Genomic DNA, 240,277 nt, shown 5'->3' on the forward strand with positions numbered 1-240,277 from the left:
AGTGAACTGCGGCCTCTTGAGCGCTCCCTGAAGAGCACCCGGAGCTTGTGCCTTCACGTTATTCACCTGGTACACAAAACCACGTACCCGAACATAAACCTGTGCCCGTGGCCACGTTGGACACTGTCCTCGGTGGAAGGTCCCTGTGCTGGCCCTTGCTGTCAGCCTGCAGAGCAAACCCATAACTGGGCAGTGGGAACAGCATCACACCACGCTCCGCTCACTACTGTAATACCCAAACATCCCTATTAACGTGCTTTAAGCAGTTTTGCCAGTAGTTGTAACGTACTTTCCTCTTTTCCCAAATTACACAATACTGGTCTCCAGTTATCTGCTATACCAACATCCATCTTCAAGCACAGCTCTGATGAAAGAAAATCCCGGTTAAAAGCTTACGTCCAGCACCCTCTGTAGCAGCAAAGCACAGTTATGTTCAAGCATGACAGATCTGTAATCTCCACACTGTCATCACAAGCCATGAGGAGCTATATTCAGCTTCTTAAGACAGCTTTGTGCCTGTCAGAAGTTGGAGGGAAGGATCTCTGATCCATAAGCACAAAACTTCCCAGTTCTTTGCAGCAGAAGAGCATTCATCTCAATTGCAGGTTATTGATGTGTACATTTTACCACAATCTCTCACATCATGTATGACAAACTGAACTATTTGAGTTACATTATCAAGGTAGAGAGGGGGAATATGGGAGGTGTATTGGATTTAATCCCTGAAACATCTTCAAATTTTCTTGAAAAATTCTATTTTGTTTGAGCTTTAGGAAGAAAAAAAATCTTTCAGTGGCCATTAGCAGGGATAAATCCTCACTCTATTCACTAACTTTATAATTTAGTTCCTACATTAGAAATTAATAGAACCCCAACTCCTGAGTATCTGAGGGATTGGTGCTGCCCCCACAGCCGTCTTTCTGTTCAAATGAACCTTTCACGTGCAGTCCCTGTGTACCTCTCAGTCACGTTCATTTCAATCAGATTCATTTTCTATTACATTTTCAAGAATAGGGAACAAAATCATAGGAATTCTATAGAACTGCAATTTTTCTAAAATGTCTTCTTCATTTACAAGACTATGGGGAAAACCAACTCAATTTGACACATTTGCATAAATAATACGTAGATTTTCCAGGGCTAATCATAACTTTAATCCCCCATTCTGATTCGTGTTGATGCAGCTGTAATCAAACTTCAAGGTTTTCTACATCTTAAGAAGTACAGCACATCAAGCACATGTTTCTTGGTACAGGTTTGGGTTTGCCACTTATTTAAAGCCTGTGTTTAATAGGAAACTTTCATTCTAACTACACTACCATTTCAAACAAAGAGTTAATATTTATTTCCTCATCCTGCAGCATTTCTGCTATGAGAACAGAACTTCACCAAAATTTCTTATATTTTATCTCAACATTGGAGAGAAAATCTGGGTGGCAAGAACATGGGCATTTTTAATATGTATTATAAAATACTGTTAAAGTTCAATATTTGACTGCTCCAATAATCTTATCTTTGAAAGTTTCCAACACAGGAAATAAAAGGATTCCAGAAAGCCACAGGAAAAAATAATGAAGCAGTGTGATTTTCCCCACTAACCCCAGATGACAATGCTGCCAGCAAGAAATATAAGTACATTTCCTATTTATAATTACGTATCCAAAGTTATTGTCTATGCACAATGCAATAACATTCAAAATCTGCAAAGGAATGATATATCTGTTCTTTAATTACAGGAGGATCATGAAGCCCATGACTTCTATAAATTCTGTTTTTATTTGCATGGGGGAAATATCCTCCATCAGTGTCACAGACTTCCAGGCTGGCTTTATGCTACAAGCACAAGCACATCTGTCTCACTGCAGTCTGCTGCTGCTCTCTACTGCTTCCCACTGTGGCTAGAGAGGACAGAGGAGATGTGTTTTCTGTCTGGCCACAGAAAGAAAAATGTGTGTTTTCAAGGAAAAGCAGAATGCTGATGCAGAAGACTAAAATTATTAGATTTGCCATGCTGCAGAATCCCGTGGGAGTATCGGTGAGTGGGATGGAAAAAGTGCTGTTCCCACTGACTGCCTGGAATGGGATTATCATGATAATTTGTCAGGCTCTCAAAAAGTAGGGAAATAAGTTATTACTTGTTTCCCTATCTAATTCTCACTGTGAAACCAGTCCTCTAACACAAGTCATTTTCTATCTTTTCACTGCCACAGATACCAGGTAATGAAGTTTTAAGTCCCTCTACCAGAACTTGGTAAAAAAGAGAGAGAAGAAAGAAAGAGCTGACTCCCCAGCCCTGTTCTTGAATATATCCATTCCAGGACCTGTATCTAGGAGGTTTTCCTTGCCATTGGTGGAGGGGTGCACATGCTCAACCTCAGGATCAGGCTGATGCAGGTAAAAAATGCAATTTTGTTTTCATTACTGCTAGAATTTGCCCAGCTATGACATAGGATTAGCAGACATTTACTATGTCACAGACTAAATAGCATTTGTTAACTACCTGTGCCAAATGTTATTCAACATTTTAACTATTAAAATGCTTTGGAATAGTGTATTACCAGCACTGTACTCTATTACATGTAATTCAGATACAGTGCTTAAACTAGACTTAGAGGAATCAGAACCTAAATGCCAATCCTTGGTTCACCAAGTTCAGTTTATCATCTCTGCTTCCTCTCTGTACCAGTTTCTAGATAACTATTATGAACAACAAAGGAAAAGCTCTTAATTTCCTAGAGAAAATGGCACCTGATCATTGCTTTAGCAGCATTTAAAGAAGGACTAATATATAACTTTCTATGTTGATAAAATAACATATCAGGGTGAAATTCACCTTTATTACCTTCCCATATCTTCTGATTACCTGTGAGTGCAGCAAACTGAATTCCCTTAGGCGTATGAAAGAAGTAGGTCAACAGTGCCCAGGCTTTCTAAACAAATTCTCCTCCAAAATGCATCTCCTTAGAAAGAATCACTCATTGTACCAGCTTCAGTAATACCTGTATAGATCAATATCTCTCCAAACCTGCATTGAAGCTCGCAGAACTAGCTGTCTTCTCTCTGTGCCTCCCTGCTACCCTGTGCGATCACTGTGCATGGGCTTAGACCAAATTCCAAGACATAAACTGATCTTACTTTCAGTTTGGTGGGAGCAGAATCTGGCCTCAAGTAGATCTTTTAAAACTCTTTCTCATAGTTAACTCATCTTGAACTGAAAAAGAACCCAACAACAGTACACTTGATTAAGGCTGAATTATTAAATGCTTAGTTCTTGCTTTAAATCATGAACAGATTTTGAAATAAGCAGATTAGAAGCATGGTTTATGTATATTTGAAAAGCTAGACGTGATACACAGTTACTGGAAAATTACAAACTATACCAGTTGGATTGAGCAAAAATGCGTGGGTCTCATTAATGCTGTTACTGTACCCCATCAGACCAGCTTCAGGGGCTACATAATTGTTTTTCTGTCAACCTATAAATTCTTGAGTAACAACAAAATTATTGTGATTTTTCTTACTAAATAATTCATACATCATAAAGCATGTACATAACCAGGCCCATGAATCACTATGCACGTAGCAATCGTATCTCATGGCATTTCTTCTTGCAAGAATAAGAATAGTTTTGACTTCGTAATACATCATCTCGTTCAGAAATTTCAAGTGTTCTTTAAAAGTGGTCTGCCTTGAAATTTACATTTTGGGCTTTAAAGTTTTTTTGATCTGACTTTTTTTGTCTGAAGGATTGCTTTTAATCATGTTTTACAGTTTTAATTCTATTAGGATTATTAATAGCACTGAAAGTAATAAATTGGTTTTATAATGAACTGGAACAGGGCTCATAAACTGTGCTTAAAGTGATGCAATTGCTATTAAAAATCACACTAAGCCATGTGTATTCTACCTTCCCAAGCAAACAGCAACCATAATGCATCCAAGCTGGCTAAACTACAATACTGCATTCCATCATTTCAAACCTTAGTGGATTCCTCTCTATTTTTTATAAAGGCTGAATTGATCCATATTTGAGTTTTCTGTTAAGACAACACAAGAAATGTTACCAATCTGGATCATTTATAACTTGACAAGATCATCTCTTAAAGGCTGCTGCAAGAGAGCTCTCATGCTACATGGATATCATTACTTTCTACAAATATATTGCAGTGCATTTACTAGCACATTATGATGGATTAGCATAAATAATTAAGGTTAAACTGCACTCATGTATGAGTAATAAATATTTGGTGATACATTAGCCCTCTTTATTTCAGCTGTATTTATTCACTTACTAATTCAGAGGTCAGTAACTGACATCGAGTATCCAATCATTAATGCAAATTTTGATGTTCTACTGCACACATGCTTTATTTAAAAGACTTAAATGCAAACAGTTATAACATCCTCTTTTCCAGAAATTAAAAGAAATCTTTTAAATAAACTTGGAATATTTTAGTGACTGTTTTTAGTTTACATTCCCATTCATTCTTATTCTATATTCCCCTTGCTGCAGTTCCCAAAAGCTGCCACTTTTTCTTAGGTGTATTTAAACCATACAGCCCATGAAAGTACAGCATGACATCTACTTCCATAAATACCTATATTTTGGGATTAAATCAAGACAACTCTCAGAATTAATAACTTACTTTTCTGCACTGAACATGATTAAGGAGTTACAGCAAAAGCTAATTTAAATTAAATGGCCAGAGTAAATAATACATGAAGCAAAATCTCCTTTGTTTCAGGCAAAGTTGGTCTAAACCAAAGGCCTAAGGGCATACAACTATTAAGAAATACTTAAATTTCATTCAATAATAATGTGCATCAGGGAGGTCGATAATGACAGTTTGCAGAGAGATTTAGACATCAAGGATCTTTTTACTGCTATTAGAGTATTCAAGGGGACAATTTAGTCAACTCACAGTTTTCTACTCAGTTTTTCTTGCCTATAGAATGATTCCAATCAATTCTGTTTCATTTGAAAATGTAAATCTGTTCATAACAAAGGGCAGGAACAATTTTCAGGGCTGGAAGAGTGAACTCTGGGTTCCTCTTCCACTCTTCCAGAAAGCACTACTACTGGAAGGAGTATCCATGGGTTTCAGAGTACTTACAGCCGAAAAGTACCAGGCTGCAGCAAGCAGCTTCTTAAAACCTGACCTTTTTTTGCTCATTCTCTGCCCCACTCTAGGTATCCTTTCTACCAAATCCATCCAGGAAACAAAAATTGAACAGCATTTCTCTCTGTTGATGAGTAATTAACCCCCCTTCCTACTCTACCAAGTTGGAACTGCTTTGCATTAAGTAAAGTAGGCGATACCAGCCCCGTAAGAGCTCAAAAAGCTCTCTCAGATGATTGACTCAGATTAAGGCTGAGGTTACGAATATCATTATTGTTTTACAGATTTTCAGATTCATATGTTCACTGAGCACACAGGAGCCTGGCAAGCTTAAGCACACACACCAGGAAGCTCCAGCTTGCATACCAGCACAGGTACTTCACACTGTCAGGTAGTTCTGTTGATGCTGTGCTTCACAGGAGTCTGAGAAACTGAGATCTGTTCATGCCTGCCAACTTCTGCAAGCAGAGTAAGCACTAATATGCAAAAACAAAGATCAAAGAAAAAAAACAAAGATTCTACCTAATGCCAAATTACACTAAGTCAACACACAAAGGAAGCTGAGGATGGATCTGACTTAAGGAAAGGTCAGTTGGTTCCCGGTTTCTTGGAAAACTGGAGAAAAGCACTGGATATCACTCCAGGGAAGATCAAGAAGGAGAGGTCACAGCAACTTATTTCTGAGGTAATGTGAGAGCACTAATCTTAAACAATTGGGAAGATCAATCCTTACTAATCTCTAAATATAACTTTCATTTAAACTGGAAAAAAGTTAAGAACTTCATGTTGAAACTGTGCCCACCTGAATGTTAGCAAGCAGTATATTTTCTAGTGCTAAAAGCAGTGCTATTATATGTTAAAAATTGATATTTAAATACAGTGAGCTGCTGGAACATGTTTGCATTACTTCAGTAAAACAAACATAGAAACACCCACATTATCACAATTTGGAGGAAGAGAGTACCAGAAAACAGTATTTCTTGGGTACTGTTGTCAGTGCTACACAGTCTCTAGCGAAACATTTGCCACACATACAAAAAGGTATAAAAGTGAAATATAGTAATTAAGACCTGGGCTTTATCGATTGTGTGGCTTAAGTAATTTTTCACCACAAACGTAAGATTTAATAAGTAGTTAAAGATCCTGACTTGGCTGCAGTCATTAGCATGTAATTGAACTGGTAAAAAAGATCAGTTAAACCTACGTTGATTACCACCTTATCTTTGAAAGGCAATTAAGGACCTCAATCATTGCAACAAGATTTGATTGTGCAGCCTCTATTGGACATTGATCTTTCAGCAAAGCGCAGTTACATTTTCCATTAATTTACAGTAGCACAGTTTAACTGGGATACCTGAGACCACTGACCTGGGTAAGATGTAATGCTAAGCACTCGTTTAGGTTAAGATGCCCCCAGTAGTCATTACTGTTTAAAAAGACTGCTACAAGAAGTGGCTACCTGATCCTCTGGGCTTAGGCTAAGGTTTCATTAATCTGAAGTAGTTGTTAAGTGAGGTGAAACAAAGCTCCCTGCCTTTTTATGTCATCTCTCGTTTAAACATCATTCTTGAATACAGTGAAGAGATAATTAAGACAAGACTTACAAGATAAACTGCACTTCATTTCACATGGAAGGGGTGCAGAGCAAATCTGCAAAAAGTTAGAAGGGTCATTTTATGCTTCATCTATAGAAAAATAGGTGTCAACATTTGTGTGTTTCATATACAACACATGCATAGGATAATAGGTACAAAAAGGAGGCTGCTAGTTAGAACAACAGAGGAATTAACAAAGCCTGGTTCCCTACAAGTCTGCCTTTTGAAGCAGTGGGGTTACAACACAACCCAAAAGGTCCTTGCAGGCAAGAGTCAGGTGCTGTATGTGTGCAAATAAGGCACCTTTGAACAACCACAGTGCCAACAGCTCAGCTTTAAAGCCCACTTCAGGGCCAATCTTCAGTTCAGTTGGACTGCTCCACAACAGAAGACCCAGCTCTCATACCCAGTGTCCCTTCAGGGGCTAGCTGCCACAAGACAGGAGGAGTTCATGGGGATTAGAGAGGTAAAGATGAAAGGTTCAGCTCAGAACAACACACAGGGTGCTCATCCTGGCTTGCAGTTCCCATATTCCCCTGAGCCTTACAGAAATATTTGAGACAAGACAGCACTGATCTCCTTGAATCTTCTTGGCCCTCAACATTTCCATCTTGTGTTCAGGCCAAAACTTAAGATAGATGATTAAAAAAAATACACTTACTAAGTATGTATAGCAAAAAGAGACTTAAGGCCAGTTGCAGTATTTTACCTTTGGTTGAAGACAAGCGAGTAGGTTTACATTCATACGCAAAAATGATTTTTGTCATGATTTAGTAACTCAAGCATTATCCCTTATAAAGAGCATATTTTCCTTCTTAAGGTCTGTAACAGGTCACATACAAGCCTTAATGAAATGAAGGAATGATGCTATATTTGCACTCTGCCCTCAGACATCTTCTAGTTCATCCTTTAGCGTGATCAACTTCATAAGAGCAAGAGGTCTATTGATTTTCATGTAATACAAGAAAATATTACATTTGCTTAATTGTTACACAGTGAGATCATTGAACAAGAAATCAAGTCTCTATTTAATGCTGCGAGCAGCACAGAATTGCAGAGATCAATAGGGTAGTTTGTCAGAGATGTTCTCTAAGGAGACTTGCCCATCACTGTATGGACAAGGAGTCATGTTGCCTGCATTTATCGAAAAACAGGTAAGCAAAGTCAGCAGTACACATTATCAGAAATCAAACAAGCTGCAGTGAGTGGAGGTGCAACTCCAATGAAGAGCGGTATTTATAGTCTAGTAATTAAAAACCATTTTATCAACCCTGCGTAGAGACTAAACCTTTACAGCAAAGTATTGACCAGATCCATGGCAATGAATGATAATATCTGACTTTAACTTATGAGCTGCAGTTATTTAACTTCGTCTAATACAGTGAAAATCAGTTCTAGAAAGATACTAACAGTAATTTTTATTATTAACGAGGCTTCTCATGATACCATCTCTTCAGCTTTAAGATCCATTTACCTCATGTCAAGAATATGCTCCAAAATTAAATAGAAGAGTGCCAGCACTTCTATGATTAAAATGTTATTTAGTGTTGCTTTAGAAAAACCACATGTATTGCTTCATTAAGTGGCAAACAATTCTATTATCTGAAATTAAGTAAAAAAGTGTTTAAATGAAATTATACTGTAGCTGTAGCTTGATAATCATTTATTTAGGAATGTGGATTCCCCTCCATCCCCAGTACCCACCCATTTTACATTTATCTTCCTACTTATGACAACTGAATAATCAACTTATGTCACCAGACGTGGGATTTGGAACAGACAGCAGTTTTCACTGGCACTAAAACTAGACATAATCCTGCAATACACCCTGTACAGGTGTTTCCATTGTTTGAACTTACTATCCAATAATTCCATATTTTCACCATCCAAACAGTTCCCTAAAAGCTTTTTCTTTGGTTCCAACTGAATGTAAGTCATCCCATTATCATATGTGCATGTTACAGCTGTGCTCAGTTACAGCTGGAGAAATCAGCTATTCTGCACTGAAAAAACAGGGGTAGAATTCTTCTGATTCTCCTCTATTAATGAAAAATAGCAATTTGTAAATTGGCACAGAGGCCAATCTTCTAGATTACTTAGGGTCTGTTACTTACCTATAAAGAAATAACAATAAATATATATAAAGCATATACATATATATAAAGAAAGTATATAAAACAACAACAGAAAAAGCAGGTATCTGGTGTTCAAGAACTGCAAAAGATACAAACATAAAACATATTTTAGATATTTTATTTAAATATTACTTGAAGAAATATGATACAGCCATTTGTAACTTCTTTGGGTGGTATTTTTCGTCTTCCAAGCAACTGTGACTGCAATGGATTCATCCAGACACTTGCATCTACAACAATTAATTCATTATGAAACATCCAGTCAAGAGTCTAAACCTGAGCAGCTTCATCTTTTCAGAGTAATTCTGAAAAGGTCTAATGTATTCACAGTTTCCTTGCCCACATGCTACATTTCAGTTCTCTAACTTGGTAGATGTATTGCTTGAAATTAGCACAATTTGTTCAGCAGCACTAGTGACTGACTTCCAAAAATTCTAACACCCTTGGAAATATTAATTCTTCTACCAAGGCTTCTACTTTTTCAACTTTACTAACCTCTGCAAAAATAAACCTTTTACAACCAAGTCCATGCAGCTTCCTGAAGGCAGGATGCTAAGTCAAGAAATGCACTGTAAAAAAACCAAACAGTTGCCTTCAGTTGTCTTTAGTCAAAGGGAACACATATTTGTAGCAGCTGTAACACAGAAACCCACCACAGGACAGGTACTTGAGGGTGTGATCTCAGTACATTGCGCCTTCATCTTCTTTATTTAGAAAATAAATAGTAACTGGGCCATGACTTGTATGAACAGTCTCTGTGACACTGACAAAGAACCAGGAGCCGATTCCGTACAGTAAAGTTGGGATGCCTAAGAAAAGACAAAAACACATTACATACAGAGCAGCCAGGAAAATTAAACCCACTAATTAATAGCATTGATTCCAAAATTAAATTAGAAAGAAAGCATTCCTCCAAAAGCTACCTTATCCATATTTTACCTTTACTGAAATGCTTACAAGCAGCTATCAGTATATAATACTCTTCAAGCATAAAAGAATCAGGAAGTAGCTTAAGAAAAGCAGCAATTCACAGAAATCAATAGAAAAAGAAAATGGGAGGATAGCAGCGTGATGGAAGCGGAACACGATCATGTATATGGCCTGATTTATACTGATTACAAAATATATATATGCAAATACTAAAAACCAAACTCTCTGGACAACCACTTAGTTAACCAGTTCAGACTTTGTCATGTGTGAGAGCAGAGATAGGAAGGAAAATAGGCAGCAACTTCACATGATCAACATGAAGCTGCTCTTGGGAAAATCAATTCAGTAGTTAACACTACCAACTCCAACAAAACTGGAATGAGTAGGAAGGTGCATATATAAAAAGTACCATTTTTTAGCACTGTTAAGTCACCCATCTGTTACAGACAACAATATTGTACTTAATATAGGGGAAAAAACAGATTTAGGCCCCGAATTCAGAAAGCACAGAAACACTGAATTTAAGGTGCTTAAAGTTACTCAAGTGCTCAAGCTAGATTCTCAGGTGAAAGAGGTGACTTTTCACATGTTCACCAATCCTTTAACTACAAAAAACTCAAGGGTAATTGTAGGAAAGATGGGGCAGATAAAAGGTCTGTGTGGAATGGAAAATAAAATCAGATTTAAAGCTGTTATTAATAAATCTTTATGATTTTCTCACCAAGTCTGTAAAGATCAGAAAATTATGACTAGTGGGCATATTTTATAAAAAAGCCACTAAAAACTTTTAAAGGGAATTAAATTTATTTTTTAATAAAATATTAAAACAATATATAGAATTAATTATACCACTGTCACTGCCAGCATTTAAATAAGCAGTGTATGCATAGGTAAATTGTTGAATATTAGTATGTTTCAAACTATTAATATGAAAATAGCTATAGATAAAAGTACTAAGAGAACATTTTTATTTACAAGCCTTTATATTACGGCAGCACTTCAGGGGTCCAAGCCCACATGAAAAGCTAGATATCAGCTGCAAAGACTCGCTCAGGCACTCTCAGAAACACAATTTCCCTTCAGCTGGCGCTCGTGTATTTGCTTAGAGGCGAGGATCTCACCCACGGTAAGAGAACATCGATTTGTATGTGGAGAATTACCCGTATCCGATGATGTTAGCTCCCTCAGTAATACGCGAGCTCGGTAAAACCCCCGAGGAGTGTTGATTTACACCGTGTTTCCTCACGGCCCTCAGCCCGAGGCGGTCGCGGGGGGATCCCTCACCTCAGGGGAACGGAGCCGCTCCAGGACGCGGCCCTCAGCAGCGAGCGCCGCTTTACCTCAGCCCTTCCCAGCGGGGAACGCTGAGGGGAGGCCCCGCCGCCACTCACCGGCATTAAGGACCTTGAGGGCGGTGAAGGCCGCATTGTGCATGGTCAGGTCCTGCGGGGCGGCTCGGGAGCAGTGGTACTTGATGAAGGGGAAGCAGCCGGTGCGCAGGATGTGGTAGTTGGCTCCGTTCACCCGCCAGTTGAAGTTGGAGAGGCCGAACTGGTCGTTGCGGACGGCGCTGTACTTGACGCAGTACGAGGTCCAGTGGGGCAGGCCGCGCTGCCGCAGGTGCTGGCTCAGCACCTCGGAGGCTGCGGGACGTGGCTCTGCGGCCCCCGGCCACAGCAGCAGCCCCACGACCGCTTCATGCAGCCGCCTCAGCGCCAGCATCCCGCGGGGATGGAACCCCCCCCCCTCCGCCACAGCTGCACCCACGGCCCCGGCCCGTGCGCCTGCGCCGCCTCAGCGCCTGCGCCTGGCCCGGCGTGAGGGGAGCGGGAGCGGTGTGGTGAGGCACGAACGGAGCCTCTTGCCCCGCACAGCCCGAGGGCAGCATCAGCTACGGGAAGGGTATGTTAGGGCTCAATACAGTGAGTTAAAATATACCTGAGTCTGGCAGTTACAGATTTAGGAATGGTAAAGTCTGCGGATCGTTTGCTGCTGGCACCTCTGCACGGCCACAGTGTCCACCAGGTTAACGTACCCTGCATAAAAGCCACACTAAACTGCATTCATTTTACTTGGTGGAATAGGTTAAAATAGTTCTTTGCAAGTGTTAGACCCTTTCGATGCAAAATATTTTAAGGTTATACCCAGTATTTATTCCTGTGAGGGTGCTGAGGCGCTGGCACAGGGTGCCCAGAGAAGCTGTGGCTGCCCCATCCCTGGCAGTGCTCAAGGCCAGGTTGGACACAGGGGTTTGGAGCAACCTGATCTAATGGAAGGTGAGTTGGAACTGGATGAACTTTAAGGTCCTTTCCAACACAAACCATTCTATATTTTCTCTAATAAAAAGCACATTTCTGAGCCATTAAACATTATATTTGAGAGGAAATGTACAAAAACCTGTACAGAAAAACTGAGAAATGGGAACAGAGTTTTCATTTCAATAACTGTGAACAGTATCTCCAACTCAGCAATCTTAAACCACTGAGCTATGTAGTATGAATGTGCTAATTAATCAATTACTACTCCACAATGTACTGTGTTTATGTACTGCAATGTACTACATGTGTATGGAACCAGTAATTATTAATCATTGCCAGTAACAAATTTGACTCAAGTTCCCCTTCCTATAATTAATAGAGCATATAACTAACTTTAATATCTTTCTTTATTAGTGGCAACAATAACTGATGATAGAAAACTTGGAATCGGATACTGCAACCGTCTGTGGTGAAGGGCTGAGGTAACATACTTCAAAAGTGATATTCTGCTGTTTATTTCATGGTCAAAATTACCTCTTACAAAGTTACTGCTATAAAGTGGATGTATGATAATTATTTTTATTCTTAAATTATTAATTTCAAGATGCTTTGCCATTAACTTTGTGTTGCCTCTGGCAGCATAACCTCACACCTCTACTTCAAGCAAATGCAATGAAGTAGCATCTGTATTTACAACTGCAGAGCAAAACATTGCATACTTTTTAAGTATGCAAGAATCATGACCAAACATCCTAAAGATGAGGTTGGAAGCATTAAAGCGTTCTTCCAAATGTCTTCTGTTAATAATGTTTGCATAGTTCAGGCCTCTGTGTTCATTGCATTCTGGCAGTTTGATCATTTTTACCTCAAAATAGTCTCCTGAAATGCATATTCTTGTGATGTAACTAAAAACCAGTCTAACTGTTCTTCAGTTGAGATGATATATTAAATTACACTCATGAAGGTTGTCAATAATTGTAGTTCCTTATCTTTAGTATCTGGTTGCTGTAACAAAATCTGTAGTCTAACCTGAAATGGAGAGGATCGGTGTACAGTAAGGGGGAGTACCTCTTAGGTGATTTGTTAAATGAGGATTGATGTTTCATTGTGACATATCGCAGTGATGTTAGATAATTGCTGTGAAATGATGAGGACCAGATTAGTCTTAAAATTCAAGAGATTTGTTACCTTAGCCTACATGGAAGGTGGAAAAAATTTGCCTGGTCCATCCCTCTGAATGAGGTACTGGCGATCTTTCAGGAAATAGGAAGGGTGAGTATTTCAGAAGACCTCCAGAAGTGGTTGGTGCTGATGAACTATTTTGCTCTGTGCTCATTCTAAATGTGGAAACTTGGGCTGAATGCCCACTCCCTTTTTTATTCTTGGGCAGTTTCTGATGAGCAGCCATACCTGGGCCACCTTTTATCTCTCCATTTCACACTTGCTCTGTTTTCTTCCCAGTCTAGATCATGCCATGATATTCAAACTCCAGCTCAAGAACCTTATTACACCTTTAGTGAGTGGGAATAAATAATCCAGTTGTGTGAGCAAGAGAATAATGACTATATCTAACATTTTATTATTTTAAAGATTGTAATTTCATTTTATATCTGCTGCATTGCTTAAAAAAAACAAACACAATTTTGGCACCACCAGCATGGGACTTGAATGTGAGAGACTGTAAAGCGGTTTCAATCCTTCCATCATCTCAACACTCAGAAGTGTTAATAGTAATTAAAAACTTTTTTCCCCCCTCAAAATACATTTCACACTTTGCACATACTGAGAAATCTCTCTCACCACAGGAACTTTCAGGTCACTTGTTTCCTGCAAAAACAGGTACAGTTTTCTTTTGTCAGAATAGAACAAAACATAAGGAAGTGCAGGTTTTGTGTACTCCTAGGACACCACAGTCTATTAAGTGCCAGTGAACTAATGAGCCTCTCAGACCTTATGCTGTTCTGGCTTGAATCAAGGCTTAATTTTCCTTAACCCTCACAAAACTAGCTGGCTCCTAGGCTGGTACTGCTGAGCTCTTCCATGCCTCCTTTTCCCTTAGGATGTTGCTTCTGCTGAGCAAACTGGGGAGTTCCATAGCTTGGGCATGAGGCTGGGTGAGGAATCTATCTACAAAGAGCTGCTTAGGAGTAAAACAAGAGAGACTGCTTTATAAATGCTTCAACATACTTTTCTGCAGACCCTCAAAGTAGAACAGAGAATAAATATATCTTAGCTTTTATAAGATCTAATAAGCACAGATACTATCCTTTTTAGTACATTATTTCTTGTCAAACAAGAGATCATTATACCTATTGACTGTATTGAGATTACGTGTAAGAAAGGAACAAAATCAAGAATTAAATACTTTCAGAGTTTTACCTGAAACAGGGATCAGCATTTATGCAGACTTTCTCATCTGCAATAATTACTTCTGTGATCAAAGCAAAAGAGAAAAACATGAACACAAAACATTATTTATGAAGGTAACTGATCAGAGACCTGGGCACTGACAAACCTCGGCGCTGATTTGCTACTGCTTGATCACATTCACTGTTTGTCTTAAAAGCTGGTTTTGCCTGAGCTTTTTGGGAAGTAATCTCAAAGATAGCTGACATACTTGGACAGCAGCATCCATACAGTGGATAAGATGCACTCTTCATAGTACAAGTAACAGTGTTGTCTGTTGGGATACGAGAGATGTGGTGGATAATTTTACAAATGTGCCTGTAGTCCTTTAACATAACAGTGCATAGAAATGATGACAAAAATAGTCACCGGTGTGTGGAATACAGGATCTACCTGATGGACAGATGGATCTGTAAAGTCGTGGTACATTCAGAATCATAGTACAAGTATAATTCTGATGGTCCCTTCACACTCCATTGTTGAACTAGTGCTGTTACTAGTATTTCTGATAATTTGAAAATGAACATGAAAAAATGCTTCAAAAATCTATAGATAACAAAAGAAATAGTGGAAAGAGAATGTGGACAATCAATTCTAAAGAGGAATCTGGGTTGTGGGCTTACTGCTAAGATGGCATTTAAATATTTATAGGCAGAACAACACTGGACCTACTTTCATGTTAGAAGTCTGTGTTTTAGAATAAAGTAGGCTTGAAAGAAAATGGAGGGTTTACAGGACTCTTCAGTGGAGCATGATCTCTTTATCTGATTTGGTGACAAAGACAGCATGGCCTCTATTAATAAGATTTTCACATTAAGATACCGTACTTCAGTAATGACAGTATGCACAGAAGTGCTTATCATGATCCTCTGCTTTTCAGCAGTTTATTTTTGTGAAAGCAGGGATATTCTTCTAAACACCATGCTCAGAAATCAGAACTGTTCTCTCAGTTAATATTCTTTCACATGCTGGTGCAGAAGGAAAACCAAACCTGTTCTTACAGATGAGAAAGCATTTCCAGGAGCATAAAGAATAAGGCACTTAAACATTTCCCGTTAACTATTCTTTCAGAGCATCTGCTGCTGAAGGTTGCTCCTCTCCAAATTTCAGTTTGTTTTCTGCTGTAATTCCTAGAATTGCTTCAATATCTTGAATTGCCATCTGCAACAGATTCAAGGAATACAAGTTATTTAATGGGCATTATATAATGAAATCCAGCAGCCAAAATGCACATCTGGTAGCAGTTGCCTTGCAAAGGTAACCAGTGTTACACAAGACACGATGCACCAATTAAATTTACTGTTACTTTGGGGGCAGTTGTGGGAATTATTAGTAAATACATACAAATCTCAGGTAAATAAATACAATTAATTGTAATTGTTACTTCTGATTAGCTAACAGTTGCTCTATTTCACATACGGAAATCGTTAAGTCACTATGAAGAAGAGTTCCCTTTTGTACTTCAGTGGTTGCTTTTCACTCCCTCATATTGGAAAAAGGTTTTATTTGCTTATTCTGTAATATGCTGAAATTTAATTATATCTTCTCTAAACCTGTCACTTCATGCTCTGCTTGGCAGAGGAAAGTACAGTCAGAGTTAACATTGGAAAGAACCTGATAGAAAATATGCAAGTTAAGGTACAAGTCTGTAACATGGTGCTCCCCTTTCTACAAAATGTTTTCAGGCAGGATCTTGGTAAGCTTTTAAGAAGTTAAAGGTGATAGAGTTTAGCAGGAGAACTCCCTCTGGAGAGTTCAGCTATTCTCTGGAATTAAAAAGCAGTATTGTGATGAGTGTGTGTTTCAGGGCAGGGGGTTGGATTCATTTCTGCTCTACAGTTGTTTTTTGCCAGCAAGGTTGTCACTGAGGAGCTTTGGAGTAAAGGTGAGTGCTCCAGGGGGAATGCTCCCAAAGTGGGAGCCCCACGCTTTGTCCTGGTGCCTCCCACACCACCACAGGGCATCTGCTGGCACACAGGGACAGGCACTATGGGAGCCTCAGAGCACAGGGAAATTGGGAACAAGATTGACTTGTGAAAATGGTAGCGAGGTGAAGGATGTGAACTAATGGGTGGAGTATACAGTGGCTGCCTGCTTAAAAGAAATCCGTGTTAATAATATAAGGAGCTATTATAAACTGAGAAGTTTGTTTCTAATTTAATATTCCTACTTTGATGGTGCCCCTCTAGAATAAACCAGGCAATTGTGACAGACCTGTCTGAGGTGGTGCCAAGAGCTCCCTGCCTCTTACAAAGGACAGTCGGGAGCATTACATTACAAATCATTTCACACTAAAGTATGTCTGTTTTCAAAGAAAAAGTTTCAAACTTAAATTTAACTAACAGGTTCCTTGGGAGACTTGCTATCTTGACCTAGACAGTGTAAAATACGTACTGCTAACGATAAAAAATGAATGGTTTAGCACTTGTTTATGATCCAGCATGAGGTATTTTCAGCCCTTGTACAGAAATTAACCAGGATCGTTAGTTAATTAACACCTCACCTTAAAATTGGTCTCGCCTTGCATATTAGGTGCTGATATTTCTTGATGGATGATGAAGAGATTTCGAGCAAAGGTCATGAGGACCCCCTGGAGATCTTCTCCAATTGTTCTGTTAATGATATCCAAACAAATGAGTTTACCAATGATTCCCCTCACATGCTTAAAAACAATCGCCCTCTCATTTGTGCCTGTCTGGTGATGGAATTTAATGAGTATTTTCAATCTCACAAGGTGGCAATCTTCAGGGAGATATGAAAGATGAGACTCCATTTTAACTTGTCAACCGAAAGGATTTGTGCAATAAATAATTTTTATTAATCAACTCAGCAGAAGTAAGCAGTGAGGTTTTAACTACTCCATGTAAAAGGCTACTGTTGAGTTAGGACAGGGATAGAAGAATACTGTAAACACAGATATTAGCTCATAAGGACTGTTGCTCTTGCCTACAATTTGGGAAAGGCATCTGAGAAAAACTGCAGCAGTTATCAGCATCTCTTTAGTTGTAGCTTTGGAGGCTTTGGTTTCTCAGTAGTACGTACAGATGTAATAGATAGGATCTTATGGAACAAGACAGTATGCTGAGGAAGAGTGCACCTCAGTTACTGACTGGAACTGACAGCAGATCTCCAATGTAGTAAATGGGATGAGAATTCACATGGGTGTTTCAGGTATTTCAGTGATCTCTTGTTCTTGAAATAGTATTGAAAGTATTTTCAACTGAAGATTTGCATTGGAAATCTGAGGGAACACAAGTCTGGGATCAGAACACATGGCAAACATATTTGAGAGTATTATGGTAATATATTAACTGCCAGGGCAGTCTGGTGATCCAGGAGGTACTGTTTGGTTGATGCGTTGTTCCAGAGTAGTTAGCACAAATGCAGGTATGATGCAGTGTCTCTGATCTAAGCCTTAAACCAAGCCGACTTGCTTGTGTACTACCAGCAGCCTCACCCACAAGGAGCTCAGTACAGGCAGTAAGAGTCATAGCCCCAGAAACCATCTTCAGGATTCATTTAGTCCATTACCTGTTCCAGGGTAGGATCAGTGCTATCCGTAGCACCCTCACAGAGGTTTGTCTAATATGTTACTAAACACTGTCAATGGTGACCACACTGAACAGTGTAATTTGTTCTTCCCTCCTGTTACTATCAGAAATGCTAAACATGAATCTTCCTGGCTGCAAGTGAGGTGAATTTCTTGTCCTGTACTCAAGACATGGAGATGAGATTCTTCCTTCCCGCAGAGGCTTCTTACATAAGGACTGTTAACAGATCTCACTTCTTCTGCCTCCTCCTCCTCCCAGTCCCCTTTAATTTGTCCTTGTAAGTCATGTTTTCTAGAACACTCAACATCTCCACTGTGAGCGGAATGGAAGCATTACTGCCCATGCCTTCCAGGTTATTCTGTTTACCTTTTTCCATAAGATAATGACAGGGTGGCTTGCAGGCAGTTAGTGAACCACTGTAACTCACAGATCCTCTTCTGCAGAGCTGATTGCTCCTTGTATTCATTGTTATCTCGGTGAAATTCTTGCAGCTGGTTCCAACTTAATGTATTTCTGTTTTTCATATTATCTCTTCAATTTGCTGAGATCATTCTGAATTCTGTACCTGCCTTCCAAAATACTTGCAGTCACATCCAGCACTCGAGAAAGCTGTTTTCTCATCCAGGTCATTAATGAAATAGCTCCAGCACCAGACATACAGAACAGACTTGAGAACAGAGCTTGCAGCCTCGCATTCATTACATCTTGTTTTGGCACTAAACTTTACATAAATTCCCTCCGAGAGGTTTTCCATCAGTGTGTAGTAGATTCATGCACATTATGCTTTCTTAAGACTTCTTGGGAGAGGTTCAGATGTCTAAAGAATTACTAATCTATGGGATCTGCTGTTGCCTGGGTGCTGTTTATCACCTTGTGAAGAACAATATAGAAAAGGCATTCAACTCCAGCCTTCTCTGTGTCACGTGTAGTTAGGTTTTTAATAATGTTGCCTGTAAAAGCAAGCCCATGCTAATCCCTCTGCTCTCACAGCTAGATTGCAGCTGACAGTGCATCTAGCTAATTGCAGTGTCGTTTGGTCTGCAGTAGTTAGGCTTTGATCTAAGCACATTCCTGTACTTTTCTCTTTATTACTAAAATGAAAGCCTCCCTAAAACTTTTCAGAAGGCCGATCTTAGAAGAAGTGACTCTGCTTTTCTGAACAGAAGGTGACAGTCAGGGAAGTTGAGTGTGTGCTGTCCCAACTGTTTACTTCCCAACCTTCATCAGAGGCCAGGCTGCCGTGGGGCTCCCTTCACATCAATATGTCCCCATGGAACTGGCTGTGTATACTTACATCATTCCCAGTCTGTATTGCTGCTGGTCTTCATACAGTATAAAAACTGTTCCCTGTTTTTCCTGTTAAATAAAAAGGCAAAAAGTTGTTTTAATTAGTCCTAAAATAGTGATATTGATAATAAATGTATTCTACTGGGACAGTAAGTACATACCCATAGCTAAGAAAGGCTAGGCTTGAATTCTGCATAATGGATTACTGCTCAGTGTAAGCAGATTATTGCTCTAACTTATTGTAGAGAATACATTACCTTTATGTTGCTCTTACTATAAAGAATACATTAGGTTTATATAAATACAATACATACAGCAGAGTCTATTCAGTACCAAATACTTTTGTTCCAAAGCAGTAGGAGATGGTCATAAGTATCTTAAAAATTATTTCCTTACGGTTATTTTTATTAAGAGACAACCCCTAAAAGCTTTATAGGCACTTACATTGAAATGCAGAATATGTTTAGGTTTCCCTGTTCTTAGAACCTCTATTTCATCTCAGATATACATGGGACGTGGACTCGCATTAACCTTCTGGTCTGATTCTTCACAGGCCTGATACAGGCCAGAGCAGCAAAACCTGCATTTAGTGCTAAGTTACCATGTATCAGTGTGAGGTGTCCTCCCTGGGGAGGATTTATTTAGAAAACATACTTCAAACTCTGCCTTTCCCAGTGAACCCTGTGGTCTAGGATCCGAAATCTGTCCTCTGTTCTGTCTGGTGTAGCATCTTCTAAATGCTTTTACATTTCATTCTCTTACTGTTGTGTTCAGAGGCTTAAGCACTTCCTTCCCTAGCACAGGCTGCATCTTCATTTCTCATTCTGTTCCCCATTACTACCCGACCTCATGACCTCTGAAGGTTTATCTTCTCTCCTGGGTACAGAGGTGTCTGAAAGGGCCATATGATGGCTAAGTGCTCTTGGGAAAACCCAAGCAGTGCTCTGGGTGACTGCATATCTGCACAGTGTTCTCTTGGTGGTCTCCAAGAGAGAACCCGTCTCACCCCCTATTGTATAACATAAACATGTTGTCATCCTCTTCATCCTTCACAGCTCCACTCTTATGCTACATCAGGTGGATTCTTAGTTCTTCCAAGACTCACATTCCAGCTGAAGTAAGGTGACAGGCAAGTTGCACTTATCAGCACAGGAACTGCCAAAGACCTTTATGCAGTTCAAGAGTTCATTAATTAGCATCACAAAAACAAATGAAAATAACACTATTCTGATTTATACCAAGCCCTCCTCACAAAACTGCAGAGCATCACCTCACTGTATTTTTAACAGAACATTAAAACATTAGATTACGCTAAACACAACACTTCATCTTTACATTGTACTCATGGGTTTTACCATATAGGGTTTTACACACACAGTTTCTGCAGGGAATCACATTTTCTAATCTTTTCTGCTCATACCTGGAGGTCAAATCCAACCCCACAAGCTTGACACGTCTGGAGGAAGACACCGTAGTAGGTTTCTGCAAGGCTGGAGTGCCTCAGTTGGGTGCTTGCTGCAGCGCACCAGCTGCTTCTTGGAGCAGGCTAGAGAAAAATCAGACAGGATTCTTTATTTTCATACCAGTTTAGACCAGAAAGCATCAATTCACTATTTAAATGGCTTTTTTCTCAGTGAACTCATGTAAGTGTGGAGTAAGACTCCCTTGGGAGGAATTCTTGTCCATCACAGTGTCTATTGAACACAGACATTTCCATGCAGCAAAATTCTATCTTCACCTGATGCTGTATGTCAGACCTGACATTCTAGAGCAGATTTACACCATCACTCCTTATGAACCACACTTTGATACAGCTTCATCAGTAGCTGAGCCCTGTGAAGTCATTCTAAGTGAATTTTAAGTCATTCTAAGTGAATCCACCCTGCCCTATGGTAACATACATTGTTCTGGAGCCAGCTCTTCCCAGTAGGAGAAATTCCAAAGCAGACAACGAGTTGTATTTGAAATTGGGATTTTCCAAGACTGAGCATTCCCCCTTAGCATTAGAGTGTGTATTATTTCCAGCAAGTCATTGAGGAGACTTCAAGGTGCTACAGAGCTGACGCCAGGGGACTTAATACTATGGATGAAAACCAACACTGCATTGGAGTTTAAACTCTCCTCAGTGCTCAGGACTAAAGAACAGAGATGCTCCCCTAAAGCAAGGCTTTCCTGTGATGTTGTTTTTAATACTGGACTGTTCAGAGGGGGGATACTACACGTTGAAGCGTGTAATTTACAGTATTTTCTTACTAAAATGATACTTGTTTTGACATTGACTCATTTAAGTTGACATAGTTGAAATCCTTATCTAATACATCTCTGCCTGAAAATTAATCATGTTTATAATATTCTGAGAATTAATAACACCCATTGCTCAAGTCATTAACTTAAAAAAGGAGCTTCCAAAATCTGTTCTCTGCAGTAGGGGACCACAAATAAATGAATGCTTGATAAAATAATCCAAGCAGCAGTTTAACAAGCGTAAACTCGGCTGTGGCTGCAATAACACAGAACTATTGTTTAAGGGTTGGCATCAGGTTGATGAGGTGCTTATTTCAGCTACAAAGCATGCATACACATGCATAATGAACTGCAGGATGAATTATTAATGTGTTGCTTATTTAGCCTCATCTGTCTAGAAGATAATGTATCCTAACTATAATGAGTGATTGGGTTTGTACATAATTACAGTAGCAGCAGTATTTAGGAAATTTGTTCTTTCAAAGAAGCATTTCTAAAAATAAAACCATCACAGCAACTCGAGTGCTGCTCCGTTTCATCAAAATCAAACCTACCAGCACTGAGAAGATCTAATAAATTAAAAGGGACAGAATCATTATTAACATCATAATTTTACACAAAGTGTTTTACTTAATCATTCATTACAGATCATGTGCTGTAAAAGCATTTGTCTCTTGGTTTGTTTGTTTCTTCTCAAGATATTTTCCTGAGTGTTTTTGTAGTTAACTCTTCAGGAGGTAAAACCCTCAGAAAGACAGAAAGAAAAATCAAGGCTATGGTGACAATTCATGTTAATTCTGACAGAATTTTAATTAAAAAAAGTTGCCACTTGATTACTTTTCCTTTCTAAAACTTGTACTACTGGGACTAATCAGATCTCATTTACTTCTCTCCTACTAAAAGTGGTTGCTTGACAAGAACAATAGATCAAGAGCTCATTAACCTCTCAATTACAGCACCATGACATTTTGGGAATGGGGCTAGCATTCCTCCTCCTCCTTCATGAAAAGAATAAGGAGCTGTGAATCTTCTGTCAACGTGTGTAAATTGGCATCTGATTTTCATCTATGTGTGTATATAGACATGAACATATAGGTACACTTCTTATTATCTGACCTCTCACAACATCCTGGAATGGTATGGATTGGAAGGGACCTTAAAGCCTAACCAGTTCCAATCAGGATTTGTGTGTTTAACTCACATGAGAGCTGAGAGGGATTTTGGGGACCAAATGCTTCTGCAAATGTTGTCCTGACTGTTTTACCCTGTTTTGTGCATATCTCACATAGCTGGGGCACAACTCCAGGTTCCAGTTTCTGATCTCAAATCAGAACTCATGTGCTGAAGGCTCAGCTTCCATCTCAGCTGCTTTTAACCTGCTCCTATGGTCAGGGCAGTGCTTTCACCTCCTCCCTTTTTCTTGCACAACTTAAAAGCTATCCGAAATAGGTAGAACTTAGTTACTACCACAAATCAATACTACTGAATACAAAGGGGAGGAATAATCAGGTGCCCATAAGCATCCAGAACCTCTCCTTTAACTTCTCACATGTTGGTATCCTGTATTAACCTTGTAAAAATCTAAAATTAGCAGCTTAGAGTCTGAAAGGAGCAGATTCAGCTCCTCTAGAGTAGTGATCTAGGACAGATTTTACCTTTTTAGTAGTTTACATTCATAATCTTATTTGTAACCAAATTGCTGCTCACAGTTTCTGTCTCCTCGTGCTCAATACGTTGGCTTTCCATTTTTCTTGAACCAAGAGATACTTCAAAGCGGCTGGAGGTACAATCCAGGTTTCCATCTGTCACGTACAACATGAGCTGAGTCAAGGCCAGCTGGTCACTATAGCAAAGGTCAAGGTCTGTTGCCCACACCTAATCCAAGCACAGACAGGTGCATTAAAATAAAAAGAATGAGTAATTGTGTGAAAGAACAGCAATTGTGTGAAAGAACATCTTGTGCCCCCGGCTCCATTGCTGAGGACATGAGGAGATGAAAAGTCCATGGTTAGGGTAAGCACTACTCAGTGTTAGTCTCATCCTAAACCCAAACCCACAGCACTATATCAGCTACTAGGCAGAAAATGAACTATGCCAGCCAAAGCCAGGCTAGATACTCAGGTTTTAGCAATGATGAGTAAAAGCAGATAGATGAGTAAAAGCAGATACATGAGCATAGCAGCTGTGAACTCTGCATAATGTAAAATTGCAATTATCTAAATACTACACACCACATCTGCATTTTTCATCTGAAGTATAATACTGTTCAGTAAAGTCATTTTGGAGTTACAGATAGGTGTTTTGAGACAGAAAAAGGGAGTCTACAAGAAATCTGGAGAGGGACTTTTTACAAGGGCATGTAGTGACAGGACAAGGGAAAACGGCTTTAATCTGAAAGAGGATCCATGAGTCCAGTCCATACTGAGGGCACAGCAGAAGGAAATACCATGGATTACTTCTGTGAGGCTTCCAATAATCCGATCTTGGATGAACCCCATGAGTTTTCCCCACTTAAAAAATGCTTGTGCCTACTACTCCAATGAGAAATGTTAACACACATAACTGTCTGTTCTACAGTGGACCCCTTTAAAACAAATCTAGCAGTGAATGACTTGAATAAGCCTCTGAATGGTAAATGGCATCATTATAAGGATATTAAGAGGTCAAGCAGTCAAGGCCTCTTGGTAAACTGGAGTTAATTTCAGAATTATATGCACATAGTAATGCCCTTTTTATAATGGTGAATAAATCACATCAGTAACAGTTGTTAATATCTAACTGCCAAGTATCTGTTGCTGTATTAAATATCCTATTTGTCAACTTAAATATTTCCTGCTGCATGGTATAAAATGCAAATCAGATGCTAATGGTTGCCTTTACTTAGTAATAGGGGAATGTTCCCCAATTATAATGCTTAATTTTCTTCAATAATTTATTCTTTATCATCACTTCTGCAAGGCAGGAAGGAACTTTCCTGTCGATTTGTACTTCTCCAGTCTGTGCTGCCCTTTTCAGTGAGCTCAATAATTATAAACTGTACATACTCTAGAAGCTTTACATTAATTTCCATAAACATTATGGACAAATCAGTCACAGCCAGGGTGTCTTAAACCTTGTCTGAGTTGGAGTTTAGATTCTCATTTACAGTTATGCCCTGGAAGAGGTGGCAGAGCCACATGAAGGATCCAGGGACTGTTGAAAGTCTTGGATACCCAAGAACTGTTTACTAACTCCAAGGGAACTGGTGGCTCTTAATGCAGACCTTGACGTTACACCTGCCTTGCTCTAACCTCAAAGTCTACATCAGCATTATCTGGAGGCTTTGGTGATGCATGAATAGAGGAGGCCAAGTGTGACTGAAGTTGGAACATAAAATGGCTGAGGTGGAAAAAACCATGTTAGTTAAGCAAAGATGTCCCTGTGACTGGGTAGCTACATGAGCCATGTTCTGTCAGCACTGGGAATGGGTTGAGCATTTAACAGCAGATAAAGCATTCAGATATGCAGCCTGGCAAAGGAAACAGCCATCAACCTGAGACAAGTCACACTCTGGTAGAGACTCAGACAAGTCGTACCAAGCATGGGATAGCACGTGTGTTCTACAAGATTTACTCCACAAACCCCATGTTAGTAACTGAAGTACATGCAAGTGATACTGTTTTCATTTCAGATGTAGAAGAGACCCATTAATTACTTGTGTGACAAGTTTCACAGAATCTAAACAAAACCCCAACATGCCAACCTGGCTCTAACACCTTGCCAGCACCTTCCCAGACACTGCTCTTAGAATTCCTGGATCCCACAGCACCAGGGGATGGCTCCAGCCTCATCTCTGCCCAAGGAAGGGACTATAACACAGGGAAGAGGAGAAAAAGCTTTTAACAGAGCAACTTTCATGCCAGAGATCATGAGGCCAAACAGATGCCAGTATAAGGAGTTTCTGTTCACTTTCAGAGTGCTTCAACTTATTTCAGACATGGCTTCATCATCTCAGACCAACGACCTCCACACCATTGGCTTCAGAATCAAGGGTTCAGATGTACAAGGTGGACTGATGCCCTGCCATGTAATGAAGGCAGGTGTTCAGCCCCTCCCCGGCTGTAACTCTTTAATGTACAGAAGGAGAGCTCTAAACACCTACTGCAGCTTCAGTCACAGTTATGTTCTACATAAAGTCATCATATTATTTGCTTTTTCTAAAGAGAAGGTGCAGATCTCCATGAGCACAGGGGGAGGAAGGCAAACGTGGCTGGAAACCACCTGTCCACCTCCTTTCATTCTGGGCCTGAGGCTGAACCACCCCTACTGCAAGTGAAAGCAGCCAAATGGTCATTCCTGTATGCCAGCTGGGATCACCCCCAAGGATTCTTTTCCTGGCTCGGGATTGTTGGAGAACGCTGTAGTGCGGCCATGTCCCTTTCTGCCCTGGCTGTGTCCCAGAACATCCTGTTGTGGGGAAAAAGGAAGAAGGATCAGATGGCATAAGGTTCCAGCTTTATCCTAGCAGGGGATTCCCTTTTGACATGGAAATCCAGAAATGCCCTTTAAATCCCCTTTTCCCAGAAATGGGAAAGACACAGGGCCTAGGAAATTACTCTAACTTCATTTTCAGGTAGTATTTTTTTCCATTTTATGAGTTCAAATGCAGGCTGGATCATTAGTAACTACTTGACTGAATTCTTCAGTGGAACGATGTCTAAGTCCCATTCCAGTTCCTGAAGACAATGAGTACTCTTCCCAAAATTATAACAATAGGCAACATTTGTGGTAGTTCTGAGCAAGGATGAAAGTTCAGCACAGCTGAGTCTGGCTGGAGGAGCTGAGGAGACAACAGCTATGGACCTGCTTGTAGTGCTCTTACTCTGGAAGTAGGAAGCGGGCAGTAATGTATCAATATGTATTGTCAAATGGAGAGGGGGTTGCTTCTTACATCATCCATTAGATTGCAATGAGTTTTCCTTTGAAGTAATATAAATTGGGTATCGAAAGCTTCTAGAATGTCTTGAAAATCTGAGCTGGGGTTGCATGGGTTTGGGTTTCATTTGGTTTAATGTTACGAATCTGTTTCCATAGCCTATAAAGCAATGTCTGTGGAGGTCAGGCAGTTAATAACAGAGAATTAGCATCTCCTCCAGTACATCAGGAGCTGTTAGAAGGAGGCCTATGCAAAGGGCAAGTTTAAGTAAAGAATGATACAATCATAGAGATTAACAAATACCTATTCCTTGAGTCCATTCTCATTTTCTGAGGTTATACAGTAAGGGTATGTATGCAGTCATAGGTATTTGTGACCATAAATGTCATATCTTGATAGGATTGGCTGGAAAATGAGCATAACCTAAGAGCTTTCACATGACGTTTCGGCACTTTAAAGGACAGCTGTGTTCAGAAACTGGACAGAGCTCACTTGTGAAGTGTAGAACTGATGTCTGGTTTTCAAACAGCAAATGGAAGTTCAAAGATAACCAGATCTGGGGGTTTATGATGACATATGATTTTAGAAAAATAAAAATTAGAGGCAGTAGTTAATATTTTAGGTAGTTTTTAGCATGGTTTTAGGATGAGCTGAGCAAAGCACAGATGAGGCCTTTTCAGAATCTCACCACTGGAAAAAAGATAGTTAGAAATATACATCCCACAGGACTTCCTGCCTGTTTGCCCAAGGAAACACGATGAAGTCTGGAACTGCTCCTTTCTACATAGGCTGCCAGGAGGTGCTCTCCGTCAATGTGCACAGCTTAAGAGCCCTCATGGTACAGACATCTCTGTAGTGTCACAACTGTAGTGTAAATCTTTACCACTGCCATAAAAATGCTTCAGCTTTAAAACATAAACTTAAGAAGTAGTAAATTCTTAAAGTTGCTAAATTACAGCTTTTACTTCTCCAGTTTAACTGTTTTATATATACATAGTGTCTATGTCTCTGTTCTTGTGAGGAGCACACCTGCTTTAAAGAAGAGGTTGAATGACACTAAAAATGTCAATTAGTAGAATACTAATGCAACTTGGGCATTGGAAAGAGAGTTTCCTTTACGAGTTTAAATCAGAATTGATCATTTCGGCAGGGATCACAGACAGGATCTTATCTGGCTGCCATCTCGTGGCAGCTGCTGGGATGGGCTGGTGCTGGCCCCAAAACTGACCCTAACCTCTGAGAACACCCCACCTAAATCTTTGCAGCTCTGCAGTTCTGTATGTTCTGCCTCATCTTTTCCTCTGCATCCTGAACAACTGAATCCGGTGCCTCTCAGTACTGCAGAGACTGTGTTAAGCTCTCAGACTGATGAAAAAGGTGACTTATGACCTTGCTTCTCCAAATTATCTCTCCACAGATCTATGGATGTAAGTTTATGCGTTCAAGGAATGGACTCAATTAAATGGACTTATTTAGGTGCAGCTCCTTGACAAGTTGGGATCTAAGCAGCACACAGTCAATACTGCACAAGACTTCACTTCAGAGGGTCAAGGCCTTGCTCTTAAAGATCAGTCTTGGAAAACAGAGTGGGTATCAGAAGCAATTCAGTTCAAATTATGCACCCAGTTCTCCTCCTCCACTTCTTCTCCCTAGACATTGAAAACAGTATGTCTCCATCTCCCTTTCCCTCAGGAACAAATCACAGATGCTTAGAACAGAAACTGATTCCCGTGGCAAACAGAGCATGTGTCATGTCCCAGCTTTCCCTGCCCCTCAGCTCGCTGTCAGGGTGCAGGTCACAAATCACAACACTGATGCACACTCCAGTGGTACCTTTGCCATGCTCAGCCCCATGCTGCTCTCCATGGGGAGCACAGTGCAGAGTGATACTGTCAGCAGCAGCCTCTGCCTTACACCCTCCTCAGCTAACCCAGCACTGCGACATCTATCTTGGCCTCGGAGTTAGACATGGACTCAAGAATAAAATGCAAGAAAGGAGGTACAACGTGCTGCAGACCACAGGGCAGGCAGGTGGGGAGACTGTAAGACAGGAGTTAGATACTCCTACACCCACTGCCCTTGGTGCTGTTGGTTGCAAACTGCAACCTTCTGCAGTTCTCTCATAATTTAAGGAAGAGTTATATGTCGACAAAAGATGTACAATCTGTAGAGGTCTTTGAATTACTCATTGTACACAGAAGCAGTGGCAAGCTGGCCAGCTAAGACTCCACACAGGCAGACTGACAGGCTTCTTAGTGAGGATGAGGAAAAGGGATCGGGGAGACACTTGGGTACCAGGTAGAAGCACAAGAAAGCCCATTGGAAATATGACACAGTGTCTCTCACATCTGAAAGGTTATAGCATCATCCACAGCTCCTCCAGACCCGAGGACAGCATTGCTCTTACCCTTTTGGTCAGTGTAGAACTGCACTGTAAGGATATTGTGGTGTCTGTGACAGGCACAAAGCTCTGCAATGACCCAGGTGGAGATTACTTTCTCATTTCTGCATTCACCCACTTGTGTGTTTGACAGACACACATTGTTCCTCATCCACCACACAGTCTCTTTGCTGCTAGTGCTCCAAAGGAACACAGCAATATAACAGAAGTACTTCCAGGAATTGTATCTGAGCCTTTCAGCTACTGCATTAAAGTGGGCACTTCTGAAATCAGGGAGCAAATGTTCTGAGAGAGTCTAATAGGATTTCTTGTTTGCCAAAAAAATAGCGCTTTCAGGAGCACAATGTTTTGTGTAATCTCCCTCTCACAAGACAGATGGCATCATTAATTGCCTCTACATCTAGTTAAATTTAAAAACCTGTGCTTAAATAATGTTAAAGTTGTGGTACATGCTGACAAACATTGGAGATATTAAGGTAGAATCAATTTGAAACAAGGGAAGAAAACCAAGGCAGAAAAGATAAGATTAATAAGAGGCCACAAAAAACAATGACTGATTTAATGCCAGGAAATGTCACCACCTTCATAATGCAAGAGATAATTCTGTGTTTGGGTGAACTGGCTTGAGTGAAGCCATTGGCAAAGCTCCCATTGGCTTCCATGGGTGAAAATGTCATCCCTTCATCTTTGTAAAGCAACTTCACATCAAGTTGTCCAGTGTGGCTTATCCACAGTCCATTTAATCACAATGCCTGTGTAAATACATTTTGGGAGTCAAATGTAACATGATCTGCATTTCAAAGCTAACATTATTCGTATCCTCTGGTTCACCACAGTCACCCTTCAGTGGTATCAGTTACCAAATCCCAGATTTTAAGCCTCCTCTGAGCTTAAAATAGAATATAATTATCACAGCACTGCCAAAGAGCCAGCTTTTGCCAATAGGTACCATATGCTAACTCTTTGGTTTTAAACACAAGTCCTGTGTTTAAAGCCTTTTCTCACACCATGCAAGCTGTGATTTCCAGACAACGAAGGAAAATAGGACACCCAAATGGATTCAGGTATCTTCTGAAAGTGCACTTATCTTACATAGCCCACCCCAGAAAATACAGATACGTTCCCTTTACAGTTAAACACTTCTTAAACAGTGCAGGTCCTAACTGAAGAGTGTAGAAGAAAACAAAAGAAAAGAGCAAAACCAAGGAGATGCCTTGGAAATACCAGAAATAATTGAGACTTGATGTGGAGATCTTGAATTAGCATCAAGATCCACACACTGATTTTGGATTTGTGTAGTTGTACAGGAAGCACAACAGGACTGTCATCACTGACACTATGGTGTTTATGTTCTTTACAAATTATCTCATTTTCTGTAGTCTTCAAGCACAAAGCCACTACCAGAACACTGCAAGCTCAGGCTCTTCACCCAGATTTGACTTAATTTTGTGGCATTGTAGTCGGGCATTATCCCTTAGGTTTGTCCACCTGTCATAATATTCAATCCTATTGGCCAACATCAACCAAATTTGGAAGAAAGTATGATTATGAAATAGATCAAACTCCCATGAGATTCCTAAAGTAAGTGGACAGAGGAAAGAGACCTTGCTAGTTAGTGACTTACAACAGGAAAGGCTGCAGGGGGAGCTCAGCTGGAGCACACATGGGAACTGAATTCAAGGCACAGCTCTATGGGAAGCCTGGCTTCACTGGTTTTAAGCTCCTGGAAGTGTTATCTTTAAACTGGATACAGTATTCAGCAATGTCCTTCATTTGGTTATCACAGTGACTGGTAAGGGGACTGCTTTCCATTACCTCCCTCTACTTACATTAGCTGTCATGTTGTAAACCAAACTGTTCATCTCCACCATCCAATTTGCTATAAGGAACTGCCAGTATCTCCTTTTCCTTAGGTTCATCCTCAAACCTCTGATCCATGTTTTAATAGACATTGGTTTACTCCAAAGAGAACAATAATTCCTGTGATTATCGGAACACTGAAACTAAAATCCTCTAAACATTTTAGCCATAAGACCATCATCTGTAATTACCAGCTTAATGCAGGAGGCACTTATTTTAGGGGAAAAAAAAAAAGGTCATTAGAAGGAATTAAAACATTATTTTCTTACCACTCAGCTTTGAAAGGCTTTGCTGGTTTATTACTCTTCAGGCTGATGAAAAAGGCTCCTCAGATCCACCTGGCAGATCAGGTCTAAATTTTGTGCTATTGTTACAATAACCATGTGCTCTACCAATATCCACATGTCTCATGGCTTAGTAATAGTGTTCAAAAGGGCAAAGCTTTCTCCTGATCTCTGCTGGAACCACGTAGGAAAACAACTGTTTCTTGATCCCAGGGGGACAGCATGAAGTGACATAACCTGCCCCACTCACCTGCTGCTCCATCGTTTGTGGGTGGATGAAACTCACAAAATCCACTGAGAAGTAACCCAGCACTCCTTTAGATTTACAGGTCTCTCCAATTTTAAAGCAGAGTGAATTAAGAACCGCTGGATCCACAGAACGCTGGGGAATGGTGGTGCCAGATGAGCGCAGAGGACCCTCAGCATGGAGCTGGTCTCCAGATGACATTATTTTTATCTTGCCTGTAGGCTCTATCAGCATATCCACCGTGAGGTTGGTGACATGCTCCGAGAGTGGGAAGGCTTCTATCACACCACCTAGTAAGAAATGAATTAGCTGTTAAGCTTGTAATCAAATTCACATGTGATGCTCTTCAGAGTGCACAGAGTGAAACCAGCCAGCTCCTGTTGTGCTCAGGCATTGCAGGGAGGACTGCCATGGAGATACAGCAAGTAAATAATGTAATGTGAGCAGCAGAGCTAGAACCCATGAATCTCTTCCAAGAGAAAGAAGATCTCTCACCTACTATAGCACTGTACAGTTCAAACAGTGGCTTTTCAGCTGCAGATGCTTTCAAGAAGTTCCAAACTGAATATATCACTTAAGAAATATGATCTTGGGTTTTATGAATGAATCCTGGGCTGTCTCACAGCCCAGCTAAACCCCAGGCCTGGAATAGCAGTAAAATGCAATACTAGAACCTCGGGGGAGTGGTATCTCCTGCTGCGAACTAATCTCAGAGATTCCATCCATGCAATCACAGACTAGTTTGGGCTGGAAAGGACCTTAAAAATCATCCAGTTCCAACCCCCTGCCACCGGCAGCGACACCTTCCACTAGAGCAGGTTGCCCTAAATCCCTGTGTCCAACCTGGCCTTGAACACTGCCAGGGATGGGGCAGCCACAGCTTCTCTGGGCACCCTGTGCCAGGGTCTTACCACCCTCACAGAGAAGAGCTTCTGCCTAAGAGCTCATTTAAATTTACCCTCTTTCAACTGAGTCATAAACAATTAAAAAATAAACATACATATATATATACATATATATAAAATGGCACATAAAGACAGGAACTGGATGATCTTTAAGGTCCCTTCCAAACCAAGTCATTCTGTGATTCTACGTCTATGGAAAGCCCCCTCACAGATGCACTAATTTGGAGAGGTTAGACAAGGGTTTGATCTGTGCTGCCTCTTACCTACACATATGGCCTTGCCTTGAGCTTTAGACCAGTTATGTACTGGGCAGCTTTGAGCCAAAGGCACCACAAGTGGGATTAATGCAAGAAGCCTGCTCAGGACCTGATACCATGAGAACATTTGATGGCATGCAATGTATGTACATAGCATCCAGAGTTTGCACGCAGCTGCCTTTCTGGGCCTATGGGAGGAAAAAGCCATTCTCTCAGAGGTGTGCTCACCAGCACCTAGTCTAGATGAAACACTCTCCCATTTACATGCTGCAAACTCACTGGCATTCCCTAAAACCCTTTGTCAAACGTGACAGCCTTTGTACAGTAACCCATGGTTAAGGAGTTGGTGCTTACTGATTCAGAATCATGCAAGAAAGGTGATCCCAGATTAATATACGTTAAAAGCTTGGATAGGACACATGAATGATAGAATGGTTGCCTCCAATTCATTCGTAAATGAACATTTGAAGCATAATGGAGAAATAAAGGGAGATAAATATTTAAATGGGCCCAAGATTAACAAGAATATGGCATACAATATGGTATAATTACTCCTTATAACCCTTAACAGCGACTTTGCAGTCTTATTTACCTTGAGTAAGAAATGTTTGGAGGAATTTTTCCCATGTAGGGAATCGTTTCTCATTGACTGGCTGTACGTGCTGTGCTAAAAGGCCCGGCAGCTCCTGGGAGATCTTCACCAAAGCTAGCTCCTGCAGAAACAAATTAAATAGAACCACAAGCAATTTTACTACAGAAATGAAAACTGCTTGTGGGGTGATTAAAAACCAGGCCTCCAACAGGCAACCACAAAAAATGTGGTTACTGTTTACCCACAGTCAGGAAGCCTTTTTTAATTTCCCTACTTACTCCTCTTCCCTCCTATTGAAATCTGTCCTTCTCTGAAAGACATCCCCCCCTCCCCCTTCCGTGTAGCATCTATTTCATTATAATTTATATCAATAATTTGATCTGGCAACTGAAATGCTGAAGCACTTGGTAACTGCTGAGGGATCAATACCTGCAGTCAATAACTTCTACATTGTTTAGATTTGGAAACTGAGCAGATTGAAATAGTCACAAGTGCCCAAAATAGTTTCAGTGGTTCTATGTTTAAGCTGTTCTATCAACCCAAACACCCTTTAGTTAAAAAAGGAGGAATGATCAACCAAAAGCATTTCTAAAGCAGTAGATACCCTTTTACACTCTCCAGTCTGTTTCATAAATTCACAAATGTATTTGTGCTTCTGTCTTTGATACAATTTGATTAGTCTTAGGCATATTATAGGAGATAAACTCATTTTCTCCTAGTTTCACGCACACCCACAAAACAACCCCATTAAATACAGACACTAACAGCATTGCTTTTACTGTTCAGAAACGTCCCAGAAGTACATGAGCATATAAAGTGCAAGGACCCTGACTCTATTGCTTCAGGCTCCTTTCCTTGCTGCTTCATAAGCATTCGCCTGCTTCCCCTGGGTCTCTTTGCTTCTGTTTTACATCCTTTCTCTTCAGCATCCTGTGCTGCAGAAGATGACCAACCATCCTCTGATCCTGGCAATGTCCTAAGCCGCAATCAGATTATCTTGAGCTCTGGAGGGACACGATAAAACCTTATGGCTGACATCTAAGAATAGGAAAAACATAAAAATCTATTTTTTCCAGGCCAGTGAGTATGAAGAGATGGGCTTTGTCATGAAGCACGTGATGTAGCCAAAAACACAAATTCAAAATCAGCTTACTGTGATTTATGTACCACAATAAGGAGGAGGAGGATGGGCCAATGATTAGGGTATCAAGGAGACCTAGATATATCACATTCCTGAACTCAACCTGCCTAGGATTTCAGGGAGGTGACTTTCTGTTTGTGCCTCAGCTGACCAGCCATGAAAGGGGTACAGTTTCTGTCCTTACCTCACATGGAATTAAATACTTATGAAATACTTATTAAATACTTAATTAAATACTTATGCCTTAAAAATACTTAGGTGCTTGGATAATGATACCGATCTGGGTTATGTGGACTCCTGTCATGTCCTAAGGAGTAAAGTATGGGGTTGACTTTAAGCATGCTATATCTATAACATAAAATAGAACATCAGACAACATGTTAAGAAAATATCAATATACATCAAAATGTATATCAATACATGAAGCAGCACAGCTGTACCCTCATGTCATAAAGAAAGGATCACATAAAATGTGAGATCCAAGTTCTGAATTGACCAGATTCAAGTCTTACACTGCTTGTTTCCAGCAATCTGTGAGGAGGAATTCAGTGTTGCTTCATGGAATCACAGACTGGTTTGGGCTGGAAGAGACATTAAAACTCATCCAATTCCAGCCCCTCTGTAGAGCAACGCGGATGCACAGTGCCTGGCTCAGGAGCATCTCACGGTTCAGAGCACTCTTGGTACCTGCTATCTGTGAAGGATGCTGGCATCAAACCTGCTCACCTTACAGAAGGAAGAGAGAGGATTTAAAGGAAAAAACAATTCAAGGAAATCTGAAAAATGTTCTTGTGAGATCAAAGCCAACATAACAGTGCTTTTAACAAGTAATGCCTCAAGAAGCAAGGTGTTCACAGGCAACCGCTCCTTAAGGATCAGCACCTGGAATTCTAGTTCATGGGGGTTGTTTTTGCAACTGCAAGCTCTAAAAAAGGCAATAATCCTGATTATAGGGAGGTTTAGTAGGCAAATTTAAGCCTGGATCCAACATTCACTCAGGAAGTCAAACCTTTTAAAAGGATCAGTGCTTGGTAGGCTAATTTCATTTAAATTGGACAGTATCTCCAGCAGAGCTTACCAGTGGTTTATCTCTTGATGTGGCCCAAACCAATTCAGAATCAGAGGCTCAATGGAAACAGGGAGCATGTGTTCAAATCCTTCAGCTTGTATTTCTTAGTACCAGTAAATAAAGGAGCAGCCCAAATACTGTTTATGTCATGTAAAAACCTTTAAATCTATACAAATCTGGTTTGTATCTCTTTATAATAATGAATAAGCAAGAAAGAGAATTACCTTTTCCTTCCTGAATGTAATTTCTCACCCTTCTGCAAGCTGAATTTTGAAAGGCTTACTTAGAAATGGCAGTTGCAATAAAAAATGAGGAGAAAATGGGGCATATGTTGAAGGCTCTGGTAGGAAATATACTCCAGATAGATCAGTCAGCAAAGAAAAGCCTGTTGAGAAGATAAGTAAATAAACAGAAAGAAGAAAGAGACTTAGAAATAGGAAGAAAGACCTGGGGACAGAAAGAAGCTGCAGAGCAGAATGTATGAGAAGAACCTAAGGCTTTTTAGCTGAAAATCAGATTGAAAGGAAATTATTTAGACCTTGCAAGCAAATAGAGTGAAGAAAGTAACTCTGAATAAGTAAAGCTGACTGGGCCAGGGAAGAATAAAGCCAGCAGACAGATCCTCAGCAATACAAAGTGCCACATCCCTGTGGAAGTCAATGAAGCTACAGCAATTTATGCCACTTCAACGGCATGATGACAATTCATATCATTTATACAGTATATCCTTTCTACTGCGATCAGTGGAGCTGTGATAACTTATTCCAGCTGCCTTGAATTGGTCCAGTCCAGCTTATTTTCTGTTCTCAGCCACACCAGCAAACAGGGTGATGCTGGAAGAGGCAGTGACTACTGTCTGACTCTCCAAATAACCCTCACTATTTCCGAGTTTGCAAATTAAACTGATATGATATTGTTTCTAATTCAGACAGGTACATGCTGGCCAGACCCATCATCTACCACAGTAAGCAAAACCAATGCAAGTCGTTTATAATACTGGAAATGGGTTTTGGAAGTGATGCACTGGATCCCCATCCACTTAAAGTTTGCCACCTGATTTAAAGCCCGGGGATTTAATTGTTAACTGCAAATTTTAACATTAAAAAGTGCCAATTTTGCCTTCCACGAGCTGGAAAAGTACATCCTGATCGAAGGCAGCATCGTGTAAACCAGCCATCATTACCAAGTAACGCAAATGTTTTTTGTATGTAAAATTGCTTTGTAAAATATTTGCTCCATCTGCTGAAAGTAGCAAAGACAATTTTCCCTGATAGCTAATGGCCCATTGCAGCTGTGTGGCGAGCGATGCGCTGGGCCCGCGACTTGCATTAAGTACAATGGTGAAAACAGAGCACAGAATTCGCCACTTACGTCGTATTATCTACTCACTGCTTCCTGAGAGCCCTTCCCTCATTATCGCGGCCTTCGCTTTGGATCAGCACCCAGGCCGAGGCTTGCTTTGACTCGAGAGGCTTTTTGTCAAGCCCAGGCACATATGCTATGCTTCAATACAGAAGCACAAAACAGCCACTTTCCGTGACTACAAGAACAAGAAGGTTAGTTCTCTTTCAACTTTCCAGCACTTAAACTGCTGTTCCTTTTTTCACACCACATGGGGCCATGGGTTTCTCTTCTGGCTCATGCTGTCACTCTGCACGCAGAGGATTTCAATATATAAAGATCAAGCGCTTCTTTTAATTCGAAATTCAACTACATCCACACACACAAAAAGCAAAAAACCCACTGGCCTGCCCCCAAAACCCCTTCAAATTGCCTGTTTCATTGTACACGTTGCTATTTACCGTACCTCCATTGAAAAGCACATGTTTACATTGTGCCCTGAACTACTTCAACATCTGCTAACAGACCAATAAAAAATAAATAAACCAGGATCGTTTAGAAAGAGAGACCCTTTCTATTTCTTCCAAACACTCCTAATGTGGCAGCAGCAATATGCTGCCAGAGCCCTGTTCGTAGATGTCATCTTGGAAACACTATCTGCAGGGAAATCAAATAGAGAATCACAACAGCTACCAAAAATCAGGCAGAAAGAGGATCTGAGAGCTTCATGAACTTGTCAAATAATTCTGCATGCTTATGCACAACATGTTAATTTGGGATTAGGACAATTGCATTAAATAGTTTTCTTTATCAATAACAGAATATTCCATATGCATTGCTGTTTTATCCATAACAGCATGTCTTTTGTAAGGCTGCAGCCTTCATTCCCCATATCTACCTTCAGAGCAAAGAAAAAGTAATGTAATTGTCATAACCTCCAAAGATCTCTCCTTTAAAAAACCCTGTATCTTTATTTCAAATGCAGCATCTCTAAGTTGAGGGCATAGGGATGTTAATTCTCATAGAAAATGACGTAAGTAATACGTGAATGCATCTTTTCTGTATTTTAATGAAATCTCTGCAAATGCACAAGCAGCCCAGATGCCCTCAGATTAATAGTATTTTCCTAATTAGTTTCTTTTCCTCTTTCAATCTCTCTGTGTTTTGCTCACTCACCCTCTGTTCTGGTTTGCCTCTCTAAAGAAAGGATTCTAATGAAGACCAAAAATGTGGTTTCAAGAAGAAAAAGAGACATCACATAGATAATCCACAGCCACTTCCCAGGAATTGTTATCTAACTTGCTGAGCTGCAGTGCTAACGGCATTGTGAGACAAAACCTGCTTTGTGTTTCATGAGCAGCACACAGTTAAACTTCCTTTATTCCCCAAGCTGCCTGGGTGTTACTTCTGGGATTTTAGCAAAATAAACATTTTTAAAATAATCCAAGCAGGCATTTTATTGGCTGAGATAACATTAACGGATTTCAGATTTCTTTAGTGCTCTTGCTTTATCCTCTCCTTCCACACTGTTATTGCTACAAACTGGCACTTAAATTCAATTGATTCAAAATATTCTGGATCCATATGGCCTCAAACCCTGGAGCTGAAGTTCTGATATTGCCTCACTGCTGTTTTCTAGCATTTGCCTCTACTCCAGTCCCCAGATGGTGGAAGTAACATTTAAACCTCCTTTCCTCTGCCTTGTACAATAGACCTTGGCACCATTTCAACTGTTTACTCCGGTAATTAACAGCACTGATACCACAACAATTACAACTCCTACAATCTTAGCACAATAATGCTATGAATTAGTGAGAGCTAATGGCTGGAAGGTATAGTGGTTCCAGACTGCGAGATCTGTGCGGTTTTAGTCTCAACTAAAAGGTACAAACAGCACGCTCGCGGTACACAATGATTACCTTGTAATTAGTTTACACAAAGCTTCCTATTTAATGGCAAAACGCTGTAATTAACGCGTGACAGAAAATCAAAGGGTACTTTGTAAGCATATGAAAAATTAACACTGCAGGCCTATAGCTTTATGTACTGATTAGAAGCATATTAAATCAATAGGACATACAAACCAACAGCTTGCATATCTGATTATTGCAAGGCTCGGGAATGGATATCCTGGCTCCAGTTGAACCAAGGGATACAATTATCATGCTTTATTTTACTTAAGATTTGAGAATCACCTGAGATATTGCCGTGGCAGATACACAGATATATTAATGAGCTGAGTGAGAGCACTACACACTGTCTGCAGCCACAGTGAATATGACAGTTATTTAGGATATACTGCTGACAGAGCACCGTGCGTACCAGGAGACAACCTGCAGCTGCATTGTTGTATAGGTAATCAATGCCTGTCTGAAGTCTTTGGGTTCTCTCTGTTTTTCTATTAAACATCATCTCAGTTATGAGGAATTTTAAAAGCCTCTCAGAACGCTGGAAATGCACCTTGTGAAGAGGTGTCAGAGTCCCTGGCCCTCTTCAGGCTGAGGAAAGAACAAACCTGCCGGGGCATGAGTGGAGTAACGCAGCAGCAAAGGCAACTGCCCAAGAGCCCTTTCTGGGCTTCAGGTGCTACACTAAGACCAACTCAATTACTTGTTATTTATTGCAGTTGCAGTAATATCTGTAGTGCTGCCATAGGACAAAGCTGTTAGTGATACAAAAGGTGGTGGGAGTGGTGAAAATTAGATTGGGTCATGGCAAGGAAAAAACAGCGTTAGGAAGTTGAACTGTGCTCAAAGAGGGTCAGAAATGATAGTGGCATTGCCAGCACACGCTGTAAAATTGCTTCTTTGACAGTGTTATGGTTGGTTTTATTTTGACCTGCTTACACTCATATGCTCTTTACCCTGAATTCCTTCCTTCAGTAAAGAAGTAAGTCATGGTACAAAGGCTTCAGCTTGCTTAGAGTGCTTGCAGTTCATTCACCAGTAAAGAATCCTTTCACTACTATTCCTAACTTAAAATAATCACAAGGTTTATCTATTACTTATTACAGGACTTTCTAAAGTTGACCAAAAGATTTTACTAATTTAAGGGAACATCCAGCCTTTTGCATTATTTTAATCTCAGCCTTTAAAACTCTTTCATTTTCCAATAGCAATTGATGCAAAATCTTGCAACCAGTGTCTGAATATTGCTTTGTGCAACCCAGACCAAAAGCTGAATTTTCCAGTTTTGTCACCTTTTGAGAAGATTCTGATTTCCTTTTATGCATTTCAGTGAATTTACCAAGATAGAGTTTATAAGGAAAAGAAACCGTGACAAAATACCGTGACACAACTGGAGGCAGTAGGATCCAAACGCTCTAACATTTAAAACAGAAGGCTGCCCAAGCACATTAAATAGCTTCTTTTCTTCTACAGCAGATATTTGATGGAGGGTTTTGAAATGGTTGTGTAGCCAGGGCCAATTATAATGGCTTATTGAGAGAATATCTGTTGCTTGGTTTTCTGTGTCTTGTTCTATTCTTGTCTTTTCAGCTCTTCTTTATCCCCAGACTTCACCCTTTCTTTGTCTTTGGTCTGATCTTATCTTTAGGATTGCTGCTAGGTGAAAACACATCAGGTTGCTGGTCCTGGTGGTTAATTAAGAGTCACAGCATAATACAAGATCTATTCATTTGACTACTGATTTAGATACTATTTTGAGTTCTACAGTTACAGGGTGGCATCTCTGCATAGTCTAGTATTATTTTACCTAAAAAGGGAACCTAAAAGAAGAAAAAAGGCAACACTAAGGGGAAGGTGATGTTACCTTTCCTCTAAATGGGAGGAGGACATCAGAAGTTCTGAGAAGCTGAGGTGGCAGTTTGAGTCCCAAGATTCAGAGATCAGGAGGCATAACAGACTTTGATTTATCAATCAAAAGGCACCAAATCCACTTTGTGGATTTTTCTGCCAATCTTCAGCTTGAATTCTGAGTGGGCATCTGAGCACCTTTCTTCAATGGCTTTCACAGTAGAGAATGTCCCCACAAATGGCCTCACGGGTGCCCAATGTGCACATGTGGAGGCAGCAGCCCTCTTCATATAAGTATCATTAGAATGTGAGCCTCAGGATGACAGACTGCAGCAGTGCACAGTCAGATGAAGGCCTTACTGAGACGTTTGGCATGGTTTGTGAATTGAACCCTTTATGCAGTTGCAGAATAATTCTTCAGATAACTCAGATACTGCATTAACAGGGTAAACTAGCTCAGTAATCCTGTCCTGCACTTCTGCTTGCCCAACATTCTATCTGAAATGAGGAATCTAAAATCAGCCTCGTTTTCAGATGGAATACATTTTTTACACAGTTCAAACTTACAAACTATATTATTTTTAATCTGTTGCCTACTCCCTACCAACGAGGCAAATCTGGGTATCGTGTCTTAAACTGCTATGCAAATGATGCTATTTGTAAGTATTAACATAATTTAGTGCTTACAGTCATGTTCTCATTTCTAATAATTCTAGCAGAATGGCGAGGTTTCCAGTGTACTCTTAGCCTGCAGGATAGTCTTTCATCAAGAAGCTGAATTTTTTAATAACCTGCCAGCATCCGTTTTGTATGTGGCAGCCGATGCCGATGACACAATGTCTTCATTATCAAAAGAAACAGGTCTACACACTGTAATAGGACATTAAAGCATGCCTGTGCTCATAAACTAATGCTTTGATGTTTAAATGTGTATCATTACAATGGGATTCCTTAACAAAGGATGATTTTAATCCTCTGCTCTCAATGGTAGTACTCAGTGGAGGCTGCAATTCATTAGATGGAAAAGGTCTCCTATACAGATTTGAACACACATATTCCAACAAGAGGTTCAAAATGGCAGTGAGGTCCATGCTTTGCCAAAACCAGGTTTAATACTGGGCTGGATTTATGGAAGCATTACTGCTGACTCTAAGAAATTAAATCAAATACATTATTCCACATATATTTTCTAACTTCCAACCTATGTTTATGTTTAAGGGCTTTAGTAGGTTGATTCCTGGTTGCATCAAAGCTGAATATAAAAGTGTTATAAAAGGGGAACCAAAGCAAGCCAGTTAGCACTGCGTCCTTTCTGGAGTCACTCAGCCACAAAGAATCCAAATAGTGAATTTATACCAGCAAAGAACTAGACTTGGGGAATGATTCTTGTGCCCCACTGACTTAGGTGCTGGGTCTAGTACGTAGGTGTACAGTTAGTTTTATGTCCCTGAGAGGTCAGTGGCCAGATGCTGACCCTACATTGGCTTTCCAGCACTCTGCTCTATACTGCTTGACTTGCCCAGAGTGAGGGATCTTTAGGAGATCAAGGGAAATCAGCCCTTCAGCTTTACATCATCAGCTCTATTTTATAACATGGACTTATTTTGTAGTTCTCAAATGCAACAGAACCATAACCAGCACAATTTGAAATTTTAATATACAATATAATTCAATCAAACAAAAATTTCAAACTGGTATGGATTGAATTAAAAAAAAATCAAAAGAGCTATAATGAGTAGTTTATGTAAATTAAGCAATTCTTTCTGGATACATTCCTTCTGGCTTTAAAGCCATTACATTAGGAATGAATTTGGCACAATACAGAGAAATATCAAATGCTTATTGAAATTAACACATTTAAATACCAATGAATATTTAAACTACAAATAGTTCTCTGAATGGCAGAACTAATCAAGTCTGCTTTCTTATGGATTTTTCTGTGGTTGAAATGTATCATCTTACAGCCTCTCTCAATCACGTGGATTCTTGGGAATCTACTAGTGCTATGCTGTTCCCTCTAGGTATTTATAGGGTCTCTCTCCTTACCTAAACACCCACTGTAATGAAACATGCAGGACAATCTCCAAGACCTCGAGCATTCTTACACAGCTGAAAATAACTTTATTAGTTATTAGTGAGGGAAAATAGAGAAAAAATAATCCTTAGAAAACCAGATTATAATGACTTTGGATGTGATTTCAAATTGATTAGTGTTGTTCAGCTGTATTAATCCAACACTTTGTTCCAATAATTCCAAGTTTCTATGTAGATACAAGGCTCTGCCATCTATATACTTTCATTTACACACGTCCTCACTTTGGATAAAAAACACAGTGTAAAATTAGCACATTACTGCATATGAATGAGGTGTTACTTACTCCACATTGGATGCCAGGCTTTCATTTTTATCTTGGTATATTTAACTGTTTTATTTGAACCACTGTTACTTGCTTTGCACAAGCTAGTCTGGGCTCTGTAATATCAACTCTTAGCTAAGTCTTAAAATGAAAGCTCAGAGAAAGGGTATAGTGTGAGGAATAACCACAGAAGGCTATTAAGAAGCCACAACATCAAACAGGGCACCCCACTCCTGTGTTACTTACATGTGCCCACTTCTCACTCCATTTCTCAGGGCCATGTCGCCGACGTTCCTTTTGCACCCAGGGGTAGCATTTCAGATGTGAAATAATGTCACAATAGGCAGTACCATTTCCTCCACACTCATCATTCACTTTAAACAGCCAGCGCTGCACTTCCGTATTGTCTACGATGAGCTGGCTGAGAACACTGATCATCTGTGGAGCAAACACACAGAGATATTTTGGGCTATGGTTCTTCAATTTACACTTCCAGTTCTCAAATAACTGGACTTCAAATTTATTATCTAAACACAGTTGCTTTATCCCAGAGATGCTCATGTTGTTACAGTATCTTGGATACGCAGCACAATGAACCTTGAGCATCTTTTGATGAAGTCTCTATGGCCTTCATCCTGAACTTGAGTCCATCAAACAGCACTGAGCACGTTTGCTGGTCAGAGCAGCTGTGCTCCGAGAGAGAAATTTGCCTGTCCAAGCTATTTTGTGTGATGAGGATCTTAGGCTTTGGATAATCAGTACTGCTCAATAAATGCTTGCGACAGGGAACGACACGCGGTGGACTACACTATCTGCAGTATCTGGGAAACAATTGTGCCAGATTCCAACCCCAGCCAAACAGCTGGGAAATTTTCCTACTGGAGAGCACGTTCTCTGGTTATAAATGTAGGAAGGAGTTACCAAGCAGCCTTTATAAAAATGCTAATTATTTATTTGTGTATGTACACAGATTGAAATGGCTTTTCAAATGCCTTCTGCCCAGCTGGTGTAGGATGCAATTAGCTTCTTAGAAACTGCAAATGCCTTTGAACCTGGTAGAAGTGTTACCAGATCCTGTCACGTTGGCTACAGCCTTGTACATTTTTACATAGTAATTTGGGGGACTTTTGTTTCTTGCTTTTTAATGTTGACCTAAAATACATTTCCATGTGTGTCCTGATGCTATTATTTGTGGCTTTTGGGAATCACTTAAATGTATTTTTCTTGATGACTCCCCTACAGTAATGAAGAGGATCAATAACACTGTAAGGACTGTACCAATCATAAAGAATTATGTGCTATCCTTAAGTGAAAATGGAATTGTGCTTTAGCGTAGCATCACCTTGCTTTGATTATTTAACCCAAAATGTCAATATTTCATACAAGCAAGCAGAAGTAGAACTTCCATAACACTGTAGTAGGAATCACAAGTATTTGCTTCACATAAATTATTTAACAATAAATCGGTTGGGTTTTAGATCACTGATCATGTATTTATTTCACCTACTACAGAAGTTGCAGTGTTTGTGTAGCTGAGATTATTTTCAGCATTAAAGGTGATTAATAAATAGCAAAGCAATGTGAAAAGCCTCTTGAAGAAGTAGGAATGCCTGCAAATCATGGTTTTCCTTTTGCTGTCTGAGACATAGCACCAACGTAAAAATACATTTGAAAAGAATCAGTACAGATCATATTTAGACATATCATTGCAGATTGCAAAAGCAGCTTCTAGAATGAATGCACTGAATGCAAAATAAGCAGATGCAGACTGAACCCAATACAAAAAAACCTTGTGCCTTGTAGTTTAGGTAGCATTTTGGTTTTTTTCTTAGGGGTCATGCTAACAAGATAGGTGACTTCAGCAGTGATAAGCTAGGTGCAGATCAGACTTTGGTTGCAGATATGTTCAGTGAGCCTCAGTTTGAAAAGGCCGACTGTCTAAGTGCAAGAAATGTTCCCTTCATTAAATACCTGATTTTCCCAGAATTCCTTGTTCTATTTTCTGTCACTGGTAAAACTCCAACTAGTTGCATTGAGGCCACAGCATCATCCATGGAGCAGCAACACAAACTCTTTGAAATAACTGGACCAAACACCCTTACATATTCTCAAGAGAGACCATGAAAGATACGGAGCAATTGTGTTACTGTCAGACCAGCATTTAGTTGGTCAGGCAGAGCCAAGGAAGAACCCAACCTCACATATGGTTTAATGAAACCCAGTTAGGGTCTGGTGTAATCAGTAGAGTCATTGTAATCATACAATGTCTGCATTGCATCAAGTGAAAAGAGGCACCTGTGAGTTGCCCCATCCCACTTACCTGCTCCTTGTTGTAGATGTCTGACTCTCCAGGAGGGGTTGGTACATTGGCACTGGCAAAAATTCGCTTACTTCCAGACTTGCTACTATAGAGATGAGCCACTTCTGGCACTGAGCCTAATATAGGCACATCTAGCATGTCAGCCACAGCTAAATCATCATTGTGGGGAACCCCTCCAACAATGTAGGCAGGTCTGCTCTGGAGAAGAGTTCTTATTCTTTTGATAGTCTTGGGACTGTACTTCAGCAGCGTGGCCAGGCACATGTGGTGCTCCTGGAGAAAGATAACATTATTCTTGTTAAAAGGTGTTCTTTTCTATTCCCTGAAACTCATTTATAATGTTGCACACAATAAATACATTATTAATAGCAGGCTGGGTTATGACCTATCCTGTAGCTTAGCAGTTTAAATTGATAAAAGCTGTTGGGGTGAGGCTCCATAATCGTGCACATCTTTAGTGTGCTGGAAATGGGCTCATTGGGAATAGAACTAATTACTACACATCTGTATTTATTTGATCCATGCGGAATTATCCTTCTGTCAGTCGGCAGAGAGGCTGGTGGCCTTTGGATAATAGTGATTCATCTCAGCAACACTTCTGACATGGTTTAACTCTAAAGCTCCTAAAAATCAATAGCAAAAATGAAGAACACCCTCCCTATAGCAGGGAATGTATTTCACCATACAGTTCAGCAGTGTTTTAAGTGATTCTCTGAGAACAAACCGCTTTGATTTACCAAAGCTTGCTCTGATCACATTAAATTACTGGGGATATACATTTCCATTACATGGTATTTCTGATATCTACTGTAAATGGAACTGCAGAGTACTCAAGGGGTGGTATTTTTGCTGTTTAAAGTACAAGGGCTTCAACTTTTTGGAAGGAATTTTTCATTTCTTCTAAAAAGGAAGTTCTGTTGTTGAATGAGCTGATCCTGGCAGATGCTGTAACCTCTGAATTTAAACTATCAGGGGAAACCTCAGGAATATTTCCTACCATATATCCTATGCTCAGCCTGCAGATAACCTAATTCTCTTTGCAAAGTTACAGAGGTGCATTGACGTTGAGACAGAGACGGACATCATACAGACATAGTACAAGAGGCATCCACTGGAATAGATTGCCATAAATCATATTTGTTACAAGGAGAAAATAATCTTTAACATTTTGATTTCATCTAATTTAGGTCCTAGGCAGGAAAGTGTCTTTTCAGGCCAGCAATTACTGGATTCGCTAGGGATTTCCAGGACTGGGGAACCCAGACTATTTTCCTTCAAAGTCCTGGATGCTCCTTCACAGGGTCTCAAGTATAAATCCTGATGGATGGAGATGAAAGTGGAAAAGGAGATGGAGTATCCCCTGGAAGCAGACATAAGGAATCCCCTTTTAACAGTTCCTCAGTGCGCTGTCACACCAAACAGCTCCAAGAAGCACCCAAGTCTCTCTATAAAAGTCAGACATACTGCAAGGACAGTGAGGATGTTAAGTCAGAGACATGAGATACTCTTCAAAGTTCTAATGGGAAAAAGGGACTCACAGGAATAGAAGGACAAAAAGAACAAACAGATTTCCTGGAGCCTTTTTCCTCCTATCAGTTTTAAACTGCAGACTCTCCATGTTCCAATTCCTGTTTCTTTTCTCCTGAGCACCGGGATAAAAGCAGGGACATGGCCCATTCTGCTGGTGTCATGGCTGAGTTCTGCCACAGAGAGAACAGGATCAATTTCCAGCCCCGGTCACTTGCTCCCTGGGGCCACGAGTGGTGATGTAGGGACGAGATTTGCTTTGTGTCTCTCAATAATGGATTTTACAGTTAATTAAAGAGTGCAGGAAACAGGCTGTAAAATCTAGTTCATTCCTGCTTTGAGAGCAGTAGAGCTGCCATGATATATTATAGGAATGTGAGTGGCAGCAGGTAAAAGCAGAATGAAGGAATCCTCAGAATTCCTTTGGTGAGCTCCCTACATCAGAGCATGTAACTGTTCCCAGTAAATCACAGCTGCACCTAGAAAAGAAGCTTTCTTTGGAAGATCTCAACAGAAATTGGAAGAGTGAAAGCAATACACAAGAGATGCCTGAAAACAACCTAGTTTTACACTGAAACTACTTCAGCCAAATCATCACAGCCAAAATCATTCATGAGAGATATTTTCTATTCCTGGACAGCCCTTCCATGTTTAGCAGCACATCTTCTGTCCATAAACTGATGTGGTTTAGATGATATTTTTAACTTGTTTTATGTAGAAGGCTTCTTAAAGCTTCCAATATTTGGTAGTTAGTACTGGAAAAATCACCCAGTATCCAGAGAAAAAACAGCTTCAGTTGTCAAAGTGAAACTTGAAACAATTTCATCCCAATAATTCCACATTGCAAGGTAGGCCCAGCACAGGCAGCTCTGATTCTTATAGGTGTCCAGTATCAGATAAAAGAACAATCCTGAAGCCAGCTCCTAAGCCCACAGATATCACCTTGATGCTTTTCTCCAACTTAAGAGCAAACAGAAAACATTCAAGCCTACAGAATTGATTCTAACTGTGGCAAAGCTATCAGGCAGCTCTGACTCAGGGCTCTTGCACAGCAAGAGCACTCAGCACTTCTCACACTTCGGTGTTTTTGGACTATTTCAACAGAAAAGGATTCATACATAGAGCAAGTGTCTTGCTGAACAGTATGCTAGTGTCAGGCAACGCACTTATGAAACAGAAAAAGCTTCTTTCCCTTCTGAAGCCATTGGTTTCAATCTCTATATGGTATAACAAATACTTGTTCAACAACATGACTAGAAGAGGATTATTAATATATGTCAAAAACAGGAGCAAGGTTTCAAGTACAGACCCTTGAGATGGACACACAGAACAAAGCTTCATAAAACTCAAATCTCAGCTGAGACCCTATAATACTCATAAAATTATTCTTCACTGTAAGGAGTGTTCACTGCCTACAGTATTCTCAGAAACACTGTTCACAGTGTACATTAATTAAGGTCTTTTTTTAGACCATGTTTTATCACCTGGGTTTTAAGCTGTTTCCACAGGTTCAGAACTAGTATTTCTATATTAAGTTGTTTTTAAGTTGTGCTTTTTAGCAAGTTCTGCATTGGATTTCCTTGTAAGAAACACTCCAGACTTGAGTGATTGAATGCTGGGCTGCTCAGAGATAAAAGTTGGAGTAATAAGAATAGTTTATTGCTACGATTTGCTTAGAGATATAAATCTATCAAGTTCCCAGGCCCAAGCATATAGTGAGAAGGGACAGTGCTCTACAAATAGCCAATATAAGACTATCTCAACTAAGTCCATAAAGCTAAACCAGGATATTTATTTCCGATGCTCTAACTAGTCGTCTAATCAGTAAAGCCCTTAAACTTGCAATAATATTTCACTGATGTGTACCAGAGCGTTACAAGTTATAAAATTTCCAATTTAATTTTACTGCATCCCTCAAGCTGTAGTAATTAGAAGACAAACTCACAGGGAAGCTGTTTATAGCTTCAGGGGTGAGAATCCTGAACCTGTCCTGCAGGTCACCCATGGCCTCGGGGTTCCCAGATCTAACAGCTGCCTGCAGACCCAGGAGTTTATTGTAATACTGCAGTAACTCCTCACTCAGATGAAGGGGGCAGATGTAGATGACGTCCACGTTGGCATCTAAAACAAAGGGGCACAATGTTCATTACTGGAAGGAAGGTAGATTCCATTCAGAGGAGCAATCCACTAATTCCCGGTCGCTTGTGAACAAACAGCTTCCTGAAAAGAGTGCTAAAATAAAACAGAGATCTGCAATTCCCAGATCTTAGTGGTTTAACTGCTTTTTTTGTGCTTCAGCATTTCTCTGAAGACAGATCAGCAACCCAAAGAAATAGTTGGGTTTCAAAATTCAATCTGCAGAACATATTGGGGGCAGAATTTGGAAGTGTTGCAGGGGGATTTCTATGCATGACTCCCATTAACATCAATGGGAATTGCAGCACTGCTTTAAAAATATATCACAATAGCTTCAGTAAATTATAAAACTGAGCTATTCAGTTTAGAAAGCCGATGAAATTGCAGGTTTTGTGCTTCCTGGATTTTTCATGGCCTGTTCCCATTCTTGTCCTGTCCATATAAAAGCTCACGGCAGGATACCATTAATAACTACTGTGCAGCATGTGAGTGTGCAGATTAGCTACTTAAATACCACAGTGTGGAAATCTGCTTTTCTGTAAGCAAAACAACTTGGGCTGAAAGACACTCAGAGGTGAGAAAGTAGAAGTCCTTAATACATGTTTGGAAAACCTTAACTACTCTGCTCTTCTAAAATATTAATGTTAATAGATGAGCTAATGAATTAACAGGCCTTGCAACATCAATAGAACACAGTGCCAAGAAGCACTCCTAGATTGTGATCCAACTCCTGCTGAAATCAGTAGGAAGTCTTTCATTGTCTTTCCTGGGCACAGGAACAAGAGCCTGGGAAGTGCCAAGGACAACTGCTATTCCACGTGAGTGAATCAGAAGCAAAGCAAGTGTCAGACTAAGAAAACCCAGAGCCTAACGTTATAAAGAAATAAGATATTCCATCCGTTCACTTTGTTTTGCCACATTGCTGCAGGCAAACAACCCACAGTAAAATGTAAGGCTGGACTCTGAAGTGAAGCACTGAAGGAGTACAGCACTCGACAAGCAGCCCTGTATTTGAAGCCCCCACAAAGCCTTTATATAATACACTTCATTACTATATAACTTCTTAAACATAATTAAAAGGACAGTTCACTGGAACTGTCAGTCAGTACTCTGTTGCTTTTAGGCATTTACTCAGATTTGCAAAAATGAGCCTCAGAATTCCCCACGTTGGGTACAAAAAGACTCTTTGCTTGTGTCAGCTGTGAAGCTGGACCACACTGTCAGAAATGGACAAGCTTAAGTGAATCTGTTGAATAAAACACTGCAGCACATTTTACTGCTCAGCACTGCCCTGTAAAGGGATAATACAAGTCTCTTTTGGACACAGTGGGGATCCAGAGACAGATTAACTCATGGGAGGTCACAACAAGCAAGGAAATCCTCTGGGATTCTCAAAAAAGGAAAAACAGGATGATAAATCTCAATGCTCTTCTGCCAGACAGAAGTAAAGCAGCTGGTCTAGGTAATAATTTAGTTAATATTTGACTAGCTTGTATCTTACTCATGGTCTATTCTACATTTTACACCAGTTTTCATGCTGACAGAGTTGAGAAAATGCCTGGTTAATGTGTTCACTTTGTCCCTTTAAGTTTCTAACTCTCATTTTAGAGCACCCAAAAAAGTGTTAAAAAAATAAGACTGTACTGTGGAAAACCAATATTAGTGCCTAGATAATATATAAAGGCAATTACATTATTATTTTAGGCAACTGTAAATTCCTGGATCCAATATATTTTGGTTACAAACTTACTAAATGGCATTTATAAAATAATAATGATACTGAAATATACATGGATCATGTGAAGTATCATGAAGTATGTCATTCCAGGGAGCCAGTGAGGCTGGTCACTGACAAATCATATTCCTTTACTGCTTTGCTTAAGAGATGACTGCTATTCCAGCAAAAAAAACCCTCTTTTAAATGCATGTCTTCTGCCTCTTTTGCTAATTTAAAAAACATCAGTTTAAATAAGGCCTTGCTCTTTCCTAGCACATCCTTCTCTCCGTATGAGCCTGACTGAACACCAGCAGAATTAGCTACCTAATTTTGTAGAACACTAAACACTTTTGTGGTGCTCAGCATGCCACAGGATGAGGCTGCTTTACCTTAGCATGGAGCTGGGAAGAATCAGCATGTTTTTCTTATGAATAACATGGTCAGGAGCAAATGCCATAGCAGATAAATTGCTTCCAAGCTTATATGTTCTCTATATTTACCATTAATACACAAATCCTCAACAGTCACTCTCTTTTACTTATTATGGGCAAATAATGAGCAAAAAATGGGCAGCCAGCAGCTCAGAACATACCCAGTATGTCACACAGCCTTCCCATCTGCATGTTCTGCTGGAGAGCAAGGTCAGGAATATGCTCACGGATGCCTTGGGAATATCCTGGAAAAAAGCAAACCCCCCCCAACTGTATTCAGAAAACCCTCAGTATCAGAAAGAAATCAGACTTTGCATTAAAGAAAGCTGTAGTGAAGGTATTTCAAATGTCAAACATGGCATAGCATTAAATGCATCATCTTTATGAATTTACTTGTATTAGTGAACTGATGTAACATTACATTTTTATGTAATGAGATATTAAATACAAACCTAAATGTTAGATCTATAGAGCTTTATGTTTCAGACATGCAGACTGAGCATTTTGAGTCCTCTTTACTGCTGGGTTTTATTTTTAAACACTGAAAACCTGACACCATCATTAAGGAAGAATCCTGGTACATTTTGTCCTTCACACACATAAAAGGCAACAAACCCACTTGATTAAGGAGATGTCTGAGCTATACCTGATCACTTTGTTGCAGAGGATGAGTGAGTGGCAGCCTGTCTGAGCTTGGATTATCTATCCGGAGGTCAGACTCCAGCTGACTGCACACTCACATCCAAAGACAGCAGTAAATGACATTAACTATAACCTCTAATCCTGTAATTTTTAAATTCAGCTAATTCTAAATAAATCTCTGTATATGAACACACACAGTGTGAGTTCATAGCTGCAATGGCTGTGATTGAATTAATAAGGAAGTAAAGCTTAACATGTCACGTTTGGCATAAAATCTTGACTAATCCAGTAACAAGAGCCTTACATTTCTATATATCCGCACACAACCAATCACCTGAAATGTATAAAACTCTTCAGTTTGGCCATAATGTGCTCAGTATTTCAGTGCTTTCATTTTGGAAGACAATAATAGTAGATCCTACAGGCAAATTACAAGGACAATTCTTCCAAGTAATCAGCATTCTGAGGTGGTGTGGCAATGATACTTCACACACAGAACATAATACAGAGGAATGGAAATCACCAGTTTCAGTTTTAGTAATTTCTTGTAAAACTTACACACAGTAGTTAGCACAATGGCACCAGGCACCCGCAGAACTATATCAAAAGATATTGATTTTCTTTTCCCACTTTAATATTAAGCTACAGTAATATGAAAAAGCTTGCTTTCATTAGTTAAACTGCAGTCTCAAGGCTTCACTTTGCTCTCTTAGGTGGGGACCAGTTTTAAGCCACTAACAATGCTGCCTTCCAATTGCAAGCATAGAATGTAGCTGATTTCCCTGCAGTAAACTGTCCTCTTGAAAACACATTTGGTTTTAAGGAATAAGTCTGGGCAGAAAAATGGCATGCAAATAGTACTTGGAAAATCAGTCATTATTAGAAAGGAATAATGGTTAAAGTAGCAATGAAAAGTTAAAACTTGCATGTTGCTGTGGATCTGCAGATACACTATAGCGTAAACCACAACAGCATCACGCCAAATACCCCATGTACTCTTCTTTGATAGGTTAATAAAACATATTAATTCACAATATATTAGCTTCCATTGACATGACCCCATTAGATTTAATGAGAAGAATATTCACTCCTGGTGAATTCTTCATCTTCCAAGGGGCTTTATGAACCACATTAATCCTCACACCTGATGCATTCTAAGTGCTCTGTAGCTACATGGCTGCTCCTCTGACAATGCTTATTAAAGGCAGAGGCTTAAATATTCCTTTCCTTATATTGAGCAGTTCTTTTTCAAAACAATGATATACAAGCCATAGCAGATCAAAAGCATAACTGGAAAAGGCCTGTGAACAAACTGCCCCGTGCCACAGCCTGGAAGGGGGCCAGAAGTGAACCTCCAAATTTTACAGATGCTTTTAAAAATGCCAGATATGTAGGAGAAGAATAATTAAAACACTAAAATATAAGAAGAGAAATAATCTTAAAAGGTTTCTTGTTGACAGACTTTGTTTTCATCTTTTCAAATTTTAATTATAAGCTGTGCTTAACATTGTATAAACTCAGATTAGGCCACCTGCTCAGTCATTTTATGTGCCTGTTTCTCCAAACCAGTTCAATCTGAACGTTTCAAGAGAAAAAAAAGCCACATATCTGCATCACATTTTAAGCAGCTAAATGCTGATCACAATGTAAGTCATGTAAAAACCCTGTGGAACTCTTCCTGAGCTCCTGACACAGTCAGTGCATTTAATAACAACCACCATGGATGACTTCTACAAACATCCCTTTCAGATCCCTCTTTTGGAGGGCACAATGTATTTTTTTCCAGTGCCCTACTTAAACAGGTTTCCTAATCATCTAAGGAAACATCTGCACTCAAATGATCTTCACTACTTACTTGCTTCCTCATTAAGGGACAATTTCCACTCCAATACTGCAGCCTCCCGCACAGGCACATCCAGATTCCTGTATTTACAGCAGAAGGTTGTACAAAGCTCTTACAGAACTTGGGCTTGAGCTCAGGTGAAGTGCTCAATGAAGCAGAATGTCCCTGGAGCTTTACACTTTACTTAAGAGGCTGAAATAATTTAAGAACTTTTATAAATTCCACTGCATGCTACAGATCCATCAGAGGAACAGGGACATCCTGATGTGCTTTTTAGCCTGTTTTGATTATACTGAGATTGGTTTTCTTTACTACTCCTTTGAAAGCATCTGTTGTGCAACAACTGCTGACTTCTGAATTCACACCCCTAATTAATAATTGCTTTTCCCTGTATAAATACTCGCCTTCACATTTTACCCAGTTTACAACACTGGAATGTTGTATTTTTAAGAGATCCTGCTTTAAGACAGGATTCAGTCACATAATTTAACCCACCATTTTCACCTGAGACTTTAAGATGGAGGTGTTATTAAAACCAGTTGTTCATCAAATGTATATTTATGTTAAACATCAGCAGCAGAATCATGCACTAAAAGGCTATTGGGGCTCCAAAACAAGAGCTTAAAACTTATTTACAGTCTTCATTAATTCAGGTCTTAACCAATTCACTTCACAAACTCCTGAATCTCTCAGGTCAACCCATTTGCTGTGTAAGTACAAATTATAAAGCCAGTGACAAGCTTTTTGACAGGATTTCATGGTTTAAGAGATTCCCAAGAAATCCTAGTCTCTAATTTCCAAACACCTACACTTGGCCATCGTGGTGCAGAAAACAGCTTTTAAGCTCCCCAATTCATAAATGTAATTAAATAATTACATTAGTGCTAATTAACATGAAACTGCAGATTATTTAAGCGCAAAAAACACTATTCAACTTCTTAATTATTCTTGTTCACACAGCATTTCCTTTTGCTCAGGCGCCCTAGGTGCAAATAAAGCATCCCATCTGCTCGTAATTAGAACTAAATAATTTCAGAGAATGTAGCTTATCATTTTGACTGCACATTTGATTAAAAACAGTGTACAAGCAATATCCTGGCTTATTGCTGTAACAGCAACAACACACGCAGGCCCGTGTTTGCCTATCATTAAAGAAGACCGAAAACATTATCTGTTATTTCAGGGGGAAAAATACAACTTTTTAGTTCATTTCATACAGATGAAAGCAAATTACAGCAAATCACCTCTCCACTGAATAGCGGCCCCCACATAATGACTTTATTTGCTTAATCCCCAAATTAAACGCCGTTTCGAGCGAGGGCCCTGTGTTATTACTCTCATCATGTCGAGAACATTTTCCTGCCGAGACCAATTTGAATAAAACAAGGGGCCTTCCTTGAACTCAATCAAGGAGTCATAATGTGGTGGGTAATAGAGGTTGCTGATAGATTTGCAGGCAAAAGTGTTATACCTAATGATGGGATATGGATAATAGTCCTCCTGGAGGTCCTGATGCGATTCCAGTTGGCTGCCAGATGCTAAAAATCAAGAAGAGCATTGATCAGTGACAGGGAGCTGTAGTGGATTCATCTAGCCAAACTTCAGCTGGTTTTTCCACTGTACAGTTAAGCCAGGCATAAATTATATTAATTGATTTAATTACATACTTAAAACATCTTCCCCAATTAATTTAATTAGGTGGCTACATGAAGCTACTGGCAGGGGAAGATTAGAGGCTGCTCACTTAATTAACAGAATATGAAGGAAAAAAAGCAAGCAAACATAAATGAAATTGTGAGCACTAATTAAGAGCCTGGCTGCAAACTTAAATACTTTCTGACAAAGTGGTGACAGGAATGGAGACGAGAGAGGGCTTTTTTCCCCAGCAAATTAAGTGCCACAAGGTATATATATAAGGAGCCGAGGTAACGCAGTTAAAACATTGATTTTCTGACAGAGCTACTGAAGTCAAAAGCAAAGGGAGGTTTTCAGGAGAAACACTGCAACAGATTTTTGCAGCCACAGAGGCTGAATTGCTGATGAAGGATGAAATATGATACTTGGACGAGGGTATGGTTAAAGGGGGGAAAAATGGGAACAACTTATTGCAGTCACTGAAGCAAGAGATGTTTAGAGAAGCAGTGCTGCCGTAACAGCTGGTAGCACTGCACACCTTGGCCCTGATGTGAAAGCTCTCCAGGTGTCTCTGACGTGATTCCTTCAGGCTCTTTTTCACACGTGCCATGTGATTACATGAGCGCCAGGAAGAGCCGATCACACCTGATGCCCACTGCTGCTGCCGGAGATGGATGTAGGCCTTTCTGGCCTGGTAGCATCGCCACGTTGCTTGGATCTTGGTAGCGGCCGTTTCAGTACCCCCGTGGCCTTTGTGTCTTTGGCCAGGTCGATTTAAGATCTTTTCCACAGCTGATTGATTCTTTATCACTGACAGGATGTCATTTTTGCTGGGTTTCTCATCATGCTCAAACTCTGATGCAACTTCTGCCAACTTTGTACAGTTTATTGTAGCCAATGGTACAGCATAGTCCTGGAGAAGCTTTTCTGTGTGCTCCAAAAAAGAGGCAATGCTCCCCCAAGATAGACTATAATGTTGCTTGAATGCCAGAAAGCCTGGAGCTGTCTGGTCTATCGTGCCGTGGTAAACAGCCATGTCGCAATCAAAGCACGGATTCTGTAAGGGCTGACATGGAGATGTTTGTGGGAGCTGTGGGAAGAGACAGCCACAGATTAAGAGGAATTGCCATTGATTGTAAATGAGTGGTCAAAACACACGACTGGATTACTATTTATGACTTAACTGTGGGAATTTAAGGATCTGAAACACACTCATGTTAATTTATGCATCATAACCACAAAGTGTAGCCCAGCTTTATCATAAAACCCACTGCCACACACAGACCTCAGAGATCATATAAGAGGAAGAGCATTTTACAGAAATACAATGACTGCATGTAAGAGCTGTGCCTGATTTACCCAATATAAAAATCAAGCTCTACAGTGATTCACTGACTACAATCAGAAAGTAACTGCAATAGCATTAGTCCACTGAGACTGCCTCTGCCTGTCCCAGAAGAATGGGTAACATCATGCCAATATAAATGCCAACAGGGTCAGAATTGGAACAGAGATGTTTCTGCCTCTTAACACAACTTTGTGTTTACTGACATCAGCCAGCAATGCATTAGCTCTGATTTTCCATCTACGTGCACTGTTTTCAGGTAATCATTTACATTAATAACTCATGCATCTCCATTTCTCAAGTTGCTTTCTCTTTGATTTTCACTCTCCTCAATGGCACAGAAGTCAAAGTCTAGAAAGATCAAGCAAAACTCCAGACAGTTTGCTATGGCACACAATAATTAGCCATAAAAAGAAAGAAATGTCCCTTTTGCATGGGGATCAAGAACAATCAGCAGGCATTAAGCAGTCAAGGTCAAACTCCCCTATAGTCTTCTGTAAATATAAAGGGAAACACTACATTTGCTTAACTGCAGTGGGGGAGATTTAGATGAGACATTAAAAAACTCTTTTATAACAGTAAAGACAGTTAGTTAAGCACTGGAACAGATGGCCTAGGGAGACTGTGGAGTTGCTATCACTGAAAGTTTTCAGAACAGGTTAGAAAAACATCTGTCTGCTATATTACAGATACAGGTAATTCTGCCTGGAGGTCTGGATAACCTCCTAACATCCTTTTGAGACTTATTTTCTAAGAGACTGTGAAAAAACAGACAAATATCAGTAGAAGACTCGAGAAAGTAGAAACTGGCAATATAAGAAGTAGTTCCTATTTTACTTCAATACTCACTGAATTTAGTTCAAACACTCCTGTACCAATTCAGTGATTTTCAGTCACTTTCTAAACCATCCCTGGTGAAGTCAGTATTATAAACATGAACAAAAGCCTCATCATCCTCACTGTCCACATACCTGTGTCTGAGGGGGAATCTGCAGCTCGGGTTCCAACTGCTGAGCTGGATATGTCCACACTCGCTTTGATTTCCTTGCTGAAACCTTGGAGCTGCTGGATGGACGTCGTGTAATGTTACCATTACTAGAGGAGTCTGTGCCATAGATTGCTTGCTTTGAGTTTGGGAAGGTGATGGTGTCTGTATTCTCAGCATCCACCCTACTACTAATCTCACCTGTACCAAAGGAAAAGAAACATGATTGCAGGTTTCATTGTTAGAAGGGCAACAACAGCACCAAGTTGATACTCCTCCACCTACCATTGGGTACTGGCTCGCTCCAGTTTGCTCTCATGTCCCAGTGGGTTGCAGTTTTCAGTTTCTTTCTGTTATAATCTATAGTTTGAAATATGCCAGCCAACAGCATAGCCAGGACAGCAATGGCAGTGTCAGCACTCACTCTCCAGGTTATTCCATATGTAATTTTAGTTTTCATTAGGAGGACCTTTTGAAGTTATGTGATGGTTACTAAACCTGCAGCTTGTTTTGCTTACATTCCTTGCCACACATGCCACAAGCAGCTGTAGCAACACATTTAGAGTACACTTTGTGATAGGTCAGAATCATATTGCCCACAGTATATTCACTTACTAGGAGTCATTCATTTAACCACACTGCCAAAACAGACACTTGATCAGCTGTTGTAAGTCATGACTCACACTGGTTTTACACTAACACCACCAGTCAGATCTTCAGATTCAGGTGCTTAGAATTTGGATCATGCAGGTAGGAACCTACCAGGATTTCAGAAATGAACAAAGAAATCTGATTCCCATTCAGTTGCAAGACACGGAATGCTCATGTACTTAGTACTCCTAAGAATTTGACTCATTAGACAGCTGTTTCCTTGTGAGATAAAAGAGGGGCCTGAAAGTGAAGATGCAGGTGCAATTGATGGTTGTTAGCAATCCTTTGTACCCACCTACAGCTGATTTCTTGTGCTGCCTGTGAAATTCATGGAAAGGTGCTGCTTTGGATACAACAGGAGGTATCTGGGGAATTGTTTTTGCTGCTGGATGGATAAGCCTTTGTTCACTTAGGCTCGGAACACCTACAAGAAGATGACATTATTGCACAATTCATATATATTCCAGCTGTGAAAAAATTAGTAGCAATAAAGAAAGAATTCAACAAAGGAGACCAAAGTTATTGCAATTCCAAATCAGAACTCGAAAAGCAGCAGTTTTCTGTTATTGAAAAATTCATCTTTCAATATTCAGTATTTTACCTTCAAGGACGGTGAGCTTTGCCTATAAAATTCATGAAAGATACTGTAATGGTGCTGATCCTAAGAAGAAATTATATGCTTTGTACAATGGCAATTTAATAAGCAGAATGGGTGAGAATTGACTTCTGTAAGCCACAGTAAAGGTGGACTGGTTCCTAAATCAGTCCAAGTGCAGGACTGGTTGAGATTGAATGATTCATAACCAGACATTCATGATAATTGTTTATCCTGACCATGTTAGGCATACAAGAACCCTCGATCACATACAGTTCTTCTTTCCAGTAGCAACTGAACTCTATGAGTTACAAGATAACTGACTCAAGGAGGGTGACTGATGCTCAACATAACATATGCTGTGTCCTAAGTTAGCTACTACATGAAGTAAGTAGTGTGAAGTTGATCTCTACACTTTGCAGTATTTGAGATCACAATTCTTGCAAGTTTTGAGGTGACAGGAAATTTGATTAACAGATACCTGCTGCAAACAGCAAATGACATGGGTTACACAACATAACTCTGGCAATAATGGTACCCAGAAGGGCTTCTGTGACTCACCTTTCCTTAGATCTTCTTCTAATAGGGGTAAGGGAGAATCCATGTAATGAAAGGCAGGCAAACCCCATAGGCTGCTACCTGCATGACCCTTCACAATCTTCTGAGTGCACATCTAGGAAGAGACAAAATCTTTTAACAGAGAAACCCAGGGTTTGCAAATACAGGCTTTTCTACTCCTGCAATAATAAATTATATGTATGTATCTGTAACACCAAGGTACCAAAAGAAAAGGAAGCACTTTCAAATACATAAACAACTTTTCTCTGTAAGGAATACCAGTGGAATTACAATATGTGGTACTACTCACACATCAGGTAAGAGTATCACAGACTTCTGAAGTTCCAAGGTTCCTCAAGGACAGCAGGGGATGACACAGCCTGATAATGTGATGTGGAAACATGTGCCATGCTGGCTGTGCTAATGTGGGATTGAGGCTCCTTCACTTCTCCAATTAACCTGTGCTTGCCTGAAAAAGCAGAACCTGCTGGTTCTAAGTGCCAGAAATTCAAGTGGTGACACACATCACTTTGGGACAGCAATACCATATGTCTCACTGTTACACTTACACACATAGAGCATTGCACAGGGAAAAGAATATATTGCCTTTTTATCCTTCAGTACTAGATATATAAACACTCTCTGTTATGATCTCATTTTTGCCCCTCTTTCCAATATCTTAAGTACCACATCCCATGCTTTTATGGGTGCCAACCTGTTACCAGTTCCTCCATTACTCTAATGGTTAGAAATTCTCCCATTGGATAGAAATGTTTGAACCCTACTGGTGGGCTGTGGGGAAGAAAACACAATGCCTTGTGCTGGGAAATTTTAGTTGCTTTTTAAAATACTATTTCATTATGAATTACAAACTACCTTAAAATTGTATTAAATTTATAAAAGCAGAGAGCTGGGAAATATTGTTAGAGCTGCAAAATGGGAATAATGGTATTTACCTTTTTCACAGAGCACATTGGGACTTGATGGTTTAAAACACTAGGTTTTAATGACTGATTATTATGCTGTGTACAGCTTCTAGTACAACAGGATCCAGACCAGAACTTTGAGCACTGTGTTTTAATTAGTGAATAACATCAACCACCAGCTTCAGAGAAAGGGGCAGACAATTCTAAAGAACTGCTTATAATCCTAATAGGGAAATGAGATAGATCAAAATAAACTATTCTTATTTTTCCTTCCAATTTGTATAATAATACTGTCCACAAGAAACATTATGGAACTAGAAAATAGGTTTGCTTTATCATAATAGAGAATCTTTCAGAGAAATCATAGGCACTCATTTTAGTTATGGCCATTACAAAGCATTATGCTTTAAGGGATCCAGACGTATGAATCTTCATGTCCTTGTGTTCCAAGAAAACAGCAATAAGCATAGAACAAAGATTAACTTTACACCAGCTGGCATGTAAGTGGCTTGATGCTGAGGAAAGAGAATAATAAAGCAGACTTTTCCACTCACTTCCAGCCCCAGTCCCAGCAGTTTGCTGTGGACACAACAAAAATACATAAAATGAGTTAAATTTAATTAAACATTGACTCCTTTTCCAGGCTGTTACTATGAGTAAAGCAGCACTAATTTTACTACTGGTCAGTTTTATCCTAGTTTAAATCCCAGGAGTTTTGTTATGACAAACAGTGCTATGAAACATACATATTTGATTTGTACTCATTGAGATGTAATAAGCGACAAAGAAAAGCAATTCAGGTGGAGTATATGAGTTCAACAGCAGCCTAGAGGCTTCTGGCTTTAACTGGAGATGGGTATTTAATTCTTCTTTGCTGTATCCTTTAATTTCTATAAGGTCCATGGCAAGGACTGTGCCACTGTGATTCACTACATAGGACACACAACACTGTTCTAGGGCAGCTCTGTGGCTTCACTGTTACCTAAGAAAATCCCACCCAACCTGTATGCCTTCTTCTGTGGTCTTTCCAAATCCTATTTGCTGCATTAGGTGCTCTCTTGAAGCCTTCAGTGAGAGAGCAAAGCAAAACTTGACAAACTGCTTTCATTTTTTAGGTACTTTTCACTAAAATTAAGCCAATTCGATTACTACTAATAAAAATAATACTGAGAACTGCAAGAAAAAAGGTTTACTTTCAGCATCATTGTGCAGTTTTATTACTATTATTCAGTGATTTAACTTTAAAAGATTGCGTCTTTTTAAAAGGTTTTGAATAGACTTCCATCTGCTTATGTCAGTGCAATTCAGAACCTTTACTCACACCTACAGCTTTTATGCATAAACACAAAATGTAGTGAATTTAATACTAGATATTCCAGAAGTAGCAGAGCCTAGTTAGCATTTTAATGCTTGTAGTGAGACCCAAACCACCACAGAAGCAAGGATTGCACCCCATCCAACACTAACCTGTAGGCACCCCAACCTGCTTCCTCTCTGGCAGACCCCAAGCAACCATTGCTGCTGATGGGAATGGGAATCTTGGACATTTTCCTTCATGAATAATATCTTCTAGGGAAGTTTGTCATGAAGATTATGATTCAGCAAGAATTGCTTTCCTGAAGTCAGCACACAGGGTACTGCTTCATCACTGGCACTTTTATAGTACAGTCTTATAGGGCTGGGAGAGAGCCCTTCATTGCAGTACAGACTGAGGCTTCTTTGCCTTGAAACATGCTTGGGGTGTGTGGAAAAACTGTTTTTCCCATTTCAAGCACTTCTGAGTGCAATTAACCTGGGACAGGAGAAAAACAATTCTATTACCCTTCTAAAAGGGGTTTTCTCCTGTGGATAAACCTCTCCCACTTGATTTTTTTCTTCTTGCTTCACTTTAAACAGGGCACTTGTTGTAAGACTACAGGGATTTTCTGATCAGTTCTCTATTTGTTTTCCTTTCATCCAGCAATATTTAACTAGAACAACTTCCTTTTTTGGATGCGTTTATCATATGCTCTTTCCCCCAGTAAAAGAATAAGAAAGTAGTATTAAATACAGAGAAAAGATGAGTACTATCTTGTACCAAAAATACAGTTTATCAACCAGGAATATTAAATAGATGAGATTTGGTAAGTAAATAAAAGAGCTTCAAGCAATGGGAGAAAGTCAGTTCAGATTGTAAAAAACTCCAGAGGAGTAAAGGCAGAGGTGCCAAGCGATCACTCTTTGCTCTCAATCACAGAATCATAGACAGAAATGGTGGTTAAAAGGGATCTCTGCAGAACATCAAGTCGAATCTTGAGTCTACCAACCACAGTAGAACAGGTCAGCCTTGGTTTTGTCTGGATATGAACTGGTGTAGGATTTCTTTGCATTTTATAGTTTCACAGCCTTACAGTCTAAATGGATGTACTTTTTCTGTGTTGATTTACACCCTGAGCAGCCAAGGAAGGAAGCAATATAGTTTCACTCACTTCCATCAGCTATCAGCTTCTATTGGGAAAAAGGTGAGAAGAATCTTGTTCTGATAATCAAGGCAATAGCAATAAACAATAAATAAAGAAACTGTTTAACTCTGGTTTCAAATAACCAGATTTGGGTCCTCCAAGAACCAACACGTGGGATTAAGTGCAGAAAAACTAAAAATTCTTATTAGTGTCAGTGGAGCTACTCTAATGTCAGATGAGTAAAATTTCTAAGTCTCCATATGAGACTTAAAATAGGAACCGTTTTAATGACTGGCTGTCTTTTTATTCAAGATGATTAATGCTATTTCCCTTCGATGTAATACTAACATATTAATACACATTATTTCTCCTCTGATTTTGTTTATCTACAGAAAAAAGTTCAATTTAAGTGGAAAGCCCAACGTTAAACCTTCAATATGGAGCAATTAGGCATCTTTAATGGCAGATCTTCTATGTCAGTCTTACCTACTTTAAGCTCAAAGTAACCAGAGATTGCTCTGAACTTACCATTTTCTATGTACATGGAAAAATCAAGCTTTGTTCCTGTTATAGCCTACTTCTAGCTCTCCCAGACATTTACCTCTATCCAAGTTATGCCATAACAGGTGCAGGGAGAATAGATGGAGAACTTGGGTGAATCCCACATCTGCTTTTTGAAACAGGCGACAGAAGCAGCACAGAAGGAAGTAAGAAAGATAATTGCTGGCTTGAACCACAGTACATTTTACTTGTGGGCAAAGGGCCAGCTTACACGAGGCAGAATATGCAGGAGCAACTTATTGGAATTCAGGGGTGGGCCTCCATTCTTGTCCGGAGACAGCTGTAAACCAGCAGCCCATAGCATCCCAATCAGGCACCGAGTTTTGTCAAGGAATGCTGATATGTACAGAACCAGCTTCAGCTGCACCCCTACCTAGCACAGTGACAGTCAATCTCCAATTCCAGATGACAAGAACTGGATAAAAACTTAAAACAAATGGTGACCTTTCCAAAGATTAATTTGTTTACCAACAAAATGTTCTACGTTTGTCATCTGAGATGGGGGTGACCTTCACATTCCCATTTCTAGGTTGAAAGGATGCTGACTGGAGTCATCTGTTAACTTAAATCTCTCTCGCCAATTATTTCCTCTTTACTTTTTAGTGACAAGAAGATGTTATTAATTCTCTGTGCTTTCCTTTATGATTACATACCATAATACACATGCAACAAGCTTCTTTTGATTTACTGTAGTGTAACATCAATTTGTTTAAGTCTCATTCTGCTACCACTGCCAAATTATGCTGGGACTGTAATTATAGCCACATGCATAGGTTTAAAACACAATCAGGTTTGCAGGACCAAAAGAATTGGGTTTTTCTATAGCTTCTTCTAGCCACTTGAAATGAAAAGAATTGCCCTGCTTTGCCTTATTTTATCATTTTGGAAATGAACAGACAGTCGGTGATAAGCATTAGTTAATAGTCTATGCAAATACTGAATAAAGAATGAATAACAGAGGATATGATCAGAATGGTGGTGCTCAAATAAGTTAGCTTAAACCCTCCCCAATACAAGAATCACTGCCATCACCGTTACAGCCACACTATGTAAGATGCAACTCATAAAGGGTAGAAATCATCACCATATTAAATTTTACCTCATCAATAAACTAAAAGGTTCATAAGTTTACAGTATAATATACATCTGTAAGAAAACAAGGACCAAAGTGCCAGTGTAAGAGAACAGCAGTCCTAGGAAAATGAAAGGTGTAGTTGTGAATCTCTTCTACATTGCAGCAGTACATCAGGATTATTTTTGCTGCAGTTCAGATTACTACCTGTTTTTCCATTGTATACTCCATGGGAAGTACACGTATTTAATAATTATCTATTCATCATTTTTCATATGTTACCCAGATATGAGATACAAAATAAAGTGATGCCCAGTCTGCACACAGTGTTTCAAACAGAATTAGGATCCTCACTTTAAGATAACTACAGAACTTTCCAGAGGATAAAGCGTTAGTGCTTATCAGACCCAAAAAGGTACCAAAGGGCAACAGATAATTGTTCTTAGTTTCTATCATAAAATCCAACATCAGCGACTTTATAATACCAAAAGAGCAAGAAAAGGCATTTTTCATGAAACAATAAGGTCCTTACTAATAATTTTTCCAGCTACTCAAACAGCAGGATAATAAGTCCGTGTAGATTTGTGCTGACCTATCTGGTCACCTCACAACCAGTATGCTTTTAATCTCATCACATTCTAAATGCTCAGGTCTCCTCAAAAACCCAGCTGCTGACAACTCCTGGAAGCACCTGAATGCAGGTAACCAGGCAATTAGATTTTAATTTACTTCAATGAGGGTCCTTCTGCCACCGATTTCTTTTGGAGAGAATCTTTGAACTAATGTACATATGTAGGGCATGCAAACGGGTGCATGTGTGTGTGTGCACCCGCGTGTGTGCGTACAGATATTGCCCTCTAATGGCTGATGAGTAAAACCAGGGGAGGAAGCACCCAGTTAATTCTTGTAGGTACTTTAATTGATGGGTTTTTCAAACTAAAACCTATATTATTTTAGACCTGCAACTACACATCAATTTATTTCAGTTACTATTGGTGATCTATAATTCCTGTAAGCTCAAGTATAGATCACAGGTAACACAGGTGCCTTAATTCACTACCTCAGGAGTGGATTTTGCAAACCTTATTGCACAATTTTACTCCCAGGGAAGCCAGAACATTCAAAACACAGACTGTGTCATGGGATTTGGAAACTCCTAAGAAGCATTTACTTCAGTAAACCCTGTAGGATAAACTAGATAGGAAATATGTACTTGGGTTTTTCCCCATCATGAACAGTTCCTTAGCAGCTGTAAATATGTATCAGAGAGCTTGACTAATTCACACTGAAGGTTTGTAATTCAAGTCAGCATTAAGAAGTTCTCTCTGATCTGTGCGTGTTTCAGTGTGAGCAGTGAAACACATGGCTCTCTGCAGTAGTATAATATTCCTCCCTGTGAGTGTTTTAGAGTGGTTCTAAACAGCTATTAGCCATGATGCCTTTTTCTAATTAACTCTGTATCACAGGGTTAGACAAATCACCTCTTCGTCTGGGCAACAGCTTTCAAAAAGCATGTTTTACAAGTGGCAGCTTACAGCTGTGCCATTCACAGGTTCTGCTCATGTTCTTTAAAACCAAACACCCCAGAATGTCCCTTACAGCACTGGGATTGCTTCATAATGCCTCTATTACATAGATTAAGCTGTAGAAGAGGATCCTCATGGGAGACCATTGGGCATATTCTTTCATGTGGATCACAGTGCTATGCTAAATATCAGTGTCCAAAAGGAGGAAGCTCTGAGGTATTTTCACTTAAAATAAATTTATTTAGAACTGATATGTATTAACCTCAATAGTGAAAACTAATACATATAATAAGCCCTTAAGATAAAATGAGTTACTTACAGGAGCAGATTTTTTCATAGTTATAAGTGGCAGCTTGATCTCATTGTTCTGTTGTTTTAAACCAGCTTTATTATCAGTGTTCTCTGGGTGAAGCATAATCTTCATATCCATTTCCACCTGCTGCTGAAATACATGATAGGCAGTGTCTTAAAAGCACTGCACTAGGACAGAAGTGTCTATAAGCAAGAATTGGCCAACATGTTCATGAATTTGCAGAATTACGACAAAAATTCATGTTGTTTTACTATCCACACTGAACTGGGCAGACAAGGAAGACGTGCCTTTTGAATAGCAACACATACAACTACTATTCACATATATGTTTTGCCAAAATTGGTTCAAGTAATTCCATTAAAAGCTCTGAAATTTCCACATGTGCAACCCTTTGAGTTAAATTCTGAGTGGAAAGGACAATCAGGTCAGACTCACTTGATTAACATAGGTCATTTGTGAATTCCATCTCCCTGGGTTATAACAAATGTGTTATACACCCCTATCTATTGGGATAATGTTATATTGCATTCTTCCCACAGATTACAGTAAGAATCCAATCCACCTTGGCCATGCTTGCGAGAGACTTGCATTCAGGAGTCATTGACCTGATGGACCAGAACAGCTTCTTTGGATTGGTTATGGCCCATTGGCTCCATGTAGATAGAGCACTTGCTTGTAAGTAAATGAGGAAATAAAAAAATCCTTATAGTAATAAGAATGAACACATAGTAGTTTCCTACTGTACTGTGTTATCTGCATGGAATGGATTCAACTCTTTTGCTAATAAAAATTATTGATTTAAAGCCCAGTGGTCAAAAAAATACATTTAAAGTCTCCTGTTATGAGAAGTATCTAAAGCATACACTTGTTCTAGAAAAGCCAGAAGTGGTGCCATGTATTTGTACTAGAGTAGAAGTTTCTTAATTGGAAAACATTTTGGCTCATCTCAAGGCTTGTGCTTCAGTTTACACCTGGATTTCTATCTGGTCTATCAGCATCTCCCAATACTTTTACTGCAATAACACTGTTAACAAGACTCTGCACCCAACAGGGTTTATTTACCAACCAATGCTAAATAAGGAGGAATCCTTACTGTGAATATGCTTAATTCCCATTACATGAATACAGGAATACAAAAAGGTCCCTTACATAGCAAGATCCACCTCAACATATTTCTACACAAGAACTCTGGTACTTCTTTTGTGGGAATGTAAAAAAAAGATTATGAGAATTCTATTTTTTTGACAAACAAAATATGCCAAAAAAGTTCAAGAATCATGAGATGTGTATTCGAACTATTAAACCATTGTGAAGCACTAAAAGTGGTTTAATTCATTTATCTGCACAATACAGTCTCTTCTTTTGATAGTAATTACAAGCAGATGTATCAATGAGATGCTCATTTAGGTTTGGGTTTGTAAGAACAGAAGTTATTATCCAAGCCAATTACTCTCTTACCCACATGGCTGCACAGAGACAGAAAGTTCAATTTTCACCTCATCAGTGATTTTGTGGTATTTATTTTATTACTATAACACACCACTGTACAGAAAGGAAACTGCTTGTGCTATTATGAAAGAATTGGGGGGAAATTGAATATCTTCTCAATTAAAACAGGAGATGAGTCTCAACACAGACTCCTCAGCCGGACTGACAGTGCAGTGATCAATGCTGCGGTGGCAGATTCCACACAGGATAACAACAGTTGAACTGCTCATATAAAAAACAACCACCTGATAAAAGTTACTTTGTCAGCTGAAATGTGTGGCAAGTGACAACTCTGCATCTGCAGGATTTGGAGTGGATGGTATCATGGGTCTCTTCCATCCCTATTATCCAAACTCTTACATTTAAGATGTCTTCAAAAGCTGTTTCAGAGTGGAGGGCATTCTTACCATTAGTAAGCCAATAAATCTGATTCACTATGTAATTCTGTTTTGCAGATGAACACGGTGCCTGGCTTCTAATAGAGTCAAATTCCTTTATGGATGGACTACATTACATTAATCTTTGAAGTGATCTCTATTATGGGTAAGTAAACCACTTTTCCTGTCTAGCTATTTATTATTTGCATATTTTAGAGCCCTCTAGAAACATCTTTTCAGTCACATCTTTAATTCTGTCAGTGATGAGAGAATATAAACTTTTACTGTATATTCAGAATGTCACAGAAATACCAGCTATTAGGAAAACTCCCACTCAAACGCCAGAGGTGCACAAGCATCAGCTCAGCTGGCTTCAGTTCAGCATACTTAACAAACTAAAACAACAATTGAATTTCTACACCTACCAGTTAAGGGCAACAATGTCTGTTCAGAGGTTTTACAATTACTGCACAAGGAAGAAACATCTATATGGTGCTCAGGCTTTATTAGAAGAAATCCAATTACAAAACAGAGTAAAGGGGGAAGGGGAAAGTGCCTCACAATTCCCCCAGTGAGCTGGATTTGCAGAGTCTTATGTGGCTGCTGCTATGATTCACAAATACTTCGTGTGTGAGTAAATAATTTTAAGCCTATTCTGACACCTGTGGGCAAGCTATTTCCCATATGACAAGTCTTCTAGCAATGGATATGTGAAAACAGCATCTGTGCTTACTTGACTCCATCCTTTTTTTATCCTAACTACTACAGCACAACTTATGCTCCATTTCTACTCTTGCACAGCATACTGTGGACAATATTACAATATCACTATGTGAATTATTAATTTCTCTCAGAACTCCTATGAGTTGAAACATTGATATCTTCAAGCCTATTTACCAGGAAATACTGTCTGCAAATGGAAAACTATTTATGTTGTATAAAGGTGACTACCTTATAGATGAACAGGAGTCTTTCCCACAGTTTACCCTATCTTTTATGCAAAAACAAGACAGAGAACCACTTTTAGTCTCAGACACCACAAACATTGATACCTGTGCTCATGCTATTCCAACATATAGTTCCATTTTATTTAAACACATTACTTGCAGAAGCCCAGTTAAGCATATGAAATTTGCAGGACTGGGACCTGAAAGCAGAACAAACATTTGGTTTCATACTCTAACAATACACTTGGGAGGGGGAAAATAAAGAGCAGAGGGCTTGTGGATGCACCAAGGATGATACAGAAGTCCTTACTAACTTAGATTTTATCCCAGCTGCAAGGCTGGGAGAAGGCTCCCATCCCTCAGCCTGCTCATTCTACTTGAGAATCTTTTAACACCTTAGTCATAGATGATATATTATCAGACACTGAATCCATGAGGAATCAGAACATAACACTATGGTAACCTGCAAGACCAGCCTACTCACTGAATGTGGTCTCTGACCGAATAAGCACTGTGTTATTTCTGACCTGTGATCCTGGAGACATGCGTAGTGCTGATTTGCTGTACACCTGGACAGTCATGGGCCCAACCGGCACTCGTGGTACAATGAGCTGCTTCTGAGAAGCACCAGGATGAAGGCCCCTGAAAGAAAAACACGGTTTTAAAAACTCCTTTGATTTCGCTGTTAAAGCTATACTGCTGCCACCTGGTTAAGTCCAACAGACTGTATTTAAACTAGCATTTAACAAAGGAAAGATCACAGGACTTAACAGAAGGTTGTCATAGCTACTTAGTACATTTACTTCTGTATTGTTTTTAACTTAAACCCAAAACCAGCAAATGACCAGAATAACCTCATCTGGGCCAATACTCCTATTTGCTTTACAAGACTCTGAAACCCCAGTTTTTCTGTCCTGCTGCTTGCATTTGTCTCTGCAATAGACCAGCTGTTTCACTTACCATTTAGGGGGCCCTTTTGAATGTACTTCTTTATTACCAGCAGAAGAAACAGTTAACACTTGTCTGTTTATAGCATTTAAATCATTTTCAGCATGTTTCTGTTAGAGGGAAAAAATAACGTTTAGAGTATTACAAAGGTATGTAAGTTAAATTTACTTAACTCTGTTAATTTTGCAGTCCAGGCCTTCACTTGACTGAAAAGGTGACAGACTTTGTGCTTCTGTTGGACTGATTTTGGCTGATGGGCACAAGATCAGTTAATTCTGATGACCCAAACAAAAAGAAATCATCCTTCGTCTTCGGCATGTGCTCTATTTCACTTACTCTCAGCACAGGTTCAGTTCTTCCCCTCACTGTTTCGAGGTCACTGATGTCCACAGTTTCTACATTTCTTTTCAAGTCAGTATTTTTCATCTTAACTTTAAGCTTGCAAAGTTCTTCTTGCACCTAAAAAGCAAGTTATGACAAAAATCATACCCACAACCAAAACCAGCGTTCTGTAGCAGGACTTAATCAAAATTTGGTATTTCCTTAACTCAAGAGAAAACACCATATGGCTCCTGTACTTCTGTACTTGATAATAGAGAACTGATGACCCTTATCCCGAGTTCACCGTCGCCTCACGTAAGGGCTGAGCCCTCTCGTCCCCTCCGCAGAGGAACGGGGTCCCGGGGGGCTGTGCCGGGGCCGGTGCGGTGCTGCCCGGACCCACCTGCCCCATGCCGGCTGCCGGTGCGGCGCTGCCCGGACCCACCTGCCCCATGCCGGCTGCCGGTGCTGCCCGGACCCACCTGCCCCATGCCGGCTGCCGGTGCCGGTGCGGTGCTGCCCGGACCCACCTGCCCCATGCCGGCTGCCGCCTCCCTCCGCGGCTCCGCGATCCCGGCCATGGCGGCAGCCGGCCTCGGCCCTAGCAACGGGACGCGCTGGCCGGACCGCACCATCCGCCGCACCGCAGGGGGGGGGGGGAAGGCACGGGAGGCGGAGGGCTGAGCCTGCTCCTCCCTTCGCTCTCCCCCCCCCCCGCCGCTGTGTGGTAGCGGCGGTGCCGGAAGGGGCGCGGCGGCGGGCGCCATGGCGGCGGCAGGGCCCTTCGCGCTGGTGACCAGCTGTGCTGCCGGCTTCGCGGCTGAGGAGCTCGTCAAACGTGAGTGGCCGCAGCCGTGGGGCCCCTGCCCGGCAGCCCCTGACCGCCATGAGGGGAGCCCCGGGGGCTGCTCCCTTCCCTCCCCTCACCGCCATGAGGGGAGCCCCGGGGGCTGCTCCCGTCCCCTCCCCTCACCGCCATGAGGGGAGCCCCGGGGGCTGCTCTCCTCCCTCCCTTCCCCTCACGCACCGGGCCCTGGGCCTGCGGTGTTTGACCACCTGCCTTGAAGAGGGAGTCAGGGGCCTCCTTAGTGAGCTGAGGAAATAAGAGGTTTAAGAGGGTGGTACAGGGTGCAGGTTGTGTTTTGTACTCTCTGTACCGATCAGCAGGCAGTGACACCACAACTGAGGGGAAAAAAGGAAACCCCACATTCCACTGGCCCAGTTTTAGATGTGAATCAACAGTCTTGAGTTATACCTGGACTAGATAATTAGGAATTGCCTTGAGGGTGAATAGAAATAGTACTTTGTATAACAACAAAGGAAGAACAGGTTCATGAGACCATCAGGGTTGCTGCTGGCCATTCACCTGTAGAGCACAACAGTGAACTTGTCTCCCTGGGACAGGTCCGTGGCCCCAAGAACAAGGGGGACACCAGAGCGGCTCAGGAGTATAGGCAAGAGAAAAACAAGAGGTGGATAAATACCATCGCTTTGGTTTCCTCTTTCTATTTATGGAGTGAACAGACTGCATTAGACCTTAATCATCATCCAGTGCTGAAAGTAAACTCTAAAGGTCTCTTGCTTTCATGGGTTAGACTGTTACTATTCCTTGCCCCAGTGCAGAAGCATAAAGAAAGGGAAAGCTAAGCCCCTTCCTTTCTGCAGTTACTAGAATTGTAGATTACAGTTACTCCATATCAAATGCATAGAATTCATTCCAGAAGAAGTGGTTTTCTGGGCACCCAGTTTTCATTTTTCTGGCCTGAAAAAGAGTAAGCCCTGAAGCAGAGAAAATTCTGGTGGCATTTTTAGCACCTGTAAAATCAGGGGCATTCCAGGAAGGAGCTGTTTAAAAGTTGGTGGTTTTACCTTGCTTTTTAGGGAGCTGTCACAAGTGGTTTGATGGGCATCCTGATATGTGCAGCTTACCAACACCCTACCCCCTTCTCTGGATTTGTTCTCAGCTGTCTTGAGTAAGCTCTTACTTGGGACCTCCTAAAGCACAGGGCAGCCCCCAGGGACTGGCCTCTTCCATCTCATTAAACCACATTTTGAACCCAGAATAACAGCACCCGCTCTGTGGTCAAAGGCTGCTTTGTCACAGCAGCTGGGTTGATATTGAATTATTTAAGCATTCCATAAATGCTTAATATTACTATTGGTCATTGCTTATTTTTGAGGAAGGGATAAGTGAATTATAAGGTATTATGCAAGGTTCCTGTAGTTTTCTTTTGATTATTTTTCATCGTGGAATTAAATAAGTAAAAAAGGAAGGTGAATAAAAAGCTTCATAGAAGAAAGTCTTAAAACTTTAGGGTTTTTTAACTAGTACTCACTTTTAAATGTCTCTTCTTCCACTGTTCTTCAGTACCAAAACTGGAGCCTTACAGGTAGTCTGTGTGTCCTCTGGTTGGGTCATTTCACAGAAGACATTAAAACCTTCCTGAAAGAAACATGATGGTTTACTAAAATAAATAGCATGAGAATTTAATTTTCTGCTTTAGATAACAAGTGAAATCAGATCAGCTCCAGAACAATAAGCAGAACAAACACTGTGAAACATTCAAGGATATATTGATAAGGCCAAGGCAGCTCTAGCTGGCCTGGCTGAAGGGATTTGGTGGGTGGAAGCAAAATGCTGATGCAGTTCTCAGAACTTGTGCTTTTACTGCATGAAAGTGTCACACCAGATTAAAGACATTATTTAGTAATGGTTTAGAGCTCAGTGCTGAGATTGGGACTATTATATCAGCACCTCTGAGGCAGTACACTGAGATACAGTATATTTGGTTAAATCTGCTACTAAATACTGTGTTGATAGTAGGTCCATAGAGCAACTGAGTTTTGAGTCTGTACCAGAAACATGAACTGGTATCATCAATGCTTTTGCCACTGTGTTGCTGGATTTCTCTGCTGTGTTCTTTGTAGGAAAATGTGTCTTACAAGTAGAAAGCTGCTGCTTGGAGCATTCACTGTTAGGAGGTGTATGAGAACTGACTCTCCTACTGCCTGCCAGAACTTTCCAGGCTAATTACAAGGCTTTTCCCAGTGTTCTCATCCTGTTAAGTGGGAAATAGCTTGAGGATGAGAAGAATATTTGCTAGACATACCTTAATTCATTCACATTTCCATAGGATGCCCTGAATGCTTACTGCATGAGATACTGTGACAAAACGAAGCTATTTAAAATGCAGAAAACAGGACTGGCTTTTCTTTTAGATGTATTTATCCCAAAGTAAAACAGAAAATAATTTAGTTTTTCTTAATGCTGGCAAATGGATAAATACTGTCTGATGTGATTCCCCCTCCCCATTTTTTTTGACTCTTTAGGACTCCCCTTCTCCCCCACAGCATATTTCTTGTGTCTCTTTACTCTGCGTGTAATTTGCAGGAGTATTTTTTATGGTGTATTCCACCAGGTGGCTCTCAAGGCCCAGAATGTGAGAACTACTTGGAGTACCTACCAACTAAGGGGACTTAGAATCATTTAGGGCTTTATAAAAGACTGAATTATGTTCTTACAGTATGTATTCAATCTGGAAAACACAAGAAAGAGTGATCAATACCTTAATCCCTTTGGAAAACACCCCTTCAAACAGGAGTTGCAATGGTTCTGAAAAAGATAATACTATTAAACACACAATATAGTCAAAGCACTTAAATATCAGTTGGGTATTAGAGAACAGGGAACACTGCTGCAAGAGGCAAGAGATCAACATCTGGGTCTTTGATTATTGTTCAGTTCTCTTAAAGAAAGGTCCCTTCTGGTCTCCAGTTCTCATTTTTCAAAAGGATTTGCTGCCTTGCACTGGCAGAACACTGAGCCTCTGTATTACAAAAAGGGAATGGATGTTGGGGTTTACAGTTTCACCATGTCCTCTTCCTTGCCTTCTGAATCATCATTTAATTTATGTTGTCTATATGGAAGATCATAAAAGTCAGCAAGCTTAAGTCAGTGAAATGATCAGACATGTAAATAACCAAAAGGAGTTGCCAAAAGTATTGGTCAGAATTTTGTCCACATTATTGGAAATTACAGATACTGCTGAGTGAGGAAAGGACACAACCGAGGAGCTTTCTGAAGAGCCAAAGCTGGTGACTGACTGCCTGGGGGGAGCCATACAGCACCAGTCACTATCTGTTACTGGACTGAGCCATGCACTGATCTCATGTGCCAGTTGCTGTTTTGTTCTTAAGTGGTTTTCTGGTAGAAAATGGGCAAAGTGAGTCATGGACTGGGATAAACTGGGAGAATTGTCCATGTCCAAGAAATGTGGTGATCCTGGTATAGGTGGGAGTTAGTACAGAGGCTTTAGAGACTGCACGGGTGAATAGTGCTCATGCCCGTAGCAGGTTATAACCAAGGCTGATAACTGGAGCTGCCTTAGAAACAGTCTGTTTGGTCCCTGGCATCAAGTAATTCACTGTAAATGAAGAAGCTTCTATTGCTCCAAAGTGCTCTTGTACACAAGTATGGGACAAGTACAGAAATGTCTTCATTAGCATCAGTGCTTATTGGTAAGACTGTAAAGGTTATTTCAGTAAAATAAGTGTCCAGCATTAGTAAGTGCAGTATTTGTTGGAGGACCTTGAACTCTAAATCATATTTTTGAGTGACACTAAACAATGTTCTTTTGTGGCATGAACTTTTCCATGCATGTTTTTAGTATTCTTTAATGGTGCTGCATTTGGAGGCTGTTTGCATTCCTGTCATCCAGACAAGCCACTTCTGCCCTATGAAAAGGCAAGCTAATTGAGGCAGCCCAGCAGGCCTGCCTACTGTTGTGGTCACAGAGTGACTCAGTTGGTTTTCCAGGCTCTTTGCATGGCAAACCACTGACACTTTCAATGGCTGAGGAGTTTAAAATTAAAAGTGAGTAACTCCAACTGTTAGAGATAGGGTTGACAAGCCACCTCCTTCTTGCCAGATTAATTTTATACAAGTTTATTCTATATGCAGATAGAACTTGATGGGGTTTATTGTGATTTATAGCCTCTAAATCAGATATGAAAGTGTTCTTTCTGAATTTACTTCTTTTATATTAAAATACAGGCTGTCCTGGAAAGAAATTTCTGGAATCTGGAGGTGGCAAATGTAATCCTTTAAACTAGTTCCAACATGGACTATATCCTTGACAACTCGCTTGGAGTTGTAGTGTGTATTTCTTTTGTAGTCTCTGCTTGTTTACTCTAAAGGGCAAAACCTAATGGTTTAAGTGACTTTTTGTGGCAGAGAACTATTTACAAGATACCCAAACTACATTTAGTTTCCTGCCATGAGTAATCAGGCTGCTTTGCAGTCATTTGTTACAGCACTTCATGCAGGCTGAGGCACAGCAAGGCTGAAGCCTTTCAGAATGTTCCCTGCAGCCCTTCGAGGTTAGTGCGCAACTTCCATTTTGACTGGGAGAGAAATTCCACAGGGGATTGGCAAAATCTCTTTGGATGAATGATGGGTCATCAGAAGCACAATGGGATGAAAGACCACTGCTTAAAATACAGGAACCAGTGGCATGTAATAGGAAATGGGACATGTTGTCATTCTCCTAGTAGTACTTTGAGGCTGAAATTTGTCCATGAACTCTTTTGTGAGGGGGATAAATAATCACTTCCAAAGCAAATGTGAAAGTTCTTTCATACTGGCTTTTGAAAATTGCCCTGCAAGTTCTTTCCTTTTGTGTTCCTGCTAGGATGGCTCACTTCACTGCAGTGACTTTTGAACAGACTTCCTTTCCTCGCGCTCTTCTCCTCCCCCCTTCGGCTTTCCAAGTCTTATTACTGATTTTCTGGGTTTCAGTAATTTCTGTGGCCTCCTTTATTCTTAGTTCTTGTGGCTGTCTGGAGAAGAGCCTGTTCTAGCATCTCCAGGAACTGTCTCTCAGTACCTTCAAAATCTAACCTTTAGATCTCTGAAACCTCCATATACTTAATTTCTGTTCTTTAACTCTTCTGATGCCCAAAGCAATTCCAGCTGACTCAGTTCTATACAACTGACCTGTGCTTTAAAGGCTCTTTAAGTTTGTCCAGCCTGAACAAGATATTCTGCCCTTTCCAGCAAGGTATGGATGGGATCTTCTGCCACAAGCTATAATTCACCTCCACCAGGTGGCTGTCATGCTATGAGTGTGCCCTGTGAGGGTCGCTCCCAGCACACAAAGGGCAGTGTTTAACATCACATTATCAAAGCACTGCCTTGGATTTTAATTGTCAAGCTCCTACATGGAATTTAATGGGCATTACAACTCAATTGTAGTAACCTGCTTTATTTTCTCATTAGTTACCCTCAGGTTTTGGTCACAGTCAAACAGTTATTCACATCTGCATGAAGATGCAAGGTTTGTTTCTGCTGTAATAAAGTCTAGGTATTGTCTCCATACATCCTGTTTATAGGTAGCGGGTTTGAGGCTAACACATTAAAAGGCATTTCCAGGAAAAAAGGTTTGTTTCTGAAGAGCTTCTGTACCACAATTTATTTTGAGAGCCAGAAAGTAAACTCTTTTGAAAGGTAAATAATGAACTCTAGCACAGAGTAACAGACTGAGGTGGAATTTTAAAGATCTTAAATATATACTGGTTTATTAAAGTAAGAAAGGATGGCTTTGTACCTGCATTCTACCAACTTCTCTATACAAACTATTTTCTTGATGCTGGTTTTATCACCCATCTCATTCATTTCCTTTTATACAGGTATCACAGGAAAAGATGACATTACTGTGGGAGCAACTACAAGTGGAAGAGTGAAGTTCTACCCCTGGACAATAGATAATAAATATTACTCTGCAGATATTCACCTGTGTGTAGTACCAAACACGTTTCTTGTTACTGCAGATATTGCTGAATCAGTGCAAGCATTTGTTGTGTACTTCGACAGCACAATAGTAAGACTCCTCTGCTTCATTATATTGCCTTACCTGTATGATATAGTTGCCTTATCACAGTACTAACCACAAAGTACATTCTTTCATCTTGTACCATCCATTCCTTTTAGGCTGTTGTACTTAATTGTCAGTAGATCAATGTTAAATTATTCCTGCTAACAACTGAAGCTGTTTTCTTTCATTTACTATTATACTCCACCTGGAAGGGAGGGTTTTGGGGATGCAACTATGCCAGTGAGTTAGGCAAATTTTCCCACCATCTCCAACTACTCCTATCATATTTCCTTATTTTATTCTAATAATGATTTAAAACTAGTTTTAAAATCCAAAGTATTTGAGTCTGTATTCCAAATAACTTTGGTTTTTCTCCTTTAGAAATCTGGACTTGATAATGTCTCTGAATGGCTTACCTTGACAGAAGAGTGGTTACCAGAAGTCATGATCCTTGTTTGCAACAGAGTATCTGAAAATGGTATGAAACCCACAGAAGTTCCATATTAACCTTGCATACCGATTCATTTTCTAGTTAAATCAAAACAACTGCTTCTCAGAATATCACTGCAAGACTGAACTCTATATTTGATTGAGAAGAGTCAGGTTACTCTTAGGACCAGCAACACAGGTTTGCTTTGGTTCTACATCAGTATATGCAACACAACAGCAAGCTGTAAGGGGCATGTATGTCCCTCTAACCAAGTTCAGCTTCAAACCTGGAGTTAATGCTCTTCATTCACTGTGGCACTTCACTTACACACCCCTTTGAGTACCCACTGCAAAGCCATTTGATTTTATGGTAATTGCAAAAAAAATTCTTTTTAATTTTTGGAAGCTTTTTGGAATCGAATTCAAAATGAATGGAGGACCCACACCAGCTACCATATACTGTTTTCCCCATACAATCCAGAATAAGCAAACAACTTTGAAGGAATAAAACATAGCTGAACATTCAGCTACTGATATTAGTTTATCCTCACTATGCATTTTTGTTTCCCAACTTCAGGTGTTAACAGACAGAAAGCTCAAGAATGGTGCATCAAGCATGGCTTTGAACTGGTGGAACTTAGCCCTGAGGAACTGCCTGATGAGGATGGTAGGACTGCTACTTCTCTTTTAACTTTTACAATGAAAAAGCACACCAAAATATCTCCTGAACAATTGCAAGGGGCATAACTTTATTTATGTGCTACATGATTACAGCATGGAATGCTCCCAGTTGGTGAGGCTTAGCCTCAGCTAGAAAAGGTCAGGAGGAGGAGGAGGTTATTTCCTCCAAGAAATTCCATTTGTCTCCTCCCAAATACAGCTGCTGTTTATGTAGCACCTACATAAAAATAATATCTGCTCCTTTTTCTGGCACCAGTCCTAGGACTGTATTGATCATATTCCACTTTGGAAGTAAATCTAAAAACAGGATCCAGGGCAGGAAAATTCTTTGCCTTTTAAAAAAAAAACCCACCAACTTCAAACTGTTGTGCTTAAGAGAAGTAATTCTGATGGTGACATGATAGGCTGAAGACTGTTAAAAACACTTCAGAAGAGCATATGCTGTTACACAGGAAAAAAAACAGTTTCAGAATCACTGGCTGACCATACATTTACAACTTGAAAAAACCCATCCGAGTCACAAGTGTGATGTGTGATGTTCCACTCTTGAAAAGTGACTTTGCGTTTCCTGACAGCCTTATCAGCATCAGCCCAATCTCCTCATTGCAGCGATACAAAGACATTGTTTACCTCTTACCTCTACAGAACCAGAATGAGATAAGCGATTCCATTCCCAGGCCTGAGTGGAATTAGTCACCAACATTTGCTCTATTTCAGGTTCACCAAGTATGTAGCTATCACCAGAAATAGTTTAGTCTAAAGCCCTAAGCTAGAACACAAGTCCCACCCCTTCCCCCATGTAAGTGCCTAGATACAGACTGTATCCTGGATGGCTAAGAATGCTCCTTCTCTCCCCACCATGTCTTTAAAAGTGCATATCTTTTGAGGACTTTGTTAGTCAAGAAGGGGGGGATGGAACACTTCTGATCTACAGAAACCAGAAAAATCAAGAGGGGGATACCCCTCAGACTACAGTTTTCTTATGAAGTGCTTTAAAAGGAAATACTAGTAACATTAAGTCAAGTTCGTTTTCTATTGAATAATTGTTGTAAAGAACAAGCTATTTACCACTTAATGGAAGTAATAGGAAGAACAACAAGCCAGGATGGTAATCTTTGGAGTATTAACATGCACATTCTTTCCTGGATATTTAATACAGTAGTTGGTGCATAGGAAGAGTATTATTCCAGTGAGTAACATATTTACCTCATAAACACGCTGTATGAATTATAGAAGGTAGAGTGGATGCAGTAAACATACTGGGCCATTACCTGTTTAAAAAGTCTGACATTTCTGGCAGCTCATCACAAATAAACCACAGCTCTCGCTATGACTGTCAAACAGTTGTTTGTGCAGTAAGGATGAGACTTCTAAACTGAGACTCCTGGTAATGACTCTGATATGGAACCCAACAGCAGTGTCAGAGGGTAAAACACTTGATCCAAGGGGTCAGAGACAGGTTTAAATTCATTTTTAAGGGCAGTTTCAATGATTGCACCTGTCCCTGAGTCATCCTTAGAGGAAATTCATTTTTAAGCAATCACATTTTTGTATCCAAAGGGTTTGTTTGTTTTTTTCCCCTATTGCTTTGTGAGACCTGCACAAATATGGGAAGCTGACTAAACTGAGGAAATGGAAAACTGACTTTATACAAAGTGGTGTCAGAGCAATTCAGTAAATAAGTATAAGTCCTAATAGTGCTTTCCCAAGTCTTTCCAGTTACTGTAATGCACAGGATTACGGGAACACTTGGAATTAGATGTGGGTATGGCTTTACAATGATCATTTATAACAAGCATTGTGCCTTTTTTAGATGGTTAACCAAAGTTCTTCACTTTATAAATGAGGGAAAAAGTAATTCTAGCATCTGTTTTTATGCTATACAGCATTCTCAAAGAACTTGGGGTAAAAGATGCCTTGCTTTTAACAGCAACTTAAAACTCACTATTAAATTTACTTACAGGTTACTGAACCATGTGGGCCTCATACTAAATATTTAACAAAGCCCCACTGAGAATTTAGATTTCTCTACAAAAGGCTGAGCTCACAGTTCATAATACATGGAAGTCCAGACCAAGGAGTGATGCATTAATTTAGATTTGGTCTCTCATAAAGCAAAGGCAAGAAACTTGTATTTCTTAACAGAAGTAGTGATTTATATTGACTGTGATAAAATAGGGATTCAGACACACAGCATCTTACTTTCAGACATGTAATGGGGTTTGGTCTAAGGAGTGCAATGTCTCTGTCTCTTGGTTTAGATGACTTTCCAGAGTCCACTGGAGTGAAAAGAATTGTACAAGCCTTGAATGCCAACGTGTGGTCCAACGTAGTCATGAAGAGTGGTATGTAACAGGTTCCTCTTACATCAGTTCTGGAGAACACAAGACCTAAAGGCCTTACAATTTTGGGCAGGAGTTTAAACTGAGCAGTTACAGTACTGCTGCCACTGCATCAGTACAAAGAGAATTACAGCACTCTGAGCTTTCACATGGAATAACAGGGTTTCAGGTATTGCTTTCATTGTCCCTTGATGCACAGAGAAACATACAGGCAGTGGGTGGAATTTATTCCTATTTCAGCATCTGTTCATGTTCTCTTTGTACTTGAATTTGTTCTGTACCAATAACTTGAGTTAAATACTCACTAACTCAATGAAAAACTAAAGCTTGGTCCTTCATACTCTAGCAAGAAGTAGCAGGAAGTAGCTCATCATTATCAGCCTGGCCTAAAAGCCAATACATGGGTTAGTGGAGAATTGTTACATTCCAAATTAGTTATAGTTTAACAAAATATTGTTTTGAAATAAGACTTGAGATTGGCAAATAAGTGATTTCAGATATCTATCGAAGGACATATTAAATGCATTGCAAGGACTGTACTCCCTGCAGAAAATCCCATGCAAGTACATGGAAACCACAGAATGTTCTGGAAACACTGCAAAAACCAGTGCTTGTCCTTCCATCTCTTGTCACAAAGCCTCATCCCACCAGCAACCTTCCAGTGTCTGACTGTGCCCTGATATACAAGTTCCCACTGTTGGGGCTTCTTCCTTCCAACATCTTTTAACTGCATAATGGTTTTGATTGCTGAGTGGCTTCTGTTAGTGCCTTTAACTGCAGGATGGTTCCTGGGACTCACCAGAATTGGGATGAGAACTACTAAACCAATAATCTTCTTTCATGTTCTTTCCTTTACTAGCCTTTTGAGTGTTTCTCATACCCATCAGAATGAGGTTCAGGTGGGTTCTAACTTAACATACCCACTGTAAAGCAATAGGTGACCATCTGAGACAGTGGGAAGTTTTCTCACTAGTCCTAAAACAGTTCCCTTAATGGCACATTTCCTGCATTTGACAGATGCCACATTTCACAAGAACAGAACTTAGTCACCCGTTCAGGTCTTCAGGGGAGAAATCCCTGTGCATCATTAGTTTGTTCTGTAAAAGTCGGACTCCTTGGAAATCCACATTTTCTATCTCAACAGTGCAGGAACCACACAGCATTGATGCACATTGCTACAAACCCCTCAGGAAGGGAGCTATATTTGGAAGTTGTTGCAGCCCAAATGTGCCTTCAAAGGGAAACTGTTGAGCTCATTTTACTTAAAATAAAACCTTTTACAACCCGTAACATCTCTTTTGCTTTCAGCTTCCTCCTGATCCTGGAAACTGGCTGCCGTGTAAATCATACTGCAGCTTTTCCTGCTGAATTACCTCTACCGTGGCCATTAAGAAACCATGGAGTCATACTTCATGTGAAGATCTTTCATAGAGCATAACATATTTGTGTAGCAGTAAATGCTTATAGCCCTGTTAAGTGTAGCCATCCAAACAGCCAGTGTTACAGCACTGCCTTACTTCTGTTTGTATGAGAATTACATTCACAGACAGAGCAGGAATGACTTTTTTCAAGTACAAGTGTTAAACCCATAGTCATTTAAGGTGTTTTACCTTAAACACTGACTCTTAAGTTGGGAAGCAGATTTTTCACACAGCTATTAAGATAAAGACCTCTATAACCATTAAATACATTCATCTCTCACCAATTCATAAAAATAGGTATTAAATATAACAGAGTTGAATTACAAGCATTTTCACATCAATTAATACCAAATAAACAAAGCAGTATTGTCTCAGGTAAAAGAAAACTAAGCAGTTTACCTGAGAGTCTCCAGAGAGCAGTTCCTTTTTGGAGTTTGTATGAATCTGTTGGTTCTCCAGGCCTCAGAGCTCTTAGTCTGAGAAACAGGTGGTTTGCTTCCTCTTGTGCAGAAGAACATGAGCAGTTCTTCAGCTAGTATCTTGCCCATACAAAGGTAGTGCACTTCTGTTGTCCTTATCTGGCCCCCCAAGACCAAAGCTATCTGACCTTAGCAGCAAGAAGAGAAACAACTTACTGGCCTTTGAAAGAGGCTTCTTGCTACTTTCGTGCTTAAATAGGTGCTTTAGTGCTCCCAGCTGGAGCTGGTTACCACAGGTGGGGCCAGGAACAAGCCTGGCTCTCTTTACAGAAAAATAGCCTCGTTTAGGGGGACTACACTTTGTTATCTAAACAGTTATGAATTTTGATCTTTTCATTCCAATTTTATGTGGAAATTAGGATCACCACATGCTAACTAGAAACAGGTTGCAGAGAAAGAGTAGATAAAGCAGCAGAAAACATTCTGCCATGAAACAAGCATATATGAATCTCAGAGCCATGCTCACAGCACAGCATACTGGAACTCTGTGACTGCTAATGAACGATACCTGTGAAACTATAGACTCCATCGTTTTGGAGCCACCAGCTATTACAATAAGTGGAGTGAGATAATGTTTGGCTTTGATGCTCTCAGAACACTGTGTAAGGCATCACCCACTTCCTGAATTGCACCCAGAAGTTGAAATAACTTTTACATCCAATAAAAAAGAGTTTTTAGGAAGGCTTTTGAGGGTGTGCCTGCAACCAAGTGTTGTGTCTGCCGCCTCCCTAGCCACGGGTCCAGAAACAAATAGCTGCTTTTCAGAGGTCCCTGCTGGAGATTCCAGTGCTTTCTGACTGGGCCAGTGTTCTCTAATTACACTGGCTGAGGTCTTGTGTATGTGGTGGTGGTGGGGATGGGGCCACTGTCCTGTACAGGCTGGACTCTAATAGATACAAAAGAGGTACATGATTAGATCACTTCATCCACCCCGCTGCCAATGTGGGAACGTTCTCTCCCAAGTACACTCTGGGCTGCAATGTTCAATCTAGCTTGGATGACTCAGACATTGGCGAAATGTCCATCTTTAGTTTCCCCAAAAGACAGCTCTTTGCTCAGCCTGCTGAGACCTGGAGAAGCTGCTTTGATTTGGGTTGAAGTCCCAGTCTTACCGCTCGGTTGCCTGTTCAGCTGGCTGTTGGACTTCATGGGCTTTCACATGTCTTGCAAGTGAACATTTGTAAGGCAATTCCTTCAGCTAGACTGATTCACTTCTTCCCAGACCTCTGGTGAGTGATCTATGAAAGCAGTAAAGCCCTATAAAACAGAGCCAGTTGAAACAAATACCTGCTGGGGGCTGGAGGGAGCGGACCGGGACAGGACATGCATTAGCCTAAGTACACAGTGAAGATTATTAAACAGGAAATGAGGGCTTAGTAATTCTCTAATGGAGACATGTTTACATGTTTTCTAGAGAGCTGATGGCTTCAGTTACACATTCAACTCTTCAAAATGAGATTTTGTATAAATGGCAAGTCAATTTGGACAGTGCATGGGCATGACATCACCTCAGTGTTTGAGGCTGGAGCTTAGTCATTAGGGGAATAACTCAGAACACATATTTTTTCAGGGGAAAAAAGTAATATTAATCTCTGTGCTGGCACAAGTCACTTTCCTGGCTGTTTGCAGTACAGTAACTTCATGCTGGTTCTTTTTTAGTTGACTAAAATACTGAGATTTTCAGAAAAACCTCCTCAGTCCCTTGTGTAACTGCAGTTATTCCCTACTCAGTGCAAGGCCAGCTGAAAACATGGCTCAGCAGAAAGCCCTCATCATGACAGCTATTATGCATATATTTTATTTTCAAATAAAGTTTTAAAAATGCTTTTTATTAGACTTATAATTTAAAAATACTGCCTTGAATCCATTAACTTTGATGATTGTTTAGTTTTAATTTGAATTCACTGGGAGTTTTTAGGTTGGATTTAAAACACCATTGAAATACAGAGTGGGTGAGCAGATGCAGACACTCTGCAGTGTGAAAACACACTGGATTTGATGGTTGGGTCCTTCCACAAATTCTGAGGTAGATATTTAGATGTTAAGAACTGCCTTTGCATTTACACTAGTGCTGAACCTGTTTTGACAACATGTGTATAAGCAAAGGCACTTGTTGCATTTCCTGTATCTAACCACAAACCCAGCGCTGCTTCCCATGGACGGTGAAACCAGGTCCACTGAGCCTTAGCAAACAGCAAATGCTGCTCGTGTATCTTGAAAACTGCCACTGACAGACTAAATCCTAACAGAGCAGGGACTTCATGTAAGAAGAAAGAAGAGCTCACATCTCTTGTGCCTTACATACCTCATCCCTATAGGTAATACTGCACAGTAAATGTTGTTAGTATAGTTTAAAAACAGAAAACACAATTTCAGGAGCACTGACACAGTTCCACAGGGTGCTGCGTGTCTTCCCTGAAATAGTCTCTATCCCATCTGGTCAGTTACTGTTTGTATTAACACTGCATTTTCTGTCACACTAACTGCTGGTTTGTTTCCAGACAGGACCCAGGGCTTTGGTCTTCTCAGCACGTTAGCGGGTGCGAACCGTAGCATCAGGTCAGAGGAGAGCCAAGATCCAGAAGTAAACAGTAATTCCTATTTCTTGTTCTTTGCTCATACTGTTTCTTGTGTTGCTTTTTCCTGTTGTCACACTTGGTGTAGTAGTGCCTTGCTTTTCCTCCTTCCTCAAGGGTTGCTTCACAGCCTGTTGTGCATGTTTGTTTGTCATTAATATCCAAGAGCAGTGTTTTGTGCAAACCGAACCCCATCACTTGATAGTGTTATTTAAAAACCAACAAACCTACCATAGCAAACCTTCATGTAGCACCTATTCACAGTGTTGCAAAAGTGGGGTTTTGTCATACACATGGTACAGGTTCTGCAGTAAGCAGCAGTTTAAGATAAAGACTAAGTTTTTGAAGTCAAAACAGGAAGCAGCTGATTTGCTGCTGTTGTTTGTAGGTGCATTATTGGGTACTCTAATACCTCTTTGTTTCCTGACAGCCCAATCCAGCAGCAGCAGAAAGGGAAGAATCCTGTTCAGACAACAGGGAAGATGGAGCTAGCACAAACAACCTACAGATGGACAGCATTGTAGGTAAGCTCATCTGCTTGGCAGATATATTGGAGCAGGCACCCTGGCTGGGATGGTCCCAGAAAGCCACTGGCAGCTTCTCAGTGAAAAGTATGGGATAAACATGTTTGCCCCAGTCAGTAGAGAATAATTACTGAATTTGGGTGTTCTCCTTATAAAAATGGGCCCAAGTTTGGATGGGACAGAGCCCCTGCAGCACTGGAAACATTCAGATCTGATTTGATGACACTTCCTGATGCACATACCATATACATTGTGTATATCTAGAAACATCCATGTGAGAATAAAGCTTCAAGCTTTAGGGTTGCAGAGAAAAATCACTACAGTTTGACCCAGCAGGAAGTGAACAACTGAAGCATGCTCTGCTTGGGTCAGTCCTAAGAGGTTCAAGTGTTTTGAGCTACAGGTCCCTACACAATTGCAGGAGATGGGACTTTCTTACACATTTTATGTGGAGACATTCTAAAGGATGAGTGTTGTTAGTTGTGGTCTAAGCTCAGTCTCATTACTCTTTAATTTACTCCGTGGCTGCTCCTAGACAGATCATTTTATAATAAGCAAGAAACCTTAAATATTGGATGAACTCAAAAACACTCTTGCAACATAATGTATCAAAATTAATTACCACTGTAATGATGCTGTGAGTTGTCTGTATGAACAGTCAGTAAATTAAATGGCTCTTTCACTCCTATGGGGCTGGAATTTGCGAATGGGCTTTGCAGATGTTAAAATATTGAGTGCATCAGAAAGGCTTTGATACCTGCTGAGAAAATGCAATAACGTACCTTGGAGCAACCTGCATGCATGTATTTCAGACCCCATGTTAGACACGGACATTCAGGAGCTAGCCAGCCTGACCACCAGAGAGGGTGACCTGGAGAACTTCGAAAGGCTGTTTTCAAAGCTGAAAGAAATGAAAGGTAACATGCCAGGATCTGAGCTCTATCACCTATTCCAGTCACTCCCAGCCATGAGAGCCAGTGTGGAAGCTGGGGAGACTCCTCTGCAAATTCCTGTTCTCCTGTCTGAGGTTGTTTAAACCTTTTCATTTGCCCTTTGTTTGATAGTGAAAGAAGCAGCTATTGCTCAGCTGATTGCTGTCACACTGATTTTGTTCAGCATTAACTCATGCTACAGTTCCCTGTAAACAAACCTGTAACAAGACTCATTTTTAAGCTCTACAACTGTCTGGCAATCTCACAGTTCAAAGCAGCAGATGCTAGAGGTGAAATCCAGTGCACTCAGAAGCATCAGCTTTCTGGTGACTGGGAACTGCGATTGCTCTTACTAAATCAGATGAGTTTTTATGGTTTTTGGGTATTTCCCCAACCCCAGCTGCAAGAGGCATTTCTCTGCCTGCACTCCTGAGGGTGACCACCTAAATTCTGTTCTTTTCCACAGATAAAGCTGCAACGTTGCCTCATGAGCAGAGGAAACTACACGCAGAAAAGGTGAGGGTTTGAAATTAGTGATGAATCTGTTAAAACTGGGATTTTCCTTTTTAAGCCAGAATGACTGCTGTTGTAGAGTTCCTATATTCAGAGTAGTAAGAACAAAGCACACAGTCCCAGGAAGACTGTCTCCTGTCTTTCAAGAACTGAATAACAAATGGGGGATTTTGAAACACTGGAAGAGGCTTTCCCCTGTCAGAATGTGTGCAGTGAGGCCCTGCAGCCACCGAGAGTGTAAGCAGCTTCCACTTAAGTCAATGGAAAAGCCTTGAGCTCAAGGAACATTTAATATGCCTTAATTAGCACAGGGCTGGTATCAGATGTGCCTTCAAGAACTGCAAATTATTACCTCTCTGTTGCCTTCAGAGCGGATTAGCATTGTGCTTAGAGCCATGGCTGGTACATTCAGGTGCTGCTCAGTTTGTTTTCTGGATGGTAAATGCAAAATCTTCAGTCACTTCAGGGGTATTTTTCCCCCTTTCCCATCTTTTTTTGCTGTTTTTAGGTGGCCAAAGCATTCTGGATGGCAATTGGAGGAGACAGAGATGAAATTGAAGGTCTCTCCTCAGATGAAGAAAACTGAGTTCTGTAGCTGTAAGCACCAGAGCAGCCCCTCAAGGAGGGATCCTTTCCTGCCATGAGTGTTCATTGTGGAAGCCCCATTTACCTCGAGTTGCTTCCTTTGGTTAAAGGACTCCCCGCATCACTGTAGTAAGTTACACATTCCACAACACCTAATGGTTACAGTGGTTTTGTCTGACTGTTCATTTATTCTCTCAGAGAGAGTCCTGGAAGGCGACACAAGCACCATGAGGAAATAATAATCTGTTTACGTCTCCCAAATTAACATTTTTATTGTTTCCTCTTTTGAGTTTAAATAAACAGATTTACTGCCCATTCCCTCTCTACATATGGCTGCTGGTGGTGAAGTGAGTACTTAATTCTGAACTCGACATTTTAGATGTAGGCTTGTTTGATGTTTTTATGTGGCTTTATAGCTGACTTACTAGTTAAAACAAACCAGATTTATATGAGCCATGAAGAGAAAGTTGCTGAATTGTGCCCTGTTGTGGGCTGCCATGCCAAGGCTGCAAGGTTAATCCCGCTGAGTGCCAAAGCCATGAAAAATGGCCCACATGCTTTGAATTGTGTTTGTGGCTGTAAGTACATGGTCCTTCCTGGGAAATCAGGTGTTGTGCCACACTCCCGAGGTCCCCATTACAAACTTAATTTGGGATTAAATGCCAGATTGCTGCTGCGGTTCCAGGGGTGAAGTTCCCTGCCCAAACCTTCTGCACTGCTTGGCCTGCAAGGCCTAACAGAACACACAGTCCTGCTGGGGAATTGTCCTGAATACCTAAAGAGCAAAGCTGTGATTTCAAAATCCCAACCCTGCGACCTGGTGCATTAACAGATTTATGCTCTTGTATGTTCATTAGAAAGCACCAGAGTACAAGTCTCATCTGGCTGCATCCTGGTAGCAGGGCTTAGAAAAGATTCCTTTGTCTTCAGACTGGATATATCAGAATCCCAGACTGGTTTGGGTTGGAAGGGGCCTTAAAGCTCATTCAGCTCCAACCCCTGCCATGTGCAGGGACCCCTTCCACTGGAGCAGCTGCTCCAAGCCCCTGTGTCCAACCTGGCCTTGAGCACTGCCAGGGATGGGGCAGCCACAGCTTCTCTGGGCACCCTGTGCCAGCACCTCAGCACCCTCACAGGGAACAGCTTCTGCCTCAGAGCTCAGCTCAGTCTCCCCTCGGGCAGGTTAAAGCCATTCCCCTTATCCTGTTCCTACAGGCCCATGTTCAAAGCCCCTCTCCAGATTTCCCGTAAGCCCCTTTAGATGCTGTCATCTGTTGATGAGTTTTTGACAACAGTATTGTCATCTCCTGCACTGGCACACAGCCACAGACTGACTGGAGAGCATAAACATGCGAGGGATGTGGAAGACAAGAAGGAAGGCATTAGGCTGGTGGGGGAAGGAAAGAAGAAAGGTAAATCCCATCCTCTCTCCTTTCCTTCAGCCTGGTGCTTGCCTGGCCTGCCCTACAAAATTATGTGTATTTTCCTCAAGAGCATTTCCTTATCAAGTCTGAAAATGCCACATTAAGGAATCTTATTCAGGAATTCTGAAATTAAGTTTTCCAATGTCTTGTTTTTTTCATGTCAATAAATGGGGTGATCTCAAGGCAGTGGCTCTCAGAAGTTATTTGACAGCTTTACATTTTGAAAGCACTTCCACAGTGGTTCTTGACATTCATTGCATCTTCTTGTACGATTAAGCAGCGCTACAATAACAGGCTGCTTTGGAATGTTGTAAATCATTCCCTGGGAAAACAGTGCAGCGTTTTCAGCTCTAAGAAACAGATCTGAAGCCTTGTTTAGCTCTTTGGAAAGCATTTCTCATGCAAAGACTGAGCAGTGTCTCCACCACAGCAAAGTACTTATTGTTAAGAAGAAATATTCCTTTTACAGAGATACACAGAGACATTGAAGGGAACACACCTCCTAGGGCCACCTCTTCCAAACAGGATGATAGAGAATGGCTCCGGGCCTTGCCGTGAATCTTAACCCCAGCCCAGAGCTGTAACAAAGGACTGAAGGGGGTTTCTTCCAAGTAAAGAATGGTTTTCCATGTTTGCTTCTTGGTAGCTGAAGACTTGTTCTTCCCTTCCTGAACACTTGTTGTGCCATGGTAATAAATGGCAAAAGCACAGAGCAAATTAACTGTGAGGTCATTATAAATACAATAAAGAGTAAAATTCACCTGACCAACTCCACACATGCCACTGGTTGCTGTGAATTTTCAACTCAGAAGGCTACAGAAATGCTGTGTTCAAATGAATTACCAGGAGAAAATGGTGCCTGCATACAGTAACAGTGATGTGTTTCTCAGACAGCTGTGGATTGCTGTGATCAGGTTTCAGACCTGTGGGTCCTGAGCCCCCACAGTGAGCAGGTTTCCAGTTCCAGAGTAATCAAGGGCTGGGAGGGAATTCCAGTCCTGGTCTTTCAGCTTTAGGTACAGCCCTGGTGAAGGGGGAGGATGACACCTGCAACACTCCCCTGCCCATACAGACCAAGGCTTGTGACCCAGCTTCTGCCTGAACTGAAGCCTCCATGCAGCATGGATTCACTCTCGGGTTTTGGCTAAGGAAGGCTGTGCATTTTTCATTTACCTCAAGCCTGTATTTTGCTCCAGATTCCCATTTTAGGGCAGACAAGACTCTGATCCTGAAACCCACGATACATTCAGGTGACAACGAGCAGAGCTCGCAGCTCAGAACTGATTTACTACATCACACTTGAGCCCTGGCAACCCCAGTACAAAACCTGGACAAGACCCGTTTATGACCACATTGTTGGAACAGGGAATGGAAAAAGTGTTCTCGTAAATCCCGTCAGGAAAACAACACAAAACTCCCTGAGTCTGAGTGAAACCCGACCAGGAATGTGAGGAGCTCACCGAATTAGATCACCCTGCGCCTTGGCTCCAGCAGCGATGGGGTTTGGGGAGTGCTCCGAGGCCAGCCGAATGCTGTGGCACCTGACCTGCTTTCCACTGGAACGGCTGCTTCCCTGGACATTCCATGGCTTGGAATTGCCTTTGAATCCCAGTAGTTAAAAGAACTAGTTGTATTTTTAATTACTTTTTTAGATCTGGCTTTAATTTCTTAAACAAAACCATCTAAACTGTAAGAAGAACAAAGCTCTTACCTGTAACTGAGATCTCACATGGATTACTGGGAACCTCCATTACATGCACCTAAAGGTGCTGCTGCCTCTGAATTACCTGTGGCTTCAGAACTCCAACTGTGTCCTTAAATACATCGTCACAACACTGTTGTTTTCTCATGAGCCTCTGTTTTCCAATCAAAGTTTATTAAAATGTCAAAAATAGAACTTACAGTTTCACGTAGGAAAGAGGAGGGCATACATAGTACAGGCCTTTAGTAACAAAATAGGTGATAATGCGTAACAAGCTAAAGCACGTAGGAGGCATCACTGCCTGTTAACATACAATCTCAGGTTAAGTCTAAACTAATGCAAACATGCTCGTACATACCTACCAAAGGAGGAAAGTGGGATGCTGCCATGGGGAGAGTGAGCAGCAGGGACTGCTGCAGGCTCCTCCAGTAGCCACGTACAGGAGGAAATGAAAGATGAACCAAAAACATTTATGGAGTAATTCCTCATTGTCTTTTAAAGCCTCATACATCAGAGCAGACCTGCAGAGCACAACTCTGGAACCTGGCTGGGTGTTAAAAGCTACAACAGCAACTCGGCTGAAGGCTCCTGCTGGGGAAGTCCTTGCTCTGCTCTAGTCACCAGGGTTTGCTGCTCAGGTCTGAGGGAATCTCTTCCTCTCACATCAAACTGCCTAATTTCCAGCAATCACCAGAAAGGAACATCTGAAAGGTTCAATTCTGAGTCCCTGTTTGCCCCTTCTGTTCGAAATTAAATACTGGATTCATCTGAATATTCCAGAAAGACAACATAAATACAAAAGCACGTACATGATAAAAACATCTACTGAACTTAACCATACCGCTCAATCAGCTACGATAGTGACTAAGTATTTCTCATTCTAGCTTACCAGCTTATCTGTGAAATCCTGTTCTTCCTCCCTGTCCAGTACCTTAGAGCTCACGGGTGTGTTGGGATGCGGCTGCAGTCCTTCACTGAGCTGTGCTGCTCCTCCTGCCTGTGCTCTCCCAGCTAGTAAGCAGGACAAGGTACCTTGTGTCCACACTCACTGGGTGTTCTTCACCCTGCAAAGGACTCTGTGTGGTTCACACTATGCTGATCCTTAACGGGAGAAGAAACTAACTTCTCTGTGATCCCTTCTCCACGGTCACCCCCAGCCTTTGCATGGCATGGAGGGGTAGCCAGAGCATTGGGGAGATCAATTAGATTTCTCCACCTTTGTACACAGCCATGCTGGTTCCTGGAGATGAAATCAAATGCACAACACTGGATTACTTCTAAGCTGAACACAAAATGCAAACTGAAATTCAGTTCAATACATTAATAATAATAACCCCCCCCCAAAACAGAACAAGACCACGGTCGTTGAAAACCACAAGGCCATCAGTGTCATCTGCCAGCAGCCAGGCCCTTGTGTGTGGCTACATCAAGTGAAGAGTCCAAGTTCCTGCTAGTGACTCTCTCCTAGTAACAAAAATGTATGAAATACGGTAAAACTAGCCAAGACTACCACTAAAAATGAGATTTTCCAGTACAGGAATGGAATCTAAGCGAGGCCGTGGCTGATTGCATACATTTGTGCTACATACCAGAGCTACTTCCAGAGAGTTTTGGGAAAACAGGGAAACCCGTCACCTCTGGCCGAACGCTGCCTCTCCCCTCACATTAGTGTCCTGGCCAACAGCACGACTGAGCAGGTTTCACATCTGAAGGGGAATCTGCTTTCATCTGCCCCATCCTTTCCAGCTGTGCAACATCAAAGGAAGCTCGACCACACCATCCCCTGGATCCCAGCCCTTCCCCAGCTTCTCTCTTCGCATGGTCCAGGACTTTCCCTCTGACTTTATAAGGTAGCTTTAGAAGCCATAAAGCTTTTATGCATTAGTGAGAAGGCAAAGAAAGGGGAGGGAACTGATCTTTTAGTGGAGATAATCCTCTCCATTTTATCTAACTGCTGCTAGACTAGCTTCCATTTTCCATTTGAAGTCATTTTACTTAGGGGACGATGAGGTGAGATTAACCAAATCCCATTTTTCAAAAGGCAACTATTAGTAACAGCAATTAATTATCCTTTATCAAGCAGAAGATCTAAATCTGGTTCCTACCAGAAATCCAGGCCCAAATCTTACTTTGGCTTCGTGCTACAGTCAGGGTTTATTCCAGCTTGCAGCCTCTGGGCCAGGCCAGGTTCCTGCGCACACCATCAGCTCACACTGGAATTAAGATGTCATTTCTGTTGCTAATGCACAAGGCTCCACAGGGTCCAACCTCCTCCCTGATTATGTGGACAATGAAAACCGTTTGCTGGCTAAAATGAGCAAAGACAACTTAAAGACACTCAGGGAGGAAACCTGGGGCCATCTTACATAGCACATCCTGCCCCTGTCCCACTAAATCTCTTCTCAAAGTCAGCTACTTCCACAAAAGCAAGGATAAATCTGTGTTTGCAACTATGTTAGGAACCTGCATCTGAAAGACTATGCCAAATCCATCCTCAACAACGACCTACTGTGTAAGTGGCCAGAAAACACTTATTTTATACAGCTGCTCTTATTGCACAAGTCCATGCAATCAGAGATGTAACTAAAATCAGACACATTACAAAAGCTTGAAACAACAGAAGTCCTAGAGAACCTCCAGCGCTATCGTACAAGCTGTATGGCACAGTGAGAGCTCCCAGTCTGAATTCCACAAGAGGATATTCCTGGATGGTTCAGGAGCCCGTCCACCACTGCGTGTCTTCCTTGGAAATTCAATTCCATGTACAAAATGTTGCTTGTTTCCAGAAGAACTCTCTGCACAGCATCCCTTGGTGTGCCTGAGAGAACAAACACCAGCAGAGAGCATCGAGAATGGTCTGTCCCTGGGTCTGCTGAACACGGGGCACCTCGTACCCTGTTTTGCTGATGCTCAGGTCCAAGAGCGATGGGGTTTTGTGGACCAGGTTCATATCGGAGTGGTCCCGAAGGAAAAGCCTCTACAGGTACTTGGGAATTCCTGATGAGTGTTTGAAATGCTTCTGCAGTCTGCACCCGTGTGGGACCATGGTGCTCTGGAGCTGTGACCACAACCTGGCACTGCAGGACAAGTGCTGCTGAACTCGGTGGTGCTGCTTGGTTCCGTGTCTGGGAGCACAACAGAACTAAAGCATGAACACAAAGTCCATCCGGGTCTGTCCTTCCCAGAGCTGGACCCAGCTCCTGCGTTTGCCTTTCATGTATAAAACCAAAAAAGACAAAGAAGATTTCCATAGGAAACTGATTATCACTTTCTCCCCTCCCCCTTCCAATAGTTTGGCACAAATGCGTATGATACTCAATGCAGATATAAAGAAACAGATAATGAGATAGCACTGACAAAGTTATGAGACTTATTTGGCAAATGTGAACCATAAAAACAAGTGCTAAGGGTTGGTTTTTTCCAGTTGTGGGAGTTGTTTGCCGTGACAGTTGCTGCAGGGAAAAAAATACCAGTCTGGAGCATGTCTGTTTAAAATGAACGTTTTATAATACAAGTAAATACACTCTCTCCCAATTTCTCCAGGCAAAAGCACATCTCAGAGGGTTGTGTCTGAGGTGTCCTGGTTCATGTGCAGTCACATGTGACCGCACAGGACAACTGCATATGCTGAAAGCAGCAGCGAGGGCCTTTTCACTTCCATCACTGGAGCAGAAGCCCCGATGTCTCCAGAAGTGGCAGATTCCATCCAACAGACTGAGAAAACAGAATTACAGACTTTGGTGGTTAATGCACACAGACTGCAGGGTAATGAAGGCTTAACTTGGCCATGCAGAGCTCTCCATGTGACAAACGTCTGCCTACGAGCAGCTCAAGTCAAACATCGCTGCAGCAGTATCAGGAGCCTTCAGTGTCGCCCCTTTTGCTTCATGTCAATCCAGCCTGAGGCCATCAGGGTATGAGCTGCACCCCTCAGGCACAGAACAAGACTCTGCCTCCTTGTCAGCAGTTCCAGCGTGGGAAATACGTTCCTTTTGGGAGCATTACTGGGGGAATTAGTTCTTATGTGTGCCTTAAACACTTCCTTTTCCCCCTACTGCTGCAATCCCAGGGAGGACAGGCATGGATCAGGTGGATGCTGATGGGAATGGACAAGCAAGACTCATCCTGAAGTCCCACGGTGCCTGGCTTTTCAGAGGTGCTGCATGACACGAGCCTGGAGCTGTGTGAGGCAAATGGGAAGTTTCCCCTCCGGCTACCATGTGCTTGCAGCAGCACAGAGCGGGTGCTGGAGGCACAGCACAGCCTCCTCTCTGCTGAAACAAAGTCCAGTTCTTCATCATGATAAACTTCAGCCTCAAATTGTAACTGCAAAGGCCCAGAGCGCTGGAACCAAAGTGCTAATGGGTCAGTGGAAGTGGCTTAAATGGGTAACTATAAAACCAAAATAGAACAAAACCCACTTTCTTTTTAGCAGATTGTTTTTCTCCTCACTTCAATAACTGGGAATCCGTTCACTGTGTGTTTAACTAAGGGTTAAGCCAATTCCATTTTCCAGTCTTTGCTCCCCCCACCCATCCCCAGGAGATGTTTCCTTAGGAGACGCTGGAACAACGAATGCTCGGGGAGCCCATTTGTGTGAGGACCTTGTCCAGCCACTGCAGGGGACCGTTGAGGTGCAGTTCGATCCAGCAGGGAGTACTGGTCACAGTCTGCCGCCTGCCAGGAAGAAGGGGTTGGGGGAGAGAGGAGGAAAAAAGGAACAGAACTTTACCAATGTGAAGAGGTTTTACAGCTACTGGAGCATTCCTTCCTGCTTAGACAATAGTCGTGCATGTGAGGCCAAAGGAATGTCTCTCTCCTCTGTAACATGCTTCTGGCCTACCCTGTCAGCTGCTTTTAAAACCCCTACCTTTTCTCTTTACATTGCTTACGATCCCAAAGGAGCAGCTCACTACACAGCCTATTTACTACTCGGATTCCTGAAAGCAGGCAGCATTGGATTCTCTGAATGGAATGGAAGGTGTTTACCCAAGCACAGTTCTTCAGTTTTCTTTCACAGACCTCATTTTCCCTCTCCTGATTAGATAGCAAAGCCTGCAGGTTACCAAGTAAGTTCAATTTCTCTATGGATGAGCCACGGCTACTCTCATTTTACCATATCTGCAGGCTCTGGCAGGATGTGGAAGTGATGGAGACATCCCCAGGCAGCCTTTCAGACCCTCCCCTGCAGCCCCTATGCAGTTGGAGCTGCTGCTAAGCAGCCTCTTTGCACAGCTCCAGAGGATGTGCTGGATGGTTGAACCCTACCCTACATGTGCTGTGTAGGGGCTCTCCAACAGACCTGTGCTTACCCGGCTGCCCTGAAAGAAGCAGAAGTGCTCTGAGTGTAAAACGTTGCAAACCCTCTCAGAAAAGCAGGAATCTGGTATTAAAATGTGCTTTAAAATCCCTCCAGAGCTGGTGGCTGTGGCTGGAGAGTAGAGAGGGATGCACTGCTGGGTCACTGCACATCCCCTGCTACAAAGCATCTTCCCTCTCCCGTCTCTGTTACTCTCCCTGATTGCGGACCCCATGGAGTGTCTCCAGATGGTAAAGCAGGATGGGAAGGAAGGGAGGCCAAGGCACAGGGCTCTCTCTCCTCTGCCGAGGGATGGCCTAAGCCTTGTTCCATGTGGAGAGGCAGGGACAGCTGCTGTGGAGGAGGAAGATTACAAAGAGAGAGAACCAGCCTGGAAACAGCCTTGGTTTACACCCTCACTTCCCACAGAAGCTGTCCTTGGAATCTGCCTGTGGGAGGGAGAAGGCAAAGCCTGCGGGGCCCAGGGAGAAACTGTTGCTGCAAAGGGGACCCTCTGCCCCATGGGGCTGTTCTGGGCTCCCACCACCACCCCTGCTCCTTCCTGGGCTCTGGGCACAGCTCTGCAGCCTTTGGCCAAGGGCTGTGACCCATTCTGCTGCTGGATCTGCAGCTCTCCTCCTCTGAACTGAGGATGGAAGCACATCCCTGATGCACCCCACCCATTCCCGCTCAGGCCATGCCCAGGAGTGGGTGTACGACAGGGCCTGCCTTATGCAGCCACTTCATGCGGTGAAGTGTTGTACATTAAAGGGTGTCTCATGGGCTGTTTGGGCAGGAAGACTGCAAGACAGGGAGCAAAGCACACAAACCTCCCAAGTCCAAGGTAAAACCAGGCTCCCTTAGCACAGAGCATTCCGCTTTGCTGCCTGAAACCAGTGTGAACCATACAGCAATCCTGGCAACACCACACAGAGACCCACTGCCCATGGGGCTGCTGCCCTTCTGCCCTCTGCAAATCTACCATGGCAGCTTCATCCTGCCTTCCCACCAAGGTGACTCCTATTGACTCCAACCTTTCCAGAACGCAAACCCTCAAAGCTCCCCATCCATGCCTTCAGCTTGTGGGCTCTCACTGCACAGAGGAGAACGTCTGCATCACAGGCTGCTTGTGCAATTGGTTCCCCCCTTCCCTCCATCAAACCCCTGGCACACCCCAGCACTAAACACCCACCAGTATGACTGCTCCAAAGGCCGAAGAGCTGAACCAGAAATGGCTGGAACAGCGCTCTGGATGCCGCTCCTGCAGCACCGTTCTCACATATGAATCAGTTCAACAAACAAACGTGCTCTGACAAAGGCAATCAGATGTAGTATTTTGTGGCAAGGAAATGAAGGAGCAAGAGAGCAGGCTCGGCGCGGTCAGCGCGAGCATAGGGTTTCACTGACTCCAATACTCTAATAAGAGAGTTGACTTTCCGTAAGTCACGCTCATCTGGCTCTCATTAGGAGCGTGGCTGCGAGCCAGGGCTCAATGCTCTGGCCCCGGTGCAGGACAATTGCAAAACAAGATGGGCTCCAAACATCTGGAGAAGCAAGAAAGCAGGAGAGTAACGTGCAGGGCGCAGGCTCCAGCTGATGCTCCAGCGTCCGTGCAAGGGGAGCCTGGGCAGGGAGCCCTGTGGCTCTGGGAGGCAGGGGCTGCCCTTGGAGCTTTAAGGAAGGCCACGGATTTACAGGGTACGCACTCAAGTGTTTCAAGATCACATTTGGCTGGAAGCTCTGCCAGCTCTCGTAAAACAACATTCATTTTCCAACGAATTCCGTCTCTCCTGCTTGCAATATTAAACGCTGATTTCACTCCTTTTGCTACCTAGGGACATGGGCTTGCTAATGCAGAGGAGTGACAGCAACACCAGCTATGGAGTACCCATGCATTGCACTGCCCCCCGTGCTGTCAGAATAACCACCAGACCCTATTACATCTTCTTATCTTCAGTATTCACTGAGGAAAACTGTAACACTGTTTATCCCACTGCCTCTGCTCACAATGAGGCAACTGCCCTATGACAAGGACTAAGGAAAGGATGAGATTTAACTATAATTGTGCAGCAACTCTAACAGTTCTTACATATATATCTATTTTCAAGCCAATCTTTTACTTTAATTCCATTAGTTCCTGATAAAGGAAGCATCAAACCCAAGCCATATCTATTAGGAAGCACTCACACTGATCCTGCCTGATAACAGGGTAGTTGTAAGACACTCAAGTGAGCAAATATAAATCTGATTTTAAGAAAGCCCAATGTACTAGTTCCTATAGAGGCTACATGGATGTATTTGCTGTGCTTCAGGTAAAGCTCTTGGTTTGTAGAAAACTGTGACCAAATACATGTGGCCTTCTCTGGTGTATGGAATGATTCTTCACTATGCAGGTGGTGAGATACTGGTTGCCCAAAGAAGCTGTGGCTGCCCCATCCCTGGCACTGTTCAAGGCCAAGTTGGACACAGGGGCTTGGAGCAGCTGCTCCACTGGAAGGGGTCCCTGCCCATGGCAGGGGTTGGAGCTGGATGAGCTTTAAGGTCCCTTCCAACTCACACCATTCCATGTTTCCATGATCTGCATTACTGAAGAGACGCTGTGCTAATTCCTCCCCACCTAAAAGCTGAGTGAAGCAGCTTTGCAGGACACTGTCCCAGGCTGTGGAGCACAGGAGTGGCAGCAGCAAACACAAGAGTTTCAGTCGGAATGCCTCACCTGTACTCTGCTCCCCATCCCTTGACAAAGCTCATCCGGATGGTGCACATCCTGGTCAGCTGGTACACAGCTTCAAAGCCCTGGTTCACAGACTGAGCCAAGAGAGCGGCGAACTCCTGGTTGTTAAATATCTTCAGGTTACATCCTGCAAGAAAAGGACATGACAGGAACAAGGCATTAACTTAACTAGATTAAGAAAGCCATCTCTGAGAATGGAAAGAAACTCCGTGCTGCTCTCCCATATCCCCAGAACCTGTGATACTGTACACAGACTGTTTAAACACAGCATTTCAGAAACAGGAATCAAGGTTGCCACATTTCCACAGCTCATATGCTGAAAAGGAGGAAAACCATGTTAGACAGAGACTGATGAATGCTAGAGCCCACACAGCAGATTGTGATCTATGAGACCAGACTTGGGATCTGCATATGGAACCTCCTTCTATCTCCTTTACAATCATTTTCCTCACATTGTAATTTAAAAGCCTAACTATGACCATAAGACTTCACAACAGCAATTGCTATAGGGCCCGAAAAGAAAGAAATGAACAGGCTCAAACCAGGAACTCACTGGTGTTGGATTTACATGGGGACCATCAGCAGAAGTAATGGAGAAGTTCTGATGTGAAACTGCTCTGGCAAGCCAGAAACCTGCTACCAGGGTTAAAAAGGCTGACACCAAAGCTGCTTCTGCTGTAATCCTCTCCTAAATTTATCAAATGCCAAAGAAACTTCCTTAAAACTGGAGTTTTGCCCCAATGTTTAGACTCAGCTAAAAGACTGAGACCAAGTTATTCAACAGCATTCCAGTACCTGAAGGGGCTGACAACAAAGCTGGAGAGGGATTTTTTACAAGGCCAAGGGGAATGGCTTGAACCTGCCCGAGGGGAGATTGAGCTGAGCTCTGAGGCAGAAGCTGTTCCCTATGAGGGTGCTGAGGCGCTGGCACAGGGTGCCCAGAGAAGCTGTGGCTGCCCCATCCCTGGCAGTGCTCAAGGCCAGGTTGGACACAGGGGTTGGAGCAACTGCTCCAGTGGAAGGGGTCCCTGCACATGGCAGGGGTTGGAGCTGGAGGAGCTTTAAGGTCACTCCCAACACAAACCAGCCTGGGATTTTATGACCCAACAGTTTTGAGGTGATAACAACATCCCTCATAATTTGAATACATAAATAAATATACCACTCTTCAAAATAGCACTGCTGCTCTTGCTTTCTCCCAGATAACCATAAACAAGTTAAACTCTGAGACTTGGCACACAACTAATGCTCATTTGGGATCACATATGGGCCAAGTCTGAAAAACAACCATTTGGACTGTGATGAATTGTATTTTGCTAAAATCACTTCTGAGCCTACTCTCTTGGGCTGGACTCATACTGTCATCTGTTTTGGGTCGAACTGCATATACCAAAGTGTAACCACATGCAACAGCTCAACAGCTGCAGAAACAACCAGCCATTTCTGTGACCATAAAAAAGCACAGCCCAAGAACCATGTATCTTGCAGAGGGTTTGAAGGGATGCTGTGTCAGGCATACTGGAGACTAAGGTGGGGAAATAAGAAGGGTGAGGGCATTGGGGCTGGACTGAGCACAGAGCTATTGCAAGGAAAGCATAAAACTTGATCAGGATCTGTCTGACCAGCTGTTCAGCCTCCAGGACAGGCTGGGAACAGGTTCCTCCAGGACTGTGTCTCAGAGGAGCAGGTACAACTCCATCCTGTCAACAAGGGAATGAAGAAACTGCTTCAAACCCAGCAGAGATTTGAAGATGAGTCTGAGAAGGTGGCCAAAGGCTGTGGCAAAAGAAGGGAGAGCTGGAGTCCAAAACATGTGCCTTAGATGAATCTGCAGCGGAAATGTGGGTTGTTTATGTCTTCAAATGTTGACTCCAGCCCGGGTGGACTCTTGTGATGTGGCTGGAGAATTAAGTCATGTTTGCAACACTGGCAGCTGCTCCCTAAGCATCTGAGAGAGGAAACCCATTAAAATGGGCCAGGGCTTGCAGTGTGTGGATCTCAAAAGAAAGACCATCTTTATTCAAATATTTCTAAACAAAAATGTTTAGTTTTTAAATACACACATACTTTAAACTGTAAAGAAATCAGCTTCTGTAAGCCCAGCTAAATTCTGTTTCAAACGGCAACCTCTCATACTAACTCTTTTGCATGTATCTAACAAAACAAGTATTTTCTTTCTAGACAGATGCAATAAATTCTCTTGTAATCTTCCAGCTTACTTTAGGCAGACGTTGCTGTAACCAGAACAATGAGGTGCCTACAAAAGTGGTTTCCCTAGAATGAATCTAATTCAGAAAGGATGGGGTAAGTTTTACTACACAAAAGTATCAATTTAGATTTGTTATGGAAAAATTCTTACATTATATACTTTTACTTAAAGGTGCAAACCAAATTATAAGCTTGGCTCTCATAACACAGTAACAGGCTGGTAAAACACTGCATGGACAAATAGCAGATTCTGCTCTTAGTTCTGCTTAGATCCTGAAGTACTGTTTCTTCCTACCTGTATGTAGTGCAAACCATTACTGCAGCATACGTAGCACCTTCTTTTATCAGTACCTTCATTCTTTATGCTACAAAAAATGCCCTGCTCGAGTTGTCAAGTTGCTTATAATAGGGTAAAAAAGGTTTCTGATTATTGCCAAGAACAGAGGTCAGAAACCCATGCCAACCTTCACCAAGAGCTTGCTTTCCATAGCAAGCCCCCATCTGCAAAAGGTGAGAGGCCTGTGCAGGATCACAGACAAAGCATCCTTCCTTACCTGGTGGAATCTTGCAAACTGTTGCTGGGTGCCAGCCATAGCGTTGGTTGCAGTTGGGAGACTGGACAAAAATGGCACTGTCACTAAGACACTCAGCAAACACTTCACCACCGATGTAGTAGAGTCTTACTCCTCTTCCTAGGAAACACACAGCACAGGTTTGGTTTAGCTCAGAACAATCATCTGCAAGAAGAGCTGGTAGAGACATAGACACCTCTGCACGAGGCAGCTCTCAAAGCACAGCTGAACTCCCATTAGGGAGCAATAAATCTGCTTTGGGAGCAGGTTGAGCTGAGGAAGGCAAGAGGACCAATTTATAAAGTCAGAATTGCAGCCTCTGGCCCCGCTGTCAATCACATCCAGCCTGCATGCATTTACCACCTCACAGACTGCTTACTCTCAGAGATGTGTCTGATATTTTCCAGATGAACATTCTATCAGTTAACATATGGTTTTCAGCCTTCTCTGAAAGTCATCGCAGCTGGATACAACTGTTTGCTTATTTAGTTAGTGATTTGGAATTAAATTATACAATGCTTTCAAGCCATTGCCTCTTGCTTGAGATGACATTGTATACAAGGACAAACATACATTTCCCATAGGAGTTTGCACAAAGTATTAAAATCTCAGGTCATAAAGAAACAAATTTCACCAAGACATCTTTGCTGCTCAAATAAACACTTGCTGTGGTCTTACATTCCTATTTTAGTATCTTGCTTTTGTTCTTCCATAAAGCATAAGGAGCCTGCTGAATTTAAAGACTGAGTTCTGAATCTTGGTGATGTTTTTGGGAGGTTGGGAGATTTTTTGGTGCTAGAAGTCATATTAGAAAGATGTAAGGAAAGATCTTCCTGTATGAAGTTTACTGCTCAGGGTATGAAGGGCAGCAAGATTAGAATAAAAAGCAGGTTCATTTTTGATAGAAATCATCAGAAAATGCAGCAAAGCATAAGCAATTTTGCCTTGTATTTAAACAGTATAAATCTGGGATATTCTATTGAGTGCAAGTTCAACTGAAAACAAAACTGAATGTTACCTTGAAGTGCAAGGAGGAAAAGTGGGAATTGAGGTGAAAATCAAGGAACTAAGTTTCCATTTATAAAAGAAACAGCTAGAAAATAAAACAGTGCAGGGTGGAAAGGAATTCACAAGATCACCACTAACATCCATCCAAAGACAGAAGAGTGCATGTAGAAGTTTAATCTGTTTCTATTACATGCAGTGCTCTAAAACTGAGCAAGGTGTGTGCCACTTAGCTAATCAAAAAGCTTTACATGCAGATCTCCACCTTCCACCTTGAAAGACACCGACTGACCCAAGGAAACAGCAATTACCAATGTGTCGTCTTGTGAGCTCCACTGCTGCGTTTCTGTTCACGTTGGACAGTAAACCAAGGCAGAAACGTTCCGAGTTCGATGGATCAGTGAAACCATCCACGGTCATAGAGGGCTGAGAGGCATGGAAAGTCTCTCCCACTCGCTGGTTGAGTTCATAGTAGGATATGGAGCACCAGAAGGCCGGCTCGCAGTAGGTAACAGGCTGCAGATCTGCACAAAAGAAGCAGCAAAATGAATCACAGGCCCTCAGGAGGGGAAGGGGGAGCATGAAGAAAGCTGCTGGTTTAGAACATTGTTCTGGCTTATTCCTTGGGCTCACTTTAATCACCAAACTTTAATTACCTGACAGATTTTAATGGACCACAGCTAGAAAGTTACATCACTCTGGAGCTTTAGGCACATGGAACAAATACCATTGAAGGTATTAGTCACTTAGTAAGTGAGGTGTCACTTGACTATCTTCATACTTGAAGAGAATGTAAAACTAAAGTTAGCTTTCCTATGAGATGTGGGATTACTTTTAGATAGCCAGTACCCTAAATGGAGAAAAGGAGAGAAAAGGAAGAACAGGAAAACCTTAGAAAGAGCAGACCACAAACCTGCCTTCACTCACACAGGTCTCCTGAACTTAAACCTGAACTAAACTTAAACTTTGCACTTAAACCAAGCAGCAAGTCCAGCTTTCATTCTTACTGACTCTGTGATCTCTCTGGCACTGTGGAGTTGTCTGAAATATGCACTAAATTGTACGTAATACAGGCACTAAAGTGATGTAGAACTTAAGATGCTTTTTACCAGTGCACTTAATCTCAAATGAACAACAGAAAATCCATTTCCTCAACGGATGATGGCACATCTTTTACTGGGGTTAAGGTTTGAGTCGGCCTGTGGACTAAAGTCCATGAGCAGACCGGGGCTGAAGAAGTCTCAGGAAGATAATACTTCACATGCCAGAAAGGTGGGACATTCAAATAGCATCAAATGATTTAACTGCTCCCACTGAAGCCAATGTGGTTTCAGCAGAGGAAGGCTCAAGTCAAGTTTCTTGGAAATACTGCACTAGATGATGCCCAGTCCGGCTGCAAGCCAAGAATCTGCTGAGCAGAGGAAGCAGAGAGCAGACTGTGCTGATAAGTGCTCCATTCCTCTCATTCAGTGCAAGAAATAAAAGCAAGAGAATTCCCTCCAGTCCTCCCCCCAGCTTATCACTTCATCCCCATTCAAATGGTGCTTAAAAGCAGGAGAGAACAGCTTCCCATCTGGCCAGAGAGTTAACATCAAGCAGCAAACCCCAGGTTTTTCCATAGGCTTTCCCATCTGTTGTTCCTGCAAGGCTCAGGCGAATCTGGGGCTTAAAAGATCAGCTCCAGAAAAATCAAAGACAGGTTTTTACCATCCCAGTTTCCTCTCACCCTGAGGAGAGTGTCTCGACAGAGGTTTGAGAGTCATTTCTCATCTGGTACCTGCTGTTACTCCCTTAGAAGCAGGCTGAAGCAGCCAAAAGACATGGTGGTTTCCTCTCTGTAAGGTGGTGTATGAGTTCCCAAAGTAGCTAATAATCAGAAAAAACCCTTTGGTTTCTGCTTTGTTAGAAGCTTTGCTGGCAGCACATAAGGAACTGAATAAAAGTGCATTCTGGAGAACTCTGTAATCCTTAGCAGAGCTTCACAGACTGTGAATTTTGAAGCTTATTCCCCACATCTTTCACAATCTATCTCTTTCCTAATTATATCATTGAAAAGAAAATGCTCTATCACAAGCAAAGCCCCGTGTTCCTGCTCTCCTCCACACATTACGCCCACAAAAGAAACAACATATCTTCCTCTTATGGAAAAGGACATCACGCTCGAAGTGAAAGCTAACAGAAGGCAGCTCAATACAACAGGGGTCTCTACAGCAATTTAAGAGATCTGGTGAGCAGATTGTCCCATTTTAAACAACTTCATAGCTTAAAGCAAGTCACTCTCCTGATATGGTGAATGATATGATACTGGACATGGGGCTTTGAGCAACCTCTTGGAGTGGAAGGTGTCCCTGCTTGTGGCAGGAGGTTGGAACTGGGTGAGTTTTAAGGTCCCTTCCAACCCAAACCAGTCTGGGATTCTCTAAGTTTATGGTCTCTGCCTTTTTCTCTTGAATGACATATTCAGTTTTCCCACTGGAAATGGCCCCATCAGGCGTACTTCTCCAATACCAGCTTTAATTCATCCATTAGCAGTTGGGGGCCACAGCAGGAACCTACACACATCATACCTGGCTCTGGGCTTCGCATGACTCCAGTGCAATTTGATTAGAGGTCCAGCAAATACCAGCACTAACATTGGTCTCTTAAGGTGTGCCCATCCAGTTAATAGATTGTGCTCCACAGGACTGTGCTCTTACTCCACAGCAAGAGCCTCTCATTGAAAGGCTGCTCAGCTCTAGAAAATCACATTGACTCTTTTTAATCCTAACAACCCTTAAATTATGTCCTCAGATTGGTCCTATTTAAGTTATAAAACCACTGAGGCCTGTATTGCTCTTTATGGTTTCGTGGTCCTGCCCTTCAGAAACCACCTCCGCTTGCTTGCCCCTCAAGGGAACTGTGGATTCCCCACTGAAGGATGTACGGAAATGTTATTTCCGGCTTGTTTGCAACTTGAGGAAAGACACAAACCAGCAAATCCTATTCTGAAGAAAACCTGGCCTCTGACAAAACGCAACCAAGCTTTTAATGATGCTGCTTTCTGCTGTGATTTGTGGGCTTAGGCTTCAGCTTAAGCTGTCAGGGGATGGGCATGTTCCCTCTTGTGTAAGAGCTGTGCTGAATATTCATGTTCAACTTATGGATTTACTGTTTGGGGAAAAGTAAGAGAATGCAGCTCTGCTAAAGCCAAAGAATCCTGAGGGGGTATACAAGCAAATAAAACATGATGCATTAAACCCAAGCAAAGCCTGCCTGAGTGATCTCCATACAATTTCAACTTTGGCTCAACTACAGCTTTGCTTTCACAAGTGTCCACTGAGTATTGGGATGCTCCCCATATTGCATCTTCCCTACAAGACAAAAGTACTATCTATTCCTAGAAACACAGATAGTTTGGGTTGGAAAGGACCTTCAAAGGTCATCTCATTCAGCTGTGGAGGAAAATATCACTGGCTGCAGCGTGTGCTCTAAGCAGAAGAGTGGTTGTTCTCATTTCAGCCGGTGCTTTTGATACACATCCGAAGTTACTGATCTGTGTTATCCAACTGGATTAGTTGCAGGCACACTAATTCTAACTCCCTTGGGACAAAAGATGAATAGGTGAACATGCTCTCTTCCCCTCTGCACACTTTGAGAAGGGCTGTCTGCTCTCTGCTTTGGGAAACGGTGTTTCAACACAGAGAGGAACAGAGGCTTATGTTCCTGATGGATTTGACCGTAGGGGATGTGCTTATTTCACTTACAGCTTTTGCGTCAAGTCTTTTGCGGAGCAAACACTGACAATGGATTTCCTGTACACCAAGGGACTGCCTCGCTCCAAAATAACAATGTGCCTGCAACCACAGGCTTGGCCCTTGGCCAGTGTCAACTCCCTGACTTCATCCCAAATGTCCACATAATGCTGGCAGCTCTCCTTTCATTTTGGTTGTTTTCTGTATCTTCTCCAGTTTGTATGTCAGTGATACAGAAGAGATCACTGGATATCTCTAACTTCCATTTAAAGCTTATGTTTGACAACTGAGAATCTGACAGCATGAGCTGAAAGGAGGAAGAAAATAAATCCCAATATGTTACCTTGCAACACTTTTGTGCCTGTGAATGGAAAGATGAAACTCCCTGAGTTCCTTCAATCCCCTACTACAGTCTTACAGCTTTATGCTGAAATACATACATTGCTCCTCAAAGAAACCTTGCTTCCATTGTCCTACTTGGTTTGGCCCAAGTTCATTGCCTCTGTAATACTCTGGAATATGGCCATGGGATTTAAGTCCAAAGTTTAGCTTACACTAAGTAAACTGTCTTAAAAGGTTCAAGTAGTTCTGGTCAAATAAATGGACATCAATACTGTGATGCTATTTTCTTTAAGGCAATACTGCATTGCTGCTGGGAACTTGCTGCTTATTATCCTCATTGCACCCTGTTGTGTTGTTTCTATTCTATTAATTCTGTTCTATGAACTCCTATTTCATTTCCTCCACAAACACACAGAGAAAGCCTGATTAAACTTCTGCAGATCAAAGTACCATCCTAGACACTGGAGCATTCTGCTGATCCACAGAATCCTATAGTGCAGGAGCACTGCAGGCCATCAGCATCCAGTTCCAACCCCTGCCACAGGCAGGGACACATTCCACAGCTGCTCGAAGCCCCTGTATCCAACCTGGCCTTGAGCACTGCCAGGGATGGGGCAGCCACAGCTTCTCTGGGCACCCTGTGCCAGCGCCTCAGCCCCCTCACAGGGAACAGCTTCTGCCTCAGAGCTCAGCTCAGTCTCCCCTTGGGCAGGTTCCAGCCATTCCCCGTGGCCTGGCCCTACAGGCCCTTGTCCCAAGCCCCTCTCCAGCTTTCCTGTAGCCCCTTTAGGCACTGGAGCTGCTCTCAGGTCTCCCCTTCAGGAGCCTTCTCTTGTCCAGGCTGCCCCAGCCCAGCTCTCTCAGCCTGGCTCCAGAGCAGAGCTGCTCCAGCTCTCACAGCATCTCCATGGCCTCCTCTGGACTTCCTCCAACAGTTCCATGTCCCTCTTGTACTGTGGGCCCCAAGAGCTGAATGCACTGCTCCAAGGGGGATTTCACAAGAGCAGAGAGGGAAGTGATGACAATTTTGTCAGCTTACAGTGGTTCAGCTACAATCCACTTCATTTACTATTTTGTAGCATCCTCACCTGCAAAAACTGACAAAATCTTTAAGAGACAAGAAGTTCTTCATTTATGGAAGGTCTTGCCTAAAAGCAACAAATATTTGATTTGCAGGACTTAGAGGTATCTTAATGTTGGGAAGCTAAAATGCTTTTCTGATGTCTGCTCCTTAGACTACAAAGAGATTCTTTGTGGTTAACCAGCTTCACCTTCACCTACTTAGGTTTTGTCACCAGACAGCATATTAGACATCCAACAGGCCCATCCACTGAGCAGCATGCGTTAATAACTAGCGTCCTTCTCAGAAGACACATGTCTTTCCTAGAAACTCCTTTCTTCCTTATGTAAGGCAGATGCCACAATCAATTTGCCAGGTTGGTTTTGTGACCTATAATGGGCTTTTTACGTTGAGGTTGAAGAGAAATTGCTAGAAATTCTCCTCAACTCCCAGGGAGCACATTCAACCAACAAGAAGAAAGGAAATCAAAATAAGTCAGCCATGAATTCTCTTTTTAGGCTTTAATGGCTAAAGCAAATAAAAATGTAGTGGCACTGGGGCAATATATCCCATGCTTTAAAAGAAGAGAAAAAGAGGGCAAAAAAGAAAAGAAGAAAAGAAATCCCCTCTTCAACAGCCCCAAGATATCCACAAGTCAGCCAATGACTGACAAATTCTGGAGCGGTGTCAAAGTGCTCCGTGCCAGGATTAAAAGCATATGTAAACTTTATGGCTATGGTTATTCAAGAGTAATCTCAAGTGGCCTCTGTCTGCTGGCTTAATGAACATTTAGAGAACTGATCCTGCAGCTAGCCAGAACTGTGAGTGCTTTTTATGACAGACCGTTGAGAGCAATTGCAGATAGGGTAAGAGCTCAAACTGATGAAGATCAGACGTTTTAGGTCTGTAGGTATGAAAATAAAGGGCAGAGCCATTTGAGACAGCAGCAGAGGTTCAGAGATAACCACAAAACCTCTAATAGTAGCGCAAAGGTAAAGGCCTCGTTCCAGGCTCATTGGAGCATAAGACTCCACAAACACCTCTAATGCTCAAATAAGGCTGTCCATGACATCTACACTTTTCCATACATCAGCATTCCTACCTTCTCTCCATTTATGTGGACTCTCCAAACACACAGCAGCCACCTCCACTTTGCTCTGCTCAGCCCATGCTCGATTTCATACTGTAACAACTTGCTTAACTGGGCCAGTTCTTCCAGTGGTTTAGGGCACTGGGACATGAGCGCTCTGGGCTGCTTTATCCCTGTGTGGTGTGGGGATGATCCTAAGGTAGATGCACTCTGTTGTCTGACATGATCCCAGCACTCATAGTTTTGTTGGGAGAACACAAAATCACCAGCAAAACAGACAGACATATTCCTTGCAAACCCATGTAATCAAATGAGTGTGTTTTTGCTGTAATCCTTCACTCATTCTGGTATTTGTCTGCCAGCATTTCTTGGGGTTTTATTTAAGTCTGATGTAAGTTCAGACTTCTGTATTTTGTCTAGAGTTACAATGAATCACTGTTATCACGGTAAAGAGGATAAGTGGAAAGGAACATCAACAATGCTCACAACCCCAGCAAAAGTGCACAACATCATCATTAAAATGTCACTACCTTGACTGTAATTACACACCGTTCTCAAGATCACATGCTTACCCAGATTATTGTGTGCTGGAGACATAGGGTTTGGTGATAAGTTTGGAGAACCTGAAAATCAAGACATTGTAATTATTAGTAGAGCATCTGCACAAGGGAAAACACTTCCACCAAATGCTCAGCTCTGCCTGGGCTTGTTGGAGGGATAACCCACTTCTCACTTAAGACTCATTTTGTGACACCAGCAGCTCCTGTGATGTTGATTACTTGAGCTTCCAAATGCTATTACTTATATCAGCTTGCTGCATCTGTAATACTGTTAAGCATCTTCATAATGCCTTCTCTTAAGCTTAACCCATTAATTTTCAAAACTGAGCAGGCAGTTGTCTGTTTTACTTGCAGTGATCAAAGCTCCAGGTTCCATCATGACAGCTACAGTTAGCTGGGCATTTAAGAGCCTGATTTTACATTACTAGGCACAAAGCACACTCATAACCATCAAAAATTTATATCAACAATTATTTTTGGTATAGGGAGCATGGAGAATTGGATCAAGATACAGAGATGTGACCAAAAACTGGCAGAATCTTATCCTGAATCATTTCAGTTTGGTCCACAAATTCTGTGCATGTATTTCAGATATCTGCACTTGGATGTCCAGAGCAGTTTCCAGAGTCTCTGGATGCCACATGGAAGCACACAGGTGGTACACAGCCCATTTCTGCTTTTCCTCTCATTGAGTTTTGCTGGTTTCTTTAGAATTTGGTTTCCTACAAAGTCCATGACATCTGAAGGAAGGGATATAGCATTCAAACTTAAACTGGGTATTTATGACATCTCCCAGGCCAATCCTATTCCAGTCCACTTTCCAAAAAGCCATACATACATTCCACATGTCAACCACATTACCAATAACTGTATGCACTAAAATGGACTGTGCCAATAGGCTTATGTTTGATGTAGAAAAACAAACCCACACTGCCTTCCTCCATCTGTGTAAGTGTGGTGAAAGACTGCAAATCATTCATGCCTCTTTTAGAATCCCACGTATGCTCTACGGCTGAAGACATGCAAAGAAACCAAGATATTTGTGTGCAGTATTTGCATTAATTAGGTTCTGCATGTCTGTCTCTGTGTAAGTGTCATGTATTTGCATAACCCTCTTGTAAAGCATTAGCCTTTCTAACCAAGAGTATGGGTTTTGCTTTTCAAGCATAAGTTGTTCAGAATTCAGGGTCTGATTCAGTGGTTCTTATGAGCAGTGACACCACCCAAATCAAGAAGATGCTTTCAACAGTTATTCCCATGTTCTTTACATGAGATGTCAGGCTACACTTGCACTTCTACCGGGATAAAATACCTCAAACCACCACCAGATCTTCAGTACCCCAAAGGAAAAGTTTAAACGTGTCTCTGCTATGACCTAGAAAGCTGCAGCAAATGGCAAAAGATGACTTACCTGCATCCATGCTGGGGTTCATCTGGTGGTCACTTGTTTCTCCATCCTCACTCAAATAGCCTGGAGGGGGTGTCTCTAGAAGCACAAAATGATCATACTGTCATTGCAACTGGATGCAAAGTCTGGATTTTAGACACCAAAAACATTGACTTTGTTATTCACAAGGAGCTAAATGTCTTTTTTAGTATGTTTCTTCCTCAAGCTGCTGAAAGGAGGAGCTGGCACCACCAGGATGACAGTCATAGCATATATGTGAATAACTAGGAGGGGGAAACAAAAAAATCCGGATTTTCAGTCCCATCAAACTTTAAGCCCTGCAGACAGTTTTCTGTCCACATATTTTCCCTCTCCTGGTGTGCAGCTGCATAGCTTGTCCATGCAAATAAGGTGTAAATTGCTTGTAAAAGAGATACATAAATAGAAGAGCACAATTTCATCAGAAATTTAGTTTTACTCAAACTAAAATGGCTGAATTTCATTCAAACCTAACCATGCAGAGGGAACATTCAGCTTCAGATTCCACAATCAACAGAGCATGTGCTACCGAAGAGGTGAGTTTAAAGAAAACAAAACTATAAACAGCACTGCTGTGTGTCTTCATTTACAGCCTTCATCTATTTTTGTATAGGTTCCCACTCCTTAGCTTCATGGTAACGATGGAAAGAAAGACTTTCCAATCATCCAGCTTAGCATATATAGACACGATTCACTGTGCAATACAACCCTTTTTCCTCTGCTCGCTGTATGGAAGATATATGGTACCTGGAATGTAGTTGCTCTGTGGCTCGATACCTGCTGGGAAGTTAGTGTTCTCTGGAATAGAATGGCTATAATCGTCTAACGGTGGGAACTCAGCTGGGATCTCTGTGTGCCGAGGCACCAGCACTGGAGGTAACACTGCACAAATGGAAAGGGAAAAAAGCAGAACAGCTTTAAAATAAAATGACTGAAACCCTAGAAAATGAAGAGAAACCAGTTTGGAGTAACACCCTTAAATACATGCAGCACCTAAGTCGCTAATTAAAGGACACAATTTGATAGTTGCTTCTGAAATAGCAGCAGTTAAAGATGCTATTCTTAACATCCCTCAGCTGGGGATGGGATACGTGCTTATCTGAGCACACCTAGTCTGTCTACCCCTTCTAAGGCAAAGAAACTGGTCTTCTTGAAAACTCATTTAGGAGAAGTTATACCACATGATTCCAAAGGAATAAATTTCATATAAAATGGAACAGCAAGGTAGGATTAGCATAAACATCCAGACTGGTTCTGCAGATTTGCACCAACATGCAGCAGAAGTATCTGCAGTTCCAGATGAAAGTCTCTCTCTCAGGCAGGATGGGACTTCAGAACAGGAAGTTCAGTTGTGCTGGGAGCTATTCTTAGACCCACTCCAACTTAATATTAAGTTTATCCTTAATTTAATACTAACACTTTGGGATACATACAACACTGTCACAGCTCATACTTGTATCTACTATGTGTGTGAGCTGTTTGCGTGCACACAATGAATGCCACATTAGGAACCTGGCAACAGTGCACCCTGCTCTACTTGGATTTTATCGATTTAAAATGGTATTTTCCCCTTGAGTGCAGATTCATAAATTATTCTGCTGCATACAGTAAGAGATTAGCATCAATAATAAATACACTTTGGTTTTAAAACCCTACGCCTGCTGCTTTATTCAATTTTGAAATACACTTATAAATCCCTTATGCTGGTAATGAGAAGCTGCACCCAGGGCCAGAAGTACCTGGGGTTTCCACTCTTTGGTAATGGTAAGGATTCACACAGACTTCATCCTTCTTCATGTTAAAGGCATATTCGCACATCTCCATGGCCCGCAGCTCATGGTGGCTATGAAGGTCTGGCCATCTCCACAGCCGGCAGTAGATCACATGGGGAAGACCCTTCCGGTGAGACACCTGGAGCCGGCCATCTAAGGACCTGCGGTCAGAACACAGAGATGACAGTGATTTAGACTGGTACACAGGGGTAGTACTGAGCACATCCCATCAGAACACAGAGATGACAGTGATTTAGACTGGTACACACGGGTAGTACTGAGCACATCCCATCAGAACACAGAGATGACAGTGATTTAGACTGGTACACAAGGGTAGTACTGAGCACATCCCATCAGAACACAGAGATGACAGTGATTCAGACTGGTACACAAGGGTAGTACTGAGCACATCCCATCAAACACTACACAGGGGAACCTAACGTGAAGACTGGAGGCTTCAGCAGGAGGTTCAAAGCAAAGGCCCAGCCAACTTAGCATCCTGACACCAGCCCAAAAGGTGATGGTCACCAAAACCTGCTGAGACAGTGCTGCCAGGAGGTGTTCTGGTCCAGTCTTGAGGCCAAGGAGAAACCTCCAAAACTGTAAAATATCTGTTATATGAGAGAGATTCATTCATTTTCAGAAAGAGGATAATCTGGAGGCAGAGACGAGCCACAGCAAGTAAGAATACATCCATTTAATGGCACTTCTTAAACTAACAAGAGGTTTGCATCACTCTCAGCATTATGCTGTTCATGGAAAGGTACATCTTAACATGTGTGCTAAGAAAACTGGACTTTCAAGATACAGACATGAATTCCTCACTATAGCCTGTTCCTAGCAAACCTTCCTGGGAAGGTTCAAGTGCTCTCCAGCAAAGGAAAGAGCTGGAGCAGGGTCTCTTCCATTCCTGGATGAGGGCTCTACTCCCTGAGCTGCTAAACAGGAACATCCCCCAGGCACTTTGTTTGAAGTCTAAGCCTTCATTTCCCTTGCTTTTCTTAATGACTGACATTAAACATTTGAGGGGGTTGGTGAAATTAAATATTCCTAATTTTTAATTTGTCAAGGAAAGGAAAAAAAAAGAAGAAAAATCCAAATTTTACTTGGAATTCTTTCCCTTGGTTCTCTGTGTTGGCAGCCAATCCAGCAAAACAAACCAACCCCAAACCAAAGCACACAGACAATGACTCCAGCAGTGGTTGTGCTGGTCTTGGCTGCCCTAAAAGAGCTTTCCCAAAAGCTTCCCTGGCAGAGGGTGGTAACATGCACACCTCTTGTACACACTGCTACAGCAACGAGGAAGGCAGAACACAACCAACTCAAGCTATTACTGGCAAGCACCTGATTTAGGGAAGCAGGAAAAAGGTCATACCACGTTATGTGTGAAGTATAGAAGGAGTTTATCACTGAGGGACTTGCTGGTAGAGGTTAAAAACCATCTAAAACCTGCAAGCATATTACAGCAACGCCCAGTTATTTATTGCTTGTATTTATAGTATGTATTTCTTCATATCGTGCTGTTATTTATGGGTCAAGCTCTCCCTTCAGACTGCTCTGTGATGGACTGACCAACCAGATGAGCACCTGGCACATTCTCCACGTGTATTCTCAAGCCAAACTCCTTCTGAGAACAGGAAAGCAGAAAGTAGTTTTGCTGGGTGGAAGACTCACAAGGAGGATGCCAGCACCTAGAACCGAACTTCTATGGAAGGTGGGAACCGTGGTGGGCCCCAGACTTGATTTGTGTGACCTCAGAATTAGTCAATGTGGAAAAGCTTCAAAAATATAGCTACCAAAAGTGTGAAACTATTCACTATATTTAGCAAAAAGAGAGTAGGCTGAAACAAGGAACAAACCAGGACTGTTCCCCCCTCAAACATCTCTGCACTTAGAAGGGTATCTTGCACCTGGGTGAGGGTAAAGGAGAAAAAAGGAGACTCAGATTATTCCAAGTGGCTCACAGGAGACAACTGTGGCAAGTGTTCTTACTGTTCCCAGTCACTATCAGCAGATGGACATTTCAGCAGCACAGACAGATGTGGGCTGACGTTAGCAGCTGAGATGGAGGACTAACACAGTCTATGACTTCTAGATTACTTGCAAGGATGGGTCTCTCCCTGCATTTCCCAAGGTGGAAGAAACTCTTTATACCTACAGCAAACTTCCCAGTCAGCTGGAGGGTAAAATGCACTTCTTCCCACCACCCCAGGGATCTTGGTAAAGCTATGAAGTCTTCACAAAAGACAAGCAATGTCCATCCATATGCCTGATGTCCTCTCTGGATGCAGTACTTCAACACCCAGGTTAACAATGCCCCTGCACCAACAGATCTGTAGAGAGACACTAAATCACTGTTGTCTGAGCAGCTTCAGTGGTTACCTAAACCAAAACCAGCCTGAAAGCAGAACTGATTCTCAACCACTACTATTACAGCTACTCATTTTTGTTAGCAGAGACTACACACTGTGGAAAACATGTTGTGCTTGCTATCTGGCATGAATGCTGTTTGTACTGCACAAGAGTTGGGCTGCTCTACAGTCTTATCTAAACCAGACTTCTTAAAATGACAGAGCCATATGTTTTATTTTCAGATATATTAACCTCCCCTTCTCCCCTCTGCCCCCAATAAGAAGATATGGGAAAAGAAATTGTATTTCCCCAAAGCACTGGGGACTAATTGCATTTTTATGATTGTGAAATCTCTCCTTAGGCTCTCTGTTAAGGGACTTGGGACAAATCAACATTGTCTGCTTGTTCTTGGGAACAACGTGGCAGAGTAACAGGGCAGCTTTATTTCTTTCTGCTGTACTGCCTCAGCTCTCAAGGAGAGTTTTGACCAAAGAAAGAGATAACTGGTATGGCTGAGATGGGACACAGGACTTCATGAGCAAAGACTGTGCTCTGCTACAGGCAGCTCTTGGTGTAGATACAGCACTCCAAGTACCACAGTCAGTTGTCACATCTTTCTCAGCTGCCTGAATGCTTCTTTGCAGATGCAAACTCTTGATTGAGCATAAAACTGTCTTGAGCACCCACACATCTCACTTATACATTATCTAGGCTGCAGTCATAGAATCATAGAATAGTTAGGGTTAGAAAGGACCTGAAGATCATCCAGTTCCAACCCCCCTGCCATGGCCAGGGACACCTCACACTAGACCATATCACCCAAGGCTTCATCCTATCCCCTCAGCAACACACCACAAGCTGGTTCAGGTCCTGAACTTGGCAGAAGACCATCCACTTTTCCATGGGTTAACATGCTGCAACATTTCCTGAAGGAACCTGATGAAAGCCCAAAGCTGTGTGAGATGAGTTAGTATACGCTTTTCCTAGTGTGCACCACATTTGCTAGCTCAACACCTTTGGAGCCCACAGCCCTCATGGATGACCCAAGCAGGCGGGTGTCTCACATCCACTGAGTTATTGAATTGTTCCCCCCTATTTCCTTTGTTTTAACCAGCCCGTGTTGAGCAGATCTCCCTGTACAACTGACTTGCTACATTCAGTATTCCATGATACCTAACAGGATTTCTTTTGGCTGCTTTGGCCAAGAATTCAGCTTTGGATGGCTGTGTCCAAAAGCAGCACCATCTGTTTTGGTGGGACACACACCTTCAAAGTGCCTCTATACTGTATGGTGGGATTAAACAGCAGAAGTAGTAAAAAGCTCTTCCTTTCAGTGTCGATGCTTAGAGCAAGCGGGTGATGCAGACTCTGGCTGCCAGAGGGTGTTCTAGTGCATCTTTTATAAGTAGCACATATCCTGAACTTGCGAGATAAGAACAAGAAAATATTGTGATCCCCAAGCCTGATTTACGGAGGGAAATGTGATGAGCTGTAGTTATCACCTCCTGTGAGTGTGAGAGAGTGTGGGCTATGACAGCCTGGAAGATAAAGTAAAGCCAAAGCCAGAACACAGCAAGATTCCTGAGCTGATACCAGTTAGCAGTGGGTTAGAGCAAAGAAATTAATTCAACAATGGTTCAGAAATGCAAAGTCTTAATGTGACAAGATGAAGGAGAGAGGAGGAAGACAGCAGCTCAGTGATATCAAGGATCAACCCATTGAGAGGAATGGCAGAGACCAGCACTTCACCACCTGAATGACAACTCCCTGGCCAGCAGACTGGGTGGCTGTGCTGGGTAAGGAGAGCAGATTAATGCCTCCTCACAGCATGCTTGTCCCAGCCCATGCTGTGGCTGTTAGCAACAAAGATAATGACTATACACCCATAGCCTGCATGTGGGATACAGCTCAGAAGACTCGGTGCTTGGTGAAAGATGCCCAAGGAGAAGTCAGCCAAAGGCTTGAGGCTTACAATATGGTGCAAACACGACCAAGAGGTATCCAGTGGAGAGGTTACTGCACACCTAGGGCAGTTATAACCAGAGATTAAAAAGGACTGAATGAAGAAAGAGAGACCAAGACCCCAGGAATGCAGTCAGGTGATTTAATTGCTTGCACAACAACTTCAGGGATGGTCAGGACATCACTGCAGTGTCTACAAGAAACAAACAAAAACCCCCTCAGGCTGAACACCCTTAGGATTGATCCATCCTTTTATGTTGTTACAAGCAAAGTTTAACACATGAAACTGCTAATCCAAACTGCCCAGACTGCTGCTGCTCAAAGACCAAAGGGCAAACGCAAGTTGTAATAGCAAAAACAGAGAGGGGAGGAAAGAGAATGACAGAAGCATTTTTAAACACTCCTCTGTAACAGTCTGAAACAGAGTGAGGAGTAAACAGGAGAACATTACATTGCGTAACAGGGATTTGATTTCCAGGCATGATTGTGGGGTTTTTGGTTGGCGTTTTGTTGTTGTTGCTGCTTGGTCTGTTTTGTGTTGGGTATTTTTGAATCTGATTTGATTTGTAAGACCCTGAATTGGAAAAGAAAAAAGAAACCACCTACCCCCACCTGGAAAGATGCACTTGTTATTTTATGTCTCCCTCTCTGAGCACTTTGCAGCTACCTTTCCTCTAGACGCATAACGAAAGTCTCCCTTGCACCCATTCTCCTTCTTTAAAAGTAAAGTCAAAATCAGTGGGATGCAGAAGTGCAGATTAAGCAAAGTGATATAAGCAGTAAATTACTACAGGTAACCTCTGTCAAGGTTGGTAATCTTCAGATTTACTCCATCACAGATCCACTCCCTCCCCCTACCATTCAAACTCATACACTCCTGTGTGCAAAGCCCAATAGTTTTATGTCCCTGTCATTAATCTTCCAAGAGAGCAAAATGCCTTAACGCTCAAGTATCCAGTAACACCAGCATGTGCAAAAAGTAAGGAAAAGAGAAAACCCATCAGGAAATAAAAGTGTAAGTTATGCATTTCCAGGGATTTCCTACTGAAAACCACGAGCAGAAGCTGATTTTTAAACCCACAAAAACTAAGTTGCCTGTATGCTCTAAAATGCACTAAGAACTATGGCCACAGGCTGCGATTGTTCTCTTAAGCACAAAACATGGTTAGCAGCTCCTTACTGGCCCTGCATCTGGTCTACACCAGGAAAATAAGCACTTATTCTTGTAGCAGAATCTGGCTTTTGTGTGCAGAGCACTGCAGTATCCACAGGGCTTCACCCAAAAGTTGGATAAAACCTCAGCTTTCCCTGAACAGTGGCCAAATGAACAACACTGAGTAAAAAAACCTGATCCATGCAGCACATTTGTGATTCCAAAGCTGATCCTTTGCCATCTCTTTCCCCTCAGTTTGCTCGGCATCACTACATTTTCCAATTGCTGGTGCAGTTTTAACAGCACTGTCATTCAAGCTCTGGAAATAGAAGGAACTGCGTCAAAGTGAGGTTTGCAATGCACATTATCACACTGCCATAGAGGAAACTAATAATTAATACTTCTCTTTAGCACTTTACATTTATAGATTAAAAGAATTAACAAACACCTCATTTGCAACATGTCTCTATGGAGAGAATAAAGTTCTTGCTGCCCCCAGAGCAATGAAGTTGGAAGATTCTTCTAAAGCAAAAGTTTGTGTTAGAGGCAACACCAGGAATAGGGAGTTCATCACCCCCTCAGTGCTATCAGAGATGACCACTGTTTTGTGCTGGTAACTCATCTGGAGTGCTTACTCTTCTCACTGAAGTCCTCCTTTGGATACAGAAGAAAACCCTGTGCTCTCTCCATCGGCAGATGGTAGCTGACTTCAGATGCTTCCGACCTTCACAGCGTGCTGCTAACAGGCAAAGGTGTACACCACTCTGTGTGTACTTACAGGTAAGCCCAGGATCACAGCCAGTGGGTGGCACAGCTCCACGCATCTGCTGACCATGAAGTCTTGAACAGAGACTGCCAGAACCTACAGTCTGTGGTATCAGGTAGACTTTAAAGAGCAATTCCCATTTCTTCTGATGCTGCATAATTCTTTGAGTCTCATTTGTGCTGGGTTTGAAAAGTAGCTGACACTACAGAAATTACCAATATATCTTGTGTGGGCTCCTAACTGCCTATTTACATCTCTCAGTCTTTACTAAGACTTTGCAGACTTCCCCTTCCCCCACTTGAAAGCTGAAGAAATACAGCACGGAGAGTTGATGTCAGGATCAGATTATGACAGCATGAGTCATTTATTAAGATTCCAGTAATGCTAAGCTCTTTAGCAGGTGCCTTGAGACCGTATTTTTCAGAGTCTAATTTCAGATTCAGACATAAGTATGTTTTATTGGTTTACCATAAACTGTCTGTCCATTGTTGCTGCTCTAAAGCCGCCTTCTGCTTGTCCTGTACTCCACAGCAATCTTCCCTGAGCTATGTCCACTTCAACGCCCTGCTCACATGCAAATGACAGCTTAGTTGAATTTAGATTTAAGGCTACAGACAGATCTTGCTTTGTCACACAGTATCAGGATCTGGTTTTTCATCTATACTTTTTACTAATTTCTGTTATTGACACCACTTCTACTTGTGCCACAGCTATAGGATATTGCTGCTGGCTATCAAACCCAGCTCCCTTTCCTTTATTTATAGTCATTTTGTAATTATATGCCCCTACGTCCTTCACCTCCTCCTTTTACTAATAGCCAGTAGCACAGAAATGGGTACTTCAGAGGCCAAACCATGCATGTCCTTCACGCTCTTACCCTAGAAAAGACATCATGTGTCCTAATGCTTAAATAAGGTTTAATCATAAACCCAGTTCTAAAGTTCCTAATGTACATCCTAGTATTTCTGCCATCTACACTTGCACACTTGCACTTAGACCCTCAAGGTGCACAGCAGTGCTCAGAAAGGCAGAGATTCTTCCATGACTGACATCTCAAAGGAAAGCAGTGAATTCCCCAACAAGACACACACAAAGTGACACCGTTTCTAACAATGGCAACTGGAATGATGCAGTTCAAATGTCTCTGATGGTTCCTCTCTACCCTCAGGAAGCCCAGGGCTGTCAGCAATGCAAGGTGAAAAACCCCTGACTGTCCTTGTTGTTACTGCAAGAGGCAGACAGAGCAAGCTTTAGTTTGGTAAAAATGGGGTAATTCACTACTACTAACCTACCATGAATAGAAATGGGTAGAGCACAAGGGATGGAAGTGGAATGTGAGGCTCTGAGTGTTTCTGAAGGTGTCGCATCCATGCCCTTTCTCAGAACAAATGTAACTTTTTGCATGATTTCCCTCCTAACTCCTCTCGAGTTCCAGTTTTCCTGAGCAGCCTTTGTCCTTTTATTCAGTTCAGCAAAGTTTGTTTGCCCAAATCTGTGTCAGACTCATCTGAATTTATTTGTGCTTGAGCCTTAAGGGGACTGGGGGTGGAAGGAACAGACACAGCCTCCCGAAAGGAGCGTGCCTTTTTGAACAGTCATTTATCACATGAGCTCGTCTGTTCTTCCCAGAATCCCGTGTTTAACTCCAATCCTGAAATCCAAACCCCAACACACTTGCATCCAACCAAACCAGCGACTTCCTCTCTCCGAGGAGATTCCAGGCATACTGATGGGGCTGTGTATTTGTATGTTCCGAGGAGTTTCAGAAGGAGAAAATGGAAGGATGGAAATGCCAAAGAGATTCAGATAAGCTTCCGTAACACAGAGTGCATTCAAAACAAAAGTAGCTCAAGAGAGAAGGAATAACTGGAGCACATGGTCTTGCTAGTAAGATAACAGGTGCTGTAAAACTCACTTTGTGTTAGCTTCCATGGTATCTACACTGACTTACATTTAATATCTAGCTTCCACATGCATCATCTTGATACTGCAGGGAAAACAATCTTCCTATTTCCACTGAAGCCAAGAGAGCTTTGCAAATTAGCATCAACTGATGCTACTGCCCAAAGAAAACCAGAGCTAAGGACCCAAGGAAAGAATACGCTGCTTAACTGCTGAAGGAGAAAAGAAACTGATGTGCTGCTCAATGGTTAGGCAGAAGTCTCACACCAAGAGCTGCTGCCCCAAATATATATGTCTGCTAACAAAAGCAAAAGTGATTATCATAGTGAGGGCTGAAAAATGACAGTTTTAAGACCTTGGACTCTCCTTCACAATATATACAATTCCCAGTGCCTTCAACAGAAACTTCATATAAATTCCAGGAGTCGGAACTGACTTCTCAGACAAATGTTTGTGCATTCTATCAAGTTGGGACATAGCCAACATTTCTTATGGAAACATTTTTGGTGGTCCTGGGCAACGAACGTGTTTACTTTATAGCAGATATAACTAAAAATACACTGTGCTACAGCCTCCAATTATCTTGTTTGGAATAGTTTGAGGCTACTCGAGGTTCGTCGCTGTTATTTTCTTTATTATATAGTGAAAATGTTGCTGCTTTTCCTGTAATTTGAAAAGCAGCTATTTCAAGATTGGACATTTGTGTTTGTACCTCCCCCGCTTGGATAATGAGATCCAGGGTGAAGTTTTCCAGAGTGGCCATCATCTGCTTTCAGAAGCAAGCCAGGTACTTCAGACAAAGATCGATGCATTCCTTGCATGACACGGCCTTTTTATGTCTTCCATTAATCCCACTGGCTCTACAGGCTATTGCTTTTCAAGCTGGTTTAACAGCAACTCAGCCCTGTAATTCTTTGCCCAACCAGTACTAATCACCAGCACACCACAAATGAGGGGACTCGGTCCCACAAACGCTCATGCTTCCGCCCAACATCCTCCCCCACTCCCAGCCCCTCTGCAGGGATGTCCTTAGGGATCCATTCAACAGCAGAGCTACACATGGCCCTGGGATGAGGACCTGTTCTTCATTAAGACTGCAGCTTGAAACGAAAGGCTTACAAAAACTAGAGTCTGGGTTCCTCTGCCTTCGGTCTCCCCCATTCTCCCAACTGATTAACCAGCTCTCTTTTCCAACCAAGCTTTCCCAGCCTCCGACCCGCTCTGGCATCCTACGAGTTGTTAATGAATCAGTTCAAGCATGAATCACTTCCCATGTGCAGACTGTGTATTTCATCACAGAGCCGATTCTCACAGACTTTCCTCCTTGGTCCCGATGACAAAGAACTACCTCCACCACCAAAACAAGGCTTGAAGTTTCCACAAGGAGTTAACAGAAGGTGTGTGCTCTGGGAGAGAGGTGAAAAGGGTAGTGGAAGAAGGCTGTGTTAATTTTACAACTCTGACTTCCTTAATTATGAGTCACCAGCAATGCAGGAGAAATCCAGCTTAAAAAGTAAACCAAAGAGTGAGATGTCTTAGGGGAATGCTGCAGATTTCAGATGAAACGCCTCATTAAAAGCCCACAGAAGTTAATATTTTACAGTCTCTGCTGTCTGTAATTACTACTGAAATCAGAGACTTAGGACTCTGCAAGAGTCCATGTGTATTTGGAGGAACAACTTCATAAACTTCTCTGTCTCATAATCAGGTTTTACAGCACATCTGAGGAGGGTGAGGGAAGAAAGGAGGTGGTTGTTAGTTTTGTTTTGGGGGACTGTTTCTATACGATAACAGAAGAGGGTTATTTGTACCAGAGAGGTAGAAAATGCTTCAGCTGAAATGTTTTCTCCCCACCAGAAATTCTCAGCAGCAAAAAAGGAAGCTGTGTATGTGGCTACCTGAAAGCTTCCTTTCTTCTAGTAAATCTACACATCAGTTGAAAGGCTGTTTCACACTCACAGCAGACGTGCCATGCAGCAAGAGAAAGTCACTCCGGCAGCCATCCCCTCCAGCCAACATAATTACCTTATTCAGGGAAGCCCAATTCTGCTTTCCTAAATTACAGGTAATGGTAAAACAGAAACCAACCCAAACCCACCCTGAAAACCTTAGCAAAAAGGAGGGGGAAGAGTATTTTCCCCATGCTGCAAGGGACAAGGAATTCCCTTGCTCACCAAAAATCACACTTTTAGGTGTTGTTGCTCCCTCCCCCTTCGGGATCCCTATTGGGATGCACCACGTTCCCATTATCTCCACTATCTATTGTAAGTAAAGCAGCACTAACACAAGCACTCAAGTTTTCCCTCTCTCCTTCACTCTCCCCTGCCATAAACTGCATCAGCTCTGCATTGGTGATACAACTGGGAGCAAGGATGTAGAATTTCAATGCTTACCTCTGACTAATGCAGGATGTGTGGGAGAGCAGCACAGCAGCATGAATAACAGCTCTATGAAGCACGTATCAGTATCACGCTAAGTCATTCTTATCATCCAAACAGGATCTTAACCATGTGCGTGCATGGTACCTTTCCTGTAAAGGTTTTATCATGGCTATTGCTCACATGGAAATCCAGCTGCTATGACATAGAAAGGAGCAGGAAAAGGCAAGCAGCTGACATCAATGTGAACAAATACCCTATTTCCATGTAAATGTCAGCAGTAATGAAAACCTGAGGCAAGAAGTGATTAAAGAACAGTCCAGAAAAAACCCAACATGAAAACAGGTCACCCCTTCCTTCAACCACCACAGGAGACAGAACTGCTCCCAAATGGGATGTTTTTCACAAGTTTTCCATGAGGTGTCCATAACGAACAGCTGAAAATATCAACTGCATCAAAACTCACATTTACAGAACAAGAAGCCATTTCAAGTACCTTTCCTGTTGTCATCTCCTCTTTCCCTCTCTTCAAACTAAAAAGAATTAACATTCACATCCCGGGAGCCTCCCTGGATAAATGCTAAGACTTTAAGCTTGAACTGGAAGCGGATCTGCTCTTGCCAAGGGAAGGGGAACAAAGAGGGAGCAGACTCACAGGTAAATATTAGTTTGTACTTGAAAAAGCAAATTTTAAAGCTGCTTTTGATTTTCATGCCAGCTTCACATCATCCTCCCATCAAACCTTGGTAGAGCAGAGTGACGCAGGAGGAACGAGCACCCTCTGTCTTTGGTCCAGGTGACGGTGACGCTGCCAGCCATTATCAGCCAAATTATGGAAAATGACCAGCACAATTCCAGAAAGAAGGGATGTTTTTCTTCCTTGCTTTCTTTTTGGCCCCTCTTGGCTGGTGCCTTTAATGCCAGCCACACAGGAGTCTGGCTGGACTGCTGCGTGTGGTTTTGGCTCTCGCAAAAGCAGCAAGGAATGCTGTTTGGGAGCACGACTCTCCCCCTCTTTGCTCCCATCTTGCAACCACACAGGCTCTTCTTTCCCAAGTCTCGTATCACCTTGCCATCTGGCAACCTTTATGAGTACTGAACAGTAATAGTAGATAAAAGACTTGAAGCTCTTAAAGCCACAGGAGAGATCCCTCCTGGCCTTGCAGCAACAGTCCGCCATCCCTCTGCTGTGACCTGGAAGTGGAACCCACAGAAGACAAACCGATTTCCAGCTCTTCAAATCCTAAAGTGTTCTCAAAGCTCAAGTGTACAGATCTGTCCATCTCTGTGGTAAAGCCAAGATGAGAATAACACTAAAATGTTCCTTAACAGCTCACAGCAACACTACTGTGCTTTCATGGTCAACACGAAGACCACCACCACTCACTCCAAATCAAAGCTTGAGGGAAACTTGAGAAACAAACCATAATAACTATTCAAGATGAAAAGCAGACAGGAGACCCAGGAACACCACCCAGCTTCTCTAAACACGATGAGGCATAAAGAGGTAACAGTCAATTATGGCCTTCTTTTTATGTCTCCTCTTTAGCAGCATAATGCACTTGCTAGGGCCCTGGGTCAGCAGTGACTCAGAGAACAGAGGGCCTTCCAGTGAATCATCCACACATTTTTAAGCACCCTCCAGGTTGTGTTGATTGGGAGATGTCTCACTACCTACACCTTCCCTAAATACTTACTGGGCTGTCCAAGGCATGAGTGAGAGCGTGCACGCAACAGAGGGTGCAAAGAAGCAGCCAATCCTCTCTGAATACCTGAATGCTACAAAGAGGAGGAGACAGCACACAGAGACCTAACAGCACTACTCACTCCTGCAGCTTGTGAATACTGGCATGAGCTACATGAAGATAGGGAAACAATGGGATAAGTCACAAACACTTGATTTCACAAGTCAAGACAGTTTTCTTTCCCCTCCCCTCGTGACTAAGCCTTTGGTCCACACACCCACTCTACCCTCAAAAAACAACTCCATGAAACAAATTTGATTGCTCTAAAATACACACAGGCAATGACCAATCACACCTCCTCCTCACAGCACCAAGTCTATTTACTAAGAGTCTGCACCAACTGTCTGCTCTGTATGAAACAGGATCCTACTCCCTCTCTCAATGAGACATTAAGCACTAACAAGTCCAACTCCCCTCCATTTTCCCTATCCCATTCCCAAAGCTCCACATCCCCAGACAACATTGTTTGCCCAGATAAACTTTCTGAAATCACTCCTGCTGTGTAACTATGGTGTTAAACCTTACCCTAGGAACCTACCCCCGATCTGAACTGCTGCTCCACACCTCCAGTGCCCTTCCCCTTTTCTACATGTTCACTACTTGAGACATTTTCCTACACAAAATGTAAGAAAACACACCCAAAAACCCCAATCCCCCACACAGCAAATGAAGATTTACCCCTTCTTTTAGCAGCTAAAGCAACTTGCCTGTCCTCATGTCATCCCTGCTAACCTCTTCCTCTTCTCTGGCACACCAGATCACTATCTTGTTCCTCCAACCCATCAAAAAGCACAGCTGCTAAAATTATCATTCTGACCCATCCATCACACTCCTCTCTTAATCTGCCCCATATCTTCTACAAGGTATTAAATTCAAACAGTGCAGAGCCCTGCCCTCAAGGCACTCTGGCCCTCTTTATATTACATGTGAGAGCTCATCCCAAATGCAGTTCCTCCCCCTCCTCTCAAATTCCTTGCCCAGAGTGGACATCCACATGCTTCTCCTTGGCTTCAACTTCCCATCTCAGCCTCTCTCTCCCTGTCTTGTGCAGCTTTCAGCATTAACCCAGGGCACAGAAAAGCCTTCCAGCCCTGATGAGATGGAAGAATGATCCTTCACTGTCTCATTCCTTTTGAAAGGCCAGTTGAACTCAGCATGCCATACACCATCAACACAATACAAAAGGCAAAATGGTTTAGAGGGAGGAAATGGTGCAAAAGTATTAAAGTAATTAATACAGCCCATGGTTACAGTTTTCTCTGGATACTCCCATGAGTACTGTCTTGCATCTTTTACATTGCCAGCTATTCAGGGACAATCTGTATCCTTCCCCCCCCCCAAACCAACAAGCACATTCTTGGCAGCTGAATTATTAATAAGGAACAAATGGTAATTGATTCAGAAAGGATTTGTCTCCTTCAGTCATCTAAGTCATGGTGCTCACACAGCTTTGTCCTGCTTCCGGCCCCTCCAAAAGTGCATTCTCCCACCCAGAGCCGTAATGGAGCGTATCCAGCTCCAAATTATCTGTGTTTATGTGACCTCTTTAGCACTGTTGTATCTGACCACTCACCAGATACTGCAAAGGAGAAACACAGTGTTCATTGTTCCTTCTCTCCTCAGCCAACAAGGAAAAGCTTAACTGGATTAGTTCTTAAGGATGTATTTTTATCCATTGTGAGCTTGTGAAAAAAATTAAACATTAAAAATAAAATCCTCATGGAAAAGATGAGTTTTGCATCAGGCTCTGAATGTGCTGAGCTTGGGGAATTAGCGCTCTCGCTGCTGGTGGAAAGTTCCACAGTTCTGGCCCAGCTCTTCACACCAAGCATCTCTCCTCCTCCTCCGGGCACTGCTTTCTCACATTGCAGCTCCAATACTTGCAACAACGATTTTCACTCCTGTTTTGCTGAATGAACTGAGGATCACTGGGTAGGTCCTCCCCCTGCTATGAATATGGGTTTACTTGTAAGACAAGCTTGAGAAGCGGCCCCTGAGAGCAGCTTCTCTACAGGCTGTTTGGGTGTTGCAATTAACAGCACCACACACACATTCTATTGCTTTCCTAACACCACAATTTGTTTGGCATGAAGAACTGATCAGCAGTCAGCTTGCCACAAACTCAACCTTTTTAAGGCAGGACCTGTGGCTTTATTGAAAACACCACAAAGTTTGTTTCTAGAAACAGTATGGAGATGCCATAGAAAACGCAGCGTTGATGCTCAAAATGCTGGCTGAATCCCAAACAATGGGAATTCTGACATGAGGCAAAAACAGACCTTCAAAGGCTTGTAGGCAAATATACTGTCACTGAATATTTTGTCATGGAAGCTAGAGCCTAAAAATAACACAAGCAGATAATGCACCACGACAGGCCAGCACACATCCTGTCTTTACTCTGTAAACACCACGATGCGAATTGGCACTACTGTAGAAACCAGGCCACCCAGACAAAAAGTAGGACAGTAGTTTGTAATAAACTGCAGCCTTCATCCCAGAGCCTCTATGCTCCTCGTCCCACATATCCTGCTCTACATTAGATGAGCAAGGAACCTGGTGAGAGCACAGCCAGGCAGCTGGTCCCAGTAGCAAATGCATGCTGGGAGCACAGGGAGGAGGTGTGGAAGGGGGAAATGGTTTACCATCCATCTTCTGATAAGGCCAGCACCTGCAGGAGCAGCGTGTGCTGCCCACAGCAGGAAACCTAGCCTTGAGATGTGCTGACTCACTGCAGTGTGGTTGCTTGCAGTTGGCAGTGGTTAAGTCTTCCAAAAACACTCTTCTTTGGAAGCAAGGGGCCTTTGCTATCTCCTTTCTCTATGCAGAAATCAAAGAGGAAAACCAGAAGTGCCCTGGGGAACTAGAAGACATCATATTCTGCATTCCTTGTGCCCATTTGCAAAATTTGGGCTTGAAGGGGAAAATATTCTGTTTAACATAAATGAGAGCATGGTAAAAGCCACAACAGACTGAAATAAAAGAGAAGTGCTGGAGGCACCAGAGCAAACCAAGATTCATTTCTTGTTCTCACAGAAGTACTTTAGTTACATTAGGATGAATTACACCCAAAGCCTTAGGATTCTTTTTAGGTCTTTGATTCTTATCAAAATCATCCCCATTGGTCTCAATGCGTTTCCTTAAAACATATGTGATAAAGTCCCTCTTGTGGAAGTGTGTTAAGGACACTGGAAACACTCCATTCCACAAGGATGGATGTTAAACTTTAAAAGCATTCAGTGCAGTTATGCATAACAGTCCTTAGAACAAAAGGCCATAAACAATCCTTGGGACTAACAATACACACGATCACTCACACAGTCTAATCTTTTCTCAGAACCTCCAATGTGCCCAGAGCTATGTAAAGTTCTAAGGCGTAACAGGGTATTCAGCAAGGCAAACAAAGCCAGGTTCCCCAAACCTGAAAGGTTAGTTACCTTCCAGGAAGGCAATGAGCAGAGCCTTCCAGCTGAACCCTGTGTGCCCATTTGCACATGGAATGAATTCAGTGAATTCCATTCCAGCCCTCTAGATGACTGACTTTTCAAGATGCTAATTGCTTTATGGTAGTACCCACTAATCCCTACTAAACCCCAATCAAACAGCAAGGCTAATACACAACCAGCATAAAAGAGAAAGTCCCTGACCCAAAGAGAACGTGATTTCCATTTACAACAGGATGCAACAGGTAAATGAAAGGGACAAACAGGAAGGAGCAGTTATCACAAGGAGCAGTTGTTATATACTAGAAGTGTGAAGTGGCTTCATGGGGAAAAGGTATTAGAAACATCACCACCACATTCTTCTTCCAGCAATTAATCAGAGTTTACTTCCAAAACACGTATGGTAAAGTCTAGGTGGGCAAATCTGGGCAGCATTTTGTTTCTTTTTACATGCAGGGGAAGAAAAGAGGGGAAAAGACAAGCACAGAACTAAAAATAGACATTTTCTCTGAAAATCACAGAGTGGCATCAGGAGGAGGAGGCTGTGGGGAAATATGTGTATCCGTAAAGCAGAGCATGCCAAAGCCATTTTGCTTTCCTCTGCAGATCGCCCTTGATATATTATCATGGCTCTCTTAGGTATTTTTTCCTATCTGTTTTTTATTATTACTCCTGTTTTTAAGGAAGATAAGGTTCTGAAGCCTCAACAAGGGCTGCACACTCCCACACACAATTTCACTGCTGTAAAAGCTCTGGCTGCTCAGCCAGCTACTACTTAGTAGCTCTGGTGCAATAAAAAAGCAGCACGGACCTCTAGAAGATGGTAACATTGGTGGATGCACATTGCAGAGAAGACAAAACCAGAACCTGGAGCTGCTGTGCCCCCAAAAGCCTCCGAGGGCTTCGTGGTGTGCCTGCATCCCACACAGCGCACAGTCCCTTACACAAAGAGCTGTGTGTGGCTGTGTGGGCAGGACCAGCACCTGAGACTCAGCAGCACTGCAAATAAACACAGTTTACACGTGAATAAGTGCATAGTTCTAAAGGCATTTCTTTCCTCAACAAACAGCAATAATCTGGGAACACTGCAAAAAAAGGTGTATTTTCTTGAGCCAAATCCTTCAGATGTTTAAATAAATAAAGAAAGGGAATAATCAAAGGCAAGAAAAGGGCTGGAGAAGGGCCAAGGTGCAGACCAGCACCAGGGAATCCTTACATGACCCACGCTGTGGCTGGTGCATTCCTGACTCATAAACTAAGGTGCATCCGGTGCCTGTGTCAGGTGCTGGATTGGCAAAAGCATTCCCTCATAATAGCTTCTTAATTGTTTTTTGACAGCCATGAGGCATTCTCCAGAGAGCTGTGAAGCTAGAGATTTGGAAGACAGTGTGCCATTTGTTAGGAGCAGGCATAGAGCAAACCAGCCACCTGCTTCCCGTCTGCCTCTCTGCCATCCTCACCTGCTGCTGTGTTTAGAAAGTGTGGTCCCCAGAGGACAATTCCTCATTCCAGAAACACCTCGTCCATGTTATGTTCAGCCATTCGCTGGAATTTGTGCATCAGCTCCATCAATTTAACTGCTTAAATCTAAGCATATACTTAGACGGCCCTGCAGAAAGAGGTGGATTGAGGAAGCACTTAAAGGCTTTGCTCCGTTAGGATGAAAGAGACTTTGGAATCTTGAAACACTCCTGTTCTCTTAGATAATAAAGTGTTTAAGAAATAAAGACCTTCAATATTCTCTTTCACGAGCACCTATTATTCCAGCCTCAGAAGGTCTCACGTACCTCAAGGCAACAACTACAAATGCTGATTTAAAGAGAATATTCACCCCTACTCGGCTCCAAACTCCTATCTGAATAAGAGCCAACATATTTAGCATTTTGTTTCCTGCTGCAGATTCAACAATTGCAGGCCTTGCCTGTGAGATGAGGAAAAACAACATGGAATATCATGTGTCACTTCCTCTTCATGGCATGCAAACCTGGGATAAGCAGGGTAAAGGCACTTGTCTTTTACCTAAGCTTTCACACACAATAAATCAAGAAGGTTTGGCCTTTACTCAAAGCACTTCTTCTTGAAAGCTCTGTATTAATCAAATCCCTTCAGATCAAGCTCATTTGAATGTATTTAACATTACTATGAGACTGATAATAGCATAAGTGTATTGCATCATCTCCACTACAACAGTAATGCCTTTTAAGTTTCTTTTTAGGAGCTGCCTCAGACATGCCTTAGATAATTTTGTTGGCCAACTGAGGACTAATGCAAGACATATTCTGTGAATAAATGCATTTCCAGAGGCTCAGTCTCAGAAGGTGATTTTGCAAATAGCCAATGAGAAAGTGCCTGCTTTGAAGTGTTCCTGGAATCAGTTACGGTTGCTTAAACCACCCATCAAATTCTACCAAAAAAGGCTCAGAGAAACGTTACTTCAGACTAGGTTTATCTTTCCTATAAATGCAAACTGCTGCATTAAAAACAGACCTTTCCCCTATGAAATACGCACTTTCACAGCTCGGGAGTATTTAACTGAGGTGCTTAAAGTCAACATTTCATTTTCTTTCTTGGAACAGTTGAAAAAACTCGAAGCCAAACTGCACTGGATGGAAAAGGTAACTTCAAAAGTCCTTCCCCTAAAATAAATGACAAAGTTAACACAAGCCTGTGTGAAGCATCAGGCCTGTTACTCGTGCTGATACAGGGTTAACATCACTCCAGTTTACTGGGCTCCAGTAAGGATTTCTTAGCCAGTAGGTCTTGTTTTTCCCTTCCTAATGTTTCCTCCACAGCTGAGGATCTGGGCCAGTGAATACAAGAGCGGGTATGAAACGCTGCTGCTAGGTGAGTGCAGCTTTCTGCCTTGGTAGTGGAAATCATTACAAAAGGTCTATGGTAAGAGAAAATGAGGCTTGTGCTCGGTGGGAGTTGCTGGGTGCTCAACAACCCCCCATCAGGCCACTTACTCTCATGCTTCAATGGACTTAATTTGATTGTACACCTATGGAAACAATCCTGGCCTAAGCTTCCCGAAGCCATCTGGATTTGTACTTCAGCTTCACTAGTGAAATCCCAAAGCATACTCTGCCCAAAACTGAGCAGAGCAGACTGCAGGAAATGCACAAGGTTATTTCTATCCTATCATTCTAAAAACAGCCTCCTGGATATTTCGGGGAGGGAACAGGGGAATGGAGACTGCTACATAGAAAGATTCATTACATTTCTGCTTTAAGATTATTCTGTTCTACTTCGTATTTGTCGCAACTTTAAACCACTTGGACTTAGGTTGTGCACAGAATGTTTACAAGATGTGTGGGCAAATTTAGCAATATATATTTTTTCAACTTCATTGCTTCCCCACACACACACTGAGTCTGAGTTACTCTATACATAAGTTTCCTTTCACAGTAAAAATGCCAGGACTTTCCATATGCACTCCTGCTGGAGAATGGCATTCCTGGCAGGTTTTCATGCATCCAAGGGATGGTGTTAAGCTCCCTGCATTGCTCCAAGTGCTATCTGAGAAGAACACACACCTGAAAAAGCCACCAAGGGAAGCCACAAAAGAGAATACACCAAAGGAGCTCCCAAATCACAAGTGCCTTACTTGCAGTCAGAAGACATTTCAAAGAAAGCACACAATGGTGCTGCCAACTTGCTCTCGATGGAACATTCTGTTTTCAAAGGCTGTTTTACAACAAGGCTGTTTTCTTCTTGTCAGGCTCACAGGAATCCTCAAGACGCCCTTCCTGAAAAGTGTCAGCATTGCACAAGCAGGCCTCGAGAAGGAAGGGAGATACTCAAACATCTCCCCAGTGAAATGCTGCCTGGGCTCCTTCCAGGCGGTGGTGCAAGAGCGGTGCCGTTACTCCACCTCTGATGGCATTAGGCCTTGGGCACATGCCTTTGCTTCTCTCATTTCGCTGTGGTTTTCCTAACGTTGTGCTTTTATAGGAGAGTTTTGCAGCAAGTTTGAGGGAAATGACATCACCAGCCCCCAGTTCCACCAGCTTAATACAGAAAACTGCCTCCAAAGAAGCCTGAAAAACATATTTTGGTGCTTCTTTAGCATCTGAAAAAATGCTAGTGCACCCAAGCTGGTAAAGGCAAATGAAGAACTTCCAACTCAAACATCTGAACACTGATACATATTCATCCTCTGTGCTGCTAATTAACCACAAGCTGATTTCCTTCAGCACTGTGTTTGTTTTAGCAGCATGGTTGTCCAGAACCCACCTTCCAGAACACAGCAATAATCAGGCTTCATAAAAACAACTGTGCTCACTGTTACACTGAAAAACATCCCATTCAATGTTGGCTTCTCTCAAGAGGACAAAAGGTAACAGGCTCTGATCAGACATGGAAAGTGTCCACTTACAGAGAATGAACTGTTTCTCAGGAAGTGAAAATCACGGTTTTTGCCTCATAGGCCAGGATGACATGATATGGCAAAGTTAAAACTCAAAATACTCTCTTGTCCAACCACAGATTCCCATCTCCAGTATGTTCCTGTGTTTCAATACAGAGCAGTAACAGATGAGACAAACAGATCCACACAGGCACGCAGGAGAAAGCAAAGGTGCAGCAGCATGGGAGGGATACTGCAGCTTGAGAAAACATGGCCACAAATCACAATTTGTCCTCATAAGAAGAAACTAAACCCCAAGGCAGTAGTGTTCCCTGAAATGAGCCGAGTGAGCCCTCTAATATGAAATCTAGAAACGGAAAAAGGCACAAAGAAGCAGAGACAGGAAGGTGAGAGGCACAATGGGTTCTCTTTAAGGACAGTGATAAAGCACTTGTGCCAGCCCAAAAGGGGTGAGAAGGAATGAACCCACCTATCAGTTCTAGGAAAGCAGGTTCTAGTGAAGACATTAAGTTTTAGAGATGATCAGATCAGAGGTACATTGAGCACAAGCTGCCCAGCAAGGAATACAAACCACCACACCACAAACCCAAGAGCACTATGGGAATGCTATAGAGAATCTATGTTGGTAATATATATAGGCTCTTCCTCCTTTAATCTTTAGGCTTCTAAAGCTTAACAATTCTGTCACTAAGGCTAAATTCTGACTTTATAACAGCATATCCACAAATAAGCTCCATTAACTGGAGACTAACTGGAGAAGGTCCGGCTACTAGAGACAGAAACGTTATAAGGCACAGAGAAAACCACCTTGGCACTGACTGAGAAGATGGGTCTGCACATGGAAGAGGTAGCTGGGTCCCCATTTTCTGTCTCTAGGTTCTCTTTGTCTTTAGTTTAGCGGGTAATGTCTAATATTCTTTCATGGGAAGATCCTCCAGACACCATGCAGCAAGACAGCTCACTTCTAAATAACCATTGCTGGGCTTTGTTTGTTTCATTTACATTATGAAATGCTTTTTAATAGCATTTCATGATAGATTACCAGACAATGAAATCTTAATGACTGAGTATGGTGGGTGATAAATGGAGCTCAGGGTTGCCACTAGCTGAACTGGCACTAATAGGTGGCACAATACCAAAACCATCAAAGTGTATGTTCTTCATTGATGAAAAATGCACACTTCCCAGCAATGAAGCCCAAAGGTCAGCCCAAAGATCACAAAGGAGAAGCAACTTGTGCTGCCAAAAAACCCCAAACCCCCAAGTTCCCATAACAAGAAAAGAATAAGCCTTGCTAACAACCCATGGTTTGACTTCATCAAACTTGTGGGCTGCATGTATTCACCACACCTCGTGGGACTGCATTCCCAAAGAACAAGCCCTCCTTCATGTGGGGTGTTCCTGGTTGCAACAATTTAGGAAGGCATTTTGTACTCTCCTTATTCTTTCTACCACCAATTGTTCCCCATGTTTTGTTTCTGTTTATGCAATCAAGTCCTTTCACTCTTACCCATGACCTAACTACCGCTCTGACCAACATATGGGGTTCATGTTGTGTGCTGGTAGGCAAGCGAGCACAAGACTGTATTTCAAATTGGCAGTAATCCCACACGGAACTCTGTGACTCTCCTTTTCCCCCAGCAAGGTATTTCTGCTGACAAGGCACAAAGACACACCTCAGCCCTGTACAGTTCTGCTTCCTCCAGCCCAGTTTTACACAGCTCTAACTCTTGTATGAGAACTCAGACTGGGAAACCTCAACTCCTTTATCTTCTGTTTTCACTAAGCCAGGCCTAAAACCTTCACTGGCACAGCAATGTGAACTGAAGTATGATTCTTGCAATCTTTTTTTCACCTAAAAGCCCTACCACTGATGCAGCCATATCAGCAAGAGATGTCTTCTTTTACCACTATCAATTATTTAACATTTATAACTGATATAAGTTATACTGGCAGACTGCTTAGTTACCTGGAGAATATCACTAAGGACTGGTTTGTGGCCCAGGAGCAAGAGTAATACAGGATGCAAGTACCGGGTTTGTAGGGAACACCCTTGCTTCCACTAATCTCCTTTTTGGTAGGAACTGAGACCAAGAGCTAACAGCAATGCAATGAAGATGAGCTCCGGGTATGGGTGCATATGCTCTTAGTGGTACCCAGCAGGCAGAGGCATTTTGAGTCTCCATCACAGTCTCTGTCAACCTGGGGACAAACATACTCCAGGAGGGGCTGCAAAACACTCACTTTTAGCAGGATCCTCCTTTTTAAGCCCTACCATCTTCCACTGCCTTCTGCTGTCACAGTGTGACCCCATCCTTGTGTGCCAGACAAAAAGCCACCTGAAATGCCAGATCTTCACTAGCAGGAGATGGACAGTCAGAACATCTTTCCTGCACATGCCTCTGTTGAAACTGTCAGGAAATTTAGTGGCAAATCAGGACAGACACTGATACAAGACTCTGCACTATGAGGGCATCCTCCCATGAGATGGTTATATAAAATAATTGACCAAAATTATCTAAGTGAAGTCATTGAGAGACCAAATATTTCACCAATAAAATTTTAACAGTATTAATGATTCCAAAAGAGTTATCTCAGTGCCCTGAAGAATTATCTGTTCCATTCCAAAGAGGAGAAAACTGAGGCAAAGGGACACTAACAGATGTGAAATTATGACAAGAACAGAAGATCAAGTCTACCAGTTCCCTGGTGTGCCTCATGTAATGCTGTTTCCATAGCATGCATGTGTGTAAATGTTCTTTGCAGAAAGTAACTGTAATAAGAAATAAACTTTACATCTCACCGAGGCAAGACAGGAAATCCTTCATAATTTACAATAGTAAAGAAAACCATTTACTACCTATATGCTATTCTAACAGAGACATCTCTAATAGCTTCCCTAGCTGTTACAATCCTCCTGCCTAAAGACTTCTAAAAGCGTGCATGTGTATGGGAAAGTGATGGAGCCGTTCTCCCTGCATTCATGCACGCCTCCTTGCTATATTCTACTTTACAGAACAGACACTCCTGCTGTATCTGTATCAGGCAAAGATACTCAGTTCCAATGAGCAACTCCCCTGTTCCTCTTCAGAGACTCCAGACTTAGTCCAAAGCTCAGGAAGCATCTGTGAAATGCACAGGGACTTTGGATCAAGCCAGAAATGTCTGTGTATATATCTGCTTGCTATAACTTAGAATCATCTTCTCACAGTCCAGGGCTTACACATCATTCCTATGTTGCTTCAGCAGTGAATTCCGTGGATTGCCCTTTACCAGTCACCCTCCCCAGGTCTCCCACAGGTCACTGTGAAAATGAAATACTGACTCCCCCCTTGCAAAGCTGAATGTCTTTGTTCCTTCTATGCTATGTGGTTTGGCACAGGCAAATACATTCTCAATGAGTACGGAGTGAGTACATACAGCAGCAGTCTTTTATTCACTGGCTGCTATTGAAGAAAGAAGTTTTTTGGAGTGTCTCTTGTGGGAATTCCATTTGCTGAGTCTGTGCAGGAGGCCCATGGAGCTGCTCAGAGGAGAGGAGTTTCACTGGAGCTGCTCCAGAGAAGTAAATACAAAACCAAATTCAAGTACCCACGTTGCAAACTTCACACTTCACCAAAAACACTCCCCCTCACACTGACAAACAGCAAAATCCACACTGCAAGGAATCAATAAAATACACATGTGAAGTACACAGCAAAACCACAGCGGCTGGACACTGCGCTCCAAATGGCATTAGTGAGACGGAGGAGTTCACAGATCAACACAGCCAACAGTAGACAGACCAGGGGAAAAGTTTGACTCACCAACCTTCTCACCCCACCTGAGCAGAGGTCCTCACACAGTCATTGCATGTCCTCGCTGAAGCTCCAGCTGGCCTCTGACTATGGCTTCCCCAGTGAAAGGGGGATCTTCTGGGGACTTCCCTCCTCTCACACTCAGTTATTCTCGATTACCCAACTGCAAATCAGGGCTCCAGAAGAGCAGCTTCATGCTCCTTCTGCACATGGTGTTACTCATTTGCAAATTCCAACCCAGGTCACAAACACGTCTGTGTCTTTTCGACTATTCTGGGGTTTGGTTTCTTTGGTCAGCCAAGCACACAAGGCTCTATGTGCAACTTGCTGACCTTTCTCTAAAAAGTGCTTGGCTAGAAGATAGAATCACAGACTGGTTTAGGTTGGAAGGGACCTTTAAAGCTCATCCAGTTCCAATCCCCTGCCATGGGCAGGGACACCTTCCACTAGACCAGGTTGCTACTACCATGAGTTCAACCAGCCTCATCTCCTTAGACTGATGTAAAACTGAAGTTACAGCACAAAGTCAATCTCTCCTTTGCAGTAACAGTTTATACCAGCATGTTGTGAAGAAGGTAGCTTGCATCTATCTCTTCCGGAGGTTGCAGAGCCACAAACAAACACAAACCTCTGATTAAAACTCCTCCTGAAGCCAAAAGTGAGGCAGCTGTAACACCTGGAGAAAGGCAGCACTGCTTAACACAAGAATTTCCTACCTTGGTGTTATGTTTCTTGGCAGTATTCAAAGTATGTGGCAAAAAAAACCCCCAACATCTGTAACAAAACTCCAAACTAGGGAAAAAGCCACTAAGAAAGCTCCCCACACACATACACATACCAAACCCAAGATATCCGTAGCACAAGGGAAAAACAAACCACCAACCAGAGAGATACAGCAGAAAATCTTAAGGGTTTTTAATAAGCATATATCAAATGAAGTGATCTACAACTGTAAAGTTTAGGGCAACAACAGTATGAACCCCAAGAAGAAGACACTTTGCTCATATACTTTACTTCCTCAGGGACAAAACAAAGCAGAAAGCTGGGATGTTTAAGGAGATTTCTACTTTTCTGATAGGTATCCCATACATAGCCATAAACAGAATCATTTGCTAGCTTGGATGTCTTAACTTGCAAGTTTAAAGTCTTTCTTTTTACTGTTGTACAGACTACACCGGGAACAACTTCAAGTTTAAATAGGGTGCCACTGACCTTCCTCTTCCTGCTCTGGTAAGGACTCTGGAAACTGGATGACATTACAGAGAACCTGTGTTGCAATTGCTAGGCACAACAGGGTCAGACAGAGTTCAGTCTTCCCTTTGAACTTTCCTGCCTTTGTGGGCTATAGTCAAATCGTCAGTGTTATTTTAACATGGTTTTTAAAGTTTAATTTCCTTTTTGTGGCTTTGCATTATTAACATTATTGACTTTAAAAGTAATGTGCAGTCCCCTTTTCATCTTGCAGAAAGCATGAAAGTATCTTCAGATTCCTCCCCCCTCCACTTAATTAAAAACTTGCCTCAGTGACCTTCTTTAGCTGCTGCACAAGGGCCTTTGCTGCACAGAAGTCAATAGGAGAAATCCCTTTTCCTTCAGTGGAAGCAGGATTTCTCTAATCCACTCTTCCCAGGAAGGGCTTTGCAGTTTAGCAGAGCAAGAAGCCAGCATTCAGTTTCAAGAGTGTTTCAAATCGGTTCCTTCAGGGTCCGAGTGTCAGTGCTTGACACATGGGAATCTCAAATAAGCAAAGTGAAGGAGTTTTAACCAAGTCTCAGTGTGAATCCCAGGAGCAGAGCAGTGACAAACCAGCAACACTTCGTGACATTCTGCTTTAAATCAACATCATCTGGACCCACCTAAACCACTTCATTGCCTTTGGGGAGTGTCCCTAATGATGTAGCTTGTTTTGAGCATGGGTTTTTCCCCAAAGGCAAGGTCCATTAGTGGATTTTACATCCTAGGATCTGCTGTGCAGTGCTTCTTTTGGGGATCTGACACCCAGTTGAGACAGGCACTACAGCTGGAAATTCCAGGCACCTGGCTGAGAACACGGCTCCATAGAGGAATACAAACCCATGGGATCCAGGAGGAAGAATCACAGCACTGATGTTAACCTCAGCCAGTGTGGGGCACTGAGCTTTGCTTTTCAAAATAACCAATAACAGCAAAGAAGCCATGAGAGAACAAAGTGCTGAAAATCCAAAATCAGATGGAAAACTGAATTCCATTCTCAAACACAATCTATGCCTCACCTATCCTTTTTTCATGCAGAATTCCACCCTCATTCCATGTCAATGCACTAAAGTAAAATCAGGTCAGCAAAGTGTTACTGCAAGAGGGGCTGCTGAGCCTCCAGGACCTTGGGAAAATAAGTAAGTATCAAGGTTCTCAGTCAGAAATACTTCTTAAAATTAAGGAATACAGCTTCAGACATCTCATTTTACAGAATCTTTGATTCTAGAATGAAAAAACCCACCCCAAACCAACCAACCTACCGCATAAATCCAGTTAAGATTCTATAAGCTTTCCTGTAGCAGCCACTGCTTCCCATAGGGAAGCAGAAATGAATCATCCAACACTGAAGCACTGAGAAGAAAAAGAAGTCACTGAACAGAAATAAGTTAGCAAGGACAGTGTGATGACAGCTTTCCCCTATGACAGGCTTCTAAAAGATATGCCCATTACAATAAATATTTCCAAATTAGATATCTGGCATTACATTGAGAGAGCCAAAGGCTTAAAGATGTCACATAACATAAATGCAGCTCTGTTTCACTCTGCAGTTTCTGGAGCAGTGAAACCTCCAGCTTGCTCTCTTTTTTTTGCCTCCCCCCCCCCCTTTTCTTGATATGCCAAATTCATGACCAACACAAGAAACTTCTTTCGCTCCTCTGTGACTAACATTTATCATTGGGGTATAAAGTAGCCATTATTCAACCGAATGCGAATTCAGCAAGTGCTTTTCAAAAGGAGCCACCCCCCAGCAAGAACCGCAAACCAAACAGCCGCCCACAGCCGGCTGGAGCATGCCTCCGCATTCCTGAGCGCTGAATAACAGCGGCCGCTCCGAGCCCGAGCTGCGCCCGCTCCGCGGAGCCCCTCGGAGCCCTTCCCCTATGGCAGAGGCAGGGCTGGAATGGCAGCTTGCATCGCACCGCCTGCGATGGCCTCGACTGCTTTCTAAGGGCGGGTTTAAAAAGAGATGCCCCTGACTTTGTTAAATTGAAAGGAGGAAGGAAAAAAGCATCAGATGAAATAAATTCGAAATGAAGTATGAAATCCCCAATCCCTCAGCTGTGTTCTAGCGTTGTCTTGGAATCATGGAAAGCAAGAAGAGGTTTGAGATGCAACCCATAGCTGATTCTGTTCCAAAGTGATGCCATACACATCCTCACTGATTCAGGTATGGAAGTCAAAGGTGAAACCAGTCTGGTCAAAGACTGAGGCCTACTCAGAACTTACTTCTTCACTCAGGAGGAAAAAGGGTATAGGGTGCAGACTCCAGACATCCTATACTAGAAGGTATGCAAACACTAGACAGACCAGCTTTGGGCACCATACCAGGAGAAACCTCAGTCTGCTGCGCCAGGCTTGGATTCCCTGGGTGTACAGGAGAGCACAGGACCTGCCTTAAAGGTCTGTAGCAGTTTTCTTGCAGTTCTGATCCCATTTCGCAGTGCTTTGCCCATCATCTACCCCAGTGAGGCCTCCTCGCACTGCTGGATATAATATGGCTCTAGGGAATGGGGACAGCGCACACAGCTGCTCCAGGCTAAAACTGGAGAAATAGCCCAAGAAAGGAACAGCATCTCTGGCTGGAGAGCGTGGAAGGCTCACACAGCCCCCAGCAGCTGCAGCAGTAATTCTGGACAGGGGAGCCACAGAAAGCAATGCCCCATCGGGAAACAGTCCCCTTGGAGTAAAACTGGAAATATCCCCAAACAATGAAATCAGGCCACAAATAAATTCTCTACACTGTGCAGATAAATTGCTTATGTTTAAAACCACTTATTCACCTCACATGAAGTTCAGTCAGTTTCCAACTTCCATTTGCTCCATTCAGCTGCAAATCAGCCAAGTGACAGACGAACACATGATGTGGGACAGGGATGGTAACAAAAGCCTCACCTCAGTGTCATGTAAATCATACTACAGAATCCCAGACTGGTTTGTGTTGGAAGTGACCCTAACACTGATTCAGTTCCAACCCCTGCCACGGGCAGGGACAGCTTCCACTGGAGCAGCTGCTCCAAGCCCCTCTGTCCAACCTGGCCTTGAGCACTGCCAGGGATGGGGCAGCCACAGCTTCTCTGGGCACCCTGTGCCAGTGCCTCAGCACCCTCCCAGGGAACAGCTTCTGCCTAAGAGCTCATCTCAATCTCCCTTCTACCAGTTTAAAACCATTCCCCCATGTCCTATAACTACATACCCTTGTAGAAAGTCCTTCAGATTTCTTGTAGGCCCCCTTTAGGTATTGGAAGAATGTTATAAGGTCTTCCTGGAGCCTTCTCTTCTCCAACTGAACAAACCCAATGCTCTTGGCCTGTTTTCATAGGATATGTATGTGCTCCAGCCCTCTCCTTAAATGTTGCACAATGTTCACCCTCCGCACTTCCTGGGGTTGAAGAGAGATGTTTTGCAGCACACACCAGCAATTCCCAGACTGGTCACTTACCAGGCAGCAATAGGATTTGAAGATCTTCAACAGAAAGCCAGAGATCTCTCAAACTTAAGTAATTTCTTTTTGCCCAGTGTTAATGCAGCATTTCCATGCTGTGGAAGTCACAGAGTAAAGCACCATCATCCAAATGCTGTTGTACTACAAGCTGCACCTCTATTTAAGAGTCTGGGTTTGCTGCTCTACTCACTTCACTCATGTTACGCCTTATCTTGACTGGACTTTTATAATTCTTTGAGATAAAGTACAAACAAATCAAATACCAAAGAAGGATTTAAAATGGGGATGCCATTTTGAGTGATTGAATAAAACTGAGTAAAAAACTAGTAACTTTTTTGCTGTAGAAGGTAATCAACCTCCTGTGCCCTGTGCTGTACCAAGGCATGGGGAATTTCTTTCCTTTTGCTGCTAGCTTTGCCAAGATCTTTACGGGAAGGACTGGAAACTCCTATGATGCATCACACGCCAGCTCCGATGCAAGGCAGGTACCCAAGCTGGTGAGCCAATATGATAATCCTGTATTGCTAAATCCATTGTTTCCCTGAAAATCCTTGAATCACATTCAGTGCTCTTGGCCAAGGAAACCGGATGGTGCTTTCTGCAAAACCTGTCACCACCACTCCCAAGTCTGCAAGAAATTGCTGGAAAGAAACAAAGATTCCCGCAGGCTCTTCCGATGGGAATGTCTGTCCCACTCTCCTTCCTCCCTCATCTTTTCTTGTTGAATGTGAACAATTCAGGAAGTGAGGAGAAAATAACAAAAAATGAAAGTCTTTGCTTCTGTGAAGCTTAGGAATTTCTGTCCATAAAGAATGAGTCCAGGTTTCAAAGCAACAAACGGGGGGGGGGAGCAAGTTTCACTGTGTAACTGGGTCAAGTAAGAACTTTGATGGATTAACTTCATGAAATGATTCCAAGTAAGTTCTATTCTCTGCTTATTGATTGACTATCTACCACTATCCTCATATAATGGTATCAACACAATCAATAGCTCTCCAAGTCATGTCAGCTGCTTGCTAATTTACACTTCCATAGTTGCCATCTGCTATTCAACCCATTGTAACACAAGCCATCAGCCTGGGCTCTTTAACTAGTGTGGTCAAAACACAGCTACTGAAAGACAGACATTTTATCCATATTCCCCATGGAAAAGGAATACTTCTAATCCAATTATTGTTTCATCACTTAGTTTTCCAAGTGTTGATCACACAGCCAGGATACTGTGTGACAGTCTCTGTTTATTTAAATTCAGCCTAGCATTTCAGAGAGAAATGGAAGATACTCACTGGTATCTTGGGCAAATTAATGAAGGCCCGAGGATTCCAAGGGAAACAAAGTTATATGAGCCTCATCTGCATGATCTCCCAAATCCTTCCTATCATTTTCAATGCAGATTTTCTCTGCCCTCATGGAAGGAAAAGATGCCTAACTTACACTATGTATCACTAAGGATTTATTGATTCTTTTCTAAGAATATCCACAATATGATTTTCAGTTGCATGCTCCTGGTCTGCCATTAGAAATGTATTTTTAAATCTGCATATTATTTCCTTTTGAAATCACTGCCGGTAAAACACAGGGCCATGGGAAACTATGGCAGAAAGAAGCAGAACTCAGTTCAAGCACTGGTGCAGTGAGCAGTGATGGAACAGACTCCTTCAGAACTGCTTCACAAAACCCTGCAGTTACTGCAGCACAGGATACAACTTCCAGATCTGATCAGAAAAGAAGCAAAGAGATCAAAGATTCAACAAACTGGAAGACAAATGTCCAACTGTATGAGTCACAACAGACAGAATCAGCATGATAATGCTCAACTCTGTAGTCAGGATTATACCCATGGTGGAAACAATGGGACATATGGGCACAAGAATATTCCTTTTCCTTTAAAACTCTATTGTTTAAGAACAAAGTAAACCACATCCAAATACATCTGGCATCAACATCTAATGCTTTGCAAGCTGATCCTTCACTGAAAAAAAACAAAAAAACCTGAACATCTGACTATCCCATAAATTCTGCTGCAGCACATGATGGGTCTGGACAGTTTCTCAAGGAGGAAGTTCACATACACATTGTGCTGCCCACCCCTGGCTGCTCCACCAAGAGCCAGCTGGCCTGATCCTCCTCACCCTCTGTCCCTTTCATGTGGTAGAGAGCAAACTTTCCCTAAGATGGTGGCTGGAAATGGTCTACTGCTACCACAAAGGCAATTCATCCAGTTTGCATCCTATCCCCTGCTTAGATCTGAAGAGTGGCTGGGAAGGGGGCAGCTGGGAGCTGGCTGGAATGCCCTGGAATGCAATGGCAGGCTGCTTTTAAACCACATCTTTTCCCTGCAGGGAACAGGCTGCCAACAGGAAATGGGCTCATGCACTGTACAGGGAATTAATAGTAAGGAATATGCTTCCACAAAGCACTGGAGCTACCACAAGCTACTGCATGAATACACACAAGAAATACAGAGCTTCATAAAATGCTTGAGGTCTTCCTCACTGCCATGTAGTATACCCTGGATGTGCTCTCATTTCTGTCTGAGGGCTCCTGGACAGAAACAAGATAACTTCCCCACAGAAATGAAACATGACTATGTGCACATCATGCTAGAGGTTTACCTGGGAATGAGCCTTAACAGTCTCCCCATGCTGAAAGCACAGGGCCCAGTTAGCACCAGCTGGGCATCGATTTCCATGTGTATGTGCTATTTTGACCAGAAACAAGCCAAAAGGTATGCAAGCAATCTCCTTTCTTCTCAGCCTGCATCTGAATGCTTGGTTCCCAGGGCACAGCTCTTGTCCAAGTATTGACTCTAGCTGAAGAAATGAAGTGGAAATTAATCACCATTGCCATTTTAACCAGCTTTCCTCCAGTTATCTTTCCAGGTTCCCCAGGAACATCAGGTCTTTTCCATCTAAACAAAAGGTTTCTACACTGCTTCATGCTTTCCAGGCTTACTGAAGCCTGGTCAAAGTCCACATACAAAGTCCGACACTCTGAAGAGGCATCTCAGCTACAGCACATCATGTAGAGTCAAATCATCTGGGCAGCCCAATATGATGGGTCTAAGAGCTGAGGTCCAAAAGTGCAAACTTACTCTGTGTGTGTAATACACACGTGTGTGTCAGAGAAATCCTGACTAGAAATAGAACAGCTTTGCCTACAGAGTTTGCATCACCAACAGTTTAGAAGGCAGCTCTGCGTTAGAGACTGTCCACACAGTAAAAAGAGCCCACAGTATTAAACACCTTCTGACAATTTCCACCACAGCAATTGATAATCCTATCTCTTTTAATTCCCCCGAAGTGTCAGGGTTCATCCTGCACTGGGACACTTCAGCTTGTATAAAAGCTTTTATAAAGCTTCTTTTGGACCTTAAAACCACACAGGTAAATGCCAAATTACTCATCCTTTTGCTTGCAGCCAACAGCTCCCTGTCACCCCACTGAGCCTCTAAGCTTTGCAAGAGCATCAGCCTCTCAATCAGTCCAAATGTATCTTTCAGATTAGTCCCTGGAACTGCAGTTTTTTAGGAAGCTGAGGGCACCATTCTCAGCTCAGAACCATTCAGATGACTTAATGTTTAACTGGTCTTCAACAGCTTTGGATCCTAAGGCACCTGAAGGTCTGTTTGCCACCACAAATCCCAGTTTGGGCAAGTATTTCAACATATCTTACTGCAATGAGCACTACAGCCCTTGTGAGGCAGCTGAATGCCAGAAGACAGGCAGATGTCTTCTGCTGCTTTAAACCACATGGGGTGAATGGAAATCCCTTGCATCTCCTTAGAGCGTGTGCTCCTGACTGAGACTACGAACTAGTTTGCTTTGCTAAGTGCTTGTAAAGCATATTTCAAACAATTATAATCTTGAGGTCTTCTCTAACATCACCACAATGTATATTAAGACAAAAGCACGCGTGCTGCTACCAAACAGTTATTTAACATTCATTACAACTTGTCCAAGCAAGCCTTATATGCTGTCTCATCATATGCCTCTCCTCAGGGCAGAAATGCTAAGTGTAGCTTGAAACAACAAGATACTGTTTTGTCCTGAGTTTACCCATAAAATACATACTTGAAGTATTGTCAGTATATGCCTTTCCCACACCCCTCCTGAAGCTGTAAAATCCTATTAGCATCTCAAATAAAAACAAAAGTAAATTGAAAAGAATATGAGAGATCTTCAATTCCAGTTTTTCATCAAATCAGGGAAATCACACTGACTTGCTCACTGCTGCTCATGAGCACAGCACATGTGGGCTTGCTCACCACCCAGCATTGTTCTGCTCCAACAAAGGTGGTGGGTTTTTAATGAAGCCCTGTCAGATGTCAGATACCTTCCTAGGAACTTGCCCACCTTCCCCAAATAGGCCATACCAGCAAAACTATTTCTAAGCAAAATCAGGGGCACTAAAAGTGATCACAAGACTTCTCCACGTGGGAAAAATCAAGGTTCCCGAGTCAGATGTAAGTCCATGGGAAGCTGCCTTGCCTCCCATTGCCTCTAGAGAAGCACAGTCACAAGCGTCAGGCCATCACGGGGACACCCATGCTCCAGCAATGCTCTCTCCCATCCTGCTCAAATCATGAGGCAAACCACAGACTGTAATTCAAGCTAAGTTAGCAATACAGCATCCTACTTAAGCATCTTTGCCCTCTTGAAAGCAATACACACAGATGCAATCTAGTTTTAAGGTCGTCTCAAATTTAGTTTCATACCTTTATTAAGAGGATACATGTGGTTGATAAAAGGTAATATTCTAAACATAGTATGTTTAGACTTATGTAAGGCAATTGGCTGTGTATAGATTGGTAAAAATATACCCACAAAAAGTTTTATGGAGAAAGAAAATGTCTTAGAACAATGCATACAAGAATTTAAATCCATTGCTTTCATTAAGACCATGACAGAGGGACAACTGATTCACAGCAGTGTGAGACTGTGTTGACTGAAGGGGAAAAAGTGAATACTGAAGGACTCTTTAGTCAAGCCAAGAGAGGTATAACGAAGCAATGCTGTCAGCTGACACCAAGCCAAATGCAGCTGAAATATGGTACCTTTATTGTTTTCTCTTTTTTAATGTGAGGAGACTATTAGCTGTTGGAAAGAAGTGCCCAACATAATGGAATCTGTCTTGGTATCTTTAAATGAAGACAAGATGCATTTCTAGAGGACATTCTCATACAGGTTACTCCTTTCAATCCAGAGGTCAAAACTCTACCCACAAATCTGATTTCAAAGTGCATGGTTTACAAGGTATTAGACTGGGTGATCTTGTTGCTATAAAGGTAAAAAAATGCTCTGAAGACTACAGTAAAGTCTGTGCAAGCAAGCAGCAGCCTCACACAGACAGAAATGGGATTATGCCTTTTAATGGCAATCTACTATTAGACTAAATCAGAGGTGTAACCTGAAGCTGCATCCTTAGTCCCAGCATGCTTCCTTTAGTTCTGTATTTGCTTACCAGTGGAGATATGATTTCTAGAAACAAGGAGCTAAACTCATTATTTGATGTTCCATTTTTGTTAGAAACCTAAAGAACAAGATTGAATATGTATTAGTGAGCAGACTGCAGTCACTGCAAGCTGAAAAGATCACAAGCAATCCTCTCCAGAATGCCTTTAGAGACCACAGCAGCAGCAAACCCTCTGTTAAACAGACCTGGTATGAAGAGTAAAACTAAAACTGATGAAGTATTACTGCAGGCAAAGCAGCTTCCTCTAACACATGCATCCGGCAGCACCTTGGAGCAATACCCATGCACGAGGAGTTGCAGATTTTAGGAAGGGAATGGGATGACTGGACTTAGATGTGTGATTATTTCCACTGATTTATATGAGACTCAATCTGGAAAGACTCTTCGGAACACGTCGGACTTCCAGCACGTGTGAGTGTGGTGGGATTGCCATTACTCATCTCAAGTGGTCACAGGGCAAAAAGGGCTTCCTGCGGTTCTGCATGGACACAAGGCTGGCCATGGGAAGCTCACTACAGGACTGAGATCATGGAGAACTTAAAGAAAGCCGTTCTTAAAGGAGGCGAAGGTGATAAAAACCCCAACAAACAGCACGCACAAACCCCAACCACATTTCAGTGTTGACACTTGGAGATAAATCTTCCCCACTCACACCCCTCCCCCATAGCAAAAATAAAGATAAAAATAAACCAGGAAGGGAAAGGAAGGAAAAACCTCCCAAGTTTCATGTGTGTTTCAGCCCTACTGCAGCAACTGCTTTACTTGGCTTCTACCTGCTTTTTGTGGGGTTTCCTAGCCCTTGACTGCAAATGCAAGGTTTTCTACACACAGACAGCAAAGGGTTTTATGCAGAGTCCTTTGTTACTAATGGAAATAGAGACAGGTGTTGACTGCATGGTATTGCTGTGGACAGAGAAGCAGAAATACTGCAGACCCTGAGACCTTATTGCAGAGATCCCTGTAAGCTGCTTTCCCCAGGCACTTACTACAGCAGGCCGTGAGAAAATAAGCTCTGGTGATGACTATGGTTCACACACACACTGTAATAAACGCTTCCAGATTTCATGTCTCGCAGCATACTATTACTGTTATTCATTATTTGCTAAGAGATGACAGAAAGCAAAGTATAATAAACAAAAGAATAGAGAACTCCACAGCTCCCGCCCCAGCAACCTTAGACTGGTTTTGCATAGCGTCCCTCCAGGGTGCAAGACAAGGCTGTTTTTTCCCCCTCTGCCTTTCCAACAGAATAAATGAACAAGTTGAACAGCTTGTGATATTTGCATGACTGGGGAGAGATCATGTGAACAATTTCAACAGCCAAAGTCTAAATAGTTTGTGAGTGGTAAAAAGCAGTTACTGACAAAGTCCTCTGAAGCCCCTCACCTTGCTTATGATTGCACTGAACATTACTACAAGTATTATGAAATGAATCAAGCAAACCCTGTCATTTCCACAGTAGGCTCTTTCTACTTATTTCCAGCTTAGAGATAATCCCACTTTTATTAGGTGCTGATATATCACTTTAAGTATTGCTAGTGCACTGCAGAAGAAGAGACCAAGTGCCAGAGAATGAGAGGTTTTAGCTGAAATAATCTCATGAAGGGCTTCATCTAAGGCAAAAAAAGATGAGGAAAGTAATGTTACATTGATTAGAGATGGATATGAACACTACTACCTGATGTATACATATATCTACATAACTAACAATACATTAAAATTACACAAGGTTCTTTCAATGCAACTTAAAGGAAACAGATTTTAAGAAGCATATTTTCACTGACTTCACTCCAGGCACAATTCCTGTCACTGACATTTACACATCCATGTTCTGAAACACTCTTATCTCTGACAAAAAGCATTGTGGTGATTTAGCTAATTTTCAGTTAAGAAAAGAATGCCATAAAGTTCACATCTGCATTGTCCAGTATATCCTGGGTAGCAGATTATTACTGCACATGGAAAGATGAGGCAATTGCCAGGTTAATGTTGCCTCTTGTACAATTACCTTATCTGTGTGCTAACAAATGTTCACGTTGCAAAGCCAGACTTGGTTAAGAAGATGAGGCATATTTCAAAGGTTGCTCATTGACTTGTTGCACAAGGGTCACGCAGCTACTCACGTTCCACACGTGAACGTCAAATCCCTGCAGAGGCCAGCAAAGCCCATGCAGTTCTGCACCCACATTTTGTTCTCTTGTGACACCTTGCTCCAGCATGCAAAACACTTTCAACCCTCAGGAAAAGTGCTAGACTGAGGGTATCTCAAGAGCTCAAGTGCTTCAATAGAGGACAGAACCACTGAGAAGCTACTTACCTTACACAATGAGACAGTATTTAGTCTTTCTTTTCTTTGAAGGGACATCAAAAGGCATAATGGAGTCCACATCTTCAGTGCTACTCACCTACTTCAGAGGCACCTTGGAAGCAGTTACCAAATGGCCAACTGTAATGGTTTGCATGGGGTTAGATGCCTGTTCAAGGAATCACAACATACCGATTTGCTACTAAAGCCCCAGACTTGTGTCGAAGAGTCCCTGGAAGCAAGTGACAAGAAATTACCAGTCACTGGTGTAGGATGTGAGAAAACAAAACACTTCATCATAGTCACATTCTTCAAAGTCAAGTGGTTCAGCCAAGTGAGTAATATTCCTGCAGTGGTTTGTAGGTAACAAGAACTATGTTTGTAGAAGTGGAAACCATAAAGAAAATCATGTCACTGATGTATCATTATCATAATATGTAGAGATATGACTGCATAAAGTACATGACAATGAGATAATGTGGAGTTGTCATTTCTGTTAAAATTAACTTGGCTTCCAAACACCATGAATGAGACAGAAGCACAGCCCAAGATGTCTGCTCTGTCCAAACCCTCTCTGCCATTTACTGGCCTATTAAGAAAACATTTGAGGTTAAAGTACAAGGCAAAAAACTTACTGACAAATAAAAGTGGGGTTATTGCAGTCTCAACTTCCACCAACATAGCACCGCTTGCTCCAACAAGCTGCCTTGGAGGCGCCTGCCAGCAGACTGCACGCCTTCCTAGCGGCTTTCCCCTTCCTCAGCCCATGGAAAACTTCCTTCAGCTTTCCTGCACAAGCAGCTTCATCCATGAAGACTGCTGCACAACACACAGGGACACAGCTTCCTTTGTCACCTCCTCTCCAGTGCCCAAAAACTACTGCAGCAGATAGAAAAGTACGTGAAATTTAAACGCTTCCCTTGCTTGTTCCTCCTCCAGTCTTTTGTGCCAGGAGATAACACCAGAAAACAAAACTGGAGAAAGGTTATCCTATGAGCAAGCCTGTACCCTGCATTCCCAAAGGACTGTCAACTTCAGATTAAGCAGCAGACCTCAGGCCCCATGACAGCTACAAAACAAGCTGCGCCTATCAGGTTTTGTGAACCAAGAGGCACATCTCGCTGTTTAGTCTAAAGACAAGTTTCTTGTAAAGGAGGTAAATACCTTTGAGTAACAACCTTATTTACTACAAAACCATCAAAATTAAGAACAATGCTGCAAGCTTGCACTGGATCCAAGTCAACATGAGGTGCAATTTTTAACTGACAAGAACAAGTTACTGCATCACTGGTAGAAAAGTTCCTGACTGTGTTTTGAAATAATCCTTCTCTTCTAAAAATAAGTCTTCAGTGATTTAATTTATAGCAATACATTAGTTACACTGGCCCAACTTTCAGCCAGCTTTTGACAACACTCAACCCTCAAGTGAACCTAGAAAAATACTCCTCATAGCTCCAAGCAGCGCAGTGACTGCAAACCAGAATTAAGGCTGAAATAGGATGTGATTTGTAAAATCAAGATGTGAATCTAACACAAAAGTGTGGCAAAGTCTTTTACACTTTCTCGGTTATTCTCTCATAGTGATGTGAATCCAGAGTGCAAAATTGACAGCCCTCAAGTCACACAGGTGAAAGAATAAGTGACTTACTGAACTAGCAACAAAAATCAAAGCCCACTCTGGCTTCAAACCCAAGAGCTCCAGTGCCTGGACTGTTTTATTGTCACACCAAGTAATGTCTTTTTGCTTTCATAACAAAGAACAATTTGTTCATTTCCTTGCCCTCCAAACAAGCCTCTTTCCCTGTTAAGACACAGCACAGAGAAGAGAAATAACATTTAAACAAAAATACCCACCCTGACTACACCAACAAAGAAAACCACACACAGGAGAATGCAAGGCACAGATTCACAGCTGTGGTCAGCTGCAGCTCAGGAACAGTTTCAGCAGGGCCACACAGAATAATCCCTTCTTCACCAGGCCCAGGGGAGGAATCTCCCATACATACCTCATACTCCATCCTGATGGAATTCCTGCTGCTTGTTTTTAAGCCCTTGAAGCAACCCAAATCTCTGATCAGCATTGGTTCTCCATCAGTTCACTTATGCAGGCACATGCACATACTAAATGAGGGCTGTTCATATTTTGTTCTAATGTTAATAGACCATTATCTCTTTTCTAATGAAGTTACAGTACCTTTTTCTTTTCCCCCATAGAATGGTTAATTAAAATACCAGTTTCTACTTGAAGCTAATTCTACTGGACAAAAGGGTTTATTTATTATATACACATATTTTAAAAATATGCATCTATACGCATGTAAATTAATATAAAACATACAAAAAATTGTGTTAAAACTCTAATGGCCTCTCTCCTGTCCTAAATGTCCCACTTTTCCTCCCTTCTAGTGAAGTGCACAAGGACTGTCAAAATACATGTACTGAATGCCTTCAAGTGCAAGCAGCTCTTTTATTGACTACTGGATATATAGGAAACACATAAACTTTGAACAGAAGAACCCCAAAGCCAAATGAATAACAGAGTATTAGTCTGTTAGCTATTAGCTATACTATTAGCTCTACCTCCCACCTTTCCTCTCTCTTTTTCTTCTGGAACAGCTGCCCTGCCGGTACAGCAGAAACTGAAATGCCAGCTTAAAAATAGAAAGCAAGAAAAGAGAGGGGAAAAAGAAGTGGTGGTAGGGGGAAAGAACAGGAACTGAGAGAATAAGCACAGTGAGAAGCTCTGTAACATAAAACTGTCTCCAGCTTCAAAGTCATCAACCAATCGTAATCTAATAAATGCTTCTTTATTCTTCTAAAATCAGAACACTTGAACTGTCTATTTTTATTCCTGTTTAGAAGCAGCTATCTCAACAGGGCTTTCAAACCAGTAGAGCCTGGCATGCAAAGCAGTAACTTACAAAACTCAATTTCAAGCCATCATTTCCCAGACCTTCACTGGCTTATATGAGTTCATTTGTCTGGCTCACCAATGCCCTACAGCACAGATACCATTAGCAGAAAATGAGGAATGAAAGGGAGGAAACTGAGGGGATGTTTACATCAAACTATTCTTTTAAGCCAGAACACTACTTAAGGGTTCTCCCTTCTTGACTGTACACCATTCCTTGTATCTAAATGGCTACAGACCTGATATCCCAAGACACATATTCTCCAAGCATCAGGAATTGCAATACTTCAGACAGATTTGTATTAAAGCTTGTTCTTCTGGCCCTCAGACATGCCAATATGAATTGCCAGGTACCCTTCAGGCACCAAAAAGCCAAGGCAATAAGGAGCTGTACTCAGGATGAGTCTGGAAAATACACAAGCATAAAGAAATACCATCTCTTGAGTACCCAAGGAGGTGCATCCTCAGCACTTTCATACTTCCTTTGTGAGGAGACTGCCTGGAGAAGCTGTGGATGCTTCATCATTGGAAGTGCTCAAAGCCAGGTTGGATGGGGCTTTGGGTAACCTGATCTAATAAAAGATGTCCCCTGCTCTGCCTAGGAGCTGGACTAGATGGTCAACACAAACCATTCTGTGATTCTAAAATCCTAAATGCCTCCTCCTGGTTTTCACTGAAAATTAGTTTTATTAATATAATTATCAATGCTGTATTATGAATATGCTATGATTTATTGGTATAATGCAGAAAGAGTTGACTCCCATTTTCCATTCAGAGCATGGAAGATGCACCCTCAAGAGTAATGTTTCTATCTTGTATATGGAACACTGTAGCAGATCTTAAGATGTTTTCACCCTAAATGTCACTTTGCCTCTTCCTCTGACTAACCTCAGGTAACTCACCCAAGCTCTCAGGACTTCACTCTTCTCATCAGCAAAAGGAGGTATAAATCCTTTGGCTCTAAAGGACTTTAAGATCTGTGGTTAAAATGAGAGGTCACAACTGCTCCCCCTTCAATAGTGCATGGGACCTTCAACAGGTTATGAAATGACCACAATAAAAATGTCTTTAAAAGGACTCAATGAATATTGTATATAAAGATACTTCATTATTTTTAAATGAGATAAACTGACAGCACTGGAGCTTAAACATTGCCCTTCAAAGAAAATAACCATTTAAAATACACAAGGACTGATCTGGACGTTATTTTGCTCTTAGGAAATCTAAGTAATTACGATCTCAAGCGTTATTTCTCAATCCTTAGTTTTAGTGAGGAGATACATTAAACACACCGTTTCCCACAGCAAGAACTCAAATTCAGCTTGTGTCAGTACCTTTGAAAAGAGCATTTATTTCTAACTTGTAAATGATTCAAAAGAGAAACCTTAATTAATGCTGTTGTTTCCAGCCAGATGGCCACCTATTAGTTTTCAGTCATCTCATTTGGAACAATTCACCACAAGTCTTCAGTTGCAAAGGAGTTTTAAAGCAAACCGTGACACTGCCCAGCACTGATGGTGGCTGCCAAAACGTTCAGTAAGACACAGCTATATAGAAAGGTTTGGTTTTTCCAACTGGTGTTGCTGTGGGTTATGGTTGTGTAAGTCCACGAACAACAGCACAACCGCTTGACAGACACACACTTCTTTCATTTAACACTTTGTATTTGGATGGCATTAAATTCACATATGGTTATATAATATTCCTTAAATGAAAACATGAGGCTACATGTATAGTGTTTCCCCTGGACTTGTGCTAACAGACTACAAACTTCAGCTCAGTAGCAGACCACTGTGGTATGATGTGTATCAACCAGTCAAAATATTCCATGTGTACAGGAGGCACCAGAACAGAGATGAATAGATAAATATTATGCAAAGCCAGTTAGGGTTTACCACTAAACATCTATGGAATTCTAATATTCTCACTGACGCAGCACTTGGATATTTGCAAAGACATTTTCCAACAAAAATGAAAAGTGCTTTCTTGGGACAAGTGAGATGCTGAGCAGCAACAGAGAGCTTTTTAAATCAGCAAAGTATTGGGTTTTGCAACAGAGTCTACCTCTCGAGATTTTAAGAGCTTTTCACAACTGGTATTAGATTCTCTGCCATCCTTGTGAGGCAAGTATTGTATGTGCGAGGCAGTTAAGTGTAAGGTACAAGCAGGCTGAACCTTTTGCTCAAAGTTCCATAGTGGTATGGAACAAACCCTGCTATCCTCAGTCTTCCCTAACCACAATGTACGTTCATTATGCAGTAATCCACAACTGAAAACCTATCTTAATTCACTTATGACTGGGAAAAATAAATATGCACTTGCAACTCTATACATGAACTTTCAGCATCTAGTTCTACCAAACAAGCTAAACCAGATACGGGAAAAGCTTCAATGATCAGCTGTCTACCTACACACGAGTTATTTCTGGTATCTAATTCAGAGCAAAGCTCAAAGCAGTGTGCAGACTGCTGGCAGACTTTTCCTGGTGACAGAAATCAGCCATAAAGTTGTATTAGCTTTGACAATCAGACAGTGATTACCTACTTCTTTTATAAAATCACTTATTTCTTTTGTAAAGCTGGTTTCTAATGCAGTGATTTCAAACCAGCTGGATGCCACTTTCTGCCATTCTAACAGTCACCTTCTGCAAAAGCTCCACTGGCCATAAAAAACAGAATGCCACCAGATTTTGAACAGAGAACAGTAACATGCAACAGGCTGATAAGACAGCTTTGGCTTGTGGTGAAGCTTATGGTCGGTAAATCACGTAAATTTAGGCCCAAGAAGCAGATATGGAGAAAGACTGGCCAAACCGTATGCAAGTTTCACCATTCCAAGCTCATCTTACAAGGCAATTTGATGTGGGGGTCTCACTGCAGCTTTGCTTGAAGGTTCCAGACCAACATCAATAATAATTCTAGAACTTTCCTCCAAAAGGCTGCTGACCATGGGGGAAGGAAGAAAGGATCAAGCTATTACCAGACCTTGAGCTCCTGAGTTCAAGGCCTGTAACTGTGGGTGCGCTTTATCTAAGCCATGCAAGAGGAAACCCTATTCCTTCCTGTGCTCTACAGCTGTGTAGCAGAGGAGGTGGGAAGGGTGAAGCACACTATAAGGGCCTCACCACTTGTATGCAAGCTGCTTAGAAAGAAAGAAAAAGATAAAAACCACACTGAGAACAGCCAAATGCCACCTTCTGCACAGGATCAAGAGCCACTGCCAACACCAAACCCACTGCCATGCTACAGCATGTGGAGAACCTCTGCCAAGCCACACTAGTGCCCACCAGAAAACTCTCAATGAAACAGGAGAGAGAACTCCTCTGAAAATGAAATGCTATGCAGAGAAGCATCATTTTCAACAAACTTCCAGCTAAACTGCCTGGCTTCTGGGCACATTTCCAGCCCAGGGCTGACAAGTCCAGTCTTTGTGGAGGCCTCAGGTCTCGAAGGCTCTGGTGGGCAGGCTTCAAGTCCTACAAACACCTGCAGAAGTCCCAAATGCCCTGAATTTAAAAGAGAAAAATGGATAATTTTCAACCTATAAACACCTCTCTCCTCCTTTCTCAGTTCACTGCTTTCTTGTGCTGACCTGACTCTCCTTTCTCTTGCATATAAATCAGAAGTACATGTACTGAAATCCACGTAATTACACAAATGCAAAAGAAGTGGGAAAAGATTCAGACTCCAGGTGCTTATTTGCCTTTCTTATAGTCAAAAAGATACAATTTTTAAGATGCTGTTACACACATGCTATAAATTGGCTATGCATCTGACTCAAGAGGAACAACAATTTGTTCAACAAATAATAAGAAGAAAAGGTTCTTTCTGTACAGTTCCACATGTATAGAAACCACAGACTTTGTATCCCTGTGAAAAAAAAAACACATCTGTTCTTTCTGAGTGTAGAAGAATTAAAGATGCTTGTAGTTGGGTCTTTTGTCTTCCCACACAGCAACACTTAAAATCTAGTTATAAAGGAAAACTGGGGGGGAAAAATGTTCTCCAGCTGTTAAGTAGGTAAAGCAACAATAGTTGCAGTTTGAACACAAAACCAAAGAGGCTTTCTCATGTTCCAAAGATGTCTTCTACTAAGCCCAGTACTTTCATGAACTTCGACTGTTCTACATCTGTGAAGAGTAAGTGAATTTCTCTTTCATGAGGCTCACCAGTGAGATTTGCTATTTCATCATGTCTTCCACATCAACAGCAGATCCTAATACTTTAAAAATGCAATAAAACTGACTCCTTGTGCAATAGCAAAATGCTGAACACAAGCAGGCTGAAGATTCAAACTCACAAGGAACAATTAGCATTTTTCTCCCCATGTGTTCTTTCCCTAGTGCTGCTTCTATCCACCAAGACCTGTGGCTTCCGAAGCATACTCTTGATGTAAGCAAGGCTTGTATCATCTATCATGTTGAGATTCTCTACTGCAGAGAAAGGACTGATGGTTCGATACTTGGAGCAGTTGCTGGGGCACAAAATCCCACAGATTTCCTGACCTACTCATTTTGAATAGCCTGATGCCTGCCTGCACCACACACAGCCACATAGGACAGAGAAACCTACCTTGTTGCTACACGAGCAAATCTGGACACCTGAAACAGCACAGCTGCAGCAGCTTAGGTTTAATGGGCTTCATAGTACCCTGGAATGGTTTGTGTTGGAAGGGACCTTAAGGCTCATCCAGTTCCAACCCCTGCCACAGGCAGGGTCACCTTCCACTAGAGCAGGTTGCTTCAAGCCCCATCTAACCTGGCCTTCAACACTGCCAGAGATGGGGCAGCCACAGCTTCTCTGGGCACCCTGTGCCAGCGCCTCAGCACCCTCACAGGGAAGAGCTTCTTAGCTGACAATGAAGATTTCCTATTGTGAGGCTCACACAGTTCCTGAGGGATCCTCTAAAAAGCAGAGCAGCATTATTTCTTACCTGGCTGGGCTCTTCTGAAGATTAAGGTTACAATTCCTGTTTTAAGTAGGGCTCCTATTACTATGCACAACTTATTTATTCCTGCTCATATTTGTAACCTATGCTTCTGAAGGATCAAGCCTTTACAGGAAGAGAGAGCTCTGGCTTTTTATTCTGTTCCTATGGAGCCACAGTACCAATAGCAATCAAACTTCCCTTCTTGCCTAAGGGCAAGTCCCACAGATGCCACCATTCTTTCAGTGGTGGTAAAGAGATGGGTGAGCAAAGGAGGATCAGGTCTAAAAAGCCTCACAACATCTTTAAAACCAGTATTAGCTGCAACAATTGACACATTATTGTCCCTTTACTTACACAGAGTTGTGCTATCACTGACAAGTACAAGAGCCCAATTATTAACAACTTCCTTGCCTTTATGCTTAGACTCAAGTCACATGTAGCAAAATGTAATTAGCAAACATTTGCTGAGCTCGGTGGAGTCAGCCTACAGCAACCAGAGTGTCTGGGCAAGAACCTCTGCCCTGTCTTTATTCCCTTGCTCCTGTCTGCTCTCTTCACTGCCAATCAACACAAGCAGCTTTGGATTGGAGAAAGCTTTTTACACAGAACATCAAGGCAGACAAGGCCAGAAGTTAATGAGGACTATTCATAAGCCTTACTGGAAGAGAGTGCTGCATCCCATCCCTGAACATCTAATTGCACTCAACAGAGGAAAGCTAGGAAAAAATAATAAAAGAACAGAAAAAGATAATTTGGGAATAAAATCTGATTTCAATTTAATTCAAGCACCGTTTGGCCCTATTTATTTCATAGAGCAGTTCATGCAGGATAATGACATTACTGTGCCTCTAACAGCATTAGAAGCTCCTAATAAATTAACAAGTGAAAATTAATGGCTGCTCAGTCCATTAAATCTCGTTAATTTTATTTTTGTTGCAATAATACAGCAATCACAAGTTTACATTATTAAACCAATATTTATTAGAAGGGCTCATTTTAATTGGATCCCTGATGTGATAATCCCATACAGTGTGTATTTCTTTATTCCACCCATTTTTTGCATTTATTTCTCATTATATTTAAATGAGTGCAATGTTCAGGGTCTTTCCCTAATACTATAAAAGTTAAGCAACCATTTTAAACATTTTATTTCACAAAGATTCAACACTTACTACACAATATAATGAGAATCTCATGGCTCCTTTCAGAAGCTGTTTTAAATATTTTAGTCTCTTGAGAAAGGGGAGAAGAAAAAGGCAGAGATATGAACGTCTGAAATCATCTCAACAAATGGTAAAATACATTCTTCCCCTTAGCCCATAGTGTTCTATATAAATACTGCAGTTGTCTTTCCAGGCCAAGAGGAGATTTACCACCAGTTTTAATGCACAATGTTAACTGGCCTGCACAGCTCAGGAACAAAAAGGTAAATAAATACACATTGACAAAAGGTTTTGAATTATACTTGCTGCTGACAAGAGACACCACAAATTTCAGAAGACATCTTGCTAAGGGCTGGGTCTGATGTGCTATTCCTGCAGCAGCCACCCTGAGGGAAGGGGCTGCAAAGCTGGGCAACACTTTCTTCCCTCATCTCCTTCTCCTCTCCCCAGTTCCTTCATCTCTGCTAACAAAACCAAATGTGTAGTTCCTCCTTAAATGGCTGTATCAACATTATTGCGTTGGCTAAACAGTAGTTACTTTGACTAAAAGTCAACTACATGTGCTATTAACCAGGCTAATATAAGAGGCAGCAGCTCTGGGAGAAGCCGGAGGGGCTGTGGGGAGCAGAAACCTCTGTGTCCCAAGAAGGAGGTTTGACCTTTGAGAAGGCAACAAGGACGGAGATGAGAAAGGCACTGATGGACAAGTAGGACTGCAGGCAGAAAGCACATGTGACTGCAGGCCTATGTACACTCATTGTATTTTCACCTTTAGACTTGATCTGCACAGTCACACTAATTCCACAAAGTTAGTTCCCAGCTGCTTTGCAAAGCAGCGTGAACCCTGCAGCTATGGTTGCCACAGCTGAGCGAGCTCACGTGGGCACTGCTGGCAGGATGGTTGTGGCAGCACAAAGATTAGGACGGGGCTGTAAAAACCTGCCCATAAACCTAGGTCAGTACACAGGTTAGTGGACACACTTTTGTAGCAGTAAAATTACCAGTAACAGGGAGCCAGCAAGTACAATGGCAGCATTTGCACACAGGACTGAACTATAATTATCTCTAGTGCAGCACTGTTATGTGAAGCTAAGTGCAGACAGTCTTAGACAAGTCTATGCAATATAAAGCTCCTCACATACAGGGACAAGCCAAAACTGAAAACAAGTAAGGTTAAAACTGGTTTTAAAACAAATACACACATACGCACGTGGACACACAAACCTACTACTAGACCTCTGCTTATTGCTGCCACCAAGCAGGCAGTAGCCTTGGAATAACATACCTCATGGTCCTGCCAACAGCCTCTGTCACTTATATTCACAGTGTCCATGTTTTCCTGGTCTCCAGGCCATCCTAACAGCATGGTCAATTCTTGTAAATATTATGTGATCAACTGTCAACACAACAGAAGGGATGCTCACACCCAAGATGCTCCTAAAATCACTTAGGTATTCTCCCTGGCTTTCCCCACCAAAATGTAAATCATTTAAGGAACACCTTGTTCAGCTGCTTTTAGTAATGAAATGTGCCATGTTACCTTTGCAGTTGGTACATTCTATCCTTATCAGATGAGTTCCACAAGAAATAACACCCACCTCTTCTCAAAACTATTTTCTAAATTAAAAAGAACACCACTTAAAAGGAAGTGTTCCTTACACACAGGACTCCTGGCTCCCCTAAAACCAAAAGAAATAAATACAGTAATAAGTTCACAAGAAAAAATATGCATATGGAAATGTATTACAAAATGTCCTGAGATTTATGCCTTGATATGTGTAGTACCACTAAAGCTCTTGAAACAAAGCATTTACTATCTCATCACATATCAGCAAGACTATATGTACTTCACAGCTTTTAGGAATTGCTAAGTGCTCACCACATGTTCTGCAGTTCAGACCCTTACATAGGTTAAAAGATTCATCACAATTCAGAGGAATTTTATTTCTAGGGCAAAAGGCTGACAGTTTTGTCAGGTGAACAGTATGGCCTTTCTTCACATCAGAAATGGTGTTAGCAACTCACTGCTCTTCTTGCAGGGATCAAGTCCACAGGGCTCTGTAGATATGTAATTCTTTGGTAATGTCAGCTAGACTTTGCCACCATTCCATGCTTACCATGCTCGTTGGTCTCAGAAGTGAATAGAGCCATCAAAAAAATCTGACAGTAGCTGGAGCAGACCGAAGCTTGCTCATAGAGCAAAGCAGAGAGGCCACAGACCCACAAACCTGGCTGTGCTGGGATATGTGCTAACAGCACACTGCCCTCAAGCCTGTCTGAAAAGCCATCAAAATGCCCATCCTGAAAGCTGGGCTTTCAAGATCACCACAATTACCACAAAGGATATATTTTAATGGCCCAAAGAATATGTGTTTTCAACTTTACCTCACAGTACAGCATGAAAAATGTCTTTGTGTCACACAGCCCCAGCCTGCTACAGCTCACCAGGTCAGCGCCTGACACCAAAGCCCACCAGCTTGGTACACAGAGGTTTAAAGGGAAGGATGGGCTTTGGCAGCAGCCTGCCAGATGAAGGAAGGAGGAGGAAGGTCCTCTTAAAGGAACCATTCTGTCCAGCCCCAGTAAGTGCAGCACAAGAAACAATCAGAAGGTCGGAGACTGGATGGTTTCTCAGGTGGAAAAAAACTGGAAGGAAAAGTCCTGCCAGCAATGTTACATTGGCATCTGTGAAGGTCTCTCCAGCCGTTCGCTGCCTGTCACACATCCTTCCAGCAGAAAACCCAGGGCCTGAGGTGTCTGTCACACCACCTAACAATGGAGCACTTGGAAAGTGTTATACATGCCGAATAAGTACACAAGCAACTATTCATTGTTCAATAATCTGTCAGGAGATAGAATGTAGTACATATATTTCCAAGTCCAAGTAGATGAAAGTGACAGCAGGAATAAATTTCATATTCTGATTCTTTAGCCCTATAAAAACATTTTTCCCCCTGTTCTTTCTCAAAAGAATCCCACCTGATCACTACAAGAATTTGCTGTGTAGCCTTTATTCCCATAAGCCATGTTTCTGCAAAGCTCAAGCACTTTTACATCTGAAACTTGCTTCGTCTCATGGATACAATAGCTAATTTTGGACTTACCCTACTCCTGCTGGGCCAGTCATCACTGGCATCACTCCACTGTAGTTCAGTCTACTGATGCATTACAGAGAATGTACAACACGAGCTAATCTTTAATGATGTTTTTTCCCCCTCCCTCCTCCCCAACATATTTGAGTAAATAGTAAAATGACATATGTGGAATTATTAAAAGAAAATCCAACACAACACCCAAACTAAAACCATACTAAAACTGTCTTGCAAGCACTAATTTCCAATGACACGGTAATCAGATTCACAGACACATTAGGACAAAGAGCACAGTCCAGAAAACACACAGCTTGAAGTCACAAGGCCTGGTTCCAGATCTGCCACTGACTTCTAGACAAGCTGTTTCACATTTCCCCACCATTCCCCAACCTCTGGTATATTAACCTCTCAGTATGCTGCTGAAGAGGGTCCAGTACAATCTAACCACATTCCCTCTGTAATATATATCCCAAACAATAAAAGTACATATAAAGTATCGTGTTTAAAAACTAGTGCCAAGGCAGAAGGAGCTACCACCAGAATATCTTGACACTTTTCCCATACCAAAGTTTAAGATCTGCAGGATCCAGGCTCTGTGTCATAAATGAACATGAGATGTTTTAATTTCTGTACAGATCTCCTTTAACAGAGCAAGGTCTAGGGGAATCATTCACCTCTGTGCAGGAGGAACAAGCAGGACAGTCTGAAGATGACAGCATTTACACATGTGGTATCTGTGTTGTTACTTATTTTCAAGCTTGGAAAGGATTTCTCTAAATGAAAGCATCTCACTCCACCCAAGTCTGTGCTTCTTCTGCACCATAAAATGTCAAAACCTTCCTCCCTTATCTAATCCACCTTGTCATTAGCAAAAGAAGTACCAAGAGGCTCTGTTCCCCAACAGGTCAGCCTCAGCTAAGCACAACACCCAGGCCAGAGCAACAGGGCTGCTCAAGTAATTTTCTTCTTTTGAAATGGTGTTTCAGGGAAGTGGTTTAAACAGGTATTATCAACGTGGAAAGCACACTGCTTACCAAGAACTGAAAAACAGAGCTTTTAAGGCATGTTTATCAGGTGGTAGCTGCACAGGTTTTGATTTCTGCTTCAACTAGGCAAAGCCAGAGTAACTAACAAAGGCTGAGGTGTCTATTCACATTACTGGCCAAAATCTTAGCCACAATCGGTCATTCACCACAAAAAAAAAGATAAAACTTTATTTTTCCTTTAAAAATTAAAAACCCCACTACTATAGTTGGAAGAAAATGTTAGGAGTCTACATTTCTAAGCTACTTGCTTCACTTTTTCATGCAACAGATGCTGCTTTGTATTAGCTACTGCATATTAAATCATTGTGACAACCAAGAAAGCATACATTTGTTTGTGCCAGAGAGAAGCATGAATACACACACAGAGATATCTTCTCACGCAGAAACATACAATTATGCAGCAGTCAAATATTTGGGATGAACTTTGGCCTTTGTTTAACGAAAAATAACATACCCTCGAACAACAATCAGTAACAGAATCAGCAGTCATCTGGCTGAGCTTACAGCACCAGATCTGCAGCAATAAAACACCACTTGTGGCCAGCTATTTGAAAGCAACTGGGAAATATTTTCTTAGATGGGATACATATATACACGTCCTTTATGATTTATGATGTTCTCATGGATCGATCTCAGAATGAAGGCTAAAAATAAAGTCTATGTTAATTCAAAGAATATGAAACCCCCAAGTTTTATCCCCTCTCCCATGCTTTTTCTGCACTCCAAACAATCCCCTTCAGCCATTCCATTTGCATTCCCGGTTTAAAAAGTAATTTGCAAACATATGCACAGCAGGGCTCTAAATCACCTCTTCAGAGTAATACCTGTCTAGCTAATATGGAAGAAACCAAGCAACCCAACACAAACCCATTTTCCTGATACATTAATCAAAAGACAATATGTACATAACAGTACCGGAGAACACGCTGAAACTTTTGACAATGAGAGTATCCACAATAATAAGTGTAACTGTAACCCAGAGCGCTTCCAACTTTTTTTTATCTCGGCTGGAGACATATTTTCTCCCCTGCATTCCCCTCTTACTTTCTTCCTCTCTTGTTACTAGACAGTAATCCAATTCTCTAGCCAGTTATATTTTTCTTCAACTATATATAGAGCCAGAATCGAGCAGGCAGGAGAGGACTAACACCGCACCGAAGTGCAGCGGGGCTGGAAAGCAAAACATGCCCTGTGCCAGGCTGTGCAGAGCATGCCGAGCCCCTCCGGAGAGGGCTGCGATCCTAGGGCCTCCGAGCACCCCAGGGCCGCGGTGCCCCTTGCTTGGGGCGCTCCCCACCACCACCGCGGACCCCCCCTTACCTGGGGATGGTGATACACTTGGTGTTGATGTTCTGGGTGGTGATCGCTTTCTCCAGCTCGTCCAGCTGCCCGGTCTTCTTCAGCTTCTTCACCAGGCTCTTCACCGCCTTCTCGCACCATTTCTCCTCCTGCCCGTTCTGCTCCCCTTTCTTCCAGCCCAGGAGCCGCTTGACGATGGGAGGAGTGAACGGCAGGATGGAGGACATGCTGGCTCTGCCGGCAGCGCCCCAGCCGCCGGCTCCGCGCTGCTCCGCTCGGCTCCGCGCAGGCCCCGCCGCGCCGCGGGCAGCACAAAGCCCGGCCCCGGGCGGCGGCGGTGGCCTGGCCTGGCCCCGAGCCGCTCCGCTCTGAGCCCCGCCGGTGCCTCAGCACCTCCGGCCTGCGGCACCAAACTTTGCCCGGAGTTGGCCGCCGCTCCCCGTGCTGCCCCGCTCGGTGTGCGCGGAGCGGCACCGGCTCCAGCTCATTCCCAGTCTGTCTCTCATGCAAATCGCCTGCCCCGGCCCGGCTTCCACCCCCTCCTTCCCTCCCAAACACGCCGAGGGAGGGCGGGGAGGCGGCCGGGCGGGACGGGGCTCTCCTGCCCTCAGCCCCGCAGCTCACGGCCTCCCCTCAGAGCGCAGGGCGGGGACGTGCCCTGAGGGAGAGCCGCGGCCCCTCGGGTCCCCACAGCCGAGGCCCCAGTGCGGGCTCGGCCTCCTCGGAGCCATGGAAGCCACATCAGGAGCCCGAAACAAACCCGGTCGAGGGGGAAATCAGCAGATATAACCACAAATGACAAAGCCCCCGTTAGTGAAGGGTCCTCGGGCAGGGTGGGATGGGTTCCTGCCCATGGCAGGGGGGTTGGAACTAGATGATCTTGAGGTCCTTTCCAATCCTAACTATACTATGATTCTATGATGCAGCCCCACCACAGTTGTTTCCCTGTGGAAAGGTGTTTTTCCACACAGAGACAGCTGAACACAACCCGGTCAAGTGGTGCTCACACAATCGGCAGGGTTTGGTTCAACCCCTTGAGTTTACTGTTCCATTCCCTCAACTTTCCACCCCGAGCACTGGGTACCCACATAACGTTTGCCCCGTATCAGGCACACATGACTCCATGGAGATGTTTACCCCCAGACCTGCTCAGACGGAATGTTGCTGTCAGTGGGTTCAGATCCAGGTGTGTTGTGGAGATGCTCCGGGTTTGGCATCCAGGTAAATCTCCAGTCTCTTCCTGCTGCACACACTTGGGCTGTCAGACTTCATCATCGCTCCCTCTGCACTGAAAGATGGCCCAGGCCCTAAAAAACAGGTCAATGTAATCCATAAGCTCCTCAAGGCTCCAGTTCTCTGACAAACCACCCCAAAATGGTGCTGGGGCAAGCAGCAAGGCGGCTGGGGCACCTCACAGGCACCACATGGCTCCACTGAGGCTAGTTCATGTTTGTGAGCTCCATCTGCAACACAGCCCCTTGCAGCAGCGGCCCAGGAGCAATGGGTAAGAGTTTTAAGGGACCCAACTCCCAAATTGTGAGGTTTTGACCCAAAACTCACTTCCCAGTTGTCTCCATCGTGTCGGAAAGGATGATGAGGAGCCCGCATTTGGGAAGCCTCAGGGCTGCTCTGCAGCTCCCAGACACACAGGTTCTTGCCAACCCACATTCTCATATTCCAGGTTCCAGTGCAACCCAGTGGGGAGACTCCTCGAAAGCCGGCATCCAAAACCTTCCTGTGCCTGCGGATTCCAAGCGGCCAGCCCTACAGATTGCCTTGTGGCAAGTTAGAACCTAGGGGTTCAGACAGTGTCTGAGGCTCAGAGGCTTGGCTTTCACATGGGTTTAAAACAAACCCCGTGCTTTGGTCCAAAGTGTCAGGACCAAAATCTGAAATACCAATATTGTACAAATTAAATACTCCTTTTTTTCCCTTTTTCTCCAGCATTCTCAGATTATTCCCAACACACATTCCCCGAGTGTCTTGAATTTTGGAGGCTCACCACTAAAATCTTGGACCATTGCCCTGACCCAGTTTTTGGCTGTCTTGGTTGACATGCCTGAAGTAGAGAGCTGTGGAACCCCTGTAGATGATCCCAGCATCACTTGAGGAAGTAGCTCCTCAATACCTCTAAAACAATGCAGGACATTTTTGACACTCATTAGGCTAAAAGCAGGATGATTAAATGACTGACTTGCTGCATATTTGTGTTTGCAGCAAAGGCTTAGCTCCCGATAGGTGGTTATTGGTTCAGAAACTGAACTTTCATTTAAAATCCTGGTTTTCACAACTTTAGAGAATAACCTGAATATGTGAACCAAGTGAAACACAGATGGTGAAGTACATTTCTTCATGCAGAAATGAGTACTTATTACCATTTTAAATGTGGGGAAGTTTAAAGTCATCTCTTTCCATTTTCTTTATCTTGGCCTAGCACATTTAGACCTAAAAGGCCAGAAGATGATGACTGGGCATGAAGGACCCTTCTCAGACCTGGCAAGTCAGTGCTACATCAGGGTGATTCTCAGTGTGGATTTCTACCTGTTTTCATCTAGCTGTGGCTAGAAAATCCTGGGGACCATTCCCTACTTTTTTCATGCAGAAAGAGTGCAATAATACTCAAATCTTATCTCTGCCCTCAGAATTCATGCTGTGACCTGGATTCAGCCAGGCTTCTAGAATTTTCTGCACATACTCATGGGCGAATCTTCACTGTTACAGTCATCTCACAAGCAATCGACTGGGTAAATTTGAATAAGGGGCAGGAGGGGAAAGAGCCGAGTGGTTTGCTCACACTTGTACAGTGGTTTAGTGGCAAAAGGGTGAATAGAATTTGCTAAACACTAAACCAAACTGGGTCTCGGTTGCTTACAATCTTGTAAATGAGGCATAGGCAACTAAATCACTGATCTAAACTCACAGCACACTGCTGAAAACAAATAAACATTTGGGTTTGGAACACTGAATAGTTTCAAGATTAGGGACATAACATTCTATGGGAAAGCCTGTGTGCCTGCCGGGGTTACCTGTCAGAATGAACTGTCCTATGAAAACCTGACTTTCTGAACCCCTACACAGTAATCCTTTATTTCAGAGGGTTTTGGACACTCTCATCGTGGAAAAATTAACAGGCAGGAAAGGACAGGACTCTCCCAGTTTTGCATGGTCTGGATCAGTTCGCTGGTTTACAGAACGTCTGATGCCTTGGAAGCCACCTCTGGACAGGATAAGTTTATGCAGTTATTTGCGATACAATTTTTGCTTTGCTTTTTAGAAGTCATTGTTTGAGGCAGAGGACAGGTTCAGTATTAACTGTGGTTTGCCCCTATTGACAAATAAACTTGTATATAGTCTGCAGTAATGTGAGGAAACCATCTGCTTGGTTCATATACTTGAAGACAAAACCAACATCCTTTAGAGCTATCTTGCATTCCTAAACCTTTTACTAATAGACTAAGACCTTAACAATTAGTAAAATTAATCTCTACATACCTTCTTTATTAGCAGGATCAATGAAGAGGAGCAAAACTTAAACTTGACTTTCACAAAGAGAAAAACTGGGCTCTGATTCAGGAACAATGTAAAATTAGCAGGAGAAACAAGAAGGTGTTTGCAGAAGCTTACACAAGCACATGTGCACCTTTATTAGAAGTATTTTGGATAGCTTCAAACTGACAAACAGCTTCTGTGCTTCGCCTTATCTTCCCTTTATATCCTTCAAGAAGCAAGAAGGGAGCAGGAGATTTGGGGGCAGAAATGAAGCCAGTTCCATCACCTGCCACTGTTCTCCCCAGCACCCCTTGTGCTGGGGCATGCTGGAACAGGCAGGCTGGAGGAGGCCTGGCCAGAGCTCTCTGGCTACACTCAGCCAACAGACAGGTCTTAGGGGAGCCTGGTGCCTGCTGAAACAGCTCCCAGGCTGCCTTGACATGCAATTGTGGCTAGTCTGAAAATCAGGGAGTGGTTAAGAATCAGCTTCTAATGTACTGCCCCATCACTCTTTCACTCCCCAACTGAAATATTAGGTAGAATTTCCTCTGTAGCCGTACTTGTATATGGAAAGCAATTTGACAATGACACTGACCAAAGCAGGTGGACAACCTGTGGAATTCACAGCAAACAGGGATTTATGAGACCTACAGCTAAGAGGGCTGTGACCTCCTCAACTCCATTTGCTCCACATTGCATAAGTAGCAGCCACACTAAAGGGTGAGGGTGAGATAGGCGGCAGTGAAAGTGAGGAGATCGTTTTAAACTGGGTTATATTCATAACTTAACTTGTAAATAAGGGCTACGACATTTAACTCTGAATCTATGTCACATACAGTATGCATAAACAAGGGGAAAGTGTGGGAGCTTTCTTTGGTTAAGGTAATATATATATGTAGAACAGCATTTATATGCAAGCAAACCTATCTTAATCACTCAGAACAAACCTACAGGAAAATAACTTCTGGTGTGAGTCACGAAAAAAACAAGGTCATCCTAAGTTAATGTCTTCAGAGTTAACTTCAGCACTGTGAAATACACAGCTCAGACAAACCCTTTCAGGGTGCAGCAATTATTCTTCTCTATATATGAGAAAACATATACACACTAAAAAGTTGCTTTGTTGAAAATCCATAATACTTCAGAGTCACAAGCTAAATTCACCTGCCTGTTGCAAGAGGTTCCATAGTGTAAAAATCACAGAACCACCTCCAACTGAAGGTCTAGTTAAGCGAGAATCATGTCTGTGACTATGGCAGTACCTTTTGGCTAAGGGAAAAGTACAAGACAGCAGCATGTCCAGAGTGATCCTTCATCTAGGAGTTGATGAACTCTGGAGTTGATGTCCCTGGACTGGAGTTGATGTCCCTGGAAAGCCACAGACTCTTGCAGAATGTAGGCCATTCCTACACTGCAAAAGCTCTTTGCTTCTGACTTACAAGTGGCCTTCACTAGACCCCCATGTCCCACCTGGGACACAGAGCTACTCTAAAGATGCACTGAAATTGTCCAGTGATACCTGTAAGATCCCTTTGTTACTCATTTTACAACAGGGGCAGCACCTGGTGATCATGCAGGAAGAGAAAGGGCAGTGATGTGGTTAGCGCAGGCAAGTGCTCTCCTGGGACACTGGAGCTGTCCCCTCTCTGATACAATGCTCCCGTGTGATATGAAGCAACTTCAGCTAAAGTGGTGCATGTTTATGGTGTAGCCCTCAGGAGGTCTGGCTGCTCCCCTGGGGTCAGGTTTGCAGCAGGGCACACACAGCTGCACGGGAAGCTGCTGAGAGCTCTGCTTCAATAAAGCAGGACGTCCCTTTAGGGCCTCCTGAAAACCACACATCTAGCAGAGCTTCGAAAAGGGCAATCCTAATCCTGGTTTTCCCTGCTCATTGAAGGTCTGGCTTTGAAGTCTTAATATACCTTATATGCTAGCTCTTAACATGGTTTACTCTTGCCCAGTAAGTGACTGGGGATGGCAGTCGACAGTATGGAGGATAGTTTTGTTGTTCCAGGCTTTTTGTTGTTTCATGAGAGACAAAAAAGCCTCTTGCTGGGGACCCCATGGCCTCTTCCCCTGCACAGCTCTCAGGGGACAGGAGAGGTGTGTGCAGGGACACAAAGCCTCCTGAGGCTGAGCCCTTGGCTGAACCGCAATCAGTTGTCTGAGGCCTGATCTAATCTTTACAAACATGCTAACAGCTTGAAATTAATATGCTTTCAATTAACCTGGAGATAAAGCTGCCTACTAGAGACATCCATGGGGCCATGCAGATATCCTGACAGCATGGAGTGGGGTGTTTTCAACACCCAGGGCTGCAGGGAGGCAGCACCTGCAAATGCTCAGCACTGCCAAGACTTTGCATACAAGTGGCTGCTGTCAGGCTGTTGCTCACACACTGCACACACACACACTTGCCTGTTCCAAGTCTTGAACCTGAAGTTTTGTATTTTCAAAGTATGCCACGTGATTAAAATAAGATCCATACAGAAGAACCTTGCTCCTTGTAAGACATTTCCATCCTCTGGCTGCTAGAGTTACTGAAGGCCATGTAAAACTGTACAGTTTCTTGTGGTACAAAAAACACCAGTAAAAACAGCTGAAGCCAGAAGTAAGAAAGGAAAAGGCCAGGCCCCAAAGCCCCAAACACAGAGGCTCGTTACAGGTAACACAAAAACCCCAACTCCCAGCCACAAGTGTTTTATTTGAGATTCTTTTCCTATGTCCATATATGACTGTCTGTCCCCTCTGAATTCCTTGCTGTGCCTACACCCGTTTCTTTGCCAGGGCACATCTGTTAAAGTCTTCATTTTGGCTTTTGAAGTGGGCATTTCATATCCAGCTGAATTTTTAAAAGGATCCTGAGCAAAGGCTTTTAACAAGTAAATAGAAATATATTATTTTTATGAATAGGCCCCTGTTTTCTCGTGTTCCACTTGCAATGGCCTCTTGTCCACAACTGCTGGCATGTCAAACCCTCTACGGGAAGAATCCATTTCTGAAGGAATAGACTTTTTCTTCTTGTGCATAAGGGAGATGCTCAAGGAATGTCTTAGTGAAAAACTCACATGTTGTGCAGGGGGAGGTCCCACCACAGAGCTACAACCTTGGGTAGCAGAACCCACCCTGGCACTGCTTCTCTACTACTGGTCCAGGTTGAAACTCTGTGTCTCAGACACCCTCTGCTTGCTGTAACATTTATGTTGAACCTGGGCAGAGCTTGAGGCTGTTTGTACCATACATACACAGACACACACACACACACACACACACTCCCCAGAGAACAAATGCTTTGGATCTCAGCCCTGCCTCACCAAACTCAAGTGAGAGCTTACTAATTGCAATTACTACAGAGTTTAGCCAGTAGTTTTCATCTGGTGGCTTCTCTACATGAAAACCAACAGTTAAAAGCTGCTTATTTCTTCATTTTTGAGGTTTACTTCATTAAGACATGCCATTACCCTCTTTTTCATTTTAATTCTTTTAAGCTGAAATGCAATTGAGGCCCCACAAAGGGACTATCATCTGAATCAAGAATCCTCTTTAAGGCAGCAGCAGTCAGGTGTGGAATTATTTGCCCATGAATAACATGTTAATATTTATACATAGCTTGCTTAGATAAGAAAAACAACTTGAAGATTTATGTCAGAAGCTCCGTATAGCCATGCTTTGTGGAGAAACTTTTAAAGCTCCATGTAGAATCCCAAGTGTTGGTTTTCCCTCCTGACAGCTTAATGTGTAACCCAAGAAAGTGCATTCTTCAGGGGGGAGGGGAAAAAAAGGCATGAAAAGGGGAAAATCAAACCATCACAAAATGCCTATTCTTCTTTTCTGCTGGGGGTTTTAGAGAGAGCACAGTCACATTGGTATGGGGATCCTCAAGCACAGCTCAACTGGAAAAAGTCCACACATACAAAAACCTTGGGTTTACTTTTTTCTTTAAGTCTTTTTCTGGATGCTCACTATTGCAAAAATGCAGCTCTGCTTTTACGTAAAGTTTCCATAAAGCTCAAGCCCTTTTTAGGCTACGGGAATGGCACAGAAGGGGAAGAGAATCACAAAGAAAGGCTCCTGCTCCGTGTGTGTGAGAGGAGGGATGTTTACTCCTTGTTTATTTGTTCTGGGGGGGAATCAAGTGCTTTGTGTGAGGGCTCTTTGCTAGCGAGGCTGAAACGCTCTCAGGGCCCTGCTAAAGCACTGCCAAGTCTGTCAGCAGAGGGAAAAGAAATCTGGGCAGGCTGCCCTAAATTAAAACAAAACTCACATCAAATTCAGTTTAAGCACACAGTACTTGGTATGGGGGCTAAAGGCAGAATTACCGACACAAGCATTCCAAACTCCCAAGTCAAAACCTGAACATATGATCAAATGGGCTTGAAATTGTAGCAATTAAATTAAAATAATAATGCAGTTGTCTTTTTTTGCATCTCAAAGGGTTCATGTTTCTTACCTTGTCTTGGCCCACATAAAGGATGAGATGAAAGGAAACCAAGGCTGAGGTTCTGATGCAATTATATGGGAGCTAAGAGCTGTAAGAAGCATCACCTGTGTAAGGCTTGCAGCAAACTTGTGAGAGGTGGGAACGGTGCAGAAGAAACCAGAGCTGTGGAGAAAACACAATTAATTATGAATTTACCTGAGACAAATTAAGGAAGCCTCAAATGCTGCTTTATTATAACATGTTGGGATCCTGCACTATTTGTTCTTTCTTTTAGGGTGAACTAACCAGCACAATTTGGATCTGTATCAAGGTTTCAAACCAAAGCTCAAGGCTGCCTTCAGAAGGCTTCTTCTTGGTTTTGATGAGAGGTTTTGTAACAGCACATCACTGGTTACAGGGATTTTTGTAATGTATCAAAGGGCAATTTTTTTCAGTATTGATGATCTTCTTCCCCCCCCCCCCCCTCCCCCCCATGTTGGGGGTAGAACTGGAATCACATCCTTCAGCACTCAAGAGTCCCTGTGAAGTTAATGGAAGCCAATTTAGACACCTGGGTACAGCCTTGATAGAGCTTTTCAAAGGCACATGTGATTTTTATGACCTTACTTTTTGCCTATAGAAATTCCTTTAATGGCTTAACTTCAGATACCTCTTCATGAAACGTCTGTCCTCTGTTTACTTATCCACACTTATAGATGTCCTTTATAGGACCTCTTTTAAAACCACTGAAACAAATACTGTGGGTGCTGGAGAGGGGAATGCAAAGTAAGGAGGCTAAAGAGAATTTCAGTTACCTAACATTTATCTGACTTAGTCACGCGGAACTGGATCAGTGCAGCTGATACGGAACGATGATTAAACTAAACCCTGAATCTATATCCCCATGTGATCACCCTCATTATCTCTGCTATCAAGGTTGATCTGACAAGTAACTTTTATTTAGAATCAGCAATACTTCTTTTCCCCGCCTACCCCAAAGGCACCAGAGTTGTTTGCAGCTCCCCACTTAGAGAAAGTAAAATGTAATGTACGCCTACAGAGGAAAGAGGGAGCTGGTAAAAGAGAATTGTCTTCTTTATTTGGGAGGGGGGCCTGAGCCAAAATGCATCACAGGCAAGAAATCAGGGTCCTTAAAGTGTTTGGAGATCCCTGAGTTGAAAGACAGAATGCTATACCTAGGTTATTAAATATCCATTGACTCCTTGCTCTGTCATATGCGTTCACATAAAAAAATGCCTATATATTTCAATATCACTTTAATACTGCATAAATTGTTATGGCCTAAGCTCAGCACACTTCACCTTTAGTCATGTAAATGAACTGCTCAAAGTAAGAGGGTACAGAAAATATTAGTAATAATCACTTCAGCCAGAAATTGCACTGTACTATATACTTACATGATACTGAATGTGCTGCTAGATACAGCCTATGTTTAGTAAATGGGTCCATATCTCTGCTCTGGTCTATAGGCAATGACCTCCTGGCTGACCTCTCTTTTAATGAGGCTGACTCAATGAAAGAGAAATGGTTAACTCCTCTCCTCTACCATCGCTCTTCCTGACCAGATGTGATAATGGCAAACCAGAGGTACAAAGATTCACAGAACTGACCATTTCCAAAGAGATGCACCATCCCTACAAGAAAGGAAGCCAGGCTAGAAACTACATTTGCAATGAAAGGGCACAGAGATGGGCTCGTCCAACTCTCATTTCTGGGTTTGGTTTTGCATGGGTTTTCTGGCTTGTTTCTGAAAATCTTAACCAAGCTTCCTGAGGTGGAGACTGAGGCACATTTGAAATCAGTCAGCTCAGTTCTGATTTCTTCTGACAGTGCTTAGAGTTATGAGTTTTCCTTAGAGACTGCTGAGTTGTAACGTGAGGTTCTCTCAGGTCTAGAGCCTGGCATCATGTGCAGGGTGGTTTTTATGCATTGCTCAGTTGTCAATGGTTTCTACTAGTTACTAAAATACAGGTTGGGGTCAAGGGAGAGGAGGCTGTAAGGGTGCTGTGAGCAGGGGAGAAGATCCATTATCAAAGTAATTTCTTCATCATTGATTTGTGCTTCTTTGGGAAGGAAAAAGGCCCTGAAAAGGGCCATTGCTACTGGAGTTATGAGAGCTCTGCAAGGCAGGATGAACACAAAGCTACTGCAGCACAAGGCAGGGTTTGAATGGGGTTAGGTCAGATGAGAGTTTGGCCTTTGCTCTGCATTGGGTTGGTACTTGGTAACAGTGTAACTGTGGTACGTAGCAATTTGTTTTGATATTCTGGACCCTTCACTTTATGAAATATTGGAAATATTATATATGAAATATTATGAAATATTTTATATGAAATAGAATTATCATTATATAAAACACCTCTGGGCAAGAAGGGAAACCAGGCAAGTTACAAAACAGTTCTCTGATCAGCCACTCGAAGCCCCATGAGATCTGTTATTGTGACAGCATATCTCCCCATAATGCATGCAGACTCCATTCCCCCTTTTGCACTGGCATGTCAAAACTTGTGTCCATCGTGCTTTCACAGCCTCCTTCAGGCCTTGGCCAATTTTGGTGCTACCTGAGATATGTGGAACTATGTTGTTTCTCTTGCTATTTGAACATAGAGAGGCCTCAAGTAAGGGGAGAAATTTGAAGGCAGCAACCCAGATGTTGCTGCCACAATGTGGGAGACAGAGCCTTTTGTCTCTGCTGTCACTAAAGCTAGAGAACAATTTATCTGATTTGTGCATGGAGCAACATGATGTGTCTTTCCATTGTGTGAGAACATTTCTCCTGCTTCAGATGTTGCACTTAATGGAGCAGCTAGTCCTTAAAGCTACAATGTTTTGGTTTTCTTCAATGTAATTAAATCTGGAAGATACCAAATCAACAGTTTGCCAGTATGGTGTTAGGCTTCCTGTTGCTACTTGTATAGCTCAATACATTATGTACAGTGTTTTGCACAAATACATTAAGACCTAAATACCTGAACATCTATTCATCTGTATCAGATATAACTCCCTTCTTAGCCTAAATGATTAATATATGTTGCCTGAGTCATTAACGTGCCAGAACACTGGACAGTTAAGAGATAAGCTTAAGGAGCAGAAAGCTGACAGCAAACTGCCTCATTCCCCTCCACCCCATCTCACCTCCTCAACAAGAACAAAAAAAGAAAGGAAAAAGAAGAAAGGCAACCAGTTGTTCAAATTACAATGGAGTGAGGATGGAGAGATGGCAAATAGGGAGTTCAACAACATCACAGAAGCATGGAATCACCGAATCCTAGAATCCCAGGTTGTAAGGGACCTCAAGGACCATCTGGTCCAGCATTTCTAAGCAAAGCAAGACATAGACCGTCGAACAGTATAACCTTGGTTAGGATAATGCCCAGCACCCTGTCCAGCTGAGTCCTAACAGTGTTGAATGCTGGGGAGTCCATCACTTCCCTGGGAAATTATTCCAGTGGCTTTCTGTTCTCAGTGTGAAAATGAGACAAAAATGAGACAAAAGAGATGGAGAAACCTCCGGGTCCTCCTACATAAATGGGAAGGTGGATGGCAGGGCTGAAAAGAGGAGGACACAGTGAGGCAAAGGTGAAGCTGAGAAGGAGCTGGATTTCTTTGCCTAGGAGATTTTCTAGCCAATGCTATGTTAATTTTGTGTAGTGCCAAAGACAACATAAACGGTAGAGAAAATCAGATCTGTAGTGGTCGAGGATGTAGAGAAACAGCCGATTGTATATTTAACAGGAAGTCAGGGAGATCAAAGAGTTCTCAAACTGGTTTTGTTTTTAAATGATACCCTGGCTTTATTTTGTTTAGATTGAGCTGGGGGCCTCTCTGAAGAGGATAAAAGGAGAACAGAAATGTGTAACAAAGACATTTCCCCTCTCCTTAATAGTCAAGGGAAGTTGACATCCCCATCAAGCAATAGCAGCATTATATGTACTGCTGCAGGAGAGGAAGCTATTTTATCCTTGGAAGGAAGGAGAGATGTTATCTTCTAGAAAAGAGGTGAAGTTCTGCAGAAATTCAGTGCTGTTAATAGACTGTTATGACAGTGTGCAATTTCATTTCCAGTGAACAATGCATGTCAGAGGCCTGAATGCTACAGCAGTTAACACAGATAAAACAGAAAACATGCTCTGCAAAGCCTACACTCTCTGGTAATGTATCGCTCCAAACAGTCTTTTCATTTTAAGAGTTAAATTAGGTTTTGACTTTTTAGCTATTTTCAGCTCAACATGAAGGGATGGGTTTGCATTAATGGAAGTGGCAAAGTCTAGCCTGTAATGAATTAAGGTAGGATTAACATCAGGCTCTGAAAAGAGAATTCTCTGAAAGATCTTCTGCAAAAGGGAACATTTTGTAACACTTCTGGAGCAGGCTTTGGGCACAAATGTTGCAAATAAATTAGGTGTATGCTTAAATCTGCCTTTGTTCCTCAAAACACTGAAACATCTTTATATCTTTTCCTGATTTAGAATGATTTGAGGGCATTCTGAAACACGTACTTGTTTTGCAGGACATTAAGTTTACAATGTGCAGTCCGTGCTGTGCTTCAGTTTCATCCTCTGTGTGTGTGGGCAGCATTATGTCGCTAGAATTTTGACTTCCAGTTAAAACAGGATATTAAAGATGACAAATTAGAGGATACAAAAGGAAGAAGGGGTTGTGCCATGGGCGGCACATATGCTCTCTCTGCTTCAGAAAGAGGAACAAACAAGAGGCTGTTTCCCATTTCTACAGCCACAGCCGCTGCTAGGATCAGAGTCACAGCAGCCCCTGCCACTGTCACTGCAGTTAAGGTGGTGCCAACCTTTCCATTAGAAACCTTATAGACACCATTCAATAACTTGGCATAGTTATCTGGTTATAACTTGGTTATATAGTTATAACTTGGCACCATTCTATAACCTTATAGACACCATTCAATAAATACTTGCTTCAAGCTGAGACTTGGCATTGCAGATTACCAGTCCTTCAGCAGTTCTGAACACATTTCCTTCCTCCCGAGTCTTGAAAATGCCACAAGTATTTTAATGCAGAATATCTATGATTTAGAACATTCCCTTTTGGTTATTTCTGTCATTCCAAACCAGCTTCATATCTCTGAGTGAACTGTGACACCACCCTGCTCATCAGCACAGGGGAAAGCTGTATTCTTCAGGTGAAATCTTCAGTGTATGACACTAAGTATAACATACAAATAAATTATAGTATGAATTATGGCCTCTCAGGTAGCTTCTAAATGCATATCTGTATTTTCCCTTTTGCTGTATCATGCAGCTGGGGTCCTCAGTGTGACCTGTAAGCTTTTTGTGCTCTCTTGGCATCATCTCCACCAACACTGGCCTAGATTTATCTCTGTTCAGGCTACCAACTAAAACCTCTATTTCCACCAATGCGCCCAGTTTGTTTTCATTCTGCTCACTGCTCATGGATGACTTCCCATTTCATATAACAGTTTTAGGGATGTAGGAGGCACCTACACTTTGCTTGCTGGCAGGGATCTTCATCCCCATCCTTATCCAAACAACACAACTGTGTGGCTATGTTGCTGCCAAGGACCGTGATTGTAACAGGATGGGGGAGTCATGCTGCAAGGCTCTATCTCCCAGCCACAGAAGAGGCAATGCCTGGGTGGGAGTGATGTGGGTTATCCCTCCTTCCCCATGGTATGCAGTCCTCATGTGAGAAGAGAGAGGCTGTGAAACCCCATCTTCCCTTCTCTAGCCACAGCTGTGGTTGACTTGATGAGTTTTTGTTCCCTTTTTTGGCATATGCTTCAACTTCAGCTTCCCCACCCTTGCTCGTAGGGATAAAGCTCTGCTTCAGCTCTCCACTCTCATTCCCATGGTGGCACAGAGAAGTGTTCAGAGGTGGTGAGTCAGGCAGCCCTTTCTCACCCACAGGCAGCTGCCTGTTGGGTTTGTGGTCTCTGCCGGCAAAACGCAAGGAACCTTCATTTCACTAACCTTAACACAAGGCTCACAGTGTTCTCCATTTGACTGAGGTTGCCCTCAGACAGTCCTTTTGTTTTCAAACCCTCTTTAGTTTCGGGATTCCCCATAGCCTTTGACAGCAGCTGTTGCTGATCACCTGCGGATCACCCACTTTCCTCCTCAAAGCCAGGCCATAAATGCTTTAGATACAGCCTCAGAGGCAGACAGCACGTCCAGACCTGGCGAGAGGGCAGAGCACAGGGCAGGGAGCCAGCAGGAGGATTTCCCTGCTGCAGGAGAGACACAGCTCTGCCCCGTGAGTCAGGGCCACGCACCTGCAGAGCCAAGGCTGTGCTGAGCAGCACCAGTCCCTCCTGAAAAGGGCATTTGTCTGAGACAAGTGCTCAGCAAATCTCTTACCTGTACCACAAACTGGCAAATGGCAGCTCATTTAAACCATGCGCCATATCAGCTGGAGGGAGGGGATGTGAAATACGGCAATACTGGGAATCCTAGAATGGTTGGGGTTAGAATGGATGTTAAAACTCATCCAGTTCCAACCCCCTGCCACAAGCAGGGACACCTTCCACCAGACCAGGTTGCTTAAATCCCTTTCCAACCTGTGGTAAATGCCACAGAAATGCTGAGAAAACCAGAACTACCTGCTATCTCTCCGAATAAAGGAAATTTTTCTGCTCCCAACAGAGAGAGGAAGAAATGACATTGGCTGTAGTAATGGTGCCCTGAAGGAGGAACTAACCTGGTTCACCCTGGTGTAACAGACAGCAGAAAGTTGCTGAGGTGTGGAGGACTCATGTGCTGCTCACACTGGCTCTTCTGAAACAGTATTCACCAAATCAACACAGAAATATGCCTGGCACTCAGTCACTAACCCAAGATAACATAGCCCAGCAAGAATGTAGTCTTCAGCCTGACATTCCTTTGAAGATGTGCAGTATTCACGAATTCACTTGATTTTAGGGAATAAAAGAGTAGATTGGGGCCCTAAACCACAGTTGTACAGCTATGACACCTCTCAGAGGCTCTGAAATTGCTGCCTGCTGCTTTCTTACTGCCTTCTCCTCACTCTCTCCATCAGGTGGCTGCCTGGGTGGAGTTTCCCAGGGAATACACAGGCAGTTTGGCAGCTGCCCTTATGCCCAGGGCTGCTGCACGTCCAGGAGATCCTTCAGGCATGCAGCAAGCCTGGAGCTTCTGGGAAGCATTGGACCTACCATGTGCACGATGCTCAGGCAGAGCAAACATGTGCCTGGAGTTTCCAGACCTCTTGCTGCCACTGAAAGGTCTGGGGTGGGGGGAACCCCATGATACCTTCTACCTTGATAACCAAGCCTTGTGGGACCTGGCATAGTTTAATTTGGATGTCTCAGGGACCAGAATGTCATTGCAACAAGACCCATGTGTAAACCAGGAAGGGCAAATGAAGCCTGTGGTCTGGCTCGGGGTTTACGCCGGGACAAGGGAGATGACAATCTGGTACACTCAGTAGTTTATCATTTCTGAAACAACACCTTACTATATCAGCTCCCCCTCCTTTGTCATCAGAGAAAAACTCACACTTTCCTAACTGAAAGTTCAGTCTAAACAGAAATGTCACTGAAAGCCCAGCGAGACCTTTGGTTTTCTAGTTTCACTCTCCTGAGCTGTGGGGAAGATTATGCAACAGGAACACTGTGGTGAATCATCTTCTGGCGTTGCAGTAAATGAGAAAATGCTTGCTGCGATGTTGTAGGGGTTCCTGCCGTCTATTCATGGTCTGCTTTTGCTTTTCCAGTGGATCTCAGTGTCTTCAAATACCAAGCGCCTGCCTGATGCCTTTGTTGGAGCTCGGAAAAGGCTCCTGGGTGGGTGCTGCAGCTCAGCTTTGGAGAAGAGGGTTGGGATGGCAGCTGTTACAAGGAAATGATGCTAAAGGAATTCTGAATGTCCTTGCTCAGCAGTTTTTTCCCTGTGGATATTTCTTGCAGGTCTTTGAATCACTTGCTTTGTTTCTCTGCTGTAGCTCTTAACAACACACTAACCCATGAGGCAGCACAGCACTAGGGGGGTCAAGGAGATTTTCCTCTAATGTTTGCTCTTGAAGTATAAAGCTTGGCAAGAGCTCAGAGACTGTTCTAAGAGAGTCTGAGTTTGTCAGAGGAAGGACAAATTGAATCTAAGAAAAATCATCAGTCAGGCTCATCCCTCCTGCCTTGCAGCTTGTGTTGTTTTCTGCTTCAGAATAAGCGTGTGCTTATCTGGGAGCATGAGAATTCACAAGCTGAGTCTTCCCTTTCCGAATTAAGGATAGAGATCATTTGGGGAAGGAAACTGAAAGGTTAAGAGAAATATTAATATTGGGAGATTCAAAGCAAAACTGTGAGAACTGGAAATACTACAAAGGACCTTTACCAGACACTTGGTTAAGATGTGTGATGCCATAAATAACCTCTACGTAAAGATGCAAGCCTGAGTCACAGTTTCATTTCTAGTTACTCCTTCTACCACTATGAAGGATTAGAAGGTGGAAAGTCCTGCAAACATCTACAGCTAGATCAGAAATCCCACAAATAGACCCCCTGTTGTTAAGAAATACAGCCCTGAGTTAGGGCAGAACTGAACTACACGATACATTCTGCTTGATGTAAACTTAAATTCCAGGCAAATAAAAAGGGGCCTGAGCTTATTAGCTTGCTCTGTGTAGCACTTCATTTCTTCCAAACAAGAAATTATGAACTTATTTTGCCATGGGAATCAAATAAGGCGTCAAAGCCTGATTTCCTCAGGACAGTATCTATCATTTTCTTTGCAGCAGACATTTTTATGACTAGCTATGTTAACAAATCCAAACTAAGTATCCAATCTGTCAAGGAGAAAAATAAGTTTAGAGTGAAAGTATTGCTCATTAAACTTTAATGGCAAGGCATTTAAAAGAAGAAAACCATCCATTATTACGTTGGTGGAATAGCGTGTTGTCAGATTCTCCAGAGGATTTTTATCATGATGTTTAAATATATTATATTAGGGGATCACTGTTACTCTGTTCTCTAAACAAGACTTTTTAGATGAAAAGTTTATAAGCAGTATGTATCTGCTTGTATTTCCTTAGCTGCACAGCAATTAAAAAGAGCTGCTGGGTACTAATCCTACCTGTCCCAAAGCACGCGCATGGGCAGAGAGCTGAGCTGATGCAAAGCTGAGCTAAGCAGCCTGTATTAACATCAAGAGGAGAGCACAGAATGGCTTTGAGGGAATCTGCAGGATCAAGGACCGCTGTGATTAGTATCTGCCATGAGAAAAAGTGCCATTTAATGAATTTAGACCCGTGCTGGTAAATCCTGAACCTAGAGACCGTTTGCTTTTATCACATCTGAGTTTGTGTCCTGACTGATCTCTGGTTTATGTCAGTTCATGCAGCCAAAGCGCATCGCCAGCTGCCTGTTAACCACTAAGTAGGTCACCATGAGGGTTGTAAGGAAGGCAAGAGCCACTCCCCTCCTGACATCTGAGGCTGGCTGTGGAAAGAGCCTCCTGGATAAGCCAGACACATCCCACTTTACTGGAACTCTCCCCTTGCACAGCTCCACCGGGTTAGAACTTCAGATATGACATGCCCTCTTCCCCAACTTCCACTGCCTTTCTCAAAACAGAACTTGTCCTACATTTCCTTCACTAACCCATCACTTCAAGGATCACATCACACAGGTCCCTGACTCAAGTCATCCCTGCAAAAGAGCTTTCCCCTTTAAAACCAGTTTAAAGATACATAGGAGTGATTCTGGTTTTCTTATAAACCACTTTCACATCCAGAAACCCACCCTAAGGAATGAAAGGAAAAAGCTACAAAGACATGCTCTAGCTTTCTCTCAGCACAGTCACAGGCATGGCAGTGTACTTGCTGATGGATGTGGTGCTCAGCCCAATCTCCCGATCAGCCCGATGCTCCACCTGGCAGCACAAGAGCGTGCAAACTCTTTGAACCAAAGATTACCACCTCTGCAATCTTTAATGATTTAATACCTTTAATATCACTGTCTCGTCTCACTTTCTTTAGTTGCAGAATAGTATGAGGTCACTGCAGTCTGCTTGAATGAAATGCAGTTATTACAGTCGATGCTGTAGCTCAGCCTCGATGCTAAGGCTTGCTGCAGTCTTTGCCCAGCTTTCATCACCTGAGTTGAACGTTTCATCTCAAAGGCCTGCCATAGCCTCTGGTTTACCTTGAGGTTTAGTCACTCTTTTGATTTAAATTAGCTCAAGTGAAACCATTCAGCCATTTCTGAAATGAGGGCAGAGTAAAAGTGGTTCTTTTGCCTTTTTTACAACAACTCAGTGACATTTCCTCTGAGAATCATCCTTTCTCTCAGAAGAGAAGCCTGAAATTTGCAAGGGAAGGGGGCTATTTCTGGGGAAGAAGAAAAATCACTCAAGTTTGCCAAATCACAAACTTATGAAGAACTGCAGCTTGAAAGCACTCAGAAGGGACCTGATGGATGCTCACCTGTGGTCCATGGTGGCCTGGTCTGGCAGAGCAGGTATTAGCCCAGCACTCGTCAGAGCTGGCTTTGCCACTGCAGGTCATGAGTGCTGCAGACCGTGTGGGTTCAATAGCGTTGTGTACTCATGGAGAGGAGCTGCAAGCTGTGGCAACCTGCAGAATGAAGCTGGGTCAATGAAACTGGGAAGAGCTGGAGGGAAGAGAGAGCAGAAATCTTGGCTGTGCATTAGGAGATACATGCAGAAGGGGAGTGGGGAGAAAGACAAAACTGAACATGAATAGGAGTTGTGGAAGGAACCAGAGAAGATGCAAACCTGATGATCTGTTTGTGTTATCCTACTGTGGTCCCCACAAAACCATTTATTACAAACTATATTACTACATCCTTGTTTTCCCTTCGGTTTCTACCAGTAGGCAGACAAGACCCTATTAGGAGATGAATTAAGACTGCAGGGAGATGGAGGCTATAACCTGTTGCAGGAGGTGGGAAGCTTGTAGTGAATTAGGGAGGAAATTAGAAAGAGAACCAGTTGATGCAGCTGAAAACTGACCTGGAAAACATGCCAGCAAAATCCTTGCCCCTGCCACAGAATTGCTGAGCAGAATTAGGCAAGTCACTTCAATAAAATATTCCCAGATGGTCACTAAATATGCATTCTCCATTCACCAAGTTTCTGACTCCCAACTGGATCTGAAGACAGTGGGGCTTCAAGAAGCTCCAGCACTGCATGGGACTACGATCACAGACGCATCACGTCCATAGCCAGAATTGGTGAACACTCTTGAACTTGATTTCTCTGCCTCAAATGTCATCTATAAACCCAGCATTATACCATTATACCACCCCCACATCTCACAGGGGAACAGTGAGAAATAAATTTGCTAATGCTTGTCATCGGTGCCCTGAGAGAGCTCATAAGGAAGTGAATAATTCTGTCTTCATGGCAGATTTGAATAGTGTGCAGCAAATAAGGCATGGGGCCACACATTGCACAACAAGGAAGAACAAGAGGTTGAATAATGGCTCACTAAGCAAGTTTGTACATGGAGACAGAAGCCTTATGAGGAAAACTGTGCAGTCATATGGTAGAAGACATTGTAACTTAAGGGCATATATGTTCACACAGACGTGGTGAGCATCCTTCTTTCTTAGTGGCATTTCTTACCTTTGGAGCACTTGACTTCATCACCTTTTGAGTGCTTGATTTTGACACTTGAGTACCAAAATAAGCCTTCCTGTGAAAAAGAAGCATCATTCAAGTCAGATAGTAGGTAACTTGTGTACATTGAAAAGGGTCAGGGGTCACTTTGGGCTGGAAAAGATTCATTGCTTTTCTGTCTCTGCCCACAAATGGTTCCCTGCCCACACCTCTCTGAGCTATTGTCTAGAGAGCTTCCTCTTCTCAGAGCTGCCACAAACCTGGGCAGAAGCTGCTGTGTTTGCCTGCACTCAAGTCACCTTTCCTGGGACACCAGAACATGTGATACTACACTTCTGTAGCTCCCATCAGTTTGAATGGATTTCAAAGTGCTCATCATCTGCCAGACTTGGACTTCTGGTACTAGTCAGTTGAATAACATAGAAGGATGAACAAGGCATGAATTGGAACTGTTTATTTGTCCCATATCTGGCAGCACAAGGGCTGTATTTGGGATTCGGGTGCCTGAGGAATATGCTTTCCTACTCTGCTTTCCCTGGGGATGTACGCAGGGACTCCAGCCACCTGCATAGAAAATGCTGAAAATGAATCATTTTTAAAACAAGTGACCTTAATCCAGGGAGAACCTAGAACCTTGGACCTAGCTCAAGTTTCCTTTCTGAGGCTGCTCTAGTAATCTCCAGCTTATAAAGCTGAAGGCTGGGGAATCAGAGAGACTTGTGATCTTTATGCATGGCCTCTGCACAGCTGCACAGTAGCTTTTCCCTCCTGAGTCAGTCTTTAAACAGTCTTTATCAAGGCTGATGAACCTAAAATTAGCTTTGCCAGCTCTAGGAGGCCTGGGAGTACATCTCCATGTCCTTGCTCTGTCTCGAGGCTGCATCTTTATTCAGCCAGTGGCGGTTGGAAACCAGAATTCTTGCTTATTTAGGAGCTGTGTGGACAGACATCCGGAAGGGAGTGTAATAAATGAGTTGGTTTGTGCTGTGTTCAAGTCCACATTTCCACTAACTCCAACAGGTTTTGGATCAGGCCCTAGATAGGAATAAGGGTAGTGGGAGACAGTCTCATTAGCACAGAAGTGCCGTTATACTTACAGTGAATGCCAGTAACTGATAATTTCCTGTCCTGTGCAGCCCTCTGTGTGTCTTCTTTGCCAGCACATCCCATGGGGAAGGGAGTGTCTCTTCTTCTGTGTTTGTTTAGTGCCTAATACAATGAGGCTCTCTTCCAGTTGGGGCCACTTGATGCTACCACAATGCAAATAATAATGATTCTAATAATAAAATGCAGATTTCAATGGGATGTGGGTCAAGCTACTCAGAAGCATTGGCCCTGTTGCTGACTTGCTTCCTCCCACTTCCTCGCTTCCTTCTCCGGTAGGAGAGCACTTCTACATCATCAATTCCCAGGGGTGGTTGTCCTCACTGTTGTTTGGCTCTGCAGGAAGCACCATTGCTTAAGACACTTGGCCTTCATTTTCTCCTTTTGATTTTAATCCTTTTTCCACTGACGTGCTGCAGAAATTCTCTTTCCACACCCTTCACTTCCCAGGAACATCTGCCTGCTTGGATCATCCTCCCGAGCACAGCACCGCTTAGCTCACTGTGTTGGGGCACTGCGTTAGCCACAACTACGACTTTCTCCAGCCTTGAAGACATGGAAGATGTGGAGCTACCACCCAGATACCTGGGAGGAGGCCAGCAGAGCCTGTTCTGGGGTTTCTCAGCAGAAGATAACAGCCCTGGGTGTAGGGCTGGTGGGTAAGGGCTGGGGTAGCATCTCCCACAGCACTTTGTGGATGCGGTGCAGCCAGTTTAGCTTTGTGGACCAGGGCTGGTTTCAATTTTGCTTTTCACAGAGCACTTCATTGACAAAAATGGCTCTTGGATAAAGTGCTGCTTTGTTTTGGTTGGAATTTTCCAAGTTTTTGGACAAAAATACACACTAAGGTTTTGATTTTCTGTCACTTCATCCACGCCTCTATTGGAAAAAAGGAAGCTGAGGGAAAAAATGGGCAAGTAAATACTTGTGAGACCTCAATAAAAGGATACAATAATCAAGGAACGAAATCTGTGCAAAAACTTTAACTGAACAACCATTTTTGCAGAGCATATATTTAACATTTTCCAACCAGCTTTACCAGTGACCTGTAATTAAAGAGGAGTCCAAGCCACAGGGTTCAGAACCAGACTTTCCCAGAATTTATGGGTGTCCACGTCTGGGTTTGGTTCAGCCCAGTACAAAGCATGCCAGGAGCTGAGATCCAGCTCCCAGCTCTCCTGAGGCTGGACAGAGATGGTTTGGAGCACCAAGCTGGGAACATTCCCTGCTATAATACAATTAATGAATAGTAATTGCAAATCATCATGCTTTGGAAATTCAAGCCAACTACAGAAAAAGAATCAAGAGTCAAAGAAAAGAGAGATTAGGTCTTAGCTCTCCTTGCACTTGGTGCAGTGGGGAAGCATTTGTGACACCCTCAAGGTAAGTATTTCTCTGCTGGATATTATGGGGCAGGTTTTCAAGTGAGCTCCACATCTTGGATGCTGACCTCCTTAGCAAATCTGGCCCTGCCGGTTGCTGCCCAGCTCCTGGAACACTGGCTGGGGGCAGCTCTGAAAGCACAGCCACACCTGCCCTGGATCTCAGCTTCAAACAGCTTTAGATTGGTACCATTCCAGCATTGTTTGTAATCCCTTCTGCCAGGTGTTGTTTGTGGAAACACACTGTCCTCCCCACAGCACTTATGTCTTCGAACAACTTAATCTCATGCTTTGGACCTAAACCAAGGTGCTATTCCTACAGGCTGATAAAGAATGCTTGTTTTGTTTTCTTGGTGTGAATATGCTGGGTGGTTTGAAAGGGATTCCAGGGTCTGATGAAAGCAGGCTACCTGTCTTGCTCCTTGTTGAGACTGCTTGGGGCAGGCTGCCAGCAACAGCTGGTCCTTAATTGCATAGACACTTATCTTGTTCTGACACCACATGCAAACATGAATGTTTTGCTGCAAATATGAATTTGGAGGTTGACTGGATGGGCTTTCAAAAGCCATAGGAGTATTCTGGTGCATCAGAAGAGGGAAACGGTACACTAAGAAGGACTACCAGGAGACATGATCTGCACTAGCTAATCATTAGCTTTGGGAGATTCCTCTTTTCTGACCAGTTTAAGAAGGAGGAGAATCAAAGACATCTGAGTTTGCAAATCAAATGCTGTAAGAATCTTAAACTGAGCAGTGCTGGCCAAACTTCACCCACACAGTTATCCCTGTTGACGTTAGGGCTTCCTCCTGAACTACCTGGCCTTGGCCAGCCCATCAGCATCTGTTCCTGCTTGAGTCACTGGTTATTTGAGCCCAGGACATGTCTTTGTCAAGGCAACAGGGGTTTCTGCAAGCCCTGTGCAGGCAACCTGCTGCCCACGCCTGCTCCAATACCCATCTCTCATTTTCCAGCCGAGGAAGGCCGGCTGTGTGTTTGGGCGGGAGCGTGTCCCAAGGTTCCAGCTCTGCCTGGCTCTCACTGAGGGGGTTATTTTTGGTGTGAATCCCTAAAGCCAAAACCCTTCTCCTCCCTTTGCTCCGACCGCCAGTGCTGGGAGGCTCCGGTAAACACTGTCTGAGGAGGGAGCAGATAGGGAGGACGAGCGGGGAGCAGGGCTCCTGCTGCAAGGAGGGGCTGCAGGGATGGGTATGATACATCCCCGTTGGTGTTACTATGATTTATAATTAAGGTTTCCCTGGTGTAGACATGAGATCACCAGGAAAGGGGACCTTGAAATATCTCTGGTTCTTGTTCAAGGCATGACATTTAAGATTGCCCCTGCTAAAGAGAGTCCTTGAACAGAAAACAGCCGCTGGAGTAGTCAGTGTTGGTCATCGGCTGTCTGTCTACTTCTCGCTCGTCCTCAGTCCCATGAGAAATCCTATGGAATTTAACAGGCTTAACCAATATCTTCCAGAAAGATTAAATTGAGTCATTGCTCTAAAAATATCCCTTCAGTGAGAGAGAGCGATTGTTCTAAAGCTTCCTTTCAGAAATCTGTGGTGGGTTAAACCTTCTGCACTACTTGAAATGGACAATTCAAAGGATTCATATACAAAGGTCTGCTCTGCTCTGGAAACTGCCCCTGGCACAGCTTCCCTGCTTAGGAGAATGGGGTTTTGCCACACTTACATCCAGCCAAAGCCCCAACACTGCACTCTTGCCATCAGGCCAAGGACTCTTGGTGCCACAGCTTATGGTGTTTGTGTATAAGGGAACATTTCCTTCACCAGTACAAACTCTTTCCACCACAGGAGTTTGCTGGTACCACACACTGGAAGCCACTGCTAGTGAGGACAAGACCTCAGTCAGTTTGAAGCTTTGTTTAAGGCCAGAAGTGTAATACAAGAAGTGGAAAAAGGTGTTGCTAGCTGGTGCAGTGAGTTCCCTTGTGAACACAAGCCACTGAGAGGCAGGAAGAGAAAAGAAAGGTGAAAGCTCTGATAAACTGATTCCCTTTCCAGACCCAGACACACAATGTGTAACACTGCTGGGCCTGAAATGCATCTTCACCCCAGTTATTTTCCCCCTTCCATTTTGTGACTTTCACTGAGCTCTTTTGCTTTTCCTTTCTCCCTTTTGCACAGCCTCTCACACCATACATCCCATTCCATCTGCAGCACTTACAGCTTCCTGATCCTTCTTAAAAGCAAGAGTGAACCCTCACAGCTGGAGCAGAATGGGGATGAGCAAGCACTTGCTGCCCAAATGATACAGAAAAGAGAGCAGTCCAGAAAGGCAATAAGCACATACAGCAAATGTATCCGGTATCTGAGCCACATGTAGGCATTAAAATAATTAAATGTCCTTAATTGAATGGGTTTGACATTAAGCATATGCTGAAGGGCTTTGCTGACTCAGTGCCCTGGATGACACAGAGAAGCAGCAACTGGCCTTACTCCTACCCAAAATGGCATTTGGGGGGTGCCTAGGAGCTCACAGCCTGCCAGTGATGCTGATGTCCATATGCCAAGGGTGACTCCATCTCAAAAGCATTCCTCTATCAAACCAGGACTGTGTGAGGAGCAGAGGAGAGGATCCAAACCTCTCTTTCCAAAGACACAAGGTTTTGCAGTGGGCATTTCTGCACAGCTCCACTGACAGGCTGCACTGGGTGTTGAAATCTAACAACTTGCCCAAAACCATGTTGGTTTTTCCTAACACCAAATTTCCAGCACTGCTAAAAACTGGGTGCAAAGTCCAGGTGGTTTTAACCCCCTCCAAAGCACACCATGATGGAGAAATACCTGGGCACTGGCTGCAGAGCAGTTTCAGTACAGCACCGCAGTCCTGCTCACTCCTTCCAGTCTGGCCAAGGTGTGAACCTTCAGGTACAGCCCCAGTTGCTAAGGGCTCGTGTTTGGAAAGCATCATGCTGTGCTTTGAAGCCTTTCATTGGGGCCAGGAGCCGGTGTTGGTGCATCCCTGGTGACAGCAGCAGAGCTGATGTGTACCTGGCTGCTGGACACGCTTCAAGAGAGTGTTATTGTTTGGTCGGTCAAATAGTGGGGCTCCACTGAGGAATATTTTCCATCTGCAAGGGGAAAAAAAAGCCTCTGTGAGTTCCAGCCTGCTCAGACTGAGAGGAGTGATCCAAGGTGCTGGGTTTCCACATTAATAATCCCAGGTGCTGGAGCTGCCCCTCACCACGTGTGTGCCGGGTGAGTGAGGATAGCATGGGTAGGACACAAAAGGGATGGGGAACAACTCTTCTGTTGTATTCGCCCTTTTAATTTGGACTCTTTCTCATGCATTCCCAGCACTGCACACACAGGGGCTATATGGTTTACTGGAAGTGGCTTGCCCAAAAGTTTTTCATTAATGTTTTACCCTGAAACAATACACACACCAGCCACACCAGCATGTGGTTTCAATCCAGTGAAACACTGATTCAGAACGTGTTTAGCAAACATCTCCTCCTGCATCTGCAAACAATAGCTACTTCCAGACTTTCACTGGCCCGTGGTTGCTGCTGCTGCTAAATGCCTTCTCCTCCCTGAAACCAAAAAGGTGAAGTTTCTGCCTGAGTGACAGCCATCTCTCTGAACGGCTCTGCTTTCTGCTGCTTCCCAGTTGGGAGTGAAGCCATGCCCAGCAGCTCAGAGAGGCTGAGATATAACCCTCCATCCTGATGCCCTCAGAAGTGGGAAACTCACAACTGTCTTTGGGACATCCTTTAGCAGCAGATGCCAAAGCTGCAGTGGATAAGAGGCTCCAAGAACTCTGAAAAGGGCCTTGATCCATCCAAAATCCTTACAAAATGAAGTAGAAGGAAAGAAAAGGGAGCCTGTGGCTGGACTTGGGCACACACCCTATTGTGTGCCTATTTGGGGTAACTGAGCCTTGCCAGCATCCCTGAGCAGGTCAGCCATTCATCCTTGTCACCCCCAGCATGTCTGTGTTCTGTCCTTGGCAGTGGAGGTGACTCACTGCAGTGCCTCCACTGAAATACCATCTCTCCCGACAGCTGTTAAAATAACCTGAGATGAACAGAACCATCATCTGCCTGAAAAACAACAGCAGCCTCTTCTTTGGGGCTGGTTTCCTGCAGGAGGGAGGTGGCACAACCAAAAGCACAGGGACCAGGAAAACCCCTGAGGGATGACCCACATTTGTAGGGAGGCTCCTACAACCTCAGTAAAAGCCTGAAGCCCCCTTCCCTGCACACTGAAGCAGATTTTACTACTCTGAGGAGGCAGAATTACTCACAGGTGGTTCTTTTCAAAAATACATATGGACTGAGGCTGACAACATATGGTCTGATGGCATATTAATAACAGAGAGCTGAGGTTCCCTGTTACTCACACAGCGACCAAGCAGATTGAGGGAAAAGACACCTTGAACAAGGAATTCCTACTGCCCTGGTGTGCATGAATCACCTCGACCCAGGTCACCCTGCTCCCACAGCCCTGCCTAGTAAAATTAGCCATTTATGTGTATGCGGAAATAGGGATTTTTTTAATCCCTTGCTTAGATGTTAGGGATGAAACCACAGGCTTTGTCCCCCACTCCAGGATTAAAGCACATTTTTGTGGGATACATATAACAAAGACCATGTAATGTCTGTAAAAGGAGTTTTGGTCCCTGCTTTCTTTTAGCTGTTCCCTGTGCTGATACTTGTGAATGAGGATGATGCTCCACCGCATCCCTGCAGCGCTCACAGTGGTGCCAACCTGAGCATTTCTTACTCCAGGTTAACCAGCCTCCTTTCCCCCCATGTCACCTCTTTCTTCTCCCTTTCCATCCAGCCCCGTTTATCCTGGGTGAGCACATGAAGACTTTGTAGGCATTTTTCCTTGATCTTCTCTGTTCTTAATTGCAATTACAAAGGTAAGTACAGAACAGAGTGGCCCAACTCCCACACTGGCACACACAGTCCCAGACCTGAGCTGAGCTCTGCCTCTCCAGTGCACACTCCCTGCTCACGGAGGAGGTCCATGATTAAGACCTGCTCTGCTGACCCTCGCCTGCTTTCTACTGGTGGCAGAGCAGCTTGTAGTCCTGATTTACAAGCAATGCAACCTTCAGGGGGTCACAGCCCTGCACACAGTGTTCATCTCAGCCCAGTGAGCAGGGAGGATTCCTGAGCTCCATCATGATCCTGCTCTTATCTCCTCAGTCCTGGGAACAGATCAAATGTGCTGCAGCTGGGAGCAGCACTGCTGAATCCAAACAAAGCAGTGCTGGAGGGGGATGACTCAGCCAGCTCCAGCTTTCTGCCCTGCAAATTGGAAGCTGCACCCGTTCAGTGGGATAAATGCTCAGCAAAGCCAAGGCTGGGTCCCTCTGCAAGGACAGGTAAAGGCTTTTCCCCAAAGGACAGGACCCAGCTCATGCCAGCAGCACCCACCTTTGGACCTGCAGCTTTCAGAGCTGAGATGCTTCTTGCAAAACACACCCAGGTGCAAATAAAACCATCTCATTTTTGAGGTTAGAAGTGCCCTGAAGTACATTTGCCAAATGTATAAGCTGGATTTAGCTTCTCTGGAGTGGAGAAAGATGATGGGGACTGGAAAGGATGCAGGAAACAACATAGACTTGATTTTGTCCTGTGAGCAGATCAAACTGAATCAGAAAGGAAAGGAGCCACAGCTCCAGAAACAACACCAGAAATAAGGGGATGAGAAGTGACCCCCTCATTGCTGTAACACTGATCCAGTATCACTCACTTCAGCAAAATGTGCCTAATTAGATTTCCCTGAAATTAAAGGCAATTGGAAATCACAGCTCCTTGGAATTTGTCTAAAAAGAAATACACCCTCCCTCACACAGCATCCTCATTCATATGGGTCTGTACTGTCAGGTAACTGGTGGGGCTGGGCTCGAGGGAAAGCAAAGCACAGCAGCCTCCCTCCCTCCTGTTAGATCCAAAGGAAAGCTCAGGGTGAGAATCCAGCTGGATGAAGTGAATGTCTCCTCTCTTACAACCCGCAGTAAAACAAAGGAGCACGGAAGATTGACTTTTATCGCGAAATTTGCCACAGTCGATTTTTCCAGCTAAGGATGTTCCTTCTCTGCTGGGCCTTAAATTTGTCTGCATGAAAGCACTATGGAAAGCTGAAGCAAATGAGTGAAGGTGTGAAATCAATATACATAAACTCAACGGCTGCGAGCCCCAAGGCTGAGGCTTCAGTTTGCTGCGCTTCATGCACGATGAGCTGAGACCTCTCTATTTGACTCCAGGCGAGCCTGCAGACAGACCTTTCACCTTCCACCCTTGCCAATTCATCTTTGCTTTGTGTTAATGGGACAACAAACCCAGCTTTTGGGCCCCAGCACAGATCTGAGGATGGCAGGCATGGGAGAGGCACGGCTCCCAGCCATGCTCTACATGGGGAGGGGAATTCCTATCCCAAAAGCTCAGGTTTTGCAGGATATTTTACTTTGATATCAAATTTCCTCCTAGCTCGTATTATACCACACAATCTCCACAGATGTACTCTGAGCCAGATGCTTAGCTGGAATATAACACTGTGGCTGCAATGACTTTTAAAGGACAGTTGTATTCATTAATGCTCTGGTCTCTAATTCGTGCATTTCCATTTTACGAGTGGCCCAGGTTTAAATAACTCGTGTTTGTTACAAGGAACCGTGAGCAGGAAGGTGATGGTTACGCAGGAGCCACCGCAACAAAACAACTTCTGCTCCAAAACCAGCCCCTGTGCTGCAGAATGGGAAGTCAGAAACTCTGAATTCCACACAATGACAACCCAGCCTCACAGCCAAACGCTTTCAGGTCACTGCATCACTCCAGATACTCAGCTAGCCCCCGAAACAGCCCCAAAATCCCTGAGCCCAGAAACGCAATAAACCCAGCGGAATACATGGAGCAGAGAAGCCGGGACGGTTTCTGCCCTCGCAGTGCCCGTTCCCGGTGTACGGGCTCTCTCTTGTGGCTGCCTGCACGCAGCACACGGTGCTCGGTGCCCGCTGCACAGCACAGAGCACAGCCCTTCTGGGCATGGCCCTGACCCCGAGCCCAAACTGGTTTGGGTTGGAAAGCACCTTATGATCACCTGCCATGGGAAGGGAGGTGCTGCTGTGGATGCAGCCCTCAGAAGGGCAGAAGGGCTTCTGGCCCTAGTGCGAGTGAATGCTTTGCTTACAGTACTTCCAGCATTGGCTGCAATGGGCAATGGCAGTTTCTTTCCAGATTAGTGCCCTTCCAGGCAGCCAGGGCCATTAACTGCACAAAAGGATGTCATGGACCGATGCTTTGTGCATGTGGTCTCTGCTGTTTTCATGGTCTTGGATGGTTTTGTGTCCTCCTGTGCTGCCAAGCCTGGCTGCAGGCAGAAGGTAATGTTCCTGGAAGGACTTTGAAGCACAGACAACCCTGCAAAGACAGCTCTGTCCTGCTGCCTCCCAGCACTGGGACTGCAGGAGAGGATCCTGTCTAATTGCCAAACAGAGCTGGTATCTCCAGGTATCTGCATCAATCTCTATTTCTCACAGCCCAGCAAATAAAAGAGCCTTAATAACTCAGTGTGAGTGGCTGGTGAGTACAACAACCCACTGTCTGCAGCTGCTCTTCCAGATCTCTGGAAAACCATGCAGAGCAGCCCAACCTTGCCCATCTGCAGCTGCCCAGGACCCAGCTCCTGATGCCAACAAACACCTTATAGTACATACCTGGGGCTGGGTCACTGTGTGTGTGTGATGGGGAAGTCACCCCACGCCAGCCAGCAGCACCTGAGAGCTCTCACTGCTCAGCCACCCGTCTGGGTTTGGAGCAGGGCTGGCTGGAGATGAAAGCTGCTGCTGTGACCCAGAGAAGAGCCCCTGGCTGTTCCCTGCAAGTGCTGAAGCAGCACATTAATAATCCTGAGTGACAGCACTGGCAGGAACTGATAGGCCAAGCTAACAGATATGTTGAGGCACGGGAAGGTGTCCATATGCTTTGGTGATTGCATCGCTCTCCCTTATTGCACCACATATGCTGTGCTTTTTGCACCTAATAGATTTCTAAATTGGCTCTTTCTATCTGAGTGGTTGCCTTAAGTGTTTCCATATCACATCTTTTATGACTAATAAGGCTTCCATTTACTTAACCTGCGCTGCCATCGGTGTGGGACACGGTTTTACACTTGCCATACCATGCTCAGTCCTCCCTGATGCTCCCCATTGGTGATGCTGTGCCATGCCTTGTGGCTTGGATACATAGGAGCAGCTCCATCTCAGGGATAGGATATCCCATGGGATATCCCTGGGGCCCTCTCAGCATCACACTTGAGGCTCTTTCACATGTCCCCATTCAGAAGGAGAGCAGAGGTTTGCTCTTTCCTTTCAAGACCAGACCAGAGGAAGAAGCAAAGACAGTAGCTGCTCTTTCTGTCACTCTGCAGGCCTATAAACATGCCCTATTACAGAGAACAGCCTGGAGGGACCTCTCTAAGCAGGGGTTTAGCAAGGGGGTGAAAGAGGCTGTTGAGAAATGAATAGCAACAACCCAGCAATGGCAGCACCTTTCAGGGCTGGGACCTGCTGACCCCTGAGCTGCTGGATGGAGCTGAGCTAATTAAATAGAAAATAAACAGTCCTGAAGTGCCACTTGCCCAGGCAGGATTGCTGCCCTCATGGGAAACAGCCCACGCTGCCTCATGTGCAGGGAAATGGGACCAGGCAGCAGGAGATATGGGGTCAGTGTCGATACCATGCACGGCTGGATGTGGGGAGGACAACCTTGAACCTGTGGCTCTTGGTGTATGCTTGCTGAATGAATTTGGTGTAAAACACCATTATTGCAGAGTTAAGTGGAGCAGGCATGAGCCAAGGACCCTAACATGGGCAGACAGGGCGATCACCTTGATTTGCTCATATGGCACCTCATAGAGTGCTGAGGAGCCAGAGGTGATCCTGACAGTGGGACAACAGCAGTCATACGCCACAAATAGCGCCTTGCCTCCCTCCACACCAACATAACAGTCCTGTACCCCTGCTCTTACCTGCACTGAGGCAGACAGGACAAACTGCCCCTCAGGAGATGAACTTTGGAGCTGATCCAGTGTCCAAACTGCCTTTTCCTGCCGGTTTCATCGGTCTTGAGCATGAGCAACCAGATTCCACTGGATACGCCAGATCTTTGCAGTGCCATCTGCAATACCAACAACATTCCTCTGTCTCCATGGAAAATACCTCTCTTGTGTCCTTTTTTGTTTCCCAGCCATAGGCAGGCTCAGGGCCACCCTGGAGCTGATGCATACAGGAATGCTCTTGCTATCAGGCTATTACTCCTTGCAGCAACATCCCAAAGTGCTGCAGTCCCAGCACTAGTGATAGTCCATGATAGGTGTTGTTTAAGCATCTTGCCATATCCTGAGAGTCCCAGCCCTTCCTTCTGGCATCCCTGCAAGTGTTAATGGCAGGGTTCTTGCCCCAGCAAGGCAGATGGTGCCCAGAGTGATGTTCTGAGGTTGTTTTGTTTGATCGGTGCTATTAACCTGATAGATTGTTTGGGGAAGGGTTTTATCTCAGCCCTCACATCTGTTCTGCATTTGGAGGCAGCGGTGAGAGGCTGGGGGTGAAGAGCAGGTGCTGTGAGTGTCTGGTGAACATTAGGGAACATTCACTCGAAGGCTCCAGGGCTGCCAAAAAGTGCACTGATTGGACAGATGTTACTTCATTACTGTCAACTCATCATCCTGGATGTTTTAAGGGAACATTTGTTTGTTAAGGAAACACAGCTGTTACCAAGAAATTTGGGTTTCCTTCCCTTTTCTTAGCTGCAGGGCACAGAAAAAGCCCAAAGTATTTGGGCACCTGCAAAGCCCCTTTCTGGGCAGCACCCTGCACCCAAAGAAGGGGCATAGGCCAGGGAGGACCTTGCCTGTTCACCTGATACCCTCTTGCCCTGGGGCTCAGCCCTCTCTAAACTCTCCTGGACATGCTTTCCTAACCTGGTCTTCAAGTTTTCCAGCACTGAAAGGCTGCTGGCACTGAGAGCCCAGAATCAAACATCACAGAATGGTTTGGGTTGGAAGGGACCTAAAAGCTCATCCAGTTCCAACCCCCTGCCATGGGCAAAGGCACCTTTCCTGTGCCTCAGTTTCCCCACTGGGATTTTGGACAGAGCCAATTCCAGCCACAGCGATGTCAGGAGGATTAATTAGTCCCCCCCGTGTCCTGTGATGCTTTGGGGGAAGGCAGAGTTTGCTATAAGCTGAATGTGCAGTTTTCAGAGGAGGAGCAGGCTGTGCAGTGACAGCCTCTGAATCCATACTGGGTGAGATGGAGTGGGCAATGAATATCTACTGGAGTAGTAAGAGCATTTGTTAGCAAAGTCCTTCTTTATTAGGTATTTAACCCAAAGCAAGTCTCATTTTGCCTTTCCCCTGTGTTATAAATACACCTGCCAATATCTGCAGCTAAGTGGGTTGCAGACTGTGCAGTGAATCCAAGCATTCCTTTGTGAAATGCTCCATACCAGACTTCTGGAGCCACTGAATCACATCGGCTCAGGCAGCATCTGATCAATTCTGTATTATTATCGTCCCATCTATTAGCACACTAAACGATTGCCCTGCACCAACCCATCTGTATCTATATGTCTTCTCATGCCTTGCACAGCCTTGTTCTTCCCTTATCGATTTTTATCCTCCAGCTTTTTCCACTTTGATTGATTCCAGGAGAAATGTGCAAATGAGGAGTCAAACATCTTTATGACTGGAGAACTTATTGAAGGAATTCACTGCTCTTAATAACCTCCCTCCCACTGTCGGGTAAGCATTTAACAGCCGATATGCTTTGTCAGGAGGAGCTGGCTGCTCATCCTGAAGGATGGAATGCTTTCTCCTTTCATTTCATCCCACTGGTTGTAGGCAGCTAAAAAGGTGGGTGACTTTTATGCTTCCTTGTGACCTGTTTCTGTCTTTAACCTCACAGCCCCCAGCTCAGATGCTGCTTTTATGTGGCAATAAGTCCAGAAGAACAAGCTCATTTCAAGCGGGTGTCCTACAAAACAACCAGGAATAGGTGGGCTCCTGCTACTACATGAAAAGAGCTCCCTGGTATTGCATGAGGCTGGAAAATAACCTTGCATATCAGCATCAGTGCTTCAAGCATGGCAGAAATCAGCCTCTGGAATAAGATAGCAAAAGAAGAGAGAAAACATCTACAGGTGTATCATGCAGTAGCATCTACACTGACAGCAGTTACTGAGTGCTCTGGTAGGTTTGCACCTATGGAAAACATCTCCTTGTCAAGCAAACTGTGTTTAAAGGCTTCTGAAACTACCTTTGCTAAAAATACACACTTCACTAGGGATGGTTGCAGAGAAACACCAGAATGTCGGTGGTGGCAGAAAGCTGTTGATGAAATCCATTGATTAAATCTCCTCAAAACCGAGACACAACCAACAGAACAAGCCTGAGCCAGGTCACCTTTCAAACCTGAGCCTCACCCAGGTTATGGCACAGCAAACCCAGCTCCTGAAGCGCAGACTCCCTTCTCCTACCACCAACAGGGAGAAACAGGCAGGACAAAATCCCAACAAACGTTACCCAGAGAGTCCACAAACCCCCTCAAACTGCTCAAGATTTACCCAGCTTTGACACTGTGGTTTGTAAAACTGCTGATCCTGGGCCATTGGGGACTGTTAGTTTCTAGGAAGGAATCCCCAGTGGTTCCCTATTTAAAATAAATGGGACACTATGACCCAAAGATTCCCTAAGTCCTAGGTATTAGGAATTACCAGCCTGATGTCCCCTCCTACCCATACCCCTTGTAAAGGCTGCTGGAATCGCACACAAGGTGCTGGTAGTACCAAGCTTTGCCTTGGCTTATTAATGTTAAATAAAAGTTGGATGCTCTTTGCAGTTACAGCTGGAGCCTGAGACTTTCAGAAGGAATCTGCTGAAAATGACTTTTATATACTGACTGCCTGAATGGATAATTAAACAAATAACAAAAGTGAAATGCAATTTGGTTTTACCTCCTGGGAACATTAGCGTTACTTTATTCTTTTTATCAAAAGACTTCAGAAAAAAAACCCCAACTATGCAATTTAACAATATTGCTTTTGTAAACAATCTGAAAATCCAATAACTGTAAAACTTATGACATGTTATTAAAATGTCTGCTTTTTTTGCCTTCTTCCCCTACAAGCGAAAAAGCAATTCCAATCTCAGATGCTATAATTTAATTATACACTTTTGGTTCTAAAGATACCATAATTCTTAGCACTGAATACATTCCATTTAATGTCCTTCTGGCATGTTTGGGAAGCTCAGGCATCGCTGAGCACGTTGGTCCGGTTTCACAAGAACTTTGCTCACTGGGTGCCTCGCTCTTCACAGCTCTGGGGGTTTCAGTGGTGACACAGCCCATGGGAAGAAGCTTTTGGGTTTCTTTATCTAACAGGAACAATGCTGGAGGGGCTTTTGATGGGGATGGGATGGCACAGGGAAACAGGACACTTGCTTTCCTCCCCACAACCATGAAGAGCCACAGGAAATACTACCCAGGCACTAGGATCATGGTGCCTAGCAAGTCTCTGCCCTAAGCCCTGAGCCACAGTGCTGCAGATGCTGCCCCAGCATCATGAAATCTGGAGAGGAACTTTCGACAAGAGCATGTAGGAACAAGACAAGGGGAATGGCTTGAACCTGCCCGAGGGGAGACTGAGATGAGCTCTTAGGCAGAAGCTGTTCCCTGGGAGGGTGCTGAGGCGCTGACACAGGGTGCCCAGAGAAGCTGTGGCTGCCCCATACATGGCAGTGTTCAAGGCCAGGTTGGACAAAGGGACTTGGAGCAGCTGCTCCAGTGGAAGGGGTCCCTGCCTGTGGCAGGGGTTGGAACTGGAGGAGCTTTAAGGTCTCTTCTAACCCAAACCGTTCTATGATTCTATGATCAATGACCTTAAACAGCATGACTTCAAGGGGCAAGCACCCTGAGAAGCATGGACATGCTCACCCTTGCCCACTGAAATGCCACAACCTCAGATCCACACAAGTGCTGCCCCAATCCTTGACCTCCCCTGTGCTCAGAGTCTGCCACCCCACATCCCTCTCCCTTCCCTTCCCACCCCCTGTTGCAGTGACTTCAGCAAACACAGACTTGATGCTTCAGCCATGACCTTCAGCAGAGCAAGAGCCTGACCTACCCAGGCCACAAGAGTGTTTCCAACACAAGAACTAATTTGAACAGAATTTAAATGCTAACAAATAAATAAAGGCAAGCTACAGTGAACTAGTAATAAGATACCTTTGGATGTTCATTATGCTGGATTTCCAGGCGGTTAAATAGTTTAATGCATTTCCCTTTGGCTTGCATATCAATCTCGCAGCCGGTCTGAAAGTAGCGTCTCATCTCCTCCCCCGTTATACATTATTGGTGAAATGCCTCAGTGGCACCAGCAGTGACTCTCCCACCAGGTAGGGGCTGTGATTCATTGACAGCAGCAGCGTGTGGATAATTGATGGCAAGTGATTGTCAGCATGTGATGATTATCTCTTCGGGTTGTCTGCAAAACAATTAATGAAAAGAATTCATTTAATTAATCATTTCCTGTAAATAAATGCATAAAATAAATCACGGTGTTGTTTCTAAAAATGGGTTGCTGTAAACGGCTGCCACATGTTAGAGTGATGGAGCTGATGGTGTGGAAGAGGCACTAGAGAGGCTGAAATATGAAGTGGATGACAGTTAATCCTTCCTCCAGACTTTGGAAATGTGGGAAGTTTCTGAGGGAATGGACACCTTCCACTAGAGCTCCAAACCCTATCTAACCTGGCCTTGAACACTGCCCTGTCCCTACAGGCCCTTGTCCAAAGCCCCTCTCCAGGTTTCCTGCAGCCCTTTTAGGCACTGGAACTGCTCTCAGGTCTCCCCTTCAGGAACCTTCTCTTCTCCAGGCTGAACCAGCCCAGCTCTCTAAGCCTGTCAACCACTGTGTGATTCTGATGTTCCTCATGGGTCTCATCTCCATCACAGCAGGAGCACAGGCTGATGCTCAGCTGCTGGACCCCCATCTTACCCCTGCTCTAACCTCCCTCAGTACAGACTCGGTTTTGTTCCTGTTCCAGCTCTGGGTTGCTCTGAGGACTCAAACTTGCACCATGCAGTGAATCTCAGTCCAGCTCTATGTGCTGCAGAGTCCCTTTAGATGCTCTCTATGTTACTGATGCTCAGTCTTCAACCCTGCACTACCGCAGCATCACCCAACTCCTAACTGCTATCCCCCAAAAAGGCATAAACCCCACCACACACACATGTCGGTTCCTTCAAACACTCTATGTCTATGCTGGATGCCACCTGGGATGAGCCCCATACAGCTAGGACAGCATCATACTGCATCCCAGCATAGCATTAGGGTGTTTGAGATGCTTGAAGTCCCCCTGCCTTCCAGAAAAGCTTGTGATAGAGCATCTCACAGGGATAAACCTATCTTTGTCTGCTGCCAGCCTCTGGGCTGTAAATCAGGGCAGACTTTGGCCTTTGCAGAAAACAATGGGCACTAGAAAAAGCGAGCAGGTAGGTGTTCAAATAATAATGCCAGATTTCCATACCCCCATAAACTAACCCCAACCAGAGACAAGCACGAGATGTGTCATAAAGCGACAGCGTTTCCACAACGCTGGAAGTTTCCAAAATTAATTTTCTTCATTTTACTTTATTAAAATTACTTTCATTTATCTCCCCTCTTAAATATTTTATTTTTCCGTATTAATGGCTGCAATTTCTACTGCAGCTTGTTTCTGTCATTAACACTGTACAAACTTAATATCATTAGTAGTTTTTTCCCTTAATTATGTGAGTGGAGAAGAAAAACATCAAAGTTTCCGTGAAATTGGAATAGTATATCTAAATTGCCTCATGTTTATTTTAACATTAACAGTAAATGAAGCTAATGGGCTTTTATATTATTAAAAGCAGCCATTTGTGTCCTGCCTGCTGTAATATATAGCAAAGCTTTAAAAGATGTTAAATAATTAGTTATTTAATAGGGATGTGCAAAATAGATCAAACAAAAGGCAAACTTCCTGGTAGCAGAAGCTTCTGTTCAAACCACGGCCCCTTTGTGATCCCTTAAAATTGAGGTTTTCCTACCACATCATATGTCCCACTGTTAATCTGATTGCTTTAATCTGCAGCAGGCCCAGAGGGTTCCCAGTTTGTCAGCCTGGGGGATGGCAGAGTCCATGCCCAGAAGGAATGGTGATGATGGCATCAAGAGGATGCATGGCTGTGGCTCCCATGGGGGCTCAGAAACAGCTCCTGCCCTGTGCAGTCTTTTATGGAGAGCAGTGACCTTCCCTCATCCCCTCCCAAAGGCTCCTGTGCTACAGGAGGTGAACGGGGTGATGCCAACAGGGAAAATGCTGTTGGTTTTCACTGCTGAAGTGTAAGGGCAGGACCCCCATGGGCATCCTCGTGCTTTGCAGGTGTAAGTTGTCTCCAGACAAGCCCAGCACACATTAGGAGTTATTTACTCCGAAATTCACACTAACAAATACATTCTTCCTTCCTGGGAAAATCTGTAGCAGTGACAAAACCTTAGCAGCCAGATAACAGATGTAATGATGAGGAATGATAATGCTCTCTCCATCACTCCTCCATTGGATGAATCCTATGGATTTCAGCACAAGGACAAATTCAAGAGCAAGTTGCTCACTTGTGGCCATATTGCAACACTTTAGGACAATATTTGGCAATTATGGCTATTGCCTTTAGGGTAACTGTAAAAGTTTACCTGTCTAACAGGAATTAACTTCAGGATTAGTGCCACTTTTTCATGTTCCCATAAGGCAGCACAAGCTGAATTCTTTTTAGCACCCCATGCTCGTATAGGATGATATTTAAACACCTCCTGGTATTGCCTCTCACTCCCTCACAATCATACTTCAGCACTTTACAAACACCATTAACAGCTTGTATCTCCCTTTCCCATTTGTTTCCGTGCTGAGGAGATGCATCACTTAAACCAGCTACAGCCTAAGGAAAGAGTGTACGAATGAGCAGTTCTCTCTTTTGACCTATTAGTGCTATTAAAAATGTGCCTGGAATTAATAACAATAATAAACTGCTGCAGCTTAAATAAAATCAATAACAAATGGCAGCTTTGCAGAAAGCCTTGGGAAAAGGCTCAAAGAGGGGAGGGAGGGCACAGGGAAGGACGCACAGGGGAGCACACCTGGGAATGACAGAAAGTGATGGTGTTCCCTGGCTTAAACTTAAGCAGGGTTTAACTCCCAGGGGTTATTTACTGTATGCTGCTCATCTCACAGCATCTTCACAAAGGCTTTTTGAGCAGTGTGATCCCCCGACACCAGCCTCCAGAGTAGCTGTAAGTCTTGGCTGGTGAAGAGATGCTATTTCCTGTGCCTTGGAGACATGGAAAGCTATTGAGATAGGGATCATTCTGCCTCTCTGCAACATGGGCTGCACGTGTAGGACAGCGAAAAATAAATAAACTGGCCCCATATTGCAAGCCACAGGAATTTGTCATATGAGGAGCATTGGAGAGGAGAGAAATCACCATGTGGTTGTCACTCCTGTCTAGGAAACTAGTTCACACCAGCAGACCGTGAGTTTACACCAGGTTGTAATGGCCTGGTTGTTCTTTCATCACCCACGAGCGTCTGGCTGAACTTTAAAAAGGAGCCTCCAGTGGTCAAAGGCAGCTTGAATAAATGGGCACAGCAGAGGAGTGTGCTGGGGATACCAGTATGGGTAAAGATGAGGGATGAGGTCAAGTGGTTTTGCTTTAGTCTGCTTTAGAGAAAATAGGATGTAGAGTGGGAGAAAAGAGGAATTGCTTAGGGAGATACAAGGTTTTCCTAAAACATCCAGATCTTGGACCTTGGGATGGCACAGTAGACTTAGGGTTTGCAAGCCAGAAAGTGACCTGATCCAAAGCACCAGTTTTACCTCCTGCTTGGACTGCAACAGGGTCAGAAATGCCACAGTCTCCCTTGGTGAGAACTAAGATGACACTTGCTGAGGTTCAAACTTCATCCCAAGAGACTCCCATCAGTAAAGGAGACACCCAGGAGCCAAAGTGCAAACCATCACCCATGGGTGTGAAGCAACACTGAGCATCCACTCCTGTCCCTAGCTGCAATTTCAGGGAGCTTCTGCACCTCCAGCTACATCCATGCTCTTCACCCTTCCCAATCCATAGTGGGTGCCACTGCTCCTTCATCTGAGACAACAGCATCCAATGATCCACTGTGAGAAGGCAGGTTTGTCCCCCTCCATCCCACACCTCCAGGCAGGAGGGATGGCAGGAACGTGGCCTGTTGGCCGAGAGAGAATAATTACAGGGAAGTGGCAGCTTTCCTTCTGCTTAACTTGCTTTGGAAGGAACAGTTGGGGGTACTACAGAAACTAATGTAAGGTAATGTAATCATTTACAGAAGATTTGTGGTAAATGAATGTTTGGCCTCTGTCCAAGCACACAGCCAGGGCTCATTACGCCAGAGGAGATGGCAGTGAAAGCTTTCCACGGCCACTGTTTGTCTTTCATTTCATCTCATGTCTGACCCCCCTGACCTCGAGGAAGACTTTGCCTTTGGCTGGCCGGCTTTCAGCTGCGGGAAATGCCATTTCTAAATGACAGCACTGTACACGCTCACCGTGCTGGACCTTCCGCGCTGTAAGGAGCCCCGGCCCGTTCAAACCCCACCACTTGAGGGAAGAACACAGTGTTTTGTTTTATTATGCCTTTTTTTTCCACATGAAACCAGCAGCGAGGGCCCTGGGACAGGGTAACTTAGCAACTCCACCGCAGGGATTAGGAAAATTGACTCCAGACCAAACTAAAACAGCAGAGTTTCCTGTTTTGAGCCACTCTGTACTATATTAAAATTATTTATGAAATGGGTAAGAAGGAGGGGAAGGATGGGGAGCTGGGGCTGCTGCTGGGGGGGATTTCATCCCACTACTGAGCTCACGGCAGAGAGCAGCGTGTTGGGGACCAGGATGTTGAGCTGGGTCTCAGCAACAGGGCTATGGATCATCTGCCCATGCAAAGCTTGGGTCAGCAGCTCTGCCCCTCCAATCTGGTTAGCAAGGCACTGGGAAGCATCCCAAACCTCCTGGCACTATTGTGCAGGGGCAAATTCTCATCATGGTGAAGGAAGAAAGATCAGATCTATCTGAGCTTCTGAGACAAACCAGATGAAGCCCACAAGCACACTGCAGTCAATGAAACAAATCCATCCCTTCAATGTATCTGCTGATCTCAACTCCAGGCAAAGTTTGGAGGGCTGCAGTTAAAAGACTTTTTTCCCCCCTTTTCTATTTAAAGGAGACAAACTTCAAGACAAAGAGAGAATGCAAAGAAGCACAGCCCTGCATCCCTCAGACCCCTGCTTGGCCAGGGCAGAAACACCAGCATAGTTTTGGCACCACACTGGGGTCTGCTTTAGGCAGCAACATTGAAGGGACAGAGGGACACAGACATAAAGGGTTTGGGGGAGATCTTGCTCCTGCATTTTCTTTGGCTGTTTTCAGTCTGGAGCCCCAGAGATGTGCAAGGCAGAGCTGTAACTTTAGCTATCCTGCCTGCAGTTGTGCCCAGGGACCCCACCAGGTATGGGGATGCTCTTGGCATCGCCCCAGAGGTGTGGGCAGAAGGGCACATGTGCCCCTAATGCTTTCCTTTGAGAAGCAGTTCTGCTCCTCCCATGGTCCCCCTGTGGCTGAGGCAGCTCCATTGTTTTGGCACTTGCTTTTCTTGTATTGTTACAGCTTTCAAAGAGCTGCTTTTGTTTAAGGATTTTGGTAAATGGCATTAAGCAAAAAACATTGCTGGTTTCAAACCTCCCCAGTCTGCACCAGGGGAACAAAGTCAACAAGACCCACAGGCAGTGAACAGCTTGCTTAAAGCCATCAGCAGGTTTAAAATAGCCTTGTCCCATGATTGCTCATGTCAGAGGCCTTGCTGTGAGCTACTGGAGGCTCTTCAAGGCACCTAAAAGACTGTTGTGAGCTGGGCTGAGGCTCCCCTTGCTTCTAGTGATGCACAGCCACTCTGAGAACCCACAGAACTAAAGACCCACAAATGAGGTATTAGCTAGAAAAGTGTTGTTTCGTGTTGGCCAGCATGGATTGAGGACCTGGATGGTGCAGTGGGAGCCAGCCTGGTGGTGGGTTGCTGCTGGAGTGGCCGTGGGCTGTCCCCACACTATGTGGGAATAAGCATAGTACCACCTTTGTCCATGGACATGGATAATTTCTGTCCTCGAAGCTGGGTTGAAAGCACTACCATCATTCAGCACCTGAGAGAACACCTGAAAACTGCTTCTTTTTCCATTTAAGTAGGAAGATTTACTACTTAAAAGGAGACATGCCTTAAATGTGCAAGAAGGAAATTCAAAAGGCAGAGAAAAAGTACCTTGTCAGAGCCTGGTTCTCCTGCCATTTATCTTGTAGTCCTTAAGACATATTAAAATAGATTTAAAAGGACACTTTAAGTTTTGTCTCTTTAAGGAACACATTAGTGCTACATAGGCTTTTGTTTTAATTAAAATAGGTATTGAAATCCTCCATGAAGCTTCAGTGCAATTGTTACAGACTGCAGTTTTCTTATGTGCAGTGCAGCCAAAATATACTGTAGCTGTTATCTTGCAACAAGGCAGAAGTCTTATTAATTTAGTTCAATCAAATCAAAGCCGCTTTAATTTACAAAGCAATAAAATCTGCAAGCATCACTTTAGATCAAAGAACTAAAAACAGCCTAAACACAAGTGGAATGTTTATTTTGTACAATGGTCCATAACTGCATTTATGTGATTTAAAAGCTTTTTGAAGCATGTGATAATATTACATGCATATAGAATTGTGTCCTTGTTGTGGATCATTACTCCCCACAGAGACCAAAAAGCATTTGCTGTTCAACTCCTACCTAAAATATTTCCTTTTCTGTTTTTTTTCCCCCTTGCCTTAAATGGGATCTCTATGGTAATTTTTTTGCAGGGCTGTGATGCAAAATCATTTACTAACAGGGATAGGAATGCTCTATGGCGTAAAGAAAACTCAGCCAGTTTTCCAACTTTGGATGAAGGGGATATTTGATTGTTTTCCAGCACTGAAAGATGCTTCACTCAAGGGGCAACAGTGGCCGGGCACCTCCAGGAATCCAGCCCCACCACAGCTGCTTGGAGGAGCACAACACCAAGCAAAAAGCAAGTTAGGATGCTCTGGAGCTAATTTCCCTTCTGATATCAGCCATATCTAGCTGATGTTTCTGCACTATGCAGATACAATGTGATGGGAAGAGCAGGGTGGTCCATCCTGCTGGGATGGAGCGAGATGTGCAGGAGATGCTCCGATCTCCCTGTGTTTGAAGGGTGTTTGATCTGGGGAGAAGCCCACTACAGTTACCATGTAAAGACTAGAAAGAGCCCTGTGTTTTTAGGTTTCAGCTGTGTGTCTGTAAATAATTTGGTGCAACAATGCCTGCTCTACTGTACTTTGGAAGGAATGAAAAGTATTTGCACGTTAACAAAGGGATTTAATGGATTGGAAAATGACTGTCGTTTTGAACATGAGGCTTTCCACTGTATTTGAGAAATCACACAAAGTGCTGAAAAACTGGATGCTGTTTCTCACCTCCCCATTAAATCCTTCCAGATGTGGGGAGAATGAAATATCTGTGTAACTGAATAAGCCACCCCAGTGAAAGGCTAGCTCTTTGCCAGCATTGTTTGTAATGTGAACATGTAATAGTGCAGATTTTGATAGATTTAGGAATATTTCTGCCAGAGGTTTTTTGGATGATGCTTCACACCAACATCACCAATGTTTGAGACTTCAGGTTTAAAAGAACCCATCCAAACCCAGACCTAAACACATCTGGTTATGTGACTTTTCCTTGACTTCTTACTCAGGCCAGGAGATGGTGGCAAAACCACGGCCTCTCAGGAAAAATAGTTGGAATACAGAACAGTGTTTAGGGAAAAGGAAAATTAATACTGGGAAAAATCAATTGTAGTCAAACGATGGAAAACTACTGAAACTGCCACAGCTTTCTAAGAAATAACCCATCTCAGCCTGAGTCCTTTGTGTTACTGACTTCCCCATCCAGACCCAGCAGTGGGTGAGCCGGTCCCCAGCAGCCATCCATGGGATTTGCAGCCGGCTCATGCTGCCCTCTCTTGCTGCCATCCATGCAGTGGAAAAGGCAATTAAGCTAACTGGATTTTTTAAGTTTTAGAGTCACTGTAAATAATATGGAGCATGAGTTATGCCACAAGGGCGACAGTAATTGCCGGCTTCTTCACTTTTTATTGCCAACAGCACACTGGGAACTGTTTTATTGGCCCATTTGACTGTAGAACAGCCCTGCTGGGGTATGTCTTGCCCTCCCTAAATCTGCCTCCGGGGCTAGGCTCTCCAGAGTCTCCCGCAGGCTCCGTTTACCTGGCTGTCATCGCTTCCCAACCCACCAGCACCAGGGATGATTTAAGCACTCTTCAGGCCACGAGCACTAACTGTATTTTCCATGGTAAGATCTGCAAACACTGTTGTTTGAATGGGGATCTCTGGGTATTTCATTCCAATTCCTCCCATGTATTGACATCAAGTGCTGCTCCTCCCTAACATCCATGCCTGACTGCAATTAGTGCATCCTACAGGATTTCATCCAGCAAGAACCAAGGTGCCATTCACGGATCTGCTGAAAATCATCTGTGCTTCAAAGCCAGAGCCCATTCAAATTAAAATCTTTCATTCACTCCCCCTGACTTGGCTCAGGAGTGAATGAAACCATCAAGCACAAGCCCTTTTCCCACTTATCCTAGTGTAAAATAGCGGAGTATCCCAGCACTGCGCCTATGCACCATATGCATCTGTTGTATCTACTTCCCTGTACCATGTGCCCGCGTTTGCTCCAGAAAAACCCCTACTTCTTGTGGTGGCCAAGATGTAAATCATGGGAAATGACACACAAAGTGGAAGTTTACACAACCCTCGTCCTGGTCTGCTACCTATTAGTAAAAATCAGGAGCATTTTCTCCCTCCCTCTGCTTGTCCTTGAATCCATTACTTTTCTCGTTGCTGCTTAAGATGGCTTTATAAAGAAGAGGAAACTTCAATGGCAGCAGATGGCAGATAAGTAGGAATGGTAAATAGTTTTAATTACTGCATAATGTAAGTGAGACAATAAAGGGGAGAGAGTGGGAACAAGCTGCTGCCATGGCAGCCCTGGAACTGTTGCGGGACCCAATTTGTCTGGAAGGCAGCATGTGTTGCTTTGAGTCTTAGGAGGGCTTTAAAAGAGAATGCCGAAAAATATTAATTGCATGGCTCATCTGCCCATCCATCTTCACAAGCGAGTAACACGCTTCCTTAATTTCAGGGGAATCGTTTTCAAATGGGAATCATGCAAATGAGTATTTTAGCTATTCATTTGTTTTACTGCAAGCGCTTTGTGAGCAAATGGCCTACAGCTTGCAATGAATTAAAAGACACGGGCACTGGAGACCGATTTTTAATACAAAGTCTTGACACAGAGACGACCCCGACCGACAACACAGAAAATGTTGGCATAGCAACTTTGGGCATTTTCATGCAAATTGGCTCCTATATAGATGATACGAATGCAATGTTTTCCTTCAACTAATCATCATAAAATTAGTTTCACTATATTTAAATGCTTCTACTTAATGCATTATATCCATATGCATGAAATTGCCTCAGCTAATGCAGTACATAAAATGCCAAAGATACAATGAATAGCCAAATTGCAAACAGTTATGTTATCTCCCATAAAAACTCCTTTTTTCTTATTGAATGTGGGGGCCCCAAAGGCATCTATCACAAATTGCTATTAATGCACATACACACATAGGCGCGTGCACCCACACACAAAACACCTACATTTAAGTAACATTAAGGTTGTTATGCAATCTAATACCAGCCAAAACACCTAAATTCAAGCCAGGGTTTTTGCTTATCGTTGCCTCCATTGTAGTTATATCTGTACTCATCATCATGCTACTTATTAGCCTCACAGGCGAGAGGAACCTGATGTTCTATTATTACATACCCAGTTTTCTAAACTCCAAAGAAATGACATTTTGCATGAAGCTATCCCCATGCAGGACCCTGGGTCACATTGTTCCTGTAATACTCAGATCTGCTCAGAGGAGAGGGAGAAATTGCTGCTGCCGCTTGGAATTTCCTTGGTTTTGATGATTTTATTCCAAATCCTGATACGAAAATGCACTTACAGTTTTCGACCAGATTTACTTTATGTTTATCTGGATAACAGTGGTCTGAAGGATAGGTTTGTCCTGTACATGCCCTTGTTTAACACTTGCTCCTCAATCTGGGACAGGATCTCCCCAGTCTCTCTGCCTGCTCCCCACACTGAAAGCAAATTACCCTGAGCATGACCTGACAGGAGAAAAATTACTCCATCTGCAGTATAGGTCTGAGCAAGTAATTTCTAGAGTCAACAAAACAGACTTCTTGGACCTTGACTAAACTCAGTGCAGTGCTCAGATATGAAGGTTGGTGCAGTGCTCCCCTACAACATGTCTCTTGGCCTTGAATAGATATAACCCTGGGTTGCACAAAAAAGCATGAGCTATTAGAACAGAGGCACAGAGGAATTCACATTTGCTTCCCAGGAGACTCTTAGATCACAGAATCCCAGACTGGTTTGTGTTGGATGATACCATAAAGCTCATCCAGCTCCAACCCCCTGCCTTGGGCAGGGACCCCTTCCACTGGAGCAGCTTGCTCCAAGTCCCTGTGTCCAACCTGGCCTTGAACACTGCCAGGGATGGGGCAGCCACAGCTTCTCTGGGCACCCTGTGCCTCAGCACCCTCACAGGGAAGAGCTTCTGCCTGATCTCTTTTGGAGGGTTCAATACACATTTTCAGTGTCAAGCAGGACAGACTCCAAATGTATTTTGAATGTCTAAAACACTAGGGACAATAAATCATTAAAGAAAACTTTACATCATGCTAAATGCTGTTGGGGAGTTGTATATTTGGAAGCATTCAGCCATTCATCTCCTCCAGCTAAGAATCCAATGGGAAATGAATGGTGAAATCTTTATCCCAGCTTGGACATGTTTCAGATGGTGCTTTTATTTCTGACTTCTGAGGGTGCAAATGTCACCATGGAAGTGCCAAGTGGGATCATCACACTCGGGTAATAGTCTCTCATGAGTTCCACTGCTGAGAAGGAGATCTCAAAAGAGCCCAGTGTCTATACACAAAGGGTGCAATGTTGTGCATCCTCCTTAACCCAAAATATCTGATCAATGGTGCATTTTAATTCTGTGTATTTTGCCATAGTCCTTAGGGCCCAAATGCTCTTCCAGAAAGTACTGATTTTAATGGAATCAATTCTTCTAATGCTGTAAATACGGACAGTCCCAAGCAATCAGCAAGAGTAATCCCCAAATAGCTGCCTGGCTGCTTTTACATAACCTCAAATTGTTGAACAACTCATCTGATTCTGATGCCCAACCCTGGAATTCCCTCTCTGTGCATCTCCTCGGTGGTTTGGTACCACTTGCACAGAGATAAACCACCTTTACCTCATCACTCAAGGACTAATTGCAAGATGATTTAATTAAAGCATACCTCTCCTTCCCCCAAGTTAGTTGTATTTCATATTGCTCTAGCAGGAGTAATTTGCAGAAATTAAGCATTGGATGTCACTGAAATGGTACAGGTGCAATGGAAGAAAAACCCCCTCATGCAGCAGCAGGCAGTGCCACCAGAACTCACTGAAATCTCTGTAATGAGTCATTAATTCAGCAAATGCTGCACTTTGCAGCAAACAGTCAAATTATCCACAAAGAGGCTGTTTTTGAAACTTGTAGGTTATTCAGAATTGCTCAATGAACTCTTCATGCAAATGTATTTTAACCTATTGAGCAAACTCTTTGCTTGGACTATTTGCTACATAAATGCACAATTAGCCCCATGAATTTATTACATCATCATATCTATAAGGCCAAAAGCAGGATAAGGAGAGGAAGTCAACACCAGTAACCGGAGCATTCAGAGCTCTTGTAGAGAGCAGGAAGAGGCACAGACCCAGGATAAGTCATCAAGTTTTGCCAAAGAGTTGGCAAAGAGGTCAGGAAGAAATTACTTTATGGGTATAAAACCATTGTGTCTTCTGGAACCAGGGATGCTCCTGGTCCTGACCTGTGGAAGCACATTTACACACTCACAAACACCTGTGCAGAACACATCCACATTTACCATATATTATACACTGTAACCAAGCCCCACAGACATCTGTGACGAAAACCTTGGGGGAAAGGGAGAAATGATTTCTTGTGAGGGCTGAGAACGTCCCCACTTGCACCATCCCCTGCTGACAGCAGTGTCACAGGGGAAATAATCCCAACGTTTACAACTCTGCTTTCTACCAGGGCCAGCAATTTTTCAAGCTGTTAATTCGCTTCATCTCATGATTCACAAGTGTGTGCCTCCCAGATATTGGCAATCATAATTTTTATTACTAGTTATTGTAACAGTGAAGTCATATTTGTCTCCATTTCACCCTGGAGAGTCACGCAGCAGCAAATTAACATGGTAAGCAAAGCAAGATAGGCAGACGCTGATGGGATAACACTATTGCTGCTCTCCAAAGGTATCACTTCTTGATGGTGCTCAACTCAAGTCCTCCAAGGCTACAGTGTCACTGGCACACAGGGTCCATGCTGAACAGAGATGGGGACGTGGGTGCAAGTTCTATCTCAACCTACAGAGCAGGAGAAAGCTCATGGGGCTGTGGGACTGCAGGAGGATTTCCTGGCCCACATTTATCTCATGCACCAGCACAGTGGGAGATTTGGCACTGACATTGCCCATCACTGAAGCCTCCTCTTTGCTCCCATTGACATGCCACCAATTCCCTTCTCTTTTCCTCGCATGTGATAATATGTATTTAAAAGCCATAAAATAAGACCCAAATTTTGCTGAAAGAAACAAACCAGCATTTCTTTTGGCTTGATACAAACCATGTTTTTGCCTGCAGATGTGCACAAGTAAAAGAGAGCTTGGCAGGCAGCTTTCAAAATGAAATTAAACCTTGATGCAAGCTACAGGACAGGCTTTTGCCTGTAACCCCACAAACACCTCCTGCACAGGAGCAGGGTGCCCAGTCCCACATTCAGTCCCCTGTTTGCCCATGCAAATTCCCTGCTCCAGACAGGCATTTCTCAGTATGGAGGGAATATACTTATGTTCCCAAGCATTTGATGTATGGATTTGAGCACAGTTCACAACATCCATTTTGTAGGGTTTGAGAATGCGTTATTTTCCAGACCTTACTGTCTGTGGTGCTGGATTGCATCAGATGGCAGTTAGCTCTGTATCCAGATAATTCACATCATCATTTTAAGTAGACAAGGAATGACTCTTCAAAGGAAAATTTGACACAATCAGGGTCACTTTATATATTACCTCACAGGCCAAACCCTTCTCTAGCTGGGGAAATCATACCCACTCTCAAGTGTGCTGGTCAGGCTTTCTCCAGCCCTAAGCATCCCATGGGATTTTGTCACTTATCAAGTAATTGGCACCATCACCATGGAAGAGAAATCACACATCATGAGAGGTGAGGGAGGGAATAAGAGTCAGAACCCATGTGCTGGCTGGACCTTGTGGAGGTAGGCGATGCCAAACAAGGTGGATATCCATCCCTGCTGTAGGGCACCCGACTGCTGGTGGATGCTTCAAGACACACGAGATGGTTTCCTCCCTGGAAAGCTTCTTTCTCAATAGGCAAAAATAGGGAAAACAGCAGGGAAAACTGAGCCAAGCCCCTTTCTCCCACTCCTCTGTGCTTGAGACAATCCAGCCCAGGTGAGGGGATCTGAGCAGCTCCCAGAGAGGCATCTCTGTCACTTAAGCTATAATTTGATATCTAGAAGTTCATTAATTTCCTTTTCTTTCCTCTCTCCCCTCCCCCAGATGGGGAGCACTTAAGCTTATCTTCAGCTAAATAACTCAGGTCATAAAAGGTAATACCATGGGTAGCAGAATGTAAACAAACACATTCTACCTCAATAAACATGCTAATTTCCAGCTATAATATTCACAAGTAAAATATCCATCACACAGACCCTATTTGGCGAAGGCAGCAGCCCTCATCAGTCAATGAAGTAGGCTCCTGCCAGTTCACTGCAGGAGGCAAATAGTACAACTTAACTCACTTGATGATGCCCTTGGGGGGAAAACATGAGCCTCATAAATGAGTCTGGAAATGTGATAAAAGGATAATCTTGCATAAATGAGTCTATATCATCATTACCTGCACAAACAGAAGAGCGTGGAGATTGTTTGAATGATGTGACCACATTTAATATAAATTAAGGCAGGGAGTAACCACGCGCAGGGAGCGTTCGTGGTCTGACTCATTCTGGTACATGCTGGGGATGGTGAAGCTTGGACGATTACCCTGGTCTCCCTTTTGTCCCCCACATGCACAACCTCCCGAGCCTGTGAGCAACCACACTGTGGGGCTCAGCTGAACCTGTTTGGATGGGATGGCCAAAGATCCCAGGGAACTGGACCCATGGGGCCAGTGGCAAATCCAGCACTTTGCTCCTCCTGGCTCTTCAGTCATACCTGGATGTGGCTTTATGTTTTGTTCCAACCAGAGGATAAACCAACAACCTTCCAGAGTGACATTAGTAAATGGACACAACCCAAAAGCACCTTGCTATGATGCTGAAACCCCTTAGAACAAGAGATGATACCCAATGGCTTTTGATACAGCCATGACTTCAACTCCCCTGCATTTGCAAAGGCAACCCAGAGCTGCAGCACTTCCCACAGCACCCCGGGTTCTGCTGACAATTACACCCACCAGTTACTTTGCTTAAATGCCTAAAAGAATAGCCATATAGGATTATTTTCCCCAAAGATGCAAAATCTTTCATTTCAGGTTTCAAACAGGAGCACTGATGTTGGTGAACATCCACTTCAGCTGAGTTTAAAAACAGGCTGCTTGGATCTTTCTCTGCTGTAACACTTGCTAGATAACCACTTTGGGAAGGCTTTGAGTCCTACTGGGTCAAACACATGAACAAAGGCAAAAGGAGGCAAGGAGAGCTCAGTGCTCCTGCTCTTAGCCTGGTCCATAGGACCTCCGTGCCTCAGTTTACCCAAATACTGCAATGTTGAACTCACATGGGAACTATGAGGTTTTCAAACGGTTTGATTCATCTGCAAGCACAGCACTTGGAAGGATAAAGCCCAAAGCCTTCAGACTATAAAATCTGTTGTGCTTTCTTTTACCCACCAAGTTAATCCCTTGGGTATCACAACCCATCCACACAGTGACAGTTTGCAGTGACCCCCCCCGAGCTGCCAAACCCCTTTCACAAACACCAAGCACTCACTTGTCTTGTTTAGATCAGGCTCTGTGCAGTTTCAATGCATCTTTCAAAACAAAATATACTGCAACTGGTCCCTAGATCAACAACCACACAGCAATTTAAGCAGCATTTGAAATGTTTGTTGAAAAGGCACAATTAAAAACACGATTCTTAATTATTTAGACTATATATTGATCTTACGGTTCCATCTGTTGTTAACTGCTACATAGTGTAAATGGAAATCCTTGTTCACATCAGACCTGTCATATACCATCAGCCCAGGAAGTGTGTGCAGCTGTCACACAGGGATGGGGAAGAGGAGGGTTGATGTCTGGTTTGCAGGGCAAGGACCACTGCAATGCTCTGAGCTCTGCTGCTGCTGGGAGGTGCAGGGGACAACCCTGTACTCCCAGACAGCCCCAAACCATGCCCTGAAGCCACCCAGAGATGCAAACACAGGAGGACACATGCTGTCCCCTTTTCTCCTGCTGTCCAAAGCCCTTGCTCAGGTTAACCTGGCTGTTCCAGCACAGCTTTGGTAACTGAAGTCACCCAAGGACACACTTTCTCTGTTTTGGCTAATTCCCAGTCTGGGATAACAATGAATGTAGGTGTGCATATACAGGTATGTTACCTGAAGCCACAGAGTTCAAAACACAGCAGAGAAGCTTGGAAAACCCCTGAACTGCACAACAGAGGAGCATGCCAGAGACAAAATGTCCTCTGTGCACCATGTCATTGAACATACTCAATTTCCAACCTCAGCATCTCAACTCCCTTTTGCCTGATGGGATATTCCTATTACAATATCCTTGTACAAATACAGTGCAAAATACTGATTCATATCATTTTGTTCCCAGCTGCAAATGCAGCCATTTGTGTTTGCAGCTACAATCCCCCTTTTAATTATACAGTGCTACACTTGAGAAACTCAGAGGTCCTTTGAAATGAGATGCTAGGATTAAATGAGCTTCTACTTACAGATGATTCACACCTTTCTCCTTAAGAAATCCATATCTACACTTAGAAAAACCCAAGACTGCTGAAGGACACCTCAGGTAGAGCCATCAGCTTGTCTCAGTTGAAGAACCTAAGACCATTTGAAGCATCTGAGAAGCTTCACATAGTCAATGAGCAGCCACCATGGTACTGGGAAATGCTGTGGGTTAATGCTAACTGAAGCCCCAAGGAAGCACATGGAGCAGTTGCTTAGGGGTTAAATTTTTGGTTAAGTGGCTATTTGTGGTCTTGGAAAGAAAAAAGAAGTCAATAAAACAGAGGAGCAGAAATCTTAGTTGCGAGTCTTGGCTGAGAAACAAGCTGCCTGCGCCAAGAAGTGACACATTTAAGCTGGTGTGTAATTTTGATCTACATGTTTAAAATATTTTCCTCCGTTCTGTAAATTGAGTGTTTGAATGGGGAGGAGGGAGGGAAAGTACATTGTCATTATTGAAAACATACATTTCTAATCACGACAACTTTGGTCTGTAAAATATGTTGGCTGAAAGAGCTGTGTTAAATAATAGAGGGTGGAAAACATGACTCACAAGTGCTGTGGATGTATAGCACTGGGAAGGCTAAAATGAAATGTTAACACCAGTCTCCTGAGGAGGTGGAGGCTTTGAAATGAAAGCCCAGCAGCTGGTGGAGCAGCACGGGCAGGGGCAGCCATGTGGGGTTAACCTGCTGGCCTGCAGAAGAGCTTTCATTGCTACTGTTGATGCTTTGGTGACCCTGGTTGCATCTGAAGCAGTAGGATCCCTCCCCAAATATCAAAAGGACATAGAGCTGTTGGAGCAAGTCCAGAGGAGGCCATGGAGATGCTGCGAGGGCTGGAGCAGCTCTGCTCTGCAGCCAGGCTGAGAGAGCTGGGCTGGGGCAGTCTGGAGGACTCCTTAAGGGGAGACCTAAGAGCAGCTCCAGTGCCTAAAGGGGCTGCAGGAAACCTGGAGAGGGGCTTTGGACAAGGGCCTGTGGACAAGGCCTGTAGGGATAGGACAAGGGGCATGGCTTTAACCTACCAAAGGGGAGACTGAGCTGAGCTCTCAGGCAGAAGCTCTTCCCTATGAGGGTGCTGAGGTGCTGGCACAGGGTGCCCAGAGAAGCTGTGGCTGCCCCATCCCTGGCAGTGTTGAAGGCCAGGTTGGACACAGGGGCTTAGAGCAGCTGCTCCAGTGGAAGGGGTCCCTGCCCGTGGCAGGGGTTGGAACTGGATGAGATTTAAGGTCCCTTCTAACCCTAACCACTTCTTGATTCTACCCCATCCACTCAGCACACAAAGATCATGGTCATGGAATGAGGATGCTAGACAGCATCATAAGACACACCTAAGGAGAGACGCTTGGTGAATGACCAGAGCAAAAAGAAGCCATACAGACCAACTCCTTGCTATTAATTACTATATAATCAAGCAAGCTACACAGCCAGCCATCAGGGTGACACTCTCCTGAGTCACTCTTATAGAGGAGAAAATAAGATTTTCACCTTGTAATTCCTCAAGACTCCATGTCAGTGGTATTGGTATGGATGTTAACTCAAAGGCTGTAGGGACACCCAGATGGTGACCTGGCCATGTGCCACTGTGGCCACTGCCCAATCCCTCACAGGATACTAATCACAACAGTGACAGAGCTGAGCCTTGCACCAAACCCAGAGTCATTTCAGTCAAGCACTGAGAAATTTTCGTACAATAAGTAACTGCTTGCAACACTGAGTCTTGCTGAAATGGGATTAAAAATGCTGTTCTGTCATCCTTTATCAATCTGCAGCAGCTTTTACCAGCCTTTTAATTCCTCACATCATGAGCCAAAGCATGTGAAAGGGGAACTGCTCATTCTTTGTCCTGGGCATTCCCCAGTGCTAATTCTCACTTGCTCAATCAGGGCCATTTGGCCAGGGTGTTGTGCTGTTTCTTATTCGGGTCTCAGGGTAGAGTGAGCTCTGGTTCGTGCACTTTGTAGATGATGGGTTACTGCTGCATCCTCCTCGGGCTTGCCATGGGCTGCTGGAATGCAAGAGCTGAAGACAATGATCTGTCTTCATCACCTCTTTGTGTTTCAAGGCATTCTGTCACTTGCTGTTAATGGATCAAAAAGATTTGTCCAGCCCCTTCCCCTCTTTGAGTTTTCTGTTTGCGCCAATCCCAGTGATCCTGATACTGAATTAAAGCGGGGAGACTAGCACCATGAAGAGCAATTCTGCATCAAGCAGGTCAACTTTTACAATCACATCTTCCCATTACAGACATATCAATGTGCCAGCTGTGCCCGGCAGCTGCAGACACCTGGACACCAAAATACATGTCTCTGTCCCTCTCAAACTCTCCCTGTACTTTGCCTTGGGTTGCCAGCAAGGCTGCACACTTGCTTTTGCTGGGATATCAGTCCAGGTTGCTGGATTAAAGACAAGAAAAACCACGGGGAAATTTCATTTTTGCCAGCAGGACCTTCCAGCAGTGACTGCAGTGGCTGTAGGGCCTGATAAATACCCTGCTTTCTAATCAATGCATTAGGAAACCAACCCTTCTCCTTGTATTCAATGTGTATAGCTTGTCTTTGCATCAGGTACCTCTTTTTATTTCATTTTATGCTGAAGGATACGTATGTATTTAGAAAAAAATGACCCCGTCTCACACTATCTTCCATTTATGATGCCCTTTGAATGCCTGCAACTTCATCTAACCAGGTTCCACCATCACTTTTGGAGGGCCACAGGGTGCAGGTCTATGCTGTCTGATGTGACAAGATGGAGATTGCAAGATCCAACCCAAACACACCATTTGGATCAGGATCCCAAGATGAATTTTGCCACTTGGGCTCAGCTCTAATTTTATTATTTCCGTTGAAATAAATTATGGACTTAATTGGAATTTCTGATTTGATTCATCTACTCCCCATGCTGCATAAATATCCCTCAGCAGTTATTTTTCCCCTTGCCCATAGCTCATTATATTTTCCTATCTTGGGATCCTTCTTTTTTATAGCAATTTTATCCCATCTGCTCAGGAAAGTCCTTCAGGAAATGAAGCTATTCAGGGGCTCCGCTTCCTTCCCTGCTCTCAGGGATGAGGGCACGCTGGGATGAGGCAGATTCCCAAGCAAACACCCGCCCTCGCTCCTCCTCATGCACAGACACTATTAATTACCATGTAAATGACTCTGTGTAAAGCTTCACCCCATTCTCACAAGCAGCCCAGGAAGCTGGTGCACTTCTCTTTGCAGCTGCATCTCCAACTTTGCTCCATGCTTTAAAGCATGTGCTGATCTGTGCAGAGATATTGTTACTTTGGGTACCTAAATACCAATCTTCTCATTCTGCTTTGTTCTAGGAGCCTCAAACTCTCTATCTTGGTTACACTGAACACTTCAGTTCTAAAATCCCATTTAATGGGTATTATGAAAGACTTCCCTGAGCGTTAGGAAGCTGACAATACAAGGCAGAGGGTGGCAAGGTTAAAGAGGCCAATGGACAACACAGCCTTTAAAATAGCCTTAATTACCAGTTATTCATTCAAATCCCCTTTCTGCAGAGATACCCCTGGGTCAGGGATGGACCATGACTGTGCTCCTCTCTGTCACTGTGCACCAAGCTCCACATGGCCTCAGCTCATTGCATGTGATCAGCAGGTTATAACACTAGTAACTGTAAAAAGCACCACTTATTGCACTCAGAATATCTGACCTCCTTTCTTGCAGAGGTTTCTCCAGTCTCAGGCTCCTGGAGTCCTCATATCCCTAAATCCTCCCTCATCTCATCACCTCATCAATACACTGGGTCCTCTGCCCATCTCAGACCTCCCCAGATCTGGCAAGAATTTAGAGAACATACCCATGGAGGCTTCAGCCTTAAATTTGAACCCCCAGAGCATCACTCCTGCTACCCCTTAAGGCATTGGCATGGACCATGTCTAATGCTGTGCTCTATGTCCCCAGGCAACCTGCCGGGGTGCCTTGTACCCAGTGCACAACACCATCAAGTTGATACTTGGAGCTGAAGCAGTGACTACATTCACTTTTTCTAGGGCGCCGCATCCCCCAAACCCTTTGTTTTGGTTGGAACCTCTACTTTCTGCTATAACAACACTAATTGCCCCCCTTCAACCATCAGCAGCACCCAGAGCCAGCTAGAGGCAGTTTTTGGCTGAGCACACGTGTAACAGCTCAGGCTCGCCAGCAGATTTGCCTTGTACAAACTATTCATTACAACCTATCGTGCATGTTTTACAGAGGCAAAATTCCAGCTGTCGTAGCTGAGAAGTGTAGGAACAGGTCGGGAGACTTTCCTTTTCACAAATACATTACAATAATGGAGATGAAGGAATTCCAGCAGACCCACACTTCTCAGTCTTTAATCTTGATGCAGAGCTCTTCTGGAGACCTTCCTGGGTATCTGGTGTTTCTGTCATTTTTCTTAATGAAAAATTAGCGAGCATAAGGAATAACTTGTCAAAATATAGGGGAGCATTTCATGCATGACATATTTGCGCAGATGCTGGAGCAGCAAGAGAAGCCAAAACAAATAGCGAGAAGTATTTTCATTGCCTAAAGTTGAATATGATTAGGATAAACTGCAGCCACATTTCTAGGAGAAATTTATGTGCTGGCAATAATCAGGCAATTTCAGCTCGCAAACCACCGCCCCTTTTCCAAATGGAAATCAAATTAATTAGTACATTTTCCCCCCTCAGAACAATCTTTTACGTAAAGCTAATCCCCAGCCCCGCTCCACTTGGAGATTAAATGAGCTCCCTGATGCTGCTGACGGCGGTTCTGGGCATCTCCCCCTTTGTCCTGGCTGCCATTTGCTCACTTCTCCTTTTTCTTGTGAGCCAGACCACATTGTGGCTAAGCTTGACCTAGAAAGTACTAGCACGGAGGGCTAGGAAGGGTTCCTTGACTCAGGAGGAGACAGGGAAAACTGCTCCAAGCTACTTGAGCAGCTTTGAGCAGAAAACTTTGACCATCATTAGGTCTTCTTAAAGCATTTTACTCTTTGTTATTTACTTGCAAAAATTCTGTTAGTCTCAGGACCTATTAGGGAGTGGGGAAACTGAGGCAGAGGCATTTGCATCGCTCACAATGACCAAAAGTCCCTGGGGCTACTGCTATAGTGAGTGCAGTACTGTTGTCCTGGCACCTTGCAATGCTCATTCCATGCTCTGGTGAGATGGGCAAGTCAGCTAAAACCTAATTCTGCAGCTGGCAGAATCAAACCTGGCTGCTAAACCTCAGCCAGTTTCCTGCAGTCAGTAATTCATCTGAGAGGAAGAAATATGATGTAACCCTTCAACAAAAGCTGAGACCTTCAGGAAGCTCCAGCACATGGCCAGCTTTAGCATCTGCACCATTGCTTTTGCAGCAGTCATTTGATGGCCATGCTCTGAAAAGTCCATATATAAACAAGTCCAAGGCTTTTAAGACTAAGGATCATTAGTGCTATTTTATGATAGCCCAACCTTATTGATTTTCCCTTCCTATTACTCCCCTTCCGTGACCCTGAAGCATAAACAAGGAAATCATCATGAGGACTGTTCACATGCCCTGATTGCACAGTATGGGTCACATAATTGCTGTACCACCATGGCTGCATGCTCCCCATAGAGGACTGAAACTGCTTATCAACAGGTTTCCTTTGCTAGTTCCAATCCCTATATTAACATCTTCCCTTTCCAGTAGGGATGCTTTGGGCCTGATGTAAAGCTCCAGGGATGCTCCCACCTTACCACATGAAGAAACATCCAGCCACCCCTTCTCAACCAGCACTGGCTTATCTTTGCATTTCCATGTGCTGCAGAGAAGGGTGTAGACCTCTCTGGGACCAGCACATTTAGATCCATCAGCAAGAAGATAAAATGGTTGGCACTTCACATTGATTTTCATGGAAACTAGAAGCATACAACCTCTTCCCAGCATGACCAAAGCTGCTGGCAGCAACCAAGGCCCAGCTGCTCACACTTGTTAAGCCATGAATTGTACAGGTGGGGTGCAATGGTCTCACCAGCTCCCCAGGATGGGTGTTTCAGGCCAGTATCACCAAAACTGCTGCTGAGTGATGGGCAGCTCTGACCCCTATTAATTAGTTTCTGATTAACTTCCCATGCTTACAGAAACCTTCAAATCAGCACTAAATTAGATTACCAAGATTAGGTTTATTATTTTTTCTTGGGTTCTTCATTTAGAGCTGACAGAGGAGCCTTTGTTTCAGACTGGAAGTGCTGCAGAGACATGGGGTATCACACACAAGCACCTCCGACAGCGGGTCCCACCGCAATCCATCATGCAGGACCCCACCAACACTTACAGGCACTTGCCTGGTCCTTTGATTCCCAGCTTGAAGGCTCTCCCAGTGCCCTTTTGAGTGGCACTTCTGCAGGTCAACAGCTGGCTCTGCCTATTGAAGCAAATGCTTTTGAACTCACTTTCTCTTTTAATAGTTATTTCTTGTTTCTTGGGAAGAGGAGCACGCTGTGTAGATGAGCACAGCACAGTCCAGCTGATTGATGTCCTTCTTTTTAAGTGTTGGGTGCTAGTTTAGTAACTAAGGATCCACCATGCTCATAAAATTTCAGCACAGCCAAGCATGATAGTGCCATCTGCTACTCGTTTGGCAAGACATCACTTTATAGCAGTCAGCAGCAGTAAGGTACCACACTCAGTTATTAACTCCAGCAGCAGCTGTTAAAAGGGCAGTCGGGGTTGGGGAGGGCAGAGCCCAAATGGGTTTCTCCCTCAGCCCTTGAAGGACATCACTGGGTCCCAATGGCTTTGGTGGTCATGGAGCTGCTTTCTAAACAGATCATTTCTGCAGGGGGAACACAGGGCTGGAGTCAGGAGTAAGGGCTCAGGATAACACACCCAGACAGAAAGATTGATTGTAATTGTGTAAGATAGCCCTTAGCTCACCCATGATTATAATTACATTAAATTGCTATTTAATGGTTTTCACATCATCTTTGACAGTAGGTTATTTTTGTAATCTTTATTTAAAATAAACTCCTCTTTTTTTTGTCTCATTGCTGAAACCCTTCTCCGCTCCCTTTTTGCTCAGTACATTAGGAAATCAGTTTGTCTTCATCATCCCCAGACTCCTGTATCATTTCATTATTACCACAAGATTAGAAAATAAGTAGCTCCCCCAAAAGGGCTTCTGGGTGAACAAACTTTCTGGTTAGAGTAAAATGAAGTGTAGCCTTTTCCCAATGCTCTCCACATGCCACAGCCTGTTGGTTCCTAATGTTACTCTGTCAGAACAGTAAGAAAATCTGGGTTTAAATATCCTTTCCTCATCTTCAGCAGAGCTATTGCAGCAGGGTTTTGAAGGGAGACCTGCCTGCTCTCAGGGCAGAAACAAAATCCAGACCAACAAGTGGGAAACACAACTAATATTTCATCTCCAAAACTGTATTAATGGCTGGGTGCTGTAAACCATCACTGCTGGTGGACAGCAAACCAAAGGGATAGATAGATCAACCTGAGCAGAGACACTGTGCTCCAGCTATCCCTGGACCTCTAAATCCACCACTGGTCACATCTGTCTAAACCAAAACAGGAGGTGAAAAACCTCTGTATGGATTCAGCAGTGGGAGCTGCTGAGCTGGAGGAGTTGAAACATCCTCATGGGGTGCTGCATCCCCAGCAGCATCCCTGCACTTGCTCAACTGTACCGTATTGTCGCCTGCGTTGGACAAGACTTGTCTCTCAAATGAGTACTTACAGTCCAAAGGTTTTAGCCCCTAATTCCTATTTAAAAAGTTAGATTTGACTGCTGATTTTCTTTTAAAAACTTGTAAAGAACTATTTTGAGTGATTCCCTGCTGTGACCACACAGTCAAGCATTTCCACAATGAGTGTGTAATGCTTGACAGGGTTGAATATCTCAAGCAGCTTCTGAAAACAAGACCTAAGTACCTGACTCCTCAACCCCCAAACACAACTGAAGGAAACTAACAGTGAGTTCAGCAGCCTCTGGGATGGATTATCTGAATTAAGCACTCTCTGTGGCTACCCAAAAGCCACAGCAAATGCTTGGGTTGGAGCAGGCAGTGCTGGGAGGAACAGCCAGCTTCCCTCACCAGAACAAGGTTCTCATGATGGAAGCTTTCCCCCGGGGGCTAACAAAAGTCAGAAGGAAGGGTTTGCAAATGGGATCTTGTGGTTGGGGTATTTTACACCAGGAGAAAAGGCAGTGTGGTGATGTTCAGCTCATCTGGAGCTCCCACATCCCAAATCCCCATGGTGAAATCTCAATGGGATTACTCCAGGAGGAGGGTGATGTGCAGGACTGCAGAGGGGACCAAATCCACCCCCTCTGATGCAGGGGAAGTTACCTAATGAAGTCCTGTGACCTGGCCCTCTCCCTTATTGTCCCACATAAACCGCTCTCGTGTTGTTTAAACACTCTGCTGTCAAAACCTGATGGTTCTGGGATAGAAATGACCTCGCAGAGACACGCGGCTGGAAAACTCAGCTCGGGCAGCTTGTGTAATTAACGGTCCTGTTCCCAGAGAGAGACAATGATGAATCTCTGTGTGCCGGGTGCGGTGGGCAGGCCTAATTCAGCAAACCCAGTCACACTTGTCACCCACACTTCGAGCTGTATCAACAAGCTGGCTGGCCTAATGAGCCCAGCTTCAACAGAAAATGACCTCATATGGGGCAGGACCTCGGCCCTGAATTTGCTCTTTGTTGTTGCAGCCGCCTCCCTCCGACACGGCAGACTCACAGTGTAATCCCCTGGTATCCCCTTGCTCTTACGTGTATTTTATATCGATGAGAAATAGGCTTTGTTTATGCAGCTCAGGGCATGTTGAAGTTGGGCTACTCTATGAACAGTTTATAAAGCCAGATGGAAAAAACAGCATTTCCACCTGTATGGAAATGTGTGGGACACACGCACCTCTTTCTTCTCAAGCTAATGATTAATTTATCACTTCTTAAGGTGTTTTTTTTTCCCCCTAAATGTGATGGAGTAATTAGCAAGGCTTTTTCCTAACTAAACCCCACTGACATTTCTCTATGCACACTTACCAAGGACTGAGCAGAGAAATACCTGAGATACCAAGAGAAGGCATGGAAAAAATTATTAACCTGGAAGGAGGAAGATCCTTAAATATTTCTAAACCCTGTTTTCATTCCAGAATGCTTGTCTAACTGGGAGCACTGGCAAAAAGTAACAAGAGACCTGCTTAGAACCGAGAAGAGCAACCCCAAGCCATCACACTATGCATTTGCCTGATGCACCTATACTTTATTGCTCCTTACCTCAGCTGGATTTGTCTCTCAGCTCCTCTGGTAGGTCTATAACATTCCCTCCCATCAATGTTACATCTGACATCTCAATCCACATCATGAACAAATCTACCATGAAACTATACAGTAGAGAGAGGAAAGCAGGGAAAGAGCCATATGGCTTTGCATCCACCAGTGAAAACCAAATGCAGCCACAGCCCTTCCTCTACATAAAGCAATATGTTAAACAATGGCAGATGAATTGATGTGGGCTCAGTTTTAGGTGGGATGTACCATGTGTTTGCCTCTTATCTCCAAGCTCTGGGAGGCTGACACAGACCTGCAGGCACGGTAGTGGACCACAGTTTGAGAACATGCTCACCCCAACCAAAGGAATACAAATTCAAGGTCAAGCCAGATATAAGTCATGGCTGATTAAAAAAGTCCCACTGTTACTTAAGATGGGTTAATATGAGCTGTATACTCAAGTAGGGAAAGAAAGGATCCTGCACTTGTGACCTCGAGCCCTTCTCTACACAGAGCCTCAGGAGAGGAGCAGCCACAGGTTTATGGTTGAAAACCCCAAAATATTTCTCTCTAAGGCACGACAAGAACCAGGTCCCTTGGGAACTTGTGGCTCAAGACTAGTTCACTGAAACAGACAAGCCTCCATGTAATATGTGGTTCAAGTGATTAACATCTGACATAACTGTGCTGGGTTGGAAAGCGTCCGATCTGCAAACAAAGCATGCGGTTTGTGTTCTGTGTTAATGTGGCACTTGGATGTTTGTCTCTTCACTGTGTGTTGTTGCACATGTCTGGCACGATGCATCTGAGCTGCAGAAAACCCACTGTCACTGTGAGGTCACCCGTTGTACCCTTCTTTTAGCCTATTGACTTTGTATCATGAAAGTCATTAGGGTAATACAAAAGATAAGGTTTCAGTCAATGTATTTGTCCTCAGACCTAATGAAAACACAGCGGTGTTACATTTATAGCTCCAGAAACCACAGTCTCAAATTCTATATGCCCTGGAGAGACCTTATCTGCAACCCAGGAAGCAAAGATAAAGATCACATTTAGATATTAACTTCCCCTTGTGCAGGGTCTCTTGCTGCTGTTGATTTTTCTGCTCAGCCCAAGGATGCTGGTGCTCTGTGGCCATGGGGTTATCACACCAAAGGGTAGAGCTGCAGTGGCTCTACCATCAGCAATCATGGCAAAACCTTGGGTATGTCCTACTAGATTTGTCAGTGAGACCTCCCAACCACCACTGCTGTCCTTAAGGAGTTATGATTTCCATGCAAATACACCCATAGAGAGAAAAAAAAACCTCAGGTAAGGGAAACATCATCTAAGAGCTGATCCTGGACCAAATCTGGCAGCAGCTGCAATGCTTATGGGTCATTCACCCCCACCTGAGCTCTCCTCTTCCTCACACATGCTTGTCACCAAGCATCATCCTGCATGCACATTGAGCAGTGCCCAACAGGTCCACTTTGCTTTTCACTTCCAAACTCAACACCCCTGCAGGTTACTTAAGGTAATATTCCCATGTAGGCAGGGTTTTGCTTAATACTGCTCCTACTGTTAAAATGCAGAGATATTTATTTATCTTCCAGTAGCATCAAGGAGAGGAAAATTCAGAGGCACAGAGCAAGTTAAATCTTTCTTGCTAGAAGCAAAAGGGAATAGAAAGGAATTGAATTCATACCGCAGAACAGCAGGATGGGCTTACATCCACCCACACTGGTGTACATGGAAAGGGCATCCTCACAGAAACCCTTTGTCATTCTGTGATCTCCTGTAGCTTTTGGAGTGTTATTACCTAGAGTCACCCAGAGGCAACTGCGCTGCCTGTGTAAATCATAGGATCATTTACTTTGGAAAAGAACCACCAAGTACAACCATAAACCCAGCACTGCCAAGTCTACCACTAAACCATGTCCCTGAGCACCACATCTACATGTCTGCCAAATCCCTCTAGGGATGGTGACTCCACCACTTCCCTGGGCAGCCTGTTCCAATGCTTGACAACCTCTTCCATGAAGAAGTTTTTCCTAATATCCAATCTGAACCTCCCTTAGCACAACTTAAAGCCATTTCTTCCCGTCCTAAATCACTGTTTCAACCATGAACTTCCTTTCCTTTTAGTGTGAACCAGAAGACATCCAAACAAATTCTGCATAAGAGGAGAGTGAAGCAAAGCCACTCATGGTTTAACTCCAGATATATGAACATGTAATACACGTGTGCAGAGCAAGAGAGGATGCAGAGAACAGCCCAAGGGCTGGATGCCTCATCCCAGCCACTGCAGATCTCCCCAAAGTGGCATGGTAAGCCTCAGAACCACCAAGGACCTTGTTGCTGTTTATGGAAGTCTTTCTTGCCCAAGAATCCGCCAGACAAAGAACACATGAGTGCTCCCAAGTCTGCTGCTCACACACATCATCCTCTCCATCCCTTTGCATGGTTTATAACCAAGGTACCTCCTGAAGGCAAATCAACAAGCTCAGTGCTACTTTTCTTTAAATACCTGTAATTGAAAGATACATGTTTGGCAACTGCCCCTGTTCCCTAAGGCTGGGGAGCATCCAGGACTGTTGTGGGCTCAGCAGACCTGCTCCATGTGGGTGGATTTGGTCACTGTTTTTGTGCTGGTTTTATCTACAAGGGTCCATTAAGCAAACAAGACTTTGACTGAGCCCTCTGGACTTGGCTGAGACTGCCTAGGAGTGCTTCGAAGGCATCCCTGGCTCACACCTTCCAGCTGCACTGCCTCAATATTTCCCCTTACAACCCATACCTGGAGGCTCCCTGGCAGCACTAGAGCTGAAATAAACCTCATACTCCCTTTTCTCCTTGGCTGCAAACTGGAAGCAATCAGAGCTGCTGCCATCACCCATTACCAAGATCCCAAACAGCCAGACCCATGGATCAGCTCCTCCAGCTCGCATAGAACCCCATGCTGAGAAGGCCACAGGGGACAGAGCAGTTTTCACTGTTCACCTGCCATGCAGTGAGGTTGTCAAGGCAGGGAAAAATGAGGATTTGCATCTTGGCTGGGGCCTTCCCGCTGTCACTTGGTTTGGCTTTCGAGTTCAACAGCTTCTTGTATTTCCACGAGCTTGGCATGGCTCGTGCTGCGACCTGATCTACAGCTCCGCAGGAACAAAGACAGGATTCGCAGGCTCGCCATGCATGCTCTCCATCACCCCTTAAAAACCAACAGGGCCTTTTCCCAGTGCATTACACTGTTTCACAAGGGATCATGATATGATATCAGCTTGTCCACAAGTGAAAACTCTAATACAATACATCTAAACATTCAAATTCAGCTATGCAAAGCTTTCTTAAAGGCCTTTGATTTGCAGGAGAGAAGTGTTACAGCTGAAACCTGAAGGATGCTGAGTGCAGCAGGATGAAAACACAGGATTCCCTTGTGGTAGCATGAAACTGCTGTACAAGGCTGGCTTGAAAGGGTTGCAGAAAGGTTTCCTGTGTGAAAGAAGAGGCTTTGTACCCTGCCAGCTTCATCCCCAGATGCACAAAACCAGAGATCAGGGTGAGAAACCACAAGCAAGTATTTCAAATAATACCTTTTGCAGGCAAGTTCTGACACAGTGAGTAAAACCAAGGCTGTGTATTAGGAGAGATGCTGTTTTCCCACCCTGGGGTAGTACCCAGAGAATTAAGTCAGGAGAAAGCAGCAGCAGGCTGCATCCCATCTTCTTCCAATCCCTATACCAGTGATTTAACAATCATGTGGCACAATGGCTCTGTTTCCTTCAATACATACTGCTCATCTCAAAGTCAATGCATCTGTTACTTTACTGTGCTATCTCTTTGCATTCATAATAATCATAGAATAGGAATCTAGGGACAACTTAAACCACAGTTTTCCATGGTCAGCTGCACTGATGGAGCAGGGCTTCCTATGCCTCCCTGTCATCCTAAGGGACTCCTCGGTGCAGGATGGGTTTCCTTCTGCTGGGGCTCTGAGGTGGCTCTGACAGCTACTTTCACTCTGCATCCAGAAACCTCACACACCTCCAGACCCAGCCTCTCTGGCAAATTTGCTTTCAATCAGCCACAGGTTCAGAAGTCACTGGGGAGGCTCTATAGACACGTGTGGCTGCAAATTGTCCATTTCCTTGGATAAAGGGCTTAAAGAAAAACCCCAATATTCCTTTTGCACCTGCTCATGAGCTGCATTGAGCTGTGTGACAGCAGGGCTCACAGCGGATGCACTGATGCCCAAGGGGGCTGTAGGGAGGTACTACTGGCTTTTGCCCTATTCCTTCTCTGTGACCTTTGGGAGAAAGCAATGGCAAGGAGTGAATATGAGTTTCAGTTGGGCAGCCACAGTGGATTAGGATTGGGATGTTTGGTGCCAAAATCAAGGGGATGTTGCTCCTAAACCAACTTTGGAAAAAGCAATTGCTAGAGTTTGTGTGTGTTGCTGAACCATTATCCTTCAAAGCAAAATATCACTAGGTATGTAATCAGAAGCTCAGAGCAGCAAAGCTGAGCTGAAAGCTTTCCTGTCACCCACAGAGGCATCTGGGGTGAGCACATCATCACATCCCATGTGGGAGAGGCCACGGATGCAGCTATGACAGGACTGTTTCCTGACAGATAAAGAAATAACAACCCAGATGCACTCACATTATTGTTAATTAGCACTTCCAGAGCCAAACATGGGGCTCGTGTCAGCTTAATCCATTGGGACTGTGATTAGAGCATGACTCTTTAGCTGGAATTCTTTCCTTTGAATAACTTTTTATACCACATTCTTCACTCTTCCCTTCTTAAAAGCAATACAAAGGCAATGGGGGAATTCCCAGCTCACTGGAGATGATGCTGATTCACAAAAGCATCAGGAGAAAATGCATTTCTTCAGCCAAGCACCTAAAGGTGCTGTTGGCAGCACAGCCTGAGCCTTCTCTCATGTCACACCACAGCTGCATCACACCATGGCCTCACTCATTTCATCAAGGCACAGAGCACCTTCCATGTGATGAGATGAACCAGTGAAAAGAGACGGAGTAGGTCTGGCACTGGGCCTGGCTAATGAGAATTACCTGAGTAATTAACTAGAAGCCAGAATATTCAGGCAGTGAAGCCCTTTCTGTGTTCAAGAGCTATTTAAGCAGTCTTGGAACCAACAAAAATGTTGGGTCTTTGCCAGGTCCCGCTCGGGTGCAAAAACTCTTGGTGTTTTGCCCAATAATTTTCACAGTAGCAAGGGAGGACTTCTGGTGATGGAAAATGTCAGAGGTCCCTGTGGGCACCAGGGCTGGAGCCCCACTGAACTCGGTTTGTGTAAGCAAGCCATGGAAAAGAGTGAGTGAAAGACACACTAAGCTATAAAACCAAAAGCACAAGGAATTTAACTTGTAGTAGCCTGATAGTGATTCAATGTTTGCTGATTCTCCATCCTTGCCTTGTCCCATGTTGTGCAGGAGAAAATGATAGCAGTGGAGGATTTAATGAAAAACTTTCAGACAACCAAAACCCTCTATTCATGGGATCCTGGATGCAGAGGCACTGCAGAGGGCTGGCATGCCTGGGAAAGGGAACGGGCTGTTCCCATCAGGCAGCCAGAGGGTTAAAGTGGGAGAAAGTCTTTGAAGAAAAACTGCTGATGGGCTTGAAGGAATCCTTTGAGGACAGAAACCAGTTCCTATAAAAATGTTTTTCAATATATTTTACAGACTGGGCCCGTTTATACGAGTACCAAAACTGCCGTGCAGGATGAAAGCCACTGTCTAGCTGGTCCAGCATCCTGTCTCCGAGAGCAGCCAGCACCGGATGCTTCGGAGGAAGGTATAAAAACAATGGAGTAGTCAGACACAGGATAATCCAGCCTCTTTCATCCAGACCTCTAAGAAAGATTAGTTTATATCCAGCAACCCAAGATTAAATGTACTTTAATAGTCTGCCTGGTTTTCTTTACTGACAGATCCCTGTATTCCTGCCGTGGCATTTTCCATTTCTATTTCAGAGCAGTGAACCGGGGTCACAAAGTAACGATTCACTGTTTGATTTTGGGGGAAACCTGGTAGTTTTGGTGCAAAGGGTGGAAGAACTGTTTGCTTGCAGGAGTCTGATGGGTGACGCTGTGGGCTTTAACCAGGGTAAAAATAGGAACCAATTACTTTCCAAAGGGAAAAATAAACTGCTAAGTTTCCACTGACTTGGAGTTGCAAAAATGCATCTCAGATTCTGGAGCACTTGGTAAAATATTGTGGTTTAGGCTTGGTAAATAGCAGAGAGCATTAGTTTAGAAATAGCAATGTAAATACACAGCTTAATGGGATGGTTTGTTTCAGGTTCTTTTTTGGGTTATAGACTCATCAACCTGTTTTAGCTTATGTGAAACTTGCATTTCAGTTTTAAGAGAAACCTGTAGTTGGACATGCACCTTTAATCTGCCACCCAAAACAGAGATCAGCTGCTCCATATCAAAAAGATAGATTATACCACATCATACCACATTATACCACATCTGTGCCACAGATCATACACGTCAACAGCTCAATGTCCACATGGCACTCCTTAGGTGTCAGCATTGAGATCAGCACTGTTTAACATCTTTATCAGCAACATGGACCATGGGACTGAGTGCACCCTCAGCAAGTTTGCCAATGACACCAGTTTCAAAACTGAACGATCCTTCAACAGATGCTGGACAATGCACAGCACTTCCAAACAAAGCTGAATTGAAAAGTTGTTGTTAAAACTCTTGGGCCTTGAGCATTGTCAGTGATGCCCACCTTGAGCATGTCCATCTGCTAGCTTCAGAGACCTGCCTAGTGCCAGGCACTTCTCTTTGTCATCTGCTGCAAGCTCAACATCATCACAACCCTCCCTCCATGCTGAGCCACAGCCCATGAGAGCCAACTAGAGAAATCCTCATGGTTGTGCAGAGCAGCTAGATATAGACTGTGGGCTCTCCTATCTCAGCACATGTTCAAAGCAAATCCCAGAGGTCCTGGGATGCTGTAGTGGTGACCAATGGTCCCATAGGGTGTGTGCCTGGGGGGAAGAGGCATTTAGAGCAGGGAAGCTCTTTGCCACTGTTGGAAATCGGGTTGTGGCCCATGTCACTGGTGGGACATGGAGCAGGCAGCCACCATCACCTTTTGGCACACATCCCTGCCTCTTCTTTTTGAGCCATCCAAGGCACAGCACTGAGACTGAGCAGAGAGAAAACTAGATACAGAGTGCATGGTCATGGTGCAAAACCCCAAATGCTGCATCTGACACAGGAAATGAAGCTTTTTTTTTGGGGACCCACCAACAGCACTATCTGCAAGAGTGGATTTCACCAGTGTGGTGGGCATCCATCTCACCATGCTGCTCTCAGTGCACAGACCCTGCTGCTCCTCCAGCTCCAGCTCTTCTTTGCCACTAGATGGCACAGGTCATTGAGAAATGCTTTATTTTATCAATATTCAGCCTAATCCCAGAGTCAGATCCCAGCAGCAGCCTGAGCCCTTGTTCCAGTGGTGGTTACAGATACTTATAAGCAGGGAAAGGGGAGAACAATGCCCTTGTTCAGCCAGAGGATGGATGGGTCAGAAACATGCCTGGTGCCTGCACACCTCTGGTTCAATACCTTCCCCATTCTGCTATCTTACTTCCAGTAATGGCACTTTATTTCTTGCCAGCTAATGAAATATCGCTGTAAAGCTGCCAGCCAATAAACCCTGGCTCATATATTACATAGCTCTCCTACAATAATTTTTCATGGTGTAAGAAAACAAATTAACAGGTAAGTACCAACTGGTTCATTTTTTTCTGCTATTAATTCTACAGATTCCAGATTTCACATACAGGAATTAGACCCAGGGCTCAGCATTAGCCTCCTGCATGTCCAGATCTCACCTGAGTCAATACCTGTAGATAGTAAAGGGGAAGAGAATTAAAGTGCTTTGACTCTAACAGAACCTGAATATACAGATGGTATCTATATAAAGTGAGCCTAGATAACAGCATTTCTTTGCTATCAGTCTGGATATCAAAGCAAACTCCCTTTAGTTCCCAGCTCCCATAAACCTTCTCAAGATCAGTTTTTGCTAGCAGGAACGTTTGTGGAGAGTGAATTTAAAAGCCACATGGATCTGTGGAAAATTAATTTCAAAGCACATGCCTGAGCCCTCGCAAGCATCCAAGTGTTCACCTGACCTACACAGCTCATCCAGTCAGTCCCATTCAGCTGAACACTTAACTGCTCTCTGAAACACTTACTGGAGCTTCAGACATGCAACATACACTCACTTCACACTGAACGCTCACTATACACTGGGGACAGTAATCACCAGGGTGGTGAAAAAAGGTTGAATTAACTTCACAAGAAAACTACCTGCCCATTTCCAGGCATTGTGCCCTTGAGCTTCCACCAAACTCAGAGTCTGAAGGGGAAGAGGCTACTCTCAAACACACAAGAGCAGTTGATGACATGTCTGAGCATCGCTGATGTTATAGCTTTGAACCCTGTGAAAACTGCAATAGGAAAAACAGTTTTCTGCTCAATGTGGAAAGAAAGCAAAAAGGAAAAGAAAAAAGGAGTTGATGTTACAGCCCTGGGCCTGGCAAATGGAAAAGGAGAGCATTAAACCTGGGAATGCTTCTGCGAAACTGAACCTGACACTTTGATAAATACAAATCCATGCAACACACAAGCACCAGTAGCTTTCCTTGAGCAGGAAGATTTATAAATCCCTGACAAGCAGGGAGTCTGCCTGAGGATGGGGAGCAAGTGAACATCCCTGGCCACCTTGGAGAAGATGAACCCAGGGCCAAGCCTGAGCCCCTGATCTGACTCAGGAGGAGACACTTTGCAGTGCAAAAAGCAGTCACCTTAAGCACTACTTCCCTGGGGACAAGCTCCTGGTTTTATCCTGTGCTGCCACTGATTTATTTTTGGCCCTTTTCCCCCCCTTTCTCCATAAACACAGCTATTTCTTAAATATTAGCCTCTATTTGCCAGTTTTGCTTTACAATAATGAAGAAAAATGTGCATTTCGTGTGATTTCTGACCAGCAAAACATTGTGCCAGGACACAGTGCCTCTCCCACCCACTACATCCTCCCTAGTTGCCTTCCCAGGATCAGGTCTGTTACACAAGAACACGATTCATTGTCCCATCCAGCCCATTCCTTTCATGTCCTCTTCCCTCAAGCTCCAGCTTAGCCTGTGACCAAAGCCCTCTGGACAGAATGAGCTCTTTGGACCTTACAGAGACCTTTCTACATGGTGGTCTTCTTGGACCCAGCAGCTTAGCCAGCAATGATCTTAGCAGAGCATCTCACACACCTGAATTAAGAGCATCCTCTGAATCCTGACATGGTGCAAATACCCAGGTTCAGCCCCACAGCTGGCTCTTGCTCAGACAATCCGGTCTCAGGAGACCACATTTTAGATGAGGGCTGTGACCACCAGGAGGCCCAATGTTGACTTGTGAAATCAAAGCAACTCCCCAAACCATTCTCTCTCACACATGCACCCAGGGCAGTGCTGGCTCTTCAAATGACCTTGCATTTAAAGGCAGCTTCTACGCGCATGTATCCACAATTACTTATGCATGACATTAAGGAGCACAAAAAATTGGCTCATTTGAGCACAATAAACAAACACTGAGTAATGTAAATTCCTTATAAATCTGCTATTCAGCTCCATTAAAATCAATAAAAACTCAAAATGATGCAGCTAAAAAAATACACTGTCCATCAATGCTGGAGCCCAGTCACTCATCACACACCGAACTTTGAATTGGGTTCTGAGAACTCCTGCACCAAATAATTCTGGTGCACACTACAAACCAACATACTTCATGAATTGTACTTGCACTTTTTGGTGTGTGCAGGGCAAAGGAGATCTGAGCAAACAAGACTGGAGGGGTCATCCTGATGTTCTGGTTTCTACTTTGAGGTGATGAAACATCACACCCATGGGACTGATGGGCTGGGTAAATGCAAGCTGCCTCCATCACTTGGCTTAGGGTGCCAATACAGCCAAGCAGAGGCTTGAGGACTCTGCAAGCTTTGGAAAGCTTGGAGAGGTACAGTCCAAAGACTCAGTCTTTCCTTTTCTACTTGTACTAATATTTATAAAGATAAGAGCTCAATAAGCATAAAATAAGTATGAAAAGGTCATTTGCAATATGGGAAGTGTGTGACTGCATAAAGAGATCTTCATACAATGGCAAATAGGTTTTCTCATTGTCAAAATAGGCCTGAATTGCAAAAACCCCTAGCAAATCTAATCCCCACTTAGCACTAGAAGACAAATACACTCAGCTATAAAGCCAAACCAGAGACATTTGTTTTTGTTTCAGCTTGAATACTCTCAGATACTCCAGTTTGCTAGAACCCAGTTAGCAAATTACTGGCACTGAAAAGAAACACTAACACAGCTACAGACCCTGCATCTTCTGTAACCTTAACTGCAAGCAACTTTCATGGAGTAGAGGTCTATGAACTTTTCACAATTAAACGTAAGGAAAAAGCTATAAGTAGTCACCTACTACAGACCTCAGGGTGGGTTTTTGCATGTGTTGCTGTATCTTTCATCAACCTAGTTTTCCCACACACCTTCAAAACACCTTCAGTGGGATGCCCTGAGCTGGATGCTGGCAGGAGGATCAGCACAGTGCCTTGGTGCATGAAACTATTAATTCTACCAACTCTTTCTGTGCTGACTATGATGGTGTTGTCATTTTTTCACCCAAAAAGACTCCTTTGAGTGGGTGCTGGGCCTGAGCAGTAGCACCCAAACGCAGAGGGCTGAATAAACACACAGCAAAGGGCAAGCATGTTTCTTATGGGGTAGCTCTTATTTTGCCAGCCTCTCCAGCAACATCTCCACAGCAATGTAATTACACAGACAGCAAATACTTGGAATGAGCAAAATCAAAGAACAGAGGATTACACATGACAGATCATCAGAAGCTTGGAATTGCCATTAGCAAGAAGGGCAAAAGCTTCATTAGAAATACATTTTTTTTGACTCACAAATTAATTTCTGTTGTCTGAAAGGAATGTATTGGTGAACCATAGAAGCAATCATCATATGTATGGCATCACATCACATCAGTTACCAGTGTCCTCAACACTGCACTACAGCAGCACTTCTCCTCTACAGATTTAAAGGCTGTGGCTGAACAATAGCACATGTTTCAGATCATATTGGTTTTAATTAATGATGCCAAATAGTTGCACATTTTAAACCAAGTTAAGAAGCAGAAAGGACACAGTGTGGGACACACACGGGAACCACTGAGGGAAAGGACAACTCTTGTCTGCACAAGCACCAAGCATGGGAGATGCTGGTACAGCAGCTATCAGCACCACAAGAGCCTCACCTAAACCCCCTAAGACTTCAGTGATCATAAATACCCACAGCTCAACCAGCACAAGGGGAAACTGAGGCACATGAAAGCAAAGTGATGCCCTCCAGGTCCCTCGAGCCCAAAAAGAAGGTGAACCCCAGCTCACGGACCAGCCCCAGTGCCCTCCCCACAGCCAAGTTCTAATTGTTTAGAGGCTTAATAAGTTGTAACTTAAAACTAGTTTATGGCTGTACACAGAAGAAGAAAAAAAAGTCCTGTCGTAAAGTATTTATTACACTTCCTTTGGAAATGATGACAGTCCTCCAGTGAATGTTTTTATTGTTATTCATCATCTTTCAAGAGGGTTAGACAGCTCTGAAATACAGCTTTAATATGAGAGCCAAATGAGAAAGTGCAGATTTAAGGGAAACCTCGGCAGATCAGGTTTCACTCGGTGCCTGCAGCACTTACAACATGTGTTTCTGATCTGCAGCTCCACTTTGTTGTGCCCAAACTGAAACTGCATTAAATTCACTTCGCAGGAATTGCAATAGGACAAGAAACACACACACACAAACCCGGCTCATTTTAAGCGTGTGACTCCCGCGTAAGCCATGACCTGGAGACGGAAACGGGGCTTATCCTGGCCCAGACTGCAAATCACAACAGTAAAAGGATATGTGGAATTGTTTTCTCATTTTACTGAGTTTGTGGTTTGAGCAAAACAAATTAAGGATGCGATCAGGAATGGTACAAACCTTGCCAGGCCCCTGCAGGTGAAGCCTTTAAGCAGGTAATCTGGTTGGAAAAATAAACCAGATTTTCCTCAGTTAAAACAACCTTGCGCATGCACAGCCAATGTCACCCTGCCCACAAATGGCAGCTGGAAGCCCAAAGCCCAGGAGAAAGGGTTCACCACTTACAAATCCCCTCTGTCCCCTCACACCAGCTCTTGGGAAAATGGGACTGAAGTGGAGAAATCCCATGGTAATTCAAGGAACATCTTTAAGCTTAAAATATCATGACACACTATAGGTATTCATTAATGATATGTGTTAATGCAAGAGTGCCTGCCTGAGAAACCAGCTGCTTTGCCAAGCCCCAGAAATGGGCTTGCCCTGGCAGAAAACCTGGAGAAAGACAGTTCTGCAGCTCCAATGAGAAACATCCATTGAATCCCATGGCTTTTTATCACACTCTTTCCCCAAGGCATTCCCATCAAAGGCAGATCCACAGATCCAGCCTCTGTCACCTAATCTGGCAGCACACGGATGGCAGGAGACAGTGAATTCCTCCACGCCTCGTTTAAGTCATGGACATGACGAATTCCTGAGCTTTATGGCTCCTATAAATACTCAGCAACATAACCCTATTACCTTTCCCTGCAACAGCCTGCAAGGAATTCTATCAAAACAGCCACATTCAGAGCAGCCAAACCTGATCGGTTTTCTTGTTATGGTCTGGATGGATAAATATGGACCTGCATCTCCACCTGTGGTTTGGCAGAGGAGTCCCTGGGTGAGAAGGAGAGGGAAAAGAAGAAACTGAAAGTGGTAGATTTAGAGTAAATATTAAGCAGAAGTTCTTCCCTCTAAGGGTGCTGAGGTGCTGGCACAGGCTACCTAGAGAAACTGTGGCTGCCTCATCCCTGGCAGTGTTCAAGGCCACATTGGATGGTTTAGAGCAACCTGCCCTAGCGGAAGGTGTGGCAAGAGGTTAGAACTGAATGAGCTTTCATGTCACTTCCAACCCAAACCATTCTATGATCCTGTGATAGGATTCTATGAAGAAACCCATATAACCTGCAGAGGTTTGCTTGCAGGAGTGCAGGGCAGTGGTAGGGCAGCATCCCAACTGCATCACCCTGGGTACCACTGCATCCCAGTGCATGCACTTTTGGCAACCCCCATCCCATACTGTCCTCCCCAAAGCCTCAGGCTCCTTTGTCTTGTTTAACAAAGGATTGTCCCTACAGATGCTGGGGGAGGAGGCAGGATTCCCCCAGCACTGGGCAGCAGATGCTGGGGAGCTCCTCAGCCGTTGTCTGTTTTCACTTTGTTTAACAGCTGCCCTTTGGATTGTGCTACTTTGTAGGCTGTGGACGATGAGGCCGGTGCAGGAAACGCAGCCAAACATTTACCTACTCCACTTTGATTTAAAACAGCTTGAGAAGGGCTGAAAGTCTGTACATCAACATTTAGCTAATCCAACTTTTCCTCCTGCCAGAGAGTAAGCACTGAAGAGTTAATGAAAATAACTCCTCTGCCCTAAAGAAACCATAGTATGAATGTAGAGTCATACAAACTCTGATCACCTTCGCTTAACATTTGCACAGAATTATTTTAACACTTGATTTCAGCTTAAATAAACATGCTCAGTGTTCCAGACAGGGGGTGGGAGCTCCCTGCTGCTGGGCCACCAAAAGACAAGACAGGAGGCATCTACCCCCCAGACAGGAGAGGTCAGAGGCATCTGCATTCATGGGGAGCAGACAGCATTCTGAACCTGGTAACATTACTGTGTCTCTGCTCTGTGACAGCTCAAGCTTTTAATCCTTTTTTAGCTAGAAATGAAAGGCTGACCAGTGACAGCCCAGAGCCCTGCTGCACAGCTGAAAAGGATGCAGTGAATTCAGAGCCACCCTGGAGACATCTGCAAGACGAGACATTCCCCGGTGACTTCTCTGTCCAGGATGGTCCCAGCCCCAGTGACCCACTGAGAAACGCTGCCCAAACACCCCAGATGGCAATTTGCACAGGACTTTTTGGGGGAAAAGCAGGGAGGAGGGACTCATCTCGCTGACCCCAGGACTGGGATGCTCAGAGGGCAGGTCTCGCCTCCCATCTGGGCTGTGAGCTCCAAGCGGAGCCAGGCGGTCTGACAACCACTGGCTCTTCCTTGCTTATAAATGCTGAGAACATCAGATAATGTGGGAAGGTCAGGGTCAGCCGCTGGGACTGCTTTATCCCAGCCTTGGAGCAGCTCTGCGTGTGTCCGGGTACTGGAGAGCTGCAGTCTGTGCCTTTTTATACTCAATATGATATTTTAAATACCTCCTTTATTAGCTCTCCTCACAACAGACGTGCTGAAGCCCAAAGGGAAAACACTACGGATTACTGAGCACCAACTCAGGAGATTTCCACGTTTTTCCTGATTCCACACAATAGCAGGAATCTTGCTCCCATCTCCCAGCCCCTCTCTTTGCAAACAATAAGTTGCTCATAAAATTTAAGGTCAGGGCTCTTGGCTCATCTCATCTTCCCTGCTTCATATTGCAGAATTACATTGCTTTATAACATCCTCCCTGCTAGATCATGCAGAAGATGACTGAGCTCTGCTGAGCCCAACAACCGTTTGATTTAAGCATCTTTCCCAGATAACATATATCTTTTTCCTCTATTGCTGTATATATTTTTTTCTCTGCTGACATTTCCCCCACAAGCTATGGCCTAAAGCCAGAGCCTGCTGAGGGACATTTCCAGGGGGCACATTAAATGGTAGAGCTGTTTACCCCAGATGCTGTGGGTTTCACACATCCTTGCTCCATACAGGGAAGAATATTGCTTGGTGGGTGTGTTGTTTTGGGGGTTTTTAACTCTTATGTGGATAACTCCAATGCTTGGCATGGACTTTCTGGGGAGTACCCTGGCCTGTCCTGCATGGCTGGTGAGCAGCAACACACACATTCTCCTCTGGGTCAGTGCAGGGTTTGCTGCTACTGCTGCTGCGCATGGGTACATCACCCTACTGCAGTGACTGACCATCCCTGGCTGGGCAGCTCCAATGCTCCTGGTCCTTCATCCTTCTCATGAAGAGGACCCAGGACCAAAACACCAACTAGTTTTCCTAGCTGGCATCATGCACAGTATCAAGTGCCATGTTTAGTAATAGACACCCGCTAATCAGACGGTTCATAAACTATTAAAAACAGAATGAGGGCTTTGGGGAAGAAGAGGTTGGCCTCTGGGTTCAGAGTCAGTCCAGCACCCACAGGTCACATTTTGATGCTTTTTCCTGAAAACAGGTAGAACAACAAATCTTTTTACATTCCAAGTAGGAGCTGCATTCTCACACGATCTATTCCAAGAGTCACTCAGTGAAAAACAACCCTCACAAGGTCTGCAAACCTCCTGAAAGAGCAGATAATGGGCAATGAGCAGAGGATGAGTCCTGGGCCACAAGCCGTGGTGCTGCAGCTCATCCCTTCCCCAGCACCCAGCTGGTTAATTTGTCTCTGCCTCCATTCAACCAGGAAAGCTGGATCAGAGTTGAGCTCTCCCACAAGGCTCAGGCAATGTCACAAGCATCACTTCCCTCCCACAAACCCAGATACTGGGCAGATAAGACCCCATTTTAAAATATTTATGGTGTGTATAAGCAAAAAGCACATTTACAAGCGGAAAAGCCAGGACTGCTGAAATAAAGAGTGATAGAGTTGAGCTGGAGAAAGTTCAGAGTGGCTGGGGAAACAGGCAGACCCACAGCACTGAAGCACAGCAGTACCCAGTCCCCCGTGACACCCCAAATCCCACATACAGTGAAGCTGGCCTCAAGAACAAGCCTTTCTCCTAGTGATTCAGCATGGACTTGCTGCTCATCAGCTGCCTGCCTGATGCTCTTGCTTTTCATGAAATTAAATGCCTTTGTTTGCATCATTTTCCCCTAGCTAAGAGAGCGCAGAGCTGTGGAGCTGCACGGGATCCTCACAGGCTCCGTAGCCGGCAGGAGGGCGACTCGCTTTTGTTTCCAGGATCTCGTGTGCACCAGCTGCCTGCACGCACATTTACTTCTTTAGAAAGCATTTTCCTCCCGTAACTTGGCACAAAACCTGATTGCCACATATTTTCCCTTCTTTAAATAAACAGAGCATAATGTGCGATAATTACACTCTGTGGCTGGAAACTTAAAACGGCTTTGGGGTATTTGTCTGTCACGTCAGCTGTGGAACAGCTTAAAATCTACCCAGACTAGCCAACAGTCTGTACCCCAAGAGAAGGATGCTGAGTTGCTCTGTACAGACACAACCTGTCCCCTGTGGCTGCAATTCTTACGCCATGGCAAGACAAGGCTGAAGAACACCTGGGCAAAACCCTCTCCAAGCATTTTTGGTGTGAAGCCTCATCTCTGCAGCGAGTTGCAATTGGTGTTTATGGTGAGTGAACAAGTACTTAGGGACAGAAAAAATCCACTTTGTACTAAGAACTGCCATTACTTCGGCAGCAGTGGGGCTCCTCACTGATGCAGCACCAGCAAGGGAGCAGGCAATGCTTTTAGCCTGGGATGGAGGACCCTGAGGACGCATCCTTTGCTCCATCCGCTTGCTGGAAGCAGATGGCAGAGTATTTTGCATTT

The 240,277-nt window shown here is 43.2% G+C and overlaps 4 protein-coding genes across 6 annotated transcripts; 1 reads left to right on the forward strand and 3 right to left on the reverse strand.

Moving 5' to 3' along the window:
• Nucleotides 1–8,956: 8,956 nt before the first annotated feature.
• On the reverse strand, nucleotides 8,957–11,537 carry C9H15orf61 (chromosome 9 C15orf61 homolog). Its single transcript, XM_005155211.3, has 2 exons — nucleotides 11,172–11,537; nucleotides 8,957–9,659 (listed from the first exon to the last, which is right to left on the reverse strand). The coding sequence occupies exons 1-2, from the start codon at nucleotides 11,500–11,502 to the stop codon at nucleotides 9,532–9,534; spliced, it is 459 nt and encodes a 152-aa protein (XP_005155268.2). The 5' UTR covers nucleotides 11,503–11,537; the 3' UTR covers nucleotides 8,957–9,531.
• Nucleotides 11,538–15,349: 3,812 nt separating this feature from the next.
• Nucleotides 15,350–70,087, reverse strand: IQCH (IQ motif containing H). The gene is made up of 20 exons (XM_034066539.1): nucleotides 69,971–70,087; nucleotides 69,647–69,744; nucleotides 69,214–69,328; nucleotides 65,881–66,000; nucleotides 59,039–59,150; nucleotides 58,178–58,306; nucleotides 57,218–57,432; nucleotides 55,440–55,991; nucleotides 54,738–54,804; nucleotides 50,943–51,026; nucleotides 48,443–48,618; nucleotides 44,971–45,243; nucleotides 42,897–43,088; nucleotides 32,988–33,108; nucleotides 31,237–31,523; nucleotides 23,234–23,401; nucleotides 20,703–20,828; nucleotides 19,290–19,351; nucleotides 16,948–17,056; nucleotides 15,350–15,605 (listed from the first exon to the last, which is right to left on the reverse strand). Exons 1-20 carry the CDS (start codon nucleotides 70,058–70,060, stop codon nucleotides 15,504–15,506), a joined length of 3,198 nt encoding a protein of 1,065 aa, XP_033922430.1. The 5' UTR covers nucleotides 70,061–70,087; the 3' UTR covers nucleotides 15,350–15,503.
• Nucleotides 70,088–70,691: 604 nt separating this feature from the next.
• AAGAB (alpha and gamma adaptin binding protein) lies at nucleotides 70,692–87,635 on the forward strand. The gene is made up of 10 exons (XM_034066515.1): nucleotides 70,692–70,793; nucleotides 76,643–76,833; nucleotides 77,209–77,305; nucleotides 77,834–77,923; nucleotides 80,199–80,282; nucleotides 84,681–84,763; nucleotides 85,186–85,279; nucleotides 86,092–86,196; nucleotides 86,678–86,727; nucleotides 87,233–87,635. Exons 1-10 carry the CDS (start codon nucleotides 70,721–70,723, stop codon nucleotides 87,308–87,310), a joined length of 945 nt encoding a protein of 314 aa, XP_033922406.1. The 5' UTR covers nucleotides 70,692–70,720; the 3' UTR covers nucleotides 87,311–87,635.
• Nucleotides 87,636–90,588: 2,953 nt separating this feature from the next.
• SMAD3 (SMAD family member 3) lies at nucleotides 90,589–163,612 on the reverse strand. 3 transcript variants are annotated; one of them, XM_031048631.2, is made up of 9 exons: nucleotides 163,018–163,612; nucleotides 112,202–112,395; nucleotides 111,240–111,344; nucleotides 110,448–110,522; nucleotides 109,049–109,099; nucleotides 102,565–102,777; nucleotides 101,231–101,368; nucleotides 98,451–98,595; nucleotides 90,589–95,112 (listed from the first exon to the last, which is right to left on the reverse strand). In XM_031048631.2, exons 1-9 carry the CDS (start codon nucleotides 163,221–163,223, stop codon nucleotides 94,989–94,991), a joined length of 1,251 nt encoding a protein of 416 aa, XP_030904491.1. In that variant the 5' UTR covers nucleotides 163,224–163,612; the 3' UTR covers nucleotides 90,589–94,988. The 3 variants fall into 3 exon arrangements, with proteins under 3 accessions (XP_030904491.1, XP_005148860.1, XP_030904492.2); XM_005148803.3 differs by having other exon boundaries at nucleotides 111,210–111,344; nucleotides 163,018–163,609; XM_031048632.2 differs by lacking the exon at nucleotides 163,018–163,612 and adding an exon at nucleotides 122,763–122,851 and having other exon boundaries at nucleotides 111,210–111,344.
• Nucleotides 163,613–240,277: the final 76,665 nt, after the last annotated feature.

The sequence above is a fragment of the Melopsittacus undulatus genome, chromosome 9 (genome assembly GCF_012275295.1).
Source record: "Melopsittacus undulatus isolate bMelUnd1 chromosome 9, bMelUnd1.mat.Z, whole genome shotgun sequence".
NCBI lineage: Eukaryota > Metazoa > Chordata > Aves > Psittaciformes > Psittaculidae > Melopsittacus > Melopsittacus undulatus.

Coding starts and splice junctions, on each gene's coding strand:
- C9H15orf61 (XM_005155211.3), bottom strand. CDS start 11,502: ATGCTGGCGCTGAGGCGGCTGCATGAAGCGGTCGTGGGGCTGCTGCTG. Junction 9,660..11,171: donor CCTCAAGGTCCTTAATGCCG/GTGAGTGGCGGC, acceptor GTCTTTTCTTAG/GCATCCCAACTTTACTGTAC.
- IQCH (XM_034066539.1), bottom strand. CDS start 70,060: ATGAAAAATACTGACTTGAAAAGAAATGTAGAAACTGTGGACATCAGT. Junction 43,089..44,970: donor ACATCTACAACAAGGAGCAG/GTAAGTGGGATG, acceptor TTTGCTCCACAG/ATGATCAGTGTTCTCAGCCA. Junction 20,829..23,233: donor AGCACGAGGAGACAGAAACT/GTGAGCAGCAAT, acceptor ATTTTTCTCTAG/CCTGCTCCAAGAAGCAGCTG.
- AAGAB (XM_034066515.1), top strand. CDS start 70,721: ATGGCGGCGGCAGGGCCCTTCGCGCTGGTGACCAGCTGTGCTGCCGGC. Junction 80,283..84,680: donor CAACGTAGTCATGAAGAGTG/GTATGTAACAGG, acceptor GTTTGTTTCCAG/ACAGGACCCAGGGCTTTGGT. Junction 86,197..86,677: donor AAAGCTGAAAGAAATGAAAG/GTAACATGCCAG, acceptor TCTTTTCCACAG/ATAAAGCTGCAACGTTGCCT.
- SMAD3 (XM_005148803.3), bottom strand. CDS start 163,223: ATGTCCTCCATCCTGCCGTTCACTCCTCCCATCGTCAAGCGGCTCCTG. Junction 111,345..112,201: donor CCAAAGAGTGGAAACCCCAG/GTACTTCTGGCC, acceptor CCATTTGTGCAG/TGTTACCTCCAGTGCTGGTG. Junction 110,523..111,209: donor ACAGAGCAACTACATTCCAG/GTACCATATATC, acceptor TTGTGCTTCTAG/AGACACCCCCTCCAGGCTAT.